The sequence below is a fragment of the Pteronotus mesoamericanus genome, unplaced genomic scaffold (assembly GCF_021234165.1).
Source record: "Pteronotus mesoamericanus isolate MK-2021 breed Mesoamerican mustached bat unplaced genomic scaffold, CSHL_Meso_final contig_317, whole genome shotgun sequence".
Lineage (NCBI taxonomy): Eukaryota > Metazoa > Chordata > Mammalia > Chiroptera > Mormoopidae > Pteronotus > Pteronotus mesoamericanus.
The window spans coordinates 2,141,909-2,393,919 of record NW_026555133.1 but is presented as its reverse complement, the minus strand read 5'-3'; the positions used below and the strand labels follow the sequence as shown (position 1 = coordinate 2,393,919).

Below are 252,011 nucleotides of genomic sequence, written 5' to 3'. Positions count from 1 at the left end.
CACATGGCAAAATGACAATATTACCGGCACGGCGCTTACAGAAGGTCTTACCATGTGTCAGAGGCTATTCTGAGCACTTTGTATGGATTAACTCATTTAATCCCCTCAATAGCTCTCTGAGTCTAGGAAGGATTGGCACGTACATTTTGTGAATAAGGACACTGAGACACAGAATGGTTAAGCACTTTGTCCCAAGTCACACAGCAGAGTTGGGACTTGACCCCTGCAGTCAGGCTGCAGTCTGTGCCCCTGTGACTAAACTGGTTGTCCTTCTCCTTGACCTTGACATAGAACAATGCCACTGTATTCAGCGAACTCCTTGGGGTCCTTAACCAAGAAGGACTTTCCCAACCCTTAAGAGGACACCCAGAGAGGAAGTCGGCTTTTAGGGGAATGAACTAACCCAGGTGTGCGCTGTGAATAGCACACACCCAGTCATCCCTAGGGAGGGGGAGGATATATCGGCCGTACCCATTATTTGCTATCACCAATCCATTGCCCTGTCCCTTTCAAGTATTTCAACCACCCTGGGTTTCCCCACCAGTTGTAATAACTGGTGCAAAAAGAGACCAGTGGATATTTGAGGGAAGACTTGATTTCTGGTTCCAGCTCTGCTCCTCTGATGAGCTGGGTGACCCTGGACAACTCCCTGAACCTCTCTGAGCCTATGATTTCTCAGCAGCACTGGGACAGAGCACCTTTGCTCCAGCAGCCCTGAGCAGAATGGAGGCCATGCTCTGCTCCCAGGCTAGCAGAGGAGGGAGAAGAGGACAAAAGTCATCACAGCGCCCAGCCGAAGCAGGACACAGACCCGAGTGCTCGGCCTGTTTGGGAAGAGATCAGGAAAACATGGCGTTGAAGCGCCCTAAGCAGGGACGTGGAGGACAAGTCGCGGAGGTGGCTGGGTGGGGAGGGGGTGCAAGCAGGCGGAGCCGCCTGAGCAAAGGCAGGCGTGCAGAGGGCTTTTGGAGGAGGGCGGTAGCTCTCAGCGGAGCTCAGTGTTGGGGGGGTGGGGGGGGAAGGGAGACAGGACTGTGAAAGTGCTTTGTGGTACGACAGCTGGGAAGGTCCTCAGAGAGCACCCACCTAGGGGCTCCCAATTCACATGGCTCCAGGGCCCTGGCAGGCGATGTCAGTAAGTGAGGCGGGTGTGAGACGGTAAGGAGGGGTGGGGTGGATGGCAGTTAGAGGAGAGGACCTGCCTAAAGGGATCCAATATTTTTTGGCCCCATGAACTACGTCTGCACTTTGAACTTGAGTGTGTAACTCCTCTTCTATTCTGAAATTTTCACTCTGCAGAGTGTCACAACTATTGTAAAGACAGGTCGTGTCTGGCTGGGTGCTGCCTCCTCAACTGTCCTTGTAACCCACAGTCCTCAGACCTCCCCTCCGCCGGGCACACATAGGTCATAGCATCGAGCTCCAAGACTTCTTCCCAAGTTCCCTCCTTCTGTCCTGCTCTCATAGCTCCTCTGCACTGGGATCCTGGTCTTGGGCTCAGTGCCCTGCTCTTCCCACCCTCTCAGCTGGTACCCCTGTCCCAGGCCCAGGTCCCCCTTTGATGACCATATGCTCTCAGCCACATTGCAAGGTGGCTAAGTCACGCTCCCCCTCCACTGATCCACATGCACCCAGATGGACCCACCGCTGGGCTGCTTGGGCCCCTGGAAGTTACATCCCTTTTTGGCAATAACATCTTTCTTTCCAGGGTCTACCCAAGTTGCCATGGTGACTGGATCACCAGGTTGAGGGGAAGGTGGGCTTTCAAGTAACAGCCACCATATAGTTTCTCAGAATAGCCTTCCTCTTTCTGAGTATTGTCCACTAGCTAGAGTTCTCCCAGGGTCCCTTTCCATCTAGGAGGAAAAAAGGGGTTGGGGCCCCAGCCCAGGCTCACTTAGCTGTATACACACAAGACTGAAAGCCAGTCAAAGACCCAGGCTGCCATCCTCTAGGAGATCAATAGAGGTTAACTGATACCTGAGAGAGAGGTGGTCACTTACCTCCATCCATGGGGGATAACCAAATCTCAGCCCCAACCCAGCCACAACCTCAGCTACATGTTTATAATCATTAAAAAGAACACAAGAGTAGCCCTGGCTGGTGTGGCTCAGTGGACTGAGTGCCAGCCTGTGAACCAAAGGGTCTCCAGTTTGATTCTCAGCCAGGGCACAGGCCTGGGTTGCGGGCCAGGTCCCCAGTAGGGGGCGAATGAGAGGCAACCACACATTGATGTTTCTCTCCCTCTCTTTCTCCTCTGCTTCCCCTTTATTTATTTATTAAATAAGTAAATAAAATCTTTTAAAAAATACCAAGAGCAGCATGATAAATATGGGAAGATGTTTAAAATAACCCCAAATGCTTTCCTTTCAGAGAAGAAACACTATAAACATTTGACATGGCTCCCTCTTACTCTTCTTTTCCTAAGATTATGTAGAAATTTTTAAAAAAGAGATGGAAAAAGAGAACACTATATAGGTAGATAAAATAGTTAAAATATATGTATAGATAGCTGCATGTCCTGCTTTTATCATTTGACATTATATCACAATCATTTCTTACATCGCTGGAATTCTTTACATCATTTTAAAATGATTCTTAAAAATTTACCCAGTGGATACACCATAGTTTACCATTGTATCTTAATGGTGGGATATTAAGATTGAGTCTAATTTAATACTGCTATAAACATCTTTGTCTTTATCTCTGATCATTTTCTTAGGATATATTTCTAAAAATGGAATTCCAAAGAAAGACAAAGAATATAAATATTCTAAGGCTTTCACAGACACTTGCCAAATGTCCTCTGGAAAATTATTCTTTCATCATCTATAGTATACTGTTAAAACATGTTAACTATGTGAGAAATTGCAAGGCTTGCAGTTGCAATTAACATGCATTGAAAAGCTCCGATTTTAAATGCAGTTGAAATTAAAAGACGTTCTTCGCCTAGCCCTGGCCTTTAGAACAAACAGGCCCCACGTTTGAAGTGCTGGTCCCCCCAGACGACAGTCGCCGCCAGTGATGAGTCAGAGAGCCCATAGCCTTCACAGCCCCCTGCTCTCTCCTCCTCCCGCCCCTGCTGACCGAGTCACTGACTAGGAGGTGGATAAATGGCTCAGTTGGCTGCCCTTGTTCCCAGAACCACTTCCTAGCAATGCAAGGGAGCCATTTGTCATTCTGCCACAGAGCCTAGCTCTGCCAGACATCTCATTCCACTTCCCTGACCAAGGACGTGGCTCAAAAGGGCCAATTCAAATCTCGGGCTCTATGGAGCAATGGACAGAGCCCTGGACTGGAGCCAGGAGGCCCCGTGTCCAATCGGCTGCGTGACTCTGGACCAGCTACTGAATCTCTCCAGGCCTGAGAGTCTTCATGCCTGAAGTAGGAAGCTGGACTCTACCATCTCTAAGGTCCTCCCCGCTCCTCCTTCCCATGGTCCCAAATGAGGAAATGGCTAGTTTGGTCCTGCTGATGGCTGGAGCCTGACGGGCCGCCCCCGAGCTGTATATGAACAGAGCTGACATAGTGTTCCCGGTCTTGCAGAGGTAGGCAGTGCAGTGCAGGAATGGAGCAGAGGCTGGAGACCGTGGGAACAGTCAGGGAAAATCTGGGAGCAGTTCCCTAGGTCCTGCTGAGATAAAGCCTGGTCTTGGTGGAGGGGAGAGTCGCAGTGCAGCAGAAAGGGAAGGAGCCCGAAGGCAGAGGAAGCACCCAGCACTGCGGAGCTCCCAATAGCGGCTCCCTGCCGCCACCATGCCAAAGGATGTCTCCATCAGCTGAGGTTGGGAACAAAGCTCAGCCTGCTGTGTTTTCCATGGAAATCTGTGTTTCCAGATGTTCCTGTCCTGCTGAATAATTCCCAAGGAAAAGAAGTAGGAGAAAGATTCAGAGGATGGGAGTAGGGGGTCTGCAGATTGAAGAAATAGAAGCAGCTGGTTTCAGAGACTGCTAGAAAGAAAAAGGGAGCTCTTGTTCTGTCTTTTCCCTTGTGCTCCCTTCTTTCAGTCGAAGTACTGATTGATTGATCAGTGCCATTTCTTCAAAAGGACCGCGGCAAACAAGGTGCTTTCAAGCCGGGTGTGGGTGTGTCTCCACCCTTCTGAAAAATGTAATTCTATTTATCTCATTGCTTTTGAATGTGACTAGGGATTTGATTTTTGTTCTAGTAAATTGCTACTTGCAAGAGCCTCAGGTGCCAATGCAATTCCTGGAAATGAGAGATAAGATTGCTCGCAGAAGACTCAAAAATAACCGGGCGCTCCTCTGGGAGATTTTGTCTCTGGGTGAAGAAGAAAAATTGTTGCCTGGGTCCTGAATGTGATTCCTGACCTGGGGCTGATCCGTGGGATCCAAGACTCAGAACTCCGCCTTGCAGTGGGCGGCAGAGGGGCTGGTGTTCTGGTTGCCATGATATGGAAGGGCGCTCTGTTTGAGGCCCAGCTAGTGCAGAAATAAATAAGCAGCTGTGATGGAAGAGTCACCATGCGTGCAGACCTCAGGGAGTTCAGCTGCGCCCAAACTTCAACCCTCCTGCAGCTTGTGAGAAGAGACCGCTCCTCCTTGCTCCCTAATGAGGATGCGCCCGCTCCCCCACCCTTCAGCAGGGAAACCCCACCCCACCTCTTCTCTCTCTGCCTCAGTCTCTTTCCTTGCCTTTTGCCCCTGTGAGTATTTTACTGTGAGGGTTGGACAGTTGCTCTAAGGTCTTAACAATCGAGGCTACATGTAGGGACAGGTGGAGGGAGGAGAGGGGAAGGCCTTGTACTGGTGGAGACAAGGGGAGATGGCCCTCCAGGCAGCTGCTAAGCCAGGCCCTTGTGCTGGCCCCTCTCCACTTGGGTGTGTCCACCCCCTCTTTCTTCACCCAAGAATAGTCTCAGCCCCAATTCCTGACCCCCCGCCCCCACCAATCTCAGCTGGTGTCTTTGGAATTTTGCAGCCTCTGAGCTTTAAGGTTGGCAGCAGTTTTACATCACAAGGCAATGAGTTCTCCCTAGAGGAAGCAAGGAAGCCTCAGCTTACCTTGGGACTTCAGCCCCTGGTGTCCCTGGCTTTGGTCCCACAACTGCAATGATGATGGGTACCACAGCCCCAAGAAGCAGCCTGGAAGAGCTAGGCCAGTGAAAAAGTGCATTCGTTTAGCCCACAAATGTTTCCTGAGTGCCTACCACATGCGAAGCACTGTGCTAGGAGCTGCCAATACAGCTCCTATACGCCAGGAGACGCCTATACGTCTCCAATATGCCAGGATACATAAGACAAAAATTAATCATATGAATAATTACTACTGTGATAACTGTTACAGGAGAGAATAGAGCTCTACAAAGGTATATAAATAACATGGGGAATTAACTTTGTTAGAAGGATCTAGAAAGGTTTCCCTAAGGATATGATACTTAAGCTGAAAACTGAAGAATTGGTAAGATTTACCAGAAAAGGGAGAAAAGAGTCTTCCAGAGGCAGGAGGAACTGCATGTGCAAAGGCCCTGAGGCTGGATGCCAGGAGCGTTGTACACATAAGACATTTAGGAGGTTGGTACAAAGGGAGCATGGTGAGCAGTGGGTTAAGGGGTACAGATGAATCTGTCATAAGCCAAGAGCTGCGTGAGCAGGGCTACAAATGGACATTGGTCTTTCTCCTAAGGGCAACCAGGTAGAACTGAAAGGTGTTCAGCAGGAGAGGAAAGTGAACCGATCTCACCCACAAGGAATAAAACATTTGATTCCTTACAAATTATACCATTGCACTTCATTCTACCTTTTGGGGCCACAGAGCAACAACAACAATGAAAAGCACTCATTGTCTGTGCTGGCTGCCGTTGCAAGCGCTTTCTACCAGCAATCCTGGGAGATGGGTACTGTTATTATTTCCGCTTTATAAAACGGTCGCTAACTGGCCCGAGATCTGGCAACTGGTGTGCAGTGGAACTGGGATGTGAACCCAGGGTCTGAGCTGTAGCCACTAGACTACTGATGCAGGCCGCACTTCTTTTTTGGATGGAGCTTCAAACACTCAAAGACAGCAATCTTGCCTCCTCTCTCCCCGAGAGAAGAAGGGAGAGGGAAGGGACATTTCGTGAACATCTGTTCTCACTAAGTGATTTGCCTAAGTTCCCACAGCTGGTCTGACTCCATAGCCCTTGTCGTCTCCAATACGCCAAACATGCTCAGTTGTTTGCTACTCAATTCTCCCATTCGGCGTATCAGCCGTCCCTCCCTGATGGCATGGTGGCATCAAGGGGTCTGATAAGCACAGCTCTGTCCCATGGAAGCAGTCCCAATACAAGAGGCCTGCCCGAGAGACCCCCCATTCAGCCATTAAACAGCCAAGGCCATTGTTGTTGGACACACCAAACTTCCTTTCACATTGGTGACTCTTCTTTCTGGTCCTCCAGGAGATCATGCAAATCGTTCAGTGTTTTCCTAAAAGGAAGACACCATGCAGAGTCCTGGGAAGGGCCCTGAAGCAGAGATAAAAGAACAGAGTTTGGTCTACATTCCATAACTAAGCTGTGTGCGCCTGGTCACCCTCTCTGTTTCCTCATCTGTGAAATGGGATGGCACTTCTCTGCCTTTTCCCAGTACTACAGTTGGGGGTGGGGGGTAGAGATCATAGTAAGGAAAATGCCTTAAAAGCTGGCAAGTATCATGCAACTGTGAGATCACTTTATTTTACACAGTTTCATGCTAGAATAGGCTACTAATTCTCTCAGGACGTCTTTGGTGTGATTTGCTTCCAGTAAATGCACACTACCCGCTGCTTCCTACCCCGACCCCAGCGGGGCAGCCGCGTGATTTTCCTTTCTCCTTACAACTCTGCTGTTTAGCTAGAAGTTGTCATCCAACACACTAACCTGTCGTCTTTTTTCTTTTTCTCTTTTTTCCTTCCTACCCTCTCCCCCACCCCACCCTGTCTTAATTATCTAGAAGGACTTAAATTAGGGGACTAGCACATATTAAGAGATTATTAAAGATACCTTCTTTGATCTTTCTACATAGCAAAGCAAACTACTAATTACTGAACATCCTCTTTTTTTCTCCACTCGAGGATATATTTTTATTGACTTTTTCTTAAGAGAGAGAGAGGAAGAGAGAAAGAAAGAAAGAGAGAGAAACAGCATTTTGAGAGTGAAACATCAGTTGGTTGCCTCTCGTACATGCCCTGACTGGGGATCAAACTTGCAGCCTAGGTAAGTGCCCTGACCAAGGACTGAACTCACAACCTTTCAGTGCAACCAACCGAGCCACCTGGCCAGGGCACCATCTGCTTTTATCATCCTCTCCTCTGAAGCCTCTAAAGCAACTTACCTCATCCTTAATTCACAATGTCATGCATACTTCATTTTAACTTTCTGTTCCAGAACCTCTCATGTATGTGGGATTCCCATACATACATATGTACTTTTTTAAAATTTTTTATTCTTAAATCATTTTTATTCATTATAGTTGTCTCAGTTTTTCCCCCATTGCCCCCCTCCACACATCCCATCCCCACCCCCTGCTCCCACACTCAATTCCCACTCCGTTGTCTGTGTCCATGGGTAATTCATACATGTTATTTTTCTAGTCCCTTCTCCTTCTTTCCACCATTGTCCTCCTTCCCCATCCCCTCAGGTCACTTCCAGTCTGCCCCATGTTTCCATGCCTGAGGTTTATTTTGTTCATTAGTTTATTTTGTTTAATGGGTTCCACTTACAGGTGAGGTCATATGGTATTTGTCTTTAACCAACTGGCTTATTTCACTTAGCATAATATTCTCCAGTTCCATCCATGTTGTCACAAAAGGTAGGAGTTCCTTCTTCCTTTCTTTTTTTTAAATGTAGATTTACTTTATTTATCTTTTTAAATATCAAAATCCATTATAAAATATTAAAAAATTTAAATCCATTATAAAGTCTCAGCAATTAAAACAATATGACACCAGCACAGAAATAATCAAGTAGATCAATGAAATAAAATGACCATCCAGAAATAATCATATATATCTGTCTAACAATGTAATATATGATTAAACTGATATTTCAAATCAATGGGGAAAATAAGATTTATTCAAAAAATAAGGTGTCAGCACGGCATTGGTGGTATAGTGGTTAGCATAGTTGCCTTCCAAAAGAAAAGGTGCATGGACCACTATTACTTGAAATAAAACAAACATAGAGCCATGTTTCACACATTATATAAAAAATATTCAGGTGAGTTAAAAATCAATATGTGAAATCTAAGGAGTTCTGGGAGAAAATACAAACTAATATTTTTCTTACCCTGAAATAACATATTCAATCCCAGAAGCTATAAAGTAAAATATTGACAATATGACTGTATTAAATATTTAAGACTATAAAGTAATATACATATAAAAAAAGTTAAAGGATAAGTAATAGAATAAGAAAGTATTTGCAACACATCTAAAAAGGGTTAATAGTTTTGTTTTGTTTTAGGGAAAAAACTCTACAAACATTTAGTCAAAAAATGGATAAAGAATACCAAAAAGTCATGTAAAACCTTTTAAAAAATAACAGAAATAGGAAAGAAATATGCAAAAACAGGTTTAGTTTCAACAACTAATATAGTAATAATTAAAATAACACATCATTGTCACAATCAGATTAATAAGTATTAAAAATATTGGTAATATCAAGTACTGATATTGGTGACTGTGAAAGAACTGGGCATTCTTAGACTCTTTTTCTTCATCTTCTTAAAGCAATGTCTTTAGCATATTTTGCATTGCTGGTTTGGTGGAGGTATATTCTTTTAGACGTCTTTTGTCTGGGAAACACCTTATTTCATCTTCCATTTTAATTGAGATAGAGCAGTCTTGGTTGCAGGCCTTTGCTTTTCATGACTTGGAATATTTCTTGCCACTCCCTTCTGGCTTGTAGTGTTTCTGTTGAGAAGTCAGCCGCTGGCCCTGCCAGGGCTCCCTTATATGTTACTACCTCTTTCTCCCTTGCTGCCTTTAGGATTCTCTGTCTTTGATATTTGCCATTTTAATTATGATGTGTCTTGGAACGGGCCTCATTGGGTTCATCTTGAATGGGACCCTCTGTGCTTTCTGGACTTGTGTGGCTTTTTCTCTCCTCCAATTAGGGAAATTTTCCATCATTACTTTTTCAAACAGGTTCTCTATTCCTTGCTCCTCTTCTCCTTCTGGTATCCCTATTATATGGATATTATTACGTTTCAGGTTGTCCTGCATTTCCCTAAACTCCTCTTCATTCTTTTTAAGTTGTTTTTCATTTTCTTGCTCTTTCTGGGAGCTTTTTTCTACCTTATCCTCCAGCTCGCTGATTTGTTCCTCTGCTTCATCTAGCCTGCTTTTGATTCCTTCTACTGTGTTCTTCAATTCAGAAATTGTATTCTTCATTTCCTCTTGCCTCTTATCAATTGTTTCTATGTCCTTTTTCATGCTTATATAGTTTGCAGTAAGTTCCTCATAGTTTCCCTGTAGTGTTTTGTAATTCTCTCTGAGCTCACTGAGCTCATTGAGCTTCCTTATAACTGTTGTTTGGAACTCAATATCTGATAGTTTATATTTAGTTCTCTTTCTGGGGATTCCTCCTTTCCCTTTGACTGGGGGCGGGGGGTGTTCCTTTGTCTTCCCATTATTTGCAAGACTCCTCTTTTTTGCTTCTGCTTCTTAAGTTGATCTGTTTTGATTTCCTGACTTTGAGGTGTGAACTAACCTATCATCTTTAATCCACACTTTCATTTGGATTCCCCTTTAGAATTGTGGACTCTCAGGATGGGAAGAGGCCCTACGGTGAGGTCATTGGGTCTCCTGATTGGCCTCTACTATTCACCTCCCTCACTGGCCACACAGAAGAATTCCTGCCATCCCCTGATGACATTTTCATTGGGTCTCCCAGCCATCCCTTTAGAAGATGAGTGGAGCACAGAAGTCAAGTCCAGCTAGGCTCAGAGAGGTTAGGCAACTCCCCTAAGGGTGCCAGACCAGGACTTCCCTGGTTCCTTCTGGACAAGAGGATTCTAGGGCCCTCAGCTCAGGTTGAGGGTCAATATTCCAAAGGCCTGGGTGGACGATTGGGTATGGGTGTGGCCAGAAGGGAACCACCAAGTGCCCCGCTTGGACCGATATCAGGAAGGTATGAGAGAGAGAACTGGTTTGTAGGATGAGTGATGAGGTCTAGCAGGGTCTATCCAGAGCTCTGTGAGGGTCACACACTGGTGTACTCCAGGAGATGCAGAAAACCTTTCAGGGAAGACCCCAAAGCTGAAATTCAGGCAAGGGAGGCTGCACCGACCAGCGGGCCACAGCCCGCTCTCCAGGTTCCAAAGCGCTTCCTCATCACCCCATGCGTGCCACAGCGTCTTCAGGATGTGCCTCAGCCCAGTCTGAGTTGAGACTACCTCACTTCCTCTTCTCTAAGCCAAGGTTTACAAAAATTCTTCAGGGGAAAATCTCTGTCCTCTGCACCTCCAGGCCCAGTCTTATTTCCAGGACAACGTTCCCAGGCCAACATTCCCGGGCCGCACTCTCAGGAGTAATGGGCAGGGGCTCTGCCTCAGCTGTCGGCACTTGCAAGCCTCCAGTGGTAGCCATGCCTATGCTCTGACCCAATGGGCTTTAAATGCTGGAGATTACTCACTACAGAAGCAACCCACAACATGCCAGCCCGGCAACCAGATGTTCCGGGAATAGCCAAATTGGTGGCTCACACCAGCTCTGCCCTCTCATTATAGTCAGGGTCCCTGAATCCTCCCAGAACTGTGGTAAATGGAGAAATTAACCTGCTTAATAGGGCCATGTACCATAGCATTCGGGAGCTGTGCTGCTAAGGTCAGACTGCCTGGGCTCACAGCCCACCTCCCCACTTACTGCTTGTATGAAATTAGGAAAGATAATTTCTCTGTGTCTCCATTTCCTTGTCTCTAACATGGGGATCACAATAGTACAGGGGTTGTTGTGAGGATTAAATTGAGTCAATAAATGTTACGTGCTTAGAACCGTGCCCGGCCCAGGGAGGGCCTCTGTGAGCACTGGCTGTTACGATATGAGTGTCTCGTGGACACCTCGGAGTGCACTTTGGTAGACCTGGATTTACTGACCCAGCCTGAACTCCGCCTAGACCACCCTTTGCCTGGCACAGCTGTGTTTCCCTCTCTCAGGGAGACCCCAGCCCCAAGGAAAGCAAGATGCTGCCCTCATATTTACCTGGAGAACTGGAGGGAGCATGGATCATTGTTTGTTTTACAATGAAGTTGAGTCAGAGAAGAGAATACACATATATCTATTCCAAAACACAAACAGACTTCATGGAAGGGTCCAGCAGAGCCAGTAAAAAAGAGTGATGTGTTAGGTGTTTGGAGGAAGAGAAGAAAGGAAGCCGGAGATTAAGTGCAGCAAGAGGCATTTTAATGTGCCTAAGTAACTGATTTATAAATTCCGTGGAAGGCTCTGCCCATTTGATTCTTTGCCGTGAAGACGGCTTCTCCATTTTTCCACTTTATAGTCTTGGCGGGAAATGGCCTTTTTCAGAGCTGCCACTTAAGACGCTTAACTGTGCTGAGGGGCATCTTGGGACAAGTGATGATAAGAGCTCCACGTTGGGCCCTGGGGAAGAGCTCTGCCAGTGTCTGCTAGGCAGGCGCCCCCTGTGCTCCTGCTCTGCCTTTCCCTCCCCTGCACCCCTTCAGCTCTTACCCTACACATCCCAGAGTCTGGAAAGAACAGTCCGCGGCTTCGGGGGGACCCCTGACTAATCAGAATACTGTTCCCCTTTTTTGGAGAAACAGTCTTTCAGACCATGTTTCAGTTCTTGTGTAAAGCAGGATAAATCCAAGCAAATGACAAGCGTTGGAGGGTTTTCAATGAATTTCCCTCTGCCGCTCTTTTGGTCGGAGTGATCAAACTTAAACGGGCAGCTTCCCATAATGCTTTCTAGCAGCCAGGTCTCCCCCAGCCTGCTCCTTCTCGGCCTGGAGAGCAGAAATTACGCTCCGAGGTGAAACCAACCTGGCTCCCACGTTAGTTAGCAGGTCCACACTTGACCGAGACTCAGTTCCCTCACCTGTAAAATGGGGGTGAGGTTGACGTCTGCCTCATAAAGTGATTGCTCGATGACCTCTGTGAGGAAGGCAAGGCCAGCTCACGGGGCGGCCTCCGTCGTGGCTAGGCTGCCTGAGGCCCACCAAGGGGCGTCGGCCCCACTGCGGGCAGAGACTCCCACGTCAGAGCTGGAGCCCGGTGTTGTTCAAGGACAGGGCAGCGAGTTCTCCCACGTCTACCCATCCCGTGCCCAGAACTGAGTCAGCAACTGTCCCCAGGCTGCGCCCACCTGACTGCTGGCTGGTGGTACAGGAAGCACATAGATAACTGTGCCAAAAAGACCCAGACTCTTAGTGAAAAACAATAAATAAATAAATAAATAAATAAGAGCCAGTCTCAGCATTTCAGCATTACTTACCCTACCTTTTTCTCCTCTCTGCCTCTCTCTCGCTCCTTCCTTCCCTTTCTCTCTCTCTCTCCTCAGTCTGAAAGGGTCATAGTGTTGTTGTGATAATCAAATCAGATAATGGCTATTCAGGGACTTTGTCCATCTGTAAAGCACTTTACAAATATTCACTTTTCTGGAAGAGTCCCTAAGGAGCTGCCTGTGGAAGAGAAGTCTGGCTCCCTCCCAACAAGAGCAAACCTCTCTCATCACTTCCTCACATCAGAAAAGATGACAGGCTGGGCTGGTTGGAGCCCATTCCCAGTCACCTTGGGGATTCAGCTGGTCCGCTGGGTCTGTCCTGTCCTTTCAAACTGCCCCTGAGCACAGAATCCCTGAGTTGTCAGGGACCTAGGCTCTCGCAGTTACTTTCAGTCCAATTCCAGCTACGCTGACTTTAAAAATAACAGCTAACATTTACTGGGCTCTTCAAAGTGCTTTGTGCATATTAGAACATATGCTTCTCACAACCCCTTATGAGGGGCACAGAGAGGCTAAGCGACTTGCCCAAGAAGGCAGGACCAGCATCCTGCCCAGTCATGCTCCAGAGCCCAAGCTCCTAACCTCTGGCGCTTCCCTATCTCGCTTACGTATTCACCCCCATGCCTGTCCCCTTTCTTCTCCTCCTGTCTGCCTCAGATGTGACCCCCAAACTGTGCACTCGAAGCAGAAGACTATAGACAAGTTTTGCTAGTGATGGAGAGCATCCATGTTCCTGAAACTATGTAGCATCGATATTGAATCCACTCTCTTTACAGGTTGTTGTTGGCCTGTGCCCTGTTGGTGGGAATGTACAATGGCACAGCCACCATAGGAATACTGTGGTGGTTCCTCAACAAAATTACAGGGAGAATTACTATATGATCGACCAGTTCCACTCCTGGGCGTACACTGGGTAAGAAAGAGACAAGTGTCCTTCTCCTGTCCCCGTGCGTCTCTTCTGCTCGCACACTGCTGCCACACTTACACTCCTGATACCACACGCGTGGCCCTTTTCCCCTACACCAAGCAATTCTCTTCAGCACCAGCTGTGTGTCCTACAGTGCAGTTCAATTCTGACAGTAACTGAAGGTAACACAGACCCCACCAGCTCAGGGCTCAGTCCCACGAGGCTGTCCTCCCCTTGAGATGCCAATTGCAAATAGTAGGACCGCGGGTTATCCTCAACTTCTGACCTGGCTGCTAATTGGAGGTTCCCATGACACCCCTCCCCTTGAATTCAATGATTTGTTTGACAAGACCACGGAAATCAGGAAAACACACTTACTAGTTTATTATATAGTAAAGGACACGGATAAACAGCCAGATGTGGAGGGACAAAAGGTGGGGTGGTCCAGAGGGGTCTTGAGTGCAGGAGCTTCTGGTGCTGGGGAGCCGGGGCACACCACCCTTCCGGCACGGGATGTGCTCACCATCCCCACGGCTCCTCAACCCTCTACTATTGGGGTTTTCATGGAAGCTCTCTCAAGTAGGGATCAGCTATTATTAACTCCATTTCCAGCCCCTCTCCCCTCTCTGCACAATGCAGGGGGCACGGAAGTTCTAAACTTCTAATCATGGCTTGATCTTTCTGGTGACCAGCCCCAGTCCAGGTGCCACCCAGAGTCCTCTCATTAGAACAGAAGGTACTGGTGTCACCTAGGAAATTCCAAGGGATTTAGGAACTCCGTGTCAGGAACCAGAGTCACAGACCGAATATTAGAACAAAGGATGATTCCAGTAATCTCTTTATTTAGGGAATGTCAAGGGTTTGGGGAGTTCTATGCTAGCAACCAGGGACAGAGTCCAATATATATTATTTTAATATTTCATAATGCCCAAAAGAATTGAAAGCAGGGACTCAAAGAGATATTTGTACAACCATGTTTCTAGCACAACTCAAGTATCTGCCAGTGGATGAATAGATTAAATGTGGTATATACATATAGTAGAATGTTATTCAGTCTTTAAAAAGAAAGAGGTTCTGCCCTGGCCAGGAGGTTCAGGTGGTTGGAGTGTCTTCCTACACCAAAACGTTGTGGGTTCGATTCCCAGTCAGGGCACATACTTAGGTTGTGCGTTTCTTCCCTGGTGGGGGCGTGTGCAGGAGGCAACAAATCACTGTTTCTTTCTCTCATCAATGTTCTGATGTTCCTCTCCCCCCCCTCCACTTCCTTCCTTCCTGTCCCTCCAAAATCCATAAATATATCCTCAGGTGAGGATTTTAAAAAAGGAGATTCTGATACATGCCACAACAAGAATGAACCCTTAGGACATTATGCTAAGTGAAATAAGTCAGAGACAAAAGGACGAATACTGTATGATTCACTTACCTGAGGCACCTAAAACCGCTCAATTCATAGAGACAGAAAGTAGACTGGTAGAGACTAGGGGTCGGGAGGAGGCGGGAATGAGGAGCTACTGTTCAATGGGGACAGAGTTTCAGTTTTACAAGATGAAAAGAGTTCTGGAGATTGGTTTCCCAACAATATGAATTGTTCTCAACACTGCTGAACTATCCACTTTAAAATGGTTACATGGTCAATTTTGTGTTATGTGTATTTTACCACAATTTTTTAAAAAGCCACTGTGGGCCCTGCCCCTGGGTTTGCCCAGCGAGTAAGCCAGCTCCAGCCTGTGGTTAGTGCCTCCTCCGCCAAGACCCTCCACTCAGCCACGCTCTTCTCGCCGTGGGTTAGGCAGAACATCCAGCCACATCCCTGTCTGGACCAGACCTTGCCTCCAGTCCAGGCTCAGAAAAGAGCCCCACCGTGGCCTCTGTGGGCTGCCTGCCTCCAGCACAGGGCCCGGCCGAAGACGCAGGGTTCCACTTTTCTCCTCCCAGGCCTGTCTCTCTGAATGGAAGACCTGGCATTTATTTTCCCTCTGATACCAACTGTGCCAACCCCTATTCAAAGGCAAAAGTTCCAGCTTGGTGTTAAGTTAACATATGTTTTTTTCACTCCCACAAAAAGATGCCATGTCTGTCTACAAAACCATCTCTGGATTGGGGAATAAAATACGATTAAATCAACGGGATGTGAGCAACTCGAGAAATAATGTGGGAAGAAAATATTCGGGCATCTGTATTGTTATATAAAAATGGGAAATTAAATTATGTTAAATAATGTATACTTCTATTTAAATATGATACTAACACTTAATCTGCAGATAAGTAGTAGTACGATTTATAAATGTGGATATATGCCTGTACTGAGAGTGGATGCCAAAATGTTCTTTACCGTGAGGGACGTACAATCAAAATGCTTGGTGACCAAGGAACCGGGTGACAGCACAGTCAGGCAGCCATCAGGCGGGTAAGCAGATAATCCCAGAGGGGACTGGCCAGCCTGAACCCCAGTCTCTGGTGACGCATCGCAGGGCTCTATCGGTCACCCTGAATTGCCCGGGAAAGCTGATCCTTTGGAGAACGTGGAAGTTAAATGGATGCTGCATTATCCTATATTTCCCAGTCACATAATAACATTGTTTTATCATCGACATATTCCAAACCCTCTGGGTTCTTCATTTTCTGCTTCATACAACTAAAGGGCCCACTCCTTTTGAAGAAGAGTAAAAGGAAATACTCCAGAACACTAACGGTGCTTGTATCTAAAATGGTGTCTCTGTGGGTGATTTTTCTCCTTTTCTCTACGTCTTATATTTTCAGGATGTGGATATATTTCTTTCCCCAGGAGCGAGCGCCAGCAGTGTTCCTGTGGTGGCTGTGCTCCCTGGCCCCCAGGATGTCACGTCCACGTGGCTTGCCAAGAGCCAGGCAGGGACCGGAAGACGCAGGCCACGCGTTCTGCCTGCGGGAATCGGCAGGCGGCGGGCGGGTGGGCACTGACAGGTCTCCTTCACATCCCAAAGAGAACGCAGGCTGGGGCAAACGGAGGTTGACAGTCGTGAGTATGCGAAACAGGGTTTATTCTTATATTATTGTTTGCTTATGTATTTATTAGTATATTTTCCATAGGCACAGGTGTGAACCTGCTTCCCTCTGGCTCTGCGTTAGGAAGAGCAGGCCCCACCTGACTCTGCAATCACACCGTACCTCTCCCCGCGCTGATGTCATCCCCGCCCTGGGCGGCCTGCCTGGAGCTTGGCGTGCTGGTCAGGGCGGGGACCGTGGAAGCCGTACTGCCTGGGTTCACCTCTGGGACCTGAGCAAGTCCCTCAACCCTGTGCCTCAGTTTTGCCATCTGTAAAGGGGGTGTGACAATGATAGTGTTCACCTGTCAGGGTGTAGTGAGGATTAAATAAATAAATAAATACAGGCAAAGCCCTTAAGACACTGCCTGGCACTTAGTCCATCTACAGAAGGATCATCTGTAATGATTATTTCCCATGATCCCAGGCAGCTCCCTCGCTCATGTCATCTGCTCAAATGCCACCTCCTCTGAGCGGCCTCTGATTATCCGGCGTGACCCCACCCCCGACTGCACCACGCAACTCTTCAGCCCTTACCCCACGTGATTTTCCTTCATGGCACTTATATCTGTGTCCCCCACTGAAAAGTGAGTTTCGGAGGGCAGGTGTTTTTACCTCCCTCACCTCTGGCGTAATCCCCGGTGCTTAGAATACCACCTGGCACATAGCAGTCACTCAGGAAAGATTGCTTGGAATGAATGAATGAATCCATTTTATCTCTTTGTCCTCACATGAAACCTCACTTTATAGGGAGAGAAATAGACACAGAGAAGCTAAGTGAAGTGTCCAGGTACACAGCTACGGGGTGACCCAGTGCAGCTTTGAAGCTGGATCTTCTGACTCCAGGAGGACTCATCCCTCCCAACGAGACCCTCAGAACTGCCCAGAGCCAGCTCTCATCTCAGAGAGAGGCACTCCCTCACTCTTCCCTCGTCTCTCAGCACCCTCACCTTGCACTCCATGCTCCCGCCCCACCAAACACCCCGCAGTCCCTAGATCACACAGAGCCACCTCTCACCTCCGGACTTTGACCCGTGCTGGTTCCTGACCAGGAGTACCCTTCCTGCTCCTTGTCACCTGGCTACCAACATCTCGCCACCCTGTGAATCTCAGTGTAAAAGCCCCTTCTTCCAGGAAGACTGCCCTGATTCACTTGCTGGGTTAGCCCGCCCTCCTTCCTGTTTCCAGAGGCCGTCGAGTTTCTCCTGTCTCCCCTTACCTCACTTGATGATTGTCAAAGTTCATTTAATCATCTCTCTTCCTGGGCTGCACCGCCATAGTCTAAGCTCCTTAGAGACGGAAATACATCACTTAACTCTCAGAAAACCCTAAGGGATGGGTGGCATCATCTCCCCCTTCGCAGAAGCTCAGCTTAGCAGGGCTGCACAGCTTTTGGCTGGGTATTGGCTTCAAGCCAGTCATACTACTCCAGAGCTCACAGGAACCCCCCGCCCCATCCCTGGAGGCCTCCCCAGTGGAGACACAGCCACCCACCTATCAACGATGCTCTTCGCCCTACACTGGACACTCAGTAGGTGGGCTCTGTGGTGAGTTCTGCAGAAACCACCCCACACCCTCTGGCTGACCTCTCACTTGCCAACCCCGTGACTCGGGCCACACCTCCTCCAACTGACCACTTGGGAGGACCCCGTCAGCCCCTGTTTTCCAGTCGACCGCTGTGCCCTGAGGGGAGGGTCTCTCTCAGGACCACCCAGTGGGGCTTCCTTTCTGGGGTCAAATCATGCCCTGGAAACCCACACATGACTTGGCACCCCCAAATTCTGCAAGTGGGAGTCAAAGCATCAGTTTCTCACCCCGACATTCAGACCCTTTCCCACCCCCTCTTCTTGTCTCTACTCAAGCCTCACTGTGCTGGTAATAACAGGTTATGGCTCCTAAGCTTCTCCTGCAAACCAGGCACTGCTCTGGGATCCTTACTCATATCCAGACATTGGACCTTTGCAACCCCACAGTGAGGGAGTTACAGCCTTTCTCTCCATTTATACGTGGTCACATACCGGGCAAGGCTGGGATTTGAACCCAGAGCCTAGGCATTTATCCTTTACACTGCCCACCTGCACCACCCCTTCATCCACCTCCTCCCCTCTCACTATGCCATTCCTTATGCCAGGATCATCCTTCTTCATCCTCCTCACCTGGTTGGTTCCTCCATCCTCCTCATTAAAGCCTCCCTACCACTTGCTGCTCGCTGTCCCTGGGCCCTTGCACCCAGCACTCCACCTGCGGATTACAAACTCATGAGGGCAGGCACTGTGTCCTCCACATGGCTCTGCGCCTTCAGCCCTTGACTCCAGGTGTGGAGACACCAAGTGCTCTGTAAGTACTAACGAATGAGCCACTAAGTGAATGCAGGAATGGGCCTCTTTGTTTTCCAATTTGGAAGCTTCTCTCCTCTCACAGACAAAGACTTCACATTACTCATGGATATAAATCAAGAGTTTCAAAGGCTTAATCCTTCCACATTTACTGCAAACCCATACATACATGGAAATAAATAAGTTTCTTTTTTAGGAGGAAAAAGACGGCTTTTCATGGTAGCATAAAAACAACATTTTATATTTCACCTCACAGAGCCTGTCTGGCCATAGTTATGCTCGGGAGCCCGAGAAAAACTCAGAGCTAACACTCCTGTGAAAAATTGCCATCTCTGCCACTGCTTGAGGCTCATGGAAGAAGCAGAAATTCTGTTCTGTGTCCATCTGTGTGTGTCCAGCATCATCCATCAGCCCCAGAATGGGGCCTGTGAGGGTGGGGCGGGTGTGCAGCCCACAGTAAATGGCAAAGAGATTTGGTGAAGGAGAGAACATGTAGGCACGGGGGGCTGTAAACCATGGAGAGAAAAAGAACACTAGTACAATGTGATGATCTTGAAACCTGTTATTAGGACCTGAAGAGCCCCAGTGTTCTATTGCTGGGCCAGTTTCAAGTCTACATTGTTCTTTCCTGGGCCCATCGACAGCCTCCGAACTCAGATGAGGATTCCCATTACTTTCATTCATTCATTCGTTCACGCACTTGCTCACTGTATGATGGACATTAATGCTGCTCGATAATATTTCCCCTGCCTGCCTTCTGGGCCCACGTAGGATGAACATCCTGGCCCCTTTGTACTTATTTGGGGCCATATTGCAAATTCTGGCCAACAAGTTTGGGCCAGAATTAAGTTGAAAAAATGATAAATGTCACTTCTGGGTTGGAACAGTTGCTTGTTGGTGCAAGACCCTCCAGAACTGCAGCTGAAGATGCTGGCCCCTTGGGCAGACCGGACGCAGAGGAAAGGGGCAAGAGCAGTACCACCATTCACCCATGATGAACACACCACATGGGCAAAAGAAAAGGTTTTGTTGCCATAAACTAAAGATCGAGAGGTCGTTGTTGTTCCTGGAGCTTAACCAAGTCTATCCAGACTGACACCATGCAGTTCGCAGACCCAGGCTCCAGACGCCTTCAGCATCAGTCCTGGGTCTACAACTCACTAGTTCAGCAACTTTAGGCAAGTCCCTGAGCTTGAGTCTCCCCATCTGTAAAATGGGGATGATAACAAAACATGCTTCTCTGAGAATCTTCATAAAGTGGAAAAAGCTCCTGCCATCCCTCTCCCTCACCTATCTCCCTGCCCCACTTCTTGCCTTCTACTCTTGAGTCTCAAGGACAGGAGCAGTGCACAGTCCCCGGTCATGCAACAAACGTGAAAAAGAAACACTGGACTCCTGTCAAGCACCAGCCCCCACACACACATGCTGGTGCTACATATTTTCCATTGCAGGAGCCTTCCAAGTCCATGACTCCATGCTGCCAAAGGGCCAGCCTTTTAGGAATCTTCATTTTTTGAGGGCGTTGTGTGTATATGTCTGAATTTCTGCAAACGGAAGCACAGTGGCATGTTGCCCCAGTGTTGTCTTCATCTGCTCAGGCTGCCATAACAAAATGCCACAGACTGGGGGATTAAACGAAAGACATTTACCTCCTCACAGTTCTGGTGGCTGGGAAGTCCAAGGTCAAGGTGCCAGCTGATTCGGTTCCTGGTGAGAGCCACCTCTTGGCTTTCAGACAGCTGTCTTCTTACTGTGTCCTCATGGGAGAGGAGAAAGATAAAGCCCCCTGGAGTCTCTTCTTATCAGGACAGATCAGACCTCACTCAAAAGTTCCATCTCCAAATGCCACCTCATTGCGGGTTTAAGACTTCAACATTTGAACAGATGGAGAAATAATTCGGTCTCCAGCAAATGCACAGCACAACTCACGAAATCTGAATCAGTTACCATTTTGAAGGCACTTTCCATTTTACAAGGCATAGTACCGTACATGTTCGCATTGGAGATGCACAACCAGCCACGAAGAGGCCCCATAGAGGAAGAGACCGAGGCACACAGAATCGAGGGGACTGGCCCACATATACTCAGCAAGAGGCCGAGAACCCAGAATTCAAACCCTGTCCTTCTGCTTCATGCGCCTTCCTGTACCCCAAACTGCCAACCAAATGCCGTCATTATTCCAATAACCAGGGGATGAAGAATTGGAGAATGAACGACCAAACATCATGATTAAAACAAAAGCACAGTCAATTCTGGATTAATAGGTATAGGAGGCAGGTGTGAGGGTGAAAATCAAGGGCTCTGGATAGGCAGGCCTGCGTTCTCGTTCTGGCTCAGGCAGACACCTGTCATCGCCATGGGGAAGTCATCAATCTCCAAGCCTCGGTCTTTTGTCTGTGACAGGGAGGTTATAATTGCTCCTACTCCATGGGGTTGATATGAGAATTAATGAGGTAATGCATGAATTGAGCATAAGAAAGTAATTGTGTCAGTTTGCTCAGGCTGCCATACAAAATACTACAGCCTGAATGGATTAAACAACTGAAATATATATTATCACAGTTCTGGAGGATGGAAGTCCAAAATCTAGGTGCCAGCAGGGTTTGGTTTCTCCTGGGGTCTTTCTCATTGCCTTGTAGATGGCCACCTTCTCACTGTGTTCACATGGACTCTCCTGTGCATGTGCATGCCTGATGTCTCTCTGCAGGTCCCGGTCAACCCTTCTTACAAGGACACCAACCAGATTGGATCAGGACCCACCCCAATGGCCTCCTTTTAACTTAATTACCTCTTTAAAGACCCTCTCTCCAAATATAGTCACATTCTGAAGAATTGGGGGTTAGGGTTTCAACATATATATCTGGGAGTCAGGGCCATAGCTGAGCCCATAAACACAGAAGAGATGGAGTAGAACTCCCACACACTGGGGGTAAGAGGGCAGGCTAGTCAGACCACTTTGGAGCATTACTTGGCATCATCTATTCAAGGTGAATGTGAATGTACATTATGATCCATCAATTCTACCCCCACCAGACGCTGTTGGGGATATAACTCTGTTCACCCAAAGATGGGCACCAGAATGTCTGTACAGTGTTGTTCATCATAGCTCCACACTGGGAGCTGCCCAGCCACCCATCAACAATTAGATGGATAAGTAACATGCGTTGTGTTCACACGATGACTACTCCACACTGCAGAGAGCATGAAGGGACGACAACCACACACACCAGCCTGGGTGAAACACACACATGTAATGCTCAGTTGATTCCATTTGTACAAGGTTTACAAATAGGCACACTAAGTAATGGATGCACATGGTATCAGAAGTCCAGACAGCATTGATCCTTGAGGGATAAGGGTACAAGGTGGGAAGGACTAGAAGGGGACAGAGGAGAACTTCAGGGTGCTAGAAGTGTTCAGTTTCTTGATCTGGGGGCTGGCTATATATACCTGTATGCCGTGAACTATATTGTGTCCCCCTACAGATACATATGTTGAAGCATTACTTCCCCATGTGATGGTTATTTGGAGATGGGGCCTTTAGGAGGTGGTTAGGTTAAGAAGAGACCATGAGGATGGGGTGCTTATAATGGGTTTAGTGCCCTTATAAAAAGAGGTGGCTGGCTCTTCAATAAATAGTATAGGGAAAATTGGAAAGCCACATGCAAAAGAATAAAAGTAGACAGCTATTTGTCACCATACACAAAAATTAACTCAAAATAGATCAAATACCTGAATACAAGACCTGAAACAATAAAATACATGAAAGAAAACCTAGGTACTAAACTTATTGAACCTGGTCATTGAGAACATTTTATAAATTTGACCCCAAAGGCAAGGGAAATAAAACCAAAAATAAATGAATGGGACTACATCAAACTAAATAACTTCTGCATGGCAAAACAACCATCAACAAAACAGAAAGCATCCAACCAAGTGGGAGAAAACATTTGCAAACAACACCTCTAATAAGGGGCAAATATCCAAAATATGTAAAGAACTCATACAACTCAGACAATTCTCCGAAGAACAATAGATATATAAAAAGATGCTCCATTTCACTAGCTATAAGGGAAATGCACATCAAACCACGCCTCACTCCTGTTAGAATGTCTATTATCAACACGACAAGTCATAACAAGTGTTGAAGAGGTTGTAGAGAAAAAAGAACCAGCATTCACTGTTGGTGGGGAGGTAAACTGGTATAGCCACTATGGAAAACAATATGAAGGTTCCTGAAAAAGTTAAGAATAGAGCTACCATATGACCCAGCAATCCCTCTTCTGAGTATCTACCTGAAAAATTTGAAAACATTTATTTGTAAAGATACACATACCCCATGTTTATTGCAGCATTATTCATGGTGGTCAAGACATGGTAACAACCGAAGTGTCCTTCAATGGATGATTGAATAAAGAAGACATGATATATGTACACAATGGAATACTACTCAGCCACAAAAAAGATGAAATACTGCCACTTGCAACAACATGGATGGATCTTGAGAATTTTATCCCAAGTAGAGTAAGTCAGATGGAAAAAGTCAAGAGCTATATGCTTGTACTCATAAGTAGGATATAAAACAGAAAGCAGCAAAGAACAAACAAAACAAACAAACAAAAAACTCATAGGCACAGACAACAGTATGGTGGTTACCAGAGAGAAAGGAGGGTGGGGGAGACCGAAAGGGTAAAGGGGGGATAAATGGTGATGGAAGGAGACTTGCCTGGGGGTGGTGAATACGCAATACAACACACCGATGATGTATAATAAAATTGTACACTTGAAACTTACATAATCTTATTAACAAATGTTACCCCAATAAATTTAATAAATTTTAAAAAGAAAGGAGGCAGCTGGAAGCTCTCTCTGTGTCCCTCCTGCCACGGAAGGACACAGGGAAAAGGCAGTCACCTGCAAGCCAGGAAGAGGGAGGATCCCACTAGAACTGACAGTGCTGTCCCCAGATCTCGGACTCCCAGCCTCTGGAACTGTAAGACATCGACATCTGTGGTTTAAGCCACCCTATCCATAGCGTTTTGTTCTGGCGGCCTAAGCGGACTACAGCTGCGTGAACTGTGTGAAGGTCCATGGAGCGATACACGACTATACACTAATAGTTCATGCAACTTTCTGCAAGTTATACTGCAATTAAAAGTCTTCAGGAAGTGGGTGGTGGAAGCAGAATAAGTCCTCCTAGGGGGAAAAAAATAGCCTAACTATAGAAAGACTTTTCCAACCAAGCTAGATGAAATCAGTGCCTCTCCCACTTAGGCCTTCCGACAGCCCCCACCCCCGGCAGCACCTGACCTGGCCTCTGCTCCCCACATTTACAAAAGCTCCTGCTTTCAGCTCAGCTCCCTCACCTGTTCTCACCTGCTTGACCTGCACAGGTTCTGAGCAGGAGCTCCTTCCTAGCCCCAAGCCAGGAGGCAGATGGTGTGTCTTGGCCCCTCCCGACTTCCTTCCTAATGTGCTGGCCTGACACCTGCTTTTTGACCTCACTTCCTAGGGGGAAAAAAAAGCACATATTCTGCTGACCTAGATTCCGTGCTTTTGATGGTGAATAAGAAGTTGGACTTTTATTCCAATGCAGAGACTGAAGCTCTGCAAAACGCCAGCTCAGATCAGGTGAGAAAAAGAAAAGAGGTCAGCTCGGGGTCTGGGGCCTCTTTGTGGAAAAGCCCCAGTGGGAGCCAGGAGGGGAGGGGCTGGTCCCCTCCCCACCCCCAGCGGCCTCCGGAAGTGGGCTGGGAAGGACCTTCCAGCTCACCTTGTTCAGAGGTGTCAGGTGTTTTACTTTTCTTTTTTAAAGCTTTATGGAGGTATAATTTACATACCATAAAATTAGCCTTTCTAAAAGCACTCACTGATCGTTGGTTTACTCGCAGAGTTGGGCAGCCATCACTACAATCTAAATTTAGAACATTTCCATCACTCCAAAGAGATGTGTCTGTGTGCACTGCAATCTCTCCCATCTTCCCCGCCCTCCCCTCCAGCTGGAGGAGACCAATCATCTACTTCTAATCTCTAGAGATCTGCCTGTTCTGAACATTTCATGTTAATGGTGTCATGCAGGATATGGGTTTTCCTGTCTGGCTTCTTTCACTCAGCAAAATGTGTTTGGGGTTCATGCACATTGTGACATTCATCAGTACTTTATTCTTTTTTATTGTCACATGGTATACTCTTGTATGAATAGACCGTATTTTGCTTATCCATTCACCAGTTGATGGACATTTGGGTCATTTCCATGTGTTTGGCCACTATTAGTAACACTGCTGTGAACATTTGCAAACAAGTCTTTTCACAGATGTATTGTTTTCATTTCTCATGAGTAGATTTGAATGAGAGATTGGGAAGCATTTGGATGTTAAGGCTGGAAAGGTAGAGGTGGCTGGAGAAGGGAAAATGAGGCAGAGAGACAGCACGAACCAAGTATGGAAACCTTGATTTACGAGACAGCATAGTGGGGGAAGAGAATAGGTGGTAGTTCGTAGTTTGAGTTTTCAAGCCAGACCCGAGTTCCAATCCTTGCTCTCGTTATTTGACTTTTGGCAAGTTGCTAACTTCTCCAGCCTCAGTTTCCTCATCTGTAAACTATTGCTACCAATGCTTACTTTGCTGGCTGTTGTCAAGGTCAAAAGGGACAGCTTTTATCTAAGTGTCTACCAAGAAGCTGTGTGCGTGATCTGGGGCAGAGCCGGCTGTTCAAGCATTCCCTTGCGCCCACATCCCCAGAAGTCCGTGTACATCAGCTGGTATTTCTCAAGCTGCAGTGGCATGCCACATGGCCTAGTGGGACAGGGCATGGCCTGTATGCCCTTCCTTGAGCCAAAGCCATGCTGGGCAGGCATCACATGTTCCTCTGCTGTCCTCTCATTGTGGCTGAGCCAGAGCCTCTGGTGGCTTTCCTCCATCCTTGGCCAATACGGCAGCACAGCTCATATGGACGGTGTGGTCCCCAGCTGGCGCCACACTGATAAGTCCCATGGAAAGAGTGTAAAGCCAGTCTCGAGAGTGCCCACAGCCTATTCTTCTATGAATAAGGTGCCCTCAAGAGAAAAATCCTATGTGCCGCATTATGCTAATCCCCAAGAATAGGCCAGGTCTGCCTATGGTTGAATATAGGCTGGTTAGGAGCAGTGACCTTGGGCCAATGGCATGACTCACCAAGGCTCCATTTTCTCCTCTGTACAAATGACAGAAAGCTATGGCAAGGGTTCAACAAACCAGCTCCTTAAATGGCACTTAGCACAGACCTTGGCCCATCGCAAGAGCTTAATGAATGTCAAAGATCACACTTTCCCATCTAGACTGAAGCCTCCCTGAAAGCAAGGTAAGTAGCAGTTTCGCTGACCCTGGCGTCCCTCTTGCCCAGCCCTGCCTGGCTCGTATAGGCACTCAAATGAACACTTGTGAGTGAAAGCTTTGCTACGTTCCTGGAGCGCTCAGCCTTTGTCCGGTCACAGACGGACCCAGCCAGAACTAAATATAGCTACTGAGCTCTCAGTCCCAAGAAGGCCAAGGCTGTCCATACGCCTGAGGGTCATAGGTCAAGGCGGGAGAAAGGAGAGGCCTTAGTCATCGTGGCTGACTGAATGAAGAGGGAGGATAGCTGTGCAAACAGATCTGGGAGTCAGATATGGGGGTTCTGATGAGCAACCTCAGCAAGGTACTTACTCTCCCTGCAGCCCAGTTTCTTACCTGATAAGGTTATTTCGTGAATTAAATGAGCCAGCAGATGTGAGACCCTTAACACGATGCCTGGCACAAAGTAATCACTCAGCTGATGCTAGTCACTGTTATGAGGATCATTAAGCATCATCGAGAATGGGTGCTCCGAACAGGTTAGTATCCTCAGGAGGCCAGGAGCACCAACCTTCTGCTGCCATTCTTGTTAAAGCCCATGATTTCCTTCCTCCCCTTTATGCAAAAAGACAAAGGCATGTTCGATTTCAGCTTGAGCAAAGAGCTCTGTATGAGACTACAGGAAGGTGAAAATGACTTCATTTTCATTCATCTTCCCCAGGCGCCTTCATCTGACACTGGCGACAGAGCTTTAAGCATCTGATATTGGCTTGTCCTGATTCATTACCCTGGCCTCACCCAGACACCCACGCCTGCCGGCTGAGTGGCAGAGCTTGGCTCCGACCAGAACCCGAGGGCTCCGCAGGCAGATGAAAGCACCTGGGTTGCCCCTCTGCCTCTGCTCGCCTCGCCGAGCTATTTCCTCTCCTGATTTGCTTTTTTCTTCCCCCAGCCCCAAGAAACACTACCAGCCCTTCATCGTCATGTGGAAACGACCACCGGGGAAGGGCTTTTAAAACACCAAATTGCATCAAGTACAAGGGCTGAGCCAAGAGTCCCATCTTCAGCAAGGAATTTCCCCCTGTTTGGTTGGGTCGTCCAGTGGAGCATTAGACAGCAGTTTAATCATTATTAGCGGTGCTGCAGTGCGACTCTCTGGAGAAGCACTAAACTGGAATGAAAAGGAACTGACATAATTAGTCTGACACAGTTCAATAGGGAACTATTACACCAAAGGTAATGAGCTCCAATGATATGTTAATGTTATTGTAAGGAATTATGCCAGTGCAACAAAGTGGCTTCGACTTGGGGGGGAAACAAGCGTGGATTTTTCTCCAGCAAGAGGGTAATGGAAATAAAATTGAGAAGCTCATAAAACTCCCTTTCCTTTGTTCGCGAGTTGCTTGTGGTCACTGGGGGCTGAGGATCTGCTATCAACGCTACGGGAGGCTGCAGGGGCCTCGCAGGCAACGCTGCTGCCGTCGGTCCGCACAAGAGGCTAGGTGTATTTCAACTAGGAAAATAAAAAGCTCAAAAAAAATACTCTGAGCACTAAAAACTGATGGAGAGAAAAAGTAATAACAGTCCCTTCCAGTTGTTTGACGCTGCACAATGTACGGTATATTTTCACACTCCTACGAGAAACAGAGAGGACGGAGAAAAGGCAAGGATCCACCACTTACTAAACTGTGACCCGAGTAAAGTAACTTAATGTCCATGGGCCTCTGTTTCCTTACCTCCCAAGTGGAAACAAAAATGAAATGATGCCCGTGAAGCTCCCATTATATAGAAGACTTGCAATAAAATGCAGTCAATAATGCAGTTAATGTGCCAATTAATTGTCTTTCTACTATCGGTGCAAGGTTGGTGAAGGCCAGCTCTGATGGATGTCAACGTGCACTAGACACTGTTGATTAATGTTTAGTTCAGAAGAGGGAATGTGGACAGTATTGTCCCACACCTGCAAATCCAAACCGTGAGTGGTCATTTTCCAAACCCAAATAACGAATTAATCCCCATCTTTCACGCTTGTTGGAGTCCTGGCTCCAACAAGCTTGTTGGATGGAGTTGGTGTGACGCATGTTAGAACGGCTGTTATCAAACCGATGAAAGACAGCCGTTGGTGAGAATGTGGACAAAAGGGAGCCCTTTTCACTGCTGGTGGGGCTGTAAGCTGGTGCATCCACTGTGGAAAACAGTGGAGAGATTCCTCAAGACCTTACAAGCAGAACTACCACATGACTCAGCGATCCCACTTGTTGGTATATATTCAAAACAAATACAATAGCCATCTCAAGTTGGTATCTGCACTCCCATCTTCACTGCAGCCTTATTCGCAACCGCCAAGACATGCGAACAGCCTAAGTGCCTGTTGACAGAGGAATTCATAAAGAAATGGTCATATATATACAATGGAATATTATTTAGCCTTAAAAAAAAAAGATCTTGTCATTCTTGACAACATGGCTGAACCTAGAGGATTATGCTAAGTGAAATAAGCTAAACACAGAAAGACAAATGCTGTATGAACTCACATGTAGAACCTTAAAAAGTTCAGCTCTTTGAAGCAGAGAGCAGAAAGGTGGTTACCAGGGGCCAAGGGGCGGGGGGCAATGGGGAGAAGCTGGTCTAAGGGTACAAAGTTTCAGATATGCAGGCTGAACAAGTTCTGGAGGTCTAACACATAGCATGGTCCCTGTGGCTAACGATACTGTATTGCATACTTGAAATTTGTTAGGAGACTAAATCTTAATTGTTTTTACAAAAAGAAATGATAACTGTGAGGTGATAGATACATTAATTAGCTTGGTTTTGGTAGACATTTCAAATATATACGTATATCAAAACATCATGTTATATACAGTAAATAGTTTTATTTATCATATACACCTCAATGAAGCTGGAAAAAATAAAATAATTCCAATTAAATAAATGAAGTTGGTATGACAGCTGATGCTTGGGCTTTTGTTTCATGTATTTCATTTCCTTGATCTGAGTTCTCTGAACATAAGGAGAAAAAGGGAAGAAACCAAAACCCAACCCCACAGAAAGCAGTAACTCTCCACAACTCCTCCACTCTCCCTTTTTTCTTGGTTTCCCTTCAAAGTTAAAGCCACCATTAGAACATATATATGTACACAATTTACAGTTCCACATTCATTGCCTCATCCTCTTAAAACAATCCAGTGGATGGCAGAACAGGCATTTTCCTTACTCCCATTGTACAGATGAGAAGACCAGGGCTCCTCCAGTTAAATATGCCGCAAGGTCACAGGTGAGAGTAAGGTGAACCAAGACTTGAACTTGAGCTTTGATACCAAACCCCAAAACAAGGAGGTTCTGTCACCAGGCTGCTCCCCACTCTGCAACCCCCCAAACCTCAGCATCTTTGTGCAGGCATTCTTGGGTAACTATCATCTTTAGAGGGCCTTTCTTTCCACCATAGGGGGTGTTTCTTGCCACCCAAGAGAGTGGGAGGATCGGTCTGATGGTCTCTCAGGCCGAGAGGTGCCCCTGGCCTGTTACCTCAGGAGTAACAAGAGCTGCCGGGTCCATAATCTGGGCCTACCCCATTGATATTCTCCATCCATCTTCTCAAGACAAACCCACCCTGCACCTGAGGGAGGTGGCTGCAGCTCTGGCTGAAGACTTCAAGTAAGCATCTTCAAGGTGTTCCACAGCAGCAGGCCCCAGCTGAGCCCACTGAGCTTCACGGGTTCTCCTCTGAGAATGAGCAGCAGCAACGCCAGGAATGTCTTAGAGACACCAGGTCTCACACCTTCTCCCAGGACCACTGAGTCAGCGCCTCCAGACACAGGGCCCAGCAAGCCAGTTTCAAGGGCGTTTGGGTGATTCTGTCACCTGCTGACATGTAAGAACTGCTGATCTAGCCCTGCCAGTTTCACAGGCATCTGGGTGATTCTGTCACCTGCTGACATGTAAGAACTGCTGATCTAACCCTGGCTGCTGTGGTTCAGTGGATTGAGCACTGGCCCGCGAGCCAAAGGGGTCGCCGGTTCAATTCCCAGTCATGGCACATGCCTGGATTGCGGGCCAGGTCCCCAGTGGGGTGGCACATGAGAGACATCAACATGTTGGTGCGTCCCTCCCCCTTTTTTGGCCTTTCTCCCTCCCTCCCCTTCTCTCTAAAAATAAATAAATGAAAATTTTAAAAAGAAAGAAAGAAAAGAACGGCTGATCTAGGCATCCCGTCCTCCTAAGTCACAGGGAGGAGAAAAAGGAACAAGGTCTCATTTGGGATCCTCCTTCACTGCTCTTCTCTAGCTCACCAACGCCCCTGCATCTTCCACTTGCAGCCTCTGCCCTTAAGCCTGGCACCCCACCCCCCTAAGTGTGCCCATGAGACCGCCAGCGTCTTCCTGGGCAGTGCCGGAGCTCTGCCCTGAGACCGGAGCTCTGCCCTGAGACTGGCCCTCTGCCCCTCCATGCCCAGCCAGATGGCCCAGGACATCCCCTGCTCTGTCCCAGGAGAGCCGGAACCCCTGGACTCAGGGCGGGAGGGGTCCAGTCCACTTCAGACTCTCCCCACCAACCACGCCTCTTTTCTTCCAAGTTTTAAGGACAAACTCACCTCCCAAGCAAAGAATTGACTTTCTCCTGAAGACACCACATTCTGTTTTACGAAAGAAGTGTGGGTTCCTCCTATTAATGGGAGTGATCCTGCCCTTGTGAAACAGGAGCCTGGCCTTACACCCCGCAGCACTTACTGTTTCCCGGGACCAATTTGCACATTGCAAAGCCAGCACTTAGCTGACAGTGCTTCTGAGTCACCCAGGTGGCCCTGAATCCGCCTTTCTTTCCTGATGGGGAAAGGGGTGCAGTTCGCTCCCATCCATGGGTCACTCACAGCATAAGGAGCTCGGGCCCAACCTCGCTGCCTTGGGTGGACAGAGCCAAGTTCCATTCCATCAGCACTTACAGGAAGGAACCAGGAAAGCGGAGACAGGGACTCCGGGAGAGTGCTGGGCCCCCACCCCTGAGTCTTCCTGGGATAACCTACAAGCCCAGGGAGTGCCACAGTCCATGGCCCCTAATTTCTGCTCACCCTTCCCAATCTGTGACCCGTGTGCAGCCCAGGCTCTGGGGCCTCGGGAGGACATGGCCTCCAGCCAGCACACAAGCCGCCCCGGCAGGCACAGCGCAGGAATTCCTGCTCGCGGCCATTCTCCTGCATGGCGTTCTGTTGTCCACACCGCGGGGGGCCCTTCCTCACACAGCTGCCACAAGCCACAGGTGGGGCTGGCCTGTTGTCGGCAGGTGTGGGGTCACAAGGGAAACCTCAGCCATGTCATGTCGATGCCACCATTGGGGTAGCATCAAAGCCACCCTTGGGCGCCCTACCCACTCGGCCTGTGCCAGAGCTGGAGCTTGGAGGCGTGCGCGCACCACGCACGAAGGGGCACGCACATCCCCCGGTGCTCTCACGCCAAGTGGCAATTAATGCACTGGTTAGAACCGGGGGTTCCGGCTCAGAGGGCCTGTTCCAGATCCAGGCCTGCCGTTCCTGTCTGAACCCCAGGGTGCCGCTTTCTCTGAATCCCCATTTCCTCATGTTTTAGAGAAGCGATTTTCAACCTTTTCCACCCCATGGCACGCAAAAACTAATTACTAGAATTCTGTGGCCCACCAAAAAATATATTTTTTTGCCAGTCTGACAAAAAAATAGGTATAATTTTGATTCATTCACACCAGATGGCTATTGTCGTGTTGGTTGTTATCATTTTTTTACTTGACAATCAAGGGAAAAGAGGTCAGTGCCCCTGATTAAATAGTCGGGTACTGCATGTTTTAAAAATTCTTGTGGCACACCCGTTGAAAATCACTGTTTTATAGGAATAATAATAATACCTACTTCAGGGTCATCAGCCCACAGCATGACTCAATAACTAGGGCAGACATGATTTTTTCGGTGTTATTATTTTATTACTTGCAGCGGCCACAGGATGGAAGAGTGACCCAGTCGGAGAGCTACAGGAAGAGGACACCCACTCCTAACACAGGCTGACCTTCGTCCTGCCTGAGCTGTGTCTCTGGTAGAGACAGGCTGAGCGGACCCATCACGCTCCCGCCCAGCCCCTGATGGCCGAGGGATCTGTCCATGGCAGGGGCTGATTTCTTGTGCTGGGTCCCTCGTGCTTCCCTTAAAGGGCATAAGGGATTCCTTGTGCTGAGGGCATGACCCACTCAGAGCTGGACCAGGGGCCCTCGGGCACAGGAAGCCCTCCCTGAAGCCCAGGCTGGGTCTGGACAGCCAAGGGTGCACCAGTCTACACAGGACTGGGAAGGAAGCCAGGTCCAATACCTCCCTAAGACTCTTGCCCTGGGCTTTGCAAGGTCCTACAAGCAACCTCTCATCCCCCTCGACACACACACACATTCCCCCCTCACCTCTCAGGTCTTGCCTTTAACTTCATGCTCTTAAGACTCTTTAGGTTGCAAGTGATCAAATAATGTGACTCAAGATGGTTTATGTAAAAGAAGGAATGCATAAGCTTATATAACTGAAGAGTTTAGAAATAGAGCTGCCTGCAGGCATGGCTGGATACAGGGGCTTAAAAATATATTACTTAGCAAATACTTAACAATACTTCTATGTTCCAGGCAGTGTCCTTATCACGTGAACAAAACTCCTGCCCTCATGAAGACTAAGGTGCATAAAAATGTTCATTCTCGCCCCATCTCTCTGAAGGTGCAGAGCCAAGTACCCCCTCTTGGCCACAGGTAGCTGTAACAGCAGCTCTTAAGTTTATATCCTTCCAGTTTCAAATCCATCAGAAAAGATGAGTCCCTGCAAAAGTCCTTGGAACACTGCAGGGATCAAGCTCCTGCCCCAGAACCAATAGCCGTGACCAGGGGAATGAGACTGGGTGGTTGGCTCAGACCTTGGTCTCATCATCCAAAAGGGGAAAAAATGGTGGGGCGCAAATAGCAAATGTCCTCTGTCTTCCCCTGCCCAGGGTCTCCTTGCTGGAGGTTCACTCTTCTCTCAAGATGTCACTAAGCTCATCTGATAAGCTGAGTGGGCTGAGTTGTGTTCTCCTTTCTCTCTGGCTTCCTCCCAAAGATAAAACAATAATAAAAATGCATACACATACACAATCTACAGATTACTTAATTTCACAGGGATATTGGTGTGCCTTCCATCTAAGCCCACCAAAACACCCCTGTGAAGTTGTAGGTGCTATGGACTAAATGTTTGTGTCGCCCCCAAATTCATACATTGAAACCCCCAAAGTGATGGCATTTGGAGATGGGACCTTCAGGACCTAACTAGGGTTATATGAGGTCATAAGGGTGGGGCCCCCGTGGTGGGATTAGTGCCTTTATAGAAAAAGACTCCTGGGTGCTTGCTGTACCCCCACCCCCACCCCACATGCACGCACACAGGCCGTGTGAGGACACAATGAGGTGGTCGGTGACAGCCGGAAAGAATGTCCTCAACCCTGCTGGCACCTCCATCTTGGACTTTGAGCCTCCAGAACCAGGATAAAATAAATTTCTGTTGTTTAAACCACCCAGTCTGTGGTATTTAGTCATGGCAGCCTGACGGCACTAAGATGGTAGGGCAGGCTTTAACCCCCTCGTCGCCCCAAAGCCCGCCGGGGTCATCCGGACAGGAAACAGGGAGGACCTGGACGGAAGGCCTCCCTGCACTACGTACCCTGAGGAGGAAGGCTGATGGAAGGGGAAGCGGGCAAGGGCACCAGAAAAGGTCACCCGTGCCTGTGTCTCCACCACACCATACTGCCTTGGACCGTGGGCACGGGAACCGGCACCTTGCACCCGAGGAGAGGTCTGTCCTCTTCCCAGGCCCAGCGTGGCAGTGAGACCAGGTGACAGCCTGGGAGAGAGAGAGCTGACTTAGGAGTCAGGACTTACCATCTTATCTCCACCTTGCCCCCTGCTTGCGGGTGGTCACCGCAGGTACCTGCCCCCGCTATGCCTCGGTCCCCACATCTCCAAGATGAAGGTGTTGATCTCATGACCTCTTCCAGCTCTAACATGTGGGTCTCTATCTCGGAGATGCTAAGGATCTAGGATGACAGAAGCAGTGGACTGCAGATGCCCAGGGTGTGTGGCCCTGGTCCCTCCCTCCTCCCCTCACTCGGGCTCTGGGTGGGAAGATGGAGCCCAACAGATCCAGGGAGTCCAGCACCCCTTTGCCTCTGAAGAGTCCCCAGCCCAGCTCAGGTCCAGTTGCTGTTAGAATTTCAGATGCTTAGTCATATTTTTTGGAGTAAATACCATGGTAAAAAGACATGACATTTCCGGGGCCAGTCTTCAGCATTAATAAAAGATTCCAAGAACAGGGTGACCTTTTCACAAAGGATTTGTAAATGCCAAAAACTACATAAAACCTCTCTTTCTGAGGCAGACAAGATTGTCACAGCTCAGTATTCACTCCCCTCACCTGTGAGACTGGTTCTTGTTTCTCCCAGTTCCATGTGCTGTCTGGAGAGGGGGAGGGGCGGTCGGGTGGGGGGTGGCGTGGAGGATGAGGAGGAGGCAGAGGAGGAAGGGCAGAGGCCAGGGCGGGGCCAGCCCTGGAAAACGGTGTGGGGCCTATGGGACCCTCAACCGCTTAGCAGGCCCGCTGAGGACAAAGCACGTGAAGTGCCATACTTCAGCCACCACTGTAGGACTATGTCATGTCTGTCCAGGCCAAGGAAAGGGTGGCCCCTTCCGGGAACCACCCTTCCCAGCCAACACACGAGAAATGAAAGGCTGGGTCTGAGCGGCTGGCCAATCCCAGGGGGCCCCTCCCTCGCTGGCCTGCCGTCGCGTGCATTTCACGGACCCCAGGAGGCAGGCAGGCAGCATGGCATAGGGAAAGAACACGGTCTTGGGGCCAGACTCACCCACCTACTTCCAGGCTGGACTCTTTCCAAGTCTGTTTCCTCATATCTAAAGGGGACCTTTCACTTAAGGGTCACATGATGGTGCCAAGACATCGCAGGGACCAGCAGGGGATGCTCCCATTACGGTGCCTGCCCATTCGTCAGCCTTTATCATCTGCACAGCCTTCTGTGGGATGGGGCAGGCAGGGCATTCTGAGCCCCCTCAGAAGTGGATTCTGCTTCTCAAGCCAGAGAGTTGCCTCCCAACCTTCCCTCAGCTGCCAGGGACTGGGGAGGGGTGGGGGAGACTCCCTCCGGAGGGGGAAATCTGCTTGGAGCTGTCCTTGTCACAGCACTGCTGCCTGACCCCCAGACAGATGCTCCCCACTGCTACTTCTGCTGGGACTTAAGCTTGACGCACTGCCTTTGGCTGCCCCTTTGCTGGGTGCATTGCATAATGGTGCTTGACAGATCCTAATTTTCTTTTAAAAAGACATGCATTATAGCAAAGGAAATAATACCCATCAGTGACATGAGGCAATTGTCCAGTTAGTGAGGAGAGAATGGATTTCAGTGCCTGGATCAAGCGCCTCGCTCATGAAGGATTTTAAAAAGCCTGGAATCTGGGAGGTCTGCAAAGAGCTTTTCAATGCAATGATCCTGTATTCAGGGCTGGTATTAATGGGCAAGGCCATATGCTGAGCAGTAGGCAACTCCACCTAGAGAAGCCCAGTCTCTGCCCTTTATGAGCCCCAAAGTAATGAAAGATGGGTCCTTAGAACAGCACTGTCAATTAGCTAACATGAAATGGAAGCTCAGAGAGGATAAGACATTTGCCCCAAGTCACATAGCCCCACAAGGAAGAATGAGGACTAGAGCTAGGGTCTTTTGCCTGTTTGCCCGCTGCTCTTTAGCCCACCCCATGGAACTGGGCTCCAGCCTGACCCCCAGCCATCTCTCAGGTAGGATGGCAAAGCGGTTAAAAAGCCGAGCCCTGGGATTCCCAGTTCTTCCTGGCATGAGTCACGCTAGTCGAGTCATTCCCTGCTTTGGTGGGCAGGGGTGTCACTGCATTCAGAGAGGCAGTTGGCAACGTCTCCCGTGCTCTCTCCATGGGTGAGTTGGAGAAGTAGGGACAAGTTATTGTTACAGTTGGGAAGACTCCCGCAGTCCCCTCCTCACGCTACCTCCTCCACCTGGCAAACTCCCTGTACAGGTGCGTCCAGGGAGTGTCAATTAAAGATGACTGCAGATCATCAACATGGAGAAAGGTCTCTATTTACCTGCACAGACCTTCTCTGCTCTTAGCTTTGTCCTCGTTATCATTCATTCATTCCTTCAATCACTGTACATACATCAAGCACCTTCTGCATCCCAGACTTATGCTAGGTGGTGGGGATATCATGGAGAGCAAACACATGCTCCCTGACTTGATGGTGTTTACAGCCTGGCAGGGAAGACAGACAACTCAGGAAGCAATAGCCATTGAAGGTGGCAAGTGCTATGACTAGAAGGTCTCGTAGGAGCATTTGTCATTTGTCCAGCCTGGGTGGAGAACGGGGGAGAGGCGCCCATACTGAAAGGGGAGGTATCCAGTTGACGTTGGCCTTCAGGAGCAGATGCGAGCCAAAGAGAATAATATGTATGGAAGCCCACATTTCAGAGAGAACAATGAATTCTGCCAACAGACCAGTATGGTTAGCACTTGGACCCGAGGCAGGGGGCAGTGGGTGCCGCCGAGCCCCAGGGCTGGAGGAGGGAGCAAGGACCAAGTCATGAAATACATGGTACCATTGTCCTGAAATCAGGGGCGACCCAGTGAAGGATCCTGAACAGAGTTACTGTGGTGAGGTTTGCCTTTAAAGGGAATTCTCTCGTTGCTGTTGGAGGATGGGCTGAAAGAGCAACGCCTGCAGGCAGGGGGCCCAGGTAGGGGGCCAGGTAACAGGCCAAGTGAGAGAAGGTGATGGTTTGAACTGGGGGTGGAGAGAAATGGACAAATTCAAGAGAGGGCAGGAAGTAAAACTGACACACCCTGGTGACAGAGGAGGGTGCTGCTGTGGCTGAGGAGGGGTCCAGGCCAGGAACAGAGCTCACTGAGCAAGAGCAAAAGGGTGGCTTTGTCTCGGGCAAGATACTTGGGGCCAGAGGTCACAACAAAAATTGTGTCCATCTGAGTGAGTCAGGAGGGAGGAGCAGGAAGACATCCACACTAGGTAATCAGCGGGCCTAGCGTGTGCAGAGGGAGGGAGCCAGGCGGGGCCAGGGCAAGAAGGAAGCAAGCTGAACAGGGCGCGGGGGCGGGGGCGGCAGGAAGCACACTCTCCGCCCACCCCCTGCATGCCCCTGGGGGTGTGACACCAGGCATGGAAGTCTCAGGTTCTCGGCTGCTCCTCCGGGGCAGTCTGTCTCTGTCTGACTGTAAGGTCTGTGTCAGCTGTCAGCTGCAAGTGGCTGCCAAGAAAGCAATCGCCTTCTGTGACTACATTAATAGGAGTTTAGTGTCTGGATCAATGTGGCTGAGAGTTCCGCTGCACTTGGCACCTGTCAAGCTGTACCTGGAGCCCGGGGGCTGTGAGGAGCCTTCTCTGGGGCTCCCCGCACCCAGGTCTAAAAGGCCTACACTTCCCTTTTTGGGTGACAGCAGCTCTACCTCCTTAGCTACAAAGTACACTCCAGGAAACGCTCCACTTCCAGCTTGATCTGGCTGGGAGGCTCTGGAATAGGCTGCAGGTCTGGTATTGCCAAATCACCACGCATTTTAAGATTAGTCAGAACTCTATCCTTAATGCAAAATCTAATGATCTCTAAGTGGGCCAAATAGTCTATTAAAACAAAAAACAAAAAAACAAAAAAACCACAGTACGTCAAATGTGTCTAGGGCCTGGATCAAGCCCACAGTCCCAGTCTGTCACTTCTGATCTAACCACAGTTTCTGTGGTGGTTCCTTTTATGTGCCATCTTGACTGGCCCCAAGGTGCCAGATTAAACGTTACTTCTGGGTGTGTCCCTGAGGGTGTTTGTGGATGAGATGAGCATTTGAATCAGTGGTCTCAGTAAAGCAGATGGCCCTCCCCACTGTGGGTGGGCCTCATCTAATCAGGTGAGCGCCTGGCTAGAACAAAAGACAGAGGAAGGGGAAATCACCCTTTTTTCCCTGCCTCACTGCTTGAGCTGCGTCCTTCATCTCATCTTCTCTGGCAGTGCAGACCAGGATTGACACCATCAGCTCTCCCGGTTCTCAGGCCTGGAATTACACCAGCAGCTTCCCTGGGTCTGCAGTTTGCAGACAGCAGATCATGGGACCCGTCAGTCTTCATAATCATGTGAGCCAATTCCATGACAAATAAACAAATAGACAGATGGATAGATAGATAGATAGACAGACAGACAGACAGAGCTAAAATCAAGGTGGCAGCAGAGCTGCATTCTTTCGGAAGTGTTTGGAAGAGAATCTGTTTCCTTTTCTTTCTCACTTTCTAGAAGCTGCTTACATATCTTGGCTCATGGCCCCCTTCCTCCATCGTCTAAGTGCAGGTCTCAAGCCTCTGCCTCCCTCATTGCATCTCCTCTCTGACTCTCAGCCTCCTGCCTCCATCTTACATATGTAACCTTGTGACTACACTGGGCCCATATGAAAAATTTCATCTGGAGATTCTTAACTTAATCACATCTAAAATCATTCATTTTGCCATGTAAGGTACCCATTCAAATTCCAGGAATAAGGGTGCATACATCTTGGCAGGGAGGTGTGTCATTATCCTGTCCACCACACTTCTTGTCCTTCCACCTGAATGCCTGTCCACCCCAACATGCTCATTTCTTGTCCACCTTGGTGGGTGAGCCTGGCCTTGAACCCTGGTGAGCTGTAATTCCAACAGGCTGACTGGCAGGCAGAAAGACATGTGGCAGAAGTTCAGAGCAAGAGCCAGAAGGGAAAGGCAGCACAGCCCAGACACCTCAGTGCCCATGTACATCCGTGTTCATGTGCATGCGTGTGTGTGCCAGCGTGTGCGTGTGTGGGTCACGGCGGAAGGGGCAGGGAACCCTGGTCCACAGTCAGGTCCTCTGCCCCTTCTGCTCACACTCGCACGTATGCCGCGTAAGCCCGTTACTCTGGGTCCACTCTCCGAAGTCCCAGGCCAGCATCTTCCCCTACCCCCGCATCACTTACCAAATTGGATTAGCTGTGGACAGAGCCCATTAAACAAATGCACCGCCCATGCTTGATTTACTGGAAGAAAATAAGAGTTGTTTTCCTTTCTGGGAAGGTATCTTTCTTAGTGTGCTAATGTGCTGAGACTCCTCCTGCGGGCTCTCTGTGCGACCCATCTCGGTCAGGCCAGGGGGGTCCTAGAGCGCCGCGTGGGGCTGAAGTGCGCTTGGCCCAGAGACGTCCGAGGCCTTGAACAGGCAATGCCACCTGTCAGAAGATGGATGGGCACCAAGAGCCCGTATCTTAACTCCAGGGAACAAAAGTCAGGGGATGCTTGGAGGCTGAGGCTGTCAGGCGCATGGCAACTGACACCAACAGGCGACAGGATCTCGGAGCTGCTACCAAGCTGCAGCCCGAACACACGAATGGAGCTCGGGGGACACGGCAGCCTGCGCGTGGTTCCGAGGACAAACTCCGGACTGCGACCAAACTGGCCTCAACGCCTGGCTTCAACACACACTCTGGTTTGGGGATCTCAGGGAAGTCATTTAGCCACTCTCTTCCTCAGTTTACGCATTCATAAAATGGAAACACAGCCCACCTCCTATGGTGGGTAGAAAAGTTAATGTGACACTACGTACAAAGCCATGAAGAAGAAACCAGAAGAGTGTCACCCTTCCTCATTCTGGTCCCCAGAACAAACGAGAGCTCTCGCCTTCCCGGGTGCCAGCTGACTTCGCAGAGCCCTCATCACCTCTGACTTTGGCAGGACCGATATCGGCAGGTCTTTCGCAGCTTCTGAGCGCGTTAGAACACGTGAGTTCAGGGCCACTTCCACCATGAATGGACTCACCCCAATGAGTGACCTTGGCAAGTCTGCTCGGGGGCTCTTTCCTTTAAATTCCTGTTGTGTTTCTTCCTTATGAAGTCTGACTCCCTTGAACTTCTGTACAAGGTGGTTTTTTCTTTTCTTTTCCAAATGCTTTTGTTTCTGAGTCCTCCTTTCACATGAAGGACTGCACAGAATGACTGAGGGAGCCGGAGAAACAGATGCAAGGTTAAGCTTCCAGAAGGAATATCTGAAACCTGGTCACAGAACCGGCCCGATGGAAAACCTGCGGCGGATGCTGCCTTGTGCTGAGTGACAGGCTGTCAAGGAGCCAGCCCCAGGGGGAGATGTTTAGGTCGGGGAAACACCTCTTGACGCCCCAGGCCTTGAGGGTATGTCGGTCACCAACACGCAGCACGGCCTTGGAGCCCTGTGGAGGTGGGTTGGAATCTTGTCCCCGCCGCTCGCATTACCTTGTGAAGTCACTTGGCCTTTCTCAAGCTCAGTCTCCTCTTCGGTAGAGTGGGAATGATTAAAGCCTACTTCATCGGGGTGTTGTGAGGTTTAAAGGACCAGGAACAGAACAGGCCCTCAGAGCATGTGACTCTGCTTCCTATCCCTGAGCCTATAGGCACCAACATGGGGCTGGGATCCAAGGACGGGTCACCGTTCCTGAGAAGGGGAAGCCAACAAGGGCAAGGGGGTTCAGCCTGCTGAAGGGAAGGGGGTTCTATACTGACTGAAAGAGGTAAGGCTGGGAATGGCTCCAGTTGCAGGTATGGGAACACATGGCACGTGGAGGGAGAAGAGGGAAGGGCCAACCCATTCATGTCACCTTTTAGATACATGCTCTGGATGAAAGCTGAGGTCTGGTTTGCATAACTCAGCCCCAACATCAGGATCTGACAAGATGACAGCAAGACCAATACTGAGCCCAGACGGGAGGCTGGAACTACGGGACTCCTCCAGCTTCAAGTCCGGCTTGATCCTGGCACCTGGGTTCCAGCTGAGCCTACTGCTAGGTCTGATGGCCTCACTGTGGGGAGAGGGGGTCCCCCAGGGTTGCTGCCGGGGATGACAGGGTTGTTGGAAGTGGGGCAGGAGTAGGCACTACATCATTCATCCTGGGTTCCACTTCTGCCCACAATGGATGGGGACACAATTGTTTCCAGACTTGCCCACCTTTACTATCGCCTAGTCCTGCTCCCCAAGAAGCTATTGCGTGAGGCCCTACCTGACTCAGAAAAGGGATGATCTTGGCCTGACCAAGTGAGAGAAGTCCAGCTGCCTCTCCGTTCCAGGGCAAGCATGCATCGCCACTCCCTCTCTTGGCAGCCACACTCTGGTGGATCCCCTCGGTCACATCAGCCTGCCTCCCCTGCCATTCAGGGGTGGCAGGGCAGATGGGTAAGACATCACCAAGTAGCGTGCATCCTGTTCCTATCCCTGGACCAGATGACCCCATGGACCAGAGGCTGCCTCAAAGGAAAAAACCACGCACACGGCCACTGGTGGCTGTGACCTCTGAGCCTGAACCCCTCTCCCCAACCCCATGTCCCCACCCGTGTAAGGGCAGCCTTGTCTCTGGGCCTGGGACTCAGGAACATCGGAGCCATAGCTCCTATATAGACACTGTCTAGATTATGAGCTGACAAAATACTTCCATGTTTGCAGTCCTGTTAAATCCTCACAACAACCCTGAGGAGTAGGCAGAGCACAAAGGGGCAGCCAGAGCTCGGGGGGCCAGGTGACTTGCACAAAGTCACATAGCCAGTGCCAGGACTGAGATGAAAACCTGGGTCTTCCATCCTCAGGGGACATGCTCCCTCCTCCCAGCCTCGGCCGCGCCTTTCCAAGGTGAGCGCCTTCACTCTGAGGGGCAAGCTGAAGCCGCGCAGGGCCTTCTCGGGAGACTTCATCCAGGGGACTTCCTGGAGTCTGGGGTCACGTCACATGCAGATTTGGGGGGAACAGCAGCTGCAGACTTACAGGCATTAGTTATTTCTCTGTCCTCATCTCAAGCAGGCAGAGGCACTGCGAATCGAGCAGCGGTCACTTTCAGTTCTCCCTCGACGTGAGCCCGGAGACAGCACGGTGCTCAGTGCCAGGCCTTCAGGTCCTGGTTCAGCTGCCTAAGTCGGGTGGCTTTGGGGTGAAGTAGCTCAGCGCACCAGCCTCCATGAGTCCACTTTAAAATGCCGATGGCGCCATCACCACCCCCACCCCCATCTCAACACACCTCGAGCTCCCTGGTGCAGCCCTGCGGCTGCTAGATCCTCAGCTTCCCAGTTCGGCCCCTCCTGGGAAAGAGAAGGCCCACTCGGGTCCTCCCCTGGCCCTCCTGACCTCCGAGCCTCCAGCCCCCGGTCCCAGCTCAAACCCAGTTTACCCAGAGCCAAAACAAGGAACTCAGTTCAACGGAATACTCAGCCCAAGCAACTGTCTGACCAAATTGATTTGTCAGTCACCTGCCCAGATAGGACCCGGGAGAACCACCTGATCTCCATGTAGGAAAGAATGATGTGTAAGCTTTGAGGTCAGGAGCAAAAACAGCCAGAAAAGACCTAACATGGAGAGAGTGGCCCTGTCTGAGTTTCCATAGCCATCCTGGGGGGAACAGGGAGAGCGCAGGCCGGGACAATTCAGAGGTGGCAGCCGGCAGTCGCCTTGCTCCACCATGGGCCATTTGCCCCCACATCATTAGGAGTTCCCAGTTCAAAGCCACCACACCCAGACCTTAAATGCAAGGAAATGCCCACGCAGAATCCCTCACACCCTCTCTCCAGCGCCTGCCACAGTTTGGAAGAAGAATCCTAAGCTTTTGTTCATATAATACATGGAAAGTACATATAATCGCCTCATCAAGTCACTATTCTTCTCTAAGCCTCAACTCATTAAAACAGGAATAAAAATATGTGGTTCTGTAGGATGTCGTGAGAGTTAAAATAATACACTGTTTAATAAATGTGAGCATAATTCTTTTCCTCAGCTTTGCATAGCATTTCACAATTTGCAAAGCGTTTCACCTCTACTGCCTCACAGAAATCACACACCGACCCTGCAGAGTGGCCAAACCATCATCACCCGCATCTGGCTGATGGAGCTGGAGCGGAGTGGTTTTCCCAGGCCACAGAAAGCACAGGACGGGCTGAAGCCAATGAGCTGGGACTCGTAGTTGAGTGCTGTTTTCAATCTATCACCTAGAAATTAAGGGGAAAATTAATTCTGAAGTAGCAAACATGAAAAATCTTAGGAGAAAAGAACAGACATCAAAACTTAAAAAAAAACAACCCCGTTTGATGAAGGAAGGACAGATATAGTCCAACAGAAATTCTCGATTCTAGGTTCTGCTGAGCAGAGTGAGCAGAAGCATGTAGGGGAAAAGGAGACAATGAAAACAATCAAAGCAATAGCTGCTTTTTTTTTTTTTAAGCTTGTCTCCATGTCAGATGGTATATAAAGCATTTACATTGAAAACCCCGTATAATCTTCAAAACAATCTTATCAGGTAGGCGCTTCTATCAGTTAGGATGTTTAAAGTCAAGTAATAATATTTTGTAAGAAACTAAAAATGGTTTAAGCAGTACGGGAGTCTCCCACCAAGACAGCACGCGAAGTTCCTGCTTTGGGCTCTCCCTCTGATCGCAACCCATGGCACTCTAGATAAAATATAAATGGTAAGCATGTTCTCTCTTGAGCTTGCCTGTGTCTTTCCCCCTCTTCTTCTCCCAGGCACATTGACTTGCCTTTCTTTCTTCTAAGCTTCAAGTCCCTCCTTTTGCCTCTGTCACTTGTTTCCTGAGCCCATGGAGCCCAGCTGGCTCACTTGTTCCACGGCTCACTTCTTCTACCTCTGTGACTTTCTAAATAAACTTTCATGTGCAAAAAGAGTTAAACAGTGAGAATAAAAAAGACCCTAGCCACTTTTGAAAGCAAAGTAAACCTCTTTCTGGACTAGATATAGTAAGTAGAAAACATCAAAGAGGGAAGCTGGCTGAATTGCAGGTGCCCTGAAATTGGGGCCAAGAGGCAGGCAGAGGTGGCTGGGAGCTCTATCCCAGGGGGTACGAGGGACTAAAAATGCTGCACATAAGGCAGGGATTCTGATCAAACTCACTGGTCCTGGCAGGGGGTTGGGAAAAGTTAAAAACAAACTACAATGCACCCCTCCCAGGGCTGGGTTTGTATGAAGCCCTGTGGTTAGAGGGAGTAGGGGGGCGCAGCCATCCAGCCAAAACCTGGGAATACCTGCCAGGCTCTTAACCACATCCTCATCCACCCCCTCAAAGACCCGGAGCTGTAGCCACCCGGGTGAGACCAGGCCCTTTGATGGGGGCTTCAGGGACGGGGTTGAAGATGACCGCAAAGGATGAATGGGGTACAGGGGAACTGGGAGGGATGGGTTCCCACTCAAGATGATCCTACAAAGCCAAGTTCCAAAACATGTGAGGACGTCCTACTCTAAAAAGACAGCCAGCAAAACCAATACTCAGGAGGCTGATTCACTCAGGTCAAAGTAGAATAACAGAGCAACCAGAAAATAACTGTTCTGGTCGCACAGGATCCACAATGGACAGAGGAAAAATAACATGAATCATAACAGTAAGGAAATGTGAAACAAAAGCAAACAGAAATGAAACAAGGGCGGGGTATTTTAAAAAGGAGAAGAAGAGCCCTTTAGAAGTGTTGGAAATGTTGGCCACAACACAGGCACTTAATTAAATTTTTTTTCAATGGAAGGAATAAATACTAGAGGACAAAGGCAAAGAAAAAATAGATACTTTGGATGATGGTGCTGTTATAATCACTCAAAACATAACTCAGAGAAGTAAAAAAATAAAAATATGAAAGAGCTGCCAAGAGAAAAAAGAAACCCTGACTTGAACACGTGTCTAACAGGTGTTCCAGAGGAAGAGAATAGAGGAGAATGTGAGGAAGCAGTTTTCAAAGAGATAAGGTCTGAGGATCTTCCAGAGTTAAATAAAAATATGATTCCTAAAACTGAACATGTATACAAAGGATTAAATATAATTTTTTTCCAACCACATCTCATTAAATACCATACTGAATCTAAAGAACATCAGAGATAAACAAAATGTTATTTTAAAAACTATCAGAAAAAAAGCAGATGGATTATCTACAAAAATAAAATAGTGTAAGGACTGCAAGCTTCTCATCACCGCAATGGGGAACGGAAAAAAATGGAGCTGTATCTTCAAAGATCTGAGCAAAAAAAACAAGGGGTCCAGAAATCCCCAACTAAATTATCATTTAAGACTGAAAGTGAAATCAAGACATTTTTAAACATAAAATATTAGGTGTTTACCATCCAGAGAAACTAACTGAAAGAATTAGCAAAGATTGTATTTCAGCAATAAGAGGAAGTAAAATCAAAGGAAAAAACTGTCATGCAAGAAAAAAGCAGAACTCAGAAACCGATAGAATACATGGATAAATTTAATTATTCTCTACATAATGCTATTTAATTGCTGTATAATTACTAAATAATAATAATTTCTAGACCAAAAGACATGAGGGTTCTCTAGACCAAAGGATAGAGAATAGAAATAATGAATAACCTTTGACTTTATTAGAAAAATTAATAGCAAAAGAGAGATGCTAAAAATATAAAAGACATTGCTAAAAGAACAGTAATACAATTTATAGTCTCCAAGTCAGCAAGTGTAGGGAAAAATGGGAAAAAAAAACAACTAACCACCTAATAACAGCTTAAGAAGTAGAAAAGTAGAAGTAAAGAAAAACACAAAAATAAGGTGGTAGACGAATACACTAGTAATCACAAAAAAAAAAAATTAGCAGATTAATCTATTAAAGAACAGACTTTCATGTCCATTTGGATTTTTAAAAATTCAACTACATGTTGCTTGCAAATTTACAAGTGACAGAGGAGATTTAAAATAAAGAGACAAAAAAAAATCTCACGGCAAGCAAATGTTAAAGGAAAGCAATACTAATGAGAGATAAAATTTAAAGCAAAAACAATAGAAGACATAAAGAGAGGCAATGCATCATGATTAAAAAAAAAAAAACACTCCACCAAAGAGATATAACAATCATGAACTTTTATATATTTAAATACCCTGTCTCAAAATACATGAAGACTGGATAAGTTACTAGGAGATATTGACAAATACCCAATCACAGAAGAAGAGTTTAGTGCACCTACCAGAAACAAATAGATTGGGCAATAAGAATATAGATTATTTGAACTACATAATTAAAAGATTGGTCTAACAGATAACTCTAACTTTGCTCCCAATAGGCAGGGAATATTAATATTTTCAGGTGCACAAAGCACACTATAAAAATTGCCTATGCACCAGGTCACAAAGGTAATATTGACAAATTGGAAAGACTCCCCATCACAGGCTGTGTTCCCCAACCAGTACAATTATATTAAAATACAACAATGAAAGGAGTTTTAAAATACAATTGGGAAAGAAAAAATGCTCCTGAATAACATGGATTAAAAGAAATTCACAATAGAAATAGAAATTCAGAATTGAGAAGCAAATGACAATGACTATACATCATGTGAAATTTGTGGGACCTGATTAAAGCTGTATTAAAGGAAAAACTTAGCCTTCAATGTACTTGTTAAAACCAAGAAAGATGAGAAGAAACTGAGTTCCCTTTCTCATTCAAGAAGGTAGGAAAAGAAAATCAGGCCAGAATGAAGGAAATAATAAAGAAGACAGCAGAAGTTAACAAAATGGAGGAAGTACTAGAGATTAAACCAAAACTTGACTCTAAAAATTAACAAAATAGGCAAACCTCACAACAAGAAAAAAAGATACAATAAAGATCTGAAATCATTAAAAAATAACTAGGTACAACTTCAAGATAATGATGATGTGGACAATTTTCCATAAAAACATAAATTCTGAAAACGGACTGAAAAAGAAATGGAAAACTTGAGTAAACCAATACTATTTTAAAACTGCAATAGGCAGTCAAAAATGTTCTCCTTCCCAAATATCCCAAACCCAGTTAGAGAAGCGAATTTTAGAAAACCCTCAAGGGACAGGTAACTCCCCCTTTACACGTACTCCGTCAGAGAACTGAGCAATGGGGTGTGGGTGGGGATTGGCCCTCTCGTTTTGTAAGGCTGCCGTGATCCTGCTACCAAAAAGGGACAAGGACAATATGATGAAGAAAATTGTATTTCAAAGGTGTTAGTTAAGTGGATAAAAAATACTAAATAAAATAGTGACAGATCCATTCTGGCAGTATATAAAATATAGCTAAATAGAGCCATCCCAGGAAGGCAAAGGCAGCTCAATATAAGGAAATCTATATATATATAATTCAACATATTAGCAGATCAAAGATAAAATATTATATAGTCACATCAAAAAGATGCACTAAAAGCACTCAATGACATTCAACATCCATTCCTGATTTTTTTATAAAAAGGAAGAAAACTATTAACAAAATAGAATGTCATTTCTACAGCCTAATAAAGTATGCACACCAAAGCTAAATGTTATACTTGATGAAATTTTAGCTTCCTTCTCAATCAAGTCAGGAAAAAAGGACAAGGGTGCCTACTATTGGCAGCATCACTCAAAATAGTACTGGATGTGTAGCTAATGAGAGGGAGAGGGAGAGAGGCAGAGCGAGAACTAGTAAGGAAGCTATAATTACGAAGTTATTATTTTCAAATGATATGCTTATCCACTAAGCAAAATACTCCACAGACGCTCACTGAGTGAACGAATGAATGAAATGCAGTGTAGTTCCACAGGATCGGGGAGAAACAGACGGGAGAACTTCCGGGTCCCGGAAACTCAGGGCTTTGGGAGACCAGCTGTCCTGCTCATTCAATCACACAGCTGTGCCCCTCAGAAGTCAGGCAAAGCCTTTCCGTCATAGAGATTTTGCATTAATTTTGGCGTTCAAATAATGCATTAAAATACTGTTTATCTTGATTACTGAGGTTTTGGGTGCCCCCTTAAATTCTGCGAGTACCTCGGTCTGCTCCCATTAGTTCTGGCCCTGCAAAGGTTGGCAAGTTCCCCATGTGCATTGATGCAGTTCTCCCGAAGAGGAGGCATCAAGTCTCAGGGCTGAGAGGCACCTGATCTATTAAGGGATCCCCTGCTTCTGTGCCTCCCACACACATGTCATTGCTGTCGTTCAGCCAGAGAAGAGGCTGACAGCCTTCCTGTCTGAGTCTAAGGAGGCGGGAGGCGGAGTTGTAGCTGAGAGCCATTTGCACACCAAATGCAAGGGGGCTGGTTTCTTTCAAAAGCTGAGGCAGGTCCTGTTTGCTGTTCAGCTGAGCAGCTTTCTGGCAGACTGATGCTCCAGAAAAACCCAGTCCCCCCCCCACCCCGGGGGACCACAACCCACAGGGATACCATCCTACCACTTTGTGGAAAACAGCTCCACGCACACAAACCCACCGAATCCCTGACTCTCCTACTTGTTTTCCAATGTTAGCCCAGGGAACTGACATGCATGGAGCCCCTACTTATGCTAAATAGGCAGGCAAAATGTCTTGGAAGTTGAAAGCAGCCTCAGTTCAAGTTCCAGCTCTGCCACTTACTCTCTGTGTGACCTTGGGAACGTTAGGCTGAACTTTTCTGAGCTTCCATTTCCTTCTCTGTGAAAAGGGGATCAGCGCACCTGCTTCTAGGCTTTGTGAAAGGATTAAATGGAGATAATGCCCATAAAGTGCTTGGCATAGTGCCTGCCACATGCTGAGCTCTCCGTGAATGGTGGCTATTGCCATCCACAAGCACATCATCAGCAGGATTAAATAAAGCTACAAGCCATCAGAGTGATTTGCTGTGAGAGGAGGGTCGATGGATGGCAGAGGCAGGGCTGGGGCTGAGATGGGGACAAGGGGAGAGACTCAGCAGGCAGAGAGGAGCAGAAAGGACATTCGAAGCCAAGGGAGCCAGTTATCACGTTGGACCTTAGACAGCAGAGTGGAGTGGGTGGGGGAGCCCAGGAAAGGGGAAGGACACTGGTGAGTGGTTGCACAGGTGGCTGAGGGTCAGCGAGGGGCTTGCTGTGTCACACAAAGGAGCTGGACGTGCAGCGGGGGAGTCATTGCTTGTTCTGGAGGCGTGCAGGGGGGTAAGGTAGCCAGGTGACCATTTGGAGGACTGTCGGAGTGGGGGATCCTGGAAGCCAATCTCTCTCTAGGTTCCAGTCACAGCTCCCTTTGTCCTCACACTGTGAGCTCTTCGAAGGCAGGGGCCGGTCAGATCCATCTCTTGTTCCCTAGGGCCCAGCACATGGCCCAGCTCAGTGGTCAGCTAATGAATGGGGCCCGACTGCCAGAGGCTCAAGGCTTCTCCCTCCTTCTCCCTCTCTCCCCACAAGGGTGAATCCGAATCAAATGCAAGAAGGAAGAAGGTTTGCCCTCTAGGAAGAAGTGGCCTGGTCACGTTAATTGGATTTCAGGACTGCTGATTGCACTGATTTTTCGAGGGCAGGATTTTCAACTGATTGAAAAAAGCTTCTCCTTACTGTTGACCAACTTGATTCTGCTCTTTAACCGTGCGGAGGTTGTGGTAAAGAAAAAAAAAATTACAGCATAGGTTGCATGTATCCGAGAAATACATTCAGTCCTTCAATAGTATGTGTTGAAATGTGGGAAAAAATTTAAAACACTGCAAATTTGCATTTATTATATTTATATAATAAAATACATGATTTTTATTCATTTTCTGCTACAATTTAGAAATTATTAAACAAAAAATATAAAAACATAAAGAATAAAAATTTTTCTTTTCAAATAACAGAAACATGGGTATTGCTAAAAAAAAAAAAAAAAATACAACTAAAATAATGTCTTTAACAGCCATGGCTGGTGTGGCTCAGTGGATTGACTGTCAGCTTGCAAACAAAAGGGTCGCCGGTTCAATTCCCAGTCAGGGCACATGCCTGGGTTGCCGGCCATGTCCCTAGTAGGGGGCACATGAGAGGCAACCACACATTGATATTTCTCTCCCTTTCTTTCTCCCTTCCTTTCCCTCTGTCTAAAAATAAGTAAAAAAGAAGTCTTTCACATTAATTAATTAATTAGAATCATCAATAGTTAGCTTTGCAAAATGTTTGTAACAGTCATCACAAACCATATTGCTGTGCTCAAGGCATAAATACTTTTGACAACACTTGCAAAAATATTTTGATAAGTAGTATCTCTCAGATACAATTTACTTTCAAATATCACGCACCCTTATGAAACACATGTTATAACCAGACTGATGGCTTAACCCCTCTCTCCTGCCATGATTAATTCCATGTGTCACCTTGACTGGGCCATGGGCTGCCCAGATGTACGTTATTCCCGGTGTGCCTGCGAGAGTGTTTTTGGATGAGATGAACATTTAAATCCATAGACTGGGCCGAGCAGATTGCCCTCCCCAGTGGGGGCGGGCCTCCCCTTATCCACTCGGTTGGGCACAAACAGAACAAAAGGCTCCCCTGCGGACTGCCTTAAAAGAGGGGGTAACTTTTCTGCCTTCAGATTCCGAAAGCAACATCAGCTGTCCTGGGTCTCAGGCCTTCAGACTCAAACTGGAACCAAGCCATCAGCCACCCTGGGTCCCTGGCTTGCTGACTCACCCTGCACATTGTGGGACTCATTGGCCTCCATAAACACATGAGCCAATTCCTTATAATAATTATTATTATTCACATGTATTATTATAATTTTCTCTATATACATTCTCAGAGCTCTGTTTCTCTGGAAAACCCTGAAAGATACACACAGTCAGGCCCAGGGCTACTGCCTGGGCCTGGAAGGTCGCGGGGGTCGGGGGGGCAGGGGGACGGCCTGGGGTGCCTACTCCCTTGAACTTAGAGGAAATGCTCTCTTCTCTTGCTCTCTAGATCCACTCCCCCTAGAGCTGGCTTTTCCTTGCATTGTAGCAAAAAGAGTTAAGATTTGGGTTTGAGCATCAAGGGATAAAACAAGCAGCATGATGCTCCTGGCCTTGAGTCTGAGGCTATTCAGACCTAAGCAGCTTCAAAGAGAGAAGCCATCAACAGGGTGCAACCAGGTCACTTGAATTCTGCATCAAGATTCGAGTATCAAAACCTCAGCTGCTTTAAAAAAGGTTACCTTGCCCTAGTTGGTGTGGCTCAGTTGGTTGGAACATCGTATCATACACCAAAAAGTTGTGGGTTCAATTTGCTGTCAGGGCACATACCTGGGTTGTGGGTTTGATTCCTGGTTGGGATGCATATGGGAGGCAACCGATCAAGGTCTCTCTCTCACATTGATGTTTCTCTCCCTCTCTCTCCTTCCCTTCCTCTCTCTAAGCATGTCCTTGAGTAAGGAAAATAAATAAAATAATAAAATAAAGTAAAATAAAATTTAAAAAATCACCTTGCTTCTGTGGCAAATGGTATTTTTTCTAAATAATGCAACAGTATCTCTGATCTCACACATCCACATGCCATGTGACTTCAACGGTCCTCCCACTAACGAGAACTAGGATCCCACTTCAAACCAGCTAGGCTGGGACTGCTCCAACCAAGAGTTCAGCAGAAGTGATGCTCTGTGGTTTCTGAGGCTGGGTCAGAGGAGGGTAAGAGCTTCCATCTAATTCATTCTGTTTGGGGAATACTTGCTCTGGAGAAGCCAGCCATCACACTATGAGGAGCTCAAACTAACCCATATATACAACATGGAAAGGAAATGGACCCCCAGCCAACAGCCAGCAGCAACCCCCAGACATGAGTGAATGAGCCTTTGAGTGACCTTGGGAGTCTTAGGGACAGGGTGAGGTTCCTGGGTCTTCCAATAATCCCATCTCATGGCGCTCCAATATCACCATCTTTGCATCATGGAGAAGACGAGAGACGACAGGAGGAAGGGAGCAGATAGGAATTCAGCCCAAAGGAGACTGTTCTTTGCTTTCCTGAAGGGCACTCATCTCCTACCTTCCCCCATCCTTGTGTGACTAACGTTTCCCTGTTGGCCCTAAGGAGAAGGTCCGCTTGGTCAGGCAGCAGCACCTGGATTGTCAGAAAGGTCTTTGCATTTTAATGATCATCCTTAAAGTACACAGAACTCAGCCCTAGCTGGTGTGGCTCAGTGGGTTGACTGCCAATCTTGTGTACGAACGGGTCGCTGGTTCAATTCCCAGTCAGAGCACATGCCTGGGTTGAGGGCCAGGTCCCCGGTTGGGAGCCTGAGAGGCAAATGATTGATGTTTCTGGACCCCACCAGGTCCAGGGACAGCTGTGTCACCCAGTGAAGTCCACACCCAGCCCCTCATCATGTCTTAGAGATGGGGAAGTTGTGGGGCTATGTTAACTTAGCTCGGCTAGAGCTGCAGTTCTCAGAATTCCCTTTCCTGCATGCTCCAAGGCTCAGGGTAGCCCCAAGAGAAATGTGCACAAGGTTTGTGAAGTGGAAATAAAGCACAGGCCCTTCCTCACAGAAGGACGCTGACGCCGGCCAGGCAGTGTTGCAGCTCACACGCAATGTCTCTCAGCTGCGGGCTCACCCTGCAGGTGTGGGGAAGCGCCTGGCTTATCCTCCAGCTCCTAATGGCCCTCTTCCTTTTGTTTTTTCAAGTCCTGGGCCAGGTGTATGTTTCAACTCTGCAATAAAGGATGCCAGCTTCTCCTCTGAGTCACCTGCGCCATCAGGATCGGGGGCCATCGTGAGAAGCAGACACAGTTGATAATGTGCTGGTAAATGTTTGACAACAAGCTGCACAGGTGCGTTCCCAACATGGATGCTGGTCGATGTCCTTGTTCGTGATAACAAGTAAGACAAAAGTGAAACAAGGAAGATGCCTGTTGGGATGTTACTTGTTTATCAATGCTGTAAGCTACTCCTTTGATAAGTTGAAATATAGTTTTGAGTACCAAGAGAATATTTTCTTTATTCACCATGTGACTCCTATAAATATTACACACTTTTTAAGTTTAATTTACTTGATTAATGTTTTTTCCATCACCTTCTCAAGTCTAGATAATCAGCAAAATAAAAAAATCAAAGCCTGATTTGTAGAATTTATCAATTTCTATGGTATAACTATTCCCACTAGGGCTAATTTAAAGCTACCAACGTTACATCACTGAGCGTGAATGAGGCTGAGAAAAGGTGCGCGATAGCACACCATTATATAGTGTGTCCAACATACAGATAGAACAGCCATAAATAACCTCAAGAGCATAGGTAATAATAAGACACAAAAATAATTAGAAAGTAATGAGTCTTGAGTATTAATTACCTCTGTTTCTAATGTAATCTATTTAGTTGTAAATTTATATAATTCACTTTTTAATAGTGACTGTGTTTAACAATCGTATTATAAAACTCCTGAAAATGTAATAAGTAGCTCTTACCAGTTGATCTGAGCCAGGTCTGACGCCACTGGTTCTGGTTGTCTTCATGGTTTCCAGCTTGTCTTTGCTCTCCTCAAGTTCACATCCAGTTTTCCTTTTCACCAGGTGGTCCTGCTAAATTAAAGCGGCTTCAGGGCCAACCCTGGACACAGAAGCAACAAACTTACACAGAGGTCTTAACCAGCTCCTGCAATTACCTAACATCTACGTCTAGTTATGTATCCTTTATTCTATTGGGTTGATCAAAACATTCATTTAGTTTTTTCATAAAATAAAGGATACATTTTTCATTTTCACCAATAACTTTATTGATTTGGATATTTTGAGTATGTCGGCTATCTCCCACTATTGGCTTCTAGTGGGTAGAGGCCAGGGGCGCTGCTAAACATCTTCCAATGCATAAGTCAGCCCCACAGCAAAGAATTATTTGGCCAAAATGTCTATAGTACCAAGAAACTTCACAAACCACTTTGACAGGTTCAGTCAGTCACAGCACCTTCTGCATACACGGCACAAATCTTTTTTTGTATTTCAGTTGTGTCTTTATCTTTCTTGAAGTAGTAAAGCACAATACCCTGAAAAAGTTGCGAATCTTCTTCCATATTCAATATTAAAATGGCTGCACAAAAATTCACCAATTTTCATAAGCTTTTTTAAAAATGCACACTCATATGACAGCTGTCACAATACAATCTAACAAAATTGTTTCAAATGAAGTGAAAGACAGCTAAGTAGTACTAAAGCCATCACATGGGAAAAACTAAGCACACTTTTTGGCCAACCCAATATAAAACTCAATATGTGCCTGCTTCTGTGATGGACCCCTGACTGATAGAGAAGTACAGGGAATTCCTGAGACAAAGAGGATACTGGCCACCCCTGAACCAAGTTCCCGGCGCCTGTAACCACCTCTCAAGGTTGGCAGGAGGCAGCCGTCTTCTAAGCTGCTCCTGTATTGAGTGCTCCCCCACAGCCACTCGAATGCATGCACTCTCCCTACGGCAATGGGGTGGAGGCACGCAGAGTCGGGTCTCACGTCATTATGCCGGCTGGGTCAAGCAGCCAAGGAGACAGGGATGGGAGGGCCTAAGACAAGTGCTGAGGGGCTGTCCCTGTCCCAGTCCGCAGAGTTGATAAGACCTGAGGTGGTTGGACCTCAGTAAACAACTAGGGTCTCCTGGCACATGTCAAGGACAATAGTCACATCTTAGTAGCAAAAATCAGGGTAGAAGGGCTGCCATTTGTTAGCACTTGCTCCCTCATCCATTCACTCACTCATTCATTCATTCATTCATTCATTCATTCATTCATTCCCACACTGCCTGTTCTGTGCCAAGCCTTAGGCTCAACTCGGTGGGCACAGTAAGAGAAATAGATGTTCTTCTTAAATACAGCATGGTACCCTAGAATGGATTATGAAACAGAAAAAGGGCATTAGTAGAAAAACTGTTGAAATCTCAGTAAAATCTATAGTTTAGTTAATAATATTATGCCAATCTTCATTTCTTAGTTTTTACAGAAGTATTTATTTATGTAAATGTTAACATCAGAGGAAGTGAGTGAAGGGGATGCAGGTATTTTCTGTACTATCTTTGCAACTTTTATGTAAACTTAGAATTATTCCAAAGTAAAAGTTTTACTAAAACTTTTTTAAAAAAGAAAAGAATTCCCCCCAACACACACCACGGCCAGAGCCAATCGGATGGGAAACAGGCCAGAGTAGGGCAAGGTTTCCCTTCCAGGCAGGGGTGTAGGGATAAGCTGTTCATCAGAACTTGGAGCAGAAACCAAGTTCAAAGTCTAAACAAAGGGAGACCCAGGCCCTGGGCTCAGGGACATAGCAGAGCAGGACACGGAGGCTAAAAGGCTCAGAGCTTCTTCCTTGTTTTGCATAAGTGCAATGAGTTCCCTGGTGAGGCAGAATTCAAACATTTCTAGGGAGTGAAATTTAAATGCTGCAGCTACTTGTCTATGCAGGTGAATTGTTCTGGAAAAACTTCCCTGGCCCCCACGTAAAGCAGTAAGTAGCCACCAACTGGGCATTTCTCTGGCTAAAGTATTGGCTGCTCCATCCAATACCCCTTGGCAAGCAGGAAGGATCTTGGAGATGGACTCCTGGGGCAACTTCTCAGCAACTATGACAAAGTTGCCCACCTCCATGTGAAATTCAAACCTATCAGAATCTCTGAGGGACCACGATGCTTCTGACTGAGATCAACAGCACAAATGACACTGCAGGACTGAGAGCCACCCGGAGAGAAGGGGCAGCTGGAGAGGTGACCCAAGAGAGAGTAATGTAAGAGGGAGTAGCTCTTGGCACCATGTGTGACTGGGGCTGGCAGAATCCCCACGGCTGCCCACCATGTGGCAGCAGCGTGGCTGAGCACACGAGGCTGAGCCAGGGCACCGCTGGCGCAGGAGTGCCAGCGCGGAGCGCCCTGAGCGAAGGGTAACACTGAAGAAAGAGGATGGCCGTCTCCAAGAGCAACTCGATCAGTGCAGGGATCTGAACGGGCAAGTGCAGCATCATTGGCACGGACAGGAGAACATCACTTGGTACGGGACCAGTTTTCAACAACCATCCTTGTGATGACAACAGCATCGACAGCAGCTGATACAGCCTGCCCGCTGGTAGACGGGTCGGATTCCCCAGTTCTACTAGCACAAGTGTGTGGAAGCCAAACAGACCGTTTTGGATGAAGAACACCCTGAGGGGTTTTTTTTTTCCTTATAATAGAAAAGCCCCAAGGGATTTGTTGAGATGTTTTTAAAATATGGCAAGTGTGCGGGGAAGGGAGGTGGTGCTAAATGCATCTTGATTTGAAAATATGAAATGGACCAAGTTCACACCCACTCTTATAAAGCTGGACATCTCAGTTGTACAAAACTCAGCTCAACTCATTTTAAAATCCTTCCCTGATTAGCTCCCCCAGGTCTTATTTATTTGTCCATTTATTGTAATGATGGAAAATTGTTAACGATGGGAAATTGTGACCCATCCCACCATCCTTTTGACATTGTTTCAGTAAGTGCAAACTCTGACCGATATGTGGCTTATAGATGAACAACATATTTGTATAGGAATTCTAGGAACTAGTTTCAAAAGTTGTAGACTCTGACCTTCAAGCATTCCCGCTCCAGGAGACTTGTTGACCTTTATCCATGGAGCCAGGATGACATGAAGCGAGGACGGCATAAAGCCAGGATAACATGGATCCAGGACAGTTAAACCAGGGTGATGCACCCCGGGTGATCACTTGCCTTATCAGAATGGACTGTGCTCATCTGCATGCAGGGAACTTTTCAAGCCCCTCCTTTGATCTCTTTGTTCTGTTCCCTTCTCCCTCCTTAAAATAAAACCTTTTCCTCCACTGAGAGGTAGCAATGGGCTTTGTGACATGAGTTCTCCATCTTCCCAGGAGATAGGCTTTGAGACATGAGTCCCCATCTTGCAGGTGGCTGCCACCTGGAAATAAATCACTTTCCTTTACATCAGCACCTGCCTCTCAAGCATTGGCTTTCGTAGCAGCAGGCAGCCAGACCCGCATTATGCTTGCAGTTTGAACCTGAGATTTTTAAAGCACATTTGGTTTCTTTAAAATAGAAACAAGGGCCATCCGTCAGTGGCTGTGTTCCGTTGGAGCTGGAAGGCAAGGCTGCAGATAGAAGAAGGAAGAAGAACGCTGGCTCTTTGCAGAATCCTCAAGCTGGGTCCTTACTGCCAAGGAAAGGTGCCTCCTGGATTCTGAGAAGCTCTACTTTCAGTCACATCACTGCTGTCTCTGGACAAATAAGGCAGCAGGCACCTGACCTCCTTATCCTCTGCTGCCCAAAAGTGTAAGTGAAATTCACAGATTCTGAAGGTAACTGATCTGAAAGCACACAGAGCAGATGGTGCCCTCCCTGAGGTAAGGAACTCCAAACCCTCTTTCTCCAAGTGCCCTCTGGTGTGTCCAAGGTCAGCCACATGGACGTCTCAAACTGGATCTGCCAACTCAAACTCTGCCATCTGCCTGGGCTAGTCCATCAGGACTGTGGGTCTGCAGAAACTTCAGCTGCAGCTTATCCTCCAAGACAGGGACGGGGGAAGGACAGAAGGAAAGAGATGAGAACTTTGGAGTCAAGCAGACCTGAGTTCATTTCCCACCTCTCTCCCTCCCTCCCTCTCTCTCTCTTTCTCTCTCTCTCTCTCTCTCTTTCTCTGTAGCTGAGTGAAGGTGGGGCACATAACTCCTCATGGGCTGTTTCCTCATCCCTTAAATGGGACAATGATAGTAATTATCTCATTAAAATGTTAAGGATTACATGAGAAAATGCACCTACAGTGCTTAGCCTGTCTGGCCTTAAAAAGCACTCAAAGACTGTGAGCTATTGGGATGTGCACGACACTCAGTTTCCAAATTCTTTCATCCCACTTTCTGTTTGATCCTCACAAGGACTCAATGAGAAAGCTGCATCAGGTATTTTGCCCCCAGTTTCAGTTGGAGAAGCAGATCAATCCTGCCCCCAGGATGACGCAGAGGTAGTGAGGGGGCCAGGACTGAAATCTAGGCGTGGATGCTGTGACCTTGCTTCCCTCCTCAAAGCACCTCTTCCCTCCCCTGTCCTGAGCCCTTCCCCCACCCATCACCTGCTAAAGGGGAGCAGGAGAGGTGAGATCCCAAGGCCCTCGTCATTTAATTCACTCGGAAATAGTAAAGAACGCTTCTTTGAGGGATGAAGTGGCACTGCTGTTTGCCACCATTCTCCTTGAGAGGGGTTTCCATGGAGAAAGTGCCTGTGTTTCCAGAAGGCATGCCCTGGCTCCCTCACCAGGGAGCTGCTATGCACCACTAGAGCAGGAAAAATAAATCCGCTTCCAATCTGCTCCCCTGCAGCTCAGAGACCAGGAAGAGCCTGCTACTCCAGCCACCCCGGTCCTCCCTTCCCCCTCCCCGCCCCCCCCGCCGCCGCCCCCCCCCCCCGCCACTGTGGAGGCTGTATGGGCACCCGCAAGGCGAGACTAAGGCAAGATTAAGTGTGTTTGTGAAAGGGGGTGGAAAGGCAGCTGTTCTGATGATCAAAGAGGGTCTTGTGTGTTCTAAGGAATCTGGTCCCATTAAGGGAATTTCCTCTACCTGCACCACCAGATGGAGAGTCTCTGCTGACTGGCTGCTCAAGGAAAACCACAGCCATCCACCTCTGTTTCCTATGAGGGATGGAGGCCTGGACCTTAGGTGCACGTCAGCACCACAGAGAGCTGCCTGCTCCTGAGCCTATAGGAGCGCAGCTGGGCTCTTGATCTGGCAAGAACGAAGGAGAGAAACAAAGATGAACAGAGAGAAAAGGGCACTGAGGGAGAATAGGGGAGAGAAAGAGACAGAGACACAGCCAGAGACAGAGGAAGGGAGACACCAAAATACGATGTAATGGACAAAAACAGACAGACAAACAGAGATAGAGTACAGGAGTCATAAAGATAGACGAGACATGCACAGAGAGAGAGACTGAAAGAGACAAAAGACCAGAAGAGGGAGATAGAGGAGTGGGAAGCAAAGAGAGACATCATAGAGAAAAAACTTGGGTTGAATTTAAAAGCTTAGGTTTAAGCCCCAGCTTCTCTGCTCTCTAGATCAAACAACACAAATAGGAGCTAGCATTTATCAAGTACTTACTATGAGCCAGACTCTTAGTTAAGCACTCCAGTGCGTGACAGCCTTTGATCCTCACAACAGTCCTACAAGGTGAAAACTGCAGTCATCTCAGCTTTTCAGATGAGGAAACAAACCACATCAGCTGGATTCCATTTCCATGGACAGTCTCACATCGGCACTTTGTGATCAAACTGACATCTTCTCTTCTGAGAGCCACGGATAGCTTTTGACCACTATCGTTGAAAATGCCTTCTACCTCGCCAAATGCAACTATGAAGCAGCTGGCCTGCAGAAAACTCAGCTTCATCTACCCCTTCTCAGCTAAACCAATCTTCTTGAAAACCCCAAGATTGTTTCTGCCTCTGGATCTTTGCACTTGTTATTCCTCCTGCATGGAACTCACGGTTCCCCAGGTCTTCATAAACATAGCTCCTTTGTAACATTCAGATTATTTTAGTATCGCTCTTTGAAGTTCCGGTATCACTACTTCCCTCTTTGAGTACTGTGTGCACAATCATTCTACATCCCCTTACCAGGGTTATATTATTTGTTTATTGTTTTCTGTCTCTTCCACTAGAACATAACCCCATCAGGGGTGATACTTTGTTCATACGTGTGCTTCTAGCTCCTGGAGGAAAACACTCAGTTAATATTATTTAGATGAAAGTTAAACGAATAAACTTATTTCTGGAACCAAAGACAATAGGTCAGATGCTGCCCAGGAGCCAAGAGCTTTAAGCTAGAAGCTAAGCAAACAGCACTTTTGTCTCCATCCAGAACCCATGAGGGGACGCTAAGGGGAATAAATGGGGTCTTATATAGACCTTATATTTTATTTTAGAATATGAACACCGAAAAAGTTATTAGAAGTCAAGCGGCCATCTCTAGTCAATGCCATGGGGCACTGCCCAGATCCCTCTTCAAGGCCCAAGGCTTATTCCTGCAGCTTCCTAGGATGTAGGCAGCTGATGACTCAGCTGAATTGTTCTCCTCGGATTTCACTCAGCTACAAAGAGCAACCTCAGCCAAGGTCACTCCCTCCCTGGACGACAACTGCCTGCAGTGACTAGTCAGTGTAAGGCTCAAAGGGTTGGCTGCCTTGCCTCAATTCAGGACAGTACTAAAGGGCCATGCCCACTCCAGGGTCCCCTGTGGGGAAAGCGAAAGCCTCTGTTGCCTCTCATCACAGCTCAGCTCCTCCCTCTACCCAGTCAGGCTTCCTGCCCCTCAAATACTGATCACAGGGCCCTCCCCGATAAATTTGTGCATCCATAAACACACCTCAGAGTTGTGTCCCAGGAAACCTAACTCAGGGTTAGTTTATCGCTCATGCAGTTCATGCAGACTGACCTGAAATATGCCTCCCTGTGGTGTCCTTTCATCCATTGGTACCAATTCTTTCCCTCAGGGCTGCACAAGACAATCAAATCCTCGGCCGCAATACAGCCTCTCAGATATTTGAAATTAGCCATTTTCATTAATTAAATAGCTGGGAGGAGTCCTTGCGCAATGTATGCATGCATCAAATCATCACAATGTGCCCTTTAAAGGTCTTACAATTTTATTTGTCAAGTGTATGTCAATAAAGCAAACAAAGAAAAGAAATTTATCACCCTGTCTCCTCATACCCACCTGCTGCCCTTTCCAAGATAATTGACCCCGCTTCCTTCAGCCACGCTGGCCCCGAGCACACACATCTGCCTGCTCGCTTGTGCAGATTCCCTGCTCTCCTCATAAAGTGTGTCAATTACAACAACCGAAACAACGCCTTATGTGTGCATGACGCCCCTTCCCTTCCACCACAACCACACAGTAGGGCCCCCTTGCTGTTCTGATGCAAGGACACCTGGGGGCTTGGACACACCTGGAATTTCTCTTCCATTTTGGTGACATCACCTGAAACCTGTTTTCCTGTGGAAAATGGCAAACGTGGGCAGAGCGCCCCCAAGTTGTGTCAATGACTGATGCTACTCTCCATCAGAGACTTTTCTCTGTGGTTCTGAACTACAATTTTTGCTCAAAAGGAATCTGGTTTTTATGTCACCCCACAGGGGTAAGTGCCAAGAATCTCAACAAGTAGCAGAGACAATTTTTTATTATCTTTGATTCGGCCGAGTTGCAGATCTAATGGATATTGTACTGTTGGGAGAATTACACATTGTATAAAATAGGCAATTGTCTTTAAAAGGGAAAAAAATCTCACATTAACGGGCAAAACACATGTTTCTATGGCTACAGTTTTTAAAAGATTATGAGCAAGCCCAATAGCTTCTATTATTCATAGAGAAAAGATAATGTTGTGCCATCACCAAATGACGGGCCCGTGTCAGGGCGCAGCGCCTTCCATCCGGGTGCGTGGAAGTGAACAGCAGTTCGATGTACTCTGTCAGCGTCATGAGCTCCTCTGGAGAGAATGTTGGAACACCATTGATGACGGAGCATCCATAATGCTGCTGACAACTTCCTCTGAGGCGCTAATTTTCTCAGTGTCGTGCAATCTAAGTTGGGGATCGGGGCTGTACATCAGCTCCACGGCAACGCGATAATCAGCTCTACGTGTCCTGCTTCAGCTAAGACAACAGGCTTGGAGAGGCACCCCTCTCAGAGCCGATTTACACACTAGAACCAAAAGGGCTTTTGACGGCCACAGGCTCCACGGTGCCAAGGAGGAGCAGGGCGGGGCGGGGGGAGCAAGGAGGGGAGCTTTCAGTGTGTGGAGAGCGGATCGGAGAGATGGGCGACAGGATCAGGAAGAAGGCAGGGCTCAGAGCCCATTCATGCTGCCGCTCTGGGGAGGACAGGGAGGTCAGGGCCTGAACTCTCGTCCCAGAGAGCAGGGCTGTGGAGACCGCATGCTGACTGAACAAATGGCCCCCTCCGCCTGCCACTCATCAGGCCCTTTGTGAGTCACTGGGGTTACAGAGAAGGTCAACCTGGCCCTCAAGGCATTCACAGCTATGTGGTCATTATTATAAAATTATTTCTATGTACTCTGAAAAGCTTTCTAGAAACTTTGTGTAAAATGTGCTCTGGTGAGAGGTGGCTAATTGGTTAGGGCAGGAATTGCAAATTGGCGCCTCCAGGGGGAACTCGGCTTGTCTGACTTGCTTAATGTTTTGAAAATCAGGGGACTTCACATAAAATCTTAGACTTGTCTGGGAAAATCAGACAGTCTGGCCACACTGAGTCCACAGTCCAAGGGGCCAACAATTACCTGGAGCCACGTAATAGCTTCCCCATAGACAAGACACAAGGTCCCCAGCACCCACCACACTCCAGCTCTGACTTGACTTCATGGGCGTTTGAGTCTGGAACCTTCTGGAGCCTTCTTGACAAGGAAGCAACCGTTAGATTAGTCATTGAAAGGTGAGCAGAAGCTCTCCAAGTTGAGAGGTTAAGAGGCATGGTAGAGAAAAGCTGGCCAGGCAAGCAGAGTTATTCATGCAAAAGCACGAGGGCGTGAAATAGCCCCGAGTGTTGGAGTCCAGACTCGGCGAGACTAGAGAATGGGTGCGCGGGGCCCGGCCTCGCCCCTCTGGTTGGCCTGAGTGTGGAGGTTGGGGGAGGAGGTGAGTCACTGTAAGAATACACAATAAGGGGCATCATATCTGGAGAAAACCCAGGAAAAAGGAGATGCAGAGGAGGGGGCAGGCCTCAGTGAGCCACGGACCCAGGGTGGATCCGGTGCTCCCGCTGCTGCTGCTGCTGGACAACGCACTCCCTAAACTCAGAATTAAAGCAGCCATTTCATTATGCTCATGGGTCAGAAGTTTGGCCAGAGCACAGTCCGGACAATTTGTCTCTTCCCCCATGGTCTGGGGCCTCAGCTCGAAAGACTCATCGTCTGGGGATAACGCGGTGGCTGAGGCCGGAATCATCTACAGGTGTCTTCACTCACATGTGTGGTGGTTGAAGCTGGCTGTCAGCTGGACCTCGCTGGGCTGCTGGCCAGAACGCCTCCATGTGGCCTCTCCATGTGGCCTCCCCACATGGTCTCTCCACATGGGCTCATTCGGGCTGCCCCTCAGCATGATGGCTGGGTTCCAAGAGCATCTCACGTGAGCAGGGCAGATGTGGGTGGCATATTTATCCTTGAGCCTTAGGAATCACATGGCATCGCATCAGCTACACTTTACTGGTCAAGATAATCCCAAAGATCTGTCCAGATTCCAGGGGAAAGGACATGACTCTACATGGGAGGAGGGTCAAGGACACAACGTAAGAAGATCCTGAGGGATATAGTGAGAGCCATTCTGCAAAATACAGTTCACTGCATTTGGGTCTTTGAGGAGATCTATACAGCAGATTGTATTTGCCCAGGTTATTTTTTTTTTACCCTGGAAAAGTTGGATATATAAGTTTAGGATTAGGACAGAGATCTGAGCTAGAAGTATACATGTAGAAGTTCTTAGCAAATAGGACATGAGAAAGGATGAGGTCTCAGGTGTGAGCATAGATAAGCTAATGGGAGAGAAGAGGCACTAGAACTGAGACTGCCCCCCCCCCCCCGCCGCCCATTTCAGCATCTGAGAGGTGGAGGGGAGCCAGTAAAGGAGACTGAGAAAGGGCAGTTTCTGAGATAGGAGGAAGCCTAGGAGAGTGTGTATCCTGAATACCATGGAAAGAAAGTGCTTCAAGGAGGAGAGAAAATCAACCAGTCATCCTTTCCACCAGTAGACAACTGCCGACAAGATAGCACCCAGTAATGGTAAGGTCTGAGCTGCGTTTCAGAAACAAACCTGAAAGTGGCATGTAGGGCACTTTGGAGATGAGAGAAAAATGGAAACCAACTTATGATGACAATATAGACCCATAATTCAGTCCTGAGGGAGTTTAAGGCCCACAGAACCTTCCTGAGAGAGTTGAACCTGAGGCTGGGAACGAAAGAAGTGAGGAGCTCAGGTTGGTGGAGCGGAGCAGGAGGGCCTATCCAGTTGGGGAGGCAGCCAAGGCAAAGGCTTATGTTTGCTGTAATGTGGACAACTGAGTCTGGGAGGCCAAGTCTACCCCCGTGCAAAGATCCAAGGGCTGATACTGTATTCTGTGGCCCCAGATGGCCTGCGAAAGCCCACCATTGGGGACAGGAACTATCAAATGAATAGTAGGGACTGAGGAACCCACACAGCACTGCGGAGGGAGTAGTGGCTTTCATATATGCCCTTCGTGTTTAGTAACCCTATAAGGATGCTGCAGGAACAAAGCTCTGTTTAACAAGTAAAAACAATTTTTCACAACCATGGCAACTTTATTACTGCCTCTATTTAACCCCAATCCATTCCTGATAAGGATGCTTTGCTCTCCCGTCTGTATGTTTGTCAAAAGCCTTTTTGAAAAAAATAAATGTTGAAGCCTATGGTCAGATTTCCATGCCGAGTCCCCTGAAAGGAGAGTCAAATATTCCCAAGGCGCTGGAGACGCGTTTTCTCGCCTCCTCCAATCTGCCTTATGAACCGTGGACGCTGCAGAGACCCTTCTCACTCTCTGACACCTCCTCTTTCTTTTGTAATTGCTTTGGTTCTCATGGTGTTTGCTCTGTGACCTGTGAGAACAGTCTCCTGGACAATTAGGCCTGGGATTTTGCCGTGGGGTTTCCCGTGGAAATAGAGTTTGAGGCTATTGTGAAAGTGCCAGCCAGCCAGTGTGATGTCTGTGTGTTCAAGGGCATCACACGGGCTCTTGGCTGTGTTGGCAGATGCCTGAGCCTTCCTCTGGGAGCTTGTCACGTGCAACGGACTGAATATTTGTGTCCTCTCAAAATTCATATGCCGATATCCTACCCCCATGTGATACGGCATCAGGAGGTGAGGCTTTTGGAAGGTGCTTAGGTCCTGAGGGCAGAGCCTTCATGAATGAGATTGGTGCCCTTATGAAAAGGGACCCAAAGAGCTCTCTCTGCCCTCTTCCCAAATTCTGCCCATATCCATGAGGATATGATGAGTATTGGGCAGCAGCCTGTAACCCAGAGAGGGTTCTCACCAAACCTGACCGTGCTAGCACCCTGATCCCAGACTCCCAGCCTTCGGAGCTGTGAGAAGTAAATTTCTACTGTTTATACACCAGACATCATAGAGTTCATCAGAGGGATTCAGACAGACACTGAGCATCCAACATTGCCAACTATGAGTGGCGAGTCCTGGTCTTATAAGCTTCTTAGCAGCTTATTAATGTGTATATCAATTAATAAATATATATGTATGTACAGTGTATTTTATATATTTATGTATATAACTAATACACATATTACTATTTCTCTGTGAGGGTTCTTCTCTCTCAGCATCCTCCCTAGCATGGTCACGGGCTTTGGAGGGAGTAAGACCAGGCAGTTCAGATTTCAGCTCTTCCATTTGCTAGTCTCCTTTTGTTCATCTGTCAAATGAGAGCAACATCACTTCTTTTATTTTAAATCATTTTTATTTTTCAATTATATTTGACATTCAATATTATATTAGTTTCAGGTGTACACCCAGTGAGTAGACACTACATAACTTACTAAGTGATCATCCTGATGAATCTCACGCTCGTCTGACACCACACACAGTTATGAGAATATTATTGTCTCTATTCCCTATGCTCTACTTTACATCCCTGTGACTATTCTGTAACAGCCAATTTGTACTTTCTAATCCCTTCACTTTTTTCACCCATCCCTCCAACCCCCCTTCCCACTTAGCAACCGTCAGTTTGTTCCTGGTATCTATGAGTCTGCTTCTGTTCTACTCGTTCGTTTATTTTGTTTTTTAGATTCAGTTAATGTCACTTCTATGAAGGGTTAGTGAGAATGTATGCAAGGCATCTAGCACATTCTAGGGTCCTCATAGTTGGAAGTTTCTATCGTAATTATTACCTCTTCACTCAGACCTCACCTTATTCCCTCTCCCCTGCACAGTTATTTACATTTTTATTTCTGAGAAAAACAGCAGCACATCTTTTTAGATGCAAATGGAACCTCCCTTCATCTGTGTCCAACAGACTTTCTTCTTTGTTGGTCTGAGGGTGGGATATTCCTCAAAAGGTCCCCCGAACATAGAAGCAAGTCCGCAATCCAGTCTCGTGTAAGTCAGGATCCAGCCAGGAAAGAAAACTGACCTGACTGTTAAAGGCACAGGGACTTGAGTGCAGAGACTTGGTTACTTGGATGATGGGAAAGTGAAGAAGCTGAGCAGGACAATGAGGCCACCAAATGTTCACAACAGCAAGAAGCCACTCCACCCCCAGGCTACAGGGACAGCAGGGCCACATGACTAGGGGGGACCTCTGTCACCCTAAAGAAGCTGGGTCAGCAAAGGGAGGGCAGCTGCTACTGGAGACTCTGTGCAAAGCAGAGCAGGTGGAAGGAAATTCCCCGTGTCTCACTTCCGCCCAGCCCCGACTCCTGCCTCATAGGCTGGGAAATGCTGCTTTCAGGGGTCACACAGAGCAGAGCAGAGAAAGCAGATGAACAGATCTGAGAGCAAACAGAGCCAGGACCTGTGCTGTCTTCTCAGCCTTTCATTCACTCTTCTGTTAGCTCAGAGACGTCAGGTATCTGTACCCGCCACCGAACAAATACACCATCTCCGCTAAGGTCTCCCCACCTCACCTCTTGCTCCTCCTCCAACCCATCTTTTCAAATGACAAATCTGATCAGTCACTCCATCTTTAAAATGCTTTGTTTTCCGTAAAAAGACTAAAACTGGCCCTGAATCGATGACCCCGACCTGTGTGCCTAACTTCCCTGGGGATCCCAGCTGCTTTTCGCTCTGTGTCCTTAGCATGCCTCCTCCGGCCACGCAAGTCTCTTCCTTCTCTGGGTTCACCAAGTCCACTGCTCATCCCCGAGATTGCAGCTCAAGCCAAGAGTCTTCTTTGCCTCCCTGACTCGGCTCCGTCTCCTGAGGTTTTTCATAGCACACATACCGCTCCTTCACGGCCCCCGTCTCACTGCAGGTTGGCGTTTGTCTCTGTTCATGTCTGCCTCCTAGACAGTGAGCTCCCTCAGGGCAGGAGCTGTTTATGTTTCTCTTACCATTTGCATCCTCAGCACAAAGCATGGTGCCTGCATCATGGTAGGCATTCGGTGAATATCTAAGTGAGTGGGGGAAGAGCTGGGAGGAGAGTGGCTATATGGGCAAATGAATGGACGGATAGATAGATGAGCAGACGTAGAGATACATGGGTGTGAGACAGACCAGTAAGCCAGGACAAGTGGAATGGAGAAACTGAGAGAGACAGCTGAACAGAATGGCAATTTACAACCAGAGACAAGAGTCACCTCCCTGGAGATAACATCTAGGCCTCAGCCATATTTCAACTCCAGGTCCAGAAAAACAGCAAAACCAGGTGGGCGACAACAGTACCAGCTGCAGTAACTAAAGACCCCTGTCCTGCCACTGACCAATCAGCGGAGACCATGACCCTGAAGGGGCACACCTGGAAAACTGGGATATTCTGCTGAAACCCTCCCCTGAGACCTCCCCTGAGGTTTCTGCCTGCAAGAGAGCTAAAACCCCTAAGACAAAGGACCCAGGTGCAGCAGCGCTCTCCTTCTGGGGAGCAGCCCGCAGCATTCCATTTCCCCTCTTCTCCCCGCACAGGCGCGCATCTCCTAAACTTAGGGGTCCCCAGGAGACTTGCATTCAGGGGAGCAATAAGCAGAGAAAACTGGTCCCAGGATAACCCCCTGACCCTGTCCCCAAGGCCCCCTCTCCTCTGACTTCCCGGTGCGCTAAGGCAGCCCAGTCCAGGCTCTCCTGCTGCTTTTTCTATGATGAGCCCTTCCTTGTCTCACTGTCCCCAGCGTTAATCAGTGTACCCTCATAGTACCTGGACTTGTATTGCGGAATCTTCCATACATGAAGTCAAGAATCCACACGCTGCAGCTGGCCCTAGGCAGACCCGCTCAGGGCCAGGCCCCTGTCTGGTAAGACGTGGATTGATGAGTGGATAGATGGGTAGACAGATAGATGGATAGGTGGGCAGATGGATAGATAGGTGAGTGGATGGATGGATGGATGGATAGATGGATAGGTGGGTAAGTAGATGGATAAATATGTGGGTGAATAACTCTGTAAGTGAGTGGATTGGTGTATGGATAGTTAGGTAGAAAGTGGATAGATGGATGGAGAGAGGAAGGACTGGATGGAGGAGACAAAGTAGTTCCCACATGTTATTGTTAGAAGAAAGTATCACTCACTAGATGAGCTTTGGGAATGAGAATCTCCCAGGACCTGCTCTCTGGCAGGTGCCCAGGATGGTGCCCAGGAAATGTGTGCTTCTGGACCCTTTCCCCCACCTACAGGAAGTGCTCATTCCTGTCTATGGGACTGAGGATGTCCACATCGCAGTAGTATGGTTTCTACTTGAGTTATTGAGGGGAGTCTGTAGTCACCTCCCCAACTGTAAGCCATCTGACCAGAGACATGAGTTCCAACCCATGGGAATCCCTTTTGCTTGTGCCTCTTGGTTTACACAGGAGATAAGAGGCTAAATTTTTTTCTTCTTCCTCCACAGATACAGGAAATAAATTAGGGAAATGTGATAGTCTTATGTGTTGACTTGTCTAGATAATAGTTCCAAGTTATTCAATCAAACAGTAATCTAAGTATCACTGAGAGGGTATTTTGTAGATGTGATTAATATCTATAATCAGTTGACATTAAGTAAAGGAGAGCATTTCCAATACTCTTGGTAGCCCTGGTTTAATCAGGTAAAGGGCCTGAAGAGCCAAACTGAGGCTTCTCTGAAGAAGAAATCCTACTTGTGGACAGAGGTTTCAGCTCATGCCGGACAGCTGTCCTCCCCAATGACCTGGCCTGCCCAGCCAGCACCCCAATCTAATAAACCAGTTCTTTGCAATTACACACACACACACACACACACACACACACATATTCACGTACACAGATATACGCGTGTATATGCATCCTACTGTTTTCTGTGGCTCTGCTGGAACCTGGCTGACACAGAGGAGGAGGTGGCGCAGCAGTCCCAGGCGTCCTAGAAGACAGGCTAGAAGCAGAACCAGTGGGTGGGAGCCGCCTCAGATGAAGCGTTGTGCTCACATCCCACGGTGTGGGAAACCCCACATAGAACCAGTGGACACCCCTTCTTTCTGACTATCCAGATGCCCATAAGGTAGATACTAGCCCTACCCGGGGAACCCCAAGCATGGCCTGAAGTGTCTCTCAGACCTCAGGGATCATCTCAGCGTTCCCACAACTCCTCAGCAGGGCTCGTTTCGGTGTGTGCAAGAAACATCAAGACATCTGAGGAACGGCAGGGCTGGGCTCTTCCTTTACAACACCATCGGGCCTCGCTGACCCTTAGTTACCCCTCACCCTGCCCCTTCAGAGACCAAATTCCAGACTGGCCTCTAATTCTGGGTCATTGTGCCTCCTGCCGGTCAGATCTTCTCCAGACTCTGCGCTTCCCAGGACAGAAAGTTTTTCTTCTCCCCGCTTCATAGCAGAGCAAGCCCAGAGCCAAGCAGTGGAGTTGTCTGGGCACGCTTGCTGGCAGAGCAAGGTCACCACACGTGGCTGAGCCTTGGTTTTCCAGAAGATGCCGTGTGGTTACTGCATTTGGGCTGCTCACCAGCCAGTGGTGGAGACAGAAGATAAAGGATGTGAGGACGTGTGGTCAAGGAGGTGCTGGAGGGAAGCATGGGAGTCCAGGGAGCCTGGAGGAAGGTGGGGGCGGCGGTGTTAGCCCTTCCTGCAGTGCTGCGAGCTGAGTCCTCCGGGTCACACTGGGTATTGCAGGACCAGTACGAATGCACCTGGGGATGATAATAACTCACTTTTTATTTTTTGAGGCCTGACTCTGGACTTCACATTTTTCTAAATGCTTTACATGGAATATCTCCTCTGAATATCCTCATTATTATCACAGCTTTTCTAGAGATAAAGAAACCGAAGTGCAGAGAATTTGAATAATTGCCCTGAATTTCATATCTAGTGAGTAGTGGTACCAGGATGGAGAGCCGAGGTGGCCCAGTTTCAATATCTTGTTCCCAGGAAAATAGGGCATTGCTACATCTGCAACTGGATTTTGCAAATATCGCTAATGTGTTTGCTTCTGCTAGAAGTGAATTTATAATACATTCTGGTTTGGGTAAAAATAAAATACTTAAACTTAAAATAATGTTGTGAGTGTTAATACACCTGTTTTTCAATTTTTCAGTATTTAAATGAACTCTTTAAAAACGCATAAAACCTCACATTAGGATGCACATTTTCCCATTGCCTCAGCTCTAGTATGACTCAGCACCACACTGTCGGAGACTGTTTTTTTGTAAAATTTTGATATCTTTCTCACCATGCAGTGTTGTTGCACTAAATTTGATTTTTTTTTTAACTATTATTTATCTCGGTTCCTGAGTTGGGGGCGCCCCTTAAATTTTGCACCTGTGGCAAGTGCTCGCTCACCTTGCCCTGTCCCAGCCCTGCGCCGCATAGGCAGAGCTAGGAGAGCCCTCCGCAGACCTGGGCTCTGGGACGGGCATGGAGGGTCAGAGAAGGGCACTGGAGAGGTGACTGTGGGCCAGGTCCCAGAGGCTTCCTGTGCGGTAGCCAGCGGTTTAGATTTATCCTGTGGGCAACACAGAGCCACTGAAGTATTTTAGCAAAGAAAGAGACAGGGCCAGACTTGTGTCTTAGAAAGAGCTTTCTGGCTGTCAGCCTGGATTGAAGGAGACCCTCAGGAAGGCTGCTGCTGCATTGGTCAGGCCAGAAGGGACAACGCCTGACTCAGGACAGGGACAGTGCAAATGAAGCATAGGGGCCATGGGGTGACTGGTATTTCCAGGGCTCCCAGGATTAAGCAGCAGGACCTGAGTCTGGGCCAGTTCAGAGTCTGGGAGCCTGCAAGGGGCTGGCCCCCAGGGAAGCTGGGAGTCCACCAGGGAATTGGGGCGCGGAGGCAGCAGAGTTAACCGGCACAGGAAGAAGGAATGCTTATTCTGCAAAGTCCTGAGATTGTCCCATCCCCTGTTCCCCCGAGTGGAGCTTAGCGAGAGGGTTCTAACAGATGGACACCGCGTAGTCTTCCGAACAGCGCAGGGGCCCGACGGGGGCTGATTAGGAAACAGGGGTCAACAGAAACACCGGCCGGCCCCTTGCTTTCCATGTCGCATCCTGGTTTCCAATAACGCACGTTCTATTTCCAAGGACTTGGAAGACCCAAGGCTCCCCCTGCCTTGCTTATGTGAAAGTCTACGATTTCACACCAAAACCCTAAGAAATAAAAAAATGCCAAAAGCAACACCCAAGGCATTGAAACATTTTTCAACCTTCAATGAATCTGCTCCACATGTTTTTCTTTGTCTTTCTCTTTGCTAAATGTTATACTCACTGCCCTCCTTGCTTGCCCTGGAAGACAGAGGTGCTGCTAAGATTTGCTTCAAACTCTTACCTGGGAAACTCCATTTGAGGTCAGCTCTGCAGTCGTAGGATGACAGCCACTGAGACAAAAAGTCCCTAAAGATCATCTGAAAGAGGGAGACACATACCATAAAAGGACTTGAGAACAAAAGTTCTTATGTGCTTACGCATTAGAGGCAAAAACTGGAAACAACCCAAATGACAACAGGTGAACAGGTAAACAGTGATGTATTTATATAATGGAACATCACTCATCAACAAAACAGTACAAACTACTTCTACATGCACAACATGAATGAACCTCAAGAACATTATGCTGAGAGAAAGAACCCGATGCGAGAGACTACGTCACATGTGATCTCATGTATGAGTTCAAGAACAGGCGAATTAATATGCGGTGATGGGTTTCAGGGTGGCTGCCTGGGAGAAGGGTAAGGGGGTGAGACAGGATACTGACTGCTAAGGGACATGAGGGAACTCTTAGAGTGATGGAAACGTTCCACATATTGATTTGAGAAGTAATCACAGTGGCGATATACACATATTAAAGATTCATCAAGCTGTATACTTAAGATTCGTGCATTTTACTATCCATAAATTATCCCTGACTTTAAAAATATAAAAAATAAATTATTTTAAAAATAAATGATTGATGAGTGTTTATATGTGTATAAATCTACGTAACGATGCTAATGCAAGTTTTGGCTGAAACCTAATGTTATAGATCAACACTGTCCAATGGAATTTTCTTCACTGATAGAAATGATCTCTATTTGCACTGTCCACTCTGGTAGTCATTAACCACATGTGGCTGGCTATTGAGCACTTGAAATGTGGCCGGCGCGATTGAATAGGTCAATTTTTATGTTTAATTTTAATTAATGTAAAGTTAAGTGTCGAGAGCCACATGTGGTGAATGGCTACCATTTTGGACATGGCAGTGTAGGTTTCAGATGTCCTAACGAGATGCTAAACGAAGGCGTATAGATTTGCTGCATGGAGCCAAGAGCGAGGACCTGCAGCAGGACCACTCCTGGAGTCTAAGATGTAAGGGAAATAGGTAAAGGCTTGGGGTGGAGGTGTGTTATAAGTTTTCTTCTCTTCCCTAACCATCTCTGTTTCCTCTGAAGTCAACTTTTCTAGTTACCTCACTCTATCTCTTGATTACTCCAGATTATCCTCAATTATCTGGGGATCCTCGTTCATCATCCTCTTTTACAAATGAAGAGATTAAAAGTCTGACCAGGAGCTCAGCAGCGCAGGGCGGTGGCACCCCTGGTAAGGCTCCATCCACTGAGTTATCAGGGAGTGATCAGGGACAATTATTCAAACGCCCTCCAAAACACCAGAGAGACCTTCCTCTGGGGGCCCAGGCCACACTCACTACCCGAATTCTTTCCAGACACTGCCCAATTTCTTAAGAAATAATTTCCTTTTTGTCCTGGAGGTGAATTCCCGACCACTATCTAGTCTACATTTGGGAGGGGAGAGAGAAGGTTTGTGGAGGGCAACTGTTTTTGTTCAACTCTTCCATTATTTCCCGTTTCCGGCCTCACCCGCTCACATCTTGGGCCAGCCTAAGGCCCCTCCTGTCACTTCCAAGTCTGAGGCCTTCTCTGGGCTCCATTAAGCATCTCATTCACTCCTCCCCCAGAACCTCTTTGTATGTGTTCTATTCTGGGAGTTTCTCCACTCCATTTCATCATCCAGTATTTCTTTATGCACTTTCTGCCTTCCAGAAATCTTTTAAAATTTCTCATCCACTGCCCCCCTCATTGTCCTTCTTACGGTATTATAGTCTTCATATTCTTCTATCACCATTTTAGTGGCAGGAGAGGAAATAATATGTGTGCTTGGTTCAACATCCTGACCAGAAAGTTCCCCAGAAATATCTTTAAGCTCCCATGAACTCAGGAAGCTTTCCCAGGTCGCCTTCTCACTGTACAATCTTGCATTGCATTGCTCCTGTGGGCTGGAATAAGGGGAACGGGACCTTTCGGAGTCAGGGTGGCACAAAAGGGATGAGCAACCCAGCTCGGTATGGGAAAGGACAAGAACATCCATTTGTGACTAAAAGAGACTGTTAAAAGGATGCTAGAGAACCCACATCCCAAAACCACACTAAAAAACAGGCAGTGGGGGCCTCTGAATTCACCCTTGGTTAAAGGTTATTTAGAGCTCTGAGCAATCTGCCCACAGGGATTCGGGGGGGAAATAATGGTCTGAGCACCCAGGAAGCCAGGCATCAGGCCACTGGAATGCAGAATTGGAACGACAGGTAGTGGGAGCCGTGCTGTGCCTTGGGTGGGGCAGAGAAAGGGAGGAGCCTGGCAAAGGCCCAGGGGCTGGCTCTTGCTCGAGCCGAGTGGATGTCTATTTCAGAAGGCGGAATGCTGTTTGAAGGACAGACACAACACTGTGCAGTAGGTAGCTGTTTGAAGGTAGAGAGCTCATTATTTTTCGCCAGAGAGAAAAAGCTGGAGGCACAGCGGAATATAATTATTTCCCAGTCAAAGCATGTCTATCATGATCAAATACAACCAAATAGAAACTAAACAACAGGAAGGGTTTGAGAACTCTCCACTTGGAGCAAAGGCCTCTGTGGCCCATTAATACACACACTCAGGCCATTTTCCTCCTTTTTCAGTATTACGGAGAGTTGCACAAGTGCAGAATAAATCATTTATATGAACATAGAGTTTGAACACAGGAGGACGCCATGGGCCTGGGCTGGACCTGGGGATAAAGTAATACATCATGAAGAGAGGAGGTTGTCAGGTTTAAAAAGGCTTGTGTTATGCAAGAGTGACATTCAAAATGGATAACAAGCATGGCCCGGCAACCAGCCGCTCGGGACAAACGCTGGCCTTCATAATCCACCTTGCAAAGAGGCTCTGACTGTCAGCCCTGCGCGTGTTCACGTGCGGCCAGGTAAAGTGGAGTGGGCTCTGCTGGGCTGCCCACCGGCTGCTCGCCGTGCCTGGCACCTCTGGCCCATGCTGGCTGCTACTTTGCTCTAGCGACCTGTGCTGGATGAGTTTCTGGGAAAATCCCATTGGGGGTTTGGGTTCCCCTTGTATCTGCCACATTATAATAAAACTTTCTCCATTGGGTCACCTGACTACACCTGATTTAGTTAGATTTATAAGCCTTAAATTAAGAACAGGCTGGTGCAGCATGAGTATGATGAACCCATCTCACTTTAGACCCAATGCTCTACTGGAAGTGAAAGAGCATGTTTTAGCAATAGAATTGTAAAAGATTGATAGATTACTCGTGCATGAACGGCCCAGCCCCTGAACACCTGGCTATCCGTGGTAAAAGCTATGACTCTATAGCCTCATACATCAGGAGTTGCATTCAAGAACTAGTAAAAGAAAATAGAAATAACAATTTACTTCTCTCTCATATAAAAGAAGCTCCAAGACAGGTAGTAGAAAGTTTACCACGGTCATCAGGAGCAGGCATCTCCAATGTTTCTGCTCCATCATCCTTAGAACATGGCCTCTCTCCTCAAAACCGCTCCTGACCCAGGATGACTGCTGGAGCTTTAGCCCTTGTGTCTGCATTCCAGGCAGAAAAAGAGGGAAGAGGAAAAAGTAACACACCACTCTCTGTCCCTAGGTTAAAGTACTTTTTCAGAACCTCTACCCAACCACTGACGTTCCTAACCAATTGGCCACCTGTAGCTATAAGAAAGCTTAGTCCTTTAGCTAGGCCCATTGCCACATGGACTAGAATTGGGGTTCTGCTGTGAAGGACAAAGGCAAGGTTAAATATTGGGGAGTCAATTAGATTCCTTGCTTCATGACTCTCGGGGCCACCTGAACTGATAGGAGTTGCATCCTAATACCTGCCACTGCTGTTGCACCAGCCAAGGCCACCTGGAAGAATTGTTGGCCTTTCCCCGACCACACAAGGTAGACCCAGGTCCTCGGGGGCCCATGGGCTGCCAGAAAGACACCTCCCACTCCAGGGGTTGATGGAAAGCTGTAACCCTTTTCTTGCCTTTGGGCCTGAGTCCCTCCTCCTCCTCACTGGGTGGCAAAGGTGGCACTAAAGCTTGGGAACCTGAGCTCTCCGTGAAAAGGGAGAAGAAACTGGTACTTTTAGCTTCACCATGAAATCAGAAAATATCCTTGAATAAAACTAAGAAGACCTCAGGGGGCTGACAACAACCAGCAGCTGGGATGGGGGACAAATACTAGGTGTCCAGACAGTCAGCATGTCTCAGGGGGCGGCTGCCATTTTCCACCCCAGGCATCTCTCTTGGGATTTACACAGAGGAAGGTGAACCGAATGTGCAGGTGGTGGTAGTAGATTTCTATCTTGGGGAGAGTGGAGAGGGTGAGTCGGGGGTGGCTCCTGCCCACAGAGTAACTACACGAGGAATTTGTGTTGAGAATGTGAGGAAAGGCAGGGGGGAGGGGACGAGGGTCAGAGGAAGGAAGCATCCTCCTACTCTGTGGACTCAGGGAAGCCCAACTCTTTTTGAGTATGAGGAGAACTGGATGGGAAGGGGGTCAGCATTGTTTGACATGTCAGTGCAGGTAAGCAAAGGCTAGAAGGGACCTAGCTGGTCAGGTGCTTCAGCTCTTTGTCCTGCCCTCTCCTTCCTTCTCTTCTTTTCCCCTCAGCCCTGAATTTCCTTCCTGCTTCCTAAGGAGGATGGGACCGAGGCTTCCTCTAGGCTGGCACGTCAGTCCCAGAGTGCTGATGGTTCTGCGAGCAAGGACCTGCGGGTGCCCCTCGACCCCAGCCCCCGCCCCCTGGATTCTGTCCACACATCACTGCCACTCAATGCCATTTTGGGGACAGATTATTGGGTGAACACATACACAATTGATAGGGGGTCACCAGAGCAGCTGAACTTGCTTTGTGAGGGATGTTTTTCATGCAGGGAAGCACAGATCTACAAAATGGACTTGTTTCAGGTCCATCTGGGACTGTGTTCTCAAAGGAAAAAGAGACCCATAAAATGTGTTTACTCAGTAAAATGAAGGATCTGGGTGCCAATTACTTAGAAATAAGCCTCTAATGTGAACAATCAGAAGTGAGGAAAAAAATCGATACACTTCTTCTCATTGTGTAGAAATAGAAAACAAGCTTCATTTTACTCCAGCCCCAGGGAAAAAAGAGCAAATTAATGGTTCTTCTCAGGTGCCCTGTGCTACCTCTCTGCCCAGCGTCTGGTTCTGGAAGGTGCTGGAGACCCCCAAGTGAATATGGTGTGCACACACATGGCTACCCACACCCACATGCACACACGTCACACAGAGGTGCTCTCATGTGCCTTATGCCTGCACATATTTGTATGCCATATCTGCATGTGTACACACACATGTCTAAACATAAGAGTATCTTATGGACAAAGATGCCACATGTGTCTGTCCACACAGGCACATATGAATGTCCACATGCATGTAAATACCTTAACACAGATGCCTGCCCCCAGTCACTCACATAAGATACTAGCCTTTAGATCCTCTGACATATCACACTGTTGATTTAAATTATGGTGCTAGGTTGGGTTGTGGTCAACTAATAAAGGAATAGATGGAAAATCTGTAGCCCTCCCTGGAATTTTCTAGATTCTTTACTCCTGTTTGGTGACCCAAGGGCCTTCCCTCACTCAAAGACATTTAGACTTTTGAAAAGACATACACACTCAGAAAATCACATGTGAACATGCTCAGAAATCACTCAGAGATATTCACTCTATTGGCTTCCTACTGCTGGAAACTTTGTGCCTTAAAATAACACAAATCTATTACCTTGTAGTCCTGGGAGTCTGAGTCCAAAATGGGTCACCTGGGCTGAAATCAAGGTGCCAGGAGTGCTGCATTCCTTCAGGAGGCTCTAGAAAAGAATTCATTTCCTGGCCTTTTCCAGCTTCTAGATGCCACATGTATGCCTTGGCTCATGGCCCCTTCCTTCATCTTCAAATCTACAGCGTAGCACCTTCCAGTCTCTCTGTGAATCTGACTCTTTCCCTTCATCTTCTATTTATAAGACCCCTTATAACTACATCAAGCCCACCCAGATAATCCAAGATTATCTCCCCACCTCTGTCAGCTGATTTTCAACCTTAAATCCACCTGCAACCTTAATTCTCCTTTGCATGTAACCTAACATATTCACAGGTTTTGGGGATTGGAACCTAGACATCTTTGAGAGGCTATTTTTATGAAAGGCTATCATCTTTGGGTCTAACAGTCTGCCTATCATACTCTCTTTACATATTCACAGTAAAGAGAACATAGACATTTACGAGGTAAGAGGCATAACAGTTTTCTGATTAAAAGCGCAGGTTTTGGAGTCTGTTACACCAATGAGTTCCAATCTTGGTTCTACCTCTGATGGTTGCACGTTCTTGGGCATGTTTAAAGACCTCCCTAAGCATCATTTTCATCATTTATAAGATGGAGGTCATAGCAGGAACTGTAATAAGCATGTCTTTTCATCCTGACTGCCCCTCCCAAGACTAGCCAATTCCTAGAGGTATGGAGGACTTCTCCTCAAAGTCTTTCTATTATATGCAAATTAACCAATACAGAGCCCATACACCCACCGCCTCCTCTACTGTGCTCTCCTACTAAGGGCTAACATTCTCCTGCCCTGAGCACCCAGAGCCAGGTACCAGACAACAAAGGATGGCCTTCACGCTCCAGAACCCACTGCAATTGTTCAAAGCAGCCAATCCTAAATTTGCTTATTTTGTCTTGCCTGTCCCTCCCCATGGAAACAATGACAAAGGCTCCTGCCATACATTCCCCTCACTCCCTCTAATTCTTGGCTGCCCCTGGTGCTTCCGCACGTGGCCCTGTGTGGCATGCGTGACCCTCCCTCTTCAGAGTTGTGACAAACTATCTTTTCAGTGTCAATCATCTCCTAACCTGCTGGTTGACCTCACCATACCCGAACAATATGGGTTTATTATTTTAAGGGATAATTATAAGGATTAAATGAGATAATGCAAGCAAAATAATTGGGAGAGTGTGTATAGGTCAGCTCCTGCTCTGAAAAAACCCACAAAGTCTTACCTGTAAAGGCCTAAGTTTCATCCCCTCCTCAAGGTTGTGTTGGAATGGCTGTACCTTTGGTTTGGTGAGAAATAATTTTGTTTTCCAACCTGGCATTGTCTGGGCTCTCAACAGCCCCTTGAAATTCTGCTTGCAAACTGGCCAGTTCCTTCTTGAATTTATCTCTTTCAAATGTAATTAGCAGCAGCCAGTTCATACTTTCAACATCTTGCCTCAAATCTCTTTACCCAACTCAACAGATGCATTAGGCACATTTTTCTACCTTCTAGGTTATTGCAAGTGACAGCTTTACCAAATGTTTCTTCGTTACATGACAGGAGTGCTATTCTACCAGCCTCCTGTAACACTTGCTTCACCGCCCACCACCTGGTCTCAGAGCAGTGCCACACAGCTCAGGTTTTTGTTATGGGGGCATTCCATTTCAGGGACCAAGTTCCACAGAAGGTAGCTATTGCTATGTAACAATCACAAGATCACAGGGTCTTACAACACCAAGCACTTACCTCTCACTCATTTTCTATGGATTGAAGGTTGGGGAGAAAGGACTGTGTCCCTGGCTGGGTAGCTCAACTGTTTAGAGCTTCATCTCGATGCTTCAAGGTGGTCATGGGTTTAATCTCTGGTCAGGGCACATACAAAAATAAATAAGTGGAACAACAAATTGATGTTTCTCTCTCTCTCCCCCTCCCTCTCTCTAAAATAAATTTTTTTAAAAAAGAAAGGGATGTGTGATGAACAATAATTTAATCTACCACACATAGTGAGGACATAGTGAGTTCTGAGTAAATGTCAGCCATTATTGGCTATTATGACAGCTATTGTTAGCTATTATACAGGGCTATTATACTGCCTTATTAGCTATTACACAGTGACTGTTAAATAGCAGAGATGCAAAAGAACTGGCTTCTAATCCCAATTTCATTATTTCCTCATGAGGAGGCCTTAGAAAAATTATTTAACCTCTATGCTTTGGCTGCCTGATCTGAAAAGTGAAGTGAGTGAGACTAAAGTGTCCAAAAGCTGCTGTGACAGTCACCACTGTCCCCTCAGGCATACTCACAAAGAGATCAAGGCACTCTTTTCCTCTAAGTCTAAATTTGAACTCAGAATTGTTCTCCACAAGGCGCACCATGTGGCCACCACCAAAAGGATTTCAAGTTGGCTCACTGAATGAATGATTTTTGTGTCCTGTACCATAGAATTGCCATTCAAGCAAGATGTGACATTGTTCATGACCCCCTTTTAACTCCTTTGTTCTTCAGATGCAAAAAGTAAGATCAAGGGAGGGAAAAAACATGCCTGAGGGCACAGGGCTGGTTAGCGGAAGGCCAGGCCCAGAACCAGGTCTGGTGTTCCTTTCACACTCAGTAGCCAACAAGGGATGACACCAGGCCTCAAACTCGGATCCTCCAATTAATTCCAAGAATGTCCCTTCCACCAGAATCTCTCACAGGCACAGAGCTGAGGGAGGCGATTCCACTGCGTGAAGGGAGAGGAAGATCCCATTAGTTTGGTGCGGGGAGGAAACCCTAAAAATGGTGCAACCCTCTGCTTTTTCTACAAAACTCATGGTCTTTGTTCACACCGCTTCATCCAACATCTCTGCGCTATAGTCTTCAAAAACATCGTTATCATCCTATGAAAGTGAGTAGGTTGTACACTACATAAAGGCTGGGCAACAGAATGGATAAGAGCTCAGACCAAAGTGGGACTACCTGGATTTGAATCCTGACTCTACCCCTCAGCAGCTATGTGATGTTGGGCAAATCACAAGTTACTTAGCACTCTGTGCCTCAGCTTCCTCATCTGTAAAATGGGAATACTAATAGTAGGTACTTCAGAGTGGTTGTAAGAATGCTGTGTAATATGTGACTTAGAACAGTGCCTGACACATGGTAGAACTATATAAACATTAGCTATTAGCTGTTATTTTGTTACCTTAAAATGCTGGAAAATGCACTAATTTGGAGAGCCATGTTCGATCAGCCTTACTTCCCACCTAGCAACACTGTCACCTCACTGACTAAGTGAACTTCAAGTCCCTCAGACACCACAATTTCTTGCACATCTTATGGACATAGGCAGTGAGGGAGAGAGAGCCCTGAGGAAAAGTTCTGTGTCCATTCAATGAGAAACTGGGACTCAGTTTTCTAAAAGCGCCCACATATTTTTGGAACCTGCTTTCAGGAGGAAGAAGCTCTGAGCCAAACGTGTCAGAGGCCTTTTCTGTTGGTTTGCATGACTCGCTCAGAGCGATGGTGAGCAATGAGGGAAGGCAGTAGAAGCTGGAGAAAGGGGGCAAATTCTTGCTTCAGGTGAGGGAGCAACAGTGTGCCACTGTCTGCAGCGGATTGCTGGAGGAAAGGCTTCCTGCTTGGAAGTCATTTGTAATTAACGCAAAGCGGGGTGAAAAATGTTATGTTTATGAAAATGTTATACAACCCATGTAATAATAAATCGTTAGCAGATGCTGCAGGGATGGAGATTGTTAGTAATGACTTTGGGGAGAAAAGGGTTTGTGGGAAGTATTTGATTCGGAGGGAGGACACCATTCTCACTCAGCTCCTGCCTGCCTGGCGGGCACAGAATTGAAGGTTTATAGCATGATGTGAGAGGCCGAAAAGCCGTGTGTGAACCCAGTCTGGCTCATCTAGGTGCAGAGGCGCTCTCCCCGCAGAAGGCGGAGCCCCTCCCGCAGAGAGAGGCAACCTCTGGACTTCTCACGCTGGACTTAGTCCCAGTTAGTCCTCAGAAGTCCGGGACCTCACTGCTCCTTTACACCTGAGGGGCATCAGGCTGTAACTGCAGTCTCTGCTGGGAGAGGAGGAGCCACAGTTTGATCCATAATGCGGAGCTGGATAGGACAGTGGGTAAGCGTGGGCTTTGCGGTCAGCCAGGACCAGCTTTGCCTGTGGCTTTGGCCCTGATCGGTGGTGTGGTGTGGTTTTCAGCAAATGGATTTACCTCTCTCATCCTCAGTTTCCTTGTCTCTAAAATGGGCAAACTACTGGTTCCTGTACCCAGGTCCTTTTGAGGATTAAGATATATAAAACACTTAGCCCAATCCTCGGTCAGTGGCAGTAAGCCCGCACACGCTTATGATGGTGACAATTCACACTGCTCACCGCGAGGGTCCCCGTAAGCAGGCTCTCCACCTCCCACCACCCTTGCCTTTGGCACACATGCTGCCTCCGTGAGGCAGAGCACCGAGCATTTCAGAGCAGGAACTGCGGGTCCCAGCGCCACCTCCCCTCAAGCCCTGCCCCTCCACTCACTCTGTGAACACAAATAGGTAACTTCCTTCTCTGGCTGTATTTGTCCCATGTGTAGAACGTGGAATAACGGCAGCACCTCTCACATGGGTACTGTTGTAGGGACTGAGATGACGGCTGTAAAACCGTTAATGTAGCAGCCGGCACACAGGATGTGCCGCTCCAGCGCGAGGTACTACTGGTGCCCAGATGCTACAGGGCAGGAGGGCTGGAGCAGAGACAAGTTACCTCCCTGAGGAAGTCAGTCCAGGACTCCATGCTGGCGGGAGGCAATTCATCCAGGCTCACTCTATCCAACAACACTGAGGTGAGTCGCTGCTATGAGTCCCCTCGCTTCAGGACTCCTCCACTCCCCTTCCCTCCTTCTGCTTCGCTGCCATTCTGCCTCAGCCAAATCGTGGCTCCTTCAGGCTTGAGAGCCAAAGAGAACTGAGCTGAAATCCATCCTTACTCACCATATGGCCTTGGCCAAGTTGCTTAACCTCTCTGAACCTGTTTCTTCACCTGCAACTCTAAGGATTAAATGAGACAGTACATGCAAATGCCTCATTGAGAACCTCACATTTTACAAGTAGAAGAGATATTAAGTTCCCCTGGTACTTATTTGCACTCCTAAATGCAAACCCCTTTTCTCCAGCCTAATGAGCTTAACTAACCCTCCTCTTATCCAGATGTATACTGTACCCCAACATTTGCCCCAATATATCCTGTTATATTGAAATCAAAGTGTCCAACACCCTGTACTTTCTCTAGGACCCTTTCCATGCACCTTCTGTAGAGACTGTGGTTCTCTCCTAATATCACTTCTCTTCACAGTGGTAAATTGTTGCCTTTATGGCTCCATATTTATTCTCTCCCTCCTGAACCGCCCCCCCCCATGAGTTACCCTCCCCACACCTGATTCTGAGGTTGCCATGTGATTTGTTCCAGCCAATGGGATAATGGCAAACCTGAAACAACCTGAAAAGTGTTTGTGCGCGAGGGCTTATCCTCTCTTTCTGTTCTTGGAACCCTGAGACGACCATGTAAACAAGCCCAGGATAGCCTGCTGGAGGGTGACAGCCGTGGGAAGAGTCCCCAGCCATCTCAGAAAAGACATCCAAAACCGTTCAGCCACAGCTGGCCCATCAGCTGTAGAGAGAGCCAGGCCCGACAGAAGAACCATCCCCCTGAGCACAGCCTGAATTGCTGACCCACAAAACTCAAACTTAATAAATAGATGATATTTTAAACCACTAAGTGGTACATGTTTTGTTACAATGGTACACTCTCTCCCATTGTGCAGCACTCCAGTGTTTTAGATGAGCTCTAATTAGTCTAATTCACCAGAGATATCCCAATCTCCCTGCCATGGGCTCAGAGATGGAGAGGGTTAAACCTGACAGCAATGGAATTCCCTGGCCATCAACTTGTTCAGGAAAGGATATGCAACCAAATTGGAACCAGCAAAACACAGGGAGGGGTTTGCTAGAGGGCCCTAAGAGTACAGCTTCCTTGTTCTTATGAAAAAACTTCCAGAAGTTTTCTCTTCCTCTGGATTTTATGTGTGGACATGAAGCCAGAAACTGCTTGTTCTGTTTTGCCTACATAAAATAACATGTCTGAAGACAACGCAAGAGGGCACCACAAATGAGGGGATTGTAGCAAAATGGACCCTGAAGCCATTGGAGTGAGCTGGCGTGAACACCACTGGACTTCACATTATATGAGCTAATACATCTCCATATTGTTTCAGCTTGTTTGAGTCCAGTTTTATCCTCTTTGCAGCCAATGTCATCCTAATTTATATATCACCTCTCATGCAATGAAGAATTAGATGTCTTCCAAATGACAATGCTTCCTCTCCACCTGCTCTACTCTACAAACTCTTCTTCCATCCCACCTGATGGCCAGAGGACCTTAGTCACGGAATGAGCACCTCACCCCTTCTGAACCAATGGGTCTAGGCCCTAGGAATGTTTTCATTTGTGTTGTAGAGAATCTGTCTCTTTGGTGTTTAAAGCTGTGTGAAGATTCAGAAGGTTATTCATCATGGAAACAGCAAATGAAACAGACATGCCCAAGAGGCAGTGTATGGAGAGAGAGTGAGAGACTGGCATCAAAGTCTTTGGTTCCAATTGTTTTCGGGACCCAGGCACTTCCCTGCCTTCTCCACAGCGTAATTGATCTGCCCTTCTGAGGATGCTGGGAGCCAATAAAGTGTCTTTTATGCTTAAGCTTATTTGAAGTTTGTTTCTATAATTACAGTGTGTAGAATTCTTTAAAATGTGTTCTGCATCCTATCCCCTGACATCATCCTTGAACATGAAAGATGATGGTTCTCTGACACCCGGGTCTTACAGTTCTGCAGCCACCTCAACTCTGGGGACATTCTCTATTCCACTGTCCCCCTGGCCGAGGGCCCTGTCACAGCTCCGCAAACTCCAGCTTGTCCCAGACACAGCAGTGACGTAGTGTACTGTGTGCTAGGTTTAGAGTCAGAAAACCTCAATTTACATGTAATCTCTTAAAGGATGATTTGAGGATTTGAGCTTGGAAATCAAACCTACCTACTTTCACAGGCCAAAAGTACAGCTTCTGGTTCACACATCTCCCTACAAATTCTGGATTAATTGCTGTTCTTAGTGACACCCTGGGATCTCTGGAACCCAAGCTGTCCAGTCTTGCCCCCCATCATCATGGACCTTGTCCTTTGATTTGTTTCTAGTTCTCAGGCCACTGAGTTTTTCTGGAAATTAAGTAAGCATCATGTGCGAGCATTTCTCAGTCATTCAGTCCACAAACATTTATTGAGCACCAATGATATGGAATGCACTGATTAATCAGAGATTAATTAAACCTAGTCTCTGCTTTTGCCAAGCACTCAGTCTAATGGGGGATGCATGCCATAAGCAAATAACAGCAATACATATAATAAGTTCTATGTTTAAAACCGAAGTGTAATAAGAGCCCAGTGGATAGGCACTCACTAGGGAAAGTACCCTAGAGTTGGTGACACCTGAGTATAGTCTTGAAGAATTAATGAGAATTTGGAGGCAATATTCCAAGCGGAATATAAATGCAAAGTCACTAGAATATTCATTCCTAATTTAACAAATATTGACTAATCATCTACTAAGTTCCAGGTGTCATTACAAACAGAGAGGATATAGGGAACAGAATTCTTCATATTTGTGTCCCCTCCCTTCTAAGCTTGCCCTTAGCAGGGGTATGAAAAGCCATGGAACATGCAGAGGGCTGTTTAACACCTTAGTCACCGGTGACTCTTTCCTCTCCCTCACCCGACCCACTGAGAGCCATTGATTATAATCCTTTTTATTAGTAACATTTTCATACCACGTTCAGCATCATCTTGTTAGTGTCAGGCAATCCTGTCAACCTAGCAAGATCTTTTTAAATATAAATAATCCTCCAATGTGTTCACTATCCCGTCCAAGTTTTCACTTCCTACGAAGTCGGTAAAGCGCCTGCCTCTGGCATCTTCCTCCAAGCCCCTCACAGAAGCATTAGACACATTGTGCCTAAAACTAAATAAGCATCATGTGCCAGACACATTGTGCTGACCAAGCACAGATGTCCCCCCCACCGACACCAAACCATCCCCTCTAAACAACCCAAACTTCGACCATGTGCCTGACATGATCTACGATTAGACATGCAGATGTAACAAACTCTGCCTTTGAAGTGCTCAGTATCTAGCCAGATATCCAAAGGAGGCAGCTACTAACCATGGCAGGGGAAGGTGGGAAATATTCTAAAAGAAAGGGACTTTTAAGATGGCTCTTAGCAGACACACAGGAATTTGTGATGTATAAATAGAAAAAGACATCTGGGGGAGGAAACAGTTTGGGCAAAGCGTGAAGCATCTGGGAATCTGTGAGTATATGGCTGTGGTTGCAGCTCGGGGTGTACGGGAGTTGAAAAGATGGGTAGGAGCCAGACGGTGAGAGGCCCCGTGTATGGTGTCTCTAATCCACACAGGAAGCCACCCAGCTTTGTTGCGGGTCTGAGTGTGCCTAAGGCTCCAAGTGGCATCGTTTCTTGATAAATAATTTAAAGCCCTGTCTTTGCAGGTCCACACACGTTTCTCGTTCAAGGAGCACTGATTTATGGACACAGCCTTTAAACACAAAAGGCTCTGATTCTATTTGGTTTTTAAAAAAAAATAATAAAGACAGAAGCTTTCAGGATTTACTACACTGATACACATGCACAGAAAAGAAAAGTGAGAAGGCCTATGGGCTATTTGAGGGAAATACACAGGGATGCTAATATAGCCTAACTGGAGAAGAACTATCTTGCCGCCTGACTCTCAGCCCCTCCATCCTGAGCGGCAGAGAGGGACAAGAGCACTTTCTGATGGCCCCAGCACTTTTCTATTATAGCTCAGTCCCTCTGCTTCAGAGATGGGGAAGTTTTCTAACGCCACACAAGACGCGTGGCAGAGTTGAACCGCTTGGAGCTCTGCATGCCGAACTTCTTTGAGGCCTCACCAGTTGCTTCCAATCCAAAGTGTTTGCTTCTGTGGACCTCTCCCTGGAGACAGCCTGCTCGGACAGACAGAGCACACCCTGACGTCACGGAGGGGTGAGTTCGGGTCCTAAGTTCGGCCACTCACCAGCTGCCTGACCTCAGGCAAGCTACTTAATCTCTCCAATACTCCATTTTCTCATCTCTGACACAGGAAGAATAGCTGTCATAAGGACTAGAGAATGTTTGAGTCATGCTCCTGAATACATTCATCTAGTTCAAAATTGTGCTGAAGGGGCTTACGTCTTTTCTCTGTGGGTTGCTGGTCTCTTTTACGTGACCTGTGCATGTCGATGGTATAGAGTAGGGACCTAACTTACCTTTGCACTGTAAAAATAACATAAACGGAGCCACTTTAAAATGGAGTCAGAGCTGCAACCCCAAAGGAACTGTCTTGCACATTTTATGCTTTAAACCTTTGGATTGTTAAAAGTGCAAAATAACCTCTGGACTGGGCCTGAAGCAATGTTGTGTCCCAAAGAACAGTTCATAAGGATAACAATAAATGTGACTGCAAGGGCTGATGACTACGGACTGAAAATTAAAAACATTGTTTAGAATTAGCGGTGCTATGTTAGCCTATCTGCACCTAGAGAAATGGCTTCCGTCTATTGATGTTGATGGTCTGCCTTCCGCTTCTCATAAATGCCCCGTGCCTTTGTCTCCTAACCAGAACACTATTTGGGTTTGTGCCTGAATAGCTGTTCTTCCATCTCAAATAAATGCTCACGGCCTGTCACTTTGAAAGGCCTTTTATTTTTAGGTTAACAGTACAAACATCTTTACCTTGTACAAAATTATTTAGATAGTTCTTTAATCTGGCAAGTATAAGATAAATGAATCTAGTGTTGCTTAAGGTTGAATAAGTAGGCTTTCTCATTACTCTGACAGTGAAAATATAATTGGCACCGTATATTGGCAAAAATGTATAAGTGTATAATCAAATTTAAAATATATATACCCTAAAATCCTGTCATCTCACCACTAGAATTGATACCTTACAGAATTCCTGGCATGACCATGTAATACAACATTGTTTGTAGCTTTTTTTATTTTTTTAGTGGAAATACAGTGATGCATTGCTCAACAACTCAGTGTAATAAGAAATGCATTGGTAAGTGATTTCATCATTGTGTGAACATGATAGAGGTGTACGTACACAAACCTAGGTGCTTTAGCCTACTATGCTCCTAAGCTATATGATCTAGCCTATTGCTGCTAGACTATGAATGTGCACAGCATGTTACTGTACTGAGTACGGTAAGAAGGTGTAACCAATGGTAAGTACTTGTATATCTAAACATATCTAAATACAGAAAAGTACAGTAATAACATGGTATAGAACATAAAACATGGTACACCTATGTACTGAGCACTTCCTGTGAACGGAGCTCGCAGGACTGAAAGTTGCCCTGGGTGAGCGGTGAGGGAATGCAAAGGCCTGGGACCGTCCGTGCACACGACTGCAGACCTTACGCTCACGGTCCCGCGAGCCCTCCCCCTGCTTCCCTTCAACAGGGTCAGAAATAGAACATTGAAGCTGTCAGTGCTGCTCCAGGAACAGGGATGTGGGCTCAACGGACTGGAAATATCGAGAAACTGACTGGGTAAAGCACCAATCCCCATCGTAGTGACCGCAAGGAGGAAATAAAAGGTGGCCTGAGGATCAGCGGGAATAAAAAAATCTATATGGAGAGCTAAGGGAACGTAGGGCATTGTCATGGCGATGTCCTTTGGCTATTGAATGTTGGAGTAGTGATCAGATTATAAAACACTGTGGTAGCCACGAGCCCTGCCCCAGAGGCTCAGCTGGTTGGAGCGCCGTCCTGTACGCCAAAACGCTGCAGGTTTGATTCCTGGTCAGTGCACATACTTGGATTGCCGGTTCAATCCCCAGTCGGGATGCGTAGAGGAGGCAATTAACTGATGTTTCTTTCTCACATCGATGTTTCTCCCCCCCTTCTCCTTCTCCCTCCCCCTAACTGTCTCTCTAAAATCAATAAGCATTGCTCAGGTGAGGTTTAAAAAAAAAGAAACTTTGTGATATCCATGAAAAAAAAAAGCATGCCTAACATGGAGGGTGTAGAACTGAGGACCAGTATTTTGACTTCAGAAATTTGCTTTTGTTCCGACTGACCCCATCTAGCATAAGGGACTCTCTCTGGCATTGAATTAATGGAAGAAATAAAACATCTATGCTTCCCATGATTACAACCTTGAAAACATTTCCAAAGTCCAGGCACAGGCTGGCTTCACACAACCACAGAAAGCTTTCCCTGAAGTGTCAGTGGCACTTAATTCGTGTTAAGGTGGCTCCTGTGGACCTGTGTCTTTGTCCAGGATCTTAGGTCCCCAACAAAGAAGTTGTAGCAATGCACTCTGAAGACCATCAAGCTAGACTGGGGGGTGGGGCGGTGTTACACCCTCTGCATATGTAGTGCTGGGGAGACAGGCTCCTCTGTGCTGAGACAGGTCGGTGGCTGAATGACTGGAATGTAACCTGTGCTCTCAAATCGAGGCGTTGTGCATAGAGGGAATCTACTGCCGAGCCCCACAGATATTGCTCCCATCAGAGAAAAAAAAGTTCCTCCTGAACCACACATCTTTCCATTTCTTACAGGAAATTGAGCTGCGTTATAATCTTATGGGACCCCCATCATATATGCGGTCCATTGTTGACTGAAACGTTGTTAGGTGGCACATGGCCATAATTTAAATGTCTGTCCATATCTAAATGATTATAGTACCTTCATGCAAATAAAATTCTATACAAACATTTTAAAAAATGCCATATGTACAGACTTGGAAAGAAGTCTACAGCATATTGTAAAGTGAAAAGGGAAGTTGCAGCACAGTATGTATAGCATTCATACTCATTTTGGGTTTTACCAGCCATATAATAAAAATGGGCTCTGACTGGTGTGGCTCAGTGGACTGAGTGCCGGCCTGTGAACCAAAGGGTTGCTGGTTCAATCCCTGGTCAGGGCACATGCCTGGGGTGCAGGCCAGGCCCCCAGCTGGAGGCGTGCGAGAGGCAACCACACATCGATGTTTCTCTTTTTCTCCCTCCCTTCTCCTCTCTCTAAAAATAAATTAAATAAAATTTTTAAAAAGCTAATGATTTTTTGAATATTTATTCTTTGCAAGGCACTTACCTAAATATTTAATCCTTGCAACAGTCTCATGCAGTAAGTACTATTATTCTGTTTTTCAGATAAGAAACTGATGCAGAGAGGAGTGAAGGGACTTTCCCAAGGCTGTGCGTTAGTCACCACGGGAGCCCGAGATCAGGCCTGGCAGCCTGCCCCCGAGCCGGCTCTCTCAACCACACGTGACAAGCACAGGACAAGGTCTCCGACGAGGGTGGGGGGATGGGGAAGGACTTTCCCCACCCATTTGATCAACTTACGTGTTGTCTGGATTTGTTACCATGAGCATGTAATTGAAAAATAAGAATTTTACAAAAGCACTCAACCGTGTGGAACCCTCGCCTGGGACGGGAGCCAAGGCGGGGTGAGGGAGCCACAGACATCTTCCCCAGGCCGGGCTGGTCTCAGACCTGACTTTCCACAGTTCCCCCGACATGCACCTTCCTGTTCAGCAAGGAGAGGTACAAGGGAAAGGGCCCGGCTTCAGCACAAGACCATCTGGCTTCGGTCCCAGTTCTGGCTCTGACCAGCTGGGTGGGCCTTGCCAGGCATCTGAACTTCTCTGAGCCTCCACTTCTCGGTGGCAAAGGGACTTGCCGCAAGGGTCAGAGAGCGTAAGGGGCAAACAGCAGGCGGTTGCTGCGGCCGCTCCATCCCTGCTCTCTGTGCCTGTGGCTCCTGGGGACCTGCCAGCACAGGGATTCAGGTGACATCTTGGGCTATAACATCATTTGGGAAAGTTTCATTGTCCCATGGCATCCACGTCCAACCAGGTCCAAACTCAACTTAGAGAGCGTGTCACAACAATATTATGAATTCAAAGGCCCAAGGACTCCCCAAGTCTTCCCCTCATTTTAATTCCCCTCCCATTCCAAAGGGCAAAAGGGACAGAGAGAGAGGTCTCTGTTCGCATTTTGTCTAGTGCTCTAGCCTCAGCCCTCGGTGTTCTGAGCACGGTCCAGTGTTTGGAGAAAGTACAATATTTGTCTCAAGGGTCCCTCTCCGTGGGGCTGGGAGTGTGACCCCAGGCTGGGGCGTGGAAAGAACAAAGCCGGACACTTGGATCCTGCCTTTGGAAACCCTGTCTGGAGGCTGCATCCATGAATGGGGATGGAGAAAATTTGGGTGGCATTTTGACCCCTTTGAAGTCTCTACTTCAACTTTGCTGTGACTTTAATATTAGTCCTTTAAATATTACTCATTATTACCTGGATGGATTGGATCATCCAGATCGTTGCTGGCGTCTCCTCCGCCAACCCCCACCCTCACCCGCTAACTGCACACCGGCCCCAGGTGAGTGTTGTCCATTCTGAAGACCCTTCCTAAGTCCGCGTGATGCTCTGCCGTCCCCCGCACAGCTTCGTTAGCGCCATTGAGCGTTCCTGCAGATTCTTAGTTTAATGACACCCTTTCTGAACCTGCAGATTCTTAGTTTAATGACACCCTTTCTGAAGCAGCAGCGACAGTGCCAAATGGCACTTGCATTTCCAGGAAAGCAGCCAAACTCATTAAGTTAATAAAGGAATTTAGCTGTATAGAGATGCCTCCTTCACATACATTCCCGAAAAACGCGCTCTCTCACAACTCTCCAGCTGCCATTAAACCTCTGCCTCCAAAAGCGCCCCTCCCTCTGAGTCACAGTGCGTGGCCCCATGTGGGGCTGGGGAGCTCAGACACTTCACGTGCACGCGTGGGACGCACCTCTCGGAGTCTGGCGGGCCCTGACCTCTCTCCCGCAGCTGCTCCCAAAGCAGCTCCTCGGGTGCCCCCCTCTCTAAGCCAGAGGGAGCCCCACTGGAGCCGCGGGGACCCTGGTCAGTGAGGGCACGGGCCCCATCTGTCCCTTGGTTGTTGCGGCTGGATTGTTTGCACTCACAGCGTAGCCTGGGGCAACCGGAAGCCAGTGTCAGATGAACCATTGCAACAGCTGTCTGTGTGGTCTCTCCCTCAGTCTTCCTGCTCTCCCATCACGTTCCCCCTTTGCAGCCAGGTGGCCTGCCTAGACCGTGATCTGGTTTTATCACCCTTCCCCATTGCTCACAGTCCTCCGAACTCCTCAAGTAGCAGCAGGCCTTCCAGGACACCGTCCACCACCCCTTACATCTCCCGTCTCCCTGTCCTCCCCCCACCCACCTCGCTACCCCACACTCCAGCTCCCAAAGCAGCCCCAGCTCTCTCTCCCTCCAGGCCTCTGAGTACCACTCTCGCGCACCTTCCACACCTTTCCCCCTGCCACTGCCCCCTCTTTTCCTGGACAACCAAATCCTTCCAGACCTCACCCAAAAGTGCTTTCCTCCTAGAAGCCTCCCCTGGCCTCCCAAACTGACCTGGGAAGGTGCTTCTTCGAGCTTCCTCAGCCACGAGCATGACCCCATGTGAGAACACACATCACACACAACCCTGAACAGCTGCTTGGTTACCTGTCTCCATAGCTAGGGTGGGAATGCCCACGATCCCTGGCACAGGGCGGCGCTGAGGCAACGCAGGCAGCGCTGCCAGACAACATGGCCATGAGCGCCCTGCACGTCGAGTCCCAGCCTTCCCTGACGTCCCACCCCAGCGGCCTCGGTAGAAACACCCTTCTCCTCTGGTCCCCAGGTCTCTTTTCCTCACTCTCTTTTAGCCCTGTCTTTCTTCTTCTCTCCTTGCTCAATGAGAGTTATATTGACTTGTCAAACTGAAGCTTTAAATATTTTTATTTCTCTGCTCCAGGGGAAATGTCCACCTCCTTCGAGTGGCCACTCCGCCTCCTCTCCAGCCCCACTCCCCGAGCCTCAATCCCTACACCTCTAGCTCCACCAGAGGTTGGAAAGAGTCACTTCACTCCCTGCCGTTCTGCAAAGGAGCATGGGAACCCCCAGGGGGTCAGCTCTGGCTCCACCCAGCCCAGGTTCTGGCTCCCAACAGGGTTCCCTAAGTCCGTTCCGCTGCTCCAGCCGGATGGCTGCGTGACAGGGCCCTTCCCCTTAGCGATCCTGCACAGATCGGCTGTGGAGTCCTGCCAGGCCTCCCAGGATGGGTTTTATATTTCCTATTGGCACCAGCTCCTGGCATAAAGAATTCCTGAAGTTTACTACCCTCTGAATGTGTTTTGTACATTCTTCTTCCAAATGTCATGGCACAGTGGGTACTTAGCATCCTGGAAATGGTGGCTACATGCGGGCTGTGGTCTTGCACCACCCACCACCCCTACCTACCTCGTTCTGCCAGGTTCCCAGATCCTCCTGCATGAGAACCAAAGGGCGTGTGATGGTGGTCCTCTCAGGGACCCAGGTCTCCAAAGTCTCCCACAGGAAGTCCTAAGGTACATGCTACATAAGGTACATATTTAATATACGAGGCATCATAAGGCATGTGATGTCAGGCTCTTACATGGGCCACTGGTGGCTGCCTTGCAGAAATACTACAGTCAAGGTAAGGGACCCCCTATGTAGAAGCAAGGACCAAGATTGATCCAGGAACCCCAGGGCTGAGCCTTCAGCTGATCTCAGCGAGAAGACTACAACGGCCAGGAAAACCAAAACCACTCCAGGATGGCACATACAGAAGGCGGGCCGCAGTGGGGGGTGAGGAGGCTAAAAAGCCAAACAAGGACCGCAAAATAACTCAAAATTTAGCAACAGCCAGATGCGAACCTCCCTCCAGGACTGTGGGGCTCAGGGGGTGATGGTGTTTTTCAAAACCCAGAAGCCAGGGCCAAAAAATGCCCTGCTCCACCCAGAGCAGAGAGAGGAGAAATGCCCTGACTTCTCCCTTCCCCCCAAGCTCTGACCTCCTGCGGACCCTAGACAGAGACCAGCGGCAAGAGGCCTGGCGAGCACAGCTTGCGAGAGAGCGGTGGGGCGGGTCTGAGAGCAGAGACAGCGGCAGTCCAGGGACCAAGGGACAGACGCACCCCGGGAGTTCCCGTGCCCCGCTGTTTTCCCTAGGGCTTCCTGACTTTCCACCGTGTCCCTTCTCAGCTGTTGTCCTTCTAGACTAAAGAAACTGTCCCCACAGAGCAGTCTCTGTATCCGTCCGATGGGCTCAATGAAGTTTATGATTTTTCAAATACTTATTATACACCAAACACCTGTCGAGCCCTCTGCTGGGCGGTGGGAGGAAGGGAACGGGAAAAGAGAGAGATGCTATATGAACCTAGATGAGGGAGAGGCCACCAAGTGGGAAAAAGACACCCCAGACAGTGTGAAGAGTCTGAGCCCAGGAACTAAGTGGGTGACAAGATATGGTGGCTCCTGGCCACTGAGAAGACGAGGCTGGGATGGAGAGCACGTGGGGAGGGGGTGTGAATAAGCCCAAGAGGCGAGCTGAGGCCAGAGGGCTTCCACTGCCACACCACAGTGGGGACTGACGGAGGCAGTTTGTCCTGAGGTGAGGCTTGACCTCTCTAGCTGCCTCCCTGGGCTGGAAGCGGTAAGATCAGAGGCGGGTAGAAGAGTTTAAGAGGTGATTATCAGGAGGCATCGCAGAAGGAATGCTGGGAAGCAGAGGGGCGGAGAGAAGGAGCAGGTACTGGGAAGGAAGACGGCGCAAGAACAGATTAGCGTGCGGGCTAATGGAGCGGCAGAGCGCCTGACCCAGGGTCTTTCACGTGGCTTCTGCAGCCTCAGCACAGTTCCCCAGTGGTGAGGGGCCCAGAGCTGAGCCCCGAGTCCGGAGAGTGGGTGCCCCAGAGTTTGTACAAAGAGAAGGAAGCTTGCCTTTTAGGCTCAATGCTCTGCTGGGTGATCCCTGGCCATGGGGACCCTTTTTGCTGCTGATGTAACTTGGACATTGACATTGGGGTTCCATGAGTCATACCACAGCTTTCAAGGGTTGAGCCTTTGTCCCTAAATCATTCCCCGTATCCGCCTGCGGGCTCATTTACATTGGAGGCTGTGAAATGGCATCTCTTCACTCACTGGTTTCCGAGCTGAGCAGTGGAAGACTACTTTCCCCAGAGCTTGTTTGCCCACCTACAGTGTCTGGTCCTAGGTTCGCTCCCTAGCTCCACTTTTGTTCCTGATTCTAACCTTCCCTCTCTCTATCTTAATCGTGTATTATATGAGGGTCTGAGACAGTGTGAAGCAATATAGGAGAACCAAGAACTGGTTCCTTTAATCAATCCAGACATGAGTAAACAAATACAAGTAAGAAATCAATCAAAATAACGATCCTTCCTCTCCTCCTCTTCAGAGAGTGTTAATTGAGCCAGTGCACGGGGCTGAGCTTAGAACCAGATCTGCATTTTCCAGGTCCTCTGAACAGTCCTGCACAAGTAGAGATTTTGCGTCTTTTGTGGAGCACTTACTGTATGCCTGGAATTGTGCAGGATTCTGCGAGCAGGAGAAGGACAAAATACACACCCTGCCTTGTGAATTCATTTGTGTTGAACTATCACCACCTAGTGGTCTCCACTGAAATTTGCCACAAAAAGAGAGCCCTGAGTTATGGAGGTAATGACCAGCCGACACCGGGATTGGCAGTTTTCTAAGGAGGCTTAGCAGGGCTGTGACAAGGGGCCTCATTGATTCTCCATGCTCAGCTCCAGATGGCTGAGGGTTTGGCCTATTCTTAAAGGCTCTTAGAAGGGGATTCCATGCTTACCTCCATGTTTCCCTCGTTTTTGCACTTAGTTTCTCTCACTGGGCAGAAGTCCTACCCCAGGGCTCATCCCAGTTCTTCCTGCCATCGCCAAAACCCTTTTGCTTTAATCGACATCAGTGGGGCTTGATACATACACTCAGAGGTCATCATCTGACCTCTATTTTCTATCTCAAAGCCTCTAGGGGGAGGGAGTGGGCGACAGTTCGCTTAATGCAACAGACACAGATGTGTTCTGAGCCTCAGGCCCCCTCCCCCAGGGAGGACCAGAGCAAGCCCAAGGTGCACATCTGGCCTGCATCCCAACTGCCTTTTAGAAGAGGCCTTGGAAGCGACAAGGGATAAGCTCGTGGAAGGGGGCCACACTCACCAGTCACCCTGAGAGCTCACCTTTCAGCACCTTGGTGGCAGAAGGGGACACAGGGATGAGGACATGGGCTTTGAAGTCTCCCAGATCTGGTTTCATCTGCACCCTAGGAACAATGACCCCCATCTTTAAAAAGTGTCAGGAAGAGGAAGTGAGCTAGTTCTACGAAGTGCCCGGGGTGAAGCGGACCCCACTCAGCAGACGCGTTTATTATCTGCCCCTCTCCCTACCCCCAGGACTGTCATTAAACCTAAATTCAACCACTTTATGTGCTCACTGGCCATCTTGTTCTGGAAGGACTCAGTATGCAAATTTATATACACGTAAAGATAAAGTACAATAAAAATTGTATTAAGTTGCTACATATTCAAGCAAAGTTAAAAATGAGATTATGGAGGAGGTGAGATGAAACCAAAAGCTGTGGTGGTACACAGAGCTTTAAGGTTGAATTTCATGTATATTTGAAGAGAGGGGTCTAACGCTCGACCTACAAGATTCCTAGAAGACGAACCGAGGAGGCACAATGGCCGGTTGCTTGAAGAAGTGGCTGAAAGAGAAAAGTAAGTGAGTTCCCAGGAAGGGCACATTTCTGAATCAAATTGTTTAAAAGTTTGTTCCCTTCAATCCAGAATTTCCTGTTCTAGGAATCTAGCCCTTACAGGTGCTCACATGTATGCACAAAGACATGTGTGTATGCCAAGGTGGTCATTTCAGAGTGGCCAGCAACAGCAAAATACAAATGAAAACAGGCTACATTACCATCAGCGTGGATAGATTGAATACATTTCAGCACATACAAACTATGGAATACTATATAAATACAGGAAAGAAAAAGAATGATAGACCCATATGTATTAGCATGAAAAGTTCTGCAAAACAATGTAAGGGACTTAAAACTTAAAAAAAATATGTCTTATGTCTGTAGTTTGTAGAGAACTGTAACACCACTTATGTAAAAATGTTAACACTGGTTACCCTGGGGAGTGGATGAGATGATGGAGAAAGTTAAGTGGACATTTTTACATTTTAGTCTACATATTTCTGTTTTTTTAATCCTAATAATTTAACTTAAATAAAAAAGGGAAACTGTCATTTTAACAGTTACACATAATTTGATAGTGCATTGCATTAATATTCAATTTTCTGATTTTGGTCATTGTATTTTGGTTATGTAAGAAAATGTTTATTTTGACAAAGTCCTTACAGGTAAAAGATCCTGACATCTACAGCTTTTTCTCAAATAATCAGAAAAAATTTTAAATAAAAAGTAAAATAAAATAGTAGTAAGTATACAGAGAGTTAGAAAGTCAACATGTCATGCTGTTAATAATCGGAGGATCTAGGTAAAGGTTAAGTGGGAGGTCACGGTTCTATTCTTGTGATTTTTCTGTAAGTTGTAAATAGTTTCAAAGTAAAAAAGCATTTCTAATAAGGCATGCAGGACTTCTTCCTTCTGGGTTGAGGCTTTGTGTGTCTTCCCTGGGTTCTAGGAAGACCACATTGGTTGGTAAGGCAGGCGCCAATCGTAGTTTTGGATTGAGACTTAAGCGCAGTTAAAGTCTCGTGAGAACACTCAGAGTGAGAGGGTGCGGTCTGGCATCAACGATGCAAGCTGACTGTGAACCCGGGAAGAACCACCTCTGCAGGTTACATTAGAGAAGCGTGCTGGCTGTTTTTCCTTACTCCGTACTGAGACTGCTTGGTTGTGGGAGGTGGCACTGTGGATGTCTGTATTCTTGTCAAAGTTGATAGCTGACTAAAATCAAACCACGATTAAGGGAGACACCAAGTCCTGGTATTTCCTTCACTTCACACTGGAGAAAAGATTCAAAGGAGGAAGAAAGGGCACAGGGGGAAGGGAGAAATGGATGGACTAGATTATATTTTACACATAAGATTTCAGTGCACAGTTTTAGAAGAGCCTAAAATACACAGACTTTGAAGAAATAAATTGTCAAACTGCTGCAATTTCTTTGTTGGCTCCATAGGACCAAGCAACACTAAAGGGAATAGGTAGGTCCCCGCCAACCACCTGGAGGGAGGTAACACACTGGGGCCTGTGTTACAAGTGGACACGTTAAGGAGGGGAATTGTTCTCTTTCTTGGAGTCTGACGCCAGACTGACCAGGCCTGCAAGGTGGGGCGGTGGCTGGAGACGTCGGGGCTGGGGAGCGATCTGCCCACGCCGCATGGAAACCAACCAGAGCTCTGGAGACTGTGGCTGGGAGACAGGCACCCAGGACGGCCCTGACCTGCAGGCTCCGAGCACAAGCTCTGCAGCCGTCCCTGTGAGCGATCTTCCCTTTGTCTGGATCCTGTGGGACAGTCCTGCCCGAAGCCGCATCCTCCTGCCACGGTCTCTGCCGCGCCCGGGAGGACTGGGGGAGCCTGCCCCGTGTTTCAGGAGGGGGCGGGAAAGATCAGCGCCAGCACTGGTGGGTCTGAGAAGGGACAAGGCCAGCATCTGAGGAGGACGAAGAGGGCGTCCGAGACCATGGACACAACAGTGAGGGGGTTAGAGCAGCAGGACAGGGAGGAAGCTGGGGCCTGACCGCGACCCCCCGAGGCAGCACCCAGGACACTCTCGGACTCAGGGGGAGAGGGGAAGTCTCAGGGAACCCAAGTTCCAGAAGGTACCATGGTTTGCATTACAGTTGTAACCATTTGAATATAAAAAGATACATTTTTTTCTAAAGGGGACAGACTTTTGGTTTACCCTCACATGTTAATTTTTAAGATTAACTTGTATTATTTGGGTAGAAGTGGGTTTTTTAACTGGCTTCTAAAAGGCTCTGAAGTATCAGTAGAGGAGCAAAGACCCAAAGCACCAGAAACGCAACTGGAAAAATTCGGAGGGTCCTCTGTTGACCACTCTGGAGGCTGTTTCCAGGCACAGAACGTACTTGACCGCCATCTAATGGCCAGGGTGAGTAGCTGTTTAGAAAGATCAAGGGGAAATCCTTCCAGAGGCATTCCATGAATGCAGCTTCTATTGTGCTGATACCGTGGGCCACACACTGTATTAGACACGGGAAGTAAAAACGGTGAACAAAACAAAAAAACCTCCATCTTCACAGGGCTAACCTCCTAACGGCAGGCGAGGGTAACATAAAGGAAAAAAACCATCTATAAGGTCAGGGGTCCAAGTGCCAGGCAAATAAATAAAACAGAATAAAAGGTCCAAGAGGTACATGGGGAAAGTGGAAGGGGACTGCCACTTTCTAGCAGCTGAGATGACACGCCTCTGGCTATTTGCGGGAGACCATTCTAAGTGACGCAAAAGCCAGTGAAGAGGCCCAGAGGTAAATTTTGTTCAAGGAGCAAAACGGGACCTAAGGCGCTACAGGATAGGGAAAGGGGGCACAGAGAGATATATTATATGTGGCTTTGGAGCCAGTGGTAGGACTTCGGTGTTTCCTCTGATTGGAACAGGAAGTATTGGAGAGTTTTGACCTGACCTGATTTGTTTTTGAAGAGTAATTCTGGCTGTTGGACTAAGAGTAGGTGCCAGAGGGCAGCGTCCCAGGCAGGCGGACAGATTGGAGGCCATCGCTGTGACCTGGAGACTAGGCCACAGGGGGAGCGGGTGGGGGACCGGGTGGGGGTCCGGGTGGAATCACTGGGTGCGGGGAGGGTCGGTCTGATCTCTGCAAAGGGTAGCCTTGGCAGGACTTGACGGCCGATTGGATGTGAGGGTTGAGAGAAAGAGGGGAGTCAAAGATCACCCCAGGGTTTTGGGCCCAAACTGTCATTAGCTGAAATGAAGAGCCCGTGGGCAGGGAAGGCTGAGGGGATGAGGGGAAAGGGTGAAATTGGCGCTTTGGTCTGAGACGGCTGCGACACACCCAGGTAAAGAGGATGAGGAAGCCGCTGGATAATGTCTCTGCAAGTCAGAGGGACGGTTGGGGCTGGAGATACAATTGTGTGGGGTCATCAGCCCACAGAGGTCCTTTCAAGTCCTGAGCCTGCATGAGGCCACCAGGGAGGAGTCTGGGGACCCGACAAGTTCAACAACTTGCCTGTAATTGCAAAACTGCTAAAGGCAGACGTGAGCCTACTGACTCCAAAGACCTAGAATTCAAGGGAATGCTCTGAAAAGATTTGTCGTGGCCTGTGTATGCAGAGACCTGGCTCCTGGCCCCAGCTCAGCTGATGACCTGCTGTGACATCTGACCAAGTCCCCTGGCTTCTCAGGGCCTCCACACTCACTTCCGTTGGCCCTCTGGGCACGCCCAAAGTTAAAGGATGGGTCAAAGATTTCCAGCTCCATAGCTGACAGCTTTGGGCCCTAAAGCTCCCATGATCACACCCACAGATCAGGCACAACCCTAAAAACAGGGACTGGTGACTGGGAGCCAAGGGCTTTGCTTGGCTGGGGAGCTGGGTGGGGAGGGGCACCCGGGAGCACATTTCTTTGCCACTCTTCAGCTCTACCAGCCTCTCTCTGCCTGACCTCGACCTCTAAGACTGGGGTCTCCACGCAGAATTCTACTAGCACCTTTGTGATGTAACAAAATTAAACCTTTGGTTTTTGTCTCCAATTCCTGGCGCACGGCTGCTCCCACCGTTGGGTTCCTGGAGTGAGGAGAGGTCCTTCGTACACCAGTGAGAGGAGTGGGGGCCTCTCGGGAACTTCAGAATGGAGCCTGGTCACCAGGAAGACCAAGGTGGCACCTGCGGGGCATGGGCTGGAGATGAACTCAGTCACGAAGGCCAGGGAGTTCGGACATGTCTGGAAATGAGCCCTCCATGAAGGCCCCTAAACCTCGCATGGTGCACCTCTTCCTTGTGGCTGTTCCTGGCTTCTCTGCTTTCTAATAAACCAGTAAGTAAAGTGTTTTTCTGAGTTCTGTGAGTCATTCAAGCAAATTATCTGACAGGGTGTCACTGAGACCTCCGATTTTGTTGCCAACTTGTACAGAAAGGTCGGTGACCTGAAATCTGCGGTGGGGAGCAGGTCTGAGGACTGAGCCCTTAAACCCATGGGACCTGCTCTAACTCCAAGTAATTGGTGTCAGATTGAGCTGTAGGACACCCAGCTGGTGTCCAGAGAGCTGGTGTCGGCACTAGGCAGGGTCAGGAGGAAATCAAACCACATCGCACCCCTCCTCCAGGCCACACCTCCCCCCACACGGGGTCCCAGGGCCTCCAGGGGGGGCTCAGGTTCTGCTGATCAATCCACCTCCTAGGGCAGCACTTTCCTCTCCTGGTAAGTCTGGCTGTTGAATGTCCTCCCGTGTGCTTATTGGCCATTTTAAAAAAATTACATAACATTTTTAAAGGTTGCTATTATCTTTTGCTTAAATTCGAGCCTCTTGGCAAACCTATATTGTCCCACTTAATAGGAGAGCAAACTGAGGCTCAGAAAAAATGAATCAGGCGCCCAGGGTGTCTGTGTCCAGGTCAGCAATGCACTGAAGCACCTGAGGCCTGGGCTTCTCCAGCCCAGGTCAGTTCAAGGCATCCCCAGGAGCTACTACACTCAGGGAATGAATTAGATGATGTCACTCCTCTATCTATAGACTTCACTTCTGCGGATTCTGCAGAACAAACAGAAAGCTCCCCAGAAGCCTGGTTGTGCAAGGATGAGGCAGGGGTTGTTCCCCTTTTGGGTGGGAAGTTTACCAGTTGAGCGCTGAGCTGCCCCTGGTCAGAACGCAACCTCAATGCCCCCATGGCATGGCAGGAACGCACTGGAAGGAAGCCCAGAAAGCTATGAGAGGCTGGGGAAGAAACTCCCTAAACCCACTCAAGTGCCCCAATGAGGAGCTGCGTGGGTGGACTTAGTGGACCCACCCATTCTAGGAGATGGGTTGGCCCCCCCCCCCAGCTTCCTGAAGATCCTCAGCCATGGCTCTGTGGGCAGGCCCTGGGTAAGGGACAGGAAGGGTGCTCGTGCAAAGATGTGTGTCCCTCCATGTTGCATGTCCCTGCACCCAGCACAGCAGCCCAACTGACTTGTGCCCCTGGCTGACTGCAGTGTGGCCTGTCTGGGGGTCTGGCTCTAAGTTCGTGCTTTGCCTGGGACTCTCATGACCCCTCCCCCCACCTGGCCACACCCCTGTGTGGTTTCCACAGAAAGACTTTCTTCCCACTCTGCTTCTCTTAGAGCGCTCTTCCTGGTTGGAGCCCAGGCCCAGGAGGAGTCTAAGGAGACCTGAGTGCAGCCCTGAGCCCAGGCGGGGGCTCCTTCCTCCTTCCTCCGACCCCCGCTCCTGTCACATCCCTGCACCAGGCTGCTTCCAGGACTCCAGGGCCGAGAGGGAGGACTGAGGAGCACAGAACAGTGAGTGTCCCCAACATCCAATCCCTCTGCCCCTCCCTGCGTGGCCCTGACTGCCCCAGCCCAGACCCAGCAGCTCAGTAACCTGGCCTCTCCCATGTCCCCCAGCCCCTCTCCACCCCTCCTTCCCCTGCCTTTCCCTCCCTCTCCCCCTCACCTCCCTTCTCCCAATACCATCCATTAGCAGACCCTGGGCCTTACAAAGTGGGTTCCGAATGCTGAACAGCAGTTTACCAGGGAAGATAACTACCCAAGCGGGAGTCTTGCACTGAGAGATGTTTGGGGCCAAAAGTGAGCACTATTCTCTGCCTGTCTGATGATTCTCACCACACCCCTTCCCCAGTGAACATCCCCAAAGCAAACCAAGCCGACACTGAGACGACCAGTGGAGCAGACAAGGCCCGTGCCTCAGGCCAACCTGAGGGAGCAGACAAGACCAGTAGTGTCCAGCAGCAGCTGACCCACAACTTACAGTTAATGACGAAGAAGCAGCTGAGGGAGTTCCAGCACCAGCTGCCTGACCAGGATGTCTACCACTGCTCTCCTGAGACCATCCCTTACCCCGAGAGTTCGAAGAGCATTCAGTACGGGGAGCAGCAGGCCTGGGACCTGGCCCTGCAGACCGAGGAGCAGATGGGCCCAAGCGAGCTGTGTGCCCAGATCAGGAATGAGGCCGCCTTGGAGTCAGGTGAGTAGACAAAGCGCCCTCTGCGTGCTGTCCATCTGCTGCCCCGCCCCCATCCCCACTGAACCCCCTGCCGACCTGCCTCTGGGCAGTGACTGAGGACTTCCTTGTCAGAAAGGGAGACCCAGCTCAGACTAGACTGGTGCTGAGGGGCCTGCTGGAGCAGGGGGGCCGTCCTGGAACCCACTTCTGCCAAGTGCAACCCCAGAAACCCCTGTGGTCACCAGAAAACCTAGGAGGGAGAGCTCAGAGCGCCAGAGAGACCAGAGGCTGACACTTCAAAGGAACCAGCAGGAAGCATGTGGGTTTCTCACCCACCTCAAGGTGGAAACGTGCCCGGCCTTGTGCTGTAAGCACAGAAGGGAGTCTGCGAGAAGCAGGTTTGATCCTGACACCACCACATTGGGCAAGTCGCTTCGCTGCTCTCTGCATCTGTATCCCCATCTGTAAAGTGAGCGAGTGAGAGCCTGCTTCCTAGACAGTAGGAGGGTTAAAGAGAGAATCCGTGCTAGACATTTAGGACAGAGTCTAACTCCTAGCAAGTGCTCCATAACCTGCTCTGCTGCTACTGTGGCTGCCTCTGTGGATGTTATTGCTAATAGCAGCTGTGGGGGGCAGAGGCTTTAGCCTCCTGTAGGGGGAGCTGAGGCACAGAGAGGAGTCCTGAGTTACACGGGGAGGGAGAGACAAACTTCCTGCAGCCAGGTCAGGACACCTGCCGGCAGGGCCCGGGCTCCCTTCGGCAGCGAGGGCCTGGGGCAGGCTGCAGTGCGTGCACTGGTCTCTCCTCGGAAGACAGGGTCTCTGCCTTCTGGTTCTTCTTGGTTGGAGGACCCCGGGGTCAGTGCCCTGGCTCCTGCCCACCCTGCTCGCCAGTGTCACCCTCCTTACCTGCTTCCCACAGCTCAGTCTCCCCCATTCCTCTACTTCCTGGTTCCAATGGCACTTTCCTACAGGGCTCCTCTCCACCACGGTGCTGAAACGCTTTGACCCTGGGTCCTGGGGCTCCCCCAGAACTTAAAAATAACTTGAAACTCTTGTCTGATATATGGACAGACATGGAAATGGGAGGCTTGCTGAGTTGGCATGAGAGCCCCAAGTGGGGCTGCAAGGCAGCCAGCAGATTCCCACCCAGGTGAGCCTGTGGCTGCACGAGGACCTGGGCCAGGAAACTATGTAAGGAGGACGGAGGAGGCAGGATGAGGTGGTGGGGTCAGTAGGCCTAGAGGGCTCTTTCAGGAACACTCCAGTGTTGAGACCACACCCCCTCTGATTTGACAGATGGCAGCCTGAGGCCCAGGCAGGGAGCCTCCCCCAACCAGGTGCCACGTGCAACATGGTCCTCGCCCGGGCACAGCTCGGGTGCTGATCTCAGTGGACTCTGAAGTTCCGTGGGGCAGGGTGGTAGCAAGTTCCCAGGAGGCCTCTGATCTCCAGGTGCTGCCCAGGAGGAGGGCCGGCGTATTCCTCAGCCCAAGTCCAACTCCGCTCCTGCCTCCTCTCATCTCGGCCTTCGCCATGCTAGTCACCAGGCTGAAACCTCTGCTCCACCCTGGCCTCCTTCTCTTTTCCTCCCAGCATCCAAATCCACGCTCACACAGCGCTTGGAAACAGAGCCAGGGCTGGAACCTAGAACCAGCGATTTCTCCCTCGAGTCTGCTGCTGCTTCGGGAGGACCCACCCCGTTTCCATGTCCCCCGTTTCCGTTCCCCTTCCTTCTGTGCCCGCTCCCCCTCCTCCTGCTCCCAGGCCCTGGCACTGATGGTCACAGGCTCAGGTCCATTGTCTGATACAATTACAGCTAATCCTGCTCTCTTTTGGTTTCCATTTGCATTGACTATTTTCCCCATCCCTTTCCTTTAGCTTATGTGTGTCCTTAAAGCTGAAGTGAGTCTCTTGCAGGCAACATACAGTCAGGTCTTGGGGCTTTAATGTTAGTTTGTTTTGATTTTTTTATCCATTCAACCACTCTATGTCTTGTGATTGGAGAATTTAATGTGTTTACATTTAAAGTGATTATTGATAGGTAAGGACTTGTCAGTGTTTTTACAGGTTTTATGTACTTCCCTTATTCCTTCCTTTCTTGTGGTTTTCCAGTGTGATTTAATGACTTTCTATAGTGGGACCTTTCTCCATGCTTCTTCTGTGTCTGCTACCGGTTCTTGCTTTGTGTCCACCATCAGATTTCCATAAAACATTTTATACTTATTACAGCCTATATTAAGCTTATTACAACTTAGTTCAATCACATACAAAATTTTTTTATGCTGCCCCCATATTTTATGATTTTGAAGTCACAATTTACATATTTATATTGTATATCCATTACCAAATTATTTTAACTACAGATATTTTAATATTTTGTCCTTTTCTTCCTCTTGGACTTTCACTCTTTTAATTTATTACTTCAATATAGTAAAAAATACTGTGGTAGAAAATGAAGCCACACAAGTAATAAATTTGTTAAACTCCATCCTTTAGGCATTGAGTATTCAGGAAATGCCGAAGTCATTGCTCTCCCATCAATAAGTCAGAACTTTCCTCAAAATAAATACACACAGAGTCTTGTCATAATGCTTTTTATTCCAGTATCCACACAACTGAGTATGAAAGTGTAGGAGGTCTCAAGACCCCTTCTTCAAATGGAGGAATGTGCTGTCTCATGACTGTATATTTAAACTGTAAAGAAGTTCACCTGTAAAAAAAAAAAAATTTGCAACTTCTTCATAAACGTTCTGTGTCTCTTACTACCAATCACATATTCTTTGGTAAACCCTGGAAAACTTCCCTGTAAAGAAAATTTATACATAAATATATAATGTGTGTGTGTAGATAAATAGATAAATATAGTCTGTGTTTGTGTAAACTGTTAGTAGCTACCCTTCCTGAAAGATTAAGGTGTTTTCCTTAATCATCGGTATTAGTATCCACAAATGAATGCAGGCTCATATTGCTTTAGGAATTAAGTACATAGTTGTGAAATTTAAACAAGCCAAGGGGCAAGAGGAAAAATAACTAGGCCAGTGGTATATTTGGGATTAAAATACCAAAACGTCTGCCTTTCGAATCAGCTGCCCCTCTTGCAGGTTGACCTTCAAGGGAATCTTTCCTTTATCGCAAGCACAGCCCCAGAGGCAATGGACGGCGCCCTCACTGCTGCCTCACCGGGCGGTTCCTCTATGAGCCGTAGAATGAGGGCCGGGGTGGCAAAGGGGAGGCAGACAGAAACGAAGGACCTGGACGGAAAGGTCGACCAGGCAACGGGAGCCAACAGAGGAGAAGCCGCTGGACAGATAGCACACGCAGGAGACAGGTGACCCACCGTTACTCCTTGGAGCCCCCTGCTTGGCTCTGGGGGCCTAAGTGTGGCGCCAGGGTCTGGAGGTGGCAGGGTCCGTGGGGAGACACCACTGAAGCCCTCCAGTGAGGCGCAGCTCCTTCCATGCTCACTGGGGAAGACGGCGCCTTTCCGTAGCATCCCAGGAACTGTCCATGGTGGTCAATCCGCCACTGCCAGATGCAGCAGACATTCTTCACAGGCTGCACCTTGAAATGTTAGTTCTTCCCTGATGCTTTGAGAGACTGGGACAAGTCACTGGGCAAGGATTTACTGTCCCCAATGAGGAAGTCGCCATCCAGAACCACTCACTAAGCGTGCACCTGGCCTTACGGCACGTTGTTCCCATAGTACCACTCTCTGCCTGCAAAGTGTCCCCTGCCCCTTCCCTGAATAGTGGATCTATGGGGCATAGGATGGGGACAGGGCTGGTCTGTCATTGATGACCTCCACCTAGTGTTGGTAGACATGGCCGACCTGTCCCCACGCATCTTTGCATTTCCACCACTCCGGGTCATTCTCAAGCTTCTCTATTAACTCCATGGTCTCTCCCTTCTCGAAGGTGAGCTTCTCGGTGACTGAGCTGAAAGGGTACAGTTTCTGGACCACATGCAGGACTTGGGTGCCTTGGTCATTGCTCAGGCGGGCCCTTCAGTGGGCTCAGGAAGCCGGAGGACTCAGCAACCAACTCTTGTACTTCTTCCAGGACTCTCAGTCACATAGGCAAATTTTAAAATGTCTCAGATGTTGAGGTCATAGATGTAGCTGGTGCTGCTCCATTGTGGGGTACTCAGCATCTGTCCTGGGTGTTAGGGACATGCCCCACATTCTGGTCAATCTCTTGGTCTTGCCGAGGCCTACTGTGTCCTTCAGTTTCTTCACAAGGGAGCTCTTCTTCAGGCTGTTCTTCCTCTCCACATAGTTGGACGCACGCAGCTTGCCCTGCTGACCACATTCTTCATCCACCACCACGTCCTGGAGTCATTCAGCAGCCACTGTGCTGGTTCTCCTTGATGTCCAGTTCCAGGTTCTGTTGGGCAATTCGTGCCCCCTGGCTATGACAACAACTTCTGCCAACTTCTGTCATCTTTCACAGAGTCTGCCTTTGGGGCTCAGTTAAGAGAGAGGACTAGCAACACAGAACTTCTCAAAAGGTGAATGTTTTAGCTAATTTCACTTCTGAAGTTACAAAGCTGCGGGTATTCCCCAAATTCTCAAATCCCACTCAAATCCCACTCTGATCTGGAATTCCCTTGTAGAAAGGGAACATATCCTATCTGAACTGTCTGAAAAGACAGGGATCGACTCCACAAATATTCTCACATTGTCCCGGAAGCTGTCACACTGCTAAAGTCAGGTCCTGATCTTCATCACGCAGTGACCGCAGCATGCCCCAAAGACTTCCCAAGGCCGCCGCTACTGTCCTGCCGCCAGTGCCTCCACGCGCCCTTCGCCAGCTCCCAGGAGTTGCTCCAGCCTGACAGCCCCTCCCCCACACGGCACACCGCGTCTTGGCTTTGCCGTTACTTTTCTCCTTTAACCATTCTTCTAGAGTTATTTACACACCATCATTACAGTATCGCATATTCCAAATTTGACTACATATAAAATTTACCTTTACCAGTGCTATTTATACTTTTATATGTTTTCATGTTACCAGTTAGCTCAGAGAACTCCTCTTCGCATTTCCTGGAGTCATCGCTAGTGGTAATGACTCCCTCAGCTATTGTTTATCTGAGAAAGTCTTTATCTCTCCTTCATTCTGAACATTTGCTGCGTAAATTAGTCTCAGCCGACAGCTATTTTTCTTTCAGCACCTTGAACATATCGTCCACTCTCTCCAGGCCTGTGAAGTTTCTGATGAAAAACTCTGCTCATACCCTTATGGGGGTGCCCCTGTTTGCAATGAGCCACTCTGCTCTTGCTACTTTCATATTCCCTTTGTTTCTGAATCCTGACAATTTTATTATAATGTGATAGGTGAAGTCCTTTTGGGGTGGAATCTTTATGAGGACCTATGAGTTTCATGTACACATCTTTTTGCAGATCTGGAATTTTATATAACTTCCACATCATGATATATTACTCTTCTTTGACTTTTCAACTATTTAAAAAAGTAGCAACTATTCTTAGGTCACAGACTGTACAACAGGTAGCAGTCTAGATTTGCCATGAGTTTGCCAGCTCTTGGTCAAAAGAATAATATTAATGTGTAACTTATTAGAGGTATTGGTGGTAGGAGGAGAGTTTTGAAAATTTTACTAAGTCAAGAGGATTTAGGTATGTGTCATGCAGATCCATTAACCGGGATATTTGGAGAACATGGCACCAAAAAGCCCAAAGCTGTCTAGTGGCCCCTCAGGCAGACGCAGGATTCAGGGCAGGGTGGGCCAAGACCATGACTCAGAGCGGCCGTAGCCATGCCTGGGGAGGCCCTCAAAGGCCAGGCAGGTGCGCCAGGAGACAAGAAAGTGGATCAGTAGATCATGATCCAGAAGCGGGGTGGCCCCCGGTACCCCAGTCGCACCAAGCTAAAGGGGAAATTGACCCCACATACTCTGGAGGTCCAGCAGGTTCCCCAAGATAAAAAGGGAGTCAGGGTCCCACATGAGTCACCTGCATCATCTGAAGCTTCCACTTAAGGGGAGAAGTGGGAGGCACTCAAAATCTTCTGAAGGGAAAAAGGAAGGGATGGCAACAGTGAGTCTACCTGGAATCTCACTAAGATGTGAGCTTGAGGCCCCTCCCAGGGGACCATCCCTGACACGTGCTCAGTGCTCAGTGCTCAGCCCCTCGCCGTTCACAAACCACTTTCCCGATGGTCCAGGTGCTTCCCCCCAGAGGCAGACCTGACACTCCTTGGAGAGCAGGTGGCTCATCGGGGACCTGGCTCCCTGGAAGCAGCATTAGGGGAGAGAAGTGAGCCAGGGAAAGGCAGGAACCAATGCCACCTGTGGTACAGAGCACCTACCCCTGTGACTGACTGAGGTTTGACACACTCGGGGTCTTCAGGAGACAGTGTAGAGCATATGTTGGGGACAGTTGTCTCCCCTGGGGGACAAGGAACTGCCATCTGTCACTGGCGGAGCGCCCCTCTTGGAGCACCAACTCCCCAGGGGTTCTGGCCTGTCACACTCATTGCCTGAGAGAGAGGCCTCAGACAGACAACCACAGGTGCTTGTAGAAGAGCACCCTTGGCGTGGGCCTCCATGGGGGCCGCTGAGGGGCTGTCAGGAACCCGTGCCGTCTGCCACACCACCCGTAGCCCCTGCACTCCTCCACGACCACTTACAGTTTACAGATGAAGAAACTAGTCCTCAGTGGGGCAAATAGCTCAGGTCATGCAACTAATGTGAGCAGGGAGTTGTATTTGTTTTATTCACTCTCTATGCCTAGCCTCTAGATCAGGGCCCGGCAGTGTAAGGCCTTATTTAATGTTTGCGGAATGGAAAATATCACATAGTGAAAATAATTTGATCAAGAATTGGCTGGGGTCTACTCCCCAAAAGCCCATGTTTCTTCCATTGACCTGGCAAGAATGTACCACTAGCAGCCATTAGCACGTGGTATAGCATGTGGGTTCAGAAAATAGTTGTTAAACAAATAAGCGGTGAAACAAATGAACAAATATATTCTATACCTATATGTTCCATCTTTCCCTCCCTCCTTTAGGATTCACAGAAAAGTTCCAGAAGCAAAAGAGAGAGAGTCCCAGCCCCACACAGCCATGGAAAAATGAGGATTTCCACCAAAGATTCACACAGCTGCTACTTCTACACAGATCTCAACCCAGAGGCTATGATATCTCACCCTGGATTAGGAATCTCCAGTTGATAGATTATCAAAAACATCTCATTGATGTTAAAAACTTATTCGGACCAGGCCCGGGTACCCAGAGAGAGCCTCCCACAGTCGTACTGCATGGGGTGGCTGGAATCGGGAAGTCAACCCTGGCCAGGCAGGTGAGGAGAGCCTGGGAGGAAGGCCGGCTGTACAGGAACCGCTTCCAGCATGTCTTCTACTTCAACTGCAGAGAGCTGGTCCAGTCCAGGACAATGAGTCTCAATGAGCTCATTTCAAGAGACTGGGCTGGCCCTGAGGTTCCCATTGGACAGATCCTGTCTCAGCAGAAGAAGTTGCTCTTCATTCTTGATAACTTGGATGAACCAGAATGGGACTTGGAGGAGCACAGTTCTAAGCACTTTCTGCACTGGAGCCTGCAGCAGCCGGTGCACACACTGCTGGGCAGCTTGCTGAGGAAAACCTTACTTCCCGAGGCTTCCCTGCTCATCACAGCTCGGATCACAGCTCTGGGGAAGCTCATTCCTTATTTAAAGCAGCCACGCTGGGTGGAGGTCCTCGGATTCTCTGAGTCAGCCAGGAGGGAGTATTTCCATCAATACTTCACAGATCATAGCAAAGCAATCAGAGCCTTTAACTTGGTTGAATCAAACCCGGCTCTCTTGACCATGTGTGTGGTGCCCTGGGTGACCTGGCTGGTCTGCACTTGCCTGAAGCAGCAGATGGATCAGGGGCAAGAACTCTCACTGACCTGCCGGACGACCACAGCCCTCTGTCTGCACTACTCTTCCCACGTTCTCCAAGCTCAGTCCCTCGGGACTAAGCTGTGGGATATCTGCTCTCTGGCTGCTAAGGGCATCGGGCAAGGAAAGACCCTGTTCAGTCCGGAGGACCTGAGAGAACACGGGTTAGATGAGGACATCGTCTCCGCTCTCTTGAAGATGGGTGTTCTTCAGGAACACCCCACCTCTCTGAGCTACAGCTTCATTCACCTCTGTTTCCAGGAGTTCTTTGCAGCAATGTCTTGTGTTTTAGAGGGTAAGAAGTTAATGAGCATCAAAAGTATGAAAGAGTTGATAGGAGAACGTGGGGTGGTTAGTGTGTTTGGGAAACCAACCACGTGTTTCCTATTTGGCCTTCTGAGTGAGCAGGGCATGAGAGAGACAGAGAGCATCTTCAAATGCCAGCTCTCCCAGGACAGGTATCACAAGCTGCTGCGATTGGCCAAGAAGGAGGCCAACCTCACACAGCAGAAACTAGGACCATATTGTTGGCACTTGTTCCACTGTCTTTACGAGATTCAGGATGAAAAGTTTCTGACAGAAGTAATGTCCAATTTCTCTGGAACAAGTACACGTGTCCAAACTGACATGGAGCTCCTGGTGTTCACCTTCTGCATTAAATTCAGCCGGCTCGTGAAATGGCTTCAACTGAACGAGGGTGGACCGCACCGACAAGCACAAAGATCTTCAGGTGTTGTTCTGTGAGTGCTCCCCCTCCCTTCCCTCCAGCTCCTCTGTTGTTCCCACTCTCCTGGCCCCGGAGGAACCAGAGCTAAGCCTGGCCTCAAGTTGCTAAAGGACTGAGTCACCAGGGACTTCTAACGGCCACTCTGACTCCCATTCTCTCTCCACCGAGGATCCTGAGCCGCAGTGTCTGAATACGTGACCTTCCCTAATGCACCTGCGGTGGCCCTGCCTTGCACTGCTGCTCCTCCTCCCGCTCGAGCATGACATCCACCTTCGCTCCTGGTGCGCGTCCCCCCCAGGCTCACGTCAGCTCCCATCTACCCAGCCCACCTGCTCTACTTCTCCCTCTTGACACGCTTTCCTCCAGGCACTGCTCACTCAGCTGCTTCAGGCACCCCCTCGATGGATGTTCACTACGACATTAGCCCTAAGATCTCTCCCTTCACCTCAGAGTGTGTGTCTCCAAAATAGAGTCTCATTTTCTTCTGCAAAAGCTATTTACTTGTGTGTGTCCATGATGCACAGTTGCCCCAGGGACTCCACTGAAACCCTCCACCTGAGTGTGACCAGGTGGCTCTCTCCGGCCACTGTCCAAGCCCAGCAACCCCGTGAACTTCCACATCTGGGTTCCCCACCTCAGTGGCAGTATTGACCCCTTAGTTCTTTGAGGTGCCTTTCCCCCGCATAGATGATTCACTCCATAAACATGTATTACGCACTGATTTTATGGCAGGCCCTCCAGATCACAGAGTAATGAAGCATATACCTGTTTCAAGGAAACTGAATCTGGGAGAGAAGACAGATATCCATCCAGTAACTGAAATAGAGTAAAAAGCCTATGATAAGAGAGGCATAGCTGAGGCAGGATGGGGCCAAGGAAGGGAGGGATCACATGAGGGCACTACAACAGAGGCTCTGAGGAGGAAATGTAGGACCTGGGTGTCTTATTTTCAGATTTATAAAGTTTCTTTCTAATATAAAACTCCTTATGTTTGTTGTAAAAAAAAAATGAGGACATCTAAATAAGCAACAAGGTCAAAATTAAATATAAACGTGAATTCTATCACTCAGACGTGACCATCAATGAAAATGGAGGTATACGTCCTCTAGTCTTATTTTTATGCACATTTCTAGAAAAAAACTGAGCCATACTATACATTTTATTTTATAGTCAGCACTATTTCTTTATTTTTATATCAAGACTCTCCTCTCATGTTATCGAGTAGCCTGACACAACGCCACTTGAATGACCAGATGGTATCCCGTAGGGAAGGTGCCATGACTATCTGACCATTATCTATCCTCTGGTACTTAGCTTATTTCTAGCTGTTATGGTTACAAAGGTGAACTGGTCTTTAAAGGACCTAGGTCCAAGTGTCACATGGGTGGTGGCCTTCGGAAGAATCCTGAGCAGGCACCTCTTGACACCTCTGCCTCTGGAGGCAGAGGCGAGGTAGCAAGAGAAGTCAGGGCACCAAGACAAAGAGGAGAGTTTGCAGGGGGCGGTGGCACCTGGAGTCCGGAGCCACTGCCATGGGCGTGTCGGAGGCTGCGGCTGCTGCGGGCGGGGAGGCGGGGAGGACCCTGAGTCCGCCCGGCAAGGCAGGAGGATGGCAGGGAGGGCACTGGAAACACACGAAAAGTCCCTGAAGAAATGACAAAGGCTGGCCTGAGGCTGTGGGAGGAGGACGAGGACCAATAGGAGACAGTAAGGATGAGCAGCTCCAGTATTGGTTTGAAATTAAGCACTGTGCATTTGGATAATAAATTTTTAATTTTTCCTTTTAGTCTCTCTGATTAAAGATTATCATTGGCAAGCATTCAAAAAAACAAAAAGTTTAAAAATGTGTTATTCAGCTTTTCCAAAACTAAATAAATACTTACGAAAATAAATTGCTAGGGGAGGGGTACAAGGGGACTAAAAGGTAATAAAAAAATACAATAAACAATTTAAAAAAATAATAATTAATGTAATAAAAACTAAAAACTAATAATCAAATGGTAAATTGTTTGCTACCTTAGCAGGATGTATATGTCTTAGAGCTGTTAATGTTACAACCACACTGAGATTTGCGAAATTCTCTGTAACACTTTGAAATCCTCATGGAACCCTCTAGAGTAGGTCTTCTTGGCCCCTTCTTGCAGCGAGGAGAGTGAGTGAGGCGCAGACAAGTGGAATTCACACGTGCAGACAGCTGGCCCCAGAGCCTCTGCTCCCGCCTCCGCACAGCCCTGCAGGCATGGCGGGAGGATGAATGGAGTTGGGGGCATGTCAGGTCAAGGCGCTACGGGGCTGTCAAGGTGGAGATACTTGGCAAGAAAATAGAGATGTCAGTTTGTAACTTGAAATAGAGTCAGAGTCACTGAGCCTCGGTATTAGATAAAATCACTTAAAAAGTGTGCAAAAAGGTAGAATCTAAATTAGTGGAAATGACCCAAGGCGATCTACACTGAAACTCCCAGACAAGGACCATCATCCTCTCCCCACATCTGCAAAGGTCCTCTTCTGAGACAGCCCCCCTTGCCATCTCTCTCCCGGACACCCTCTGTGTCCTGCTATCCTGACGGGGTAGGGTCCCACTGAAGCTGGATGGCAGCATAATAGACATATACACCAAACCCATCACAAAATCATCTTTTTTAAAATTAATCTTTATTGTATTTTTTCCATCACCATTTTCTCCTCTTATTACCTCCTCCCCCCTAGCAATCACCACACTATCGTCCATGTCCATGAGTCCTTTTTCTTTTTTGCTCAATACCTCCAACTCTGAACCTCCTCAGGTCCCCAGCTGTCCTACAAAATTGTATGTAGAAATACCTGTCCCAAACTCTGTTCTCTTCTCCAAACAACTCCTTTCCTTTCTGGAAGCCAGGACTTCATAGCCTCTGAGCCACAGGAAGAAAGGCAGGTCCGCGCTGAGGCGAGGAAGGCTGCCTGTTCCCCCAGCTCTGCGCCAGGCCCTGTGCCGGGCTCTGCAGATCAAAAGGATGAACAGTAGCCGCCCCTGCCCACAAGCATCTCCCAGACTGGGGCAGGGACAGGCCCACCAAGTGAGCCCTGCAGTGCAGGGTGGCGGGGGCAGTGCAGTGAGGGGCCGCGCAGAAGAGGGGCGCTTCGCCCTGGGAGGCGGGAGCAGAGCGCAGTCGGGGAGGCTGGTCAGCCCTGGGGGTCGCCCTGCCCACTGCAGCCTGGCGCTCGGAGCATCCGAACCCCACTGTGCAGGGCAGGGCTGTGCACACAACACCCCCCTCAGCACGCACACGGGTCACATCTTTTCACTTCTCTCTCCCCCTCAGGTCCAGCTTGCGCCCCTTTACAGATGCGGGCTGGCAGATTTTCTTCTCCCTTTTCAAAGTCCCTGGAAGCCTGAAGGAGCTGGACCTGAGTGGAAACTCCCTGAGCTGCTCTGCAGTACAGAGTCTCTGTGAGGCCCTGAAATGTCCTCACTGCCACCTGGAGACCCTGAGGTGAGTCTGGCCCCACTTCTGTCCTGAAACAGGATGGACAGGAGATCAAGACGGAAGTTGTGTCCAGGATCGGGGTGGGGTGTCCGTATTCAGCAACCGTTCCCTGAGCCCCTCTGGCCACGCCCTGCGCCAGGGCCATGGCTCCTACTCTGAGCAAACACAGATAGGGTTCCATCCTCACAGCGCCTGCAAGGGACCACCGTCAACCACACAAACACGCGTGTAATTTCAGGCCCAGGGAAGGGCCTCCCCTGAAAACTACCTAAGAAAGTGTGTACTGAAGGCCACCTGAAGAATGCAGGGAGTTTACCTGAGTGAGGCAGGAGGAAGGAAAGTTCAAAGCCCCCGTGCAGGAGGGAGGAAGGGCTGCCGTGGAGCTGAACACAGGCCAGTGAGGGTGCAGGATGGAGAGCGAAGGAGCAACAGGGCTACAGAGATCGCGCAGCCAGACCCTCTGTGCAAGGCCCTGATGGAATTTCTGGGGGTTTTTCTGAATGCAATGTGATTATAACCAAAAGGTTGAACAGATCAGTACATTTTCAAAGTAGAAACACACAACAATATTAAAAGAGAATAGAGGAGGGCAAAAGTAGAGGCTTGGAAACCATTTCATGGGACTATTTCAGTTGTTCCTATTAAAATGGTGAGAGCTTAAACTAAGGGAAATTAATATAGTCTCTGAATGTAATGGTTGTATCTTGAACTACAGAGTTAGCAATGGAAATGGAAAGAAGTGAAAGGATTGAATAGATCTAAAATAAATAAAATAAACCAGAATGAGTAATTGATTGGATTCACAAAGAAAGGAAGGTGGACACATAGAAGATGATCTTAGGTTCGGGCCAGAGGAACACATGCGATGGTGGCACCTTCACTGGGGTGGGAAATAGTAGAAGAGGAGGGGGTGGGGGATGGGGCGCCATGGGTGGGATTTTGTGCAAGTTTATTTCTAGTTCCTTTGAGGTATCCAAGGGGAATTATCAAACAGGTATCAAATAAAGCTTTATGCAAAAATAAGATGCCCCATGAAGCAGATATCAACAAATTTAACAGAATTAAAATCATATAAATTCTATTCTCTGAACATAATGGGATGAAATGGGAAATCAATAACAGAGGGAAACCTAGGAAATTCACACATACACAGAAATGAAACAACATACACCTAAATGATCAGGAGGTCAAAGATAAAAATCACAGGGGAAATTTAAAAACTTTGAGATGAATGAAAATAAAAATGCAACATACCTGTATACCAGTACATCGTTTATGCAGCTAACTCAGTGCTTAGAGGGCCATGTATGGCTATCAATGCCTAGATTTTAAAAAGAAGATAAAAGGCAAAACGACACACCCATGAGAATGGCCAAAATCTAGAACAAGACAACGCCGAATGCTGACAGGCGTGCCGAGCAACAGAAACCCTCGTACACTGCGGGTGGGAATGCAAAGTGATGTGGCCTCTTGGCAGATTCCTACAAAACTAAACACACCCTTACCATGTGGTCTAGCAATCGTGTTTTTCTTATTTACCCAAATGGGTTGAAAACCTATGTCCACAGTAAAACCTGCATATTGATTTTTATAGCACCTTCATCTATAATCGCCAAATCTGGAGAATAGCCAAGATGCCCTTCAGTAGGTGGGCTGATAAATAAATTGTGTACATCCATACAACGGAGCACTATTTACTGTGGGAGAAAATGAGCCACAAAACTATAAAAAGATAATATATATTATGATAATATTATGATAATAATATATTATGATAATATATATTATTATATTATCTTATATTAAGATAAAATATATAAAAAGATAAATATATATATTATATATATGAGAAAAACATAAATATATATTATCAGGTGAAAAAAAACAATCTGAAAAGCTGCATATTGTATGACCCCCACAACGTGAAATTCTTTAAAAGGCAAAAATATGAAGACAGTGAGAATATCTGTGATTGCCAAGGTAGGAGGCGGTAAGGGTGAACAGATAGAGCACAGTGACTATTCTGTGGGACAGTATAATGGTGGATACGTGTCATTTTGTATCTGTCAGAAACCATAGAATATAAAACACCAAAGTGATGTAAACTGTGAACTTTGGGTGATTACGGTGCATCAGTGTGGGTTCACTGATGGCAATAAATGTACTGCTCTGATGTCTGACATTGGTAATGGGGAAGCTGTGTATGTGAGGGCAGAAATATATAGGAATTCTTAGTGTTTCTGCCCAAATTTTGCTGAAGAACTAAAACCATTCTAGAAAAAGTCTATTTTGAAAGAATTATTGTTGCCAATATATCTCCTAGGGCAAGGGAAACAAAGGAAAAATGAATAAATAGGACTGCATCAAATTAAAAATCTGAAGAAGGGGCAGAAGAAAAAAAGAACGAGAAGGAAAAGAAGGAAAAGAAGAAAAAGAAGCTCAAATCAATAACTTAATGTTCCCCTCTGAGAATCAAAAAGAACTAAGAATGAAAGGAGCAAATATAGTGAAAAGCAAGCAGAAGAAAGAAAATAATATAAACTAGAGTGGGAACAAATAACACAGAAAATACAAAAACAATACAGAAAATCGTAACACCAAAAGGTAGTTCTTTGCAAAGATCAGCAAAATTGACTAACCTTTAGCTAGACTGCCTAGGTGAAAACTGAGATGACACAACTTACTACTATCAGGAATGAAAGAAAGGTTGTCACAGTTGACCTCATAAAAAATTTAAAAGAACTTTAAAGAAGTATCATGAAATGTTAAGCCAACAAACCAGATAACCTAAATGAAATGGACCATTTTCTACAAAAATGTAAACTACTAAAACTGACCGAAGAAGATTTAGGAAATCTAAATAAACCTATAACAGGTAAGGAGATTGAATCAGTGAACAAAACCTTCCCACAAAGAAAAGCCCAGGCCCAGGTGGCTTCACCGATTAATTCCCCCAAACCTTTAAAGAAGAATTAAACCAATATTCTCAACCTCTACAAAAAAGAAAAAGAAAAATAGAAGAGGGAATACTGGCCGAGTCATTCTATGATGGCGGCATTACCCTGATATCAAGTGCAGACATGAGACCACCAAACTATACCATACATAAGAATAAACTCAAAATGGATAAAAGACTTAAATATAAGTTATGATACTATAAAAACCCCAGAGGAAAACATAGGCAGTAGAATTTCAGATATTTCACCTAGAAGTATTGTTGCCAACATATCTTAGGGCAACAGAAACAAAGGGACAACAACTGAACTACATCAAATTAAAATGCTTTTGCATGGCTAAAGAAACCATCAGCAAAATAAAAAAAGAACCCACCATATGGGAGAACGTATTTGCCGATGATACAGAGGACAAGTGTTTCATCTCCAAAATATATAAAGAACCATTATGACTCAACACCAGGAAGACAAACAATCTGATTAAGACATGGCAAAGAACCTGAATAGAAACTTCTCCAAGGAGGACATAAAAATGGCCCATAAACATAGGCAATATTGTTCAACATCACTAGCCATCAGAGAGATGCAAATCAAAACCACCATGAGATTTAACCTCACACCTGCCAAAATCGTTATCATCAATAAATCAACAAACCAGAAGTGCTGGCGAGGATGTTTAGAAAAGGGAACCCTAGGGCACTGTTGCTGGGACTGCACACTGCTGTAACCACTCTGGAAAACAGTATGGAGTTTCCTCAAAAAATTAAAAGTGAAACTGCATTTTGACCCAGCAATGTCACTTCTGGGAATATATGCAAACAATTCTATGACACCAATTCAAAAGAATATATGCACCCCTATGCTCATAGCAGTGTTATTTACAATAGTCAAGATTTGGAAACAGCCTAAATGTCCATCAGTAGATGAGTGAATAAAAACAGCTGTGGTACACATGGATGAGGACAACGCACAGGAGGTCGGGGGAGGACTAAATATGGGAGAAGAGGGGTGGGCATGGCAGTGGAGGGTAATGGGGAAAAATGGGGACAACTGGAACCGAACAAGAATAAAAACTTTTTAGAAAGAGCTGTGGTACATATACGCAAAACTGGAATACTATGCAGCAGTAAAAAAGAATTCCTACTCTTTGAGACAGCTTGAGTAGAACAGGAGACTATTACACAAAGTGAAAAAAGTCAGCCAATGAAAGGCAAGTAACATATAGTCTCACTTATAATTGGAATCTAATGGACAAAATAAACTAAAATGCAAAATAGAATCAAAGGCACAGGAACATGGAACAGACTGATAGCTGTAGGAGGAGAGTGGGAATGTGGGGACTTGTTGAAAGAAGCTGGAGGGATTAGACAAAGAATATATGCATGACCCATGGACATGGACAATAGTGTGGGGGTTGACCGTGGGAATGGGGGTGGGGTGGGGGGCAAGGGGGCAAAGGGGAAAAATTGGGACAACTGTAATAGCATAAACAAGAAAAAGTGTTTTTAAAAAGCAGACATAGACAAGCAAAGTTTTTTTAATTACAAGGTATTAAAAAAACTACAGACCAAAATTTCTTATGAAAATCCTCAACAAAATACTAAAGCCATATAAAAAGAATGTTAAAGCATGACCAAGCAGTGCTTATACCAGGAGTGCAAAGTTGGTTTAAACCGAAAAACTGACCAAACTTGGTTTAACTCAGGAAAACTGATCAATGCAATATATCATGTCAATAGAATAATTAATAAAAGCTACATGATCATCTCAAAAGACATAGAAAAAGCAGCTGACAAAATCAAACACCATTTCACATTAACAACACTCTACAAACTGGACTACAAGGAAGCTATCTCAACCTGACAACAACCAGCTATGAAAAATCCATAACTAACTTTACACTCAATGCTGAAAGAAAGAATGTTTTTGCCCTTAAGAACAGGAACAAGGCAATACTCCACACTCTTCCCAAGTCTATTCAACATTATACTGGAGGCTTTATCCAGAGAAATTAGACAAGAGAATGAAATAAAGGTCTTCTATATTATAAAGGAAAAAGTAAAATGACCTCTGTTGGCACCTTACCTGACATATAGTTAGTATTTGCACCTTACATGATTATATTTTAAAAATCCTAAGGAATCCACAAAAAAAAAATATTAGAACTAATAAACTAATTAGCAAGCTTTCAGGATAAAAATTCAACATAAAACATAAATTGTACTGCATATTCACAATAAACAATCCAAAAATGTAATTATCAAAACATCATCATATACAATAGCATCAAAAAGTATAAAATACACAGGATTATTCAACAAAATTTAACAAAAGAGGAGCGAGACTCACATACTGAAAACTACAAAACATAATTGAAGAAATTAAATCAAAATAAGTAAAAGATAAGACATTCCATGTTCATGGATTGGAAGACTTAATACTGTTAAGATAGCCATGCTTTCCAAATGGATTTATAGGTTCAACTCAGTTTCTATCAAAATCATAGCTACCTATTTGCATAAATGGTCAAGCTGACCCTAAAATTCATATGCAAAGAAAAGTCTGCATGTCAAACTTTGGGGAACCCATCCTTCCCGATGTTGCATGGACAAGAGAAGTTAGCACCAATGCCTGAAGAGGAGCCAGGGAGGGGGGAAGAACGCCAAGGCAATGTGTGTCATGGAACTTCAGGGAGCAAAGAATTTCAAGGAGCATGTGGTCATCAGGGGCCATCGTTCCTGGCCTCCCAGTACAAAAGGTACTGAAAGTTGTCCATTGGATTTGTGACAGGGAAGTCACAGATGCCCCCAGCAGGAACAGATTTGTGAGGTGTTGAAACCAGAATCCAAATTGGAATGGACAGATTGTGAAAATGGAGGTAAAAATGAGACAACAGATACAAACACGTTATTCAAAGATTATGGTAGTGAAGAAGGGAAAAGAAGTAAAGCAGAAGGGAATGTGAGAATGAAAGGAGAGGTGTGTGGGCGAGGGTGTGTGCTTGGTTGATGGCACTGAAGAAGGAAAAGGCCTCAGTTTTCATATCTTTTGATAAGAATGATGAAAGATAAGGAAGAAAGCCTTATTCGTGGTCTCCCTTTCCCCAGAGGGAGGCAATGGGAGAAAACCCGGCGTTGGAGGAGTTGGGAACACCTCCCACTGTAAGAGGAGGGTACATGAAGACCTGGCAGAGACAGAATGGCCCATACGCACCTAAGTTTGACTATAAAAAGCTGATGGATTCCCATCTGATGACTCCACTTTTTCCTGTGAAGTAGGAATTCAGTTCTATTCTACAGTGTGAGGGCTGGGGTGTTGGAGGCTTGGGGAAGGTAAAATATGGCTATGGCCATAGCTGAGTGGGAGGTTTCCGCCTGCCTGGCATTGTAGGGGCCCATGTGAGAGGCACCGCGTGGTCTTAACGGCAGCCCCTGCCCTTGTCAGTCAGGTGGGAGGGAGAGTGGGGGACTGGGAGAGCGGCCGAGGTAGGGCGTCGCCAGAGGGACATGACGGGAGTTCAGAGGGTAAGACAGGCGATCGCACTGCCAATGGCTATATGCTAGATTCCAAGAGCAGTGAAAAAAAAAGAAGAAAGTGCTGAGAAATTGGGAGGAAGGAGACAGGCAAGGAACTGCTCACTGAAGAAGAGTCCTCGTGGGGTAAGGTGAGCAAGCAGAGGGCGGTAGTAAATCCAGACCCCACCTTTTATGAAATCATTCTAATGAGAACCACCTAAATCCAGGATTAAAAACCTTTAAGAGGGTCTCAGAAATCCTGGTTCTACCTTAAGCTTTACACCCAAGTGGGAAGACACCATTCTACAGTGCACCGCTCACATTGCAGTAGAATTTCACAATCTCAGGATCAATTCTGTATCCACTGCAAGGAATAACTTCTGTCCCCTCAAAAAACACCATGGAAATGGCAGAGCCTAGAAAGTTGTTTCCATTTTCCGCATAATAAGGGCTGAAGCTCGAGGACGTTAACTGACTTGCGCAAACTCACACAGCCGGATATGGGAGGGCTGGGACTAGACCCCAGTGAGTGCACAGCCAGCACCTCCTCCAACCCTTCACCCTGAAAGCCAGGATCTCAGTCACGCTGACTCAGTGAGGCAGTGTAATAAAAAGAAGTTTTCACAAGAATACTAACTCTGGACCAGGCAGGTGTGAATACTTCCTCACTAGAAAATTCACTCTATGAGAAACAACTCAAAGATTTACTGCCGTTGGATGTAAGAATGTCTAAGCCATTCAAAAAAAAAAAAAGTCCAAGCCAATGCTCGGATTTCTTTGAAATCAGTTGAACATGTTAGACTCAAGGATTCTGAGTGTTTTGTTTTTTATGAACATGCAAATGTGGGCATAGTACATGGACAAAGCAGAAGAAAGTGGTAAAAAATGAACTGTGGGGAAGGGTTGGAGATTGAAAGAGGTGATTCCAGAAAGAGGGGAGGCAGGAGGATATGGACTCAAAGACACGCCCCCTCGGGGACAGGAGCAAAAGAGGAGGGCTGCGGGAAAACGGAGACGGAGACACAAAAGAAAGTCAAGGGGTTCGCAGCGCCCTTCAAGCACCGTTCTAAACACTTGGGATGTGTTATGTCCTTTGACCTTGAAAACCACCATGTGCAATAGGCCGGATGAATTCCTGTTACAAATGAGCAAACTTGAAGATGAAGAAACCGGCACACAGTCTTCAAATAGTAAGTGACAGAAGACAAATTTGACACCAAGTCTGTGTGACATCCAACCAGGAGGAGAGTAACCAGGTCCCAATTTTAGTGTCTCCACCTCATTGAGAGCCTTTCCCACAATCACATCCCAGCCTCCTCCAGCAAGTACCGGCCGAGCACCCACTTCAGCTCAGGACCAGATTCAACACCCTCCTCCCAAGGCTTCTTAATTCACTGCGTTCTAAAGTAGACTTTCCTCCCTAAACAAAGAAAACCTGGCCCCCCTCTCAGGACCAGCTAGATAATCATAGGATCCAGGATAAAATGATGATGCGGTACCCTTACTCAAACATCAACCACCATGAGCCATTAAAGGTACGAACAGACAAAGCTCTAGTCCTTCCATCCCAGGCACTGTCTCTCTCATAAGATATTTTTTATTGGCTATTTAAAGTTGCCCTCCCTCTGGCATGCTGCAGGGGCGTGCAGACCCCCTCAGGTGCCTGAGGGTCCTACCCACAAGACAGTGCGACCGCACAACACTTGCCAGGTTTCTCCTCCCTCTAACCACCACACTCCTGCACCATGCCCTAGACTGGGTGGAAAAGGTAAGCCAGACTTCTCCTTCCCCCATGGCCCATCACTCCAAACCACAGTACAGAGAAGGTCACCAAAGACACCATCCAAACCCAAAGCACAGGCAAGTCGCCTCGCAGGACATTTCCATGAGGCACTAGGCATCTGAATCACAGTGGATGAGAGGCTTGTCCCAAACAAATAACCAAAAGTGCCATGCTGTTGTCACCAAGACATACTCTAAATGCCAGCCCTCATTCTCACCATTTCCCATGCCAGATGGGAAAACTGTTGAGGGCCCCAGAGCATCGAAGGCCAGGGAAGTGGGTGGCCCACAGAGGTGGGAGGTCGCAAGAGATGGGGACACACGTGAGACAAAGCTCCATTGTTCCATCAGAAGTTACTTACAAAACACAAATTCAAAGATAAAATTATTAAGGAATTCAAAATGGCAACCACAGAGCAATAACCCCCAACAACACAGGCTGTACATTTACAAGCCTGATGCTGCCTCCTCTCTCACCGATCCTCTCAGTACGACGTGGCAGCAGTACCAGTTCTGTACCTCCTCCAGAAGCCTCCCTGCCCCCACGTCTACAGAGGCACCGAGTGCTGTTGGGGCCACAGGAACGTGTCCCACAGGCACTGCTCCGACCCCGGTGCTCATCCTCCCCCACCTGGACACCGGCTTCCAGCCTCACCCCGTCCGACCATCCGCCACTCCCATCAGGGGTCGATCCCAGGCAATGCAAGGAACACATGGCCACCCTCCTCAAGAACGTTCACTGGCTCACCGCTGCCACCTGAACCAGGTCCACCCATCTAATAAGCACATTGAAGACCTGCCACCATCTTCATATTCTCTGTCTTTACTCTCAAACTTCCCTCCCCTCATGTAGTCTTTCTGACAACATCGCTAAACACGTGCTGTAGGCTCACATCCACCCTGCCAGCCTGCAGAGTCCCCTCCCTCCTCCTCGTCTAGGTGAGCGCTTACCCACCATCCAAGGCTCCCCTCACAGGTCTGCTCCTCCTTCCCTGGTGAATATTCGCCCTCATCCCTCTGCCTTCAGCTGCACCCGACACGCCCCTCTTCACAATTTAATCACTCCTTAACCACAGACTTCCTACGTCCCTACTATGTGTGCAACCCGCCCTAAGCACTGGGGTCCAATTAGACATATAAACTTCCTAATGGAGCGTACGTTCTCAAGGGGGAAACAAAAATCAAATGACTAAGTAAAACATATTTTATGTGATTTGGGCTATGGAGAAAAGCAAAGCGGAAAGGAATGGGGGCTAGGGCCCGGGCCGCAATTTTAACAGGAAGGGAGGTGACAGGCGATTTCCCCAGGGGCGCTATTGAGCGATTTGCTGAAGCGGGTAAGAGAACATGCCACCATAAGATACCAGGTGAGAGGACTGTCCCTGGCAGAAGAATGAGCAGGCGCAAAGGCCCTGAGACAGGACTGTGCCTGGAGTGTTTAAGGAACAGCGAGGAGGCCAGCGAGGATGCAGGTAAAAGGGATACAGGATGAGAACAGAGACGACAAGGAGCCACATCTCCAGTGCCCTGTAGTCAAAGACAAGACCCTGAATTTAACTCAGAATAATGGAAACATGGAAGGCTTTCGATCAAAATAGATCTGCAAACTGACCTCCTGTTCTTTGTTTCTATGACATCCCCTGGACCTGTGCATTTCTGGGGGTATGGGCGGTCTCACCTCTGCCTGACCCAGAGAGGTACCAGTGGGTACTGCAGGTATTTGTTGAATCAACAGATGTGCGTCTCCCACAGACTGGCTGACTGCGGCCTCACCACAGAGGGCTGCCGGGACCTGGCCTGTGCGCTGCGCGCCAGCTGCAGACTGACTGAGCTGGACCTGAGTTTCAACAAGATCCTGGACACCGGTGCCCAGTACCTTTTCCTGCAGCTGAGAGGGTCCAGCTGCAAGCTGCGGACACTGTGGTAATTGTGCCTCATGGACACTGCTTTGGGGGATGGGGCAGAGAGGACGTGAGAGCTACGCAGGGAGGGGTGATGGCAGGGGGAGCGGATGGATGCCCTCGTGTTGAAACCACGAGTTAGCTGATGCATCCGCTGTCAGCTAACTCGGCGTTTGGCCGGGTTCGTTAATAATTAAACCCAGCGTGCAAGTGAAATGCTGGGTAAATTACTCGTGTAATGATTGCTGTGGGGAGTGGCAAGGTTGGTGAGAGTCACACAAACGGTGACTAGCTGCACCCTGAGTGGGTCCTCGGCTGCAGGAGAAGGTTAAATCTGCTAGGTTACTGCAGTCAGACACATTTTTATCTTCCTTTAATGTCACCAAAGACCCCCAAAGTGGCAGCTACTAGGAAGGAAAACCAGACCCTAGCACCCTGAGGACCTCATGAACCATGACGATTGTCCCGTGCACATGTGTCCCACAGGCTGGTCAGATGTGGCCTCACATCTGGCTGCTGCCAGGACCTGGCCTCCCTGCTCAGTGACAGCCCCAGCCTGACAGAGCTGGACCTGCGGCAGAACGCCCTGGGCGACCTCGGCGTGCGGATGCTCTGTGAAGGGCTCGGGCAGCCCCCCTGCCAACTCCGGCGCCTGCGGTGAGTCCCTGTGGGTCCCTGCAGGGCAGAGGGCAGGGACGGGAAGGGGGACAATTGGCAAGGGGTGTCGGGCCCTGAGATGGACAAGGAAACTAAAGAGACAGAAAAGTGACTTGTCATCCTGGGTTCCCTACCAGCTCCACTGCTTATTAGACCACGAGCCTTGGGCAGGTCTTCCTCTGAGACTCGGTGTCCTCGTTTGTATACTGGAACCTCATATCCACCTAACAGACTGTGATGTAAACATAAAATGCGTATAAATCTAGGACAGTTCCCAGTACCAAGGTAAGAGGATCAAAGGATAACCACCAGTGAGACCACATGTCCCAGGGGACGCCCAGGTCCACCTCCCCACTCCAGGATGTCCTCCCTGCTTTCCTTCATCACCTCACTCATTCACTGTAGGCCTCCCATGTGCCAAGCAACAGACACAGGCCCTGCTCTCCTAAAGCTCACACTCCAGTGGGAACTAGACAGCTGATAACCATGTATTAATACAGTGCGTATTTCTAAGCTCCATGGAGTCTGTGAAGGGAAAGTGCAGTGTGTTATGAGAGAGTAACATGCGGGAGGTGGAATTAGACTGAGGGGCAGGGAGGGCTTCTCTGGGGAAGGGACATTAGGCCGAGACCTGAAGCAGAAAAAGCAGCTGACCAGGCCTGGCAGGGGCCGCAGTCCAGGCGAAGAGAAGAGCGTAGGAGATCCCAGGACAGGCACAGGCTCAGAGCCCTGGAGACCGTGGCTGGAGTGCGGGGACCCCACGCTCACTCCCACGCTGTCCCTCTGCTCCTTCCTCTCTCCTCCTCATGCTGAGAACAGGCCCACAGGCTGTTTCTGGCAACATTTCCCTGCAGCTCCCGGCGAGGCCCATCACACAGTCTCAGAGCTGGCAGGGCTCCAACCCTCACGCCCTGGCCCTGAGGTCTTGGCTGAGGCTCCAGTTGCCGGCTCTGGAGGGCTCAGCAATGCTCCAGCCCTCAGCCTCTCCTCCGCCAGGCTACCCCTGTTCACAAACCTAGAGCGGCAGGAGGAGCAGGAGAGCAGGGCTCAAACACGCCACAGGTGGGTCCCCCCAAGCCCGCTCTGACCCTCCTCACCCAAGGGAGCTCCGGTCCACGGGGCTGGCAGCTCACACCCCAGCCCCTCCCCACCGGGCACCTGTGGCGCCACCATCCCTGCGTGTGGAAGGGCCTCTCCAAGGCGGGGCCTGGCAGCACAGTCACGTTCCGCTCCCCAGTTACCGGTCACTTCTTGGTGGCCTCAGGGCAGCTTGCTCTTGGACGTCCTGCGATGGTTTCTGCCCCCTCCTTCCTAGAGCCCCAGGACTTGGGAGAGAGGGACCCCCGCCTGCATCAGGGCCCCAGGCCCTCCCCCGGGGGAGCAGCTCTGACAGCAGGAATGAGCGCGTGCGCGCCCTCTACGGGGAGCAGGGTCGTCTCACCTGCGCGCCCTCGGCCGCAATAGGCAGGGCAGGTCCCTCCTGTGGGAGACGAGGACCTGGAGGCCCAGAGAGAGCAGCAGCCCCCAACCCAACGGACACCCCAGGACACGAGGCCTGTGACAATGGGAACAGGCTCTCTTTCTCCAGAAAAACCTTCCAGCCCTAAGCAGGAAATCCCATGTCCCACTCTTATGTGGTCGTTTTGAGGCCAAGGGGGCCGGCTGCAGGGACGGCCAGGGCCAATCACAGCCGTCTCCACAAGGTCGCCCCCTTTCTGGGGTGGCTGCTTCCAATGACTGACCAGGGTGAGGACACAAAGACCCGGGCCCTCCTCCCAGTGTGGAGTGGCCCTGGAGGGTCACCCCCACATCAGAAGTCCCGCGGAGTCACTGGGTCCCTTGAGACTGCCGCAGAGCCCGACTTGTCCCTCTGCCCAGTCCTGCTGCTTTCCTTCCTTTGCCCTGGGGCGGACCCAGGAACACTCTCCAATAAACCTCCTAATGCTATTTTCCATCTCAGAACCTGATTCCGGAAAACCCAACCTACAAGAGTTTCCTGTTAGAGGTGGAAGATTCCATGATTCTGGGCCCTGAGGATGACGAGATCATGTGGGGGTCCCAGGATAACCAGGCTTCCTTTGTGCTTGCAGCCTGGACCAGACCCATCTGAGTGAGAAGGTGCAAAAGATGCTGCAGGACCTGAAGCAGGAGAAGCCTCAGCTTAAAGTCAATCTACATACGTGGGCCACAAGCAGGATGCGTAGAGTTAGGAGGCAGAGACAGACTGAAGCAGGAGGAAGCCAAAAACCCATGGGAGTCCTGGGCCTGACTCAGCCCGAGAGTGGTCTGCGGCATTACCAGGACACTCAGGCCACTTCCTCTGAGATCTCAAGGAAATTGTCTGGCTCTCTGTCCGGAGAGAAAAGAGAGAATGTCCCTGAAGAGGCCCCAGGTAGAGGACAGATGGATGATGACACATTCCGACTCAAATGGCAGAAACTAGAATCAGGTACGGTGAAGGTTCAGGGTGAGAAAATCATGATTTGGGATAAGAGAGCGGGGTGCAGAAGGGCATCCCCTCCATCCCCCACCTCTGCTGTGGGTCCTGGCAAACTGCCCCCTAGGACAGCCCCACCCCAAGCGAGAACAGCCGCACCTGGAACCTACAGGACCCCTGCTTCCCTCTCTACCCGCCTCAGGGGCTGAGGCCCCGCCTCTCCAGAACATTGCTGGCAGGTCTCAGACTCTGACCAGGGCTCAGTCTCCCGAGGCCTATGCTTTGGGGCTTTGAGGCTTGGGAGTCCCCTCTCCATCCCCGCCCATCCATTTTTTGACCCATGTTTCTCCTACAAGCTACCTTCCTGGTGGATGCAAGAAATTGCAGTACTTCTGGACCAGTGGGAAGGGGCAGGTGGCAGCGGTGTGGTCAGGGGGCAGCCGTGTTGGGCCTCCTCAGACAGCAGGCAGGCTGCTCAGGAGCAAGGACAGAGGCCTCAGGCACGTTCCCTGCCGAGGTCCACACAGACCTGCCTTGGGAAGGACCCCTCATGGTTGAGCCTAAGGGGTGGGGGGACTATACTGAAGAACCTAAAGCTGACCACCAACCTTCTTCTCTTCAAGAAGGGAGCTCCCCTCCCGTTACACAGGTGGAACCTCTCTGTCTGTCTTCTCCTGAACCTCTGCATGACCTGCTAGTGAAGCCTGCAGGGACAGAAGATGACTTCTGGGGCCCCACAGGGCCTGTGGCTACAAAGGTGGTTGACAAAGACAGGGGTCTGTACCGGTGAGTGAGGGGACTCTGCTGTGCCAGGCTGGCCACCCCCACCCTCGCCACCCCCACACTAGATCCCAACAGACACCCCGCCCCCCACTCGTGGCCCACTGGGTCCCCTCCCATTGCCACGCCTCCAGGCGGAGACAGGGCTGAGAAACTGGGTTGGTGATTTTATTACGGGAAAGGGGGTTTTATTACAAAAAGTTGCAAACAAACACAAAAATAGAGTCCAAAGAACTTCCACTTACCAATTACTTATCTCCAACAATCATTTTACCATTTTTGTTTCAACTATTCACTTGGCCTCATTTTGTGGTTATAGTATTTTAAATATGAATTATTGGGTAAATTAATCTTAAATATTTTGTGATACACTTTGAAAAATACTACTTAAGGCCGTTTCTTCCATAACCACAATACCATCATCATGTCTAACAATGTTCACAGGTTATTTTCCTGTCATCTAATACTCAGTCTATATTCAAATATGCTCAGTTGCCTAAAATGTGTCCTTGCAGGTGATTTGTCCTAATCAGGACAGAATCAAAGTCACTCATGGTATTTGGTTTATCATGTCTCATAAATCTCATTAATATCTCATTCCATCCATATGTTCTTCTTTATAAATACCTACTATGTGCAAAGTATACCACTAATAAGGAAGCATGAGGTAAACACAGCAGAGCTGCTTTCCCGGGGCTCCAGTCAACAGTAATAAACGTCTATAATCTTAGTCCCCGTCTCTTACATGACACAGTGCTGTTCACTGTCTCCGACATGATCTCAGCTGGGAGGTAATATTACTCCGAACTCTGACATATGGAAGCTGACATCTCGGGAACCCACTCTCTCCCATGATGGAACCTGAAGAAACTGTAGGATCTCTGTATAGTGTTGCTTTATGCTCCAAGTGGTTAACATTAATATCATCATATAATTGGTTTAATTTTAGAAAAAGAGGCCCCTAAAAAAAGTAAGCCTTACCTATTGTTATTAGTCATATTCATATTACTATTATTATATTATTATTCATATTACTATTATTCCCATCATCATTGTAGTGACAGCTCGCCTCACCCAGGCCTGTCCGAGCTGCCAGCACACACTGGGGCACTTACTGCTCACAGCTGCATGAGATGGTGCTCTTCTCACTTTACTTCCACAGGAGAAAACTGAGATAAGGGAGGTTCAGGGACTTGCTCAGGGACCCACAGCGGAGAGCAGAGGGGCCAGGATGCAAACCCGACCCTCTGTGGGATCTGAGCTCGCAGCCACTCTGCGAGACACACAGGGCCCTGCATGGGGTCGGTGGGGTCGGACACACAACAGGTACTCGGTGAGGTTCACTGCCGGCCTCTCCTTCTTCTCCCCAGGGCTCACTTCCCCGAGGCTGGCTCCTACCGCTGGCCCAACACAGGCCTCCACTTTGTGCTGCGGGGGCCCGTGACCATTGAGATCGAATTCCGTGCTTGGAAAGAGTTCCTGGACCAGATCGTCCCACAGCACAGCTGGATGGTGGCCGGGCCTCTGCTTGACATCAAGGCCGAACCAGGAGCCGTGGCAGCTGTGTACCTCCCCCACTTCGTAGATCTCCAAGGTGAGCAGTTAGGGGGTGTGGAGGGAAGGTGACAGTGGGAAGAACGGGCTGGAATGGCTTCAGCTGGCAATGTCCTGAGGGGGAGCCTGTGGCTTCCTGAGACAGACTGAGGGGGGTTAAGGAAGTGGAGACAGTTTTCTCTCTCATTTTACAGTGTTCTGGGCGTATCTTGTTTTGAAAAATTTTATACCCAAACACCGTAATTACTTTTGCCTGAGTTACTTGAAATTTCACCATGAGGAAAGTGCTCTCCTCATGGGGAGGAGAGAGGTGGGTAGAGGTAGAAGAGGGTGTAAGGAATATAAATGGTAATGAAGAAATGCATAAATAAATGAATAAATAAAAATAAACTGTTTAAAACTTTTTGCAAATTAAAAAGAAAGTGGTCTCCTCAAAACAATAACAACTAGCATTTACTGAGATTGTATCACTAGGGTCCCAGCAAAAAACATATATACTCAGTTGAGATTTTCAAAGAGACTCTCTAAAGATTAGACTATTCACAAAGTAAGGCTAAATGAACAAACAAGAAACGCGGGGTACCGGGGACTCTCAACAAATGGGAAGCCGTTGGTACTGCCACAGTCGGGGAGAAGAAACAGTGTCGCCAGACTCCATTTCAAAGCTCAAGCTGCAAAACAGGGGTATCCCATGAGGAGAGGTAGTCATAAAGGGTTATTCCTCCCTACCCACTACAAAGACCTCCTAAAGATAAGAGTCTGAAAATATCTAACCTCTCAGGCAAAACCTCATAAACAGTGAACAAATCATCGTAAGAGGGAACCGACAGAAACCTCAGGAACCAGATGTGAGTCCCATGAAAACTTGAGACATTTAATGATCAGAAAGAGGATGTAAATAAGTGTGATTCTTGTTTAAAAAAAATAGTCTTTAAAATATGAGGGAAAAGCAGTAAACCACTAAAGATGATAAATCAAGTTGGAAAACCATCTAAATTGGCAAAAATATGACAAAGTGTAAATAAGAAAAGATTAAGTTACATGGAAGATAATGTAAGAAGGTCTAACATAAACCTAATCAGAATTCCAGAAGGATATTTTAGAGAGAACGGAGAAGATATAATATTCAAAGGGAGAATTACTAAGATTTCTACAATTGCCGAGAGATGTGATTTTTAAGAAAGAAAAAAACCCCAAAAATCCAAAGCGGAAGAGGGAGAGAGAAATCAATACTAGACCCATTGAAGTGAATTAACACAGGACAGACACCTAAGGTCTCGGTTAGGAGCATCCACTTAGTCAAGTCCTGGCCACACAGTTGGGTCATCGCCTCATGGGGGCGGCAGGTTCCCATGGGAAGGCCAAGCTCGAGGTCTGCCCTGACCCGCACAGTGATGGCGGAGGAGGTTCTTCCACCAAAGGAAGAATCTGAAGGGAGGGTGACAGACACTCCACAGTGCACACTACCCATGTACACTCCATCTCCCACTGCAGTTTTTCCTTACTGTTCTCTGCCTGCCAGGAGTCAGGCCTGCAAGCTGCACTCAGCAGACCTCATTGTTAGAGAATCCAGCACAGGTAACCATGGGTCAACACATCCCCCGGATCCAGCACCAGGGGCTGAGTAAAGGTTTAGCCTGAGGGGCTTCCCCTGGTGCTCCCTCTCTAGCGAACCCGTTGCCAGCAGCTGCAGTAAAACCCAGGCCCAGTCCTGCCAGCTCTCTTTGCGGGTCCCCCAGGGAGGCCACTGAGCCTGCACCTGAGGCCCACACTGCCCCAGCCAAGCCTGACTCAGCGAGGGCATTAAATCCCTGTTTCTCAAATCCATTCTTTTCAGGAAAAAACGTGGACAAATCCTGGTTCCAAGTGGCCCACATGAAAGAAGAAGGGATAGTCCTGGAGAAGCCAGCCAGTGTGGAGCCACACTACACAGTCCTGGAGAACCCCAGCTTCTCCCCCATGGGAGTTCTTCTGAGAATTATCCAGGCTGTCCTGCCCATTCCCATCAGCTCCAATGTGTTGCTCTACCATCACCTCCATCATAAGGATGTCACCTTCCACCTCTACGTGATTCCCAACGACTGCTCCATTCGCAAGGTGGCACCAAAGCCAGAAAGGCGGGGCCAGGGTGGGCTGACAGACACATGACTTGCCCCCAGACGTACCCCTTTGGGTCAAAGGGACACGAGGATCCACCTCTTCAGCAGGGAGGTCGAAGGAGATGAGCCGTCCTGGCCCTGCTCGGCCATGGACTGGTTTCCGAAGCTCCCCCGGCCGGGTGCACTGCTCCCTCGCTCACCTCTGGACACATCACTCATCACTCACAGCTCACCAGCCTCTTTCCAGGGGTCAGAGGACGGGAGGGTTCCATACCCAGAGCTGTTCCCTTTCTTCCACTCTCACTTCTTTCCTAATCCTGCTCAAAACTGGCTGTGAACATGGCAGAGGCAAAGTGTGGGGCTCTCTGTGTAGCCATCAGGGGGGAGCGGGTGCGGATAACCAAGGGATCAGAACCCCATGGAGGGTATAGACCCCTCCACACACAGAAACACGTGGAAGCATCACTTCACTTTGCTCAGATCACACTCCTCAGGGCAGAGTCTCTGAGCCAGACCCAGACGCCCTCCTCCCCTGATCTGTGTTCTGTGTGCCCCTTAGGCCATAGATGATGAAGAAAAGGCATTCCAGTTTGCGCGACTACACAAGCCGCCCCCAACGACACCGCTCTACATGGGCTCCCGATACACTGTGTCTGGTTCACAGGAGATGGAAATTATCCCTCAGGTGAGCGGCCCCAATGTTGCCCACACTGCCCTTCTTAAGGTCAGAGGTCATGCTTGGGAATAGCTGTGGGGCTGGTCTCAGAGCTTTCGGGGGACAGGCCCAACTGGGGTAGGGCTGTCAGCAAGTGAGATCTGGGGTGCGAGGGAAGGCTTCAAAGACTGGGGGAAAGAAAGCCAGTTGGAGGGAGGGTCACATTGAGGGTAGGGACAACAATGGGGGGGACTTAGGGCTACAGCGTTCAACGATCTCCAAATAAAACCACCAGGATCTCACCTGCAGTTAATTCACTGGGGTCAGTGCTCATCGCGGCCTGAGAACACCCGCCAATGGGAACCCTGGGCCTCTCAGGACAAGGGTCTCAGAAAGATCCTATTGGTGATTGGGGACTAGGTTGGGTAACTTGGGGGAAGATCTAAGGAAACGGAGGTTTGCTCTAGATCTGGAGCTGTCAGAAGGCAGTGAGGGTCTGTCGTTGGGAACCTCAGTGACTTTGTCTCCAGGGAGGGCAGGCTCAGCCAGCACCAAGCTATAATTTCAAAAAGAGCTGTCACCAGTACTTTGGGGCAGATGATGTGTGGCATCATGTGGGTTGCACAGCGCCCTGACTACAAGGGACATTCTGAGATGGTGTATGTCCAACAGGAGGACATCAGGGCAGAGGTGGCAGCACGGGTGCTTTTGTAATGACACAGAGGTCCAGCCGGGAGCCTCAGATCAGTGCCTGGACATCAGGGGCTGGCTTTGTCCTCTCTCAGTCTCCCCTTTCCACCAGGGCAGACACGGTCAGACCACTGGACATTCATCCGTGACATCTCTGTTTTCACCACGGCCCAGAATATGCTGCTCAGGGTCAGGGCGTCCACTGAAGGACAGTCTGTAGTGGAAGCAGGGTCAGTCCTTTTCCCTTCTGTTGTCAGATGAGTCTTTGAACTCCCTTTAAGTGACAATGACAGGTGGAATAGATGTACAGTAGTTAGGAGGAAATGATATGCATCTTTTCAGTAAGGACACATGAATCTAAGGAGAAATACCTTACATTTTCCTGCTGTCAGTTGTTATCATAGGATGAGAGACATGACTCATTCTACAAACATTTACCCACTGCCAACTATAGGCTGGCTCCCGTTGGGACAGTTCATCAAACAAGACAGACAAACCCTGCCTTTGGGGATTTGACATCCTGGTGGGACGAGACCTACATAAATAAAAAAAGAAATAGTGACCAAGAACGATAAATCACTATGGGAAAAACATACTAGGCCACGTGGGTCGTCTGGCAGAGATCCCGAGGAGCCACATTTGAGCTCAGACTTCAGTGACGAGAAGGGTCCTGGCAGGCGCACATTTGTGACACAGCACTGTAGAAACGAGACAGAGGAGCAGGCACCATTGACACGTCCACATGTCAAATTCAGGTCCGTGTCACAGAGCTCAGTGACTGCAGCAAAGAGAAGGTAGATGGGGTCTCACAAGAGGCAGGTTTCCTAGGGCCTATCGACCACGTGGCCCTGACATGGAGTTTGGATTTTGTTCCAAGTGCAATGACAATGTCTTAGAGGGTCTTATTTGCAATACAAGACCTGATTTAGTTTCATCCAGGTGCCTCTGGATGCTGGGAAAGAACGGATGATAAGCAGTTGAGAGTGAATTCAGAAACACAAGGCAGAAAGCTAATACAATAGTGAAGGTAGGAGCTGATGGAGGTTTGACTAGGGAGATAGCAGTGGGGATGAAGATAAGATGATGGATTCAGGGATGTGTTGGAGGTAGAGCCAACAGGACTCAGTATATGGTAGAGAATGGTAGAAGGATAGGATGGTGCCCAAATCTAGAACATGAGTACTCAGTGGGTGTTGATACCATTGAATGTGTGTTGGAAACTGGGGAGGGAGTGTGTTTGAAATACACATGGGAAGCAAAAGTCTGTGTTGAATGTGACTTAGAAAAGGATGGATTTCAGTTTTTCTTGGTTGAAAGTGGGTCAAGCATAGGATCCATTGAGAAGACAGGCTGTGGGCTGGAGAAATGAGGATTTGGGGTGAAGATGCAGGGGGTGCATAGGGTTCAGGGAGAGGACTCTGGCTCAGGGTGTGTGAGCGCGACACCGTGGAGGAGCCCTGACTCATCCATGGGGCACCCAGCTGTGTCCTCCTTCTTCTGGGTCAGAATGTGTGGAAATTGAGGAAAATGGCCTCAGGTGGCAATTAATTTCAGAACAGATCATCCAAGGGTCTCCCTGGGGCTAAGCAGGCCCAAGAAGGTGCCAGGTGGGGAGAGACCTCACTTGCAGGATGAATGGAGGCTTCTCACGTGACATCTCCTTCTACAGGAACTGATGCTCTGCTATCGGAGCCCCGGGGAAGCCCAGCTCTTCTCTGAGTTATACGTTGGCCATTTGAGGTCAAGTATCAGGCTTTACCTAAGACACATTGAAGATGAAACCCTGATATGGAAGGCCCTGGTGACATCAGGTAAAATCAGGACAAGTGCAGGGACTTCAGAAAGTCAGTTACCGAATGTGTGTGTGTGTGTGTGTGTGTGTGCGCGCGCGCGCGCGTGTGTGTATGAGAGAAAGAGAGAGAGAGTTTGTATTATCACAAGCTGCTGATGAGAATAGCCCAGCAAGGTTAATTTTTCTAGTTACACAACCAACAGCATGACCAGAATTTGAACTCAAGTTAATCTGACTCTGAACTCCATCCCCCTCCAATACATTTTCATGTGTCCACACTGCACTGTATTAACACTGTTTGATACCCATAAAGCTTCTGGCAATTGTTCATAATAGAGTGGATATAAGTTGAAAGAATAAGAGCTGGATGATAGTATGATTGTTTGAATTAAGACAGTTTTGGCAATAGAACATAGTCTACCCTGGGTCATTAAGCTTTTTCCCCAGTAGACAAGAATTAAATAATAAATTTGCAGAAATGAATGACACTTTACTATCTTTTAAATGAGCACTGACTCCCCCAAGAATGTCCCCTAAGCTTTCCTTGAAGGGACAACCAGCGCTTGTTTGCCATGGAAATAAGTTGGATGTGCCTCCTGAGCCGTTACAAGGGCTTCCCGGTGGGGAGAGAGGGAGCGGGTTTCCCTGAGTCTCGCTCGGGCCCCGTCACAGGTGTGGACTAACTGGCCCAGCATCAGGCCTGGGTTTAAGTCTCAGTCTCGCACTTACTTGCTGGGTGATTTGGGGAAACTACTTAACTCATTTGAGTGTCCAGTTCCTCATTTATAAAATGAAGACGATAATACCTAACTTGCATTATTGCAGAAAAAATTAAACTACTGATGCGTTGAATATGTTACCTCAAGCAGCAGTCCTTAATAAATATAGCAGTATTGTTATTTTCTCTCATATCACACCAGTCTCTCCCACCCTCAGACTTAATTCTGCTCTCACAGCTGACAGAAGCTCTATCTCCATCTGCACAGGAAAGCCTTTCAGACACTTGAAGACTGATCGTGGCCTCCCTTAAGTCTCCTACTATGCAAGTTAAACACCTACAGTCCCTTCCATCATTCTTCTTTTATTTTGGTTTTTCAAAACTTTACCAACCCAGTCACCTTGCTCAGCAGATGTGCCCATCTGAGGATGAGCCAGGATGGACTCTAAGGCCGTCCAGTCAGCATGGAGGACGGGGATCGCCCCTCTCCCTCCATCCATATGCACCCGGGCTCCCAGAACCACAGCCAGAGCTCCCCTGCGCTAGAGCTCACCCCCAACACTGTGCGGTCACACTGAACTTGGGTGGGCCCACACTCTCAGGCCGTATTCATAGGAGTTGCTCTGGAATCCCTTTTCTTCTCCATACACCAGTAATTGGAACCCCCTTCATTCATTGATACTGTTGTGGGGGTTTTTTCCATGAAATTAACCAATTACTCCCAGTGCTAAGACTTTCTTCATCTTGATTCCTGATTCTCACATCAAAATCCAAAAGAAACAGTGTGAGTCTGGAAGCCTAAACAAATAAAAGTGCTAGACTTCCACTCAGAAGATAAAATCTCGTACTAGAAGCTATCTACCAAGACTCAGTTATCCTTCCACCAGGGTTCCATTCAGGCAAAGACTGAATTACAACATGTCTGCAGTGTTCAGACAGAAAGTATTCCCTTCCTCTCTCTTTCTCTCTCTCTCTTATCATGGCTACTGGGCCTCAGTATCCCCATATGCAGGAAGAATGGAGTCACCTGCAACCCTTTCTCTAAATTCTATTAGAATTAGTCTGTAGCTTGTTCTAGGAATCCAAGGATCTGAGAAGTGAGACATGTGTAGCAGTTTCAAGACTTCTCATTTGTGCTAATAACGACCAGTGTTACTGAAGCCCCCTCATGTCTGTTTTCTTCCAGGAGACCTCAGACCTCCAAGCCTGACAGGTGAGTAACAGCTGATAGACACAGCAGGCATGGATGCTCTGGGATGTGCTATCTGCTCCTGGAGGGAAGGGAGGGGAGAGAGGAGGGGAAGGAAGAGAGTCTATCATTGCAGACTCTACAAAGGATCAGGCTTTGGACAGTACAGTGTCCTCAGAGCAGAGTCCTTCCCCATCCTTCTTATTCTTGCCCGTGGAGACCCTGGCACTTTCCACAGAACAGCCCCAAAGGCCTCCTTCATGAACCCAACCCCACACCCAGCTCCAGCAAACTGCTGGCCTGGCAGCTGACATGCAGGGGCGGAGGTATCTCTATGTTTTCACAGGGGCAGGAGCCAGGGAGGCAGAAGAGGTGAGTGAAGAGTTAGAGGTGGGGAATCGGAAGTAGCCTCCGTAGTGGAAGCTCTTCTTTATTTGTTGCCAACCTCACATTCAACCCCAGGTGCCCCAGATGAGCTGCACTTTGTGGACCGGCATCGGGAGCAGCTGGTGACTCGAGTAACATCAGTAGACACAGTCCTAGACAAGCTATTAGGACAGATGCTAAGTGACGAGCAGTACCAGAAGGTGAGGGCTGAACGCACCAATCCAGCCAAGATGAGGATGCTGTTCAGCTTCAGCAACTCCTGGGACGAAACCCGCAAAGATAAACTCTACCAAGCCCTGAGGGAGACCGAACCTTACCTAATTAAGGATATCAGGGAGAGGGGGGCCATGGGCGAGAACAGGCAGGGGTCTTCACCCGGTTGTGAGTCCTGACTCTGCCTCACCCCTTTTGGGTCTCAGCTTCTTCACCTCTACACAGATTGCCTTCTGACTTGCCTCTATTATGAAGTCATGTAACTTCAGTGACGCCTTTGCTGCGCATTACATGTCTGTGTCCAAGAACGCGCTGCGGGCGCCCAGGCTGCCTCCTTTGGCTTTCATGGGCCAGCTGCCCAGCTGGGATGACAGCATCTCAGGGGATGTGCATGTGCAGCTGGGCAGAACGTCTGCAAAACTTGTAGGAGCCTCACCCCAGTTCCTCGTCAGTGGCCGCCACAGCCAGGCTTCGAGCCCCCTCTGTGCCGTTCAGGTGTGGGGAGGATCAGGGAGAAATGGAACCGGCCACCTCTGCTGGAGACAGACCATGGAAATGGACACCTTGCAGGGTTTAAATGGCTTGTAAAGAGGGACAAAAACAGATTTATTTTTTACTTGTCAATGTTGAGCTTGGATTTTCTAGTAGCTCAAATGGTGACTTGTGCTTTTTGATATTTAGATGGATTCCTAGAGCCAGGAGAGGGTGAAGAAGAAGGCCGTGGGGGAGTACCGTCTAGGTCTTAGCTTCGATGACTTCCGCTGGGGGCAGTGAGGCCCCGTCCCGGCAGCTGGCTCAGGCACCCCTGCCCTGTGCTCCCGGAGCACCCTGTGTCCCCCCCCATCAGAGCGCTCAGCACAGGGCATGGTCCCTATTGCATTTCTGCTCGTCCCTCCCCACTAGATCGTAAGCATTCAGAGGACAGGAACCATGTCTAAGCAGATTATTGCCAGGGCCTAGGACAGTCCTTTGCACACAGTGGGTTTTTTATTAAGTGGGGGTTTATGAGGAGGTACATGATAAAAGGACATTCCCCAAATACCTCCTTCAATTCCCTTCCTGGCCACCATACTGTCCGTGGAATTCAAAGGCCCACCTCAGTAATAATTCCCCCATTAGCAGGCCACCCCCTTGGCCCAGTTAATCAGTCATCTTAGAGTTAAATCGGTTGGTGCTGAATCATTTGCACTGATGTTGTTCTCCATCGGTGAGAGCAAAGCTCCTCTCAGGTTGCGCCTGCCCAATATACAGCAGCCCAAGTTGATTGTACCTCCCTCCCCACTTTGTCACCCTCCCCCTTCAGAGTCTCTTCTTCCTGCCATCTACTTGGGTCTCACCCGCTTTCCTTACCCTCCACCGCACAACATAAGGTGTCTCTTCTTTATCCTCCCCAACTCTGATGGCTGTTATAAAGGTTAAATGAGATACATGTAGGACATCCTATGAGTGTTCAGCTCCTAGACAGTATTTAATAAGCGGTAGGTATAATCCTTAGGTTTCACTGCGCACAGGGTAGGGGAGTGGTCAGCATATCTCAACCTTCCACAACTATACAACAGAGAATTCAGAAGGGGGAAGGGCAAAAACATCAAAGCATCATCATCATCAGCATCATCAGCATCAATCACAGAAAAGGGAAAACACAACACCTGTCCCGATAGCTTCATACACACCTGCAGAGGCGCCACCTTGTCGACTCTTTGACTTTTTTGCCCAGGCCACATGCTACCACGTGCAACACGTTTAGCTGACTCTGTCGGGACCTTCCTAGGACTCAGGCAGTTCCTGAACTTTGGATCTGAGCTCTTGGAGATGTCCCCTATGAAAGTGGAATTTGGCGGGACACCTGTACTTTGAAAAGGATGTTCTTTCCCTAAGATTCAAGAAGCTGGGGCTGCTTTCTGGTCCCAGGTAGGATAGGCCTGTGCAGAAAGGGAAATACCATCAGCACTCTCACCCTAAGACTCTGGCGCACCTCCTCCAAGGACAAAAAGGGGGCACAGTGAACTTGCTATTTGAATGTAATCCAGGCCAGCTGCCCGTGAGGACAGTTTCTGTTGAATGTATTCTGAATTTAATGTTCTCAGTGTTATTAAGAGAGAAACAATATGCCAGTATGCCATAGAATTTATTTCTGCACCAAATGGCCAGGGCCCCCTGTAAGTCCGTGAGGAACAGGACGAATATTCTCAGGAGAAGCCTCTTTACTCCTGTTGCCTTACACTGGGCATCGCGTTGCACGGGACAGAGCCCATTTATAGGATCTCATTTATTTCATTCTCAAGGTCCAATCCTCACACAGGGAGCTCCGCCCTCTCCTCAGGAAGCTAATGGTGAGGCCTGGTAGCTCAGGGCCTGTCCCAGGCACTGTCCTCCAGGTTTTAACTCCCTGCTCGGGCCGTGACGGTTGTTGGGGCCACAGGTCAGAGGGTCACAGCCGGCGAAGTGTCTGGGGTCAGCCTCCCCCTCCTGCCACGTCACCTCTAAGTACGCCAGGTCGGTAAGAAGCGAGAATTCCTTCACAGTGGATTGAGGGAGACAGAGACAAAGGAGGTAGGTGAACAGCTGAGCAACTAAAGCCAGATGAGGGGTCAAAAGTCCCTCTCCTCCCACACCAGACCCTGCGAAGCGGATGGTTCACACCTCTCCTCCTCAACCAGACTGCGGGTAGCTTCAATCACCCAAGTCAGGGACATAGATGACAGAGACCCAGCTTGTGCCACTAGTGTCAGACAAGTCCAAAAGAATGAGGTCACAGGAACCAAAAAACAAGAAATCCCATCAGCGCCAGACAAATACAAGATCGAGGAGAAGCTGACCAGCGAATGATCCCGAACCCCACTACCCCTCACCTTGATGCATCAGCCTATTAGAGGACACACCTGGAAGCTCAAGAACATTCTGATTAAGACCTCCCCTAAAATTTCCTCCTGCAGAAAACAGACACAAACCCTCCGGACAAAAGACCTAGTGTGCAAACTTCACCCCTCCCTCCGTCCCGCACCCTGCTTTTCTCAGGCATGTAATTTTACTTTCTCTCTCCTAAGTTCCCAGGGTCCTCCTCTCGCCTAACTTTTCAGGGAGCAAAAGCAGCCCCGCCTCGGCTCCACGCTGCTGCTGGGACTGCCTTCCCTGAGTCCAGGCGGCCCAGCCCAGGCTCACTTCTGTTACTGTGTCCTGCTTCTTCCGTCATGGGCCCTCCCTTGATTCTCTGTCCCAAGCTTTACTAAACATGTTCTCAGAACCACCTGAGCTCCTGTCTTGAGACTGTCCTGCACAAAGTCAAGACCACCTTCCAAGCTGTGCCGAACAGACCTGCCCCGGCCCGGTCCCAGTTCATTTTTGGTGAACTGAGACGGGCCACACTTTTAGCCCTGGAGGGAGTGGCTCAGGGAATTGAATGCCAGCCTGCAAACCAAAGGGTCACTGGTTCAACTCTCAGTCAGAGCACATTCCTGGGTTGTCGGCCAGGTCCCCAGTGGGGACGGGGCGGCTTCAGAGGCAACCATGTTGATGTTTGTCTCCCTCTCTTTCTTTTTTCCTTCTGTCTCTAAAAATAAACAAATAAAATATGATAAGAGGAGGCGGGGAAAAAGAAGAGGAAGAAGAAGAAGAAGAAGGAACAAAATGAAATTCCCGACTTTTGGGACAGTCCAAATTGCCCTCAACAATTGCTGAGGGTACGAGGACATTACCAGTAGCCTCACGATGTGTTCAGGCGGCGAGAGAACACAGGCACCTGTGAGGCTGAAACCGGACAGGCACGAACACTGAAGTCACAGTCTGCCAGTGCGGCCACCCATCCCTGTCCTGTTCTCTAAGTCTTACATGTATGAGTTACTTAACCCTAATGACAAGTCTGGATAGTCTTGTTCTCCACAGAAACAGATCCCATAGGATGTGCGTATGCACAGAGGGAGATGGAGTGTAAGGCGTTGGCTCACACGACCACGGGGGCTGGCAGGCCCACCATCGGCGGGTGGGCTGGTGGACGAGACCCAGGGCGGCGCTGGCACAGCCGTCTGCCGGCAGGGCTCCCGGCGGCTCAGGGGGGTCGGGCTTTCCTCCTGTTCCGGCCATCAGGTGATTACAGGAGGCCGGCCACGCTCTACTAAGCCCAATGTTACACATTTAAATGCTCATGGCATCTAAAAACACCCTCACAGAAACATCCAGAGTAAAGTCTGACCCACTATCCGAGCACTGTGGCCCAGTCCAGCTGACATAAAATTAACCATCACAAGCACCGTGACGACAGATACTACTATCATCCTCCTGCTGCAAATAAATGGAGGCAGAAAGGCGGTAAGCGATGTCCCTGAACTCTCACAGAAACCAAGGGGTGGACTTGGAGCCCACCCCCTGGCAGCTGGCTCCAGAGTCAGCCTCCTGCCGCGCCCAGGCCTCGGGGAGAAACCGGGCTCCCCGGCCTGGAGAACAGGGAGAGGCACGTCCACCGCAGAGGCCTCTGGGGCTGGTGCGGCCCTGCTCCCTGCGGGCCCAGCAGGGAGCTCTGAACTAGGTCACTGTTTCTCACTCTCAGACAAGCTGTGACGGCCTCCTACGGGTGGGACGCAGCCAGTGGCTGTTTCCAGGTTCTGTACGCTGCACCCTTGGAGGCATCTGTGCCAATGTCTTACACCAGCGCCCGACAAAGATGACATTAGTGTTGGGACCAGACGCCCCTATCCCACAGCGGGGGGACCCAGGTCCGCCTGCCCCCAATCACCCACCCCCAGGTCCCCTGACACTGGGCCCGTCCACTCCCTTCGGAGGAGCCGCTCCCTCACCTCTGCCCGCAGGAGCTCAGTGTCTGGGGACCCGGTCCCTTCAGCAGAGGCTTTAACTGTTTGCTGTCCTGCACGACGGGAGCAGGCTGGGTTAGGCCCCGGCATCTTGGAAACGCCGCGCCTGAGGGAAGCCTGGCTCTGAGGGCGGCGAGGGTGACGCCTGCGTGCGGTCAGGCGGTGCGTGCGCGCGCGGTGCGCGGCCAGGACGGCGCGCGGTGGGCGCCTCCTGAGCGGCCCGCCTGCCCTCCCCCCTTTTTCAGGACGGCCCCCCACGCCCCCACAGGCCGAATGGCACAGCAACAGCCATGTTTACACAACGGGCCCTTTTCCCCAACCGCGGAGAGGTGAGCGGGCCACGTCCTGGGAAGGACAGAGAGAGCCGGCCTGGAGGGGCCGGGCACGGAGCCCGCCGGTGGGGAAGGGAAGCGGCGGTGAAGGACGGAGACCGTGGGCAGCGAGAACGCCCGTCTTCCGGTCCCTGCGTCCCCGGCGTCGCCAAAGCCGCGTTCATCTGTGCCCTTGAGTGCGTGGACATTCTGCTGCCTTTTCATTGTCGCCTTTTTTGCCTAAGCTCATTCTGGTATCTTTTCTGGTATTTGCAAACAGGGGTCCAAAACAACCCCACAGCCCTCGATCCCTGTAGGAATAAAGCAGGAACTTCGTGAACTGAATGCCTTTCCAGGATCTCTCAAATCTCTCCCCTCTTCCAGCCATGCTCTGTGTCCAGCCTGTGATTGTCATTTGTTCTAGTGACCCTTCCTTCCCGAAGACCCAGATTCCGTCTTAATCAGGCACTGGCAGAGCACGGCCTCCCGGGGACCCTGTTATCACGGCCCGGCGGACCCTGCATGTCGTGAAGCTATAAGCCAGAATGCTGGGGGCACCGACTGAGAAATATGTGGGAGGTGTTAGACTGAGAACAGTGGACTGACTTGTGGGACAACACAGAGGGGCAGCACGGGAAGCCACTAAGTTCCGATGGGAAGGCAAGGACAGGCTATTGGGAAGGCCTCTCTTAGGAGAAAAGCCTGGGGCAGAGGCATTCCCGGACGCAGTCATAGTCACAGGTCAATCCAAGGCAGAGGAGAGCCAGCGGGAAGGACGCTCAGACCTGCAGGCGGGCCCCAGCCCACTGTTAATGGCCACGCCCTCCATAGCCCTTGGTCCCAGAGACTCCTCCCCTTCTTTAGACCACAGGCCTACTTTTGGGAAGTCACACTCTGCCCAGGGTAGGGACCCTTTCTCTCCTCAGAAGCACAAGGTCCTCTGTCCTCCCTGTCTGGGCAGCTTCCGACCTTGGAAGTACAGAAGAGAGCTCAGGGCCCTGTCCTCTGGGGCTCAGTGGGTGGAGCGTCATCTAGTAACCGAAGGTGGGGGGGTTCGATTCCCAGTCAGGGCACATACCTGGGGTGCGGGTTCATCCCAGGTCTGGGTGCGTGCACGTGCAACCCCCAGTCCAGGCATAGAATCCCCAGTCCTGGCGTATCCCCAGCCATGGCATGTACACCAGCAACCATCGATTCTTCTCTCCAAACCATGTCTCTCTGTCTCACTGCCTCCTCTCTTTCTAAAAGAGGCAAGTGAAAATGCCCTTGGGTGAATATGCTGAGAAAAGAGCTTTATTGCTCAGGCTCCACAGACAATGCCACACCCCACGGAGTATTTGGATATAAAGCTGACAACTCCCACAAACCCTCCGGCCTCTGACTGGGCAGCAGTTTCGCACGCCTCAGTTTACAATTCCCCCTCAAAATTAATTATTACAGTCACCTGCCAGTGGGCTCATTCCAGCCTCCCCTGCCTCCCAAGAAAGGAGAAACCTACCAAGAAGGACTCCTGGTGGACAACTGGACTCAAATTGTACGGCAGAGCCGAGCAGCCGTTACGCAACAGGGTCCTCTCACACAAACCCACTTCAGGGAGAAGCCAGCAGTGAGGAGCCAGCCTCCCACACACGCTGCCTCCCTCCCTGGGCTCCTGCCCCCTGAGCCAGCCCTCACTAGGAGTCCCTACAATCCAGTTTCTGCCAGCAGCAGGGACACCTCCCCTGTCCAATCAGAGCAGTGCACGGTATGCTCCTCGCCCCCTCCTTCACTACCATCCTCACTGACCAATTACAGAGCTCCCTTTCAAACACTCAGCACAGTGCTGTTGGGACAAAAAATCCTGTGGTGATAGTGAATCCTCTTTTTGCATGAGAATGGACCGATCTAGGACTGGAGTGGGAGCTTCACTTTTTGTAAGTCAGCTCCTCCTGGCTCAGAGGACTCACCCCCCTGTCCTAAGGAGACTCGAGACTGTGTGTCCCTGGCTGGAGCTGAAACTGCAAAGACATCGTGCCAGCCCAGGGCACACAGAGCACAGCAAGTGGACCGAACCGGAGCGGCGCCCAGCAGAGCTGTCGAGCCCCTTATGGCCACCTCGCGGGGGCTGCCTCGCCACCATGCTGCCCCACAGCTGTGCTGCATCTTCACAGAGCGGTGGCGCTCCTGAGCTGCCGCACAGTCCAGTCCTTCTGCAGCTGCGCGGTTTCACTGTTGAGATATTTGACCCTCAAAGACGCCTTCGTCACTGCGCCCCCAATGGGGGGTTTCCATTGGTGTTGACTCGGTGCCAAAGGCCCCTGGCTCACACCTAACACGGAGCTCTGAAGCAATGACCTGCTCTCCTGTCCCCGTCTCAGAACCAGTGCACCTGGCCCTCACCAGTGTGGCTCCGTTGGTTGGAGTGTCGTCCTGCAAAGTGAAAGATCACCGCTCACATTCCTAGTAGGACACATGCCTGGGCTGTGGCTTGGTTCCCGGTTGGGACACATGTGAAAGGCGACCAATGGATGTTTCTCTCCCTCTCTTTCCCTTTCCCTTCCCCTTCCCCATCTCTAAATATAAAGAATGAAATATTTTTATTAAAATGCATCTGTCGCCTACACGAGCCCCTCATGCTCGGTTTGTCCTCCTGCTGGTGACTGCGGGTCTCGGGTAAGTCCTCGCAGATCCAAGACTTCCCGTGCGGTGGTTGAGGTTTTGGAGACTTTATTCAGTTCTGGTAGGGGACCCTGCTCTGGTGACTTTGGTCCAACAATTGGACTGAGAGTGCCCCTCCGTAGGATTTGGGTTTGATCCCTGGAGGGGTATCCCTCGGTTGAGTTTGGCCTTAAAAACGGTCTCATCGGGAAGGGCTTTGCTTCCCTACATTCGGTACCCAGGAAAGGGGACCCTCCAGGTTGAAACCTCACTTTGCCCATAACGTTTGTAAAGACATCCACGTGTCAGGCCCCCAAAAAGACACTTTCAGAAGGAGGGGTGCCTCTGAGGACATTCACACTTCATGGGCACTTGGGGAGAGGTCACTGCCCATAAGGAGGGTACGAAATGAGAAACCCGGGCTCGGAACTTGCCCCGCCCGTCAGCCACCACGTGGCGGCAGCACGGGGGACTTTGGCTGATTGCGTGACCAAAATCCCAGTTCAGAGACTTGTATTTGGCTTCTTTACAGGACAAAAATCACAAGATTTCAAGCTCTCTTGGCCAAGATGTGGTTTCTTGGAAACCTCGAAGCTTGTCTATTTCACATTCAATTACAGCAGAAAAATAACGTACCTCCCAGAAACAGTAGGAATGCTTGTTTCTCAACAGGTAGTTTGAGAGCACTAAATGAAAACAAGAGACGATTATGCCTTAGGAAAAACTTACTGTAAATTGGGGAGATGCCTTGATAAATGAGAAAGGGAAACCAGCGCTTGTGGAACCGAAACAAGAAGGGAGAGAACACTTCCTCTTACCTTTGGCCTGGGAACCAAGGCCAGGTTAACTGAAGATCCTCAGCAGATTCCTCACCTTCTGCCTCCTGCACTGGCTGCCCTCCGTCTGCCCCGTTTCTTTTCCTCCCCCATATTCTTTGTTTCCACAAGGGCTTGCACCCTTTTATCCTCGGGTTTCCTCTCCTCGCCCTGTGAAACCTGCCCCTTTTCACACTCAGGCCTCTGGGGGACACTGGACTGTCTGCTGTGCCCACTTGCTTTCCGTTTCCTTTCTCTGTGTTGGTAACGGAGTCTTCAGGAGAAACTGCACGCAGAGGGTTTCAAACCCGTCAGAGACAATAGAACGGCTTCTTCGGTTTTAAAAAAGGCTTTAAAGAAATTCCGACAGCATGAAACACTTGGACCACTAGAACAAAACCTTAACTAAGCCCATCTGCCAGAAAACATATTTGATCCATAATTTCGCTTTCGCATTTTGTATCCTTGTGATGTCTGTTTTGATGTGTCTAGGTGTGTATACTACACATAAGGTATACTCTGCCACCAGAAAGCAGTGCCAACGTATATTCGTAAATTCATGTTTAGATTGTAAAAGGGCCCTATTTCATTGGCTTAAAACAAATGAGTGCTCCTACCAATTGTAGAAATAACAGAAACTAACACAATTTCTTTTTAAGTGCACGTGATCTACGACTCCTCTTTGATTAAATAAAAACTAGCTTAAGGAAGGTGTTGTCATTAAGTAGGATGTGCGACTGTCCAGTGCTCTGCTCGCTTTGGGCTAGCTGACCAGGTGGGGAAATAGGGTCATGAGCTTAGAGACCTGAGTGTGTCCTTCAGGAAGGCCAGCAGCCGTTTCTATCCGCTCGAGTGGCCTCTCACGCCAACGGCCCTGCAGAGAGAAGCCTGTGCTAAGCTGCCTGCCTCCTGGACTGAACTGCCCGCCCGCTGGCTCTGTGTTCTTGCCGCCTGAGCCAGCCCTTGTGAAGGGGCTCCTGGGATCCTGTTTCCTCCCAGAGGACCGAGGCTTCCCCGGTCCAGTCAGAGTTGCTACAGCTGTATCTTCCATTGGCTTCTTCACCAAGCGCCCAGAGGTGCCTCCATTCTGACAAACAGGACAGTACTTTTGGACTGTACTTTTGACAGTATCTGATGGCCCCTCCCCTAGCCTAGCCACACCCTTGTGGGGTTTCCATGGAAAGACCTTTCTTCCTGCTCTGCTTCTCTTAGAGCGCTCTTCCTGGTTGGAGTCCAGGCCCAGGAGGAGTCTAAAGAGACCTGAGTGTGCAGCTCTGAGCCCAACCTTGGGCTCTGAAAGCCCACCCTGTGCTCGCCCTTCCCCCATCCCACCTCCTGTCAGCATCGCTGCACCAGGCTGCTTCCAGGACTCCGGGGCAGGAGAGGGAGGACTGAGGAGCACAGAACAGTGAGTGTCCTGAACATCCCCTCCCCCATCCCTCCCCTGCACTCCCGGACCGGCCCCAGCCCAGACTCAGCAGCTCAGTAACCTGACTCCTCCTCAGTGTCCCCTGCCCCCTCTACTCCCTTTTCCCTCATTCTCCCCCTCACCTTCCTTCTCCCAATACCATCCATTAGCAGGTGCCCTGGGGCTAACAAAAATGGGTTCTGAATGTTGAGCAGCAGATTACCAGGTGTAGATAATGACCCATGTGAGAATCTTGCATTGGGAGATAGTAGGAGCCAAGGATGACGGCTATTCTCGGCCTGTCTGATGTCCCTCACTATACCCCCTCCACAGTGAATATCCCCAAGGCCATCCAATGTGAGACTGAGACCCATTCCTCAGACCAGCTCCGGGCTGATAGCGTCCAGCAGCAGCTGGCCCGGAACTTGCAGTTAATGACAGAGGAGCAGCTGAGGGAGTTCCAGCAGCGGCTGCCTGACCAGCGCTCTCCTGGGGCGACCACCACTCATCCTGAGAGTGCGGATAGCGAGGAGGTGGCCTCCCTCCTGGTGGCTCAGTACGGGGAGCAGCAGGCCTGGGACCTGGCCCTGCAGACCTGGGAGCAGATGGGCCTGAGCCAGCTGTGTGCCCGGGTGGGGAATGAGGCGGCCTTGGAGTCAGGTGAGTAGACAAAGCGCCCTCTGCGTGCTGTCCATCTGCTGCCCCGCCCCCATCCCCACTGAACCGCCTTTCACCCTGCCTCTGGGCAGTGACTGGCAACTGTTCGAGGGTGATCCAGGCCCAGGCAAGGCTGGCGCTAAGGCAAAGGGGAGCCTTTCAGGAACGTACATCTAGCCAAATACATTCCCAGAAACCCCTGTGGTCCCCACAGCCCCTGGGAGGGAGAGCTCAGAGAGCCACAGGGAACAGAGGCTGATACTCTTAAGGCATCAGGAGGGAGGATGTGCGCTTCACACCCACCTCAAAGCAGAAACTTGCCTGGCCTCCTGCTATAAGCTCAGAAGGGAGTCAAAAAACAGCTTCTAGTCCCAGCACCACCACATTGGGCAAGTCGCTTCAGGGCTCTCTCTGCATCTGTCTCCCTGTCCGTAGTGAGCGAGTGAGAGCCTGCCTCCTGGACAGTAGGAGGGTTAAAGAGAGAATCCGTGCTAGACATTTAGGACAGAGTCTAACTCCTAGCAAGTGCTCCATAACCTGCTCTGCTGCTACTGTGGCTGCCTCTGTGGATGTTATTGCTAATAGCAGCTGTGGGGGGCAGAGGCTTTAGCCTCCTGTAGGGGGAGCTGAGGCACAGAGAGGAGTCCTGAGTTACACGGGGAGGGAGAGACAAACTTCCTGCAGCCAGGTCAGGACACCTGCCGGCAGGGCTCGGGCTCCCTTCTGCAGCGAGGGCCTGGGGCAGGCTGCAGTGCGTGCACTGGTCTCTCCTCGGAAGACAGGGTCTCTGCCTTCTGGTTCTTCTTGGTTGGAGGACCCCGGGGTCAGTGCCCTGGCTCCTGCCCACCCTGCTCGCCAGTGTCACCCTCCTTACCTGCTTCCCACAGCTCAGTCTCCCCCATTCCTCTACTTCCTGGTTCCAATGGCACTTTCCTACAGGGCTCCTCTCCACCACGGTGCTGAAACGCTTTGACCCTGGGTCCTAGGGCTCCCCCAGAACTTAAAAATAACTTGAAACTCTTGTCTGATATATGGACAGACATGGAAATGGGAGGCTTGCTGAGTTGGCATGAGAGCCCCAAGTGGGGCTGCAAGGCAGCCAGCAGATTCCCACCCAGGTGAGCCTGTGGCTGCACGAGGACCTGGGCCAGGAAACTATGTAAGGAGGACGGAGGAGGCAGGATGAGGTGGTGGGGTCAGTAGGCCTAGAAGGGCTCTTTCAGGAACACTCCAGTGTTGAGACCACACCCCCTCTGATTTGACAGATGGCAGCCTGAGGCCCAGGCAGGGAGCCTCCCCCAACCAGGTGCCACGTGCAACATGGTCCTCGCCCGGGCACAGCTCGGGTGCTGATCTCAGTGGACTCTGAAGTTCCGTGGGGCAGGGTGGTAGCAAGTTCCCAGGAGGCCTCTGATCTCCAGGTGCTGCCCAGGAGGAGGGCCGGCGTATTCCTCAGCCCAAGTCCAACTCCGCTCCTGCCTCCTCTCATCTCGGCCTTCGCCATGCTAGTCACCAGGCTGAAACCTCTGCTCCACCCTGGCCTCCTTCTCTTTTCCTCCCAGCATCCAAATCCACGCTCACACAGCGCCTGGAAACAGAGCCAGGGCTGGAGCCTAGAACCAGCGATTTCTCCCTCGAGTCTGCTGCTGCTTCGGGAGGACCCACCCCGTTTCCATGTCCCCCATTTCCGTTCCCCTTCCTTCTGTGCCCGCTCCCCCTCCTCCTGCTCCCAGGCCCTGGCACTGATGGTCACAGGCTCAGGTCCATTGTCTGATATAATCCTGCTCTCTTTTGGCTTCTGTTTGCATTGACTATTTTCCCCATCCCTTTCCTTTAGCTTATGTGTGTCCTTAAAGCTGAAGTGAGTCTCTTGTAGGCAGCATGTAGTCAGATCTTGGGGCTTTACTGCTGGTTATTTTCAATTTTTAACCATTTAGTCTCTCTATTTCTTTTGATTGGAGAATTTTATCCTTTTACTTTTAAAGTAATTGTTGGTAGGGAAGGACTTGTCAATGATGTTGCAGCTATTATGTACTTCCTTTCTTCCTTCCTTCCTCTCTTGCTATTTTCTTGTGTGATTTGATTATTTTCTAGAGTGGTAGCTTTGATTCTTTTGTCTTTTTCTGTTTTGTGTCTGCTACAGGTTTTTGCTTTGTATCCACCATGAGATTTACATGAAACACATCTTATACTTGTTACAGTCTGTGTTCTTTTATATGTGTAGTCTTTACCAAATTATTTTAACTAGGGTTATTTTGAATAGTCTTGTACTTTTTTTCTCTTGGAGTTTCAGTCATTAAATTTATTATTTCAATATAATAAAAATATTGTGGTTAAAAAACACACACACAAGTAATAAATTTCTTAAACTCCTCCCTTCAGCACTGAGTATTAAGTAAGTGCTGAAGTCATTGCTCTCCCATTGATGAGTCAGAATTTTCCCAAAAATAAATACACACATAATCTTTTTGTAACACTTTTTTATTCCAATATTCGAAAAACAGAGCAAGCAAGCTTAGGAGGTTCAAGACCCCTTCTTTAACTCTAAAAATGTGCTGTCTTAAAACTGTGTATTTAAACTGGGAAGAAGTTCAAATGTTAAGAAAAAAGAACCCAATTTCTTCATAAACATTCTGTCTCTTACTACCAATCACATATTCTTTTGTAAACCCTGAAAATTTTCCCTCTACAGAAAATTTATATATGTATATATAAAATATGTGCATGCATGTGTCAGTAAATTTTTGAGCTAGCCTTCCCCAAAGATCAGGTATTTCCCTTAATCATCTGTACTAGCGTCAAAGAGTGAATACAGATATATATTACATTGGGCATTAAATGCATAAGTGTGAAATAGAAACAAGCAAAGAAAGTGGGGTCCTGCTTCCCACTGCCTATAGGCAAACTCTGTGGGCAAATATTTGGTAAGCAAGGAAAGGAGTGTTATCTTCAAGTGCTACAGATTTTGGAAGAATGGCAGGCTTCTGTCTCATCCCCTCTCAAACACCCAAAAAAGAATAACCCCACCACCCTCTGCAAGGCCTGACAATCCTAGGCTGTGCCTGGAGTTGCTTTTCCCATTTAAAATCTATCCTTTGGGAATGGCAGGCAGAAGCTGCACCATCATCCATTTGGAGCCCCCGAGGAAGAGAAAGAAAGCGAGTCTCTGCCCTTCTCCCTTTTAATCTTCCAGCCCATAATTCCATGCATTCTGGAAGTGTCCAGCTTCCCAGCCAATCCCATCCTAGACTCTCAGATCTGAACCTACCCTTATCATGTCTCCAAGAGGAACTAAGAGGGTTTTTGCTCCATCAATCATACTCAGCAGGCTGCAGCATCTCTGCCCTGGGTAGGGAGATCTATCATGCACCCCACCAGCTTGTTTACCCTTGCCTCAGTCAATCACCTCCTATGGCCCATTCCTTCTCCTCCCCAGCAATCTGATCAGATATCTCTATCAATTTTTCCCTTTAACATTTCTGAAACTTCCTAATGTTACAAAAGAAAGTGTGTAAAGATCTCTTTCTTCTGCAGCTACTTCCCGTGGATCAAGAACATAGTCCTACCTATCCCCAGGTCCAGAGAACAAAAACAAAAGGGTAGTTGGGAATGAAGGAAAGCCTTCACGTGAGGGAGGAGGACCTTGCAAAGTCCAGATCAGTTGGCTGTCCCTGGGAAACATGTGCATGATGCCCAAAGAACAGCATTGCTGCACAGGTTGGCATCCTTGTGTTCTGGAAGTGACAAATTTGGCAACAAGGTTAGAAAGCATAGTCAGAACCACAAAAAAAGGTTGGGACAAACCTTACAGTGTCCCACATTAAGAAAGGAGTGACCTCCTTGGAGGAAGCTGTGCAAGGCATATAGCACCTGTCTGAAACCATTTCGTCTACTATATTTAAATATATTAATATATATTAATATTATTAATAATATATATTTATATATAATTATATTAAAAATAATTTAAATTATTTTTATGTAAATATTCTAAGATTTCCCTCTCTGAAGAATTGTGAGCCTTTTCAGTCCAAACCATTAGGACAGGACAGGAAAGCAGTTTTATATAAAATGTTTAGACCACCCCATACTTAACAAACTCCTTCAGTCCAACCAAAGCTCTGAGTTTCATTTCAGGAGGCAGTGATGCAGATGGGCTTCTTAAGTGAGGTCTATACTATGTAAACAAGCACCCAGGCAATGAGGTCATAAACATACACTCTATGAAAATAGAAGGAAGAATAGTAAGGATAATTCACACAATGAACCATAAACCAATCGCAGCAACTGCAAGATGGTCTTTTGTGAAGACGTCCAGTTTTAAGGCCTTTGCGAGAATGATATTAAACAGTGACCATTTGACAGATTCTTCTTTCCTGTACATTGAACGTCTCAGGTGATGTCATCAGGAGCTGAGGTAACATCTGTATGCAGAAACTAGAGCAGCTTCCAAATGAAAACAGAACTGTGAAGACAGCACACTAGAATCCAATATCCACAACTAAGCATTGTGGTTTTCTTTGAAACATGAGTTTTCTTCTTAATATCACCCTATTGTCATCAAAGACATTGTAGGTTTTTAATAGTTTTATTATTTACATAAACACAACAAGAATAGAAATTAATCACCTGGGCTCTTTAAACATGCTTTGCTAGAATTTACACAAGGAACCATTAGATTGAGCTTTAATCAAGCCCTGCAGAGCACAGAAGCTAAGCCACACACCTGCCGTCTGGCTTCGCCTGCAGTGCTTATGCTCCTCAAGTCCTGGAGGTTCCCAATGTGTCTTAAGACTCCTTCCTTGCCATCCTCAGAAAAGCAACCTTTATTCCTTACCTGGAAAGACTGTCATGAACCACACGACCAAATGAGGCACCAGGCCATTTCCCCAGTGGTCTTTTCTTAGGTTCAAAAGTCAATCTTGGTTCCCCAAAGCTTTCTGGTAACAACCAGGCAGGCTCCAGGCATGCCTCCTTTGTGCATGACATTCCAGTCAACATCTTGGTTATTAAAACCACCTTTGGAAACTGGTCTTATTGGTTTTATTTTTTTTCTTTTTTAAAGGATTTTATTTACTTATTTTTAGACAGAGGGAAAAGAAGGAAGAAAGAGAGGGAGAGAAACATTAATGTTGGTTGAGTCTCATGTGCCCCGCACTGGGGCCCTGTCCTGCAACCCAGGCATGTGCCCCTTCTAGAAATCTATCCAGCGAACTTTTGGTTCCCAGGCCGGCACTCAAACTACTGAGTCGCTCCAACCAGGGCTAGAAACTGGTCTTATTGCTTTTATGCAAAGAAACTTTATGCCATCACTCACTCATTAAGAATGCCAAATTCTGGAGGGACCAGGTAGGGAGAAAAATACAAAGCAAAAAGGAAAATCCTTGTCCTGCCAATGTGTACCAAAATTGCATCTCCGTGCATTATGCCTTCTATTACTAAAGCTGTATGATTTCTTTCCAACTTAATTTGAAGTTCTAATTCTTCATCCTCAATTTCCTTTCAAAACAGCTAAAGAAGAAACTGGGAATCTTATCTCACACCAACTGGTACTACAACCAGTGTCCCAAACAATCTTTACTAGGTCTAAGTGGTCCAAAGCCCCAAACAGCAGAGACATTCTCTCTCCCCAGCCAGTGTGCCAGCTGGCACCAAAGTACTTTTAGTGGTCCAACTGGCACAAAGGCGGCCATGGCAGAGACATTCTCTCACCAACTGGTATGCCAGCCAGTCCCACGGCAGAGACATTTCTCACCTGAGCTGGTACAGCAAACCAAATGGCACCATGGCGTGAAGCCCTAAATGAGAGAGACAGAGGATTCCCAGTGAACAAAAAATAGCAAAGGTCAAATAGTTCAAGTCCCCAGTAGATAAGAAAGCAAGCATAGAATAACTGTAACCAACAACTGAGGTTTCTTTCTTTTCAAGTCAAAACTTTCACAACCTTCTATATACTTTTACAACTTTCAATACACCTTCTACACTCATTTACAAATAACCATTTTAGCCTAACTCTCTTTCAGTCCTTCTCCTTTTAATGATGGAAATGACCATAATCTAACTCTGTATCAGGCAGCTAAAAGTCCTTAGACTTGCAAACACATACATTGCTTATTGTGTAAATTAATATAAAATGAAATAAAGTAAAATCCACCGTCACTATGCATTGCAGGCCACTGTCATTTTCCAAAAAAGAAAATTTTAATCTCCTTCTGGGGCGCAGGTCTAGCTTTCCCTTTCAGCATCAGCCACAGCAGCAGAGTCTGAGTCACCTTCAGCGGAGCCTGTTTTATCTCTGTGGGATGGCTCCAAGGCTTGAGTCCCATGAGACTTAGGGAAGACAGTTTTGTCAAAAGGATGTCACAGGAACCAGTCCATTGCTAAGCTAAGTGATATTCAAGCCCTTGAGTCTTCCAGGTCTTTTAGTAAGACTTGGTTCTTGGCCAGACGAGGTGTAAGGACTCATCAGACTGATAGTTGGACCTGCAATGAGCAAACTTGTGCAAAATGGTTAGCATTTACCCTAAAAGTCCACGTATTGCCTAATTTTTTACTCTTGCTCCAAATATAAAGGGGGCATCCATAAAACAGACAATTGTAAGAGTCTCCCATAAACTATTACAAAGGGCTTCATTTAAGCCCACTTGTTGGTGCTATCCTAATTTGGAGCAAGGCAACGGGGAATGCTTGGTCCCATCGCAAATGCATTTCCTGGAACATTTTCCCCAGGGTCTTCTTTATTGTGTGGTTCATCTTCTCAGTCTTTCCAACAGATTGAGGCCTCCAAGATGCATGTAATTTCCATTGAATATGTAGTGCCTGTCCCATATTCTGGGAGATCTCTGAAGTGAACAATGTCCCATTGTTGCTTTGAATACTATGAGGAAATCCAAACCTAGGGATCATTTTTTATGTAAAAATTTTGCTACCTCAGTCACCTTCTCCATTTTAATGGGTTATGCTTCTACCCATCCAGAAAAAGTGTCCACAAAAACTAATAAAAATTTTAAATTCCCTCTGGTTGTAAGCATTCATGTAAAAGTCTACTTGCCAGTCTTCAAATGAGCATAACCCTTTATACTATACTTCCTTTTCAGCTGAGCATACTCTGTCTTAAGATTGTTTTCAGTGCATATCTGACTTGGGTGGTACTCTGAATGGTCTTTTGCAAATGAGGACCCTTCAAATATGGCCTCATAACTTCTGTTAAAATCCTTTCCATAATGGGTCCCTTCATGTAGGTGTTTGAAAATGGGATACACTAGAGCTTCGAGCAGTAAGATCGTCCCATGAGCATTGATCTTCCATATAGAATAGGGCCAGGGTTAGAGAATCCCCATTCACAGGCCTGTTCCTCATCTCATTCTGTATATGGGATTTAAATTTTGACAAGTCCAAGCAAGGTATCAGAGCCCCCAGGAGTTCTGGCCATCCGGCCACTTGTCTTGGTGTTTTATCAACTGTTTGGTTTCCCTGACTCATTTGGGGACTGTCCCAGCAGTGTCCTCGGTAATGTATTATGACAATTTGATTCAGCGGGTTCATTGCCTCTAGCAATTGTAAAATCTCTTTGGCATGTTTAACATCCTTGTCCCCTGAGGTTAAGAGCCCTCTCTCTTTCCATTTTGCTCCATGGGCATGGACACCATGAAGACATATTTGGATTTGGTGTAGGCATTAACCTTCTTTCCCTGAGCCAGCACTAAGGCTCTGGTGAGAGCTATCAGTTCAGCCTTTTGTGCTGAGGTGCCCAGTGCAAGGGCCTTGGCTTCAATTACCTTGTCTAGGGAGACTCATGACTGGCCATTTTCCAAGAGGCTGATCCTGTGTGTAGCTCCCAACCTGGTGCTGTTAGCGTCGGGTCCAATAGATCTGGCCTGCTGAAACAGACTTGGTCGATGACTTTCAAGCAGTCATGCTAGAGGGCTGAGTATCTTCTGAGTCCAGGAGCAGGGTGGCCAGGCTCCAGGTTCTGGTAGTCTGTAAGGTAATATTTGGGTTGTCTAACAGATTGGACTGGTGTTTTCCCGTGTGCCCTGTCATCACGATACCCTTTCCCCCACCCCCAATAGAGTTAGGACCTGGTGTGCTACAAATACTATCATAGGCTTCCCCAAAGTGAACTTCTTAGCTTATTGTAAGATGTCACAGGTAGCTTTTACTGCCCAGAGGCATGGTGACCATCGCTTTGTCACATGATCCAAGGACCAGTCTCCCAAAGCCCACCCTTGACTTCTGAAGCCTGTGATTTCCCTCTCCATGCCTGCCTATCCCATTTGTGAGCCACGTTCCTCTCACAGGTTACCTTCCTGGTGGATTCTGGGAATTGCAATAGCTTGGGACCAGTGGGAAGGGGGAGGAGGCAGGGTCTTGGTCAGTGGGCAGCAGTGTTGGGCCTCCTCGGACAGCAGGCAGGCCGCCCTAGGAACAGGGACAGAGGCTCCAGGCACACTCCCTGCCAAGGTCCCAGCAGACCCACCTTGGGAAGGGCTGTCCATGCTTGAGCTTGGGGTGTGGGGACACCAACCAGGACAACCTATGGCTGATTCCCACCCTGCTGTTCAAGAGGTAAGCTCCCTTCCCATATCACATGTGGAACCCCTCTGTCTGTCTTCTCCTGAACCTCTGGGTGACCTACTAATGAAGCCCACAAGGACTAAAGATGACTTCTGGGGCCCCACAGGGCCTGTGGTTCTGAGGTGCTGGACCAAAGCAGGAGCCTGTTCCGTGAGTGAAGGAACTGGCTGTGGCAGGCTGCTCAGCCCCACACTGGATCCAAACAGACACTCTGCAGCTGACTCACGTCCCTTTGGGTGCCTTCCAGTTGCCAATCTCCATGCAGAGACAGGGCTGACATACAGTGTTGGAGCTTTCATTATGGAAAATAAAATGTTTTTATCATGAAAAGTTGCAAAGAGAATGAAGAGCCCAGGAAGGTGCAGGGAGGGCAGCAGCTCTCCCCAGACCAATGAACACCTCGTGACATGCGGTCTTTGAGAACAGAAACAGGGCTCTCTCTCCAGGAAACCTCCCTTTCTTCCTCTAGGAAGAGAATCCCAGCCTCTACTCACATTTCCTATTTTTGAGGCCAACGGGACAGGCTGTCCTGTGTGGGATGCTGTGAAGTGATGCCCAGTTCCTTAAAGAAATGAAGACCTCACCGCAGTCCCCGTGAATAATGCTGGCCGCCGGAAGCAAGGATAGCCTCTGCCAACTGTGACCATCTGGCACTAGGTCCACTCCCCTCCTGGGGAAGCCCACGTTCGGTGACTAACCTGTGTAGCAGTATAAACACCCAGTCCATCCTACCAGAACAGAGCAGCTCTAGAGGGTCACCCGCACAACAGGAGCCACTCAGTCACTGTGTAGCGGGGAATGCAACACAACCCAAGTAGGCCCTGAGCGCCGTCCTACTTCTTTTCTTCTATTGCCTGAGGTTGACCCAGGAACATGCCTAATAAAACTCCTAACAGCCATTTTCCATCTCAGAAACTGATTTCATGGAAGCCGACCTACAAGGTTCGTGAGGGAGGTGGATGATTCCATGATTCTGGTACCTGAGCTTGGAGAGATCACATGGGGGTCCCAGGATAACCAGGCTTCCTTTGTGTTCACAGCCTCTACAGGACCTGGCACAAGAAGGAGGAGGAAAAGATACTTAGGGAACACAACCTGGACAAATCTGAGAACTGCAAATGGTGAGAGTGGGGCGGGAGAACAGGAGGGAGGCAGAGAACTCCCGGGAGCAGACCCTGGCCCGGGGCCCAGGCCTTAAGGCTGGTCCGGGGACGTGACCAGAGCGGTGGTGGGGCGAGGTGGAGGCAGAGACAGACACACCCAGAAAAGCAAAGAATCCACAGCAGCCAGAGTGAGATTCCTTGATTCTTTGCTTATTTGCTTAGTACAAACAAAATCATGCCCTTCTCTGCTAAAACCTTTCCACTGGGTAAGTAAGAAGATTAACAAATTAAACAGTGAATAAGTGAGCGGGTGAGATTTGGATCAGGGGAAGCAGTGACCAGGAGGGTCAGACAGAGACAGGGAGAGAGAGCTTTGAGGGGAACAGACCCCCTCACACCCCTCTTCCATGTACATGCGTGATGTACACAGCCCAGCAGGAGGGGCAGCCACGGGAACAGGAGAACCCGTCTTCCCTCTGGGCACCTGCTGCAGCCCCTTGTCCTTTCATTGTGGTGCAATCGGCCTGTGACTGCAAATGCCCCTGTGTCCTGGGTCTGAGGGCCCCGCCTCACCTGGCGTGGAAGGAAAGGTCTTAGAGGCTTAGCGGGCGGAGCCCTTCATCATGGACACGCATTCCCCTCCAACCCACAGGGTGCTACACACGGGGACCTGAGCAAGGGCCCAGGTCCCAGGAGCTTCACTCAGCAGGGACACGGGCCCAGGTGACCCCGTGCGGGTATCACTGTGCCTGGGGTCAGGGAGAATGCACTGATGGGCCTACTAGGCTCTGTCGAAGGGACCTGAGCTGAGTTCTGAAACATGGGAGGGCTTAGCTGGGCCAGAAGGGCCAGTTCCAGGCAGAGGTGGGGTCCCTGCTCTGAGCGCCTTGGAGGAGCAGAGGAGGCGGGAACAAGGAGCGCTGCTGCTCTACGTGTGGCCCCTGGGCCAGCAGGTCAGCCTCAGCCTCACCTGAGAGCCCGTTCAAAATGCAAATCTCAGCAGGCTCGCCCTGGGGGTGGGTTGGGGGGGAACACCCTCGCCTTTCTTCTCCCTCAGGTCAACAAATCCTAAACTCTAAGGGACGCAGGGAGTCTTCCAACCAGGAAGCAATGAGTAGTGGCAGCTTGTCCCCTGCGAACTCCTTAAACTTGTCCCTAAGGTCACCTTTTCTCTGACTTTCTAGTGAACCACAAAGAGCCTGGCCTCTGCTCTCTCCTGTTGCTTCTTCTATCCTAGCCCTTCCTTGTTATGCTGTCCCGGCTTTAATAAATACACTTTCGAAATTAAAACTCCTGGTGTGGACCTTGGAGAAGCACCGGACTGGACATGAGAGAGCAGGGAGTGTGGGCACAGGTGGGGTTGAGGGTGGAATGGGGGGAACAAGGGCACATGTAGGCCTTTAGGCCACATCAAAGAACTTTTTAATTCTACCCCCAAAAATGATAGAGATTTTGGGGCTGTAGCAGCAAAGTGCTGAGATCGGATCATATAGAAGCTCAGCTGCTGTCTAGAAATGGGCTGGCAATGGACAAGAGAAGAAGCAGGGACCCCTACGAAGGGGATGATGTGGTCAAGCCAGACATGCCAGCGCCTGGGCCTGCGGTGGAGGATACAGAGCAATAGAGAAGGGACTAGAAAGGAGAACTATTCTATTGCCACTGTCGAGAGGAACAGTCAGCTCTCAGAGGGAGCGAGGAATCAGACCTGCACCGCAGTCCGGCATGGATGGCTGGGTTGAGGGGGGCCGTTCGTGGAGACAGGGCCTATGGGAGAATCTGGGGTGAAGGCTGAGTTGAAATTCAGATGAGTTGGATTTAAGGGGAGATGCCATGTAGACAGAACCAGCTTCCTCCAATATCTCAGGGACAATAAATAACTGTGTGTAGGAAGCCAAGTCTGATGATTCCTAAGGAGGCTCCAGGTAAAGATCAGAGGGATGATGACATGTCCCCGCTCAAATGGCAGGAACCGGAAACAGGTACTTTGAAGAGGCCAGAGAGGAAGCATCATGATTTGGGATAAGAGAGGGGGATGGGGAAGGGCATCCCCTCCATCCCCTGCCTCTGGTGTGGGTCCTGGCAAACTGCCCCCTAGGACAGCCCCGCCCCAAGCGAGAACAGCCGCACCTGGAACCTACAGGACCTCTGCTTCCCTCTCTCCCAGCCTCAGGGGCTGAGGACCCTCCTCTCCAGAACGCTGCTGCCACGTCTCAGACTTTGACCAGGGCCCAATCTCCCAGACCCACACTGGGCTAATGAGGCCTAGGAATCACCTCTACATTCCCATCCATTCATTTTTTTGAAACATCTTGGTGGAGGCTGGGAATAGCAATCCCTCTGGACCAATGGGAAGAGGCGGGTGGCAGCGGTGTGGTCAGGGGGCAGCCCTGTTGGGCCTCCTCAGACAGCAGGCAGGCTGCCCAGGAGCAGGGACAGAGGCTCCAGACACGCTCCCTGCCAAGGCCCAGGCAGATCCGACTTGGGAAGGGCCCTCCGTGGTCAAGCCTAGGGCAAAGAAGGACCAGACAGAAGAACCTAATGCTGACCCCCACCCTGCTGTTCCAGACGGGAGCTCCCCTCATGTAGCAAAGGTGGAACCCTTCTGTCTGTCTTCTCCCTCTAGTGAATGAAGATGACTTCTGGGTCCCCACAGGGCCTGAAGATGAATTCTGTGTCCCCACAGAGCCTGTGGCCACTCAGGTGCTTGACGAAAACAGGAGTCTGTACGAGTGAGTGAGGGGACTCTGTTGTGCCTGGCTGGCCACCCCCGACCCTCGCCACCCCACACTGGATTCCATCAGATGCGCCACACCCCACTCATGGCCCATTGGGTCCCCTCCCTATGCCAAGCCGCCAGGAAGAGGCAGGGCTGAGCTACTGGATTGGTGATCTTATTATGGAAAAAGAGATTTCCTTATGAAAAGTTGCAAAGAAACACAAAAATACAGTCCAAAGAACTTCCACTTACTAATTACTTGGTTCCAACAAACCTTTCACCATATCTGTTTCAACCATTCACTTTCCCTCATTTTGTTGTTATATTATTTTAAATCTAAGCTATCAGGTGATTTATCCTTAAATAGTTTGTGGTACACTTGGAGAAATGCAAATACTGGCCTTTTCTTCCATAAACACAATACCATTGTCATATCTAACAATGTTTACAAGTTATTTTTATATCACTGAATACCCAGTCTGTATTCAAATATGTCACTTGTCTATGATGCATCCTTTCAAGTGGCTTGTTCTAATCAGGATCCAAACACTCCACTCAAATATTGTTTGATTTGTCTCATAAGTCTCATTTAAATCTCATTCCATCATTATGTTTCTGTTTCATAATAATCCACTATGTAAATTACCATACAAGTAACATGGAGCCCGGACCTGAACATGGCAGCCCTGCCTTCCAAGGGCTCCGGTCATAAGTAAGAAACGTCTACAACATTAGTCCCCGTGCCTCTCATAACACCATTCACTGTCCCAGACACGATCTCAGCTTGGAGGTAATGTTTTCCACAACTTACACATACGGGAGCTGACATCCCAGAAACCCACTCTTTACCAACGGGAAACCTGGGGAAAGTGTACAATCTCTGTAGAGTGTTTCTTTAAGCCCCAAGTGGTTATCGTTTCTATTACCATATAAATTGCTTTAAGTGTTGAAAAACGGGCCCCTTAAAAACAGTAAGCCTTCCCTATTGTGTTATTATTCATATTACTATTATTCCCATCATCATCGTAGGGACAGCTCACCTCGCCCAGGCCTGTCCGAGCTGCCAGCACACACTGGGGCACTTACTGCTCACAGCTGCGTGAGATGGTGCTCTTCTCACTTTACTTCCACAGGAGAAAACTGAGATGAGGGAGGTTCAGGGACTTGCTCAGGGATCCACAGCGGAGAGCAGAGGGGCCAGGACGCAAACCCGAATCCCTCTGACTGTGGGATCTGAACTCGCAGCCACTCTGCGAGACAGGCAGGGCCCAGCATGAGGTCGGTGGGGTCAGACACACAGCTGGTACTCGGTGAGGTGTGTAGAGCGATTAATTCACTGCCTACCCCTTCCTGTTTTCCCAGAGTTCGCTTCCCCATGGCTGGCTCCTACCGCTGGCCCAACACAGGTCTCCACTTCGTGGTGCGGGGGCCCGTGACCATTGAGATCGAATTCCGTGCTTGGAAAGAGTTCCTGGACCAGATCGTCCCACAGCACAGCTGGATGGTGGCCGGGCCTCTGTTTGACATCAAGGCCGAACGAGGAGCCGTGGCAGCTGTGTACCTCCCCCACTTCGTAGATCTCCAAGGTGAGCAGTTAGGGGGTGTGGAGGGAAGGTGACGGTGGTGAGAGAGGGCCCGGAATGGCTTCAGGCGGCAATGTCCCGAGGGAGCAGTTTTGGCTTCCTGAGGCAGACTGAGAGGGGGTGGTTACAGAAGTAGAGACAACTTTCTCTCTCATTCCACAGTGTGCTGGCATATCCTTTTTGAAAGATTTTTGTTCCAAAGCGTCGTAATTACTTTTGCCTGAATGCCTTGAAAGCTTCCCTCAATTGAAAGTCGTCTCCTCAGTAACAATAACAACTAGCAGTAAGTTCTCCTCAAATAGATGGTATCACTCAGGGTCCCTGGAGGGAACATAATATACTCAGATGAGATTTTTAACGAGACTTTTGAAGACAAGACTGTTTGCAAAGTAAGGCCAAGTAAACAAAGAGAGGTTGTGGTACCTGGAGACTAACAACAAATGGGAAACCATTGCTACTGCCACAGTCGGGGATGACAAACAGTGTCACCAGACCCCACTGGAGAGCTCAAGCCAGAAATGAGGGGCACCCAGTAAGAGAGGCAGTCATCATGGTTACATGGCTGTCCCAACCTCTCCGACCTCCAAAGACTTCCCACAGATACAATTACAAAAAGTATAAGCTCTCAGTCAAAACCTCAGAAACCCTGAACAAGGCATCATAAGTGAGAACCAACAGAAATCTCAGGTACCAGACATCAGTCCTAGAAATAGTGTTTAAAGAATGAGCAAGAAGCAATAAACTATGAAAAATAATAAATCAAGTTTGTGAAAACAAGCTAAAATGACAGAAAATATAATAAAGCACAAATAAGAAAAGATAAACTGACACCGAAGATACTATGAGAAGGCCTAACATACTTTTAATCAGACTTCAAAAGGATATAGAGAAAAAATGGAGGTGTAATATTCAAAGGGAGAATTGCCAATAAATTACTAGAATTGATAAAAGACGTGATTTCTTTTTTGTTAATTATTTTTATTGATTATGCTATCTCAGTTGTCCCAAGTTTCCCCCATTTCCCCCTCCACCCAGCACCCCACACTCCCTCAGGCAATGCCCATTCTTCATGTCCATGGGTCATGTGTATAAGTTGTTTGGCTACTCCTTTTCCTATACTGTTCTTTACATACCCATGGTTATTCTGTAACTACCTGTTTGTACTTCTTTCTTTTTTAAGATTTTATGTATTTATTTTCAGAGAGAGGGGGAGGAGAAAGAAAGAGAGGGAAACACCCATGTGAGAGAGAAACATCGATCAGTTGTCTCTCGCACACTCCCAGCTGGGAACCTGGCCCACGACCCAGGCATGCGCCCTGACTGGGAATCAAACCTGCAGCTTTCGGTTCACAGGCTGGCACTCAGTCAACTGAACCACATCAGCCAGAGCCTATTTGTACTTCTTTATTCCCTCACCTCTTTACCCATCCCCCCACATCCCCTCCCATCTGGCAACCATCAAAACCCTCTCTGTGTCCATAATTCTGTCTCCGTTCTTCTTATTTGCTTTGTTTGTTTTTTAGATTCAGTTGATAGTCTGTATTTATTGCCATTTTATGGTTTATGCTTTTGATTTTCTTTTTCTTAAACAAGTCTCTTAATTTAACATTTCACGTAATAATGGTTTGGTGATGATGAACTCCTTTAGTCTTTTTCCTTGTCTGGGAAGCTCTTTATTGGCACTTTGATTGAAAGAAGGAGAAATCTTAAAAACCCAAACCAGGAGAGAGAGAAAGAGAGAAATCAGCACTGAATCAATTACAGTATATCTACAAAATACAGAAGTCTAAGGGTAGGTTTTAACAGTGGCCAGAAAGTTATTGAGTAAGGTGCTGAAATTAAGATGTCGCCTGATTTTTCAACAGAAACAATGAAAAGCAGAAGACATGAATGATATTCTCAAAGTTTTGAGAAAACAGCCTCTCAATCACAAATTACAACCTCAGAAAAATTATTTTTTAGGAAGAGAGGTTGACGTCGGAGGAAAGGTAGCATGAGAGATCCCCTTGGTCTCTCCTCCTGAATTTTCAACATTTGACCAGCTATAATTCAATGAATGTGTAAGCAGACCTGAGAGATCCCCACAGGGAAGTATCTAAAGTTGGGCAAATGGGAACAAACAGGGGAGGCAAGAAGGCAGGAGAGCTCAGACAGCCACAGACACAGCCCTGCAGCCTGAAGTTTGCGATAGGTTCGGCTCTGAGAGGGGAGGAAGCTGGCTGTGGCCTGTGCTTCCTTCATCAGGGAGAGCACAGAGTCTCAGCGGGCACCTCAGCCAGAGTGCACAGTGCGAACTGCAGCTGAGCCAGCTGAGACAGTCGAGAACCCAGGAAAAGGACAAGGACAAGGACAAGGCACAGGCATGCTGCCGTGACTCAGCTGTCCCGTGGTCAGTGTTTCCAACAAAGGAAAGGAGCCCCAGAGGTCTGACACCCTTACACTCCTAGATTTCACCTCCCAGCACCCTTGGTGTTGGGTTTCAGAGCACATCATCTGTAAACCCAAGGGCTATTACATCGAAATCCTTATTTCCCTCTGTGACTGATCCACTGTTGGGGTGCAGACGGATCCCTCAGCGGAAGTCAGAGGTTGCCTCACCAAGTGGGCCAAACAAACCCATCCCCAAAATCATTGGCATGCTAACTGCAGCCACAGAGGTCAGCTTTAGGATTTCACAGAGCTAAAAAATCTTGTGCCACCTACTGGAAAATAGTAGAAAGACCTCTTCATGGAAATCTGCTACGCAATTGTCAATACGTGGATGCCTAGGAATGGAAGGAGCCCAGCAAATACCACAAATGACCAAGGGAGCAAGGCATCTCAGAAAGAAAATGAAAAGTCTCCAGAAAGCAAACTGGGACACAAGGAAATAGGTGATATAAATAACAGAGATTCAAGATTGCAGTTCTGAAAATACTCAACATGATGCAGGAAAATACAAAATGAAACTCAAAGCACTCAGAAAACAAATTAATGAACAAAATGAGTACTTTACCAAAGAGACTGAAATTTTTTAAAAGAGCCCAACAGAACTGAAGATGAAGTATTCAATGAAGGAGAGCAGGAATGAACTACTGAGCATAGGAAAAAGAGCCAATCAGACGGGGGAAAGAGTTAGTGATATTGAAGATAAGAATCTAGAAGTGATGCAGAGGAAACAAGAGAGACACCTGAGTGTAGAAAATGAAAGAGCTCTATGAGAACTATCTGGCTCAATCAGAAAAAGCAATATGAGAATTACAGATATACCAAAAGAAGAAGAGAGGGGGTAGGGAACAAAGAGTCTATTCAAACAAAAAGTGGATAAGAACTTTCCAAAGCTACAAAAAGAATTAAACCCTCAAATACAAGAAGCAAACAGAATACCTAGTTAACTTAATCCAAAAAGATTCATTGTATTAAAACTGTCAAAAATTAATGAAAAAGAAAAAATCCTCAAAGAAGCCAGGGGAAAAAAATGAAAGCAACCTACAAAAGAAAGCCCATCAGGTTATCTTTAGACTTCTACACAGAAACTCTACAAGTCAGAAGAGAGGAGAACCAAATATTCAAAATATTAAAAGACAAAAATTACTAGCCAAGGATAATACATCCAGCAAAGTTATCCTTTAAATATGAAGGAGAAGTAAAACCTTTCCAGGCATAAATGATTGAGGAAATTTATCACCAGAAAACCTCTACTGCAAGAAATACTCAAAGGAGTTAGTCCACCTGAAACAAAAAGTAAAAGCTCACAACACTTTGAATAAGATTACAAAAAAAATAAAATAAAAAAACCTTACAGTATAAACAGGGATAATCTGTGATAATGAAAACATACAAAAGGAGAATTCAAAACTTTCAACTGACAAAGGGGGATAAAGAGCATATGCGCTCAAAAGAAAGGAAAATATACCATCTATATGCAACTTTTTAAAATGAACTTAGTGGTAACATGCACGAATGCGCGCATGCACGCCCTCCCCCCTTCCCCCCCCCCACACACACCCCAAAACTGAGAAACTTAGCTTAAAAAAAGAGGAAACTGCCCTGGCTGGCGTGGCTGAGTGGATTGAGCACTGGCCTGCAAACCAAAGGGTCACCGGCTCGATTCCCATTCAGGGAACATGCCTGGGTTGCAGGCCAGGTCCCTAGGAGGGGGTGCATGAGAGGCAACCACGAAAGGCAACCACACATTGATGTTTCTCTCTCTGTCTTTCTCCCTCCCTCTCTCCCTCCCTCTCTCTATAAATAAAAAAATAAATAAATAAATAAGGGAAACAGAAGAAAGAAGCATGGAATACACCAGACAAAATCAACAGACAGAAACACAAAGGAAAAGGAGCTATGGAAACACAGAGCTACTAGAAAACAAAGGATAAAATGGCTATAGGAAGTCCTCATGCATCAATTATTACCATAAATGTAAATGAACTGAATTCACCAGTGAAGAGGCACATACTAAGAGACTGAATCAAAAAACAAAACACAACTATATGCTGCCCTCAAAGACACATCTAAGCTGCAAAGACAGAGGCAGATTGAAAGTGAAAGGGTGCAAAATAATTCTCAAGAAAATAACATCCACAGAAAAACAGCTGTAGCCATACTTATATCTGACCAAATAGATTTCAAGATAATGTAAAAAGAAACAAAGATGGGCATTTTATAATGGTAAAGGGGATGCTACATCAAGAAGACAACACTTCTTAATATATATGCATTCAATCAAGGAGCACCAACATATATAAAGCAATAACAGAACTAAACGGAGAAACAAACCAAAACACAATCATTGTTGGGGACCTTCATACTCCACTGACAGCTCTAGATACATCATCCAAACAGAAAAGCAACCAAGAATTATCAGCCTTCAATCACACATTAGATCACACGGATATAATGGGCATACACCGTCTTTCATCCCAGCTCATCCGATTACACATTCTTCTCCAGTGCACATGGAACAGTCTCAAGGACAGATCCTGTGAGCCTATGCTGTTTCACAAAACTAGCCTCAACAAGTTCAAGAAGAATGAAATCAAGCCAACCATATTCTCTGACCACAATGCCTTGAAACTAGAAATCAGCTGCATAAAGGAAGTAAAGAAACCCACAAGTATATGGAAGTTAAACATCATACTACTAAAAAATGACTGGGTCAAAGGGGAAATAAAAGGGGAGATCAAAAGACATATAGAGACAGATGAGATTGGCAATATGACATGTCAAAACTGTTGAGATGCAGTGAAAGTAGTAATAAAAGGGAAGATTATATTATTACACGCCTATCTCAAGAAAGAAAAAAAAATCCAAATAAACAATTTAACATTACACCTTAAAGATCTAGAAAGAGAAGAATAAAAGCAACCCAAAGTCAGAAAAAAAAGGAAGTAATAAAAATTAGAGCAGAATTGAATGAAATAGAGAACAAAAAGACTACATAAAAATTAATAAAACAAAGATCTGGTTCCTTGAAAAGATTAATAAAATTGACAACCCCCTGGCTAGGCGCACTAAGGAATAGAGAGAAAAGGCCCATGTAGACAAAATCAGAAATAAAAGAGATGTTTCCACAGACACCACAGACATACGAAGGATCATACTAGAATACTACGAAAGACTATAGGCCACCAAATTCAATAACCTAGAACAAATCGATAAGTTCCTAGAAATATGTAACCTTCCTAGGCTAAATCATGAAAAATTGGAAAGTCTAAATAGACTGATCAGCAATGAGGAAATTAAAACAACCATCAAAACCTCCCCCAAAATAAAAGTCCAGTACCAGACTAATTCGCCACTGAATTCCACCAAACATTCAAAGAAGATTTAAAACCATATCCTCTCAAACGCTTCCAAAAAACTCAAGAGACAGTACTTCCTTACTTCTTTTATGAGGCCAGCATAACCCTGATACCAAAATCTGATGAGGATAACACACAAAAAAAGCAAACCACAGACCAATATCTCTGATGAGTACTGATGCAAAAATTCTAAACAAAATATTAGCATATCAAATACAACAATACATTTTAAAAGAACACATCGTGATCAAGTGGGGCTCGTTCCTGGGGCACAAGGATAGTTCAACAAATCAATCAATGTAATACATCACATTAACAAAAGAAAGGATAAAAATCATCTGATCTTATCAGTAAACGCAGAAATAGCATTTGATAAGATACAATATCCATTTATTATTAAAACACTCAATAAAATAGGAAAAGAAGGAAAGTATCTGAACACAATAAAGGCCATAGATCACAAACCCTCAGCCACTATCACACTCAACAGTGAAACACTGAGGCTTTCCCTCCAAAATCAGGAACAAGACAACGATGCCCACTCTCACCATTCTTATTCAATATAGTTCTGGAAGGCTTAGCCAGAATAATAAGGACAGAGAAAAAATAAAAGGCACTTAAATGGGGAAGGAAGAAAGAGTGTCACTTTTTGCAGATGACATGATTCTGTACATAGAAAACCCTAAAGACTCCATCTAAAACTACTAGAAGCAATAAACAAATACAGTAAAGTTACAAGACACAAAATCAATGTACAAAACTCCTCTGCTTTCCTGGAAACTTCAGAAAAAGAAATGAAAAAAAAAATTCCTTTTGCAATTGCAACCAAAAGAATAAAACCTGTTTTTTATTCTTTTAAACTTAAAAAAATGTAAAATCCCTAGATACTGAAAACTATAATGTATTATTAAAAGAGATTGAAAAAGATACAAAAAAATGGAAAGATGTTCCATGTTTATGGATTGACAGAATCAACATAGTTAAAACAACCATATTACCCAAAGCAATACACATATTTAGCATAGTCCCCCTCAAAATCCCAATGTCATTTTTTAAAGAAATAAAACAAAAAATCATCAGACTTATATGAAATCACAAAAGATCCCAAGTAGCCAAAGCAATTCTGAGAAAAGAGAACAAAGCTGGAAGTATCACACTAACTGACTCCAAGTTGTACTGCAGAGCTACGATAATCAAAACAGCATGATACTGGCAGAGAAACACACACAGAGATCAATGGAACAGAACTGAGAAACCAGATATAAGACCACATGTATAAGGACAGGTAATTTTCAACAAAGGAACCGGAAACACACAATGGAGTAAAGAATGCCTCTTCAATAAATGTTGCCAGGAAAATTGGAAAGCCACATGCAAAAGAATAAAGACAGATTACAATTTGTCCCCAAGTACAAAAATTAATTCAAAGTAGATCAAAAACTAATTATAAGATCTGAAACAATAGACTACATAGAAGAAAACGTAAGTGCTAAACTTGACCTTGGTCATCGAGAACATTTTATGAATTTGACCCCTAAAGCAAAAGAAATAAATGCAAAAATTAATGAATGGGATTGTATCAAACTAAAGAGCTTCTTCACAGCAGAAGAAACTGACATGAAAACAAAGAGGCAACCAACTAAATGGAACATGATATTTGCAAACAACAGCTCCAACAAAGGTTTAAAATCCAAAATATATAAACATCTTATAAAACTCAACACCAAACAAACAAACAATCCAATTGAAAAATGGCAGAGGACCTTAACAGATGCCTCTTCCAAGAAGATATACAAATGGCCAATAGATATATGAAAAGATGGGCAACCTCACTAGCTATTAGGGAAATGCAAATCAAAACTTCAATGAGCTACCACCTCACACCTGTTGGAATGGCTGTTATCAACAAGACAAATAATAGCAAGTGTTGGAGAGCTTGTGGAGAAATGAAACCCTAATTCACAGCTGGTGGTAGTGTAGACTGGTATAGCCACTATGGAAAACAGTCTGGCGATTCCTCAAAAAATTAAGAATGAAGTTACCATATGACCCAGCAATCCCTCTCCTGTCTATCTACCCAAAAAACTCAAACACATGTATTCACGAAGACATATGCACACCTCTGTTATTGCAGCATTATTCACAGTGGCCAAGACATAGAGACAACCAACGTTTCCTTTGATGAAGGATTGGCTAAAAACACATGGTACATATTCACAATGGAATACTACTCAGGCATAAGAAAAGATAACATACTGCCATTTGCAACAACGCGGATGAACCTTGAGAATATTGTGCCAAGTGAAATAAGTCAGTCAGAAAACGTTAAGAACCGTACGATTTCACTCACATGTGGGATATAAAACTGAAACTCATGGACACAGACTGCAATGTGGTGGTTGTCAAAGGGAAGGTGGCAAGGGTGGAGGGGGCCTAATATATGGTGACCAAAGATGGTTTGACTGCAGGTGGTGGGCACACAGTGCAACATGCAGGTTTATTATAGAAATGAACGCTGGAAACATATATTATCCTATTAACCAATGACACTCCAATAAATTTAGTTAAAAATTTTATAAAGAAGGTAAAATAGACATATGAAAACAAACTAAAAACAAGATAGCTTTCCACAAACAAATCCTCACTGAAGAAAATTCTAAGGGATGTATCTCAGGAAGAAGGAAAGTGGTCCCGCATGGAATGTGTGAGGTGCAAGATGAAAAGATCCGCTAGTATACAGAGACACATCTGGATAAATCAAACCAATGATGAATAAAGCAATAAAAATAATGCCTGATGTGTGGGGGTTTTGAAAAAGGAGAAAACTAAAAGCCAACACCAACGGCAAGTAAAAGTGCAAAAGAATCTGAAGGTCCTAGTGTCGTTCACAAGGAAGTGAAGGCGGCACTACTCCTGTCCCCCTGGTTAAGTGCTGAAATACTTCTGTACTGATCAGGACAGAGGAATTCTCCATTTTCTTAAGACCACAAGTGACCTGACAACATCACCCGGTGCTGGCCACAGAGGCAAGGAGCAGGGCCTGAGCACGGGAGGCATGGACAGGGCGGCTGAGGCGGCATCTCTGCTCAGCCCCCAGTGCAAGCGGAGGTAGAGTCTGAGCCCACGGGCAGCAGAAGCAGCGTTGTGGCCAGGGGCTGAGGCTCAGGCTGTCCAGTCCAGGCCATGAGAGGCATCAGGTGCACAGCCGGCCAGTGCTGGCTGCCAGAGGCCTGGTGTCTGTCAGCTTAGTGAAAAAGTTAGAGGGACCTGATGCAGTTCCCCTGTGAAATCAGGACTCAGACAGGAACTCTATTTAATTATGATAGAATGATTTATTAAACAATGCCTGTTATAGCTTATACCTTTGTATGCACCTAGATGATATGCACAGTTTACTTAGCAAATAAAGGAGGATATATTTCTAATTATTAACTTAGAGTCATACCACATGATGATGATTTGGTCAACAACAGACCACATATATAATGGTGGTATTCCCTCTAGCCAAGCTGTGCAGTAGGCTACCACCTAGGTTTCTGTACGTTCATTCTCCAAAGTTCACACAATGACAAAATTGCCTAAAACTGCATTTCTCAGAGTGCATCCCATGGTTAAGCATTGTGTGACTGTATAGACGGATATATTGATTTATGGTGTCATTCCAGTACTTACATATATTTAGTGTCACTTCTACATATAGGCACTGATTTACTTTAGACTTTAAACACACACTTTGAAATATTTGAGTCCTCAGTCAAAAACTATATACGTACGTAAGGAGGATAATTCACAAACTAGAAGAATAAATACTGAATATGAAAACTAAACAAGCAAAGAGCTGCCCAGACCCAAGGGTACGCTCATCTGTTGACCCATTGACCCACTGAAGTGAATTTACAGAGGACAGACACTTGGGAGCATCCACTTAGTCAAGTCCTGGCCACACAGCTGGGTCATCGCCTCATGGGGGCGGCAGGTTCCCACGGGAAGACCAAGCTCGAGGCCTGCCCTGACCCGCACAGTGATGGCGGAGGAGGTTCTTCCACCAAAGGAAGAATCTGAAGGGAGGGTGACAGACACTCCACAGTGCACACTACCCATGTACACTCCATCTCCCACTGCAGTTTTTCCTTACTGTTCTCTGCCTGCCAGGAGTCAGGCCTGCAAGCTGCACTCAGCAGACCTCATTGTTAGAGAATCCAGCACAGGTAACCATGGGTCAACACATCCCCCGGATCCAGCACCAGGGGCTGAGTAAAGGTTTAGCCTGAGGGGCTTCCCCTGGTGCTCCCTCTCTAGCGAACCCGTTGCCAGCAGCTGCAGTAAAACCCAGGCCCAGTCCTGCCGGCTCTCTTTGCCGGGTCCCCCAGGGAGGCCGCTGAGCCTGCACCTGAGGCCCACACTGCCCCAGCCAAGCCTGACTCAGCGAGGGCATTAAATCCCTGTTTCTCAAATCCATTCTTTTCAGGAAAAAACGTGGACAAATCCTGGTTCCAAGTGGCCCACATGAAAGAAGAAGGGATAGTCATGGAAAAGCCAGCCAGTGTGGAGCCACACTACATAGTCCTGGAGGACCCCAGCTTCTCCCTCCTGGGAGTCGTACTGAGACCTATCCGGGCTGTCCTGCCCATTCCCATCAGGTCCAATGTGTTGCTCTACCATCACCTCCATCATAAGGACGTCACCTTCCACCTCTACGTGATTCCCAACGACTGCTCCATTCGCAAGGTGGCACCAAAGCCAGAAAGGCGGGGCCAGGGTCCAGGGTGGGCTGACAGACACATGACTTGCCCCCAGACGTACCCCTTTGGGTCAAAGGGGCAGGAGGATCCACCTCTTCAGCAGGGAGGTCGAAGGAGATGAGCCGTCCTGGCCCTGCTCAGCCATGGACTGGTTTCCGAAGCTCCCCCGGCCGGGTGCACTGCTCCCTCGCTCACCTCTGGACACATCACTCATCACTCACAGCTCACCAGCCTCTTTCCTGGGGTCAGAGGATGGGAGGGTTCCATACCCAGAGCTGATCCCTTTCTTCCACTCTCACTTCTTTCCTAATCCTGCTCAAAACTGGCTGTGAACATGGCAGAGGCAAAGTGTGGGGCTCTCTGTGTAGCCATCGGGGGGAGCGGGTGCGGATAACCAAGGGATCAGAACCCCATGGAGGGTATAGACCCCTCCACACACAGAAACACGTGGAAGCATCACTTCACTTTGCTCAGATCACACTCCTCAGGGCAGAGTCTCTGAGCCAGACCCAGAAGCCCTCCTCCCCTGATCTGTGTTCTGTGTGCCCCTTAGGCCATAGATGATGAAGAAAAGGCATTCCAGTTTGCGCGACTACACAAGCCGCCCCCAACGACACCGCTCTACATGGGCTCCCGATACACTGTGTCTGGTTCACAGGAGATGGAAATTATCCCTCAGGTGAGCAGCCCAGATGTTCCCCCCTCTAATGTCAGAGGTCATACTTGGAAATAGCTGTGGGGCTGGTCTCAGAGTTTTCGGAGGACAGGCCCAACTGGAGTAGAGCTGTCAGCAAGTAGGACTTGGGGTGCGAGGGAAGGCTTCAAGTTTGGCAGAAGGTAAGCTAGTAGGAGGTAGGGTCACATTCAGGAAAGGGATGACACTCGGGTGGACTAGGGGAACTGATGTGTGTTAGGCTCCAGGGTATCGATGTTCTCCAAGCAAAGCCACCAGGACCACACCCATAGCTGAGCACACTGGGGTCAGCATTCATCACAGCCTGAGAACACGCACCAATGAGAACCGGGGGCCTCTCAGGACAAGGGTCTCAGACAGAACCTATTGGTGATTTGGGTTTTTGTTTGGTAACTTGGGGGAAGATCTGAAGAAATGGAGGTTTGCTCTAGATCTGGAGTTGTCAGAAGGCAGTGAGGGTCTGTCGTTGGGAACCTCAGTGACTTTGTCTCCAGGGAGGGCAGGCTCAGCCAGCACCAAGCTATAATTTTGTAAGGAGGAGTCACTAGTGTGGTAAGGCCGTAGGGTAGGGTAGTGTGGTAGGGTGATAGTGTTTGGCATCATGTGGGTTGCACAGCGCCCTGTCTACAAGGGATATTCTGAGATTGTGTATGTCCAACAAGAGGACATCAGGGCAAAGGTGTCAGCACAGGTGCATTTCTAATGACGCTGAGGTCCAGCCGGGAGCATCAGATCAGTGCCTGGACATCAGGGGCTGGCTTTGTCCTCTCTGTCTCCCCTTTCCACCAGGGGTGGACACAGTCAGGCCACTGGACATTCATCCGTGACCTCCACCACGGCCCTGATTATGCTGCTCAGGGTCAGGGCGTCCACTGAAGGACAGTCTGTGGTGGAACCAGGGTCAGTCCTCTTCCCTTCTGTTGCCAGACGAGGCTTTGAACTCTCTTAAGTGACGATGACAGGTGGAACGGATATACAGTACTTAGGAGGAAGTGATATGTGTCTTTTCAGTAGGGACACATGAACCAAGGGATAAATATCTTACACTTTCCTGCTGTGTCAGTTGTTAACACAGGACGAGAGACATGACTCAGTCATTCAACAAACATGCACCCACTGCCAACTGTGCTGTCTTCAGTTGGTACCGTCATAGAACAAGACAGAAATGCCATGCCCTTCAGAAGATGACATATGGTGGTATGAGCTCTATACAAATAAAAAATTTGTGACCAAAAACCATGAAGTGCTGTGAGCAAAGCACAAACCAGGCCGTTTGAGACAATAACTAGGGCTACTTTACGCTGGGTGGTTTGGGGCAGTGTCTCTGAGGAGCCACATTTGAGCTGAGACCTGAATGACAAGAAGGATTCTGGACATTGGAGATTTGTGACAGAGCCCTACAGGAACAGAGGCAGAGAGGAGCAGGCCCCCTTGACACCTCCATGTGACAAAATAGAGGTCAGTGTGGCGGAGATCACTGACTGCTCAAGGGGAGGAGGTAGAAGGGGTCACACAAGAGACAGGTTTCCTGGGGCCCATTGACCACGTTGCCCAGATATGGAGTTTGGATTTTGATCCAAGTGCAATGACCATGTCTTAGAGGGTCTTACTGGCAATACAAGACCTGATTTAGTTTCATGCAGATGCCTCTGGCTGCTGGGGAAAAATGGATGATAAGAAGTTGGGAATGAAAACAGAAAGACAGGTCAAAAGGCTAATGCTATAGCGCAGGCAGGAGCCGATGGAGGCTTGACTAGGAAGGTAGCAGTGGGGATGAAGGTAAGATGACATATTCAGGGATGAGTTGGAGGTAGAGCCAACAGGACTTGGTGTATGGGAGAGAATTGTAGGAGGTGTGGATGGTGGCTAAATCTAGAACAAGAGCTCTCAGGGGGTGGTAGTGCCATTTACTGAGTGTGGGAAATGGGGGAGGGAGTGTGTTTGGAAGACAGTTGGGAATCAAGAATCTGTCTTCAATGTGATTTAGAAAAGGGAATGAATATCAATTTTCTCTTGGTTGAAAGTGGGTCAAGAATAGGATCCATTGAGGAGACAAGCAGTGGGCTGGAGAAATGAGGATTTGGGGTGAAGATGGGGGAGGTGGGTGGGGTGCAGGGAGAGGACTCTGACTCAGGATGTGTGAGCACGACACTGTGGAGGAGCCCTGACTCATTCATGGGGCAGCCAGCTGTGTCCTCTTTCTTCTGGGTCAGAATGTGTGGAAAAGGAGAAAAAGAGCAGAGCCTGAGGTGGAGATTTATTTTAGTACAGGTCATCCAAGGGTCTCCCTGGGGCTGAGGAGGCCCAAGAAGGCTTCAGGTGGGGAGAGACCTCACTTGCAAGATGAATTGTGGCTTCTCACATAATGTCTCCTTCTACAGGAAGTGCAGCTCTGCTATCAGAGTGCTGGAGAAGCCCAGCCCTTCTCTGAACTCTATGTTGGCCGTTTGAGGTCAAAGATCAGGCTGTTCCTTAGACACAAAGAAAAAGGAACTCTGGTATGGGAGGCCTTGGTAACATCAGGTAAAGTCAAGACAAATGCAAGGACTTCAGAAAGTCAATTACTGTGTGTGTGTGTGTGTGTGTGTGTGTGTGTGTGTGTGTGTGTGTGTGTGTGTAAGAGAGAGAGAAAGACTGTCGTATCACAAGTTACTGATGAGAATAGCCCAGAGAAGTTAATTTTTCTAGTTACGTAAGAATTGCATGAACAAAATTTGAGCTCAAGTTCTCAGACTCTAAACTCCATTCCCTCTCCCATGCACTCTCATGTCGCCACACTGCCCTCTGTTAACACAGCTTGACAGCCATAAAACCTCTGGCAAATTTTCTCATAATAGATGGGACCCGAGCTGAAAGAATAAGACCCGGATGATAGTATGATTGTATGAATTAAGACAATTTTGGCAATAGCAATACTCTCCCTGGGTCCTTAAGCTTTCTTCACAGTAGATAAGAATTAAATAATAAATTTGCAGGAATGAATGATACTTTACTGTCTTTTAAATGAGCACTGACTCCCCCAAGAATGTCCCCTAAGCTTTCCTTGAAGGGACAACCAGCACTTGTTTGCCGTGGAAATAAGTTGGATGTGCCTCCTGAGCTGCTACAAGGGCTACCCGGTGGGGAGAGAGGGAGCGGGTTTCCCTGAGTCTCGCTCGGGCCCCGTCACAGGTGTGGACTAACTGGCCCAGCATCAGGCCTGGGTTTAAGTCGCAGTCTCGCGCTTATTGCTGGGTGATTTGGGGGAAATTACTTAACTCATTTGAATGTCTAGTTCCTCATTTATAAAATGAAGACGACAATACCTGACTTGTATTATTGCAGAAAAAATTAAACTAGTGATGTATTGAATGTCATCTCAAGCAGCAATCCTTAGTAAATATAGCAATATTGTAATTTTCTCTCACATCAAACCAGTCTCTTCCTCCCTCAGACTTAATTCTGCTCTCACAGCTGATGGAGACTCCATCTCCATCCCCATAGGAAAGCCTTTCAGACACTTGAAGACTGATTGTGGCCTCCCTTAAGTCTCCTACTATGCAAGTTGAACTCCTCTAGCTACTCCCATCATTCCTTTTATATTTTGCTTTTTAAAAACTTAGCCATGCCACTCACCTTACTCAGCAGATGTGCCCATCTGAGGATGAGCCAGGATGGACTCTAAGGCCGTCCAGTCAGCATGGAGGACAGGGATCTCCCCCTTCCCTCCATCTACATGCACCCGGGTCTCCCAGCACCACAGCAGGAGCTCCCCTGCGCTAGAGCTCACCCCCCACACTCTGTGGTCACGCTGAACTTGGATGAGCCCTAACTCTCAGGCTGTGTTAATAGGAGTTGCTCTGGAATCTCCTTTCTTCTCCATATGCAAGTAATTGAAACCCCCTTCATTCATTGATACTGTTGTTTGTTCTTATCCCATTGAAATTAACCCATTACTCCCAGTGCTAAGATTTTCTCCATCTTGACTCTTGATTCTCACATCAAAATCCAAAATATACAGTATGAGTCTATTGGGTAGGACAGGGGAAGAGTATTTGGAGGAAAATGGGGACTACTGCAACTGAACAACCATACAAAGAAAAAAAATAATAAAGCAGTGTGAGTCTAGAAGGCCAAGGACAAGGAGGTAGACTTCCACTGAGAAAAGAAGATCTCATGGTTGAAGCTATCTACCAAGGACTCGGTTATTTTTCCACCAGGGTTCCATTCAGGCCAAGACTGAATTAAAACATGTCTTCAATGTTGAGGAAGAAATTACTACATCCCTCTCTCTTTCTTTCTCTCTCTTACCTTGGTTTCTGGGCCTCAGTTTCCCCATATGCAGGAAGAATGGAGTCACCTGCAACCATTTCTCTAAATTCTATTAGAATTAGTCTGTAGCTTGTTCAAGGAATCCAAGGATCTGAGAAGTAAGACATGTGTAGCAGTTACAAGGATTATCATTTGTCCTAATAACTAACAGTGTTACTGAACTCTCTTCATATCCATTTTCTTCCAGGAGACCTCAGACCTCCACGCCTCACAGGTGAGTAACAGCTAGTGGAGACCACAGAAGCCGTGGAAGTTCTGGGATGTGCTACCTGCTCCTGAGGGGGATGGAGGGGAGGGAGTAGAGAAAGGAAGAGACTCTATCATTGCAAACTCTACAAGGGATCAGGCCTTGGACAGTGGTGTGTGTCCCCGGAGCTGAGTCCTTCCCCATCCTTCTTATTCTTGCCCGTGGAGACCCTGGCACTTTCCACAGAACAACCCCAAGGGCCTCCTTCATGAACCCAACCCCACACCCAGCTCCAGCAAACTGCTGGCCTGGCAGCTGACATGCAGGGGCGGAGGTATCTCTATGTTTTCACAGGGGCAGGACCCAGGGAGGCAGAAGAGGTGAGTGAAGAGTTAGAGGTGGAGAATCGGAAGTAGCCTCAGTAGTAGGAGCTCTTCTTTATTTGTTACCAACTTTATATTCACCCCCAGGTGCCCCAGGAGATAACCTGCACTTTGTGGACCGGCATCGGGAGCAGCTAGTGACTCGAGTAACGTTGGTGGATCCAGTCCTGGACAAGCTATATAGAAAGATGATAAGTGACGAGCAGTATCAGAAGGTGAGGGCTGAGCGCACCAATCCAGACAAGATGAGGATGCTATTCAGCTTCAGCAACTCTTGGGACAAAACCTGCAAAGATAAACTCTACCAAGCCCTGAGGGAGACCGAACCTTACCTAATTAAGGATATCAGGGAGAGGGGGGACCATGGGGGAGAATGGAGCAGGGACCTGATGTGAGTCCTGACTCTTCCTCACCCCTTTTGGGTCTCAGCTTCTTCACCTCTACACAAGTTGCCCTCTGACTTGCCTCTATTCTGAAGCCATGGAACTTCAGTGATGCCTTTGCTGGGCATTACATGTCCGTGCCCAAAAATGCCCCGCGGGTGCCCAGGCAGCCTCCTTTGGCTTTCACGGGACAGCTGCCCAGCTGGGATGACAGCATCTCAGGGGATGTGCATGTGCAGCTGGCAGGGCGTCTGCAAACCTTGTAGGAGCCTCACCCCAGATCCTTGTCAGTGGCCGCCACAGCCAGGCTTCGAGCCCCCTCTGTGCCATTCAGGTGTGGGGAGGATCAGGGAGAAATGGAACCGGCCACCTCTGCTGGAGACAGACCATGGAAATGGACACCTTGCAGGGTTTAAATGGCTTGTAAAGAGGGGCAAAAACAGATTTATTTTTTACTTGTCAATGTTGAGCTTGGATTTTCTAGTAGCTCAAATGGTGACTTGTGCTTTTTGATATTTAGATGGATTCCTAGAGCCAGGAGAGGGTGAAGTACAAGGCCGCGGGGAGTACCGTCTAGGTCTTAGCTTCGATGACTTCCGCTGGGGCCAGTGAGGCCCTGTCCCGGCAGCTGGATCAGGCACCCCTGCCCTGTGCTCCCGGAGCACCCTGTGTCCCCCCCCATCAGAGCGCTCAGCACAGGGCATGGTCCCTATTGCATTTCTGCTCGTCCCTCCCCACTAGATCGTAAGCATTCAGAGGACAGGAACCATGTCTAAGCAGATTATTGCCAGGGCCTAGGACAGTCCTTTGCACACAGTGGGTTTTTTATTAAGTGGGGGTTTATGAGTAGGTACATGATAGGGGGACATTCCCCAAATACCTCCTTCAATTCCCTTCCTGGCCACCATACTGTCCGTGGAATTCAAAGGCCCACCTCAGTAATAATTCCCCCATTAGCAGGCCACCCCCTTGGCCCAGTTAATCAGTCATCTTAGAGTTAAATCGGTTGGTGCTGAATCATTTGCACTGATGTTGTTCTCCATCGGTGAGAGCAAAGCTCCTCTCAGGTTGCGCCTGCCCAATATACAGCAGCCCAAGTTGATTGTACCTCCCTCCCCACTTTGTCACCCTCCCCCCTTCAGAGTCTCTTCTTCCTGCCATCTACTTGGGTCTCACCCGCTTTCCTTACCCTCCACCGCACAACATAAGGTGTCTCTTCTTTATCCTCCCCAACTCTGATGGCTGTTATAAAGGTTAAATGAGATACATGTAGGACATCCTATGAGTGTTCAGCGCCTAGACAGTATTTAATAAGCGGTAGGTATAATCCTTAGGTTTCACTGCGCACAGGGTAGGGGAGTGGTCAGCATCTCTCAACCTTCCACAACTATACAATAGAGAATTCAGAAGGGGGTAGGGCAAAAATTTCAAAGCATCATCATCATCAGCATCATCAGCATCAATCACAGAAAAGGGAAAACACAACACCTGTCCCGATAGCTTCATACACACCTGCAGAGGCGCCACCTTGTCGACTCTTTGACTTTTTTGCCCAGGCCACATGCTACCACGTGCAACACGTTTAGCTGACTCTGTCGGGACCTTCCTAGGACTCAGGCAGTTCCTGAACTTTGGATCTGAGCTCTTGGAGATGTGCCCTATGAAAGTGGAGTTTGGCGGGACACCTGTACTTTGAAAAGGATGTTCTTTCCCTAAGATTCAAGAAGCTGGGGCTGCTTTCTGGTCCCAGGTAGGATAGGCCTGTGCAGAAAGGGAAATACCATCAGCACTCTCACCCTAAGACTCTGGCGCACCTCCTCCAAGGACAAAAAGGGGGCACAGTGAACTTGCTATTTGAATGTAATCCAGGCCAGCTGCCCGTGAGGACAGTTTCTGTTGAATGTATTCTGAATTTAATGTTCTCAGTGTTATTAAGAGAGAAACAATATGCCAGTATGCCATAGAATTTATTTCTGCACCAAATGGCCAGGGCCCACTGTAAGTCCATGAGGAACAGGAAGAATATTCTCAGGAGAAGCCTCTTTACTCCTGTTGCCTTACACTGGGCATCGCGTTGCACGGGACAGAGCCCATTTATAGGATCTCATTTATTTCATTCTCAAGGTCCAATCCAGATCCTCACACAGGGAGCTCCGCCCTCTCCTCAGGAAGCTAATGGTGAGGCCTGGTAGCTCAGGGCCTGTCCCAGGCACTGTCCTCCAGGTTTTAACTCCCTGCTCGGGCCGTGACGGTTGCTGGGGCCACAGGTCAGAGGGTCACTGCCGGCGAAGTGTCTGGGGACAGCCTCCCCCACCTGCCATGTCACCTCTAAGTACGCCAGGTCGGTAAGAAGCGAGAATTCCTTCACAGTGGATTGAGGGAGACAGAGACAAAGGAGGTAGGTGAACAGCTGAGCAACTAAAGCCAGATGAGGGGTCAAAAGTCCCTCTCCTCCCACACCAGACCCTGCGAAGCGGATGGTTCACACCTCTCCTCCTCAACCAGACTGCGGGTAGCTTCAATCACCCAAGTCAGGGACATAGATGACAGAGACCCAGCTTGTGCCACTAGTGTCAGACAAGTCCAAAAGAATGAGGTCACAGGAACCAAAAAACAAGAAATCCCATCAGCGCCAGACAAATACAAGATCGAGGAGAAGCTGACCAGCGAATGATCCCGAACCCCACTACCCCTCACCTTGATGCATCAGCCTATTAGAGGACACACCTGGAAGCTCAAGAACATTCTGATTAAGACCTCCCCTAAAATTTCCTCCTGCAGAAAACAGACACAAACCCTCCGGACAAAAGACCTAGTGTGCAAACTTCACCCCTCCCTCCGTCCCGCACCCTGCTTTTCTCAGGCATGTAATTTTACTTTCTCTCTCCTAAGTTCCCAGGGTCCTCCTCTCGCCTAACTTTTCAGGGAGCAAAAGCAGCCCCGCCTCGGCTCCACGCTGCTGCTGGGACTGCCTTCCCTGAGTCCAGGCGGCCCAGCCCAGGCTCACTTCTGTTACTGTGTCCTGCTTCTTCCGTCATGGGCCCTCCCTTGATTCTCTGTCCCAAGCTTTACTAAACATGTTCTCAGAACCACCTGAGCTCCTGTCTTGAGACTGTCCTGCACAAAGTCAAGACCACCTTCCAAGCTGTGCCGAACAGACCTGCCCCGGCCCGGTCCCAGTTCATTTTTGGTGAACTGAGACGGGCCACACTTTTAGCCCTGGAGGGAGTGGCTCAGGGAATTGAATGCCAGCCTGCAAACCAAAGGGTCACTGGTTCAACTCTCAGTCAGAGCACATTCCTGGGTTGTCGGCCAGGTCCCCAGTGGGGACGGGGCGGCTTCAGAGGCAACCATGTTGATGTTTGTCTCCCTCTCTTTCTTTTTTCCTTCTGTCTCTAAAAATAAACAAATAAAATATGACACGAGGAGGCGGGGAAAAAGAAGAAGAAGAAGAAGAAGAAGGAACAAAATGAAATTCCCGACTTTTGGGACAACCCAAATTGCCCTCAACAGTTGCTGAGGGTACGAGGACATTTCCAGCAGCCCCAGAATGTGTTCAGGCGGCGAGAGAACACAGGCACCTGTGAGGCTGAAACCGGACAGGCACGAACACTGAAGTCACAGTCTGCCAGTGCGGCCACCCATCCCTGTCCTGTTCTCTAAGTCTTACATGTATGAGTTACTTAACCCTAATGACAAGTCTGGATAGTCTTGTTCTCCACAGAAACAGATCCCATAGGATGTGCGTATGCACAGAGGGAGAGAGAGTGTAAGGCGTTGGCTCACACGACCACGGGGGCTGGCAGGCCCACCATCGGCGGGTGGGCTGGTGGACGAGACCCAGGGCGGCGCTGGCACAGCCGTCTGCCGGCAGGGCTCCCGGCGGCTCAGGGGGGTCGGGCTTTCCTCCTGTTCCGGCCATCAGGTGATTACAGGAGGCCGGCCACGCTCTACTAAGCCCAATGTTACACATTTAAATGCTCATGGCATCTAAAAACACCCTCACAGAAACATCCAGAGTAAAGTCTGACCCACTATCCGAGCACTGTGGCCCAGTCCAGCTGACATAAAATTAACCATCACAAGCACCGTGACGACAGATACTACTATCATCCTCCTGCTGCAAATAAATGGAGGCAGAAAGGCGGTAAGCGATGTCCCTGAACTCTCACAGAAACCAAGGGGTGGACTTGGAGCCCACCCCCTGGCAGCTGGCTCCAGAGTCAGCCTCCTGCCACGCCCAGGCCTCGGGGAGAAACCGGGCTCCCCGGCATGGAGAACAGGGAGAGGCACGTCCACCGCAGAGGCCTCTGGGGCTGGTGCGGCCCTGCTCCCTGCGGGCCCAGCAGGGAGCTCTGAACTAGGTCACTGTCTCTCACTCTCAGACAAGCTGTGACGGCCTCCCACGGGTGGGACGCAGCCAGTGGCTGTTTCCAGGTTCTGTACTCTGCACCCTTGGGAGCATCGGTGCCAATGTCTTACACCAGCGCCCGACAAAGATGACATTAGTGTTGGGACCAGACGCCCCTATCCCACAGCGGGGGGACCCAGGTCCGCCTGCCCCCAATCACCCACCCCCAGGTCCCCTGACACTGGGCCCGTCCACTCCCTTCGGAGGAGCCGCTCCCTCACCTCTGCCCGCAGGAGCTCAGTGTCTGGGGACCCGGTCCCTTCAGCAGAGGCTTTCACTGTTTGCTGTCCTGCACGACGGGAGCAGGCTGGGTTAGGCCCCGGCATCTTGGAAACGCCGCGCCTGAGGGAAGCCTGGCTCTGAGGGCGGCGAGGGTGACGCCTGCGTGCGGTCAGGCGGTGCGTGCGCGCGCGGTGCGCGGCCAGGACGGCGCGCGGCGGGCGCCTCCTGAGCGGCCCGCCTGCCCTCCCCCCTTTTTCAGGACGGCCCCCCACGCCCCCACAGGCCGAATGGCACAGGAACAGCCATGTTTACACAACGGACCCTTTTCCCCAACCGCGGAGAGGTGAGCGGGCCACGTCCTGGGAAGGACAGAGAGAGCCGGCCTGGAGGGGCCGGGCACGGAGCCCGCCGGTGGGGAAGGGAAGCGGCGGTGAAGGACGGAGACCGTGGGCAGCGAGAACGCCCGTCTTCCGGTCCCTGCGTCCCCGGCGTCGCCAAAGCCGCGTTCATCTGTGCCCTTGACTGCGTGGACATTCTGCTGCCTTTTCATTGTCGCCTTTTTTGCCTAAGCTCATTCTGGTATCTTTTCTGGTATTTGCAAACAGGGGTCCAAAACAACCCCACAGCCCTCGATCCCTGTAGGAATAAAGCAGGAACTTCGTGAACTGAATGCCTTTCCAGGATCTCTCAAATCTCTCCCCTCTTCCAGCCATGCTGTGTGTCCAGCCTGTGATTGTCATTTGTTCTAGTGACCCTTCCTTCACGAAGACCCAGATTCCGTCTTAATCAGGCACTGGCAGAGCACGGCCTCCCGGGGACCCTCTTATCACGGCCCGGCGGACCCTGCATGTCGTGAAGCTATAAGCCAGAATGCTGGGGGCACCGACTGAGAAATATGTGGGAGGTGTTAGACTGAGAACAGTGGACTGACTTGTGGGACAACACAGAGGGGCAGCACGGGAAGCCACTAAGTTCCGATGGGAAGGCAAGGACAGGCTATTGGGAAGGCCTCTCTTAGGAGAAAAGCCTGGGGCAGAGGCATTCCCGGACGCAGTCATAGTCACAGGTCAATCCAAGGCAGAGGAGAGCCAGCGGGAAGGACGCTCAGACCTGCAGGCGGGCCCCAGCCCACTGTTAATGGCCACGCCCTCCATAGCCCTTGGTCCCAGAGACTCCTCCCCTTCTTTAGACCACAGGCCTACTTTTGGGAAGTCACACTCTGCCCAGGGTAGGGACCCTTTCTCTCCTCAGAAGCACAAGGTCCTCTGTCCTCCCTGTCTGGGCAGCTTCCGACCTTGGAAGTACAGAAGAGAGCTCAGGGCCCTGTCCTCTGGGGCTCAGTGGGTGGAGCGTCATCTAGTAACCGAAGGTGGGGGGTTCGATTCCCAGTCAGGGCACATACCTGGGGTGCGGGTTCATCCCAGGTCTGGGTGCGTGCACGTGCAACCCCCAGTCCAGGCATAGAATCCCCAGTCCTGGCGTATCCCCAGCCATGGCATGTACACCAGCAACCATCGATTCTTCTCTCCAAACCATGTCTCTCTGTCTCACTGCCTCCTCTCTTTCTAAAAGAGGCAAGTGAAAATGCCCTTGGGTGAATATGCTGAGAAAAGAGCTTTATTGCTCAGGCTCCACAGACAATGCCACACCACACGTAGCATTTGGATATAAAGCTGACAACTCCCACAAACCCTCCGGCCTCTGACTGGGCAGCAGTTTCGCACGCCTCAGTTTACAATTCCCCCTCAAAATTAATTATTACAGTCACCTGCCAGTGGGCTCATTCCAGCCTCCCCTGCCTCCCAAGAAAGGAGAAACCTACCAAGAAGGACTCCTGGTGGACAACTGGACTCAAATTGTACGGCAGAGCCGAGCAGCCGTTACGCAACAGGGTCCTCTCACACAAACCCACTTCAGGGAGAAGCCAGCAGTGAGGAGCCAGCCTCCCACACACGCTGCCTCCCTCCCTGGGCTCCTGCCCCCTGAGCCAGCCCTCACTAGGAGTCCCTACAATCCAGTTTCTGCCAGCAGCAGGGACACCTCCCCTGTCCAATCAGAGCAGTGCACGGTATGCTCCTCGCCCCCTCCTTCACTACCATCCTCACTGACCAATTACAGAGCTCCCTTTCAAACACTCAGCACAGTGCTGTTGGGACAAAAAATCCTGTGGTGATTGTGAATCCTCTTTTTGCATGAGAATGGACCGATCTAGGACTGGAGTGGGAGCTTCACTTTTTGTAAGTCAGCTCCTCCTGGCTCAGAGGACTCACCCCCCTGTCCTAAGGAGACTCGAGACTGTGTGTCCCTGGCTGGAGCTGAAACTGCAAAGACATCGTGCCAGCCCAGGGCACACAGAGCACAGCAAGTGGACCGAACCGGAGCGGCGCCCAGCAGAGCTGTCGAGCCCCTTATGGCCACCTCGCGGGGGCTGCCCCGCCACCATGCTGCCCCACAGCTGTGCTGCATCTTCACAGAGCGGTGGCGCTCCTGAGCTGCCGCACAGTCCAGTCCTTCTGCAGCTGCGCGGTTTCACTGTTGAGATATTTGACCCTCAAAGACGCCTTCGTCACTGCGCCCCCAATGGGGGGTTTCCATTGGTGTTGACTCGGTGCCAAAGGCCCCTGGCTCACACCTAACACGGAGCTCTGAAGCAATGACCTGCTCTCCTGTCCCCGTCTCAGAACCAGTGCACCTGGCCCTCACCAGTGTGGCTCCGTTGGTTGGAGTGTCGTCCTGCAAAGTGAAAGATCACCGCTCACATTCCTAGTAGGACACATGCCTGGGCTGTGGCTTGGTTCCCGGTTGGGACACATGTGAAAGGCGACCAATGGATGTTTCTCTCCCTCTCTTTCCCTTTCCCTTCCCCTTCCCCATGTCTAAATATAAAGAATGAAATATTTTTATTAAAATGCATCTGTCGCCTACACGAGCCCCTCGTGCTCGATTTGTCCTCCTGCTGGTGACTGCGGGTCTCGGGTAAGTCCTCGCAGATCCATGACTTCCCGTGCGGTGGTTGAGGTTTTGGAGACTTTATTCAGTTCTGGTAGGGGACCCTGCTCTGGTGACTTTGGTCCAACAATTGGACTGAGAGTGCCCCTCCATAGGATTTGGGTTTGATCCCTGGAGGGGTATCCCTCGGTTGAGTTTGGCCTTAAAAACGGTCTCATCGGGAAGGGCTTTGCTTCCCTACATTCGGTACCCAGGAAAGGGGACCCTCCAGGTTGAAACCTCACTTTGCCCATAACGTTTGTAAAGACATCCACGTGTCAGGCCCCCAAAAAGACACTTTCAGAAGGAGGGGTGCCTCTGAGGACATTCACACTTCATGGGCACTTGGGGAGAGGTCACCGCCCATAAGGGGGGGTGAGTAATGAGAAACCCGGGCTCGGAACTTGCCCTGCCTGTCAGCCACCACGTGGCAGCAGCACGGGGGACTTTGGCTGATTGCGTGACCAAAATCCCAGTTCAGAGACTTGTATTTGGCTTCTTTACAGGACAAAAATCACAAGATTTCAAGCACTCTTGGCCAAGATGTGGTTTCTTGGAAACCTCGAAGCTTGTCTATTTCACATTCAATTACAGCAGAAAAATAATGTAGGAATGCAAGGAATTCTGAATCCTACCAGAAACAGTAGGAATGCTTGTTTCTCAACAGGTAGTTTGAGAGCACTAAATGAAAACAAGAGACGATTATGCCTTAGGAAAAACTTACTGTAAATTGGGGAGATGCCTTGATAAATGAGAAAGGGAAACCAGCGCTTGTGGAACCGAAACAAGAAGGGGGAGAACACTTCCTCTTACCTTTGGCCTGGGAACCAAGGCCAGGTTAACTGAAGATCCTCAGCAGATTCCTCACCTTCTGCCTCCTGCACTGGCTGCCCTCCGTCTGCCCCGTTTCTTTTCCTCCCCCATATTCTTTGTTTCCACAAGGGCTTGCACCCTTTTATCCTCGGGTTTCCTCTCCTCGCCCAGTGAAACCTGCCCCTTTTCACACTCAGGCCTCTGGGGGACACTGGACTGTCTGCTGTGCCCACTTGCTTTCTGTTTCCTTTCTCTGTGTTGGTAACAGAGTCTTCAGGAGAAACTGCACGCAGAGGGTTTCAAACCCGTCAGAGACAATAGAACGGCTTCTTCGGTTTTAAAAAAGGCTTTAAAGAAATTCCGACAGCATGAAACACTTGGACCACTAGAACAAAACCTTAACTAAGCCCATCTGCCAGAAAACATATTTGATCCATAATTTCGCTTTCGCATTTTGTATCCTTGTGATGTCTGTTTTGATGTGTCTAGGTGTGTATACTACACATAAGGTATACTCTGCCACCAGAAAGCAGTGCCAACGTATATTCGTAAATTCATGTTTAGATTGTAAAAGGGCCCTATTTCATTGGCTTAAAACAAATGAGTGCTCCTACCAATTGAAGAAATAACAGAAACTAACACAATTTCTTTTTAAGTGCACGTGATCTACGACTCCTCTTTGATTAAATAAAAACTAGCTTTAGGAAGATGTTGTCATTAAGTAGGATGTGCGACTGTCCAGTGCTCTGCTCGCTTTGGGCTAGCTGACCAGGTGGGGAAATAGGGTCATGAGCTTAGAGACCTGAGTGTGTCCTTCAGGAAGGCCAGCAGCCGTTTCTATCCGCACGAGGGGCCTCTCACGCCAACGGCCCTGCAGAGAGAAGCCTGTGCTAAGCTGCCTGCCTCCTGGACTGAACTGCCCGCCCGCTGGCTCTGTGTTCTTGCCGCCTGAGCCAGCCCTTGTGAAGGGGCTCCTGGGATCCTGCTTCCACCCAGAGGACCAAGGCTTCCCCGGTCCAGTCAGAGTTGCTACAGCTGTATCTTCCATCAGCTTCTTCACCAAGCGCCCAGAGGTGCCTCCATTCTGACAAACAGGACAGTACTTTTGGACCAGTCAGACTGTGGGGATTTGTAGACCTCACTTGCATGAACACAAACCCATCAGGGACCAGGGCCAGGAACTTCTGTCCTTGTAAGTCAATCCCTCAAGCTCAGGGAGTCCACCTTCTTTCTCCCCCACGGACGGTCCCCCTGGCTGGAGCTGAAACATCACTGCCAGAGCAGAATGAGCAGACCAGAGCAGGCCAGAGCGGCCCTGCGTGCAGCAGAACAGTGAGGGGCACATCATATGGGTCTAGATGGAGAGGACCAGGTCCCAGGGCCACGGAGCCCCATGACCTCCTCCCGACCGCGTTGTTTTCACAGCGGAGCTGTATCCCTGTTGAGCACCTAATAAAGTTTCCTTTACAACACCTCAGATGGGGATTCCTGTTGCCATTAAATTGGTGCCAATGACCATCAGTGACACTAGGCTAAAACAGATAGGTTATTTCCAACACGCAAAGAAAAGGGGATGAAAACCACAAGGAAGGAAATCCGTATGTGTCCACGTAGCAGTGGTCGTTCTGGGTTGGCCGTGGCTCGGCCTTGAGCTGAGTTTGGCATCAGCTTTAGCGGCTCTGAGAGCTGAGGCACTGGTGTGTGTGGTCCAACTTCCTAAACAGCCTCCTGGCTATTGAAAGGGACTCTCTCGGCAATGCTTATTCCACTTCATTTTTCCCGTTATCAGATGGCTTTTACTCAGCTGTAGAAGGTGCATACCTTCTGGGTTCTGCTTCCCGTTCTCTAGCCCAAGAGACATCCGCATTATGCCAGGAGGCACATGCAAGGCCGCTCAGGGCAAGGGCTCCCTTGTGTGTAGCCAGTATACCCTGTCCTACAACTCAGCCTGTTTTAGAATGAAACGTATGTTGTGTTACAGGACAAAGCAATGTATTTTGTCCAGGTATGTTGTTGTTGTGTGTGTGTCTGTCCGTCTGGAAGGACGCAGAAGATCTAGGAATGGTGGTGACCTCAGTGCAGCCATGTCCTTATCGCTTGCAGTTCTCATGATGAAACTGTGTTCACACATATCATTTAGAAATTAAAAAGAAATAAAAGTAATATTTTAAATTACTTCTGCTTTACCTGGCTGGTGTGGCTCAGTGGATTGAATGCCGGCCTGTGTAACAGGATCCCTGGTTTCATTCCAGGTCTAGGGCACATGCCTGGGTTGTAAGTCATGTCCTCAGCAGGGGACGCGCCAGAGGCAACCACACATCGATGTTTCTCTCCCTCCCTTTCCCTCTCTAAAAATAAATAAATAAAATGCTTAAAAAATAGATTACTTCACTTTAAGTACATTATTTTAACAGCAACACCATGCAAAGCATTGAGCTCTAACTCTAGATCCAAAAAAAGACAAATCAGTTACCTGCCTTCAAGGATCCCATGACCTTCAGAAGATGAAGGTGACTGATGTTTCTTGATCCCGTGCTACGACCCACGTCCTGTGCTAGGAATGTTCATATTTGATCTTTAACAATCACAGTAATGTGGAGCTTGGCTGGTTTCCTCACTTTACAGATGGCACAAAGAGTAGGCGTTGTCCAAAGTTGCCTGGTGGCAGAGGCTGCCTCAGAACCCAGACCCAGCAGATACTGAACACCTACACTTTCCATTGCATTAGCCAGCCTCCAGGTACAGATGGCTGAACTGCAAGGCATCTTGGGATTTGCTTAACAATCTGTGACAAGAAGGATCAAAGAAGGAAAAGCTTCATGGATGAAGTGCTAGTAAATTGGGGTGGTCCTTAAAAATGAATAGATTTTGACAGGTAAAATAAGAAGAAAAAAGTACGTGTCAACTTCTAATCAGCACCTACCCAGGGCTCCAGCAGCTGTGCCAATGCACCCATGAGCATATGTGCTTTTATACACCATGAAGTAGGCTTGTTCTCCCCCATTTACAGATGGAGACACTGAGACGTGGTAGGTCAGTGACTCATCCATAATTACAACACTGCTGAAGGCAGAGATGAGCCCACTGACTCCCAAAACCATATCCTGTCTTCAAAACTCCATGGACCCAGAATTCAAGGGAATGCTCTGTAAAGATTTGTTCTGGCCTGTGTATGCAGAGACCTGGCTCCTGACCCCAGCTTCGCTGTATCTGCTATGACATCTGACCAAGCCCCCTTGCTTCTCGGGGCCACCACACCCCCTTCCACTGACCTTCTAGACGCTCTAAATTAAAGGATTGGTCAAAGATTTCCAGCTCCATAGCTGACAGCTTTGGGCCCTAAAGCTCCCATGCTCACACCCACAGATCAGACACAACCCTAAAAACAGGGGCATGTGACTGGGAGCCAAGGGCTTTGCTTGGCTGGAAAGGTGGCTGGAGAGGGGCACCAGGGAGCACATTTCTCTGCTACTCCTCAGCTCTACCAGCCTCTCTGCCTGACCTTGACCTCGACCTCCAAGACTGGGGTCACCACCCAGAATTCTACTAGCACCCCTGTGACGTAACAAAAAATAAATCTTAGGTTTTTTCCCCAGCTCCCAACGCACAGCTGCTCCCATCCTTGGGTTCCTGGAGTGAGGAGAGGTCCTTCATACCCCAGGGAGAGGAGTGGGGGCCTCTCGGGAACTTCGGAATGGAGCCTGGTCACCAGGAAGACCAAGGCGGCACCGACGGGGCAGGGGCTGGAGATGAACTCAGTCACCAAGGCCAGGGAGTTCGGACATGTCTGGAAATGAGCCCTCCATGAAGGCCCCTAAACCTCTTCTTGTGCTCCTCTTCCACGCGACTGTTCCTGTGTCTCCTCTAATACGACAGTAAGTAAAGTGTTTTTCTGACCCTGTGAGTCATTCAAGGAAATTATGTGAGAAAGGTCTGAATGTATTGCCAATTTGTACAGAAAAGTGGGGAGCAGTCTTGAGGGACTGAGACTACTAGTAGTGTGTGTCAGAGTAGAACTGAGCTGCAGGACACCCAGCCTTGGTGTTCAGAGAGCTGGTGTCGGCACTAGGCAGGGTCAGGAGGAAATCAAATCATATCGCACCCCTCCTCCAGGCCACACCTCCCCCCACACGGGGTCCCAGGGCCTCCAGGGGGGGCTCAGGTTCTGCTGATCGATCCACCTCCTAGGGCAGCACTTTCCTCTCCTGGTAAGTCTGGCTCTTGAAGGTCTTCCCGTGTGCTTATTGGCCATTGAAAAAAATAATAAAAACATTATATGACATTTTTAAAGGTTGCTATTATCTTTTGCTTAATTCGAGCCTCTTGGCAAACCTGTTGTCCCACTTAATAGGAGAGCAAACTGAGGCTCAGAAAAATGAATCAGGCACCCAGGGTGTCTGTGTCCAGGTCAGCTATGAACTGAAGTTCCTGAGACCTGAGTTTCTCCAGCCCAGGTCAGTTCAAGGCATCCCCAGGAACTACTACACTCAGGGAATGTGTTGGCTGATGCCACTCCTCCATCTGAGCCCACGCCTCTGCTGATCTACAGAACAAGCAGAAAGCTCCCTAGAGGCCTGGTGTTGCAAGGAGAAAGCAGGAGCTGTTCCAGTTTCCTGTGGATATTTACTAGTTGAGTGCTGAGCTGCCCCAGGGCAGACGGCCCCTGGTCAGAACGCCACCTCAAAGCCCCCAGTAGCCCAGCAGGAATGCACTGGGCCTCAGAAGCCCAGAAAACTGTGAAAGGCTGGGGAAGATGCTCCCTAATCCACTGTAGTGTCCCAATAAGGAGTTGCTCTGGCAGACAGGGAGCCCACCCATCTGGAGAACTGAGCCTGGCCTCACAACCAAGCTTCCTGAAGAGCCTCAATCCTGGTTCTACGGGCAGGCTGGTAGACTGGCAGAGTGCCCGTGTGAAGACGCGTGTCCCTCCATGTAACATGGCCCTGCACCCAGCACAGCAGCCCAACTGACTTTTGCCCCTGGCCTGACTGCAGTGTGACCTGTCTGGGTGTCCGGCTCTAAGTTCCTGCTTTGCCTCGGACTCTGATGGCCCCTCCCCTAGCCTGGCCACACCCCTGTGTGGTTTCCTCTGAAAGATCTTCCTTCCTGCTCTGCTTCTCTTAGACTGTTCTTCCTGGTCGCTGTCCCAGATGGAGAAGTCTAAAGAGACCTGAGTGTGCAGCTCTGAGCCCAACCTTGGGCTCTGAAAGCCCACCCTGTGCTCGCCCTTCCCCCATCCCACCTCCTGTCAGCATCGCTGCACCAGGCTGCTTCCAGGACTCCGGGGCAGGAGAGGGAGGACTGAGGAGCACGGAACAGTGAGTGTCCTGAACATCCCCTCCCCCATCCCTCCCCTGCACTCCCGGACCGGCCCCAGCCCAGACTCAGCAGCTCAGTAACCTGACCCCTCCCTGGTATCTCCCAGCCCCTCTGTACTCCCCCTTCCCCCACCTTTCCCTTCTTCTCCCCTTCACCTCCCTTCTCCCAATACCACCCATTGGCAGATGCCCTGGGGCTTACAAAAATGAGTTGTGAATGCTGAAGAATAGTTATCAAGTGCAGATAAGGACTCAGGTCAGAGTCCTGCATTGAGAAATGGTTGAGGCCAAGAATGAGCCCTATTCTCTGCCTGTCTGATGCCCCTCATTGCACTCCCTCCCCAGTGAACATCCCCCAGGCCCTCCCAGCCAGGACTAAGAACGCCAGTGGAGAAGACAAGGGCCGTGCCTCAGACCAGCTCGGGGGAGTAGCGATGGCCGGTAGTGTCCAGCAGCAGCTGGCCCGGAAGTTGGAGTTAATGATGAAGGACAAGCTGAAGGAGTCCCAGCTGTTGCTAGAGTTCCAGCAGTTGCTGCCTGACCAGTATCTCCGCAAGGACTCTCCTTGTGTGACCACAACTCAACCAGAGAATTCAGATAGCATGGAGGTGGCCTCACTCCTGGTGGCTAAATACGGGGAGCAGCAGGCCTGGGACCTGGCCCTGCGGACCTGGGAGCTGATGGGACTGAGTGTGCTGTGTGCCCAAGCCTGCAAAGAGGCGGCCTTGGAGTCAGGTGAGTAGACAAAGCGCCCTCTGCGTGCTGTCCATCTCCTGCCCCCAGGACTGACCCCTGCCAGGCACTTCTCTGATAGAGGACTTCCTTGTCAGGGAAGGAGATCCAGGCTCAGACTAGACTGGAGCCAAGAGGCAATCTGGGGAAGCAGAACCTTGCCGGACCTCACTCTGGCGAAGTCCATTCCCAGAAACCCATGTGGTCACCAGAAAACCTAGGAGGGAGAGCTCAGAGTGCCAGAGAGACCAGAGGCTGACACTCGGAAGGCGCCAACAGGAAGCATGTGGGTTTCTCACCCACCTCAAGGTAGAAACGTGCCCAGCCTTGTGCTGTAAGCACAGAAGGGAGTCAGCAAGAAGTAGGTTCGATCCCGGCATCACCACACTGGGCAAGTCGCTTCGCTGCTCTTTGCATCTGAGTCCCCATCAGTACAGGGAGTGAGTAAGAGCCTGCCTCCGAGACAGTAGGAGGGTTAAAGAGAGAATCTGTGTTAGGCTTCTGGCACAGCATCTATTCCTAGTGAGTGTTCCACAAGTTGTTCCACTGCTATAGTGGCTGCCTCTGTGGATGTTACTAGTATTAGCATCTGTGGGGGGCAGAGACTTTAGCCTCCTGTGAGGGGAGCTGAGGCACAGAGAGGAGTTCTGAGTTACACGGGGAGGGAGAGACAAACTTCCTGCAGCCAGGTCAGGACACCTGCCGGCAGGGCCCGGGCTCCCTTCGGCAGCGAGGGGCTGGGGCAGGCTGCAGTGCGTGCACTGGTCTCTCCTCGGAAGACAGGGTCTCTGCCTTCTGGTTCTTCTTGGTTGGAGGACCCTGGGGTCAATGCCCTGGCTCCTGCCCACCCTGCTCGCCAGTGTCACCCTCCTTACCTGCTTCCCACAGCCCAGTCTCCCTCATTCCTCTACTTCCTGGTTCCAATGGGACTTTCCTGCAGGGCTCCCCTCCACCACAGTGCTGAAATGATTTGACCTTGAGTCCTGGGCCTCCTCCAAGAGTTAAAAAGAATTTGGAACTCTTGCCTGACAAATGGTCAGAGCAAGAAAGTGAGGTTTGCTAGTTGGCATGAGACCCCCAGGTGGGGCTGCATGGCATTCAGTGCGTTCTCACCCAGGTGAGCCTGTGGCTGCACAAGGACCTGGGCCAGGAAACTACGTAAGGAGGACGGAGGAGGAGGGATGAGGTGGTGGGGTCAGTAGGCCTAGAGGGATCTTTCAGGAACACTCCAGTGTTGAGACCACACCCCCTCTGATTTGACAGATGGCAGCCTGAGGCCCAGGCAGGGAGCCTCCCCCAACCAGGTGCCACGTGCAACATGGTCCTCGCCCGGGCACAGCTCGGGTGCTGATCTCAGTGGACTCTGAAGTTCCGTGGGGCAGGGTGGTAGCCAGTTCCCAGGAGGCCTCTGATCTCCAGGTGCTGCCCAGGAGGAGGGCCGGCGTATTCCTCAGCCCAAGTCCAACTCCGCTCCTGCCTCCTCTCATCTCGGCCTTCGCCATGCTAGTCACCAGGCTGAAACCTCTGCTCAACCCTGGCCTCCTTCTCTTTTCCTCCCAGCATCCAAATCCACGCTCACACAGCGCCTGGAAACAGAGCCAGGGTTGGAACCTAGAACCAGCGATTTCTCCCTCGAGTCTGCTGCTGCTTCGGGAGGACCCACCCCGTTTCCATGTCCCCCATTTCCGTTCCCCTTCCTTCTGTGCCCGCTCCCCCTCCTCCTGCTCCCAGGCCCTGGCACTGATGGTCACAGGCTCAGGTCCATTGTCTGATACAATTACAACTAATCCTGCTTTCTCTTGGTTTCCATTTACATTAAATATATTTCCATCTCTTTTCTTTAGGTTCATGTGTCCTTCTAGCTGAAATGAGTCCCTTGTAGGCAGCCTGTAGTCTGGCCTTAGGGCTTTATTGTTGGTTTGTTTTCATTTTTATCCATTCAGCCACTCTATGTCTTATGATTAGGGAATTTAATCTTTTTACATTTAAAGTAATAATTGAGAGAAGGAACTGTCAATGTTTTTGTAGCTTTTATGTATCTCCCTTTTTTCCTTCCTACTTCTCTTGCTGTTTATCTCTGTGATTTGAGTACTTCCTATAGTGGTAGCTTTGATTCCTTTCTCTTCTTCTCTTGTGGATCTGCTACCAGTTTTTGCTTTGTGTCCACCATGAGACTGACATAAAATATACTTATTATAGTCTATGTTAACCTTATGGAAACTTAATTTCAATGAGATCCAATAATTCTACCCTTTTACTCCCTCCGTATTTTATGATTTTGATGTCATATTTACATCTTTTGTATTGTGTCTCTATTACCAAATTATTTTACCTACAGTTATTTTAATACTTTGACCTTTTCTTCCTCTTGGAGTTCCACTCTTCAAATTTATTATTTCGATATGATAAAAAAAAATGTTGTGGTAGAAAATGAAACCACATAAGTAATAAATTTCTTAAACTCCTTCCTTTAGGCACTGAATACTCAGGAAATGCTGAAGTCATTGCTTTCCCATCATTGAATTAGGGTTTTCCCAAAAATAAATACACACACAGTCTTGTCATAATATTTTTCATTCCAATACCCATACAACTGAGTATGCAAATGTAGGAGGTCTCAAGACCCCTGTTTCAAGCGTAGGAATGTGCCGTCTCAACACTGTATATTTAAACTGTAAAGAAGTTCAAATATAAAAAAAATGCAATTTCTTCATAAACATTTTGTGTCTTTTACTACCAATCACATATTCCTTTGGACACCCTGAAAAATTTCCCTGTACACACACACACACACACACACACACACACACATTTAATGTATGTGCATATGTGAGTAAAGTGTTGGTAGCTACCCATCCCCAAAGATCAAGTATTTTCTTTAATCATCTGTATTGGTGTCAAAAAATGAATACAGATACATATTACATTGAGATTTAAATACATAATTATGAAATATAAACAAGCTAAGGAGTTACTGGCCAACAAGCAGGGTCCTGCTGCTGCTGCACATAGGCTAATTCCAGAAGCAGAGGCTTGGGAAAAAGAAAACAGTCTTTTATTCAAAAGTTACATAATCTTGGAAGAATGGCATACTTCTGTCTCAGAGCCCGTCCCCTTAAAACACCCAAAGAAAAATAACTCTGCCACCCTCTGCCAGGCCAGACCAATCCTGGGTTGCACCTGGATTTCCTTGTCTCACTTAGAACACCATCTTTTGGGAGGCACAGGCAGCCACTGCATGACCATCCATGTGGAACCCCAAGGAAAAGAAAGAAAGTAAGCCCCTCCCCTTCCTCCTTTTAAATCTTCCTGCCTATACTTCCATGCATTCTGGAAGCGTCCAGCTTCCCAGCCAATCCCGTCCTAGATTTGTAGGTGGGCACCTCACCTTGTCGTGGCACCATAGGGAAGCAAGAGGGTTTTTTCTTCCGCCAATCATGCTTGCCAGCCTACGGCTTCTCTGCCTGGCGGTGGAGAGATCTGTCATGCACCCAACGAGCTGCTTTACCGTCACCTCAAGCAAATCCCCCAATGGTTCCTCCATTTTTCTCCCCAGTGATCTAATCAGGTATCTTGGTATTAATTTCCCCCTTGAACACTTCTGAACCTTTGTAATTCTACAAAGGCAAATGTGCAAAGGTCTCATTCTTCTGGAGCTACTTCTTGCTGGCCAAGGTTGTAGTCCTACCTATCTCCAGGTCCAGAGAACAACAACAACAAAAAAGGTGGTCACAAATGAAGGGAAGACTTCACACAAGGGAGGAGGATCTTGTAAAGTCCAGGTCACTTGGTTGTCCCGGGGAAGCGACACTCACAATGTCCAAAGAACAGCATTGTTGGACAGGTTAGGGGCATATTCAGAACGATAAGAAAGGTAAGGGTGAATATTACACTGTGCCAGATTAAGAAAGGAGTGGCTTCCTTGGAGGAAGGTGTGCAAGGCATTTCACCCATGTCTGAAGCTCTTTGTCAACTATACTTAAATTAGGCTGAGGGGAATATTCTCAGATTTCCCTCCCTGAAAAATTGTGGGCCTTTTCTGCCTGAACCATTCAGGAAGAAAACGAAAGCAATTTGAAGCAAAGCTGATAAACCAAGCCATACCTCACCAACTCAAACATACAGGCCACCCAATAAATCAAGTCTTAATTCAGGAGGTGGCAATACAGATGGGTTTCTTAAGTGAGGTCTATACTTGTAAACAAGCTCCTGGGTGTATGTTTCATAGGCATACACTCCATGAAAATAGAAGGAAGAACACAAAGTTTAATTTACACAACAGATCATAAGCCAGTCTCTGCTATTGCAGTACTGTCCTTCGAGAAGATGTCCTGTTGTAAAGCTTTTGCCAGAATGAGATTAAACAGTGACCATTTGACAGGTTCTTCTTGCCTGTAAACTGAACAACTCTGGCAATCTCATCAGGTGCTGAAGTAACATCTGAATGCACAAACCAGTCCAGCTTCGAAGTGAAAACAAAACTTTGATGACAGCTACACTAGAGTCCAATATCCACAACTGAGCATTATGGTTTTCCTTCAAACGTGATATTTCTCCTTAAGACCACCTTCACTGTCATCAAAGAGACTGCCACTTTTTGATTTTGCCTTATTTGCATAAACGCTACAAGAACAGCAATTAGTCACATGGGCTCTTTAAATCTGCTTTGCTGTAACTTATACAAGGAACCCTTAGACTAAGCTTCCGTAAATCCTGCAGGGTACAGGTGTCCAGCCACACACCTGTCAGCGGGCTTTGCACGCAATACCTATATTCTTCGAGCCACTGAGGTTCCAAATGTGTCATAAGGTTTCTTCTTTGCCTTATTCCAGGGAAGCAACCTTCATTCCTTACCTGGAAAGACTGCCTTTTAGCACACGACCAAACGAGGTACCAGGCCATTTCTTCAGTTGGCTTTTCTTAGCTTCAAAAGTCAATCTCATTTCCTCAAGGCTTTCTGATAATAACCAGAGTCCAGGCAGGCCTCCTTCAGGTCTAACGTTCCAGGCAATGTCTTAGTTGGTAAAACCACCATTGGAAACTGGCCTTATTGGTTTCATGCAGAGAAATTTTATGCCATCACTCAGTCTTGAAGAATGCAAATCTGGAGGGAAAGGGTAGTGAGAAAACAACAAAACAAAAAGAAAAATTCTTGTCCTTCCAAAACCCACCCAAATTGCATCTCCATGCCTAATGCCTTCTATTACTAAAACCATACAATTTCTTTCCAACTTAATGTGAAGTTTTAACTCTCAGATGCCTCAATTTCCTTTCAAAAGAGCTAAAGGAGGGACTGGGAATCTTATCTCTCACCAACTAATACGCCAGCTAGCACCAAACAACCTTTGCTAGGTCCAACTGGCACAAGGGCCCCAATGGCAGAGACATTTTCTCACCAACTGGTATGCCAACCGGTCCCATGGCAGAGACATTGTCTCACCCAGCCAGTACTCCTAACGGCACCGTGGCTCAAACCCCAAATGGCAGAAACAGAGGATTCCAGGGGCACACAACGTAGCAGAGGTCAAACCAAGTTCCCAGTAGATAAGCAAGCAAGCATAGAATAACTTTAACCAAGAACTGAAGTTTCTTTCATTTCAAGTCAAAACTTTCACAACCTTCTATATACTTTTACAACTTTCAATACACCTTCTATGCTCATTTACAAATAACCATTTTAGCCTAACTCACTTTCAGTTCTTGTCCTTTTAACAATGGAAAAGCTCATACTCAGACTCTGTATCAGGTAACTTCAAATCCTTAGATGTGCAAACACATTCTACTCCTTATTGCGTGAAATACTCTCCTTTTCCGAAAGAGTAACTTTAAATCTCCTTCCGGAGTGCAGGTGTAGCTTTCCCTCTCAGCATCAGCCACAGCAGCAGGGCCTGAGTCCTCCTCACCTGGTGCCCCTCTTATCCGTGTGTGGAGGCTCCAAGGCTTGATTCCCATGAGCGTTAGGGAAAAGGGTGTCGTCAGCAGGTCATCATAGGAGCCAGTCCATTGCTCAGCTATCTTCTGCTCAGGCCCTTGAGTCTCCCAGTTCTTTAGTAAGACTCAACCTCCAGACCAGAATAGTGTGGGGACTCATCAGACTGGTAGATGAATCTGCAGTAGGTGATCCATCCAGAAAAGGTATCCACAAAAACTAATAAAAGTTTGACATTCCCTCTGGTTTTAGGCATTTGTGTAAAGTCTACTTGCCAGTCTTTAAATGGGCATAACCCTTTATATAGTACTTCTTTTTCTGCTGGGGCAGGCTCTGTCGTAGGATTGTCTTGGTGCATACCTGGCAGTGTTGAGTGATCCTCTGAATGGCCTTTACAATTGAGGGCCCTTCAAATGAGGCCTAATGAGGTCCATCAAATCACCCCTTCATGGAGGTGTTTGGAAATGGGATATGCTAGAGCTTCAAGGAGTAAGATTATACCTTGATTGTTGATCTGCCATAAAGAATTAGGGTCAGTGTTAGAGAATCCCCATTCACAGGCCTGTTCCTCATCTTGTTCTGTATATAGGGTTTAAATTTTGACAAGTTCATACAGGGCATCAAAGCCCCTAAGTGTGGTGGCCCTCCAGCTGCTTGTCTCATTACTTTATCAGCAGTGTGGTTCCCTGACTCACTTTGGAACTGTCCCTTCCGTGTCCTTGGCAGTGTATGATGGCAATCTGATTCAGCAGGTTCACTGCCTCTAGCAATTGTAAAATCTCTTTGGCATGTTTATCATCCTTGTCCCCTGAGGTTAAGAGCCCTCTCTCTGTCCGTATTGCTCCATGGGCATGGACACCATGAAGACATATTTGGATTTGGTGTAGGCATTAACCTTCTTTCCCAGAGCCAGCACTAAGGCTCTGGTGAGAGCTATCAGTTCAGCCTTTTGGGCTGAGGTTCCCAGCGCAAGGGCTTTGGCTTCTACTACCTTGTCTACGGTGACTACCACACACCTGGCTCATGATTGGCCGTTTTCCATGTAGCTGATCCTGTCTATGTAGAGCTCCCAGTCCGGTGCTTTCAGTGGCTGTTCCAAAAGATCTGGCCTGCTGGACTGGGCTTGGTCAATGATTCCCAAGCAGTCATGCTGGAGGGCTGAGTCTCCCTCTGAGTCCAGAAGCAGGGTGGCCAGGTTCAAGGTTCGGGTAGTCTGTAAGGTAACATTTGGGTTTTCTAAGAAAATGGCCTGGTGTTTTCCCATGTGCCCTGCCATCAGCCAATACCCTCCTTTCTGTTCCAGTAGAGTTAGGACCTGGTGTGGCACAAATACCATAGTAGGCTGCTCCAGAGTGAACTTCTCAACTTCCTGTAAGATGCCACAAGTACCTGTCACTGCCTGAAAGCATGGTGTCCATCCCTTTGTCACATGATCCTACTTCTTTGAGAGATAGTCTGTGGCTTGGGGGATGTTTCCCAGAGTTGGATTAGGAACCTCAGTCCAATGCCCTGACTTTCATGAATATATAATTTGAATGGTTTTGTAAACTGGGTGATGCTAGTGTGGGAGCTGAAACTAGCTTTTCTTCAAGGTGTCAAATGCTACCTGACAATTTCTTGTTCATTTGAAAGGTTCAGGGTCCAGTCCTTTTAAGGAATTATACAGTGCTTTTGCTATAAGTCCAAAGTGTGGAATCCAAATTCAGCAGCACCCTGTAATCCTTAAGAACCCACAAAGCTGCCTCTGGTTCTCTGGGATTTGTATTAGAGCAATGACTTCTTTTCTATCCACCATTAAGCTCTTCGTGCTCTGTTTCCATTGAAACCCCAGGCAGGCCATCTCCTGTTTTGAAATCTGGGTTTTGTGAGGCAATACTTTTTATCCTCTTTTAGCTAACAGATTCAGGACTGTGACAGCATTGAACAGGCAGTCCTCATAGTTATTGCTCGCTATCAGCAGGTTGTTTATGTATTGTAAAAGAACTCCTGTTTTCAATTGCATATCTCACAAGTCTTTCACTAATTCTTCCCAAAATATAGTCACAGAGTTCTTAAATCCTTGTAGCAACATGATCCAATAGTCTTGGTGCATCTCCTTAGTTTCGGGTTCTGCCATTTCAAGGCCAACAGTAGTTGAGCCTGTTCATCTATTGGGATGCAGAAAAAGGCATCCTTCCTTCAAGTCAAGGACTGAAAACCATTGACTATCCCCAGACACCATGGTCAATAGAGTATAAGGGTTGGGCACCATAGGATGAATGTCCTGAACAATGTCATTTATGGCTCTAAGATTCTATACAAATTCATACTGATTATAGTGAGGCTTTTGACTGGCAAAATGGGAGCGTTAAGGGGAAATGGCATGCCTGAGTAAGCCCCAATTTTAAAAATTTTGTAATATTGGCTGAATCCCCTCTAAAGCTTCCTTCTTAGGAGAATATGGTTTTTTTTTCATGGGATCTGTGCCTCTTCTTTTAGGTAAATTTTTATGGATTGGATGTTAACCCCTTTACCTGGGGTGCCATCAGGTTTGATCAATCTGCTCATACACCGTGAGAGAAGAGCCACAAAGGGCACACGTGGCCCGGTGGCACATCAGGCCCATGATACCACTCTCTGGCTGTGATGTGCCTCATGCCCCTTCCTCAGGTAGCTGATCTGTGGGACATACGACAGGGACAGGGCCGGTCCATTGGTGAGAACCACCACCTAGTGTTGGTAGATATGGCAGACCTGTCCCAAGTGTCTTTGCATTTCCATCACCCCAGGTCATTCTTGGGCTTCTCCATTAACTCCATGGTCTCTCCCTTCACCTCGAAGGTGAGCTTTTCAGTGCCTGAGCTGAACAGGTACAGTTTCTGGACAACACACAGAACATAGGTGCCCTCGCCATTATTCAGGCAAGCCTTGCAGCAGGCACAGGGAGCTGGGGGATTCAGCGACCAACTCTTCCACCTCCTCCAGGATGTAGTTGGAGGGGAACCAGCCCAACTGCCCATAGTAGCCTCCATGCCAGCAGTGACATGGCATGCACTTCTCCATGACAGTGACACGGGACTCCATCACCAGGGATAGTTTGTCTACCTTCACAGTCATGTAGGCAAACTTGACAAAGCCCAGCATGCTGAGGTCAGAGGTGCAGTTGACACGCGTTTATTGGCGGGGTACTCAGCATCCATGCTGGGTGTTGGGGACGCATCCCAACACTGGTCTTCTTCTTTGTCTTGTCAAGGCTGAGGGTTTCCTTTGGATTCTTCATGAGGGTGCTCTTCTTCAGCCTGATCTTCCTCTCTATGTACTTCGAGGCATGCAGCCTGTCCTGCTGGCCATATTCTTCACCTGCCACCACATCCTAGAGTCATTCAGCAGACACATGTGCCAGTTTTCCTTGATGTCAAGTTTCTGGTCCTGTTGGGAAATTTAATCCCACTGGGCTCTAACAACAACTTCTGCCATCTTTCATGGAGGCCTTTTTTGGTACTCAGTTGGGAGAGGTGACTGGCAAAACAAAACTACTCAAAAGGAGAATGTTTTAGCTAATTACACCTCTGAAGTTATAAAGCTGTAAGTGGCTCATTCAGGAACAGGTGTTCTAGAAGCAAAATTAGGAAGGAGAAGTGAAAGAGGGAAGTGGGGAAACCAATGAAACTGGCAGTACAGAGCACCTAAGCCTGTGACTAACTGAGGTTTGATGCTTGATGGGTATTCTGGGCACAATATAGAGCACACATCAGAGTTATGTCTTCTGGGGGACAAGGAACTGCCATTTGCCACTGGTTGAGTGCTCCTCCTAGGGCATTTACTCCCCTGGGGTCCTTGCCTGCCACACCCATTGCTTAAGACAGACACCTCAAACAGAAAAACCCCAGTGCTTGTAGAAGAATATCCTTGGCCTGTACCTCAATGGAAGGTGCAGAGGGGGTACTGTCAGGACCAGTAGTATCTGCTACACCACCATTAGCCCCTTCATGCTGCCAGGACCACTTACAATTTAAGGATGAAAGAACTGATGCTCAGTGGGCTACAAGTTCAGGTCATGGAATTCATGAAAGCAGAGAGCTGTGTCTGTTTCGTTCACCCTTTATCCCCAGCTTCTTCATCAGGGCCCGGCACTGTAAGACCTTGATTAATCTTGGTAGAATGAAGGAACTTTACACAGCAAGAATGAGTTGGTCAAGTCAAGGCTTGAGTTAGGATCTTCTCCGCAAAACCCCATGTGTCCTCCACTGACCTGGCAAGAAAGTACCGTTACCCGCAGTCAGCACAGGGTGTAGGATGGAGTGGGTGCAGAAACAGCTGTGAATAAATGAATAAATGGTAAAACAAGTGAACAAATGTATTCTATACTTTTCTATTCCATCTTTCCCTCCCTTACTTAGGAATCACAGAAAAATACCATGAGGGAAGGAAAGAAATGCCCCTCCATACAATGTCACAGAAAAATGAGGATTTCCAACAGGAATTCACACAGCTGCTACTTCTACACAGATCTCAACCCAGAGGCTATAATTTTCCACTCTGGAAAAGGAAACACAGCGTGATAGAGAATCAAAATCTTTTGATGGAGGTCAGAGACTTATTTGGCCCTGGCCCGGGTACCCAGAGAGAGCCTCCCACAGTCGTACTGCATGGGGTGGCTGGAATCGGGAAGTCAACCCTGGCCAGACAGGTGAGGAGAGCCTGGGAGGAAGGCCGGCTGTACAGGGACCGCTTCCAGCATGTCTTCTACTTCAACTGCAGAGAGCTGGCCCAGTCCAGGACAATGAGTCTCAATGAGGTCACCAAAAAAGACTGGGCTGTCGATGTGGCTCCCATTGGACAGATCCTGTCTCAGCAGAAGAAGCTGCTCTTCATTCTTGATAACTTGGATGAACCAGAATGGGACTTGGAGGAGCACAGTTTTCAGCTCGATCCGCACTGGGGCCCTCAGCAGCCGGTGCACGCACTGCTGGGCAGCTTGCTGAAGAAAACCTTACTTCCCGAGGCTTCCCTGCTCATCACAGCTCGGATCACAGCTCTGGGGAAGCTCATTCCTTATTTAAAGCAGCCACGCTGGGTGGAGGTCCTCGGATTCTCTGAGTCAGCCAGGAGGGAGTATTTCCATCAATACTTCACAGATCATAGCAAAGCAATCAGAGCCTTTAACTTGGTTGAATCAAACCCGGCTCTCTTGACCATGTGTGTGGTGCCCTGGGTGACCTGGCTGGTCTGCACTTGCCTGAAGCAGCAGATGGATCAGGGGCAAAAACTCTCACTGACCTGCCGGACAACCACAGCCCTCTGTCTGCACTACTCTTCCCACGTTCTCCAAGCTCAGTCCCTCGGGACTAAGCTGTGGGATATCTGCTCTCTGGCTGCTAAGGGCATCGGGCAAGGAAAGACCCTGTTCAGTCCGGAGGACCTGAGAGAACACGGGTTAGATGAGGACATCATCTCCGCTCTCTTGAAGATGGGTGTTCTTCAGGAACACCCCACCTCTCTGAGCTACAGCTTCATTCACCTCTGTTTCCAGGAGTTCTTTGCAGCAATGTCTTGTGTTTTAGAGGGTAAGAAGTTAATGAGCATCAAAAGTATGAAAGAGTTGATAGGAGAACGTGGGGTGGTTAGTGTGTTTGGGAAACCAACCACGTGTTTCCTATTTGGCCTTCTGAGTGAGCAGGGCATGAGAGAGACAGAGAGCATCTTCAAATGCCAGCTCTCCCAGGACAGGTATCACAAGCTGCTGCGATTGGCCAAGAAGGAGGCCAACCTCACACAGCAGAAACTAGGACCATATTGTTGGCACTTGTTCCACTGTCTTTACGAGATTCAGGATGAAAAGTTTCTGACAGAAGTAATGTCCAATTTCTCTGGAACAAGTACATGTGTCCAAACTGACATGGAGCTCCTGGTGTTCACCTTCTGCATTAAATTCAGCCGGCTCGTGAAATGGCTTCAACTGAACGAGGGTGGACCGCACCGACAAGCACAAAGATCTTCAGGTGTTGTTCTGTGAGTGCTCCCCCTCCCTTCCCTCCAGCTCCTCTGTTGTTCCCACTCTCCTGGCCCCGGAGGAACCAGAGCTAAGCCTGGCCTCAAGTTGCTAAAGGACTGAGTCACCAGGGACTTCTAACGGCCACTCTGACTCCCATTCTCTCTCCACCGAGGATCCTGAGCCGCAGTGTCTGAATATGTGACCTTCCCTAATGCACCTGCGGTGGCCCTGCCTTGCACTGCTGCTCCTCCTCCCGCTCGGGCATGACATCCACCTTCGCTCCTGGTGCGCGTCCCCCCCAGGCTCACGTCACCTCCCATCTACCCAGCCCACCTGCTCTACTTCTCCCTCTTGACACGCTTTCCTCCAGGCACTGCTCACTCAGCTGCTTCAGGCACCCCCTCGATGGATGTTCACTACGACATTAACCCTAAGATCTCTCCCTTCACCTCAGAGTGTGTGTGTGTGTGTATGTGTGTGTGTGTGTCTGAAAAGGAGTCTCTACTGTCCCTGCAAAACCAATTTTCTTGTGTGTGCCAGTGATGCACTATTGCCCCAGGTACCCCTGCTTGAATATGATGGATCAGCTTTCTCTAACAACTCCTGTATCTCTCCTATAGATTATTCACTCCATAAATGAGTATTATACACTGGTTTTATGCCAGATCCTAAATATCAAAGATTAATGAAGCACATACCTGTCTCAAGAAACTCAAATCTGGGGGGGAGACAGACATCTGTCCAGTAACTAGAATAGAGTAAAAAACCTATGATAAGAGAGACATAGAAGGGGCAGTTGGTGGCCCAAAGAAGGAAGGGATCACATGACTGCACCACAAAAGAACAGAGACCCCAAGGAGGAAATGTAGGATTTGTGTGTTATATTTTCAGATTTATATTTTTCTAAATATAAATCTCATGCAGACGGGACGTGGAACAGGCTGGTCCCACAACCAGGTGTGGCAGATAAAAATGTGGGAGAGACACTGGGAGCAAGCGTCCCAGTCTCACATTGGACCCCCCCAGCACAGGTTTCCAGTGCCAAGGAGATAAGTCCCTATAACTTCTTGCTGCAAAACCAGCAGGGATTGAGTCAGTGGAAGGAACTGTGGGAGTCCAAAGCAGCTCCTTTTAAAGGGCTCACACACGGACTTACTCAGACTCACTCCCAAATAGCTCCATCACCAGAAAGGCAGCTTGAAGAGCACCAGTGGCATACAGGGAGAAACTGAAGTAACTGGCATCAAGACAAGAGCTGGGGGACAGCTTTCTCCCAGTCAGTGAGTCACGCACAGGCCATTGTTCCTTTTCTGAACCCTCCTCCCCAATGGAGCCACAGACCCCGTTGCTGAGTGCCATACCTGGGACTCCATCAACCTGCCTTACACTGTCTGCCAGCCCTGGAGACCCCGTGAGGCTCCACCCCACCAACTCACAGACCCACCCAAGCTGTTAACAGTGGGTTTTCTATATTAATGGCTAGTCTTCACTAACACTTCATAACTTCTTAAATTTTCTCCAACAAGCAACAGCTGGCCTCCTCAGCAAGTCCCCCAGTCCCCATATCTCTTGCTAACTGGCCCCAGGACCGGGACTAGCAGCAGCCAGCCTATGTTCACAGCTTGGCTTCACCAGGGAATTCCCAAGCCCAGCAAAAGTAGCAGCCATCTATAGATTGTTGTGTAGCTTATACAGGGTGGCCCCAGGCAGAACACAGGTGGGGCAGACCTTGGCCTGCACCACCCAGAGAACTGCAAAACCTGCCCTCAGTGGACAGCTTCCTACCACACTGGAGCACCACCACCCTGCCCCTGCGCAGCTGATAGGGGAGGGCCAGTACAGAGAGAAAGGGTGGGAAGCCCCAGGTATTTGGTTTGTAAGTAAGCATTGTGCATTTTGATAATAGATTTTTACTTTTTAATTTCAGTTCTTCTTGATTAAAGATTAAAGTCACTAAATGTTCAGCAAGACCAAAAGCTTAAAAAAGTATTCTTCAACTTTCCAAAAACTAACTAAATATCGAAAAACAATTAACTTCCAAACAATAAAATTGGTTTGTACCTTTGCAGCGTGTATACATCTTAGAGCTATTAACGCTAAAACTATACTAAGATTTTTGGGATACTCTGTAACACTTTCACATCTTCGCAAAACCCTCTGCAGCAGGTCCTCCTGTCCCCTCCTTGCAGCGAGGAGACTGGGTGAGGCGCACAGAAGTGGAGTTCGCGTGCTGACAGCTCATTCCAGAGCTTCTGTTCCTGCCTCTGCGGGCATCAGGGGAGGATGAATGGAGTGCAGAAATACTACACTAGACCAAGAAGCTAGTGGGCTATCTAGGTACAGCTGTCTAGGAAGAAAATAAAGATGCTACTCTGGAACTTGAAATAGTGTTTGAGTCATTGAGCCCCAGCAGTAGAGGAAGTCATTTAAATAATGTGTGAAAAAATAGAATTTACATTGGTGGGAATTACACAAGGAAGTCTACCCTAACATTCTCACAGGAAGCCCACCATCGAATGCTCTCTCCTGAGATCATCTCCTTTACCATCTCTCTACAGAGGACCCTCTCTGTGTCTTGCTATCCTTATGAGTGGATTTGGTGCCTCACGGGCAAACCAGGACAGCAGCATAAATAGTCATAATCAACAATTCCATCAAAAACTCATCTTTAAACCACCTCTTCCAGGCTGTGTTCTCTCCTCCAACCAACTCCTTTCCTTTCTGGAAGCCAGGACTTCACAGCCTCTGAGCCACAGGAAGAAAGGCAGGTCTGCGCTGAGGCGAGGAAGGCTGCCTGTTCCCCCAGCTCTGCGCCAGGCCCTGTGCCGGGCTCTGCAGATCAAAAGGATGAACAGTAGCCGCCCCTGCCCACAAGCATCTCCCAGACTGGGGCAGGGACAGGCCCACCAAGTGAGCCCTGCAGTGCAGGGTGGCCGGGGCAGTGCAGTGAGGGGCCACGCAGAAGAGGGGCGCTTCGCCCTGGGAGGCGGGAGCAGAGCGCAGTCGGGGAGGCTGGTCAGCCCTGGGGGTCGCCCTGGGTTGCAGCCTGGCGCTCGGAGCATCCGAACCCCACTGTGCAGGGCAGGGCTGTGCACACAACACCCCCCTCAGCACGCACACGGGTCACATCTTTTCACTTCTCTCTCCCCCTCAGGTCCAGCTTGCGCCCCTTTACAGATGCGGGCTGGCAGATTTTCTTCTCCCTTTTCAAAGTCCCTGGAAGCCTGAAGGAGCTGGACCTGAGTGGAAACTCCCTGAGCTGCTCTGCAGTACAGAGTCTCTGTGAGGCCCTGAAATGTCCTCACTGCCACCTGGAGACCCTGAGGTGAGTCTGGCCCCACTTCTGTCCTGAAACAGGATGGACAGGAGATCAAGACGGAAGTTGTGTCCAGGATCGGGGTGTGGTGTCCGTATTCAGCAACCGTTCCCTGAGCCCCCCTGGCCACGCCCTGCGCCAGGGCCATGGCTCCTACTCTGAGCAAACACAGACAGGGTTCCATCCTCACAGCGCCTGCAAGGGACCACCGTCAACCACACAAACACGCGTGTAATTTCAGGCCCAGGGAAGGGCCTCCCCTGAAAACTACCTAAGAAAGTGTGTACTGAAGGCCACCTGAAGAATGCAGGGAGTTTACCTGAGTGAGGCAGGAGGAAGGAAAGTTCAAAGCCCCCGTGCAGGAGGGAGGAAGGGCTGTCGTGGAGCTGAACGCAGGCCAGTGAGGGTGCACGATGGAGAGCGAAGGAGCAACAGGGCTACAGAGATCGCGCAGCCAGACCCTCTGTGCAAGGCCCTGATGGAATTTGGTGGTATTTTTTTTTATTTCTAATGCAATGTGTTTATAATCAAAAGGTTTATCAGATCAGACCATTTTTGAAGTAGAGAGAGACTGCAGTATAGAAAATGGAATGGAGGAGAGCAAAAGTAGAGGCTGGGAGACCAGTTCATAGGGACATTTCAGTAGTTCCTATAACAATGGTGAGAGCTTGCAGGGAGGGACATTGTAAGTTTCTGTAAGAAATGGTGGTATCTTAGATAACAGTGTTGGCCTTGGAAATGGAAAGAAGTGAATCAAATCAAGAGTTGGTTGTTTTTTTTTAAAAAAATAAAAGGTAAAATCAACCAGACTGAGTAATGGATTACATTTATAGATCAAGGAAGATGGAGACATAAAGATGATGATCTTAGGTTCAGGCCAGAGGAAAACATGGGACGGTGGCACCATCCCCAAGATGGGAAAGAGTGGGAGAGGAGTGGGTGGGGGTTGGGAAGCCATGGGTGGGATTTTGTGCATGTTTATTTCAAGTTCTTGCGAAGTATCCAAAAGGAATATTCCAGCCTGTATCAAAAATGCTCTATGCAAAAATAAGATGCCTGAAAAAGCAAATCTCAATAAATTTAAAAGAATTTTAATCATACAAATTACATTCTCTGAATGTAATAAAATGAAATGGGAAATCAATAACAGCAGAAAATTTAGGAAATTCACAAATATACAGAAATGAAACAACATATTCCTGCATAAAGAATGGGTCAATGAAGAAATCATAAGGGACATTTGAAAATGTTTTGAGATGAATGAAAACAAAAATACAATGTACTAAAACTCATTTGATACAGCCAAATCAGTGCCTAGAGAAAAAATGAATTGACATCAATGCCAAAATTATAAAAAGAAGAAGGGATATGACTATACACCCACTAGAATGTCCCAAATCTAGAACAAGACAACGCCAAATGCTGACTATTTAGTGGAGCAACAAGAACTCTCATACACTGCTGGTGGGAGAGCAACACCATATGGCCACTTTGCAGATTCCTTCACAATAAACACACACTTACCACGTGACCCAACAATCGTTCCCGTACGTATTTATCCAAATGAGTTGAGAGCCTATGTTCACACAAAAACCTGCACAGCAATGTTTATAGCAGCTTTATTTATAATTGCCAGAACTGGAGAGCAACACATATGTCCTTCAGCCAGCAGGTAAATAAGCTCTGGCACATTCATACTGTGGAATGTTATTCACTGTGGGGGAAAAGTAATCCATAAAGCTATAAAAAGACATGGGGGAAACTTAAATACATATTGCTAGGTGGAAAAAAAGACAGTCTGAAAAGCTACATACTGTATGATACCAACAATGTGAAATTCTGTAAGACGCAAAAATACGAAGACAGTAAAAAGATTAGTGAGTGCCAGGGTTGGGACTGGTAAGGATGAATAGACAGAACATAGTGGCTATTCTGTATAACACTATAATGGTGGGTGCATATTCTTTTATATTTGTCTAAATCCATAGACTATACCTATGTCCAGCATGGCTCATTGGTTGGAGCATTGTCCTGTAACCGAAAGGCTGCAGGGTCAATTCCCAGTCAGGGCACAAAGCTCGGTAGCAGGTGTCATTCCCAGTCCAGGCACATGGGATCCCTGGTCCAGGCGCATAGTGGAGGCAATAATCAACGATCTCACTCGCATTGGTGCTTCTGTCTCCCTTCCTCTCTTGCTTCATATCCCTCTCAGAAGCAATGAAAAATACCCATCAGTGAGGAAAAAAAAAGTGATAGAATATGAAACAACAAAAGTGAACCTTGATGTAAACTGTGAACTTCGGGTGATTATGGTGTGTCAATGTAGGTCCACTGATTGCAACACATGTTCTACTTTGAAGCTCAGTGATGATATTGGGGGAGGCTGTGTATGTGGGGGCAGAGATATGTAGTTTCTGCCCAATTGTGCTGAAAAAGAAAACAGTTCTTTAAAAAAAAATGTATTTAAGAAAGAAACAGGAAGAGGACAGAGGCAAAGACTATGAGAAGAAGAAAAAGCTCAAATGTACAACTTAACATTCCACTTTAAAAATAAAAAAAAACAATAAAAGAAAGGAGGAAATATAACAAAAAGCAAGCAGAACAAAGAAAATTACATAGAATGGAAATAAAAACAGAGAATACAAAAACAATACAGAAAATAATGACAGCAAAAGTTAGCTCTTTGCAAAGATCAGCACAACAGACAAACTGAGTAGGATAAAAATTACATGATTCAAATTATTAATACAAAGAATGAAAGAGAGGTCACCACAATTGACCTCACTGAAAAATTTAAAGGGACTTCAAGGAAACATGAATATTTTAAGCCAACAAATTAGATAACCTAATGAAATGGACCATTTCCTAGAAAAACACAAACTATTGACACTGACTAAAGAAGATTTAGGAAATCTAAATAAACTTTTAACAGCCAGAGATTGAATTAGTGAAAGTAAGAAATAAAGAAAGACAGAAAGAACGAGAGAAAGAAACCTTCCTACAAGGGAAAGCCCAGGCCCAGATTGTTTCATTGATTAATTTACCAAACATTTAAAGAAGAATTAACACCAATATTCTCAAACTCTGCAAAAGAAAGAAAGAAATACAAGAGGCAACACTTTCCAACTCACTTTATAATGGTATCACTACCCTGGTATCAGTATCAGACAAAGACAAGCAAAGTCATCACAACATATTTAAAAAACTAAGGCCAGTGTCTCTCATGAATACAGATATGAAAATCCTCAATACAATATTAAAACATATAAAAAGGATGGTAAAGCATGACCAAGTGGAATTTATCTAAGGAATGCAAAGTCTGTTTAAACCAGGAAAATGAATCCATGTAATACATCATGTTACTAGAGTAAAGGACAAAACCTACATGATCATCTCAATAGACATAAAAAAATGTACTTGAAAAAATCCAACAGCTTTTCACATGAACAACACTTGTTCAATAAACAAGGAAAATATAGGAACTTTCGAGAAAACCTGATAACAACCAGCTATGAAAAACCCACAACTAACTTTACACTTAATGTTGAAAGAATGCTTTTATCCTAAAAATAGAAACAAGACCAAACTCTCTACTTTTCCAAGTCCATTCAACATTATACCAGAGGCTCTACCCAGAGAAATTAGGCAAGAGAATGAAATAAAACTCTTCTGTATAATAAAGGAAAAAGTAAAATTATCCCTATTTGCACCTTACATGGCTGTATTTTAAAAATCCTAAGGAAACCACAAAAAATAGCTATTAGAACTAATAAACTAATTAGTAAGCTTGCAGGGTAAAAGTTCAGCATTAAAAAAAAACTGTACTTATACATATTAGTAATAAACAATCCAAAAAATATAATTAAGAAAACAACTCCATATACAATAGCACCAAGAAGTATAAAACTTGGGAATAAATTTGACAAAGGAAGAGCAAGACTCATATACTGAAAATTACAAAACATAGTTGAAGAAGTTAAATCAAAACTAAATAAATGGTAAGACATTTCATGTTCATGGACTGAAAGACTTCATAGTGTTAAGATAGTCATGATTTCCAAAGTGATGTATACATTCAACCCACTTCCTATGAAAAAAAACAGATGCCTTTTTTTAAATAAATGGTCAAGCGGACCCTAAAATTCATATGCAAAAGAAAAGTTTGCATGTCCAGCCTTGGGAGACTCACCCTTCCCAATGTTGAATGGCCAAGAGAAGTCAGCATGGAGGCTTGAGGAAGAATAGCCAGGGAGGAGGGAAGAACTCCAAGGCAGTGTGTGTCATGGAACTTAAAGCAGTAGAGGGTTTCAAGGAGTGCGTGGTCATCAGGGGCCATTGCTGCCTGGAGGTCAAACACAAAAGCACTTGAAGTTGTCCATTGGATTTGTGATAGGGAAGTCACAGATGTCCTCAGCAGGAACAGTTTTGTGAGGTGATGAAGTCGGCACCCAAATAGGAGGAGACTAAATGTAAAGACGGAGGTGAAAATGAGGCAACAAATACAAACACCTTTATCACAGACTTTGGTAGTGAAGAACGAAACAGAAGGAAAGCAGAAGCGAATGTGGGATTTACTAGAGAGGAGGGACGTGTGTCCTTGTTTGCACTGAAGAAGAAAAAGGCCTAAGTTTCAATTTTTTTGATAAGGATGATGAGAGATACAGGAAGAAGGACTAATTGATGGTCTCTCTTTCCTCAGAGGGAGGCAATGGGAGAAAGACTGGCGTTGGAGGAGTTGGGAACACCTCCTACTGTAACAGAAGGACAGATGAAGACCTGGCAGAGAGAAGGTGGCCATAGACACATAGGTTTGCCTGTGGGAAGCTGATGGATTCCCATCTGATGGCTCCATCTTTCCCTGTGAAGTAGGAATTCAGTTCTATACTAAGAGTTTGAGGGTTGAGGTGTTGGAGGCTTGGGGAAGGTATAATATGGAAATGGCCACTGCACAGTGAGAGATCTCTTTTCTTTCAGATTTTACTTATTTATTTTAGAGAAAGGTAATGACAGGAATAAACAGAGGGAGAGAAATATCAGTCTCTGAAAGATGCAACAAACAATTGCCCCTCGCACACTCCCAAATGGGGACCAGGTCAGCTACACAGGCATAGGCCCTGACTGGGAATTGAACAGGCGACTTTTTGGTTCTTAGGCTGGCTCTCAATCCACTGAGCCACACCAGCCAGGGTGAGTGAGAGAGATCTCTGCCTTACAGGCATTGCTGGGGCCCATGTGAGAGTCACTGTTGTGATTCATAATGGCAGCCCCTGCCCTTGTTACTCAGCTGAGAGTGAGGGTGGGGGAGTGGGAGAAGGGCAGAGGTTGGGGTTAGCTGGAGGGATATAATGGGAGGTCAGAGGGTAAGGAATTCAGTCATATAGCCAATGACATATCACAGAATCTCAGCTAGATTCCAAGAGAAGTGAAGAAAAGAAATTGGGACAAGCTTAGAAGAAAGGAGAGTGTTAAGTGGTTGTTCACTGAAGAAGGCTTAGGTGGAAGAAGTTGAGCAAGTGGGAGATGATGGCAAATCTAGGTTTCAACTTTTCTGACCTACCATCAGCAGTGAAATTTCCACTGAGATGCAGATTTTCATATAAATCTTTATGGGGATGGCCACTGCTCTCAAGGTGAACACTCGGATACAATACAGTATGTAAAGGCCAAGATCTAGGATCAGAATGGAATTTCAGAGACTTCAAGATAGCAGAGGAGAGAATGGAAGTCACACTAACCTCCTCCCAGGATCAAACTGGAATTACAACTTAATTGTGAAGAAATCACCTGGAAGAAACTGAACACTAGTGGGAGAGGAGCTTTATAACCTGAGACAGACAGAAGAATCAGCTTCAGCACAACCTAACTGGTAAGGAGTGCGGTAGAGACTCGAGAAGGTGGGCAGGGCACCCATGGTGGCAGTGCCAGAGGGGTATTGAAATGGCCAGTTGGATCCCCCTGAGAAGAGACATTTCTAAATAATAAGCAGGGATCTCCAGCTACAGCACCAGAGCCCCAAAAAGTACACAGATAACAACCTGCTGCAAAGAGCAGCAGGTTGCTCTCTGCCAGAGACAGGCGCCTGAAGATGCTAAGAGCCTTTAAAGGTCCAACGCATAAATTTTTATTTGCAGCCATTTATGCTGGTCTCCGGCACAGGCAGGGGCAGAGTTGGCTGGCGACACCTGGGGAGAGACTGGGGAGGGAGGCTTTCGGGAGAGAAATGAGAGTCGTCGACAGGGTCCTGGTGCTGACTCATGCCCCACACGGAGCAGCCATATTACCCAGAAGGCCACTCCCCTGAGCAGTAGCAGCATGAGAGGACACAATAACCCATCCCCCAGGAGGGCCTCTGCCCCTCCCTGTGGTGTCTAAACCTGAGTGCTGAGTGCAGAGTGAGTAGATTAACAACTGAAAGAGACAACCACAGACAGAAGATTCCTGAAAGTCTCAGACTGCCTAGGGGTAGACAGGGTCAACATTTGACATCATCAGAGGCAGATCCAGAAAGAAAAAACAGCGGTCTCCTATCATAGAAGTTCACACCACAATGTCAGGAAATGAAGACAGATCAATTTAATAAGCAGAAGCAAAAAAGAAGAGTCTCACAAACAATGGGGAGATAAAGAAACACTCCCAAATAGCAGGGAAAGGAGGAATGTCCAGGAAAATAACTAAATGAAATAGAGTCAAGTTAACTATCAAATGCTGATTTCAAAACAATGGTTCTAAGGAAGCTCAGTGCGCTCAGTGCACTCAGAGAGAATTATCAGAAACTACTGGGAAACTATGAGAAACTTACTGCAAACTCTATCAGCATGAAAAAGGACATAGAAACTATCAATAGGAGTCAAGAGGAAATGAAGAATACAATTTGTAACTTGAAGAACACAGTAGAAGGAATCAAAAGCAGGCTAGATGAAGCTGAGGACCGAATCAGCAAGCTGGAGAATAAGGTAGAAAAAGCTCCCAGAAAGAGCAAGAAAATGAAAAAAGACTCAAAAAGAATGAAGCGGTGTTGAGGGAAATGCAGGACAACCTGAAATGTAATAATATCCGTATAATAGGGATACCAGAAGGAGAAGAAGAAGAGGAAGGAATAGAGAACCTGTTTGAAAAAGTAATCATGGAAAACTTCCCTGATATGAGGAGAGAAAATGTCACACAAGTCCAGGAAGCACAGAGGGTTCCATGCAAGAGGAACCCAATGTGGTCCACTCCAAGACACGTCATCATTAAAAAGGCAAATATCAAAGACAAACAGAGAATCCTAAAGGCAGAAAGAAAGAAACAGGTAGTAACATACAAGGGAGCCCAGGTAGGGCTGGCAGCTGACTTCTCAAAAGAAACACTACAAGCCAGAAGGAATGACAAGAAATATTCCAAGCAATGAAAAGCAAAGGCCTGCAACCAAGACTGCTCTACCCAGCAAAGCTCTCACTTAAAATGTAAAGCGAAATAAGGAGTTTCCCAGACAAAAGAAGGCTAAAAGACCTCCACCAAACTAGCATTGCAAGATATGCTAAAGGGACTGCTTTAAGAAGATGAAGGCAAAGAGTCTATGAATACCCAGTTCTTCTCACACTCACCAATACTTGATATTACCAATATTTTTAATAGTTATTAATCTGATTATGATAATCATGTGTTATTTTAACTGTCACTTTATTACTTTTTGAAACTAAGCTTGGTTTTGTTTATTTCTTGCCTATTTCTATAATTTTTTAAAAGCTTTAAATGGCTTTTTGGTATTCTTTACCCATTTTTTGATTAAGTGTTTGTAGAATTTTTACCCTAAAAAAAAAAAATTAACCCTTTCTTAGATATGTGCAAATACTTTCTTATTCTATTACTTGTCTTTTAACTTTTTTTGCATGTATATTACTCTATAGTCTTAAATGCTTAATATAGTCATATTGTCAACATTTTACTTTATAACTTCTTGGTTTGAATATGTTACTTCAGGGCAAGAAAAATATTATTTTCTTTTTCTCCTAAAACTCCTTTGATTTTACATATTGATTTTTAACTCACCTGAATATTTCTTGCATAATGTGTGAAATAGGGCTCTATATTTGTTTTATTTCAAGTAATAGTGGTCCATGCACTTTATTTGTTCAATAAGCCTCATTTTCCTCATTGATTTGAAATATCAATTTAATCATGTATTACATTGTTAGACTGATATATACATTTGTTTCTAGAATGCTCATTTTTTTTTCATTGATCTACTTGATTATTTCTGTCCTGTTATCATGTTCATCAAAATAAGAAGCTTCTGCATGGCTAAAGAAAACATCAGCAAAATGAAAAGGGAACCAACTGTATGGGAAAATATATTGGCCAATTAAACCTCAGACAAGGATTTGATCTCCAAAATATATAAAGAAATCACACAACTCCACTCCAGGAAGACAACCAATCCAAATAAAAAAATGGGCAAAGGACCTGAACAGTCACTTCTCCAAGTGGGATATACCCAGGGCCCAGAGACAGATGAAAGGATGCTCAGCATCACTAGCCATCAGAGAGATGCAAATTAAAACTACGAGGAGATACCACTTCACACCAGTCAGAATGGCCATCATAAACACATCAACAAACAACAATTGCTGGTGCAGAGGTGGAGAAAAGGGAACTCTGGTGCACTGTTGGTGGGAATGCAGACTGGAGCAGCCACTGTGGAAAACAGTTTGGGATTTTCTCAAACAGCTAAAAATGAAACTTGCCTTTTGACCCAGCAATTCCACTGCTGGGATTATATCCTAAGAATCCCAAAACAACAATTCAAAAGAACCTATGCACCCCAATGTTCACAGCAGCACAAATACAATAGCCACGGGCTGGAAGCAACCTAAGTGACCATCAATAAATGAGTGGATCAAAAAACTATGGTACATTTACACAGTGTATTACTACACAGCAGGAAGGAAAGAAGGAAGGAAGGAAGGGAGGAAGGGAGGGAGGGAGGGAGGGAGGGAGGGAAGGAGAGAAAGAAAGAGAGAAAGAGCTACTACCCTTCACAACAGCATGGATGAATCTGGAGAGCATTACGCTAAGGGAAATAAGCCAGGCAGTGAAAAACAAATACCATATGATCTCACCCATAAGTGGAACATAATCAACAAAACAAACAAGCAAGAAAAATATAACCAGCAACATTGAAAGAAAAATAAACTGACAGTCACAAGGGAAGGAAGAGGGTGGTAATGGGGAAAAGAAGGGGAAGGGTCAAATCAAGGAAAATGTATAAAGGACTCATGGACAAAGTCAAAGTGAAGAAGGATTGAGGGTGGGAGGTGAGGGTGGGTAGTGCAGGGGAAGTGGTGGAGGGGAAAATGGAGATAAATGTATTCGAACAATTTAAAAAAAAAAGAATGGCATTCCTCCTGATCAGAAAGACTAATCTTGGCTGGCAAGCAACTGGAAGATAGATGTACTTTGATTACAGATTCTAAAGGAGTCCACTCTTCACCTTGTATTGAGACTTCGTGGTGATGCTAAGAAAAAAAAAAGAAGAAGAAGAAGTCTTACACCAGTCCCAAGAAGAAGAAGGTTCAGCTGGCTGTCCTGAAATACTACGAAGTGGCTAGTAATGGCGAAATCAGTTACCTTCATCAGCAGAGCCCTTCAGATGAATGTGGTTGATGCAGTATTTGTAGCCAGCCACTTTGGAAGACACTATTGGGGCAAACGTTGTCTTGCTCACTGCTTCAACAAACCGGAAGACAAATAATTGTATATGGGTTAATAAAAGACACGAACTTAAAGAAAAAAACCTAGGCTTTGGGACCTCCTCTATCCACATGAGGCTGTGCCACATTTCTAAAACTATTCCAATGGGAACCACCCATGTGAAACTGGCAGAGCTGGGATAATTATTTACACTGTGCAGATAATAAGAACTGAAGCTCAGGGAGTTTAACTGTTTGCCCAAATTTACACAAAAATGGGAAGGCTAGGCAGGCTCTCTCTGAAACATTCACACACCTTTTCTCAGGCATGAACTTCTTTCTTTCTTCTAGACCCTCAGGGTCTCCCTGAGACTCACAACCAGGGGACCAATGGGCAGCAGCAGCTCATCTGGGGCATACCCCCTACACTTGTCTCCAATGCCCCATTTTTCTCTGACTCTCCAGTGAGCTGCCAGCAGCCCTGCCTGGCTCACTTCTTTCCCATCACATGTCCAGGGAGACAAAGCAGCTCCGCCAAGCCTCTCTTCTCTTGCTTCTTCGATTCTAAGCTCTCCTTTGATTCACTGTTTCCAGCTTTAATAAACAATTTCTCAAAATAAAAACAAAAACAAGTGCCCTGGTTGATGTGGCTCAGTGGATCGAGCACTGGCCTGTGAACCAAAAGGTTGTGGATTGGATTCCCAATCACAGCACATGCCTTGGTTGCTGGCCAGGTCCTCACTAGGAAGCTACAAGAGGTCCCCGCTCGACGTTTCTCTCACACATTGATATTTCTCCTTATCTCCTTCCCTTCCCCTCTCTCTAAAAATAAATGAATACAATCTTTAACAAAAAGAAGTAGTAAATGGGAGGGCTGGAACTAGAAATCAGTGAGCGTAGTGTGCAACACCAACTCCAACTCTTCATCAGGAAAGCTAGTATCTAAGTCATGCTCACTTAATGGGGTAGTGTAATAAAAAGAAGTTTTTCACCAGAACACTAACTCTGGACCAGGCAGATATGAATACTTCCTCACTAGAAGAGTTGAAAGAACCCAAAGATTTCCTGCCTTTGGATGTAAGAATGTCTAAGACCTTAGAGCAAAGTCTTAACTAATGTTTGTTTTTCTCTTGAAATCAGTTGAGTATGCTAGACTCAAGGATTCTGGGTGTTCTGTCTTTTTATGAACATGTAAAATTGAGTATAGCACATGGACAAGGCAGAAAGGAATTGGTAAGGGATAGGTTAGAGATCTGAAAGAGTGGATTCCAGAAAGAAGGTCAGAGAGGAGGCAGGAGGACGTGGAGTCAAAGACACGGGATGAAAGAGCCTTGACCCCCCCCCCAGGGACGGAGGAAAAGAGAAGGGCTGCATGAAAACGGAGACGCGGGGCCGTGTGACAGCAGGACGGAGACGTAAGAGGAAAGCAAGAGACTCATGTCCCGTAGCAGCAGCACGCTTCAAGCACTATTCTAAGCACATCGGATAAATTATCTCCTTTGACCTTGTCAAGCACAATGTGCAATGGGCATGGTGAATTCATGTTACAGATCAGTAAACCCGAAGATGAGGAAACCTGCCTCATGTTCAAAGAGTAACTGGCGCAGGTAAGATTGACATCATGTCTGCACGACACCCAACCAGGAAAAGAGTAGCCATGTCCCAGCTGTAGTGTCCTCCACCTCATTCAGAGCCCTTCCCACAATCACATTCCATGTCCCATCAAGTGGGTACCTGCCAAGTCTTCATCATCAGCTCAGGACCGAAACCCAACACTCTCTTCTGGGACGTCTCAGAGTCTCCTCCAAATTGGTGTATTCTAAACCAGACTTTCCTCTCTAAACAGAGAAAACCTTTTTCTCCTCTAAGGACCAACTAGATAATTCATAGGATCCAGTAGAATATGAACATGCAGTGCCCTTGCTCAAACATCAGAAACAACATGCCACTAAGATACTAATACACAAAGCTTTATTCCTTCCACCCCAGACTCTTCCTGTATCACAAAGTGTTTTTTAATCGCTATTTAAATCTGCCCTCCCTCTGGCATGCTGCCGGGGCGTGCAGACCCTCTCAGGTGCCTGAGGGCCCTACCAACGTGTCAGTGTGACCGCAGCCGAACACATGCCAGCCTTCTCCTACGGGCCACCAGACCCATGCACCATGGCCAAATGTCTCCTCACCCCATGGGCCTATCACCCCAAACCAGAGTAAAGAGAAGACTACCAAAGACCACCACCTGAAAGCTCATAGGAGACCTATCACATCCCAGGGTATTTCCATGAGGCACTAAGTATGGGAATCATTGTGGGTGAGAGACTTCCCCCCAAAAAATCACTAAATCATGCCATGCTGTTGTCACCAAGCCCTACTCCAAATGCCACACCATATCCACACCCAAACCCAATCCACACCATGGCTGATGGGAAGGCTATCGAGGGCCCCACAGCATAAAGGGACAGGGAAGTAGGTGGCCAACAACTCTTCCCTCAGAGGAGAAGGTGGCAGGAATTGGGGACACATGTGAGACAAAGCTCCGTCATGCCATCAGAATTCACTTACAAAACACAAATTTGCAGATTATTAAGGAACTCAAGTTGGCAACCACAGAGCAATAAACCCCAATGGCATGCATGGGCTGTACATCTACAAGGCCGATGCTGCCTCCTCTCACACTGATTCTCTCAGTACGTGGCAGCAGTCCCGGCTCCATATCCACTCCAGAAGCCTCCCTGCCCCCACGAGAGAGGCACCGAGTGCTGTTGGGGCCACAGGAACGTGTCCCACAGGCACTGCTCCGACCCCGGTGCTCATCCTCCCCCACCTGGACACCGGCTTCCTGCCTCACCCCGTCGGACCATCCGCCACTCCCATCAGGGGTCGTTCCCAGGCAATGCAAGAACACATGGCCACCCTCCTCAAGAACGTTCACTGGCTCACCGCTGCCACCTGAACCAGGTCCACCCATCTAATAAGCACATTGAAGACCTGCCACCATCTTCATATTCTCTGTCTTTACTCTCAAACTTCCTCTCCCCTCATGTAGTCTTTCTGACAACATCACTAAACACATGCTGTAGGCTCACATCCACCCTGCCAGCCTGCAGAGTCCCCTCCCTCCGCCTCGTCTAGGTGAGCGCTTACCCACCATCCAAGGCTCCCTCACAGGTCTGCTCCTCCTTCCCTGGTGAATATTCGCCCTCATCCCTCTGCCTTCAGCTGCACCCGACACGCCCCTCTTCACTCCATTTCATTAACTCATTATCCACATACTTACTCAGTTCCTACTATGTGTGTGACCTGCCATAGGCACTGGGGTACAACTAAAATAAAGCTCCTTCCTCAGTGAACATACATTTATGAAGAAAAACCAAAAAGCAAATGAATAAGTAAAATACATTGCATGTGAACTGGGCTATAGAGGAAAGTAAAGCAGAAAGGAATAAGGGCTGTGGCTGGAAACTACAATATCAAACAGGAAAGGAGGTGAGGAAAGAGTTCCCATGGGAGCTTTAGAGGAAATTCCTGAAGCAGGGGAGAGAACACACCCTGCGACCTGAGGTGAGAGGACTGTCCCTGGCAGAAGAAACAATAGGTGCAAAGGCCCTGAGGTGAGACTGTGCCTGGAGTGTTTAAGGAACAAGGATGTCAGCGAGGATGCAGATAAAAAGGATAAAAGGTGAGAAGAGCGATGACAAGGAGCCAGATCTCCTGTGTCCCTGAGTCAAAGACAAGGACCTTGAATTTAACTCAAAAATCATGTGAACATGGAAGGCTTTTTTGAAAACAGACCTGAGAACTGACCAGCTGTTCTTTTTTTTCCATGTCATCCCCCAGTACCTGTGCATTTCTATGGGTCTGTGGAGGTTTGCTTACCTCTGTCTGACCCAGAGAGGTGCCAGTGCCAGTCGGTGTTTGTGCAGTAGAATATACAGGTGAGTAAACCCAAGGCTCTCGGTGCATGTCTCCCACAGGCTGGCTGACTGCGGCCTCACTGCAAAGGGCTGCCAGGACCTGGCCTGCGGGCTGAGTGCCAGCCGGTGTCTGACCCAGCTGGACCTGAGCTTCAACAACCTCCTGGACGCCGGAGCCCAGCACCTTTTCGAGAAGCTGACAGTGCCCACCTGCAAGCTGCAGCGACTACTGTAATTGCTGCTCATGGGCACTCACTGGAAGAAGGGGGCAGAGAGGAAGTGAGAACGTGGCTTAATGGGGTGATGTGCTGGGGAGCAGGGGGCTGCCCTTGCGTCGAAACGCACCAAAGCATCCCCTGCCAGCTGAGCAGGAGGATGAGTTAACAATTAGACCCAGTGTGCAAGTGGAACGTTGCGGAATCGTACCAAGTTGATGTGGAGAGTAGCACGGTTGGCTAGAGACACACCCAAGTGAGAAACTCTGACTTGCTGCATCCTTAGTGGTTCCTTAGCAACAGTAGTAAGTCACAACCTCCTAGGTTACTACAACGCAGACACGTCTCTGTCTGCCTTTGTTATCACCAAGGATGCCCAGTGGGCCACAGGCACTGGAAAGGGAAACCAGAATCTAGTGCCCCAAGGAGAGGGCTTTGTGAACAATGAGGTTGGGCTCATGCACATCTCTCCCACAGGCTGGTCAGCTGTGGCCTCACGTTTCGCTGCTGCCAGGGCCTGGCCTCCATGCTCAGTGACAGCCCCAGCCTGACAGAGCTGGACCTGCAGCAAAATGACCTGGGCAACCTGGGAGTTAGGCTACTCTGGAAAGGGCTGAAGCAGCCCACCTGCCAACTCAGTCACCTATGGTAAGTCCTTGTGGGTCCCTGCACGGCAGAGATCAGGGACCGGAAGGGAGAGGAAGGAGAAGGAATGTGAGGATCTGAATTGGAGAAGGCAAGTAAAGGGACAGAAAATGAATTGTCAGCCTGCGTTCCCTACGAGCTCCACCACTTACTTGGGCCAAGAGATGTGAGCAGGTCTTCACCTAAGACTCAGTTTCCTCATGTATGTTAGACCCTCATATCCACCTCATACATTGTGATGAAATCAAACACAAGTAAAACCAGGACAGCTCTGGGAGCAGAGTTGAGGGGATCAAACGATAACAACCAGCGAGGCCACACGTTCCAGGGGACGCCCCTGTCCACCTCCCCACCCCAGGATGCGCTCCCTGCCTTGCTTCGTTGCCTCATCCCTCACTCCCTCATTCCCTCATTCCATGCCTCCCATGTACCAAGCAATGAAAGGAACACATGAGCACCCCCCTCAAGAACGTTTACTGGCTCCTCTTGCCGCCTGCACATGGTCCCAATATCTAATAAGCACATTCAAGAACTACCAGTATCTTGATATTTTCTGTCTTTACCCTCAAACTTCATCTCCCCTCATGCAGCCTTTCTCTCAACATCACTAAACATTAGGTGCTCTGTGCTCACATCCACTCTGCCAGCCGGGAGACTCCACTCCTACCCGCCATTGAAGGCGCCCCTCATCTGCCTGCTCCTCCTTCCCTGCCTGCTCAAAGTTCACCCCGCGTTCCTCTGCCTTCAGCTGCACCCAGCATGCCCCTCTTCAATCTCTTCCAATCATTCATTAAGCACACACTTGCTAAGTTCCTACTGTGTGTGAGACGCTGCACTAGGCACTGGGGTACAACGGGAAATGTAAACTCCTTCCTCATGGAACACCCATTTGTGTGGGAAAAACCAAAAAGTGAATAAATAAGTAAAATATGTTGCATGTGATGTGGGCTACAGAGGAAAGTAAAGCAGAAAAGAATGGGGACTGGAGCTGCAATTATAACAGGGAGGGCGGTGAGGCACGGTTTCCCCAGGGGAGCTTCTGAGCCAATTCCTGAAGCAGGTGAAACAACAGGCCCTGAGGTATCAGGTGAGAACACTGTCCCTGGCAGAGGAAACAGCAACTGCAAAGGACCTGAGACAGGGGTGTGCCTGGAGTGTTTAAGGAAGAGCTAAAGGGGCGGTGAGATGCAGACGAAGAAGGATACAAGATGGGAACCGAGAGGACAGGGAGCCAGATCTCCAGAGTGCCATAGTCAAAGACAAGGACCTTGAATTTACTCAAAAGACATGGAAACATGGAAGGCTTTTGATCAAAACTGACCTGCTGTCCTTTGTTTCTGTGTCATCCCCCAGTACCTGTGCATTTCTAGAGGTCTGATAGGTCTCACTCTCCTCTCTCTGACCCAGAGAGGTGCCGGAGAGTGCTAGTGGGCGTCGTACTGTAGAATCAACAGGTGAGTAAACCAACGCTTGTGGTGCGTGTCTCCCACAGGTTGGCTGACTGTGGCCTCACCGCAAAGGGCTTCCAGGACCTGGCCTTTGTTCTGAGCACCAACAGAAGCCTGACCCAGCTGGACCTGAGCTTCAACAAGCTCCTGGACAGCGGAGTCCAGCACCTTTCTCAGAAGCTGAGAATGTACACCTGCAAGCTGCAGCAACTGCTGTAATTGCTCCTCTTTGAAACTAGTTGGAAGGACGGGGCAGAGAGGAAGTGAGAACGTGGCTGGATGGGGTGATATGTTGGGCGGCAGGTGGATGTCCTCGTGTTGAAACGAGCCAAGGCATCCCATGTCAGCTAAGTGGGCATTTAGCAGGGCTGATGTGTTACCAGTTAGACCTAGAGTGCAAGTGGAATGTTGGGTCAATTCATTGTACCAAGTTGATGTGGAGAGGAGCAAGGTTGGCGAGAGTCCCACGGGACTGAGAAGCGGTGACTAGGTGCATCCTTACTGGTGCCTTAGCTGCAGCAGAAAGTTAAAACCTCCCATGTCACTGCAGCCAGACATGCCTTTAGCTTCCTCTCATGTCACAAAGGAACCCCAAAGGGACACATGTACTCGAAAAAAACCAGACCCTTGTTAACAGAGGAGACAGCCTTGTCAACCGTGACGATTGTCCCGTGCACATGTGTCCCACAGGCTGATCAGCTGTGGCCTCACATCTGGCTGCTGCCAGGACCTGGCCTCCATGCTCAGTCACAACCGAAGCCTGACAGAGCTGGACCTGCGGCAGAACGACCTGGGAGACCTCGGCGCGAAGCTGCTCTGTGAAGGGCTCAAGCAGCCCACCTGCCAACTCAGGGGCCTGCGGTGAGTCCCTGTGGGTCCCTGCAGGGCAGAAGGCAGGGAAGGAGAGCGAGGAATGGAAAGGGGTGAGGGCTCTGAGATGGACAGGGAAGTAAAGGGACAGAAAATGAATTGTCAGCCTGTGTTCTCTACCAGCTCTGCCCCTTAATTGGGCCGAAAGAGATGGGCAGGTCTTCCCCTGAGACTCAGTTTCTTCTCCTAGATAATGAAACTGTCATATCCACCATATAGACTGTGATCAAAAAAATGCATTTAACACAGGACAGCTCTGGGAGCAGAGTTGAGGGGATCAAACGATAACAACCAGCAAGGCCACACGTTCCAGGGGACGCCCCTGTCCACCTCCCCACCCCAGGATGCGCTCCCTGCCTTGCTTCGTTGCCTCATCCCTCACTCCCTCATTCCCTCATTCCATGCCTCCCATGTACCAAGCAATGAAAGGAACACATGAGCACCCCCCTCAAGAACGTTTACTGGCTCCTCTTGCCGCCTGCACATGGTCCCAATATCTAATAAGCACATTCAAGAACTACCAGTATCTTGATATTTTCTGTCTTTACCCTCAAACTTCATCTCCCCTCATGCAGCCTTTCTCTCAACATCACTAAACATTAGGTGCTCTGTGCTCACATCCACTCTGCCAGCCGGGAGACTCCACTCCTACCCGCCATTCAAGGCGCCCCTCATCTGCCTGCTCCTCCTTCCTTGCCTGCTCAAAGTTCACCCCGCGTTCCTCTGCCTTCAGCTGCACCCAGCATGCCCCTCTTCAATCTCTTCCAATCATTCATTAAGCACACACTTGCTAAGTTCCTACTGTGTGTGAGACGCTGCACTAGGCACTGGGGTACAACGGGAAATGTAAACTCCTTCCTCATGGAACACCCATTTGTGTGGGAAAAACCAAAAAGTGAATAAATAAGTAAAATATGTTGCATGTGATGTGGGCTACAGAGGAAAGTAAAGCAGAAAAGAATGGGGACTGGAGCTGCAATTATAACAGGGAGGGCGGTGAGGCACGGTTTCCCCAGGGGAGCTTCTGAGCCAATTCCTGAAGCAGGTGAAACAACAGGCCCTGAGGTATCAGGTGAGAACACTGTCCCTGGCAGAGGAAACAGCAACTGCAAAGGACCTGAGACAGGGGTGTGCCTGGAGTGTTTAAGGAAGAGCTAAAGGGGCGGTGAGATGCAGACGAAGAAGGATACAAGATGGGAACCGAGAGGACAGGGAGCCAGATCTCCAGAGTGCCATAGTCAAAGACAAGGACCTTGAATTTACTCAAAAGACATGGAAACATGGAAGGCTTTTGATCAAAACTGACCTGCTGTCCTTTGTTTCTATGTCATCCCCCAGTACCTGTGCATTTCTAGAGGTCTGATAGGTCTCACTCTCCTCTCTCTGACCCAGAGAGGTGCCGGAGAGTGCTAGTGGGCGTCGTACTGTAGAATCAACAGGTGAGTAAACCAACGCTTGTGGTGCGTGTCTCCCACAGGTTGGCTGACTGTGGCCTCACCGCAAAGGGCTTCCAGGACCTGGCCTTTGTTCTGAGCACCAACAGAAGCCTGACCCAGCTGGACCTGAGCTTCAACAAGCTCCTGGACAGCGGAGCCCAGCACCTTTCTCAGAAGCTGAGAATGTACACCTGCAAGCTGCAGCAACTGCTGTAATTGCTCCTCTTTGAAACTAGTTGGAAGGACGGGGCAGAGAGGAAGTGAGAACGTGGCTGGATGGGGTGATATGTTGGGCGGCAGGTGGATGTCCTCGTGTTGAAACGAGCCAAGGCATCCCATGTCAGCTAAGTGGGCATTTAGCAGGGCTGATGTGTTACCAGTTAGACCTAGAGTGCAAGAGGAATGTGGGGTCAATTCATTGTACCAAGTTGATGTGGAGAGGAGCAAGGTTGGCGAGAGTCCCACGGGACTGAGAAGCGGTGACTAGGTGCATCCTTACTGGTGCCTTAGCTGCAGCAGAAAGTTAAAACCTCCCATGTCACTGCAGCCAGACATGCCTTTAGCTTCCTCTCATGTCACAAAGGAACCCCAAAGGGACACATGTACTCGAAAAAAACCAGACCCTTGTTAACAGAGGAGACAGCCTTGTCAACCGTGACGATTGTCCCGTGCACATGTGTCCCACAGGCTGATCAGCTGTGGCCTCACATCTGGCTGCTGCCAGGACCTGGCCTCCATGCTCAGTCACAACCGAAGCCTGACAGAGCTGGACCTGCGGCAGAACGACCTGGGCGACCTCGGCGTGAAGCTGCTCTGTGAAGGGCTCAAGCAGCCCACCTGCCAACTCAGGGGCCTGCGGTGAGTCCCTGTGGGTCCCTGCAGGGCAGAAAGCAGGGAAGGAGAGCGAGGAATGGAAAGGGCAGAGGGCCCTGAGATGGACAGGGAAGTAAAGGGACAGAAAATGAATTGTCAGCCTGCGTTCCCTACGAGCTCCACCACTTACTTGGGCCAAGAGATGTGAGCAGGTCTTCACCTAAGACTCAGTTTCCTCATGTATGTTAGACCCTCATATCCACCTCATACATTGTGATGAAATCAAACACAAGTAAAACCAGGACAGCTCTGGGAGCAGAGTTGAGGGGATCAAACGATAACAACCAGCGAGGCCACACGTTCCAGGGGACGCCCCTGTCCACCTCCCCACCCCAGGATGCGCTCCCTGCCTTGCTTCGTTGCCTCATCCCTCACTCCCTCATTCCCTCATTCCATGCCTCCCATGTACCAAGCAATGAAAGGAACACATGAGCACCCCCCTCAAGAACGTTTACTGGCTCCTCTTGCCGCCTGCACATGGTCCCAATATCTAATAAGCACATTCAAGAACTACCAGTATCTTGATATTTTCTGTCTTTACCCTCAAACTTCATCTCCCCTCATGCAGCCTTTCTCTCAACATCACTAAACATTAGGTGCTCTGTGCTCACATCCACTCTGCCAGCCGGGAGACTCCACTCCTACCCGCCATTCAAGGCGCCCCTCATCTGCCTGCTCCTCCTTCCCTGCCTGCTCAAAGTTCACCCCGCGTTCCTCTGCCTTCAGCTGCACCCAGCATGCCCCTCTTCAATCTCTTCCAATCATTCATTAAGCACACACTTGCTAAGTTCCTACTGTGTGTGAGACGCTGCACTAGGCACTGGGGTACAACGGGAAATGTAAACTCCTTCCTCATGGAACACCCATTTGTGTGGGAAAAACCAAAAAGTGAATAAATAAGTAAAATATGTTGCATGTGATGTGGGCTACAGAGGAAAGTAAAGCAGAAAAGAATGGGGACTGGAGCTGCAATTATAACAGGGAGGGCGGTGAGGCACGGTTTCCCCAGGGGAGCTTCTGAGCCAATTCCTGAAGCAGGTGAAACAACAGGCCCTGAGGTATCAGGTGAGAACACTGTCCCTGGCAGAGGAAACAGCAACTGCAAAGGACCTGAGACAGGGGTGTGCCTGGAGTGTTTAAGGAAGAGCTAAAGGGGCGGTGAGATGCAGACGAAGAAGGATACAAGATGGGAACCGAGAGGACAGGGAGCCAGATCTCCAGAGTGCCATAGTCAAAGACAAGGACCTTGAATTTACTCAAAAGACATGGAAACATGGAAGGCTTTTGATCAAAACTGACCTGCTGTCCTTTGTTTCTATGTCATCCCCCAGTACCTGTGCATTTCTAGAGGTCTGATAGGTCTCACTCTCCTCTCTCTGACCCAGAGAGGTGCCGGAGAGTGCTAGTGGGCGTCGTACTGTAGAATCAACAGGTGAGTAAACCAACGCTTGTGGTGCGTGTCTCCCACAGGTTGGCTGACTGTGGCCTCACCGCAAAGGGCTTCCAGGACCTGGCCTTTGTTCTGAGCACCAACAGAAGCCTGACCCAGCTGGACCTGAGCTTCAACAAGCTCCTGGACAGCGGAGCCCAGCACCTTTCTCAGAAGCTGAGAGTGTCCACCTGCAAGCTGCAGCAACTGCTGTAAATTGCTCCTCATTGACACTACTTGGAAGGACAGGGCACATATAAAATGAGAGTGTGGCTGGATGGGGTATCGGTGGGCGCAGGTAGATGGCCTCATGAAGAAACCCACAAAGGCATTAGGCTGGCTGACGTAGTTAACAGTTGTACACAGTGTGCAAGTGGAATGTTGGGTCAATTCATTGTACCAAGTTGATGTGGAGAGGAGCAAGGTTGGCGAGAGTCCCACGGGACTGAGAAGCGGTGACTAGGTGCATCCTTACTGGTGCCTTAGCTGCAGCAGAAAGTTAAAACCTCCCATGTCACTGCAGCCAGACATGCCTTTAGTGTCCTCTCATGTCACAAAGGAACCCCAGAGGGACACATGTACTCGAAAGGAAAACCAGACCCTCGTTAACAGAGGAGACAGCCTTGTCAACCATGACGATTGTCCCGTGCTCATGTGTCCCACAGGCTGATCAGCTGTGGCCTCACATCTGGCTGCTGCCAGGACCTGGCCTCCATGCTCAGTGACAGCCCCAACCTGACAGAGCTGGACCTGCGGCAGAACGACCTGGGCGACCTCGGTGTAAAGCTTCTCTGTAAAGGGCTCAAGCAGCCCACCTGCCAACTCAGGCGCCTGCGGTGAGTCCCTGTGGGTCCCTGCAGGGCAGAGGGCAGGGAAGGTGAGCGAGGAATGGAAAGGGGTGAGGGCCCTGAGATGGACAGGGAAGTAAAGGGGCAGAAAACGAATTGTAGCCTGCATTCCTACCAGCTCTGCCACTTACTTGGGCCAAGAGAGATGGGCAGGTCTTCCCCTGAGACCCAGTTTCCTCATTTGTGTTTTCAAACTGTCATATCCACATCGTAGCCTGTGATGAAAAAAATGCATACAATACAAGACATTTCTCAGAAGAGAGTGAGAGGATCAAATGATAACCACTGGTGAGACCACATGTCTGAGGGGACTCCTAGGTTCACTTCTCCATCCAAAACAGTCTTCCTTTCCTTCTGTCGTTACCTCATTCATTCATTCATTCATTGTAGGCCTCCCATGTGCCAAACACCAGACACAGGCCCTGCTCTCCTAAAGCTCACACTCCAGTGGCACTAGACAGCTGATAACCACGTATTACACTCAGTGTGTATTTCTAAGCTCCGTGGAGTTTGGGAGGGATAGTGCACTGTGTTCGGGAGTGTAACATGGGGGGAGGATGGAATTAGACTGTAGGCATGGAGGGCTTCTCTGGGGAAGGGACATAAGGCCAAGACCTCGAGCAGAAAGAACAGTGATGAGGCCCAGGCAGGGGCCACAGTCCAGGCATAGAAAATGGCATGGGGAACCCAGGACAGGCACAGGCTCAGAGCCCTGGAGCCCCATGTGGCTGGAGTGCGGGGAACCCACCCACATTCACACACCACCTCTCTCCTCCCTCACCTGAAAATGTTCTGTTTCTGACAACATTTCCCTGTGGCTCCTGGCTGGAGCCCCATAACACACTCTCAGAGCCGACAGGTCCCCAAACCTCTATGTCCTGACTGTGAGGTCTTGATTAAGGCTCCATCCAACTCTCAACAGAGACATCAAAGCTCCAGCCCTCAGCCTTTCCACGCAGGGACCCCTGTTCTCAAACCTAGAGCGGCAGGAGGAGCAGGAGAGCAGGGCTTAAACATGCCACAGGTGGGTCCCCCCAAGCCTGCTCTGACCCTCCTCACCCAAGGGAGCTCCGGTCCACGGGGCTGGCAGCTCACACCCCAGCCCCTCCCCACCAGGCACCTGTGGCGCCACCATCCCTGCGTGTGGAAGGGCCTCTCCAAGGCGGGGCCTGGCAGCACAGTCACGTTCCGCTCCCCAGTTACCGGTCACTTCTTGGTGGCCTCAGGGCAGCTTGCTCTTGGACGTCCTGCGATGGTTTCTGCCCCCTCCTTCCTAGAGCCCCAGGACTTGGGAGAGAGGGACCCCCGCCTGCATCAGGGCCCCAGGCCCTCCCCCGGGGGAGCAGCTCTGACAGCAGGAATGAGCGCGTGCGCGCCCTCTACGGGGAGCAGGGTCGTCTCACCTGCGCGCCCTCGGCCGCAATAGGCAGGGTAGACCCCTCCTGTGAGAGACGAGGACCTGGAGGCCCAGAGAGAGCAGCAGCCCCCAACCCAACGGACACCCCAGGACACGAGGCCTGTGACAATGGGAACAGGCTCTCTTTCTCCAGAAAAACCTTCCAGCCCTAAGCAGGAAATCCCATGTCCCACTCTTATGTGGTCGTTTTGAGGCCAAGGGGGCCGGCTGCAGGGACGGCCACGGCCAATCACAGCCGTCTCCACAAGGTCGCCCCCTTTCTGGGGTGGCTGCTTCCAATGACTGACCAGGGTGAGGACACAAAGACCCGGGCCCTCCTCCCAGTGTGGAGTGGCCCTGGAGGGTCACCCCCACATCAGAAGTCCCGCGGAGTCACTGGGTCCCTTGAGACTGCCGCAGAGCCCGACTTGTCCCTCTGCCCAGTCCTGCTGCTTTCCTTCCTTTGCCCTGGGGCGGACCCAGGAACACTCTCCAATAAACCTCCTAATGCTATTTTCCATCTCAGAACCTGATTTCAAGGATTCCTACCTACACTGAAGGGAAGTAGAAAATTCCATGATTCTAGGCCCTGGGGACCTTGGGATCATGTGGGGGTCCCAGGATACCCAGGCTTCCTTTGTGCTTGCAGCCTGGACCAGACCCAGCTGAGTGAGAAGGTGCAAAAGATGCTGCAGGATCTGAAGCAGGAGAAGCCTCAGCTTGAAGTCGATCTACAGACGTGGGCCATAAGCAGGATGCGTAGAGGTAGGAGGCAGAGACAGACCGAAGCAGGAGGAAGCCAAAAACCCATGGGAGTCCTGGGCCTGACTCAACCCAAGAGTGGTCTGCCGCATTACCAGGACACTGAGGCCACTTCCTCTGAGATCTCAAGGAAATTGTCTGGCTCTCTGTCTGGAGAGAAAAGAAAGAATGTCCCTGAAGAGGCCCCAGGTAGAGGACGGATGGATGACAACACGTCCCGATTCAAATGGCGGAAACTAGAATCAGGTACGGTGAAGGTTCAGGGTGAGAAAATCATGATTTGGGATAAGAGAGCGGGGTGCAGAAGGGCATCCCCTCCATCCCCCACCTCTGCTGTGGGTCCTGGCAAACTGCCCCCTAGGACAGCCCCGCCCCAAGCGAGAACAGCCGCACCTGGAACCTACAGGACCCCTGCTTCCCTCTGTCCCTGCTTCAGGGGCTGAGGCCCAACCCCTCCAGAACATCGGTGGCAGGTCTCAGACTCTGACCAGGGCCCAGTCTCCCAAGGCCCGCTCTGGGCTTCTGACGCCTCGGAGCCCCCTCTCCATCCCCGCCCATCCATTTTATACCCATGTTCCTCTCACAAGCTACCTTCCTGGTGGAGGCTGGGAACAGCAATACCTCTGGACCAGTGGGAAGGGGCAGGTGGCAGTGGTGTGGTCAGGGGGCAGCCGTGTTGGGCCTCCTCAGACAGCAGGCAGGCTGCCCAGGAGCAGGGACAGAGGCTCCAGACACGCTCCCTGACAAGTCCACCAGACCCGCCTTGGGAAGGGCCCTCCATGGTCAAGCCTAGGGCAAAGGGGGACCAGACAGGAGAACCTAATGCTGACCCCCACCCTGCTGTTCCAGATGGGAGCTCCCCTCACGTAGCACAGGTGGAACCCTTCTGTCTGTCTTCTCCCTCTAGTGACTGAAGATGACTTCTTGGGCTCCAGAGGGCCTGTGGCTGCTGAGGTGGTTGACAAAGACAGGGGTCTGTACCGGTGAGTGTGGGGACTCGTTGTGCCAGGATAGTCTACCTCAACCCCCACTGTCCCCGTGCTGGATCCCAACAGGCACTCCATGCCCCACTCGTGGCCCCCTGGGTCCCCTCCCATTGCCACGCCTCCAGGCGGAGACAGGGCTGAGAAACTGGGTTGGTGATTTTATTATGGAAAAGGGGACCCTTTTTTATTACAAAAAGTTGCAAACAAACACAAAAATAGAGTCCAAAGAAGTTCCACTTGCTGACTACTCATCTCCAACAATTGTTTTGTTTCAACTATTCACTTTCCCCCATTTTGTTGTTATATTATTTTAAATCTAAGTTATCAACTGATTTATCCTTAAATATTTTGTGGTGCACTTTGAAAAATACAAATAAAGGCCTTTTATTCCATAAACACAATACCATTACCATATCTAACAATGTTTACAAATTATTTTATTGTCATCTAATACCGAGTCTGTATTCAAATATGCTCAGTTGTCTAAAATGTGTCCTTGCATGTAGTCTGTTCTAATGAGTTCTAATGTTCAAACAAAGTGCACTCATTGTATTTGGTTTATTATGTCTCATAAACTTCACTTAAATCCCATTCCATCTATATATTCTTTTTTTATAAATACCTACTATGTGCAAAGAATACCACTAGTAAAGAAGCATGATGCAAATATGGCAGCCCTGCCTTCCAAGGATTCCAGTCAATAGTAATAAACATCGACAATGTCAGTGCCCATCTATTAAAAAACACAGTGTTATTCACTTTCACAGACATGATCTCAGCTGGGAGATAATATTACCCCGAATTTACACACACAGAAGCTGACATCCCAGGAACCCACTCTTTACCACCGGAGAACCTGGAGAACATTCACAATCTCTGTAGTGTTTCTTTATACTCTAACTGGTTATCGTTCTATTACCATATAAATTGCTTCAAATATTGAAAATGGGCCCCTTAAGAACAGTAAGCCTTCCCTATTGTGTTATTATTCATATTACTATTATTCCCATCATCATCGTAGGGACAGCTCACCTCGCCCAGGCCTGTCCGAGCTGCCAGCACACACTGGGGCACTTACTGCTCACAGCTGCGTGAGATGGTGCTCTTCTCACTTTACTTCCACAGGAGAAAACTGAGATGAGGGAGGTTCAGGGACTTGCTCAGGGACCCACAGCGGAGAGCAGAGGGGTCAGGACGCAAACCCAAATCCCTCTGACTGTCGGATCTGAACTCGCAGCCACTCTGCGAGACACACAGTGCCCTGCATGGGGTCGGTGGGGTTGGACACACAGCAGGTACTCGGTGAGGTTGTGTAGAGCGATTAATTCACTGCCTACCCCTTCCTGTTTTCCCAGAGTTCGCTTCCCCGTGGCTGGCTCCTACCACTGGCCCAAAACGGGTCTCCACTTTATGGTGCTGGGACCAGTGACCATTGAGATTGAATTCCGTGCTTGGAAAGAGTTCCTGGACCAGATCGTCCCACAGCACAGCTGGATGGTGGCCGGGCCTCTGTTTGACATCAAGGCCGAACCAGGAGCCGTGGCAGCTGTGTACCTCCCCCACTTCGTAGATCTCCAACGTGAGCAAGTAGGGGGTGTGGAGGGAAGGTGATGGTGGAAAGAACGGGCTGGAAATGTCTTCAGCTGGCAATGTCCTGAGGGGGAGCTTGTGGCTTCCTGAGACAGACTGAGGGCCGGGAGGGTAGGGAAGTGCAGACAGCTTTCTCTCTTATTCTACAAGGTTTAGTAAACAGTGGAAGCTGCTCATCAAGAGGAGAACATGGATACAGGAGAAACAGAGGAAAGGGCCAAGGAGAAAGACTCGTGGGTCCAGGAGCACCTGGCTTGACAGACAGGGCCATGAGGGAAGGTTCTGTAGGGAAGATTTGGGAGTAAACCCTAGGGAGGGAGGTGTGAGGTAGCTCAGGTGCTGGTAAGGCCCATTCACATGGGGAAGTTGAGGAGAAAAGTCACCGCAGCAAACATCCTGCCCCTTCTGCAAAGTGAGACCTTGGCCCAGGGCATGTCCAAGGGCTCTGTCAGGGAGACAGGGGCTTGGCCCATGGAATCAATAGGTTTGGCTCTGCCCAGCAGCAAGAGAACTTGGTCTGCTCTTGGCCTGGATGCTCAGGCCTACACCAACTCTCCCCGCTCACACCAGAATATTCCAGGACAAACCTCAGGTGTGTAAGGCCTGGAGCCAGAATCTAACAACTGGACAAGATGTGCCTTAGCTCCTGCTCCCAGCCCCCCAGTTACGCCGCTGCCTCATGGGTGGGTGAGCTGGCCCCTCTCTGTGATGAGGACACCCTAGCCTTGCCCTGGTCTATATCATGCTTCCTTCTGGCTGGCCTGGAAAATGGGGTTTTCCCAAGGAAGAGGAAACTGTCCACTCACACAGGAATCAGACCTAAGCCTTTGAGGCTGAAGGCCACATCAGAACAGGAGTGAATTCACCTGGTAATAGCATTCTCCTTTGAGGGCTCCTGGGACATGGTGAATAATTACAACTCTGGACAATTACTGAGCATTCTCTGTTTGGTATCATGCAAGGCAGCTCCGTATATCTTATCATCTTCATTGCCCTAATGATACACTGAGTTAAGTACTATGGTTTCCCCCATTGTATATGTATGAGGAAATCGAAGCTCAGAGATGTAAAGATGATTGGCCAGAATTGGGATTCTAACCCAGGTCTATGACCACCAAGAACAGCTCCACCCACGCCCATGCCAGGGCTGCCCAAGTCCATGTCCACCAGCTTTCTCTGGGCCACATTCTGCACCTTACCCTGTAACGAGACAAGGCCTTTCCCTTGGGATACTATACAGAAAGCAAGAAGCAAAATGCAGAAAGTCTCCCTGTAGCTCACTGTGTCAGGCCCGGCCAGGGAACCAAGCCCCTTCCAGGCTTCCCCATTGCCTGCTGTCTGGCTGAAGCTGCTTCTTGCCCTGGAAACAATGACCTCAGTGCCCAATAGTGGCCTCATGGGAGGCTATTTTCCTTCATCAGTGAGGTCCTACATAAAGTTCTTAACCTTCTCAGTCCTAGGCAAGCTAAACAGTTGGCCTCCCCAGCAAGAAGTCCCATTGGGTGCACACACAGCACATTCCAGAATTCAGCCAGCATTGGCGAGGCACAGAGTGTCTGCAGGGGCCGCAGGCTGTGGGCAGACTGCAGGGCTCCCACCCCAGGGTTCTGGCTGGCTTGTGACCATGAGAAAAAGACATCACTTCTCCAGTTTTAGTTCCCCATCTGACACATCAGGACATTCCTGTTCTGTTGAGAGCAAGGTGACCTCACCCACTGAGTGTCACCAAGGTAGGGCCAAGTGCACCACCTCTTAGAGAAGCAAGTTGGCAAAATATGGCAATTCATGGAAATGTTCACATCCTTTCATATGCTTTCCTCATCCCTTGGGACTAACCAATTCCAAGGCACTAACCCAAGGGAAATAGAGAGGTTCTCTGCAGAAACATGTGCGTCGCAGGACTGTCTATCGTGGAGAACAGGTGGAAACAACCTCAGCACCGAAACAAGAAGGCAGTGGTGAACCAGGGATGGTGCATCACAAGCAGGGATCATGTGCTGCGGGCCTTAGAAAGGTCTGCAGGGGCTTGTGACAATTTAAACCATTGTGGGAAAGACAGGGGACAAAGCTCCATGCTGTGATGCAGGTGTCGCTGCAGAGAGAGACTAATGAAACAGGCAAAGACGGGAATGAGAGCGGCGCTGCTAGGTGAGGTCAGAGGTAAAGGCGTCTGCATTTTGTCAGGTGGTGTGCACCTCTGTGATATTCTTTTTCATGAGAAACAGAGACAATTTTTACCATGGAACCTGGGTTCTTGAACTTAATTTGTTCCAGAGGGCTGTTTAAGAAGTGATTTGTTTGAAAACTCAATTATACCTAAGAGATGTGTGATTGATCATACAGGTAAAAACATGGAAGGGTTGTTGAGTTGAGAACCGAAGTTTTGTTTGACATCTGAGACATTTTTTTCTGTGAACAATGTGTTTGAGAACTTAATTGTTCGATATGGAGATGTTTGAGAACGAAGGTTTGAGAAAACTGAAGTAGCCATCTCCCCCGCCCCTCCTAAAATGAACATCCGTCAGCAGTGTTCTCACTGGTACCCATGAAGACTGAGGGGCTGTGAGCCTTACTCAATGTCCCCGGGTTGCCCAGAAACCTCCTGCATCGCAGCAGTTTCCAGGGATGGAGCCAGGACTCCAGACACCTAGGCCAGTGACACTCCCACTACCAGGCTTCATCCCTCGAGCTCTCTTGTGGCATCAATGTTCGCACCTGGTGCACCAGTCAGAGATCTTGGCTGCAGTCAAGAAAATAAAACTAGCTGATTTAGGCAGAGAAGGAATGTCTAGGGAGAATATCGAATAGCTCACAGGCACACCAAGTGATTAGGCAAAGAGTCTTAAAGAAAAAATAGCAGTAACCTAAAATGCTGGGAATCCAACGTTGTCACAAGAAAAATGGAAAGACCTCTGCTGCAGACACAGCGCCTGCAGATCCCTCCTGCACGGTGGCCGCTGGACTCTCGAATCCATGGCTGCCACCAAAAGAATCTCTGTCCTTTCATCTGTGCGTCATCACCTCCAGATCAAGATCCTGGTTAGAAACATCACTTAGTCAAGTCCTGGCCACACAGCTGGGTCATCGCCTCATGGGGGCAGCAGGTTCCCACGGGAAGACCAAGCTCGAGGCCTGCCCTGACCCGCACAGTGATGGCGGAGGAGGTTCTTCCACCAAAGGAAGAATCTGAAGGGAGGGTGACAGACACTCCACAGTGCACACTACCCATGTACACTCCATCTCCCACTGCAGTTTTTCCTTACTGTTCTCTGCCTGCCAGAAGTCAGGCCTGCAAGCTGCACTCAGCAGACCTCATTGTTAGAGAATCCAGCACAGGTAACCATGGGTCAACACATCCCCCGGATCCAGCACCAGGGGCTGAGTAAGGTTTAGCCTGAGGGGCTTCCCCTGGTGCTCCCTCTCTAGCGAACCCGTTGCCAGCAGCTGCAGTAAAACCCAGGCCCAGTCCTGCCGGCTTTCCGAGCTGGGCCACCCAGGGAGGCCGCTGAGCCTGCACCTGAGGCCCACACTGCCCCAGCCAAGCCTGACTCAGCGAGGGCATTAAATCCCTGTTTCTCAAATTCATTCTTTTCAGGAAAAAACATGGACAAATCCTGGTTCCAAGTGGCCCACATGAAAGAGGAGGGGATAGTCCTGGAGAAGCCAGCCAGGGTGGAGCCACACTACATAGTCCTGGAGAACCCCAGCTTCTCCCCCATGGGAGTTCTTCTGAGAATTTTCCGGGCTGTCCTGCCCATTCCCATCAGCTCCAATGTGTTGCTCTACCATCACCTCCATCATGAGGGCGTCACCTTCCACCTCTACCTGATTCCCAACGACTGCTCCATTCGCAAGGTGGCACCAAAGCCAGAAAGGCGGGGCCAGGGTGGGCTGACAGACACATGACTTGCCCCCAGACGTACCCCTTTGGGTCAAAGGGGCAGGAGGATGCACCTCTTCAGCAGGGAGGTCGAAGGAGATGAGCCGTCCTGGCCCTGCTCAGCCATGGACTGGTTTCCGAAGCTCCCCCGGCCGGGTGCACTGCTCCCTCGCTCACCTCTGGACACATCACTCATCACTCACAGCTCACCAGCCTCTTTCCTGGGGTCAGAGGACGGGAGGGTTCCATACCCAGAGCTGATCCCTTTCTTCCACTCTCACTTCTTTCCTAATCCTGCTCAAAACTGGCTGTGAACATGGCAGAGGCAAAGTGTGGGGCTCTCTGTGTAGCCATCGGGGGAGCGGGTGCGGATAACCAAGGGATCAGAACCCCATGGAGGGTATAGACCCCTCCACACACAGAAACACGTGGAAGCATCACTTCACTTTGCTCAGATCACACTCCTCAGGGCAGAGTCTCTGAGCCAGACCCAGACGCCCTCCTCCCCTGATCTGTGTTCTGTGTGCCCCTTAGGCCATAGATGAAGAAGAAAAGGCATTCCAGTTTGTGCGACTACACAAGCCGCCCCCAATGACACCATTCTACATGGGCTCCCGATACACTGTGTCTGGTTCACAGGAGATGGAAATTATCCCACAGGTGAGCAGCCCAGATGTTCCCCCCTCTAATGTCAGAGGTCATACTTGGGAATAGCTGTGGGGCTGGTCTCAGAGCTTTCGGGGGACAGGCCCAACTGGGGTAGGGCTGTCAGCAAGTGAGATCTGGGGTGCGAGGGAAGGCTTCAAAGACTGGGGGAAAGAAAGCCAGTTGGAGGGAGGGTCACATTGAGGGTAGGGACAACAATGGGGGGGACTTAGGGCTACAGCGTTCAATTATTTCCAAATAGCACTGCCAGGATCTCACCTGCAGTTAATTCACTGGGGTCAGTGCTCATCGCTGCCTGAGAACACGCGCCAATGGGAACCTTGGGCCTCTCAGGACAAGGGTCTCAGAAAGAACCTATTGGTGATTGGGGACAAGGTTGGGTAACTTGGGGGAAGATCTAAGGAAACGGAGGTTTGCTCTAGATCTGGAGCTGTCAGAAGGCAGTGAGGGTCTGTCGTTGGGAACATCAGTGACTTTGTCTCCAGGGAGGGCAGGCTCAGCCAGCACCAAGCTATAATTTCATAAGGAACAGTCACCAGTGTGGTGAGGCTGTTCGTGTTTGGCATTTTGTGGGTTGCACAGCGCCCTGTCTACAAGGGACATTCTGAGATTGTGTATGTCCAACAAGAGGACATCAGGGCAGAGGTGTCAGCACAGGTGCATTTCTAATGACGCTGAGGTCCAGCCGGGAGCATCAGATCAGTGCCTGGACATCAGGGGCTGGCTTTGTCCTCTCTCAGTCTCCCCTTTCCACCAGGGGTGGACACAGTCAGGCCACTGGACATTCATCCGTGACCTCCACCACGGCCCTGATTATGCTGCTCAGGGTCAGGGCGTCCACTGAAGGACAGTCTGTGGTGGAACCAGGGTCAGTCCTCTTCCCTGCTGTTGCCAGACGAGGCTTTGAACTCTCTTAAGTGACGATGACAGGTGGAACGGATATACAGTACTTAGGAGGAAATGATATGTGTCTTTTCAGTAGGGACACATGAACCAAGGGATAAATATCTTACACTTTCCTGCTGTGTCAGTTGTTAACACAGGACGAGAGACATGACTCAGTCATTCAACAAACATGCACCCACTGCCAACTGTGCTGTCTTCAGTTGGTACCGTCATAGAACAAGACAGAAATGCCATGCCCTTCAGAAGATGACATATGGTGGTATGAGCTCTATACAAATAAAAAATTTGTGACCAAAAACCATGAAGTGCTGTGAGCAAAGCACAAACCAGGCCGTTTGAGACAATAACTAGGGCTACTTTACGCTGGGTGGTTTGGGGCAGTGTCTCTGAGGAGCCACATTTGAGCTGAGACCTGAATGACAAGAAGGATTCTGGACATTGGAGATTTGTGACAGAGCCCTACAGGAACAGAGGCAGAGAGGAGCAGGCCCCCTTGACACCTCCATGTGACAAAATAGAGGTCAGTGTGGCGGAGATCACTGACTGCTCAAGGGGAGGAGGTAGAAGGGGTCACACAAGAGACAGGTTTCCTGGGGCCCATTGACCACGTTGCCCAGATGTGGAGTTTGGATTTTGATCCAAGTGCAATGACCATGTCTTAGAGGGTCTTACTGGCAATACAAGACCTGATTTAGTTTCATGCAGATGCCTCTGGCTGCTGGGGAAGAATGGATGATAAGAAGTTGAAAGTAAAAACAGAAAATAAGTCAAAAGGCTAATGCTACAGTGCAGACAGGAGCTGATGGAGACTTGACGAGGGCAGTAGCAGTGAGGTGAAGGGAAGTTGATGGATTCAGGGATGAGCTGAAGGTAGAGCCAACAGGACTTGGTGTACGGGAGAGAATGGTAGGAGATAAGGACGGTGCCTAAATCTAGAACAAGAGCTCCCAGTGGGTGGTAGTGCCATTACTGAGTGTGGGAAACTGGGGAGGGAGCGTGTTTGGAAGACAGTTGGGAATCAAGAATCTGTCTTCAATGTGACTTAGAAAGGGGGATGGATATCAGTTTTCTCTTGGTTGAAAGTGGATCATGCATAGGATCCATTGAGAAGTCAGGCTGTGGGCTGGAGAAATGAGGATTTGGGGTGAGGGTGAGGGCGGTGGAGGGAGAAGGTTCTGGCTCAGGGTGCGTGAGCGCGACAGTGGAGGAGCCCTGACTCATCCATGGGGCACCCAGCTGTGTCCTCTTTCTTCTGGGTCAGAATGTGTGGAAATTGAGGAAAAGAGCAGAGCCTAAGGTGGCGATTAATTTCAGTACAGGTCATCCAAGGGTCTCCCTGGGGCTGAGGAGGCCCAAGAAGGCGTCAGGTGGGGAGAGACGTCACTTGCAGGATGAATGGTGGCTTCTCACGTGACATCTCCTTCTACAGGAACTGGAGCTCTGCTATCGGAGCCCCGGGGAAGCCCAGCTCTTCTCTGAGTTATACACTGGCCGTCTGAGGTCACAGATCAGGCTGTTCCTTAGACACAAAGAAAAAGGAACTCTGGTATGGGAGACCTTCGTGACATCAGGTAAAGTCAAGACAAGTGCAGGGAAAAAGTGAGTTATAGAATATGTGTGTGTGTGTGTGTGTGTGTGCGCGCGCGCGCATGAGCGAGAAAGAGAGTTTGCATTATTACAACGTGCTAATGAAAATAGCCCAGAGAAGTTAATTTTTCTAGTTACATAACAATAGCATGGCCAGAATTTGAACTCAGATTAATCTGACTCTAACCTCCATTCCACCTCCCACCCACTCTCATAAATCCACACTGTTCTGTGTTAACAGAGCTTGATACTCATAAAGCCTCTGGCAAATTTTTCATACTAGATGGGATGTGGCTGAAAGAATAAGATGTGGATGATAATGTGATTGTATGAATTAGGACAATTTTGGCAATAGCACATATTCTACCCTGGGTCCTTAAGCTTTCTTCACAGTAGACAAGAATTAAATAATAAAATTTCAGAAATGAATAACACTTTACCGTTTTCTAAATGAGCACAGACTCCCCCAAGAATGTCCACTAAACATTCTTCTTGTCAGGTAGAAATAGACTAGATGTGCCTCCTGAGCCGCTACCAGGGCTTCCCAGTGGGGAGAGAGGGAGCGGGTTTCCCTGAGTCTCGCTCGGGCACCGTCACAGGTGTGGACTAACAGGCCCAGCATCAGACCTGGGTTTAAGTCTCAGTCTGGCACTTACTTGCTGGGTGAATTGGGGGAAACTATTTAACTCTTCTGAGTCTCCAGTTCATTTACAAAATGAAGATCATAATACCTAACTTGTATTATTGCAGAAAAAATTAAACTACTGATGTATTGAATGTCATCTCAAGCAGCAGTCCTTAATAAATATAGCAGTATTGTTATTTTCTCTCACATCAAACCAGTCTCTTCTTCCCTCAGACTTATTTCTGCCCCTCACAGCTGATGGAGACTCCATCTCCATCCCCGTAGGAAAGCCTTTCAGACACTTGACTGATCGTAGCCACCCTTAGGTCTCCTACTATGCAAGTTGAACACCTCTAGTTGCTTCCATCATTTCTTTTATATTTTGCTTTTTCAAAAATTTGCCACACCAGTCACCTTGCTCAGCAGATGTGCCCATCTGAGGATGAGCCAGGATGGACTCTAAGGCCGTCCAGTCAGCATGGAGGACGGGGATCTCCCCTCTCCCTCCATCCATATGCACCCGGGCTCCCAGAACCACAGCCAGAGCTCCCCTGCGCTAGAGCTCACCCCCCACACTGTGCGGTCACGCTGAACTTGGGTGGGCCCGCACTCTCAGGCCGACTCCACAGGAACTGCTTTCCTTGTGCAAATAATTCTAATGCCCTTCTTTCCTTGTTACTGTTGTTTGTTTTTTTCCCACTGAAATTAACCCATTACTTCCAGTGCTAAGACTTTCTTCATCTTGAATCTTGATTCTCACATCAAAATCCAAAATAAACAGTGTGAGTCTATTGGGTAGGGCAGGAGAGAGTATTTGGAGGAAAATGGGGACAACTGCAACTGAACAATCATACAAAGAAAAAAAAAAAGCAGTGTGAGTCTAGAAGGCCAAGGACAAGGAGGTAGACTTCCACTCAGAAGAGAAGATCCCATGGTTGAAGCTATCTACCAAAGACTCAGTTATTTCTCCGCCAGGGTTCCATTCAGGCCAAGACTGAATTAAAACATGTCTTTAGTGTTGAGGGAGAAATTATTCCTTCCCTCTCTCTTTCCCTCTCCTCTCTTACCTTGGCTTCTGGGCCTCAGTTTCCCCATATGCAAGAAGAATGGAGTCACCTGCAACCCTTTCTCTAAATTCTATTAGAATTAGTCTGTAGCTTATTCAAGGAATCCAAGGATCTGAGAAGTAAGACATGTGTAGCAGTTTCAAGGATTATCATTTGTGCTAATAACGACCAGTGTTACTGAAGCCTCTTCATATCCGTTTTCTTCCAGGAGACCTCAGACCTCCACGCCTCACTGGTGAGTAACAGCTAGTGGAGACCACAGAAGCCGTGGAAGTTCTGGGGTGTGCTATCTGCTCCTGGGGGAGATGGAAGGGAGGGAGCAGAGAAAGGAAGAGGCTCTATCATTGCAAACTCTACAAGGGATCAGGCCTTGGACAGTGGTGTGTGTCCCCGGAGCTGAGTTCTTCCCCATCCTTCTTATTCTTGCCCGTGGAGACCCTGGCACTTTCCACAGAACAACCCCAAAGGCCTCCTTCATGAACCCAACCCCACACCCAGCTCCCGCAGAATGCTGGCCTGGCAGCTGACATGCAGGGAGCAAAGGTGTCTCTCTGGTGGTCAGTGTGTTCACAAGGGGAGGACCCAGGGAGGCAGAAGAGGTGAGTGAAGAGTTAGAGGTGGGGAATCGGAAGTAGCCTCCGTAGTGGAAGCTCTTCTTTATTTGTTGCCAACCTCACATTCAACCCCAGGTGCCCCAGATGAGCTGCACTTTGTGGACCGGCATCGGGAGCAGCTGGTGACTCGAGTAACATCAGTAGACACAGTCCTAGACAAGCTATTAGGACAGATGCTAAGTGACGAGCAGTACCAGAAGGTGAGGGCTGAGCGCACCAATCCAGCCAAGATGAGGATGCTGTTCAGCTTCAGCAACTCCTGGGACAAAACCTGCAAAGATAAACTCTACCAAGCCCTGAGGGAGACCGAACCTTACCTAATTAAGGATATCAGAGAGAGGGGGGCCATGGGCGAGAACAGGCAGGGGTCTTCACCCGGTTGTGAGTCCTGACTCTGCCTCACCCCTTTTGGGTCTCAGCTTCTTCACCTCTACACAGATTGCCTTCTGACTTGCCTCTTTTATGAAGTCATGGAACGTCAGTGATGCCTTTGCTGCGCATTACATGTCCGTGCCCAAGATCGCCCCGCGGGCGCCCAGGCTGCCTCCTTTGGCTTTCATGGGCCAGCTGCCCAGCTGAGATGACAGCATCTCAGGGGATGTGCATGTGCAGCTGGGCAGGACGTCTGCAAACCTTGTAGGAGCCTCACCCCAGATCCTCGTCAGTGGCCGCCACAGCCAGGCTTCGAGCCCCCTCTGTGCCGTCCAGGTGTGGGGAGGATCAGGGAGAAATGGAACCGGCCACCTCTGCTGGACACAGACCATGGAAATGGACACCTTGGGGGGTTTAAATGGCTTGTAAAAAGGGCCAAAAACATTTATTTTTTACTTGTCAATGTTGAGCTTGGATTTTCTAGTAGCTCAAATGGTGATTTGTGGTTTTTGATATTTAGATGGTTTCCTAGAGCCAGAGGAGGGTGAAAAAGAAGGCCGTGGGGGAGTACCGTCTAGGTCTTAGCTTCGATGACTTCCGCTGGGGGCAGTGAGGCCCTGTCCCGGCAACTGGCTCAGGCACCCCTGCCCTGTGCTCCCGGAGCACCCTGTGTCCCCCCCACATCAGAGCGCTCAGCACAGGGCATGGTCCCTATTGCATTTCTGCTGGTCCCTCCCCACTAGATCGTAAGCATTCAGAGGACAGGAACCATGTCTAAGCAGATTATTGCCAGGGCCTAGGACAGTCCCTCACACACAGTGGGTTTTTTATTAAGTGGGGGTTTATGAGTAGGTACATGATAGGGGGACATTCCCCAAATACACCCTTCAATTCCCTTCCTGGCCACCATACTGTCCGTGGAATTCAAAGGCCCACCTTAGTAATAATTCCCCCATTAGCAGGCCACCCCCTTGGCCCAGTCAATCAGTAATCTTAGAATTAAACCCATTGGTGTTGAATCATTTGTACTGATGTTGTTCTCCATCGGTGAGAGCAAAGCTCCTCTCAGGTTGCGCCTGCCCAATATACAGCAGCCCAAGTTGATTGTACCTCCCTCCCCACTTTGTCACCCTCCCCCCTCAGAGTCACTTCTTCCTGCCATCTACTTGGTCTCACCCACTTTCCTTACCCTCGACCACGCAGCCTAAGTTGTCTATTCTTTGGCCTCCCCAACCATGCTGGTTGTTATAAAGGTTTAATGAGACACATGTATGAGTTCAGATGAGTGTTCAGCTCCTAGAGAGTACGGTTAAGTTTGGGTATAATCTTTTGGTTTCACTGCTCACTGAGTGGATGAAGAGGTCAGCATATCCAGCCTTCCACAACAACAACAAAAGAGAGAGGTTAGGGCACATACAACAGAACAATAATAATAATAATATTAGAGAAGGGAAAAGACAACACCTGTGTCAGCTGTCCCAATAGCTTCATAAGCTCATGCAGAGGAGCCAACTTGTAGACTTTTTTGCCCAGGCCACATGCTACCACGTGCAATACATTTAGGTGACTCTGTCGGGACCTTCCTGGGACTCAGGCAATTCCTGAACTTTGGATCTAAGCTCTTGGAGATGTGCCCTATGAAAGTAGAGTTTGGCAGGACACCTGTACTTGAAAAGGATGTTCTTTCCCTAAGATTCAAGAAGCTGGGGTTGCTTTCTGGTCCCAGGTAGGATAGGCCTGTGCAGAAAGGGAAGTATCGTCAGCACTCTCACCCTAAGACTCTGGCACGCCTCCTCCAAGGACAAAAAGGGGGCACAGTGAACTTGCTATTTGAATGTAATCCAGGCCAGCTGCCCGTGAGGACAGTTTCTGTTGAATGTATTCTGAATTTAATGTTCTCAGTGTTATTAAGAGAGAACAATATGCCAGTATGCCATAGAATTTATTTCTGCACCAAATGGCCAGGGCCCCCTGTAAGTCCGTGAGGAACAGGACGAATATTCTCAGGAGAAGCCTCTTTACTCCTGTTGCCTTGCACTGGGCATCACGTTGCACGGGACAGAGCCCATTTATAGGTTCTCATTTATTTCATTCTCAAGGTCCAATCCAGATCCTCACACAGGGAGCTCCACCCTCTCCTCAGGAAGCTAATGGTGAGGCCTGGTAGCTCAGGGCCTGTCCCAGGCACTGCCCTCCAGGTTTTGACTCCCTGCTGGGGCCGTGACTGTTGTTGGGGCCACAGGTCAGAGGGTCACTGCAGGCGGGGTGTCTGGGGTCAGCCTCCCCCTCCTGCCACGTCACCTCTAAGTGCGGCAGGTCAGTAAGAAGCGAGAAAAATTCCTTCACAGTGGATTGAGGGAAACAGAGACAAAGGAGGTAGGTGAACAGCTGAGCAACTAAAGCCAGATGAGGGGTCACAAGTCCCTCTCCTCCCACACCAGACCCTGCGAAGCGGATGGTTCACACCTTTCCTCCTCAACCAGACTGCGGGTAGCTTCAATCACCCAAGTCAGGGACATAGATGACAGAGACCCAGCTTGTGCCACTAGTGCCGGACCAATCCAAAAAGTAAGGAAGTCAGATGGATAGAAAAGAAAAACCAGTCATAGCCAGACAAATGCAGGACAGAGGAAAAGCTGTCCAAAGTATGATCCCAAACCCCGCTAACCTCATTTATGCATCAGCATATTAGAGGACACACCTGGGAAGCTGATGGATATTCCTACTGAGACCTCCCTTAAAATTTCCACCTACAGAAAACAGATAAAAGAGGACTAAAGACCCAGGGCACTCTTCCCCCTCTGCCACTTTGGTCAGGCGCATAATGTTGCATTCTTCCTCCTAAGCTCAGAGTCCTCCTCTCACCTAACTTTTCAGGGAGCAAAAGCAGCCCCGCCTCGGCTCCATGCTGCTGCTGGTACTGCCTTCCCTGAGTCCAGGCGGCCCAGCCCAGGCTCACTTCTGTTACTGTGTCCTGCTTCTTCCATCATGGGCCCTCCCTTTGATTCTGTCCTAAGCTTTACTAAACAAGCTCTCAGAACCACCTGAGCTTCTGTCTTGAGATCTGTCCTGCACAAAGTCAAGACAGCACCTCCCAAGCTGTGCCGAACAGACTTGCCCCAGCCCGGTCCCAGTTCATTTTTGGTGAACTAAGACGTGCCACACTTTTAGCCCTGGATGGACTGGCTCAGTGGGTTGAGCACTAGCCTGCAAACCAAAGGGTCACTGGTTCAACTCTCAGTCAGAGCACATTCCTGGGTTGTGGGCCAGGTCCCCAGTGCGGGGGCGGGGAGGGAGCTTCAGAGGCAACCACATTGATGTTTGTCTCCCTCTCTTTCTTTTTTCCTTCCCCTCTCTAAAAATAAATAAAATCTGTAAAAAAAAGAAAAAAAGAAAAAGAAAGAAAGAAAGAAAGAAAGAAAGAAAAAGAATAAGAAATGCCTGACTTTTGGGGCAACCCAAATTGCCCTCAACAATTGCTGAGGGTACGAGGACATTACCAGCAGCCCCAGAATGTGTTCAGGCGGCGAGAGAACACAGGCACCTGTGAGGCTGAAACCGGACAGGCACGAACACTGAAGTCACAGTCTGCCAGTGCGGCCACCCATCCCTGTCCTGTTCTCTAAGTCTTACATGTATGAGTTACTTAACCCTAATGACAAGTCTGGATAGTCTTGTTCTCCACAGAAACAGATCCCATAGGATGTGCGTATGCACAGAGGGAGATGGAGTGTAAGGCGTTGGCTCACACGACCACGGGGGCTGGCAGGCCCACCATCGGCGGCGGGTGGGCTTGTGGACGAGACCCAGGGCGGCGCTGGCACAGCCGTCTGCCCGCAGGGCTCCCGGCGGCTCAGGGGGGTCGGGCTTTCCTCCTGTTCCGGCCATCAGGTGATTACAGGAGGCCGGCCACGCTCTACTAAGCCCAATGTTACTAATTCCAATGTTACACATTTAAATGCTCATGGCATCTAAAAACACCCTCACAGAAACATCCAGAGTAAAGTCTGACCCACTATCCGAGCACTGTGGCCCAGTCCAGCTGACATAAAATTAACCATCACAAACACCGTGACGACAGATACTACTATCATCCTCCTGCTGCAAATAAATGGAGGCAGAAAGGCGGTAAGCGATGTCCCTGAACTCTCACAGAAACCAAGGGGTGGACTTGGAGCCCACCCCCTGGCAGCTGGCTCCAGAGTCAGCCTCCTGCCGCGCCCAGGCCTCGGGGAGAAACCGGGCTCCCCGGCAGGGAGAACAGGGAGCGGCACGTCCACCGCAGAGGCCTCTGGGGCTGGTGCGGCCCTGCTCCCTGCGGGCCCAGCAGGGAGCTCTGAACTAGGTCACTGTTTCTCACTCTCAGACAAGCTGTGACGGCCTCCCACGGGTGGGACGCAGCCAGTGGCTGTTTCCAGGTTCTGTATTCTGCACCCTCGGAGGCATCTGTGCCAATGTCTTACACCAGCGCCCGACAAAGATGACATTAGTGTTGGGACCAGACGCCCCTATCCCACAGCGGGGGGACCCAGGTCCGCCTGCCCCCAATCACCCACCCCCAGGTCCCCTGACACTGGGCCAGTCCACTCCCTTCGGAGGAGCCGCCCCCTCACCTCTGCCCGCAGGAGCTCAGTGTCTGGGGACCCGGTCCCTTCAGCAGAGGCTTTAAATGTTTGCTGTCCTGCACGACGGGAGCAGGCTGGGTTAGGCCCCGGCACCTTGGAAACGCCGCGCCTGAGGGAAGCCTGGCTCTGAGGGCGGCGAGGGTGACGCCTGCGTGCGGCCAGGACGGCGCGCGGCGGGCGCCTCCTGAGCGGCCCGCCTGCCCTCCCCCCTTTTTCAGGACGGCCCCCCACGCCCCCACAGGCCGAAGGGCACAGGAACAGCCATGTTTACACAACGGGCCCTTTTCCCCAACCGCGGAGAGGTGAGCGGGCCACGTCCTGGGAAGGACAGAGAGAGCCGGCCTGGAGGGGCCGGGCACGGAGCCCGCCGGTGGGGAAGGGAAGCGGCGGTGAAGGACGGAGACCGTGGGCAGCGAGAACGCCCGTCTTCCGGTCCCTGCGTCCCCGGCGTCGCCAAAGCCGCGTTCATCTGTGCCCTTGACTGCGTGGACATTCTGCTGCCTTTTCATTGTCGCCTTTTTTGCCTAAGCTCATTCTGGTATCTTTTGTTTGCAAAGAAGATGAAAATAAAGGAAAAAGAAAAGGGGAGGGGAGGGGACAAGAGGGGAGAGGAGCGAAAGAAAAATGAAAACTGTGCTCCGGCTCCGCATTCCGAGGTCTGCCTGCGCAGCTCGGGGACACAATGGGCTCCTCCTGGGGTGTGGGAGCTTCGCAGGCTTCTAGCCCAGGCCCGGCCAGGGCGTCGACCCCCTCAGCAGACCCGCTCTGAAAACCCACGGGCCAGGGTTGGTTCATTCCTTAAGGACAGTTTGCGGGCTGCGAGAGCCCTAAAAACAAAATGACAGGTTCCCTGTGCGAGCCCCCAGCCCACACAGCGGTAGGGTCCGGGGCAATATCCTAATTATAAACGGGGTCAAGTGCACACCCGAGATTCTAAATGTTGGGGTCTGACTACCCTCTCCCCTAACCTTAAGGTTCAAATGTACACCCTTATTTCATTACCGGCAGCAGCTTTGGACGTTCCTATTGATACACAAAGGTAGTGGGTGACAAGCAGAGAAGAAACCAGCACCAAGAGCCAAAGCGAGTGCAGCGCGTCTCCCAAAGCCAACGCGCCGAGCCCTCGGTTTCCGTTCTCTGCCCGCCCCCCGCCCCCCGCCCCGCCTTAGCCACTCGGGCGAGCTGTGAGCGGGTGAGGTCAACAGGCAAGAGCTGATGGAGAAGGCGACGGCCACGAAAACGACGATGGAGAGGCGCGGGAAACGGTCGGGAAAGCAGCCCCCGGCCCGTGGCGGCGCCGCCTCCTTGGGCAGGAGGCGCGCAGAGGCCCTGGCGGAGTGCTCGGCACGGACCCCCGGCGCCCTCCCGCCCGCTTTCTCGCCCGGGGCCGACGCCGGCTTGGGTTTGCAGGCAGCGGGGCATTCTTTCGCGGGAGGCTTGTCAAACAGACCTTCGGAGTCAGGGTCGAGGTCCCAAGGTTTGCTCTGAGAGAGTTCGTTAGCCGTGGGCAAGGAGCGGGGTCGGAGAGGTCAATCGGCTGGGTCTGCGGGGCCACGTCGGGCCGGGCCCCCGCGCGATGAGCTGTGGCCGCAGCTGCAGCTGTTTTTCCATCTCACGGAAAGAGGGGCCGGGGGACGGGGCCAGCCTTGGGGGCCTCTGCAGGGTGGTAGGGTTCCGCGGGGCTTCGCGACTCAGGCGCCGCTTCCCTGGGCTCCTCCTTCTGTCTCCAGCCTGTTGCAGTGGGTGGCTCTCCAGGTGCCAGCCCCAGGAAGGTCCAGGGCTTCAACTGGGAAGTCTCCGTACAAAGTATCTGATTCTATGGCAACCCGATGGGGACCACAGAAGGGAGGGAGGAGTGCGAGCTGCTTCCTGGGAGCTGGGGGGGCGGGGGGCGGGGGGCGGAGGGTAGTAAACGGAGAGCTTAGCCCTCACGAGGCTGGAATGCAGAAGGCCTGAATCCCAGCAGTGCGCAGGGCTTCCCTAGGACTTTATTTCTCCTTTTAAAAGAAATAAATATTGTGGGGTCTTTTTTTTTTTTTTCATTTACAACCTAATACATGAAAAAAACTAATACATAATATTTGCAACTTAAAACTTGAAAGTTTGAAGTCATTGTAAGCACAATCAGTAACAAAATAAAGTCCCCCACTATCCCAAGACCCAGAGTCACAGCTTTTCTTCCCTTCATTTTCCCATCTCCCTGCATTTACATCGACATCTACGTTCATATCTGCACATCCTGAATTTTCCATGCTCCTCACCTGAGCCGTTCCCCTAACCCCTCTTGGCATCCACCAGAACATTCTCTGGCTTCCATTGCCCCAGACTCCAGGCACCATCTCCTGGCACCTCTGAAATTTCTTCCCTAAACCAAGGACACTTAAGACTAAATGGTTTGCATTTCTCCTTCCCAACCCAAGGGTAAATAACTTAAATTACTTTACTTGCAGATATAGACAGCAGAAATCCAATTACTGCAATGTGTCAACCACACCCAAGGACAGAGGACATTAAGGGAATAAATCTCATTTTGGTACAACAACATAAAGCTGGTAAGTACTCTCGTAAGATCCACCCTAAGGCCTCCCCTAAATGAGCAGCCTATAAAATCCTTAAAGTGGCCCTTGCTGGTGAGTCTCAGTTGATTGGAGCGTCATCCTGTAAATCAAAAGGTCGTGAGTTCCATTCCTGGTCAGGGCACATACCCAGGTTGCTGGCTCAATCCCTGGTCCTGGTGCAACCAGGCATGAGAAGGAAACCCATGGATATTTCTCTCTCTCTCTCTCTCTCTCTCCTCTCTCTCAGCAATAAAAAAAAAAAAAAAAAGTCCTCAAGTGAGGATTGTAAAAATGTTTTAATAAAAACCCTCAAAACCAAGATCCCGGCACACTCTCCATCCCAGGAGCACATCCACACCCACACCTTTCCCTCTCTCTCCTTCTTTCCCCACAGACATGCATCTCCTAAACCCTAAAGGACCCCAGAGAACAATGGGCAACAGCAGCTCGTCCCTGACTAACCCCCTAACCCTGCCTGACTCAAAGGTCCCCTTTTGCTCTGACTTCCCAGTGAGCTCACGTGAGTTAAATGAGCCTTGCCAGGGCTCATGTCTTTCCTATAACATTTCCAGAGAGCCAGAACCAAGGCTCTCCTGTTGCTTCTTTTATACCTAAGCTCTTCCTTGTTTCTTAGGCCCCAACTTTAATAAACATACTCTCAAAAATCACCTGGACTCGTGTTGTGAAATCTTTCCCGCTTGAAGTCAAGACTGCCTGCACA

The 252,011-nt window shown here is 48.6% G+C and overlaps 3 protein-coding genes across 3 annotated transcripts; all 3 read left to right on the top strand.

Annotated features, from left to right (window-relative positions):
* The first annotated feature begins 91,697 nt into the window (after positions 1–91,697).
* On the top strand, positions 91,698–178,870 carry LOC129072259 (NACHT, LRR and PYD domains-containing protein 1-like). Its single transcript, XM_054575674.1, has 23 exons — positions 91,698–91,761; positions 101,770–102,114; positions 109,121–110,732; positions 114,019–114,189; positions 124,187–124,357; positions 124,822–124,992; positions 127,083–127,441; positions 128,053–128,215; positions 129,580–129,803; positions 131,601–131,860; positions 132,422–132,547; positions 134,877–135,071; positions 137,145–137,157; positions 137,369–137,674; positions 147,816–148,142; positions 160,443–160,548; positions 161,898–162,121; positions 172,373–172,632; positions 173,200–173,325; positions 177,839–177,865; positions 178,085–178,172; positions 178,309–178,436; positions 178,700–178,870. Exons 1-23 carry the CDS (start codon positions 91,698–91,700, stop codon positions 178,868–178,870), a joined length of 5,637 nt encoding a protein of 1,878 aa, XP_054431649.1.
* NLRP1 (NLR family pyrin domain containing 1) lies at positions 147,332–244,127 on the top strand. Its single transcript, XM_054575673.1, has 15 exons — positions 147,332–147,482; positions 192,702–193,091; positions 203,397–205,008; positions 208,146–208,316; positions 227,194–227,364; positions 228,850–229,020; positions 229,474–229,644; positions 231,702–232,060; positions 232,722–232,797; positions 234,156–234,379; positions 237,986–238,245; positions 238,805–238,930; positions 241,272–241,413; positions 243,330–243,356; positions 243,811–244,127. Coding segments are annotated over exons 1-15 (4,218 nt in total). The 5' UTR covers positions 147,332–147,481.
* LOC129072360 (NACHT, LRR and PYD domains-containing protein 12-like) lies at positions 224,926–226,751 on the top strand. Its single transcript, XM_054575849.1, has 2 exons — positions 224,926–225,061; positions 226,548–226,751. The coding sequence occupies exons 1-2, from the start codon at positions 224,940–224,942 to the stop codon at positions 226,720–226,722; spliced, it is 297 nt and encodes a 98-aa protein (XP_054431824.1). The 5' UTR covers positions 224,926–224,939; the 3' UTR covers positions 226,723–226,751.
* Positions 244,128–252,011: the final 7,884 nt, after the last annotated feature.

Coding starts and splice junctions, on each gene's coding strand:
- LOC129072259 (XM_054575674.1), top strand. CDS start 91,698: ATGGCCATGAGCGCCCTGCACGTCGAGTCCCAGCCTTCCCTGACGTCC. Junction 102,115..109,120: donor TGAGGCCGCCTTGGAGTCAG/GTGAGTAGACAA, acceptor TCCCTCCTTTAG/GATTCACAGAAAAGTTCCAG. Junction 114,190..124,186: donor TGCCACCTGGAGACCCTGAG/GTGAGTCTGGCC, acceptor CGTCTCCCACAG/ACTGGCTGACTGCGGCCTCA.
- NLRP1 (XM_054575673.1), top strand. Junction 229,021..229,473: donor TGCAAGCTGCAGCAACTGCT/GTAAATTGCTCC, acceptor TGTGTCCCACAG/GCTGATCAGCTGTGGCCTCA. Junction 229,645..231,701: donor TGCCAACTCAGGCGCCTGCG/GTGAGTCCCTGT, acceptor TTGTGCTTGCAG/CCTGGACCAGACCCAGCTGA.
- LOC129072360 (XM_054575849.1), top strand. CDS start 224,940: ATGCTCAGTCACAACCGAAGCCTGACAGAGCTGGACCTGCGGCAGAAC. Junction 225,062..226,547: donor TGCCAACTCAGGGGCCTGCG/GTGAGTCCCTGT, acceptor TGTCTCCCACAG/GTTGGCTGACTGTGGCCTCA.